The following is a 288,358-nucleotide window of genomic DNA, read 5'->3' as shown; positions in this document are numbered from 1 at the left end:
TAAGAATTATATACCTCAATAGTCAAATTCATATCTGCTGACTCCAAGCCTTGGTTCTTAGGCATTAGGGTCCCATTATAGTTTAGTGGGTATTTTAGGTGTTGAGTGTAGTTTATGTGGAAGATATGGATATCACTCATGAGTTCTATTTGTCTAAGTTCCATAGACTTACCTTCTTATTTATTTTATCTCCACTACAAGTGACCTGTTAACAGCTTGGGATGCATAGGAAATATATATTTGAAAATCTGGGATTACAGTTTAGGGTAAGCATCTGTCTTAGCGTGTGGAAAGTGTTAATTATTCTTTCTTAATTCTTATTATAAAGTATAATTTTAAAGTACTAACAAGAGGGAAGCATGAAAAGAAGAAGACTAAAATACCTTTTTGCAAATGTTTGAAAAAGAAAATATAATCTTTATTTGGATTTTGTAAAGGAGAAATTAGCATATTGGTTCATTAAATTGAAATTAGTGCAAAAATGAGATGAACAGAGTATAATTTGTAGTGACTTTGAGAGAAAAGGAGAGAATCATAGCTATAAATTCTACAGTGGAAAAGAATATAAAATAAAAAAAATAGAGTTGGAAAGGTGAAAGTTTCAGGACTCTGACTACCTTTTGCTAACTGGAAAAATATTTGAGGGGATGAAAACTTTTCTGTCTAATCAGAGGAAGAAAGTATAATTATAAGACAAAAGAGTGAAGTGGTGAATTATGAGAACTATTTTAATAAATTCCATATCCAGAGACCTGACTTCTAGAATTTTTACTCGGTAACATGTCAACGTCAGCATTTCCTTTGACATATGACCTCAATCAGGTGCTATGGTCTGAATGTTTGTATCTCTCCAAAAGTAATGTGTTGAAATCCTAACCCTTAAGTCTGTGGTATTAGGAAGTAGGGTCTTTGGGAGGTGATTAGGTCACAAGGATGAAGCCTTTTATGAATGAGATTAAAGCCTCTACAAAAGAAACCCTAGAGACCTCCCTTGCCCCTTCTGCCATGAGAGGACACATAGAAGATGGCTGTCTATTAACCAAGAAGTGGGCTCTGACCAGACACCAAATATGCCAGGACCTTGATCTTGGGCTTACCAGCCTCCAGAACTGTGGGAAACAACTCTGTACTTCTTTCTTTATTTATTTTTGGCTGTGTTGGGTCTTCGTTTCTGTGCGAGGGCCTTCTCTAGATGTGGCAAGTGGGGGCCACTCTTCATCGTGGTGTGTGGGCATCTCACTATCGCAGCCTCTCTTGTTGCAGAGCACAGGCTCCAGACACGCAGGCTCAGTAGTTGTGGCTCACGGGCCCAGTTGATCCGCGGCATGTGAGATCTTCCCAGACCAGGGTTTTAACCCATGTTCCCTGCATTGGCAGGCAGATTCTCAACCACTGCACCACCAGGGGAGCCCCAAATCTGTACTTCTTATAAGCCACCCAGTTTATAATATTTTTTTGTAGCAGCCTGAACAGACTAAGAGGACAGAAAATGGGAATAAGGGAAAGAAAAGGAAATAATTTTAATGAGAACACTCTCATGTGGTAGAAGAATAGGTGAAAAAGATGATTTAAACACATTTATTTACAGCAAAGAGGTTTTACAAAATAGTGTAAAAGATCATTTTAAGCAGGCTTAAGATATAACCACGTGTCATACCTGATGTATATTCATATCTTATAAATTCAATTAAATTACTGGAGTTTTTGTTCTATAATTTGTTCTACAAATTATAAAAAATGACTTTATTGTTTCAGAAAAATGATTACATTACACCTGAAAATACCAAAGGAAATAAGAACATATGTAAACTGTAGAACAAAAACAAATAAGCTTTGGAATGTCATCAATATAGAAAATATTGAACAAACATGTGTAGGTCCTCCATAAATGTCTCTGAACACTTGTAGAATAGATGAGAAGAGAAAGACCTTAATAAGTTTTTGTAATGAAATCTCAGGAATTGACAAGAGAGAAGTTGGGAAGGAGACCATGAAGCTTATGAAGATGTGGAGAGAAACAGAGCCAGGACTCAGAGGAGTGAAGGGAATCTAGAAAAAAGAGATGAAGCCACTGTTGGGTTTAGACAATGCAGTAAAAGCTTATACAATGGTTCATTATTTTTTAACTATTAAAGAAAAAGAGAAAGAATCATTAAATGTCCTCACTGTCAGAGTATGCTTTGAGATTCCCATGAGTTCGCAACTTTTTTTAGTAGTTTGCCACAGGATGAAGAGAAAAATTGTAAATGAGGTGTGAATGAGGAAGGAATATATTCTTACAACCATTAGGTTTCTTTTTTTGATGCATTTTGAGTTTCTTTGAGTCCTTGCCATCATCTCTAGGCCTTTTTAACACCAGAGGGTGATAACAGTAGTTGTGACAAAGGCGGAACCCTGTCAAAGAGGCAGGAAACTAACCTAGGTGTCACTCTGCAGAAACAACTTTGCGTTTTTAATTACAGTGGACGTTTTTCAGCTCTATTTTCTTCTTGAAATGCACATGAAAATCTTCAAGCATTTTCTAAATTTGAGTCAGGAATAGCCTATATCTCTAGTGTTCTTCTCAACTTTGTGATTTGAAGTTTTGTGATCAACCAAAGCTTCACAGGTTGGCTTGAGAGGTTGACTCATACATCCAGCAATGTATACTGAGCACCTACTGGGTGCTCGCACCCTGGTCTAGGAGCTGGTGTACATGGCTGGCAAAACTAGAGACACCGCCCTGCCTGATCTTATCCAATGCTGAGTCTAGTGGGAGTGGCAGATATGAATCACACAACCACAGAAGATTGTAGTAAGGTAAGTGCTATGAGTGAAAAGGACATGGGACAGGGAGACTATAGGACAGAGAAATCCAATTTAATGTGTGTGTGTGTTGGGAGGTGAAGGAATGCTTTTTTGAGGAAGTGACCTTTGAGCTGAGTTCTCAAGACAAGTAAGAGTCATTTAGGGAAAAGAGGATAGCAGAGAATGTTCTATGAAGGTTAGGCAGGTGAAAAACAGAACACAATTGAAAAAATCTCTCAATGCTTAGAAAATATTCTTTGCCTGTTTATTATTCAAATGCTATATTTAATTTAACATTTTATACCTCGTAGAGTGTGGTAGAGGGCTGTAGTGAGAATGAGCTGAACTCAGGAGGCCTGAGTATGTGATTTTGGGTTATGTGGCTTCCTGACCAGGCTCTCTGGGCTTTGGTTTCCTATCTAGACAGACAGAGAATTGGGTTAGATGACCTCTGAAGAACTTTTCCAATTAAATTGCTGACTCTTTGGTTGGGGCAAAGAAATACTCGATTAAAAGTAATTGGTTTGAATTCATATGTTAAGAAAAACAGTTCCAGTAAACTAAAGTTTCATAAAAAAGATTGCATGAATACTAGTCTGATTTCATGATTTTGGGATCAAGGTCTTAACATGATAGACAAAAGATAAGACACCTGCTAGATACTATTACTGTGGGGACGTCGACTAGAATAAAAATCATCATCAAGTGACAAGCTTACTATTAGTGATAATTTTATTTTACACACACACACACACACAAATAATTAGCAAGAAAATAATGAATGTTAACAGTTGTATTTATTTCTCTTGTACCTACACCGATTGTGTTGGATAAATTTGTTGAAACTAAAGATAATTCTTCACCAAAAATCATAGTTTTTAAAGTTCTCTTCAGTACTACTCTTTTTTAGTCCTATTGATGAAAAAATCTTTTTATTTCCTGGGCTTCAAACGATTTGGAGGAACGATGCCAGAAGAGCAAAACAAACACCATTTTGCATGAATATCTGGCTCATAAAATTGAGCTTTGGACAGCTTATAGAAAAACACTTTTATGTCTAGAATCTGTCATCTTTGAAGATGCTAATCCTGATGTGCTAGACCATTTAAGAAGACAACAAAGAAAGGGGAGATGTTGTGTACGATGACCAATTTTAGTGCCAACTACCTCCTGCAGAACAGGTACTTGTATTGCACATTTTGTAGACCTTACAGTTGCTCTTTTCCTCTTTGCATTGAGAGAAGGCAACCTCATGAGTCAGAGTAGATGAAGGAATATTTTAGAGATGGTGCAGATTACTTCTGTAAAGTTCAGTCCTATCTAGACGGCATGACAGCCATTTGGTTTTGTATTTAAATAGGAGATTAAGGGAAATTATGTTGTGACTTCCCCATTCACCCCTCCTCCCCTTTAAAAGATTTAAGAAGAATAATTCACACGTACATAGTGAATCATGTCATTGATATGAGTTAGAGTAATTCATAGCTCTATGAAAAGTTAATTTGACCTTGTCTATATCAATCAATATATAGAAGGAGGAAAATGATGGTTCTGTTTTTCCCTCTGATTGCATCTCAACTGAGACATTTTATTTAGCCAGGAGCATCAACCTCTAAAAGAGATTTTGACAAACTGGAAGGTATTTAGAACTGAAGGGACCAGAATTTTAAAGGGAACTGAAAGCATAAAGAAGAAGAAGCCTCCAGGAATTAATTGTGTGACACTGAGTCTAGAAGAAGAGACAGCTGCAGGGGAATATGAATATGAGGGCTCCTCTGAAAGAAACCAAGAGCTTTCATGTGCAAGGGACACTTGATGTGTTCTTTGTGGACCTGCAGTTGCAGACTGGAATAAAAAAAATGAAATTTCTAGGACAATTATTTAAGCTTAATGTAAGGAGGATTTTTCTAATAATCAAGCTGTCTAAATATACTTCTGAGTACCTCTGGAGAGGCAGGACCTTGAGATGTAATAATCTCCAAACCAGTAGGAGAGTTATGGGGTGCTAAAAGAGGGGATTTAACAATAGACGATGGCAATGTCAGATGCCCTTAAAGTTCCCTTTCCACTCCAAGTGTGCCTGTAAAGTCAAAATTTGGTAGTTGGGCCACAGAGCATGAAAGTGACTTTCATACTTAACCATATTTCTCCAATGTTCCAAATCTCTGAATATGTTTTCATCCTCAGATCTTTAATAACAATTAAACTTTTTCTAGCCTAATTATACACAAATAGCTAGAATATTCAAGATGATTATATCTATAACTCTTTAACACATAAATAACCACCTTAAAATATAATTTGGCTATAGTTTATCTTGAGGTAAATTAATTTACTTTAAATGTGACTAGTTAGATACAAGGCCAAACATTTTATTTTTAGCAAGAGTGAAATAATTCTAGTGACCATACCAGTAAAAATGATTTTAGTGACTATATTTCAGCCCAAACACAGAATTAAATAGTATATTTAGAACTGGGGGTGATTTTAGGAATCAACTCCATCTGAATTTTAAACCTCAGAACCCAGAGATTCACACTGATAGGAGGAAAACCTATGTAGATCCAGACACACTAAGTATAACATTTGCTGTCTTCCCTTTTAACATCTGCCGTGGCTGTTGAGCAGTATCTTCTGCATTGCCGGGCAGTGTGCCCCAGGCCCCTCAGAAATAGGAGTCCTGACCATTGCAGTCCTTCACACTGGGCCCAGATATGCTTACAGAGACCTTGGTTTCTGTCTTCTAGACTGTGTCCAGTGTCCAGCTTCTTCTCCCATAGACCCACTCCAGGGCACAGCACACATGTATGGCTCAGGTTTCCATTATTCTCACCAAACCCATCCCACCTTCAGTGTTTCCAATTTTGCTCCTTTGGACTCTTTATTAACCTCAATCACCTCTGCCCTAGATTCACCCACTCATCATTCTCGGATGGCCTGAAACCTAGTTGGTCATGCTTAGTAGGAGGTAACGGTGGTTGGGACAGTGATCAGGAAGCAATGGCTTTCTCTTGCCTTTGGAAACACAATCTTTGCTGGTGTGGTGCTGACATCCTTTTATTTCTTTTTCTTTTTTCTCTTTCTCTTTCCTCCTCCCTTCCTCCCACCCTCCCTTCCTTCCTTCCTTCCTCCCTCCCTTCCTTCCTTCCTTCCTTCCTTCTTCTTTCAACTTACCCTCTTATAAATTTTTTCATTTATGAATTATTATTATGTTCCATATTCTGTGATTAAATGTGGTGTTCTTCACTTCAACTCCTCAGCAGGGGGTGGGGAACACATCTTGTCATTGTGTACATCATGGAATTTCTACTCTTCTTGATGTTGTAAGGGATAAATATAAATCCATACTATAAGCTACACTTTCAAGTAAGCTAACATTGTGTTAGTTTGTGATATTCTGGTTCTTAATTTTTCTAGTAACCTTGGAAAATCTTTCATTTGTCTCATATCTGATGCTGACTTTACCAATTTAGATGCTAATTACAGCCATTGGCACTGTCCAGTACCTAACAGTAAGAAACCTCTCCATTCTCTCTCTGCACACACACACACACACACACAGGGGCATGAAATTAGCACAATACCTCACAAATATGTAGAAACTATATCTAATATATACACATAATATTTATATGTATAAATCAAAGGTAAATAAAATATGTAAGTGAATAAAATAAATAGTAATTACATTGGTTTAAAATATCGTCTATGTAAAAATATTCTGTTTTAAAGTATTGATTCTCCGGTTAATTTAAAAATATGTTGTCTATTCTATAGCTTAAGAAAGAATGCCTTATTTCTTATGTACTCAATTTCAACTGTATTATCAATATCATGACATTTAGGTAAATTTTTACATGATGTCAGTATTTTATTGTATAATTTTTGGTTATATTTCCCTTATTGCCTTGTGAATATATCCCCTGTCGAAGTAATAAGGCTTATTTTCTTAAAATACATAAGCCACAAAGTGGAAATATATGGTATACAGTGTGTAAATTCCTGTTTTTTTAATTATCTTTTTTATAGGTTCTCTTATTACAACTATCTCGGTATTTTTGCCAGCTCCTCATTTTTAATATAAAAGTGAAAGTGGTTATCTGTGAAATTTCAAACTATTTATTGTATCAAAATAAAAAAAAAATTGGTGCAAGGATGATGTAATGGTCATTAAACCAATAATTATCTGCTCATTTCCATTATGAAACTATCTGTATTAGATTATTTGCAAAGTGTTTCATATTATATATTTTCAGTGAATAGGACAAGTGTGTTAAAAAAATGATGGATAAACCTTAAAATCATGGAATCTCTTAACTCGACTATATACTTACAGTGAAGTTGTCCTGTATAATTGCCTTGCTCTTGTAGCCTGAGCATGGTGTGCATGGCATCTGGAGGAGGTGAAGTATACAGGTAAGGATTATATTGCAATGGGAGAGAATAAATAAGATGTAGTACTTAATTGTAAGCTGTTTTCTTTGGACAATAGTCAAGAACTATAAAATAATGTCCATTGAGGGGATCAGGGAGACAGATTGCTGCTTAGAGGGACACAGGAAAGGGTAGTATAGGAGTAGGGTTTTGCAATACCAAAGCATCCCTGTGGTAATGAGGAACTGGAAAGGCATCTCACAGAGGGTATTGGGGAAGAACATACATTTTTATAATGCCAACGCTGCATGGATCAGTGAAGTAGGTATATCTGTAAAAATATAGTCATATTCTGTAAATCACAAATTGGTTTATTTGCTGAAGAAACTGATTAAATATTCCATATGTGTAGGGAGGCATTTATCTTGGAGCTAGGCAGACAGGAGTTGTAAGCCTGGCTCAGTTGATTTAATGACTATGTGATGTAAAGAAAGTCTGTTAACTTCCCATGATCTCAGTTTCTTCATCTCTTATGTGTGATTTTTGAGAGAATTAGAGCTATTTGATATAAAGAGCCTGTTACATTGTAGGTATTCAGTAAGTGTTAATAATTTGTGACAAGTACAGTACTAGGACATGACCAGTTCAACACAGATAAAAAGTGACATATTGAAGAGATTCACCATAAAGTCCAGCATCACAATGTCACACTGTATTTTACTGGGATTATGGCCACATCCTAGGGTCTCACAAGTTCCTAGGTAAAACTGAAGAAAAATAAACTCTGTGGTCATTGCAGTTGCACATTTATTTAAACGTAAATTACCCTGTGGTTATTGAAGTTCCACATTTATTTAAACACAAATTAGAAGTATTATCAATAGTTTCCATTTCCAATATTATTTAATTATGCCAAAATAAGACATTCTTAATAAAGTTTTCAGCCTCTGCATCCAGGTGGTATTGATAGCTGGCAATCAGCTTTTTCTGAAAGCCACTAAAAAAAGCTAGATAAAATAGAAAAATCGTAGTTTGATACAGTGGACACCTGGAGGGGATAAAACTCCAGAGACGGAAGAACACTGGAGAGGTAAACTGAAATCTGCAGCTGCATCTACCCTGGATAATGGGATTCATCTTCATTACTTCTTATACAAGGAATACACATTTACTGAGAAAAAAATACTTAAGCAAAACAAAAAGAATATGACAAAAATCCACTAGCCATATATTTTCATTGCTATTATGTGTTGTGAAACTTTCTAGACATTTTTAGATAGGTATGTATATATGTAATGCAATTAAATAAGTAAATACTCGTTACAAAATGGACAAATGCTCTAAAACTTGTTAATAACTGAGGTTTTTCACTGTACAGTATACTATTTTTCTGGACTGATATAGTTATATCATTATTTAATAATACATTGCATGGATATGTAATAGTGTGTCAAATACCTTGATACCAAACATTTAAGTTTCCATTTTTTTTAGTATTCTGAGCAATTTCTTATTGATAGCATCACTTTTTGGTACATGTCTGATTATTTCTTTAAGCTGAATCGCAGAAGTGGAATTGCTAGTTTCAGATATATAATATCAAATTGGTTTCCAGATATCAAATTGGTTTTATAGTTCTTCTAGTAATTTTATGATTGTCTTTCTCCTCATACCTTTGTACAAAGAATGCATTTTTGTTATTATATTATCAGTTCTTGATATTTCTATTTGGCTATTATTATTATGCCTATTGATTTAATTTTTATTTTTAGAATAATAAATAGAAATCTCATTAACCATGTGTAACTATGCTCTAGTAAACTGCCTCAAAATGTTATTTATTTTTGTGTACTCCTTAGTTTTCTTTCCATTATAGTTAAGAATAGACCATAACTTTTAAACTTCTCATTTGCTTTGTTAATATTAAAAAATCAATTCAACAAAGAAGGTTAAAGATTTTATTTAATTCAAAGTCTACTCAACTTCTCCATCTTGCTCAGAACTTGCTTCACATTATATAGATATTCAGAATATTTTCTTCCTTTACATTTATCATTTTATTTTACTGTATAAATGTATAATCTATGTAGGATATTTTGTGATAATGAATGAAGGAGGGATGTAATTTTACTTTTATTTTTTGAATGGTTAATTCTTTATTGCAATATAATGTTCGCATAGGAAATTTCCATAATTTTTTATTACTCCATCTTTTCTGTTTACTAACTTGTTACCTATGTATTCTATTACTATTCTTTATTGGCTATGCTAGAGATTTCAACATGAGTTTACTTAGGTTATTTTTTCAGCTTTATTGAGGTATTATTGACAAATAAAATTGTAATATATTTAAAGTGTACAAAGAGATAATTTGGTATATGTATGCATTGTGAAAATATTTCTTTCATCGAGTTAACATATTCATTACCTCACATATTTACCCCTTTTTTTGGAGGTGGGTGGTGAGAACACTTCAGTACTACTCTCAATTTCAATCATACAACAGTGTGTTATCAACTATAGTCACCAGGTTATACAACAGATCCTCAAACCTTATTCATCTTTTTAAAATTGAGATATAATAGACATGCAATATTGTGTAAGTTTAAGGTGTACAGTGTGTTGATTTGATACATTTATATATTGCAATTTGATTACCCATATAGCATTAGCTAACACCTCTATCATATCACATAATTATCAATTTTTGTAGTAAGAACAATTAAGATCCAGTTTCTTAGCAACTTTGAAGTTTGTAATGCAGTGTTGTTGACTATAATCATTAAGTTGTCCATTAGATCTCCAGAACTTATTTATCTACTAGTTACAAGTTGGTAACCTCAATTTTCCTACCCCATCCCCTAGTAACCACCATTCTACTCTCTATTTTTACTAGTTCTGCTTTTAAAAATTCTATATAAATGGAAGATTTTTTTTTAAATTAATTAATTAATTAATTAATTAATTAATTTTTGGCTGCATTGGGTCTTTGTTGCTGTGCGTGGGCTTTCTCTAGTTGTGGTGAGCGGGGGCTACTCCTCACTGTGGTGTGCAGGATTGTCATTGTGGTGGCTTCTCTTGTTGCAGAGCACAGGCTCTAGGTGCACAGGCTTCAGTAGCTGTGGCACATGGGCTTAGTTGCTCTGTGCCATGTGGGATCTTCCCGGACCAGGGCTCGAACCTGCGGCCCCTGCATTGGCAGGCAGATTCTTAACCACTGTGCCACCAGGGAAGTCCTTAAAATTTCTCTATATAAATGATGTAATATAGTATTTATCTTACGTAGTATAATACCCTCAAGGTCCATCCATAGTGTTTCAAATGGCAGAATTTCCTTCTTTCTCATATCTGAATAATATCCCCTTGTATGTATGTGTGTATAAATATTACATCATCTTTATCAATTCATGTGTCGACTGACACAAGTTATTACCGCAGCTTGGCTATTGTGAATAATGCTGCAATAAATATGGAAGTGAAGATATCTTTTTGATATCCTGTTTTCATTTCTTTTGGATATATGTCCAGATATGGGATTACTGGATTGAATACCATAAAACTTCTAGAGGAAAACGTGGAGAAAAAGCTCCTTGATACTGGTCTTAGCAATGTTTTTTTGGCTATGACATCAAAAACATATGCAACAAAACAAATATCAAACATCAAGCTAAAATGCAACTGCACAGCAAAAGAAATAATCAACCAAATGAAAAGTTAATCTATGGAATGACAGAAAATATTTGCAAACCATATATTGGATAAAGAGTTAATATCCAAAATACATAAAGAAGTCAGACAATTCAATAATAAAAAACCCAAACAACCCAATTTAAAAAATTGTCAGAGGAACTAGATACTTTTCCAAAGAAGACATCCAAATGGCCAACAGGTATATGAAAATATGCTCAACATCATTAATAACCAGGGAAATGTAAATCTAAACCACAATGAAATGCCATCTTACACCAGTTAGAGTGGCTATTATTAAAAAGACAAGAGATAACAAGTGTTAGCAAGGATGTGCAGAAAAGGGCACTCTTATGCACTGTTGGTGGGAATATAAATTGATGCAGCCTCTATGGAAAACAATAAGGAGATTTCTCCAAAAATTAAAAATAGACATTATTCACCTTATAACAGAAAATTTGTACTTTTTTACCAACTTTTCCCAATTGCCCTCATTCCCCCACCTCCTGGCAACTACCATTGTAAAAGTTGGATTTTTTTTGTTGTTGTTGTTAGATTCCACACATAAGCAATACCATGAAGTATTTGTTTTTCAATATCTGGCATATTTTCACTTAGAATAATGCCCTTCATATTCTTCGGTATCTCTGTAATATTCCAGTGAGTATATATATATGCTACATTTTCTTTATTCATTTATCTGTCAATAGATAGGTTGTTTCCATACTTTCTGTTGTGAATAATGCTACTGTGAACATGGAAGTACAGATATCTCTTTGAGATGATTTCATTTCCTTTGGATATATACCCAGAAGTGAAATTGCTAAAGCATATGGTGGTTCTGTTTTAAATTTCTTGAGGACACTCCATACTCTTTTCCATAGAGGAGGTACCAGTTACATTTCCACCACCAGTTCCCTTTTCTCTACATCCTCATCAGCGTTCATTATCTCTTGTCTTTTTGATATAGACATTCCATCATGTTTCTCTTTGTGGTTTTGATTTGCGTTTGCATCTCCTTGATAAGTAGTGATGTTGAGCACTTTTGCTTGTCTCTGTTGGCCATCTGTATGTCTTCTTTGGGAAAATGTCTATCCAAGTTTTTTGCCCACTTTTAAATTGAGTCTTTTTTTTTTTTCTATTGAGTTGTATGAGTTTTATATATTTTGGATATTGATCCTCTATTGAATATTAGAATTGTTTTTTTCTATTTCTGTGAAGAGAATTTTGATGTGAATTGTATTAAATTTGTAGATTACTTTGGGTAGTATGGACATTTTAATAACATTAATTCTTCCTCTTCATGAAAGTGTCAATTTCTTTCATCAGTGTCTTATAGTTTTCAGTATACAGACATTTCACCTCCTTGATTAAACTTATTCCTAAGTATTTTATTCTTTTTGATGCAATTGTAAATGTGATGTTTTTCTTAATTTCTCTTTCTGATAGTTTGTTGTTAATGTATGGAAATGTTGCTGATTTTGCATATTTATTTTTTTATCCTGAACTTTATTGGATTTGTTTATCGTAGCAGTTTTTTGTTAGAGTCTTTGGGGTTTTCTATATATAATATCATGTCATAAAAACAGAGACAATGTTATGTCTTCCTTTCTGATTTGGAGGCCTTTTTTTTCGTTTTCTTGCCTAATTGTCCTGGCCTAGGACTTCTAGTATTCTGTTGAATAAAAGTGGCAAAAGTGAGCACTTTTGTCTTGTTCCTGACATTAGAGCTTTTCCTCACTGAGTTTGATGTTTGATGTGGTTTTGTCATATATGGTCTGTTTTATATTGAGGTATATTTTATCTATATCTAATTTGTTGAGTACTTTGGTTAGTTTTTAGTCTCTGTGCATTTTTGTAATTCAGCAAACGTCTTCAAACCTACAGTGTTTCTGCCAAGCTTTCTGTTGATTTCTCAGTTTTCTTGTAGCAACCCTCAGACTGTGAAACCTTAATTCTCAACCTCCTGCTCACACCCTATGGTTGCTATAGGTTGATTTTTGGAGTTTGAAAATTCTTACTGATATTTTCGGCTAAGATTACCTACGTTTTTATTAAAAATTTTGTATAGGCATGCCACATACTAAATATTTATTTTTTCACACTATATTCCTAGGTTTAGAGAATACACAATTTTCAATAAAATTGTAAACAAAAAGATCCAGAAAGGAACTATAAAATGCATTCATTTTATTTTGTTTTCTAATTTGAAATTTTATATTGATAAATGCTATAATTTTTTCCTTGGCTGGTGGTCATTATAATTTATATAAATTGTATATATTCTGTCTACTAAGAATTCTATACATATTCTCTCTACTAAGCCTCTTAGATTTTATCTCACATATTTTATTATACTTAAGATATATTTTTTTCCATTTCTAATTAATAAAAAAGCTTATTTAATGCATGCAGCTTATTTTAAAAACATATATTAAACTCTTTTTTCTGTGTTTACATATTTTAGTACTACTTCTAAAATGTTCTGTTTCACATTAAGCCCTTTTGGAAATGTAACTCTTCTCTATCTGGTGAATTGACTAGCTCAAGACTTCTTAAAAATATGTAACTCCTTTGGACTGCATAATATCTCTCATTAATACATACAAATACATCCAATATGGATATGAAGCTTGAAAGGATCAATAAAGATTTAACAGAAAAAAAGGTTCGGCCAGAAAAGCTTTGACGAGTATTTTTTCAAAGAAGCACATCTATCTTGTCTGATAGTGCTCCATTTTTAAAAGGAAGACATATTTTCCCCAAGTTAATATTGTTTTTGAATCCTAACCACAACCTCATTACTAATCAGGGTGTTGTTCTAGAATTTTGTTATGAATCCCCTTGAAAGAACAATATGTTAACCTCTGACGAGGTAAAGCAAGGTAAATTTAGTAGTAAGATAGAACAAGATAAATAAAACACAATGTAAGATTCACTTTGCTTTCTTATATTGCCCAAACATGAATTTAATTAAGAATAAAGTACAAATGAAGCAGAGTTCTGTGTTCATTTTATGAAATAATTAAAAAAATATATAAAAGCTATTTTTGAATACTTAAAATGCGGCTGAGGATAGAATAGGGGATCCTAATTTGAAGATTTAATCATTTAAATTTGAGTAAACTGTGATATTAGAGTGATAATTGAGACATTCTATCAGGCTATGTCAGATCTTAATCTCTTCCCCAGTGGATAAATGTTAAAGAGATAGGAAATAGAGTGGAAAACAACACAGAGGAAAAACTTTAATCTGAATTATACTTTCTGTGCATGAGTGAAAGAAATCTACATGGTGGTCACATATGAAAAAAATGTATTTGCCTTTCCCGAAGGAGAAACAAGAAATGGAACTGGGGTATCTTTATCAAACTATTGTAGCTAGATATTGGGATCTCAGAGCGGGAAAATAGATCAATGTTAAGAAACGTTAAAAAAGAAATATCTTCTAATACTCCTAGAAACCTAATTTTCTTCTTAGATAAACAAGAGAAGCTCAATATACTCTAAGATGATTATGGCCCCTTAAAATAATATTTGGCCACGGTATCACATACATTCCCTTCTGCCAGATGAGCTGGGACTATACCAGGGCCCACACAGGCTGTTCATGACCAGTGCCAGCCTCCTGCCAGCACCTTTACTGCCGTGTGGTTTTCCCACAAGCTGTAAAGAGTCAGGAAGATACAGCAATTTCTCAGTTTTAGAAGCTGAGATGGCAAAAGAGATCTGCGCATTGTGAAATTAGTGAAAGTACAAGCTTTGCATTCCTCTTGACATTTATGTGAGTTTCCTTTAGTGCACTGAGATGCTTGTCTATTTCCGTCAATCTGTATGAGCAGCTGTAACTTACCATTCAAATAATTAAAATATGTGACCCAAGAATATCTATGGATTTTATTTATCTGTCTTTTCTCAGACTGTAACTGCAGGGTACACAGGTATAATGTGTAATCTAACAAAATAACTGGTAATGAAACACTTTAAATAGTAAATTTGGGGGATGCCATGTAAAGACTCCTACAACTGAATATTTAGCAACATGGTCAACAATAAAGTTCCAGGCAAATAAGTTGAATGTCCTAGGGAAAGTAATATCATTGTTATAGCATTTATGATGCCTGTAGTATATGTAGAAAGACAATTTTAGAGAACTCTGCTAAAGCAAAAGTTTATTATGTTTATTGGCATAAACTTTTAAAATTATATTTGCCTAGGATCCTTACTCTATTTGGGTCATTTTAAATGGACTTTATGGTGCTATAAAAACGTGGAAAGGCTTAGACAATCACAGTAACTTCAAAGGAAATCAATATACACAGAGCCGAATTTTACCCAATAGAAAAATAGTCTTTTAATACTTAATTGTACACAAAGCACAAATCAGGCAGAAAAAAGAGCAGGAATTACTTTAGCTGACATTTTTTTTAAAAGGACAGAAAAATATCTTAACTATAGGTCTTTCATCTGTCTGAATGGTGAAAAGCCACCACCTGGCTTCTTTAGAAGACCATTGTTCTCTTAGTAAATGTCACAATTATCATTGTGAAACCCCCTTTCAGCTGTCTGTTTTTCAGCCACAAAAATGATAAACTACCTGATACCATGATCAAAATAAATTCCTTATTTATGTGATACTTCCTGGAGAAAGCTGTCAAGAAACAATCATGGCGGTTTGCTTGTTTTCTACTGCATTGCATCTGTGTAACCAAAAAAAAAAAAAAAAACGCTGGAGGGTGTTTTAAAATAGAGTTAGTAACATTTGCTTTTTAGTCATGTTTAAGATAAATCGATAACAAGACTGCTGCAACAAAGAATTCTACTACTGTTATTAATGTTACCATTCTTTGAAATACTACACAGCTGCTTCCCCAATAAGCTGATCATAGAAAACTGGAAAAATAATCAGTCTTAAACTTAATCCACAGTTTTGCCTATCAGATATATGCCTGTTGCAAACTCACCTAATTTTATTAGCATTGGTTTCCTCAAATATAAGGTGGGTATAGTAATAGTCAAATCTGCCTTTCTCACTATATGAAATTGTTTTGGATATAAGTGAAATTATAGAAGTGCTAACTCTGGGGACAATTTAGGGAAATCTACTAAGTATTGAAGTTGGTGGAATTTATTTTCTAGAACTCAAGTTGAGTCAATGATATATTATCCCATGAAGTAATATTAATATGTATATGGGTGAGTATATCTATGCAATTATTTTGAAATGTCCAAACTTAGCTCTGCTCAAGCTTAAATGTGTTTGGTCTGCTGGTCTCCAAGCTAATACTGGTTCATTCTGTGGTATGAGTTGTGAATATCATCATCTAAGGAGACCTGCCTTATTCAGGGCCTAAGGTAGATCACCAAATAGGAAACTTCAAAAATTATCATTATATGAAATGATTATTTTTATTTTTTGTCCTCCTTTCTCTTCACCTATCTTCTACACTTAACTCAGCCACAAAGTGTTCAAATCCACTATACTTGAATTCCGTAGAGTTAACCATCAAGAATTAAGCCAGGACTCCTCAGCCAGAGGCTTTTTACCATGCTGTTTTCGCTAAGTTATTCCAAAATAAAACAGGGTTTAATGTTCCAGAGTGAGGAAAATTTATTGTGTAGAAAGCACACTGGATACTCATCCTAAAGGACTGATTTATGAAAATCAACAGCCAGGCTGTGTCTGATGGCAACATTTAAGGGGATTAAAAAACAAACAAAAAAACCTCATTTTTCCCCGGCTGATTGTTTATTTTTGTTTCTATTCAGAATGCTTTTAGGTGCCCCTACACCCTCCCCCCCCAAAAAAAAAAGAAAAAAGAAGAAAAGCATTGGGTCAGTCAGTGCAAAATTAATGATAAATACAGGACAATGGAATGTGAGTTCTAAAAGAAGAAAATTGGTAAGATGACTGTTGTCATCAGAGACACAAGTCTTCCATTCCAAACCTCCAACATTATCCTCAAACTGTGCTGTGCTGCATTCCTTTTTTAATTCTGAAGAGAAAGACAGGTATATGAGATAATGTACACACACCCACGAACTCGCCACGACCAATGTTAACACTTAATCACATTTGCTTTAGAATAATTCTAAATGAAATAAAATATTACAGATAACACATTAAGTGTTCTTTGTTCCCCTCTCAGTCTGATTTTCCTCTCTCCTTCCCCAGAAGGAAACATTATTTTAAATTTGTTATCCATCCTCACATTTTACCCTATTATACCTTAAGAAATTTTAAGATACATATGTATATACAAGATATAGATGTATCCATAAACAATAAATATCTTTGCTTTCTAATTCCCATAAATGCTTTCAGGCTGAGAGCAGAATTTTTGCTCAACGTGATAACTAAGATATCTATCTATGTCAATGCATATAGCTTTGTTTTGTCTTTATCTTTGTTTTATTTAAACTGTACATTATTTCACCACATAAATATACCACATTTTATTCATTCATCCCTATATTGATGAGCATTTTGACTATTTCATCAAAATGTTATGATAAAATTCTTTGTGAAGGTGTTCTTATGCATAAGCTCTTGAAAACTTCTCTAGGCTTTACACCTAGAAGTGAAGCAGCTGGATAAGCTATGCACATTTTCAAGTTTAACTGAAGGTCAAATTGCTCTAGAAATGGATTATACCAGTATGCCTGTCTACATGCAGCAAGCACATTATTTCTTAAATTCTATATTGTCTGATGATGTTCCTATAGGAGTCTTATTTTAGTTGATCTTTAAAAGATCCAACTTCAGAGATAGGTGCTAGAAAGAACTAGGTAAGATGATGAGCATCTTAGTTTATCAGATTTGGTTCTTGTTGGAGAACTAATGTGGGATCCAGGTTAGGCGAGGGCTAGCTCTTACAGGGAAGTGATAATATTAACTGCAGTTCTGTGTTTAAGTGTTCACTTAGGATGCGAGCAGCAGTGGGGAGAGCTGAATCATTTTAGTTTCTGCTCATTAACAGAGAGGAGAACCCTGTGCTTTGCCGACCTGGTCCTTGTTGGTGGGGGTGGACGTAGTTTGTGTCTGAGGTGAGCCAATGTTTATTACAAGATGATGCCCAAGAATCAGACACAGAGAGACATCCACAGCCAAGTGGAAGTTGCTTTCCTTAGTTATACTTTTGTTCTTTGATTTTGGGGGCTTCTTGGTTGTAAAAGTTAATGAATGAAAAATTTCAATTGTCACTCTAATACTTTGGAACTGTTCATCATTCAACTCAGTGCAGAGTAAGCAGCAACAATGATGCTTAAAAACATCCTGCTTACTACTTTTTCTGAAATGAATGAAATCTCAAGTTCAGTTAATTTAGGGCGTGTTGTGATTTACAAAATATTCAACACCACTGCAGATACTCTTCTGTTTGCTTGAGATGACTGTGCTCTCCTGGCCCACCAGGTGAATGAACTCTTCCAGATTATTCAAGCCTTTGCTCAAGCATCCCCATGTATAAGAATCCTTTCTCAATGTACTTCCTTCCATGTTCGCCCTGTCTGCACCCAAACTACAAATTTTCTTTTTCATACTGATATCACTGGTATCACTTATATTGGAATTGCATATTTATATGTGTGTCTCCTTGGCAGCATTGCAAATGAGACAGCCTGTAGAAGTAGATAGAGATTTTAGACGGGACTGCCTTGGGTTGAAACCCAACTCCTTCACTTAGTATCTGTGTGATCTGGGGCAAGCAAGTTCCTTTAACTTTCTGTATCTCAGTTTTCTCATCTATTAAATGTCTATAACAATTCACCTATTGCCTAGTATTGTCATGAAGGTTAAGTTAATATTAGTTAATATATGAAAGCATTTGGAAGAGTGACTGGGACACAGAGAGCACAATAATGGTAGCTATTCCTATCCTTATGTCCTTGAGGGCAGGTACTGTGTCTTCATCTATGAATCCAAAGTACTTTGCCCTATACCTGGCAACTAAATGGTTGCACAGAAATTTGTGTTCAGTTCAGCAAACACAGATGTACCTATTTTTCTGAACAAGTATCTATATAGCATACATTTTCTTCTAGTTGGCATGTGTTCCATTTTTACATCAGTCTAAGAGATGCCTGTTAGCTATTCTTTGTTTTGACAGATTTTTAGCTTAAGCTGTCACCTTCATGACAAGTCTGCCCCATAAGTTATGAAAGGAGGTGGGGAAGAATGATAACTTTTAACAGCGGGAAGCATCCTATTGGCAGGGCATTTGGGAGCAAAGTCACTTGGAATGTTACCTTATCTCAGCTACAAGCCCAAGAAATATTTATATTTATTTACAGATTCCACTAGAAGGTGCTGTCCTCCCTTAATATAATGAATGGATATGTTTGGAGAAGACCAGATTGTTTTAATACCTTCACGTAAATTGTTACAGCCACAGGCTGTGAAGTAAAAAAAAAAACTTTAATTTTAAAAGTGTTTATTTCTAAATCAGACACTGTCTTTTGAACACAGATAATTTATTTTGGAATATAGTGTTAGATGAAAAAGTTTGTGTACACAAAAACAATTTTACATTGAAAAGTCTTACCTCTGTGTGTCCCTTAATTAGTACAGCATATTTTAAATGTTGGGCTGCTAACAAATGAAATTGCAAAGGCTTTTAGAAATGTATACCCTTTTTAAACTTCTAGCTCTTTTCTCAGGTTCCTGTTTTTTTTTTTTTTGTTTGTTTGTTTGTTTTTAATTAAAGTGGGAACGCATGTGGCTATGTGCATAATATAGATCTGTGACTTTTCATCCAGGGTATTAGAATTGATGAAATACCCTGTTGAATGTTGTGGTCTATATCTTATAGGCACTCTTTTTTTTTTTTTTTTTTACTTTTAGAGTTTTTTAAATTGAAGTACAGTTGATTTACAATGTTGTGTTAGTTTCAGGTGTACAGAAGAGTGATTCAGTTTTATATACATATATATAACTATTGGTCCTTTTTGGTTATCTATTTTATATATAGTAGTGTGTATATGTTAATCCCAAACTCCTAATATATCCCTCTCCCCACCTTTCCCCCTTGGTAACCATAAGCTTGTTTTCTATGTCTCTGGGTCTATTTTTATTTTGTGCATAAGTTCATTAGTATCAATTTTTTTCTTTTTTAGATTTTACGTGTAAGCAATATATAATATTTGTCTTTGTATGGCTTATTTCACTTAGTATGATAATCTTTATGTCCATCCATGTTTCTGCAAATGGCATAATTTCATTCTTTTTATGGCTGAGTAATATTCCATTGTATAAATATACCACATCCTCTTTATCCATTCATCTGTCAATGGAGTTTAAGTTGCTTCCATGTCTTGGCTATTGTAAATAGTGCTTCAATGAACATTGAGGTGCATGCATCTTGAAGGTTCCTTAAAAAACTAAAAATAGAGCTACATACGATCCTGCAATCCCACTCCTGGGCATAGATCCAGAGAAAAACAGGCACTATTTAAAAATAGCTTATTATAACTTGGGTAGACTTTGATGTGCCTGAGGAGTATAATCCAGAAGTGAAATTTAAAGTTAAATCTACCAGTTGATTCTACCCTATGCACCAATCCCTGGATCCCTGAACTTACAGAAAACATGTTAACTGAAAACAGAAAAGAGGGAGGGGGAACTCAAAAGGTGAAGAAAATGTGACACGGAAAGTAGACTCACTGGAAACCAAGTGAAGTACATGGAACGATGTACATTCAAGTTTAGACTGATGTGATTTGTGTTCACAGGAAGGTCCTGTTCTAAGCTTATTAGAGATGATCAATTCAATGGTACATTTATCCACCTTTATAGCTCATGTCTCCTATTTACACACAAAAAAAGGCTACTGTGACATAACACAGAATGGAATCCACATTTCCCACTTTAAAGATCAGAGGATTTAAGAGAATTCTGAGCATAAAGTGATTTCTGAACTTTTTTTTTTTTTTTTGGTCACGGCTCACGGGCCCAGCCACTCTGTGGCATGTGGGATCCTCCCAGACCAGAACACGAACCCGTGTCCCTTGCATTGGCAGGCGGACTCTCAACCACTGCACCACCAGAGAAACCCTGAACTATTTTTATTCATAGGCTACTTTCTCCTCTTTTATCCTGATCAGTATGTCTTGGTAGAGATGATTTAATACCCTTTTTAAAGGTAGTATCTTAAATTGTTGAAAGACTCTGGTGTCAGTCATCTATATAACCCTGTGAGATGTTTTTTAAGTTGTTTAACTGCAGAACGTTTCATTGAAGCTTCAGTTCATAGCATAAGTTTAGTTTGACTGGGAAAGTATTTTTCTTTTCTTTCTTTCTTTTTCCCCCTGGGGATTAGGGGATCCATGAGCAGGGAGAGACTCTGCAGGTTAAGGGGCTTTTCTGTTGTGCCTGGTGGGTAGGGTGGGGTGTGCCACACCTCTCTCCCTGCTCCCTCCCTCCCCCCGCTCCCCCTTCTCCCCTGGCTTCTGTTGGGGAAGCTAGTAACATAGTCTTGCTCAGGCTTCAGAGGCAGAACTAGGCCTCTCTCTGAAGGGACAATGACACTAAAGCCGGCTGCATGCCAAATGGCTGAGCTACACCCAAGCCAGCAAGGGGTGGTGCCAGCACATATGGTAAACCACTAGATAAGATGGAGAGTAAGTCATGGGACTCCTTGCACCTTGAGGGCCTGGCCAGCTCCCGGGGATCAAGAACATTCCAAGACTTATGAGCTAAGACCAAGGCATTTAGGACAACAACCAGAGCTGCAAACTTGCACATAGGCTGATTGCTATTAGCCTGCAGCCTGGTGCTAAAAGTTGGGCTCCTTCGAGTGGCTAACTGAAGTCTCACCCGTGGGGTGGACGCACTGCCTGGGACCTTCCCAACTGGGACTCCAGACTGCTGTTCAAGGGACTTCCCAGAGCCCCTTGGATCTGGATGTAGGTGCTTCCCCAATTCGCTGATGCATAAACCTCCATCTTTACTATCCTTTCTTGGTTATACTCTTCTTAATTAGTATACTGTAATCTGCGTTAATTCAATAACTCTCTCTAAATTCTTATTTAACTGGGTGCAGAGTGGTTAGGTTACCAGCAAATCCTATGAACCTTGAAACCGGAAGTAAGGCTTTGGGCAAAACAACTTCCCCAGCCCGGACATATCGGAGCAGCACCTTCTGGTCAGCAGAGCCTTTGTTTGCTAAGAAGAAAGAAGGGGCTGAGACAATTCGAAGGGCCCATCCTAGGGCCTGTCCTGGTCCAGCCTTGGCACTCACTGGCCCAGCACAGTAGCCAGGAATGGGGGTTCCAGCTGGGAAGGACCTCAGCTGGCCCAGAGCAACAGGTCACGGTGCTACTGGGAAACCGAGGTGCAGAGCCAGAAGCTGGTCAGGACAGCTCCCAGTCAGAGGCCCTGGTCTCCAGGGTCCTCTCCAACAGGACACATGGAACCTCAGAACAGGCAACCTTGAACCAGGCACAGCTCGCTCCACGCCTGCCCAGCTCTTCTAGTTACTTCTCAGTGACCACGTAGCCTTTTCCCATCCATTCTTGGGCAACCACTCTCTAGCCCTGACACAGATGTCAGAGAGAAAGTGCTGAACACACACACACACACACACACCTCGAGTGATGGGAGAGGTAGTTGAGGGCCTCTGTTCTGGGTTCTTACTGCTTTTCCAGGCCTGTGCCCCTCTTCCCCCAAAGGTACAAAACCAAGGGGATGGGAGCTGGGGGGTTTTGGTCAAGGAGCCTGAGGGTGCCCAAGTTTTCTCATCTGTGAAATGGAATGGTAATTCCTAAATCAGATTGTGCAGGGCCTGGTTCCCCCTGGGGAGTATTCTGACTGGGGGTGCTCTCCCAGGATTTATGGGACAGGTGGCAGGTCCATGGGCTGAGGACAGTGCTGCTTTGGGTTCCCTGAGGGGCTGCTAGGCATCTGGGCTCCGTTGAGTCCGCTGGAGGGCAGGCAGGCACTTTCAGGGGGTCAGTGGGGAGCAGCAGTGGAAAAGTAGTTTTAAATTTAGTTTCATTTTTTTCTGTACATTATTTCTGTTATTATCTGAAAAAGAATAAGTTAAAAAGATTCAGAGTTCTCTATGTAACATGTGGAGCATACTTGAAATATAGATGAAACCTTTTTCTAATCGACACTGATATCATTAAAAGGAATCTGATGACAACATAATTGAAAGATTAAAAATTGAGAGAGGGCTTCCCTGGTGGCGCAGTGGTTGAGAGTCTGCCTGCCGATGCAGGTGACACGGGTTTGTGCCCCGGTCTGGGAAGATCCCACATGCCGTGGAGTGGCTGGACCCGTGAGCCATAGCCGCTGACCCTGTGCGTCCGGAGCCTGTGCTCTGCAACGGGAGAGGCCACAACAGTGAGAGGCCCGCCTACAGCAAAAAAGGAAAAAAAAAAAAATTGAGATAATGTGTACATATAAGTGACTTTATTATATGATCATTGAAATTTTCAATACAATAAAAGAAAATCAATATTTTTAAGAAATTTACTTCAAACTAAGTTAACTAAATGATTCCTTATAATTAGACAGAATACTCGGAAGAGTGCTATTATACTTTTATTAAACATATCCTTGAAGAATCTTCATTAAAAATTAAAGTCAATTTAGCAAATATTTGTAATCATATCAGCTTCAGTGCTATTACTGCAATTTTATTTTTGTGTTACTTCTCTCATAGACTCATATCAAAAGATAATTGGATTAAATTGGGTGTTAAAAAATTCCACTTTCATTGAACTGCTTAAGCTATTTTTAGGGATTATTTAGAAAGTTATGGACATTTGACCTATTAAAATCAAGAATTTTGGAAAAAGTTATCTGCTACATACAGACAGTCACCAATATTAATTTGTAATAAGGGAATTAGCTGCTTCTGGATGCCCACTGAATAAAAATTATCCTATATGCAGTATTAAGGAGACTTTGAGGGAAGGATGAATGATTGACAATAAGTATGTCTCTAGGATGTCAAAGCATTTAGATAAAAGGGTGCAAATCGCAGTCCGTTTTCTAGCAATTTTATCAGCTGTGTCAGCTCTGACACCTTCTGGAATAGCTCATTGAGAGAAGCTTCATATTCCTAATGTACATTATTTTAAATTCTCTAAAGAACTCCAAGAACCATGCTGCGATTCTAACAGAGCCTGATGAGAAGTTGCGTGGTTGTCACACAATGCAGGTTGAACAATGCACCTCCCCCTCTACCTACAATCACTGACCACACAGTGTCCCCGATTTGGGCAGTGCCTGGGCTGCTGCATCACTAGATGTTTCTCTGGGTGACCTCACACTTGCTCGGGGTGATTGCAGGTGAACTTCAGATTGAGGAAGGCCAGGAATAGTTTAAACTAAACTCTGGCCTTAAATCCTTTCGTCTCAAGAATCCCTCATTTTCACCCGTGACTTTGCCCTTGGAAGAAGTTGGAGGCCACCGTGGGTCCTTTCTACTCAGCCCCATGGCGGGTCTTTCTTCTCTGGTATGTGCCACCAGGGCCAGAGCCTGGTAGGAACATAAATAAGGGCCCTTCTTACTGTCTCGCTGGCCTAGAAATGGCACACCAAGGATGAGCTCATTTCTAACATCCCGTAGAGGAGGTATGAGAGTAGGCAGGCTCATTGACACCCAAGAGCCTTTGCAGGAAAAGGCATCCACGTGGGTCACCTGCACTCTCTAGCCAGATAGCTGGCTAACTTAGCTCACCTGAGGCCCTGGACCTTTACTGTCACCTGGTCACCTCTTCTGCTGCTAGCCTCCTAGCTCTGCTGTCTCCCAAAGCTGCTTATATTCCCTTTCCTGGAACTAGCAGGAGTCCCAACAAATGTGCTGGTCACTAGGTGCCTGCCTAGGAGGGAAGCTGGTCCAGTGGTGCTGAGCAGCCTGTATGTGTCATAGAAGCCTTTATCCAGTGGTCCACGCCTCTCTCAGCATCTCCCGCTTGGGTAAAACAGCTCTGTTGTCTTCTTTAGCACACACCCAACACTCTTCCTTCAGGATCCTGGTTGGAGCAACTTCTCACCAACATATACATTCCTAAGCTGGTAGGAGGATGGGATATTAGATTCTTAGTGTCTCAACACCTGAACTCTTCCACTGTATTGATATATTTCCTCACATCGTCCTGATAATGAAGACATCCCTTTATACTTTAAATAAATACACATACACCTTGAAGGCTTTATTTCTAAGGCTTTGTTTATCCTACTTTCTCACATTTTTCCACCCTGTTCCAGACTGGGGAATATAGGCAAATAAGTCTTGGGTCAAAATCATGACCTTTTCATAATCTTTCCTTTGGAAAGCAATTCTCTTCCCCTCCCTTCCTCATTTCCCCTCTCAGCCTCTTTTTTCTCTTCTCCTTCCCTTTCCAATCCTCTTTTCTCTTCCTTCCTTTTTCTTTTTTCCTCCCCTTTATTTTACAAACTCTACTTTTTCATAGACAATCAAAGTAGATACTGACATCGGTGACACATGAAGAAAGCTACTTTTAGAGAGAACTTTTTCAGGATGAACACTGAAAATGATATTTCTCACTTAACCATGAAGACACTTCCAGAAATTAGTGATATGCAATATATTTTAGCAGCACTGTTTTTATAGAAGCAGGAGGAGTATTTCTTTGAAGGAATTCAGGTTCTGATGCAGATGACATGAACAAAGCAAAAATCATTAGTTACTAAGGGACTAGTTCATTATTAGGCTACACCAGGTGGGGTTTGTGTTCCACATTTCCTCTCCAATCTTCTCCCAGGGGTTAGACTTTCAGTGTTCTGAGCAGAGAAGCCAAGTGTGTTATGAGAACATAAAATTTCCTTTTTAACTCCATGAAATTGATTTAAGAGAACATATTTGTTTTCCTGCAATTCAGAGAAATGACTCAGAGAAATTAAAAATACCAACTCCCTTTGGTGATGCTTTACTTTCTTTCATGGCTGATCTATTCCCCCCATGAGCAATTTCTTATACTAAGAAAGCCTCAAGAATGTGGTCTATTAATATCACTTGAAAAAAATCTATAATGATAAATGGTGTACTAAATAAGCCAAAGCATGCAATAATAATGAGTTTTTAAAAATAGAAATTGAAAGAAAGGAAATAAAGTATATCGATTAACCAAGACTCCACCCTAGATATCTAACACTCTTGTAACTTTTTCAATATTTAAAAATGCAATTATCCTTATGTATTCATATGCATTTCTAAAAGATCTGTTAACGCTGCCTATTTGCTAGGCTTATATAAGGAAACAAAAAGAATAACTATCTATATCAGCTAGATTTAGTCTTTTTCTCAGTTTATTTTTATAGTTTGTGTCTTACTAGACTTCATTTTCAAAGATGACATGCCCACTGCTCACAGCAGTTGCAATCAATTAGCCTAATGGATTGGAATTATAGGTTGCCTTAGGATTTGTCTATTGTGTGGCAAAATCAAATTTAAACCCTACTGTGAAAAGTTTTGACACTATTAAACATGAAAAATGCAATGCGTTCAGTTAGATGTTAAGAAAAAAATGTAGGCCATTTGACTAACCAACCAGAAAGTAATATGAAGTCTATGCCAACATACAAACTACTTGTGTTTTCTTGTTTTTGGTGTTTAGCAGAGTAATCATACACTGTCATTTACCACCCAGCAGTGTTGGATGAATAGTACTAATTGCTTAATTATCCCCTTGTCCTACTAAATACTGGCCATAGACTATTGCTGGATATGTCATATTCTTACTCAGAATTCTACCTCATGAACGCTTTCATTCATTCAACAAAAACACCTGAGTGCCTGCTCTGTGCCTGCTCTGTGTCACACACTGTGCAGGTACAAGGCTTATAGACAGGCCAAAGCCTCACAAGGAAAACTTTTACTACTTGTTGCCCTCTCATATCCTTTCAGCTCTTTTCCTTTCATCTCCATCACAGGCCACCAGTACTACTGGGGCAACACATAGGAATTTTCTGCTTGTGGTTCAGGTCTGCAAGGAACAACCAGGGCTTTGCCATTCTTGAGTTCAGTATCCACACAGAAAGGGAAGTGAGCAAGGGAACATCAGCTTTCTTTCCAGGAGCCACCTGATGTTAAAAAGGGAAACAACTGTCCAGTGAGTTGAGCTGTCCGTTGACAGGGGGCACAGCAGGGGCACTTATGGGAAGGCTATGTGCTAACTTGGAGAGGAATAGTCACCCCTGCCACCACTTTGGTGGACAGTATTGAGACACTTTAATTCACCTCTTCAAATCTAGCAAAGATATAGCCCTGAAAGATTATTTGTGACATGTCCTGTCTCTTTATCCTTTTTTTTTTTTGGTGTACTTCACTGATTTATCTGAGGATAGCTTTCTCCTACAGAAACATTTGTCATTTATATAGAAAATAAAACAATTATTTGAATACAATGCTCAATTACATAAAGGTTATTCTCAAACACACATCTCAAAAAAAGAAAGAAAATAGGAAATAAACTAGATCCAAGGGGCTACCAGTTTTCAAATTTTAAAAATGAATCTTAACTTTTATAAGTTCAATACTATTTTTTTATTGAAGTATCTTAGAAAAGAAAACAAAAAAGTTGAATCATAGTATGCTGACATTTAGTCTTCAGCTAGAAGAAAGCTTCCCTTTGAAAGTTTTATTAACTTCTCCAAGAGTGAACAAGTAACTCTTCTTGTCTTTATGTCACATACTGTGTCTCATGTAAACAGACACATTCACACACCTATGCAAACAGAATTAATATATTTATTTCGTCTAATATTCTATAGTAGTATTTCCCATATTCTTAGCACCGTGCTAGGTACAGTGAAAATTACACAGTGAAAATTTTTTTACACAGAAAGTTGGTTTCTGACCTTCAGCATGTACATTTGGAAAATGGAACATTCACTCATTCATTCATTCATTCAACAGGCAATTGCTGAGTGCTTATTTTGTGCCTATTATGCATGTGTGTTAGTTAAGTAATGAACAAGTGAAGTGTTAAAACATGAGGGGCTGAGGTTGAGGAACTGGAGAAACGGTGACTAGGGGAGAAAGTTAATCAACCAGGCAAGAAGATGAGGATTCTAAAGGACTAATGAATTGCAGAAGGCAGAGTCTAGGTACATGCCAGGAAGGCAGAAACTAAGTAGAACAGAAGCAATCAACGATTTCAAATGGAGAGAATGTAAGGAGAGCCTGGAATGAGACTGAGGAAAGTGTGTTTCCATCCCAGAAGTGCTGTATATGTGGAATATAATCAAAGGCTGGTGTGAAAAGAGTGATCTCTGAAGCCAGAGCTTGGGTGGAGGGATCAGATTTGGATAAATTGATGAGGAAGAGGAAGCAGTCCTTCTGGTGAGATGGGATTACAGTTTGTGCACGAACTTGGAAATAAAAGTGAGAATTGCAAGTAAAGCGGAAAGGGACAAATATAAATAAACTGGAGCATTTGAAATAGAACCTGAGATGAATGAACTAAGAGGTATTAATTATTACTCTAAACGAAAGGCTTACAAACTATTGCTTCTAGGCCGGTTGTTCACCTTTGCCGCATTATGTCAATATTACATTATCCTTCAAATTAATTGCTTAATTAAGTTCTTGATGGTTATTGTAACCCATACCTGAAAGAATCTTAATATTTTATGTTTTCTACAAGAATTACAGATAGATATTTGGAGATTAAAATTTTGATAGGGCATCCAGGGAAGAGTCCTTACCAGGAAGTGACATTTAAGTAAAGACCTGAAGGAAGTAAGTGAGAGAAACTTTTCAAAGAATAGGAAGAGCAAATAAAAATACTCACTCCTGTATCTATGTGTGGCTCCAGATTTGTTCCATCACTTCATTGTAAAAAAACAAAATACCTGCATCAAATGACCTTGTGTTAAATATTATAGTTTTATAATAGAATGAATCCAGTAAGGGTAAGTACATAATTTAGTCCCACTACAGAGATATCTTGTCTTTTCCTGAAAATTTCCCTAACTTACCAGTTTTTATATTAAGCATGTTGATTTTCTTGGAAAAAAAGTCCCATTAGGAATTTTATGGGAATTGAATTAAATCAGTATATACATAAAATTCTGCACCTTATTCCAACATGATAGGGGTTTCCCACTCATCCAGGAAATTCTCTGTGACACAACCTGAATGTCCTACAATTCAATTAAATTCTGACACTACCTACCTGGAGAAAGTGTCAGATTCCACAGGTTAAGGGCTCAGTCTTACAAGACTGCCCCACTCCCCAACTTCAGATGGCAGTCACCCAGGTTATCACCTGTGTTTCCACCCTACGGGCTATATAGATTGGAGATTCTAAGGACTCCCTCCTTGGGCTTGGTTAACTTGCTAGAGTGGCACACAGAACTCAGAGAAACATTTTACCTACTGAACCACAGGTTTATTATAAAAGGATATAACTTAGGAACAGCCAGATGGAAGAGATGCATAGGGCAAATGTATGTGAGGTGGGGCTTAGAGCTTCCATCCCTTTTCCCAGAGCATCTCTCCCCAAATCTGCACATGTTCCCCAACACAGAAGCTCTCCCAACCCTATCCTTTGGGTTTCTATATATATATACAATGTCATATATATATATATATATATATATATATATATATATATGGCTACATATAAAATATGTGTTTTAAAATTTAACTTAATCTTGGACAAATTTGAGGGCTGAAATTGCAGCTTTTTTCTTCCAAGAGTCATTGGAGTTCTGTGTCCATCAGAACTGAGTTCTACTACTCTCCTGGAATCTGTTTAACTCTTTTCAGTAGTCTTGGTTTAATGCAAATATCTCAGGTTCAGCCTCCAAACATTTTTTGAGTCTATGGTTTAGTTCCTTAGTCATATCTACTCTCCTCCTCCTACTCTGGTTCCTTCCTTCTTAGACTTTCTGTTCTGTTTTCAGCCAAATAATTTATTGTATCCTTTTGAACAGTTCTGCTATTTTCATTAAAGCCAGAAATGTATTGAAAGTTGTATGTATTTGCTGTAATTATCCTGGGATAATTAACTGCATTTAATTGGTACACAAGTGGCAAATTAGATGTCTCATTCATTGCATTTTTTGTTTTGTTTTGTTTTGTTTTGTTTTTGAGGTATGCAGTCCTCTCTCTGTTGTGGCCTCTCGCATTGCAGAGCACAGGCTCCGGACGCGCAGGCTCAGCGGCCATGGCTCAGGGGCCCAGCCGCTCCGCAGCATGTGGGATCTTCCTGGACCGGGGCATGAACCCGTGTGCCCTGTATCGGCAGGCAGACTCTTAACCACTGCGCCACCAGGGAAGCACCCTTCATGGCATTTTATAACGTATGTGCAGTGCATTAATTAGAAAATGCAATGGCAATTGCCACCTTCTCACTGGACAAAATTAACAGAATGCAAATATCTTTACAAAATGTAGCACAGTTAATTAACTTTTCTGAATTATAATTCATCATACAGAAAATGATTTGTTTTTAGAAATAGAATATGGCTCCCTACGTTATTGCTTTTATGAATTCCATATTCATCTTTGGGCAACAAACTCACCCAGTGAGCTTTATATGGAAAATTCCTCATCTATGAGCTATTATTTATTCTGCATTTTATATCACAAGACCAACTTTTAAATGGGTCATGAATCAAATAAAACTAATCGGTTAAATATTCACTTATATTTGTGAGTCTGATTAGGCAATGTACATCCTATATACAAATCATTTTGTACTGCTTGACTTCATTTAAGACATCTCAGTGATGTTAAGTATTGGTATTTAATGAATATTAATTTTCATAAATCAGTATATGACATTTCATTGTTGAAATGATGAATATTGATATTCAGCAGCAATGTTTCACCAAACCAAAGAACTCTATTTCATTGATGGCCATTTTTAGTTACACAGACTTAGCTGATTTAACTTCCCTCAACTATGTCTGGAAATATAAAGGAGACATAATATAGACTTTTTAAGAGCAAATTCTCAGAATGGGGAAATCGTGATTCCAGTTTTATGTAGATTACTAATAACACTTTCAATTACCTCTAATCTCATGGGATTGGAACCATTAGAAATAATCACTTCGGGACTTCCCTGGTGGTCCAGTGGTTAAGACTTTGCCTTCCAGTGCTGAGAGTGAGGGTTCGATCCCTGGTTGGGGAGCTAAGATCCCACATGCCTCGTGGCCAAAAAAACAAAATATAAAACAAACAAAAAAGAAGCAATATTTTAACAAATTCAATAAAGACTTAAAAAAAAAGAAGTAATCACTTCTGTTGACTTAAATAAATAGATTGCCAGTTATTTCACCAGAGAAAAAAAAAAAAGGGTGGTGATATTTGAGGTCAGCAGAGAATTACAATTAGGGGTCTGCAACCATGTGCAAGTCCCCCCCACAGCAAGGGGAGAACACTTTTATAAAGGGGAAAGGGAGTTAGGAGGCTTATAGTAAAGAGAGTCCTTGGCTTTTCACTGGCTGAGTCTCTGCCAGGAAAGAAGAGGAGGCATCTTTCTTCCCCTTGGGCTCTGCTATTGTGGCAGGGCATGAGAGAACCCCCTTCTGGTCTCCAGGCTCAGTCTAATTGAGGTTTCTGTTTATGGACTTTTACACTTCCAATGAAAGTGCTATTGAGTTAATGGGATCTGTCGGGAAGTAGTGATGTGTTAAGGAACTATGGTTCTCATCACTTCACAGTTTAAGTTCCAAGGTAGCATGAGTGGTTAGAACAGAAAGTGTTTGTTGTAAGGCCCTAGGTTTAGTATTCTCCATGACTTAATCGCATGTTTACACCCTGCTTATTACCAGGGGAAGTTCGTTCAGAATTAATAAAAATCTGTTGTTTCTACAGCAAAAGTAAATTGAAATATACATTCAATGGTTGGAGTAAGTGAAGTGCATCTGCTTGGATATAAAGAACCCCACTTTCCACCTGAAAAATGTTGCCTAATTATAAAGAAAATAGACAATGACTCATACTATCTAATGTTTATATGCTTTCCAAATGTGCTCTGCTAATCCAGTTATGTCAGTCACCAAAAGATGACTTAAATGTTTACATGGTTTATTCATATAAGATTGTACTCAGTAGATATTTTTGTTTTTAAATTAAAGTGGTTTGGAATATTTTGAATGGTATTTGGAGTACTGGCATGACCATGAACACTTCTTTTTAGTTAATTTTCCTGCCAAACAAACATAAAGAAACTGAGAGTAATTTAGCTTTGATCAACACAAATCAAAGAGAGTAGAAAGACTGGAAGTTAGCCAAATTATCTGAATTAATTTCTTAACATGGAAAATTTAACCTCCAAAAAACTCTCCTTTATTTTGTCCATGGAAACAATTAATTTGATGATTCAACACCATACAATTGAATTTTCCAATGGTTAAGAAACAACAAATTCTCCAGCTACTTCGATCAAGTTAATCAATACTTTAAACCAAATATTTAAGAACTAAATTAGAATTTTTTTCATCCTGGGTTACCTAAGTTTGCTATCCATGTGGATTAAATTCCATAATCATTGCTGTTTTTCTTAGTATTATTCTCTCTACATGGCAACTGCCAGATGGAGCCAGTGAAAATTTCTTGATCAAAGATTAAAAAGTTTCATTTCATTTAGGCTTGCCACACACTGCTGGATTTATCTGCCCCTGTGAAACACATTGACCCCAAAGGCACTTTGAATGAAGGCTGATCTGTAATCTCTGTCAGCTGCATGTTGAACTCAGTACATTTGTCACATAGTTTTTTATTAAAGGAAAGCAAATGCATTGAAATGGATATAATATTTTGAAAAATATATCTAATCTACATTACATATGTATTCTCAGGCTAGCAATGGAGTTTGATTTAACAGAAAAATTTTATGGCCCATTCTGGTGTTTAGTTTATAGCCTCTGTATCTTATTTGCCAAAACAATAAAAAGTCTGGTTTATGTAATGAACAAAAATAACAAGCCCTTTCATGGTTGGGCAAGCTAGAAGATAGTTAATTATAATCTGCTTTACAGTTATAACTGAAAAATTATAAAAGACTGGTTAAATCTGTATATCAAAAAAGTGCTTCAATAATGAAATTTGCAAATGTGCGTGGTCTTCTTTTTAAAAAAATTAGAATTTTATTACATGGAGAGGAGACATAGCACAAATTCAAAGCGAATAATAGTGAAAGCAAAAGCTAATAATAAAGCCAAAGTAAATATTGTAATGTCAACATTAGAGATTAGATTTGACTCTACGAGGAAGAAAATTATGTATGTTTGAAAGGAATGTCAAACTAATTATCTCAGGTTAATCGTTACAGTTTAATTTCTTCTATTGAAAAAAAAATTATGTAAATCTTCATGAATCCCCATTCTTAATATTATAATGCAGCCATAGCCAAAAGTTTCTAAGTTTCTTAAAGATGTATAGAAAAATATTGTTATAAAAAACAAAGTTTAAAATACAAGGTGTTCAACTTTACCAATGATTATTTACTCCATGCCCCTATTCTGTACATCAACATGGTGTCTGAAGGCCATACATGTAACAATTTTTATGCATTGTTCCTTGCTCTACATTTTTTCCTGGTAAGTATTAAGCTAACAATATGTAATACATTCTTTCTTTACAAAAAGAGCTCATCTTATTCATAAACCTATGCAAAGATTAATGCTAATCATAAAAAGAGACTCTTGATGCTCCTTTTAAATTTTAAAGTTCAAACAAATGAAAATGATAGTAGTCAAGTAATAGTACTGTCAGATAAATATAGCTGATTTAAAGAAAAACAACTATAGAACTTCATTTTGCTTTTCTATTCCCAAGACAAATATTTGTATATCAACAGTTGTGTGTGATCAGAGCTTTGGAAATCTCTTATTATACCCAAAGTCTATATCACCTTGTTTAAAATTCAAGTGATTTTAAACTTTCATTTTGAATGAAGCTTTTAGAAGCTCCTTAGAAACACTTTTCTATCTCTGTTATGTAATGAATAGCAGTGATGATCTCTGTAATGTGTGACAGGCTTGTGGGGAAATTGGTGTTTAATTTTGAGTGTGATAGTATAGACCCTGTTTGCCAAGAAATCCATTTCTCATAGAGCTTGATTCTGCTTTCATTCGACAAGTAAATATACTGAAACGTTGGTGTAGTTATTTTTACACTGTATTTATAAGACAAAGAGTCATGGAAAGTGACTGTGTAGTCATCATTTAGGGATTTCAGTGATTCTATGCTGTTTTCCACAGGGTCTATTATAAATGAAAAGAACTGAGTGAGTTATAAAGACAGTATTTTATTCCAGATGGCTGCCCTGTTTTTCTATCATAGAAGAGAGCCAATACTTTTCCAACTATTTTGTAGGTTCTCCTGAGGGAGAGTCTATGTGAGAACGTCTACTCTGTCATTAAGGATTTACAATATCTTGCTCTCAAATGGCATCATTTTCACTTAAAATTAGTATATGAAGTGTAAGTTCTTAACCTTGGTAAACTAATTATCATTTTTTGCCTACAAAGTGCCAATTATTTTATATCTGTTATTTATATTTTACCCACTAATGCAAGATAGGCAATATTATTACTCCTACTTAATAGTTGAGGAAAATGAGGATGACAGAAATTAAGTAAGCCTGCATAATGTCACAGTTTAGGTAGCTGGAAAAATAGTTGAAACTTTACTTAGATTTCTCCAAAACCCAGGCTCTTTTTCTTCTACTGGGTGATTCCCAATGCTGATAAAGTTTAAAATGTACAGATATAGTTCTAAAAATTTTGTTAGATTTGTTCCCCTTCTACTGATTCCTGAGGAGAAAGGAACTGGAAGAATTTTGTATTTGCGATTCTATAGGGACGATAACAATTTTTATTGTCACATTCAATGTCTCACCAGGGAATGGACAGTTCCAATAGTTGCAGACAACTAGTTATGATTTTGACTTTAGGTCATACAGAATAGTGGTTTAGACCAACACTGGCTACTAGAAATACAAAGTAAGCCAAATATGTAATTTAAAATTTTCTAATGGTTATACTAAAAATGTAAAAAAAAAAAGAAACAGATGAAATTAATTTTGATAATAAATTTCATTTGACACATTTCCAAAATATCATCATTTCAACATGAAAAAAAATTCTTAATGTGATGCTTTACATTCTTTTTTCATATAGAGTTTTCAAAATCTGCTGTGCTTATTATACGTACTGAAGAGCTCAATTAGGATGCTAATTTTTCATCGGAAATACTAGATCTGTATTTGGATTTCATAAAATTTACAGTTGGAAAAAGAATGACTAATCCAAGTTGTCCAAGACTACTAAATTATTTGAATATTGGTTTAAAAAATTTTTGTACTGATGTATAATATTAATAACATCAGTTTCAATATAAATAATATTCACATCTTTCAGTGACAAAGAAGTCCCTTCTTTCAGAGTCATTCTCAACCTTGGCTGATCATCAGACCCAGTGAGGAGATTGTTGAAAACACAGCATCCCAGCTGTCAATCAAAGAGGCAGATGGCTCTGAGCAGTGGGATCCAGGCCTCGGCATTAAACATTTTTTTTTTCTAAATAAACTTTTTATTTTGAATCAATTTAGATTTGCAGAGAAGTTTCACAGCAAGTTCCCATGTATCCCACAACCAGATTTTCTTATTATTAATATCTTATATTGATAAGCTAATTTGTCATGATTAATGGACCAATATTGGTACATTATGATTAACAGAAGCCCATATTTTATTCCGGTTCCCTTAATTTTTATTGAATGTCCTTTACTGTTCCAGAATCCCACCCAGCGTATCACATTACTTTTAGTCATCAGATCTAAAGGCACCTCTTGGCTGTGACATTTCCTCAGCCTTTTTTGTTTGTTGTTGACCTGAAGGTCATCTTCTGAGTAGTATTGATGAGGAATTTTGTAAAATGTACTTCAATTGGTATGTTTTTCTCATAATTAGACTGGGATTATGGGGTTTATTGAGAGGAATACCACAGAGGTAAAATGTCATTCTCATCTCATCATATTGAGGTTATCAACATGACTCATACTATCAACAGACGTTACTTATGATATTGTATCATAGTTGATGTGCTATTAATGTAGCTTATCACTGTTTTTGTTGACCTTGATCACCTGGCTCAGGTGATGTTTTTCAGGTTTCTCTGTTATAAGTTTATTATTTTTCCCCCTTTCCATACTGTACTCTTTGGAAGAAAGTCACTATGCACAGTACACACTTAAGATGTGGGGCGTTATGCTACCCCTCCTTCACAGTGGAATACCTGCTATTTGGAATTCTTCAGCAAGGAAAATTCGTTTCTTATCCCCTATTTTTTATTTATTAAATTAATTATTTATATCAGCATAGATTCATGGATATTTGTTTTATGCTTTGGGTCATAATTCAATACTCTTTATTTTCTTGCTCAAATTTTCCAACTTTGGTCATTGGGAGCTTTTTAGTTGGCTCCTGTGTCCTTTTGACATACTTCTATCATTGTGTGTATGCATAAAATTTGAGTATAAAGGTTTTTTCTGTTTTGTTTTTTAGACCACGCTGCGTGGCTTGTGGGATCATAGTTCCCTGACCAGGGATTGAACCCGAGCTCCCTGCAGTGGAAGCGCAGAGTCCTAACTACTGGACCACCAGGAAATCCCTAATGTTTTAAAATTTAACCTAAGTTACTTAAGATTAAATAAGATTAAAAATTCAATTCCTTTGTCTCTTTTTCCTGTTTTTAAATGTTTATTTGTCACATGTGGCTACTCGATTTGTAGATAAAACACCATATTGGACAATAGACTCTAGAGGGAAACTGCTTAGGTTTAACTGCTGGTTATCTCGCTTACTAGCTAAGTAACCTTGTCCAAGTTACTTAACCATCTAGTCACTTACTTTCCACATATATGACCAAAATAATAGCACCTGCTACTTTATAGTGTTGTTTTAAAGATTAAATGATCTAATTCATGCAAGGTACCAGATACATACCCATAAGTTCTCAAAAAACATCAGTTATCCTTATTATTTGGCAAAGTTTTTTCAAAAATACTATCTTCTTTTACTATATTTTCCAGACAAACTGCTGGCAATTAGTTGCTCCAAAGTAGATTTAGAGACAAAATTATTTTGCTTCACTTTTGATGGGCCAAGATTTTTCACTTCCTTTCTGGCCACCATTCAACAGAATTGTGAAACAGGCAAAGTTTGAATTTGACTCCCTCTTCTTTCAGTTTTTGAAACAGATTATCAGGTATAATTGACATACTATATGACACATATGTTTAAATCAAACAATTTCATTAATATGACATGTGCATACACTTGTGAAACTATCACCACAATCAAGATCATGAACATATACATCAGGCCCATAAGATTTCTTTCACCCCTAAATAATCCTTTATAGATTTTAAAGTCTCTCATCAGCAGTCATAAGAATACTGTACTGAATATTTATATTGTCAAGGGCTCCTTCCTAAAAAGCAACCTATACAGATTTTGTCCATTTACATTGCATGTTTTTTTCTCTGAAAAGGACACATTTACTTTCCTCCAGTACATATAATGAAATGGGCAAGATTGGAAATAGTCTGACTCCAGTGATGGTGAAATGGAAATTGTATCCAGCTCCTGTTATGATTGCAGTCCAGGGTTACAGAGTGTTTGCACACCCAGTGAATTATCTTTCCCTAAAATCAAATGTGCTTCTTATTTCTGAATGTAGACCTTAGGCAATTTTTAATCTTCAGTAGCAGAAAAACTGAAGCCCAATCTTTTTATGTTACCTCATTATTCCTGTTCATAAATGAAAATTTAATTTCTATTATGAGGCTTAGTGCAGTCAACTGTTATATTATTAATTATAGGACTGCTGCTAATGCCTAGAAATGATATTTTAATAAGGTTTAATCTCTTTTCCACATTCTAGTGTCTTTCATAATTATGCCCCTGTTTTTCTTCCTGCTTTTATTTTATTTGCAAACAAATTCAGCAGTGCAAGCTGTAATTCCAAGTTGGCTGGTGTTTCTGAGGCAGCCATATCATTCATAATCCAGGCTCTGTGAATTTGTTCAGGAAAAAAGGGGGACAGAAAAGGCAACTTTATTTCATATATTTCAAATATTTCAAAATGCCAGCACTAATCTTGAGCAACATTTCAGTCTGACTTTAAGATTTAGTCCCTTCACAATTGCTAAGGGATCTCTTGTATATGTATTTGGCAATTGTTCTTGAAAATTTTTCTGTTGGGTGCTGTATTGTGTATCACAAGAAACATAATGTTGATTTTTATGCTTAAAGTTATGCTTCAGGGTAGTAGGGAATTCTCCAGACAGAAGGTATAGTGACCTGTGGTCATGTATATAATGGCATAAAGAGGATGGAAACTGAGCTATTTCCTTCCTAAACTTTTTATAGTTTGTTTCTCCCAAGGGGGTGTCAATTAACATTATGAGAGCTGTGTTATTTTATTTTATTTTAAAGCTTAGGGCTTGAGAACTAAGTTGTTTTGGTTAGTATTTCCTTTTATTATCAGAATGCATAGTATTGAGTTATGCTACTCCCATGGTGATCTCTGTTTTTCTCTCCTTTGTTCTTAGAACATTTTAAATCTAGGGTGATTTTTTTTTTTTGTAATTGCTGTAAATTTTTATCTGATCAACTTATAAGAGAGAACCTTAAAAATACTCTTAGTTCTGGTGATTTGGGAGGATCAGCTCTTTTAGGACATTTTTATTTGTCTTATGGTGTGTGACATTGATGAGAATTCATAATAGGAAGAGAGAAAACTAATCTACAGGTCATTTTCAAGAGAGAGAATGAGAGCGGTAATAGAAATCTATTCTACTTGTTCCACAAGTATTTACTCAGCATTTCATATGTTTTGATTGCTGATCAGTTACTAGGAATATGGCCAAATGAGAAAAAACTTTAAAAAGTCACAATCATTTTTTGCAATGTATTAAGTATGATAGAAAAGTATGGGACGTGTTAGACTATAGGGATGGCTCTTGTTTTGAGGAGTGGAGGAAATAATGTGAAGAAGTGCATAATTGAAAATTAGGAGATGTAAGAATGAAACTTTAGGATCTCCAAAATTTAAGGACTAGAGGAAGAGAATAAAAAGGAACTATTAAGAGAGATAAGAGGTATACAGGGGAAAGTGGAATCAAAGAGCCAAAGGTAAAGAAAGTTACAGGGGGAGGTAATGATTAGTAACCCAACCTGCTGGAGGGAGGGCAGGTCCTATGAGCAAGAAAATAGCTTCCTGAGTCCAGGAACCCTTTGGAAGGTGTATAAATAATTTGTTCCTTTTTAAAATGTGAGTAGTATTCCATTGTATAAACGTATCATTGTTTGCTTATCTGTTCACTCATTGAAATATATTTGAGGGACTTCCCTGGTGGTCCAGTGGTTAAGAATCCTCCTTCCAGTGCAGGGGATGCAGGTTTGATCCCTGGTCAGGGAACTAAGATCCCACATGCAGTGGGGCAACTAAGCCCATGTGCCACAACTACTGACCCTGTGTGCCACAACTAGAGAGAAGCCCGCACACCACAATGAAAGATCCTGCGTGTCGCAGCTAAGACCCAAATGCAGCCAAAAAATAAATATAAAAATAAATAAATAAAATAAAAAGATAATTGCGTTATTACCAGTTTTGGGTAATTATGAGTAGAGCTGCTATAAATGTCTCTTTATTTAAATTCATTAACTGTAATGCTATTTATTTCAAAACTACTTTATCAGCAGAAATATTAAACTGTAGTTTATGATATTAAAAAAAAAAAAAGAAAATAGTTTCGTTGCATTTGGCAACTTCTAGAACATGGCTCACCAAACTTTTTCTGCAAAGTACCAGATAGTAAATAGTTTAACTTTGAAGACTGTATGGTCCTTGTCGCAGCTACTCAACTCTATCATTATAGGGCATGAGCAGTCATAGAGAATACATAGACGAATTGCCTGTGCTCCAATAAAACATTTTATATAATACCAAGTGGCTTGAATTTGGACTGTGGGCCACAGTTGCAAACCACATGAGAAAACTGAAACAAGAACATTAAGTTAGTTGTTTGAGACTAAATAGCCCATAAGTGACAGAGGCACAATTACACATGCTCTAAGGCTTGTGATCTCTTCACTACATCATGTTGCTTCTAAAATAGTAAAGGTGCAAAAGTCAGTTGGGGCCAAATTAATTTTTATTCAAGTCTCTCATTGAGTAATAGCCCCTATGCATTCAGTCACCTTTTTGTGGATCATTTGCCTGTATACAATGCCTTGCTTTCATTAGTCTCACAACTAGCCCTGATATAGATGGCAGCTGCAGTGTCTTATGGCCTATTTTTTAGGTTGTCCATCCTCTAAAATATTGTTCCTCAAGAGGTGTCATGGAATTTGATAGTCTTCCATTAGGAATCTCTTTGTAAAATGCACACATTTCTGCAAAGCAATATACATTAACTCAATTTGAATTAGTATGTCATAAATTTTCATTAATTTATATATTTACTGAGATATAATTGGCATACAATACTGTATTAGTTTAAGGTGCTCTACATAATGATTCTATATATGTACACATATAAAGAATGTGAGATGATGCATATATTTCAGATAATACTGGGAACACTGGTGATAGGTGGAGTCTGAAAGAAGTAGAAATTAAGGGAAGAGGAAATGCAGAAAAATGTCTTTACGCTTGCTGAAATCATTAGAAATTAAAAGTAAATATCTCAGCAAAATATAATATATATCCTGATGTGTAATTCTTATGCTGCAGTCTTTTAAATTATGTTAATATGTGCTACCAATTAAAAGAGCCAGAGGTGTTCTAAAGTTTGCATGATTCTCAGGTACTAAAAATAATGAAAATAAGATTTGTGAAATATAAGTTGAGTATGTTGAGTTTCATGCGGGTCTTTGATATATATGCTATATCCATCTCTGTTCTAATTTTAATGTGACCTATCCCAATTACATTAGCCAAAAACACATTTTTCAGCATGTAATAAAAAGTGAATTGTTTTAAAAAGTCACCATTTTAACATAAATCCTAGTAGACAAAGTGCATGATAAGTCAATTCATACTTGTACATATGTGCAAATATAAAAATTAATGAATGACTGAGTGAATGAATTCCTTAATCATAATCCTCAGAAGGTCTTAAGGTACAGTTTTATTAATCTATGAAAATCTCACCCAGAGACAATAATTGCATTTTCTACATGGAGAAAGAAATAGATAAAACTGCTGGTTAGGGTGACTCTTTGGCAATGTTAATGGGACATTAAGGATCAGCAGGGACCCCCAGGCAGGTTCCACCCCATAGCATCTTCTGGATTGAAAGCAGCAGGGGAACCCTATTCCACATCGTTTCCCAAAGCTTGTTTCTCTTTGAGTAGAATGACTAACAAATGTGAAGGAAAATTGAAGTGTTAGCAGACTTTTGAAAAGAGGAAGAGATTATGACCATGAAAGCTTATGGAAATAAATGGACCAAAGTCATTTAAAAATAATCAATGATTCTTGTAAAGTTTATTAAACATATATAGCGGACCTCTTAATTACTTAGAATTCTAGGCTCAATATTTTGGATCAATATTTTAGGTTTTAACCATGAAACGTTTTATGTCTTTTCTAGTACAGGAAAAAAAGCATTGTCATAATTTTAGAATATATAAAGAAAACCTCTAGCTGGCTATTCAAAACTGTGTTTAGTGAGTCATTACTGAGTTCAAGTATAAAAGAAAATATTCTGTTCCCTTGGAAGTTCAAACAAATCTGACAGTTCAGCTTGCCTTTAAGTAGTTCTCATCAGAGCTATGAGCTATTATTCATATAAGATAGACAAACAAATATTTCCTTTTAATGTACATGGCTTGCTGATGGGCTCCCTCTTCTTTCTTCTATTGTCCTCTGCCTGCATTAAGAACAGTGATGATAAATTTAATTGGCTTAAGGCATTAACAAAATCTGAACTGCTGGAAGCAAAAGGGACAAGAGAGTTTGCTGGGTAAGCAAACGTGTACCATATCATTCAGGACAAACCCTTGTGCCCTAAGCCTGTTTTGAATGTGTATTACTTTGTATAAACAGAAAATGAATAAAATCTACAGAAAAAGGAGAAATCATATTTTGCACAATTCAATTCAAATCATTGAGGATCCCGCAATGTTATTTTCTGATCTAAAATAATACTGAAGTATTAATATGGAAAAAAGAAATCCTAGGAAGTGGAGGAAAAAAAATGTTACCCCTTCACCTACATTGAATACCAGGATTGGTGCCATAAGTAGCTCAATCTTTCTTTAAAGTGGTAAAATTTTTTTCTCACGTATCAAAAGTTACTGGTGGATTATCAGTCTTATCTAGTTTTGTTAATGCCAGTGTTTAACCAGATTAGATCAATCCTCAAATTCTATTCATTGCCAGATAATTGATTGCTAATTAATTAATAAATGTAAAGTGCTTAGAACAGAGCCTGGCCTATAGTAATCACTCAATAAATGTGAACAATAAATGTATATTCATGATTATTTTTAATGAGTAACTCCTCAGTCAAGTCTCTGCATATAAAATCAGAGTATTCAGGGACTGAATAAACCATGTGAAGTCTGTTTTGCCATGCCTCATTCATAGATGTAACCAAAGTCTCCTTGAACAAGTAATTTTCACAAAAATTAAAAGGTAGTACCACTGTGTTTTTACTAGAAAAAAGCTGATAGCAATTATGAGAAAATATGGAAAAATAATTTGTGAAGGAAGATATTTCAAAAGTTCTTTATAAGTTAATTAGAAACTTAAAGATGCTGTCAAAATGTATTTTGCATGATTTAAGATGAAACCTTTGAACAGAGGGATAATATCCAGTAAATTATCCTATCAACTGCTGTGCATAACCCTGTTATTTCAGGCAAGATAATTGCATGGTAAACAACATTAGCTATTCATTAGTTGTAGCTGTTCTAGCTGATTCTTTCTCAGCTGGGCAGATTTAATTTAGTGATAAGAAAAACACTGCAAATCAACCCTGTGATATAAACTATGTAAATACAAGAATAAATAAGTAGGAAATAATTCTTACACATAGAAAGATAGTCTATGTTTAAAGAATAAAATTTTTCACATCTGGTTGTCATGATACTATATTAGATAGTTGTAAATATCTGTAAGTAGTAACATTCACAGCCCATAGATTATTTTGGTAAGTGCTATCAGTGTATATGAGTATATTGGGTGTTATAAAGAATCACTAGCAAATTAACTAAATACTATAATATTTGTTCATCATAATCAAAATAGGTACTTGTTTTTATCTGATCGAAACAAAGATTTCTTATTAATTCCTGCCTATGTGTATTGTTTATAGGAAAAACTATGATTAAGTTTTACATGGACATGTAAATTTTATTATTTACTCTCTTAATAGGGATGTAGATTTACTTGATGTTTTCAAAAAGCATTTTCAAGCCAAAGCATAAATTCTTATTGGAAATAATAAGTAAATAAATAAATAAAAATTTTTTTCTTCCCCCAATTGTCAAATTCCCTTTTTCAGTGACTTTGTAAATTATTTGTCTTTAATTTTGTCTTTGAAACCTTACAGAAAGATTCTTAAGGAACCCATTTATGTGGATAGTTATTTCTGTAAATTGTTCCTTCCTAGTAAATATTTTCCTGCTGATATTTATGGACAAAATTAAATGACATGATGAAAAAACAGGTCATTTATATTGGAAAAATACCTAATGGATGAATAATATATTTGAGATTTTGCACTTTAATCTTTGCATCTTTTCAAAACATCTTTTCATGTAAGCTGAAATGTTTTCTAAAGAATGATGTTATTGCACATGGACAGGCCATCAGACAATCCTGGCCATTTCAACATCACCTCAGGGTAAGTGTTTTTTTTTTTTTTTTTCTTAACATCTTTATTGGAGTATAATTGCCTTACAATGTTATGTTAGTTGCTGCTGTATAACAAAGTGAATCAGTTATATGTATACATATATCCCTATATCTCCTCCCTCTTGCGTCTCCCTCCCACCTTCCTTATCCTACTCCTCTAGGTGGACACAAAGCACCAAGCTGATCTCCCTGTGCTATGCGGCTGCTTCCCACTAGCTATCTATTTTACGTTTAGTAGTGTATATAGGTCCATGTCACTCTCTCACTTCGTCCCAGCTTACTCAGGGTAAGTTTTTAAAGTAACCCCATAGGTAGATGGAGAGTAAAAGCAGTCTTGATTAACTTGGAGAAGAGAAACCCGAGGGGGTATACAATGATTGTCATTAACCCAGTATTTGTAATATCCTTATATAGAAAATAGTCCTCAATTCTCAGTTTTGCTCCAAAGGAACAGTGGATGAAAATTAAGAGAAAAGTTTTGATTAATTCTTGCACAACACCCAGATATTAAAAAAAGAAATAATTAATGTTCATTAGTTTTTTTATTTTTTATCAACCTTTTTCTAATCTATCTATCTATCTATATCTATCTATCTATCTATCTATCTGTCATCTATCTAGCTATCTCTATCCTGTAACAGCTATCAATAGAACAAGTAGCTGCTAGAGATATAAAATTGTCCTTCACAATGATTTTTTAGGCTGCATAACTGCATTTGGAAGATCATATGTTGCTGAAACAGACATGATTCCTGCATAGATAGTGGTTTGAACAAAATAACCTCTGAAAGCCTTTTACATGCTTTGATTCTATGTACTAAGCATTACAGTGGAGCCACAAGAGAGTCTTCCTAGGATGGAGAAAAATGAGTATGTAAATAAATTTTGAGCTAAATGTGTTTTGGCTAATATTAGCTATACCATGTTGATTGGTTCTCAGCTTGAAAGTTGAAGCAGATGTAATCTCCCATCCTCTTACCTCAATGTGATAAATGCAGGATACACCATCATAATTAATGTAATGAAAGTATTCTGGTTTTTATCACAATCTGATGGAGGTCAAGCAATTCACTTAGGTTTCCTTCTCCTAAGAAATGACTCAAGGATACAGTGACTTTCCATCCTATGTGTCAATGAGAAATTAATCAGTCGATCTAAGAAAGAAATGGAAACTTTTATTTGAGCCAAACTTGAATGTTATAGCCCAGGAACAGCATCTCAGAAAGCTCTGAGAGCTGTTCCAATCATTAGAAGTCAAGGCACAGTTACATAAGTTTTTTGAGATAGAGGACTGTACATCAAATGACGTATTATTGACAGTTTACATAGTCCAGATCTAAGCGTCATTGTGGTGAGTCATGTGACCTTTATGAGATCAAGGAGGAATGTCATCTTTTAAGGGGTTGTCTTGTTGATGCTAGGAGAATATTGCTGTTTTTGGTAGAGCAGGTATTCCTGCCAGTGGGGAAGATTTGGTCAACGCATAATGCAGATTCACAGTGCACAGTGGGGGGAGAGAGAAAGCCAAAGTGTAACAGGGAAGAGCCAAATCTGACTACATGTTGGATCTGTTACTTTTACTTTAACATTTGGTTCCCATTGCTTTTGTTCACTAAAGGATACTGTCTATACATAATGGCCTGCCTTGGGGAACCCTGCCCCTTTGCCTGAATGTTAAACCAAAGTGCTTTTTTTCGGGGAAACATCCGAACCCTCTCCACCTATGGATGGCTGCAAGAAAGAAGAAATTAACATATCCCCTCCTCGAGGCTGACCATTCCCGGGAATATTTGCAAAACTTGTAGACTTTTTACTTTACTTCCTCATCTCCATCCTCTCTCTGTGCTATAAAAGAAACTGGCATCCAAACCCCCATAAGATGGTGATTTTGAGAATTTCATCTGCCATCTTCTTGGTCCACTGGCTTTCCAAATATAGTTTTATTTCTTGCTTCAACACCTTGTCTCCGATTTATTGGCCTGTCATGTGGTGAGCAGAGTGGGCTTGGACTCGGTAACAAAAGGGCAGAGAAAGTTTTTTGTTTAAATTTTTCTTGTCTTGTCATAAAATATAAATTTTATTTCACATATGGCTCTACTATCTTTGAGTTCTCAGTCTTCAGCTATAGAGATGGAAGAAAATGAGACAGTGGAGAATCACAGGAAACATTTTAGATGCCAGATCTGGAAATGATGTTCACCACTTTTGTCTATATTCTATGGACCACCTATTTAATCACATGGCCTCAAGATAACACCAATAAAAGCAGGCAAATGGAACTTTGTGTGAGCCCAAGAAATGGAAATGGAAAGTATCTATATCTACATTATATGATTGTATTCAAAGTTATGCTTAAAAGTTTAAATACATTTATTTTCTTAATCAATATTTATTACATATATTCTATGCCAAGACTTATGGTATGTGCTGTGTATAAAATATTGATAAAACTCAGCTTCTACATTTAAATAATACCCACATTAAATTGATTTTGCTCTATGCTCAGCTGTCATTTGAATGCTTTTCTATTCCTTTGCTTATAGAACTAGGATCATTCAAGGTAGTCAATAAATAAACTTCAATCTGACTGAACTCTATTAATCTAATCATTTGTAGATTTACTTTATGTTTAAAAGTTTTACATGTTTCTTCCATATAGCTGTTATACATGATTTTAATTTTGATTAATTTTTTATGTTTAAAGAATTATGCCTACAAAACAAGATAAATATAGAAAAAGGAGGAGGAAACAGAAAATAAATTAGAAGTTCATAACAATAAAAGAACTTGGATGAAGTGACTTATTTGCATGAAAGATGGTTTTATATCGATAGTATAATAAATAATGTATTATGTATTTGGTCTTTGTCCCCAATTCCTGGCACAGGACTCTTAAAATCCTGGGCATTTCCTGAGTGGTGGGGATGTCTTTTGTTATTTGAAAGTACGGGAAAGCACCTTAATGGACTCTTTCATTATGCGATAGTAAAATGTTTGAAACTTGTTCCAGGAAAATGAGATGGACAAGGCAATGAAATGGTAAATCACTCTGCATAACAAAAGTTAAATGGGTCATCCTTGGATGGAGATTGCTTAGTGTGAAAACATGTGTAATTTCCCTCTGCTGCTGCCAAGACAGGAGTTAGAGGAGTTTCTGGCCCTTTAGAAGACAAGAGATTGGGAAAGAGATGCAATGTGAGGTGGGGAGTGGGTGGCTGAGGGAAGAGAGGCTGAGTACAGAACTACCTGTGAGAGATGTAGCTGGGAATTCAGTGATACACGATATTTAGCCATGAGTTTTTGCTTCCTGTTTTAATTTTTATCAGGTCTTCAATAATGTCAGTTAAGCACAAAATACTTTTATTAGTCCTATTAGTGTTACTTTGTCAGATGAATGAGAAATTGGGGAAAAGGAGCCAGTAGGGAAAGCAGAGATGAATTCTTTTTATTCACAGTAGGAAGTATAGTTTATCAATGTTTATCATTTTCCTATAGCTTTTGCTATAAGCTTAGATAAATAAAAGCTGTTTGACAACAATCATGCTCATAAAAAGTAAAAATTATGTGATATAAAGTGTTATTCTTTTTTCCTTCCACAATTTATATTTTATGAAGTAGTAGCCTATAATGTTGATTTGAGAAGAGCCTGCTTTGCTATATTTGAATAATAATCTGTTAAACTGTCTTCTGATGTAAATAACATTGTTACCAAATCAAACTTGGGTCCGCTCACCAGCATGCAGTAAAGCCAATCTACTGACACCTATTGTGGTGAAGGAAAGTGCGGAGTTTACTTCAGGAGCCAAATAAGGAGTATGGGCGGCTAATGCCCCCAAAAACCTAACTCCCCGATGGCTTCTAGGGAAAAGTTTTTAAAGACAGGGTGAGGGAGAGGGTTGCAGGGTACATGGTCAGCTTGTGAACATTCTTTTGATAATTGGCAGTGGGTTAATCAGGAATCAATATCATCAACCTTCTGGTTCCAACCAGTCTGGGGTCTACATGCTTGTGATAAGCATGAAGTGAATTTCTTCCACCTGGTGGGGGTTTCAGTACCTGCAAAACAGCTCAAAGGATATGGCTCAGAATATTATCTATAGCCCCTCAGGAGGAACTAAAGGTCCTTTGTTTTACAGCTAAACTATTATTGTCTTTGCTTAACTGTTTTCCTTTGGCTCTGCATTTTCTCACTTCTCTGATTAAATATATTCTTTGGAACTCAGGGATAGCCTAGGAGTCTAAAATTTTTCTACAAACAAAAAGCAGGCAGAGGACATGTGGGTGGTCTGTCCCAGGAAGACCCCATAGGGTCACTCTCAGTTACAACATGTGATTTAATTATTTTTCTCACTCATTTACAAACTATAAGATTAGAACAAGAATACCATTTTAAGGAAATTTCTATAAAAATGAGAAACAATTTAACCCTTGATGAATGTAAATTCCTTAGGAGAGCTGTGAATTGTTTTGCAGTAATCCAGTAACCTGGTCACAGAGGATGCTAACTTGGAACAAGGTAAACTTGATGGAGATGGAGAAAAGTGGGAGAATTTTAGGAGGTAAATTCTGAAAAACATGAATGTGCATGTTGATGGATAAATCTTAGGTTTCTGGCTTCAATATATAAGTAGATGGTGTTGCAAATTCTTGTAGTTAGAAATACGGGATAAAAAGATATTCAATTCCTTTAAAATATTGTAGTCTCTTTACATTTTCTAAATCTTGAATTAAAAAAAGTTCTAATCTATCAAAAATATTTTTAAGGAAAAGATTTTCTAATTTATCAAAAAAATTAAGAAAAGTAATATAAAGATTCTACCTCATGTAATTTAAAGTATATTATATATTTAAGTTTGTTGACAAGAGTGAGAGTATAGTCATTTAATATTGACTTTGTGTATATATATATATATATATATATATATATATATATATATATATATATATATATATGAACCTGTATATATAGACAATGAGATATTATAAGATGTCTCATGCTTTATAACTGTCTTAAAAGGCATCTGTTTACTTTGTTTTACATTTTTCATTATCAATACCTTAGATTTCTAGTGTCAGGGTAAGGATCTGATGAGTGAACAAGCTAGTATCTTAAGGGAAATAAAGCAGTCTAGTGTAATGGTAAAAAATTGTAGATCAGTAATGGCCTGACTAGTTTGTAAAATGTACAATATTGTTGGTCTCACGCATTCAGGAAACTGACATAGAGAACCCCCTGCTGTCCTTCTGCACATTGGATCTAATTTAAATTCATAATGCCACCTGCTACCACTGCTTTTCTTTCTATGAATTGTAATAACCTAGATAGAACATTTAGCAGAGTTTAATAAACTCTAGGGAAAAACAGAGGGTTATGTTGTTAATTTTTTACTATTGAAAAGAAAATTAACAGTCTATAGCCATACAATCTGAAAAATGCATACATATATATGTATTTTTTAAATTAATTTTTATTGGAGCATGGTTGCTTTACAATGTGCTGTTAGCCTCCACTGCACAACAAAACAAATCATCCATACACACACAGATAGCCCCTCCCTTTTAGACTTCCCTCCCTCTTAGGTTACCATAGTGCACTAGGTGAGTTCCCCGTGCTACACAGCATGGTCCCATCTGTTGTCCATTTTATACATAGTATTGATAATATATATGTGTCAATCCCAGTCTCCCAATTCCTCCCACTCCACCCCTTTCCCCTCGGTATCCATACATTTGTTCTCTACATCTGTCTTTATTTCTGCTTTGCAACTAAGATCATCTATACCATTTTTCTAGATTCAACATATATGTGTTATTATACAATAGTTGCTTTTCTCATTCTGACTTACTTCACTCTCTATGACACTTTCTGGGTCCATTCATGTCTCTACAAATGACCTAATTTTATTTCTTTTTATGACTGAGTAATATTGCACTGTATGTATGTACCACATCTTTATCGATTCCTCTGTCAATGGAATCTTAGGTTGCTTCCATGTCCTGGCTATTGTAAATAGTAAATAGCTTCAATGAACATTGGGGTGCATGTGTTTTTTTGAATTATGGTTTTCTCTGAGTATATGCCCAGTAGTGGAATTGCTGGGTCATCTGGTAATTCTATGTTTAGTTTTTTAAGGAACCTCCATACTGTTCTCCATAGTGGCTGTATCAATTTACATTCTCACCAACAGTACAAGAGGGTTCCCTTTTCTCCATATCCTCTCCAGCATTTATTGTTTGTAGATTTTTGATGATGGACATTCTATGGTGAGGTGATACCTCATTGTAGTTTTGGTTTGCATTTCTCTAATAATTAGTGACATTGAGCATCTTTTCATGTGTTTGTTGGCCATCTGTATGTTTTCTTTGGAGAAATGTCTTAGTTAGGTCTTCTGCCCATTTTTGGATTGGGCTGTTTGGTTTTTTGTTATTGAGCTCTATGAGTTGCTTGTATATTTTGGAGATTAATCATTTGTCAGTTGCATTGTTTGTGATTATTTTATCCCATTCTGAGGGTCGTCTTTTTATCTTGTTTATGGTGTCCTTTTCTGTGCAAAACTTTTAAATTTAATTTGGCTCCATTTGTTTATTTTTGTTTTAATTTTCATTATTCTAAGAGATGGGTCAAAAAAGATGTTGCTGTGGTTTATATCAAAGAGTGTTCTGCCTATGCTTTTCTCCAAGGGTTTTAGAGTGTTGGGTCTTACATTTAGGTCTTTAATAGACTTTGAGCTTATTTTTGTATGGTGTTAGGGAGTGTTCTAATTTCATTCTTTCACATGTAGCTGTCCAGTCTTCCCAGCACCACTTATTTAAGAGGCTGTCTTTTCTCCATTGTATATTCTTGCCTCCTTTGTCATAGATTAGGTGACCATAGGTGAATGGGTTTATTTCTGGGTTTTCTATCCTGTTCCATTGATCTATATTTCTATTTTTGTGCCAGTACCATACTGTCTTGATTACTGTAGCTTTGTACTATAGTCTGAAGTCCAGGAGCCTGATTCCTCCAGCTCGGTTTTTCTTTCTCAAGATTGCTTTGGCTATTCCAGGTCTTTTGAGTTTCCATACAAATTGTCAAATTTTTTGTTGTAGTTCTGTGAAAGATGCCATTGGTAATTTGATAGGGATTGCACTGAATCTGTAGATTGCTTTAGGTAGTATAGTCATTTTCACAATGTTGATTCTTCCAATCCAAGAACATGGTATATCTCTCCATCTGTTTATGTCAGCTATGATTTCTCTCATCAGTGTTTTATAGTTTTCTGAGTACAGGTCTTTTGTCTCCTTATGTAGATTTATTCCTAGGTATTTTATTCTTTCTGTTGTATGGTAAATGGGATTGTTTCCTTAATTTCTCTTTCTGCCCTTTTGTTGTTAGTATATAGGAATGCAAGAGATTTCTGTGTATTAATTTTGTATCCTGTAACTTTACCAAATTCATTGATTAGCTCTAGTAGTTTTCTGGTAGCATCTTTAAGATTCTCTATGTATAGTATCATATCGTCTGCAAAGAGTGACAGTTTTACTTCTTATTTTCTGATTTGTATTCCTTTTATTTCTTTTTCTTCCCTGATTGCCGTGGCTAGGACTTCCAGAACTATATTGAATAATAGTGGTGAGACTAGACATCCTTGTCTTGTTCCTGATCTTAGAGAAAATGCTTTCAGCTTTTCACCATTGAGAATAATGTTTGCTGTGTGTTTGTCATATGCGGCCTTTATTGTGTTGAGTTAGGTTCCCTCTATGCCCACCTTCTGGAGAGTTTTTATCATAAATCAGTGTTGAATTTTGTCCAAAGCTTTTTCTGCATCTGTTGAGATGATCATATAGTTTTTATTCTTTATTAATGTGGTGTATCACATTGATTGATTTGTGTATATTGAAGAATCCTTGCATCCCTGGAATAAATCCTACTTGATCATGGTGTATGATCCTTTTTATGTTGTATTCTGTTTGCTAGTATTTGTTGAGGATTTAAAAAATGCATATATATTCACATAAGGACCAAATAAACCAAATATTATTATAGGAAAATATACATTTCAATTCTCCCTTACTACTCCTTAATATCAGAAATGGAGTGAGACAATAAATTAATTTCTAAAATGTCATCATTGAAGATTTTTAACATATGACTATAAAATTGTTGCTTCTGAAATTGAATGACAAAATATATGCACATTACAATTGAATTAGAACAATTAGAATTAGGAGTATTGGATTTTCATATTTAGGTTTTGTTTTGGTACAAAACAATGTTTTAACTATAAAGGAATTCCAAATAAACAGTGCTGATTAAATAGATTACTTCAGCTTACTAGTGCATGTAAAATGGTGTCTTATGATTTTGTTGTCACTTAGCAATGATGCAAAATATTTCTCCATATGTTTTCAAGTGAACAGTATGATTACAACTCTTTTAACTAACTTAGGACTTGACTGTTTCATCCATCTAATGCTTGTTGTAGCTTCTACACTAACGTAGTTTCTTATATGCTAATGCTTGTTAACTTGGCATTTTCCAGATATGTTGACAGGAGGAAATTAAAAATTAATTTTCTAAAGGTTAGTCAATTACAGATAATAAATTTTGTTATGCAAATGTGGAAATGATTTAATTTCTCAGCAACTCATATTGAGCCAGTAAATTAAAGCTTACCTTTTATTTATAATGTTAAATTGCCAATGAGACCAAAGGTTATTCAATTATAAGAAATTTTAAGTTTCTAAGTGTTTTTGATCTTTTCCTTTGGAAGGAATCTAGGGATCCAACTTTGATCCTCTGAGGCACTCCTTAAAGCTTTGTGTCAATGATAAAATGTAGTTTTACCCTGAAATTAATCTTGCAATGTTTAAGTCAGAGCTTAGGGGTAGATATTGCATATTAGAAAAATCTGTGGTTTTTTACTAAATCATTCAGACCATAAAATTTATTCTTTTTTATCTAAAAAATACAGTTCAGTATGATTAGTTTTATTTTGTGTTACAGTAACAAGAAAAAGAAGAGCACTTGACACCCTTACCTGGAATGATTTTGTCCTGTCCCTCAATACATCACCTCCGTTTACCTGATGACACTTACTCAGCCTTCAGAGATCAGCTCAAATATCAACCATCTTTCTCTGTTATATATTCTTTCTTACATTTCTTTCATAGCTCTTTTCATGGATTGTAAAAAAAAAACATTTATTTTGTAATGTTTGTTACCTTTCTGAGTTGTAAGCTCCAACTAGAGAAAAACCATTCCTATTTTTTAGTTCACTTTTTATCTCTAGCATCTATCACACTGTTAGGCACATAATAGATATTCAAATGATACTCATTTAATAGATGAAAATATAAATGGATATATCATATATGTCCATATAAATTGGAGATTGGATAGAATAATAAAGATATTTGTAACAGCTGATTTGAAGAGGTATCAGTTTTTCTTATGACCAGGTTTCAAATAAAATACGGTGAAAACCAAAAGCATACTAAGATAAAAATAAAATCGAAAAAGGGATTTGTTTCATGAACTTGCAGGGCTACCAAGGCCAATGAAGTCAAGGTATGTGGCCTTTCAGTGATCAACCTAGACAAACAGAATGTGGATTACAGAGAGCAGTGAGTGGTTATTTCAATGAATGTACTTAATACCAAAGAGGCAATGCACTATGCTAGGTACTGTGGGGATAGATTTATTTGTTTATTTGCAGAGGCAAACATTGATGCAGTATTACATCAACCTTGCATACTCCCATTTTAACATCAGTTCTGTGTAACCCAAATATCTATAATATTAGAAACATCTAGCACACTGATGGGATTCTTAAATACAGAATTTCTTATGGAAAGCTTACCTGAAAATAACCCCAAACATAGTAAGGCATAACAACAATTGTTTTTGAATAGTTGTATTAAACTTATCCAATTAATTCTAACTTCTGTGATGATTTTATAAGGATTCAAACTGAGTTCCCTTTCAGCCACCAAGCTCACCTCACTTAGGCATTTGGCAAATAAATATAAGGAAGAATGTCTAATTTTTTTGTCCTGTCTTTGTTTTTCTAACTCAAATGCATTCCATAGTGTTATCTCATAAAGTTTTCTTTCCATTGTTATTAACCTTCCTCAGCTAGTTCTTATGGGTAAGGCTGAGACCAGTTCCCATATTTGGGTAAGGAATATGGTTGGAATCTTTATTTTGTTGCTTGGGATGAAAAAGTTCACGAAAAAGCACCAGCTTTTGACTTCCTTCTCTGTATGCTTCATGATTTCTTTTTTTTCCTTCATTTCCTTCATCTTCTTTCCTTCCTTTTTGTTGTAATCACTTTTCTTTTTCCTCCAAATTCCTGGTTTAAAAAGGACTTTTTTATCTTGAGAAAAAAAGGTCGCAAACCTCAGGCTGCTCACAAAAATAACCCACAGTATCAACTGTAGAAAACAAGTCTTAAGACTATTACACTAATTATTTTTCTAGAGGATGCATTTGACATGTCAACTCTCATTCACAAAAATATGTCATTACATTTGTGTTGAACAGCCCCACATAGCACTCTTATGTGGGATATAACACACACACCTCTAACTCAAAGCTGCTCTCAGGTGCTACTCAACTAATGAGATTGCCTTTGTAGTTAGGTGGACCTCACCTAAAATTTGGTTCCAGTATCAAGACTGATAACGTCACACACTGAGGGGGTATGAAAATCGTTTTTGATTCAGGTAATGAGGCTGTATGTGGAGAACAGGGTGAGTTTCCCAAACTGATCTCCACCCACCCCTCAAAAAAGCTTGAGAGAGCAAAGAAAGGAGACTGACTTTGAATTTTTATGGTGGTTAGAGGGTGGAGCAGGGGTGAGGGTGTTCAGAGCAAAAGCGTGTACAGTGTGAATGTCCTGCTGTCACCAAGGAGGGAGCACCCAGTATTTCTTATTAATTTGCTCATACGTGGAACAGAAGAGAAAAAGCCAGCCCCAAAATATGGAGTCAGAACCTATTTCCCTACTTGCCTCTCTACTCTCTTCCTCCTTCTCTTCCTTCCTTCCAACTTCTTCCTTCCTTCCTTCCATCCTTCCTCCCTTCCTTCCTTCCTTCCCTCCTCCCTTCTCTCCCTCCCTGTTCCTTCCTTCCTTTCTTCTTTGTATGTACACTGTATTTTTCTTTTGTCTGTCACTTTTTTTTATCCTTTTTCCCCCCCCTCATTCTGGTTTAGAATTGTCATGTATGTCTTAAGACAGACTATGAATTGGTAGAGAAAGTACAGCCTTTTTCACAATACTCTAAACAAGACAATTTGTCCAAGGCAGCAACACTTATACCTCATGCCTTCTGTTTCCCAGGAATTGGACTTGGCAGGATTTTTTTCCCTTCTGAGCATCCCCAGAAGAGATTCAAAGGATGTGCCACATGTAGAAAGAAACAGTCAGTTCATTAACTTTTTCACACTACTACCATATTCTCTGAATTATTGAGCCCTACAACACACTATAAGAGTACTGAATAACATAGTCACAAGTTGAAAATTTTATGATAAATTAAATTTTTAAAAATTGCAATATTTTAGTCTCTCCCATAGTCTAAAGTAGGTATATGTTTGTGTATTAAGTAAAAAAAAATAAGAATTCTAATTACTAGAATTCAAGTGATGATATAAGCTGTTCACAAACGACTATAGTTTCTCTTTCAAATATTAGAATTTTTCTTAGGGCTTAGATTCGTAGTGTTATTTTCTTTATCCCATAATTTTAATCGTGAATTTGTAGATAAATATATAATTGTAACTGAGCTACATTTTTTAAAATAGCTAGATTTATTTTTATGTATCCATGGAATTCACTTTTACCATCACAAGGTAGATTTAATATTTAATAAAACATATAATTGGGTAATGAGGTTACAATTTCAAGTTTATGACTGATTCTTCACAGAGTCAGTCATTTAGTTTTAAGGACTAAGAGATACAAAGACTTTTTACTTTTCCTATTTGCACCTGTTTCTAACCGGAGATGACTTGATGTCATTCTGTCTCTCTGGCTATTAACAGATTTTGCATCTCCATGCTGCTTCTGGTTTCTCTTTCATCAACCCTTCCCTCTATGATGATTATTCTCAGATAAATTGTGCACTTTTCTCACTCTTGGATTAGACTTATGCTTTTTCAGCACTTTTAAATTACATGTTCTTAAAATTTTACATGTGCTTTGTTTTGATTCATCAATCATTAACCTGTGCATATTTCATATACTTCTTTCAGTGCTGCTGTTTTTATTCCAATATACTCAGATGCTTTCATAAGAAACTTTTTAGGAACTGCTGCTGTTTGTATTGAAGTAACCTTCTGGTTATTAGTGGATAGAGAGGGAAGTTGGAGATGACTAAAGTCTATTTGTTGAAACACAGGTACTATATTTGATACTCTTTCATGTTATCGTATTACCCTTTAAACAACAATCATGAGGTTATTCTATTTCATTTCATTTCATTTCTTTTCTTTTTATTGGCTGCACAGCTTGTGGGATCTTATTTCCTCAACCAGGGATTGAACCTGGAGCCTCAGCAGTGAAAGCACAGTGTCTTAACCACTGGACCACCTATGAATTCCCCATGATATTATTCTTATACTTGATAAAACTGCTCCTCAAAAATAATGTCACTTTAAAAATCTCATAACTAATAAGTGGTAGGCTAGAGAAAATTTTAAACTAGGGTTATTTGACTCCAAATACGTGATTTTTCCATCCAACTGTATTCAGATCCTGGCTGTGTCCAAATAAACTATATTTCTTTCCATTATTTTTTGTAGTCACTTTAGGAATTAAAATATGTGTTCCTACCCCATCTTTTATGCTGTAGTGTCCATATATATTGCATCTACATATGTCATAGAACCTAGAAAACAATAATATATTTGCTGTTTTAAAAAGATATCTTTACAAAAAAAGACAAAAAAAGATCATTTAAAAAAAGTAAACATTAATTAACTGTTTCCAATAGTCTATTTGTTCCTGCAGTTACATCTGGTGTTACTTCACCTGGTTTCATCTGGTGTTATCTTTCAGCTTGAACTCACTGTCATTTCTGATAATGCAGGTCCACAAGCAAAACATTCTTTGCTTTAGCTTATCTGTAAGTGTATTTACTTTGCCACAATTTTTGATATGTAATTTCCTGAATACAGAATTATAAGTTGTCATCTTTGTTTTATAACTTTAAAGATATCATTCTATTGTCTCCTTGACTCCATTGTTACTGATAAGAAATCACCATTTTTTTAAATCTTGTTTCCTAAATGTATCATTTATTGTTCTCAGCCTGCATTTAAGATTTTTCATTGGGAGTTCACTGGTGGCCTAGTGGTTAGGATTCCAGACTTTCAGTGCCATGGCTGGGGTTCAATCCCTGGTTGGGGAACTGAGATCCTACAAGTCGTATGGCCAAAAAAAAAAAAAAAAAAAAAAATTTTCCCCTATGTTCAATTTTTAGTGGTTTGACTATAATGTATGCCCATGTGTATTGCGTTTATATTAACATGTTTAGGGGTTCACTGAGTTTCTTAATTCACCACATTTGGGATATATTTAGCATTATTTCTTTGAATATTTTTGCTGCTATATTCTATTTAGCTTCCCTTACTAGGGCTCGAATTGCACATATAGCTATATCAGGCCATTAGCTATTTTTAATAGATCATCAAGTTTCTCTTTTTTAAAACATATTTTTCCCTCTATTCTTTAGGTTGGATAATTTCCATTTATTTTTTCCCAAGATCACCAGATTTTTTTCTCTCAACTCTTAATTTGTTGTTAAGACAATGCAGTAATTTTTTTTTATTTTAGATATTTTACTTTCCATTTCTAGAATTTTCCTTTAATTCTGCTCAGTTATCTTCATTCATTATTAGCATATTTCCTCTTAAGTCCTTGAACATAATTACAATATTCATATCTATTAAACACCACATCTAGGTCATATCAGGATTGGTTTCTATTGACAAATTCTTTGGTATTTTGTTTTGATATTTTTTATTGCATACTAGATGTTGGGGATGATATATTGTGCAGATTCTGGATTTTATTCATTACACTGAAGACTACTTTTTTATTGCTGTCCTTGCAAGCAGGTAACTTACCTGGACTGAAACCATAAAACATGTTTCCTGTCAAGTGATCAGGAGCTTAACTTTCTGTTCAGTTCTTCTCTTCTTTCATCTGTTGCTTTTAACAGAGCTGTTCAGAATGTCCTCAGGGATCAGCCAAAAGTTTGGTAAAGTTTAAATGCAGAATTTAGAGCATGGCTCTTGTGGTTCCCTGCCTTCTATGTCATTTCCTTTAACTTTCAGGTGCTCTGGCAGTCTTGAATTCTGTCCTCTTATCCTTCAGAAAAATAATGTGACAGGGGAATTCCCTGGTGGTACAGTGATGAAGAATCCACCTTCCAATGCAGAGGACGCAGGTTCGATCCCTGGTCAGGGAACTAAGATCCCACATGCTGCCGGGCAACTAAGCCCGCGAGCCACAACTGCTTGCATGCCTCAACTAGAGAGCCTGCGTGCCACAAACTACAGAGCCCACTCGCCCTGGAGCCCTTGCACCACAACTAGAGAGAGAAAACCCAAACGCCACAACTAGAGAGAGGACCGTGTGCCACAATGAAAGATCTCACATGCCGCAATTAAGCCAAAAACAACGACAAACAAACAGAATAGTTTTTTTAAAAAGTAGTAGGTTTCTGCTTTGGTTTTACTTATCTTACTCCATACAATGTGGAGAAGGGCTTCAGGCAAAAACAGAACAAAAGCCCATATAAACATAAATTTTACTGTTCCATTCTTTCAGGGTTCAACTCCTCTCTAATTTCAACCACTCTACCTTAGCTTCAGATAGTTGTATTTCATATTTTCTACAGAGTAATGAATGTTATCTGTGTGAAGGTTGATTTGATACAGGCTACTCTGTCATACTTGAAAGAATCCTCCCACCACATTTATTTACTTACTTGAGATATATTTTTATATTAGTAAAGTGTTATAGTTTCCTGGTGAAATTTTGCCAACTCATTATTCAAGGCCCTTTTATCTGTACTTTACATATAATCTTTTTAAAGCAATTATGACACTGTATTTACTCTTTCAGTCTTTTCCACCCACCATGACTTTGTTAATGACAAGGATATTTTTACCTATTCATTTTAGTATGTAGTGCAATGCAGACTTATATCATATATTAAAAAAATACTACATTTATCCCCCAAGAGGTATGAATTACCAATTCAATTATTTTTAATACACTTTATTTTTAGGACAGTTTTAGATTTACAGAAAAAAAATGAGCTGATAATAAAGAGAGTTTTCAAATTCCCACACTTAGTTTTCTCTATTATTAACGGCTTTCATTAGTATGGTATATTAGTGACAAATAATGAATCGTTACTATTAACTAAAGCCCATAATTTATTCAGATTTCCTTAGTCTTTTTCTGATGTCCATTTTACTGTTCCATAACCATCCAGGACATAGTCATTAAAGACACCACAATACATTTAATTGTTAGGTCTCTTTAGGCTCCTCTTTGTTGTGGCAGTTTTTCAGACTTTCCTTGATTTTGATGATATTGCCAGCTTTGAGAAATAGTGTTTAGTTGTTTTGTAAAAGTGCCCCTTAATTGGAATTTGTCTGGCATTATCCCCATTGTTAGATTGGGATGGGCTTTGAGAGAAAAACCAGATAGTTAAAGTGTTATTTCCATCACTTCATATCAAGGGTTCATATTATCAACATGATTTATCACTGTTGTTGGTAATCTTGATCACCTGGATGAGGTAGTGTCTGTCAGGTTTCTTTACTGTCAAGTTACTGTCTTACCATCTTTCCATTTGTTACTCTTTGAAAAGTTGTATCTATATGCAGCTCATACTTAGAGAGTGGGGAATTATGGTCCCTCTTGTTGACAGCAGAATATCTATGTAAATTATTTGGAATTTTGATGGTTAATTTTACATGCCACTCTTGCTAGGATATTGTGTCCAGCTATTTCGTCAAACACTAGTCTGTATATAGTTGTGAAGGTATTTTGTAGATGTCATTAATATTTATAATCAGTTGACTTTAAATAAATTACCCTCCATGATGTGAGTGGGTCTCATCCAATTAGTTGAAGACCTTAAACCAAGGTTTCTCAGAATAGAAGAATTTCTGCTTCAGTACTCTAATATAAAAATTCTGCCTGCCTTTCCAGCCTTCTGTTATGTCTTACAGATTTTGGACTTGCCATTCCCTGCAGTTGCTCTAACCAATTCCTTAAATATCTACCTGTCTACTATCTATTTATCTATCTAATCATCTATCATCTATCATCTCCTATTGGTTCAATTTCTCTGGAGAAATTGAATTCTTCTGCCTAGAAGGTTTGTCTTTTCTCTTAAATGTATTTATTTATTTAATCATTTACTTATATTAGTATGGCCTCATGGATATTTATTTTATACTTTGGATTACTATTCTAGTACTTTCTTATTGTTTTGTTCCTTAAATTTTTCAGCTCTGACCATTAGGAGCTCATTTAATTGTCTCCTGTGTCCTTTTAATGTACTCCATGAATGTAGGTTTTTATTTTGCGCACTTCTGTACTTTCTGTCATTACAAGATGCTCTAACTCATCTTTTATATTTCTTTCCTCAATGTTAGAATCAGTCATTTCTCCAGAAGATGCTAGGTGTGTTTGCTGATACTACAGCATCATTGATTCCAGGCTCTCTCAGCTGAAAAAGAAAAAATATATATATATATATTTATGTATATAAATCTTTGTGTATATGCGCATCTATAAATATTTCTATATATAACCATTTGTGTCCATATTGTGCTAAACATGATCTTATACTGATGTCTCCAACTTTATAATCTATTACCACTTGTCATTCTAGCCTCCACCCTTTGCTTTTATGTAAACTCCCACTCTAACAGTGAAAAACCTGGTCTTCACTATCTGCCACTCATTTATTTAATCATGCAATTCCAGTATACATGTAGAGTAGCATCAGCACTGGTGATTCCTACCTTCATGAGAAGCGATTTTATCCTTTCTCCATTGGATTGCCTTTGCTCCTTTATGAAAGATTATTTTACTATATTTGTATGAATCTATTTCTGGGCTTTCTATTCTGTTCCATTTCTCTATGTGTTTATGTTTTCACCAAATACCATGACGTCTTGATTACTGTAGCTTATTGTAATTCCTGAAGACAGGTAGTCTGAGCCTTCCAGACTTTGGTCCTCTTCTGAACCTCTTCTGGTCCTCACTTTTCTACGTCTTTATATCATTTTCATATAGATTTTAGAACCAGTTTGTTGACTTCTACAAAACACCTTTTGGAATTTTGATTTCGATTGTGTTGAATCTGTAAATCAAGTTAATAAGGACTGACATACAACAATTTGACTTCCAATCCATAAACATGGTACATCTCTCTATTTATTTAAATCTTTGGTTTCTTCATCAGAAGTTTAACATTTTTTCATATACATATACTTTATATATTTTCATAAATTTATACTTAAGTATTTCTTTTTTAGGAGCTGCTATTTTCATTTCAAATTTCAATGTTTCATTGCTGCTATATAGTAAGGCAATTTACTACTGTATATTAACATTGTATGCAGTGAACTTCCTATAAGCACTTATTCATTTCAGGAGTTTAGGTCAACTCTTTTGTATTTTCTACATAGAAAATTATGCCATCCAGTTTCTCAGCACTAAGTATGATGTTATCTGTAGGTTTTTATATATTTTAAAAATCAAATTATGGAAAGTCTTGTATTCTTAGTTTACACAGAGGTTTTTATTAAAGATCTTCTATAGATCTATCAGAAGAGGTTTTTATTAATGATATTCTATAGATCTATTAGAAGAGGTTTTTATTAATGATATCTATAGATCTATCTTTATCTATTTATTTACTTTTAAAATTTGTATTGGAGTAAAATTGATTTACAATGTTGTGCTAGTTTCAGGTATACAGCAAAGGGAATCAGAAATACACATACATATATCCACTCTTTTAGATTCTTTCCCTGTATAGGCCATTACAGAGTATTGAGTTCCCTGTGCTATACAGTAGGTCCTTATTAGTTATCTAATTTATATATAGTAGTGTGTATATGTCAGTCCCAATCTTCCAATTTATTTCTCCCCCCCTTGGCCCCTGGTAACCATAAATTTGTTTTCTACCTCTGTAACTCTATTTCTGTTTTGGAGATAAGTTCACATGTACCTTTTTTATTAGATTCCACATGTAAGTGATATCATATGATATTTGTCTGTCTCTGTCTGGCTTACTTCATTCATGCATCTGTGGTCACCTAATGTATGACAAAGGAGGCTATAATATATAATGGATGAAAGACCATCTCTTCAATAAGTGGTGTTGGGAAATCTGGACAGCTACATGTAAATGAATGAAATTAGAATACTCCCTAACACCATACACAAAAATAAATTCAAAATGTATTAAAGACCTAAATATAAGACCAGACACTATAAAATTCTTAGAGGAAAACATAGGCAGAACTCTCTTTGACATAAATTGCAGCAAGATCTGTTTTGATCTACCTCCTAGAGTAATGAAAATAAAACCAAAAATAAACAAATGAGACCTAATTAAACTTAAAAGCTTTAGCACAGCAAAGGAAACCATAAACAAAATGAAAAGACAGCCCTCAGAATGGGAAAAAATATTTGCAAACGAAGCAACTGACAATCTCCAAATATACAAACAACTCATTCAGCTCAATATAAAAAAAAACAATCAAAAAATGGGCAGAAGATCTAAATAGGCTTTTCTTGAAAGAAGACATACAGATGACTAAAAAGTACATGAAAAGATGTTCAACATCATTAATTATTAGAGAAATGCAAATCAAAACTATGAGGTATCACCTCACCCTGGTCAGAATGACCATCATTAAAAAATCTACAAACAATAAATGCTGGAGAGGATGTGGAGAAAAGGGAACCCTCCTACATTGTTGGTGGGAATGTAAATTGGTACAGCCAATGTGGAAAACAGTATGAAGGTTCCTTATAAAACTAAAAATAGAGCTACCATATTACCCAGCAATCCCACTCCTGGGCTTATATCTGGAGAAAACTATAATTCAAAATGATACATGCACCCCAATGTTCATTGCAGCACTATTTACAATAGCCAGGACATGGAAGCAACCTAAATGTCCATCAACAGAGGAATGGATAAAAAAGATGTGGTACATATATACAATGGAATATTAGCCACAAAGAAGAACAAAATAATGCTATTTGCAGCAATATGGATGGATCTAGATATTGCCAAGAGTTTTTAATCATAGGTTTTATCAATACATTTTATGCATTGATTGGCACAAATATATAATTTTTATTCTTTATTCTGTTGATGTGTTGAATTATAATAACTGAGTTTTGAATGTTGGATCAACTTCAAAAGCCTGGGATAAATCCCACTTTATTGTGATCTATAATTCTATTTATACATTGTTGGATGTGATTTGCTTATATTTTGTTGAGGTATTTTGCATCTAATTTATGAGAGATATTCACCTGTAGTTTCCTTGTTTGTAATGTCTTTATTTGGTTTTCATATTAGAGTAATGCTTCCCTATAGAGAAGGTTAAGAAGTATTCCCTCTGCTCGGAGATTGTGGAGTATTGAAGTATCATATCTTCCTTAAATATTTGGTAGGCTTCATCTGTAAAACTATCTTGGTGTAGTGCTATTTTGTTTTGTTTTGTTTTGTTTTGTTTTAGAAGTTTATTGATTCAGTTTCTTTAAGAGATGTAAATCTACTTTCAGGTTATCTATTTATTATTGTGTGAGTTTGGTAGATTGTCTTTCAAATAATTGGTCCATTTTATCTAAGTTATCTAACTTATGGGCACATAGTTCTTCCACTGTATTCCTTTGTTATCATTTTAGCGGTCAGGAGAGCACTAGTGATGACTTTTCTTTCATTTGTTATATTACGAATTTGTGTCTTTTTTCTTGGTTTCTATAATTGTAAAAAGGCATTGGATGATTATAAAATATGAAATAAAATTATGACAAATTAAATAAGTGACACCAATGTTATAAGAGATAGCAGTAGGAATTAGGAGCATTCTCTTACATGTAATTAATGTGAAGGAGTATAGTGTCATTTGAAAGTGGGCTCAGATTAGTTGCAAATGTATGCTGCAAACTCTAATGCAACCAAAAAATGAAATTTTTGAAAAAGTAAAATTGATATGCTGTAAGAGAAGAGAAAATAGAATCATATAAAAATGTTCACTTAAAAGCAGAGAAGACATAAAAAAGTGTACAACTAAATCAGTAATCACTTTAATATGAATAACCTAAATAGAGAAAAGATTGTCAGAGTGTACTTAAAAAAAGAGCAAACTATATTTTGTCTACAAAAATGTCACTTTAAAGATAAAGAATCAAATATCAGAACCCCTTTTCCAGTAATTTATAAATTAAGAAGGCAGAAAATTAGTAAAGATATAGTTAATATGGTTTTAATCAATGTTTATAAAGCACTCCATCCAACAGGAGAATAGATATTTTTCTCAAGCTCACATGGAATGTTCATCAAGATAAACCACATTTGAGGCATTAAACACACCATAACAAAATTTTAAAATAATAGAAATCATTCAAAGTATGTTCTCAGATGACAATGAAATTAAACTAGATATTGATGACAAGATAACTGTAATGTACCATAATATTTGGAGATTTAAAAACATACCTGTAAATAACACATGGATCAAAGAAGAAGTCTCAAGACATGTAAACTAAAATGAAAATACAACATATAAATATATGGGATGCATTTAAAGCTGTACTTAGAGGAAAATGCATAGCATTCTATGCATATATTACAAAAGAAAAAAGACCTAAAATCAGTGGTGTTACCATCTGTCTTAGGAAGTAAGACAAAGAGGAAAAAGTTAAGCCTAAAACAAGCAGAAGGAAATGAAAAATAAAAAGTTAATACTAGAGCAAAAATCAATGATGCTAATTTCTCCAGAGAAGATATACAGATTGCCAACAAACACATGAGAGGGTGCTAAACATCACTAATCATTAGAGAAATGCAAATCAAAACTACAATGAGGTATCACCTCACACTGGCCAGAATGGCCATCATCAAAAAATCTACACACAATAAATGCTGCAGAAGGTGTGGAGAAAAAGGAACCCTCTTGCACTGTTGGTGGGAATGTAAATGGATACAGCCACTATGGAGAACAGTATGAAGGTTCCTTAAAAAACTAAAACTAGAACTACAATACGACCCAGCAATCCCACTACTGGGCATAAACCCTGAGTAAACCATAATTCAAAAAGAGTCATGTACCACAGTGTTCATTGCAGCACTATTTACAATAACCAGGACATAGAAGCAACCTAAGTGTCCATCAACAGATGAATGGTTAAAGAAGATGTGGCACATATATACAGTGGAATATTACTCAGCCATAAAAAGAAACACAATTGAGTTATTTGTAGTGATGTGGATTGACCTAGAGACTGTCATACAGAGTGAAGTAAGTCAGAAAGAGTAAAACAAATACTTTATGCTAACACATATATATGGAATCTAAAAAAAAAAAAATGGCTCTGAAGAACCTAGGGACAGGACAGGAATAAAGATGCAGATATAGAGAATGGACTTGAAGACACAGGGAGGGGGAAGGGTAAGCTGGGAAAAAGTGAGAGAGTGGCATGGATATATATACACTACCAAATGTAAAATAGATAGCTAATGGGAAGCAGCCACATAACACAGGGAGATCAGCTCGGTGCTTTGAGTCTACCTAGAGGGGTGGGATAGGGAGGGTGGGCGGGAGACACAATTGGAAGGAGATATGGGGTTATATGTACATGTATAGCTGATTCACTTTGTCAGATAACAGAAACTGACATACCATTGTAAAACAATTATACTCCAATAAAGATGTTAACAAATAAAATAAAATGACAGAAAAAAAATCAATGATGTTAAAAAACAGGAATAAAATAGAGAAAATAAATGTGTCCAAAATCTCTCATAATGTGGGTATTATTGCACAGTTTTGTGTTTCAAATGACATGTTAACTAAAGTGCTTGAATCCAAAGTTTCACATACAACTTGGTTATGTGTATTTGGTGCAAAATGTTAGTTATCCCCCTTTCTTCAGCGTCAGCTTGGAAGTAGATACTTTTTCCTACACTACTCCCCATTCCAGGAATCAAAGAGTCATAAAAGTATATAATATTAGAAAGCATCTTGACCAGTGAATATCAAAATTTAAGATTCACATGAATCATCTTTAGATCATTAGTTGTGGGGTAGAGTATGAGATTCTTTATTGTTAGGAATCTTCATGTTAGTGCCAAAGTTAGTCCTTTGAGGCATAAGTCGTAGTCAACATTTCTCACTTTACAACAGAGGAAATACAATTTCATAGATTTGGCTTCAATTTGCTCCAAATAGTGACTTTCAAAATAGACTATTCAAAGACATAAAAATCTTGAGCAATAATATTAACTTATGTGCAACTTTGGTTCTATTTCCCAAAGTTGGTGTGGTAGAGGGAACCACCTTAACTAGATTATTTGTTATATTTGTTTCCTAAGTTTGCTTAGGAGATACCCTAATTTGATTTAAGTAATTTTTGATTTTGAACTTGGTATAAAACTTTAGTATTAGACAAATATTCAGTCAAAATTGAAAATAGCACTTATCTAAGAAGTCTGAGAACTTGTGCTATAAAGTCATTATATAGAGTCATGATGCTCCATATAATCTCTCATTAGCCTAATGCTGTTTCCCATGATAATCAATTTTATTTGATGAAGAGAAGGATGACAGAGGGGAAGCATATGTAGAGGCTGAAATATTCAGTGTTCATTGCAAATGCAGCAGGTAAGGTTACAGCAGTTCTGGATAAAGAAAATTGATACAATGTATTCTTCTGAGAATATTGTGTCAAAGAAGGGTTATGTAAATGTTCAAGAGGAAACAAAGCTTGAGGAATCCTCAAATAATCTGAATTACAACACATGCTTCATACATCAAAGAGCAGATATAAAAGAGTAATCTACTTTCCTCTAATTTATCATTATATTTTTCATCAAAGTTTCCATAACAGTGGAAAAATTAGATTATATTCTGTGTTTATTGACATATGAGATAATGTAAGTATAATGAAAGAACCAAATGGAGCTATTTCTGGTTTATTGCTCATAAAATTCACATCAAATGGTCATCAACAACTGATGCACAGATGTAGATGTCCTTTGTTTATTAAATCTCTTCAGAGGTAATAGTGGCTATATTTGTGAAGTTATTGCTTCCACTCTTCTTTATACCTATCTAAGGATTTTATGTTCTTGAATATTGGCAACTGAATATAATAGTGGCTTTCTGGATATTGTTTCAAAACCTGAAAACTATCTAATTTCCCTGGGCTCAAAATAATTGATAATCCATAGTACCTCCTTCAATAGTTGAAAAGACCAAATGGATGCTATGCTATGGCTGACATGAATTTTAGTATATATATGAATATATATTATATGTATTTTAGTATATATACATATATACACATGTACATATACATATATGTGTGTGAGTGTGTGTATGTGCAGCAGTGACTTACAAAGAATAAAGGTAGATTTTATATGGTAATAATAGAATTCACTTAGACATGTATTCTAAAATTTTTCATTCTGATGCTTTTCAATAGCTGTTTTTCTGTAAGTCTTTTTGTTTGTTCTCTTTCATTGGAATGTTTGATTTCCCATATTTTATCATGGACAGGTCTTTACTACAGGTATAAGATATGTGTGTGTGCATGATATATATGAATGTATATTTATATAAATATTCATACATGAAGAACTATATATATATATATTTTTTGTGGTACGTGGGCCTCTCACTGTTGTGGCCTCTTCCGTTGTGGAGCACAGGCTCCGGACGCACAGGCTCAGTGGCCATGGCTCACGGGCCCAGCCACTCTGTGGCATGTGGGATCTTCCCGGACCGTGGCACGAACCCGTGTCCCCTGCATTGGCAGGCGGGCTCTCAACCACTGCGCCACCAGGGAAGCCCAGGAACTATATGTTAACATTGCATTTCTGATTCAGAGCAGCTAATATTCTCAATGAGCTGCTCCTGGTTATGTCCATGAACAAAATCTTGTTTAAATGACAATATGTCAGAATTCCAGGATCCTACACTGGTCCATTTTATAGTCTCTATAATTCATTACAAGTTTGTGAGGATTAAATAATATCAAATGTTTATATGACACTGACTAATTTGCATGTGCTGCTTGAACTATCTTACATACTTACACTCATTCAATCCTCACCTCAACCCTAAGGAGGTCCTCATTTAACCTCATTTAAGTACCATCCTCAATTAACAGATGAGAAAACATAAACACAACAGGATTAGTATCTTGTCCCAGGAAAGGACTGAGATTGAATTCCATATAATCTGTCTCTCACCAAGTAAAATAATAGCTGTAAATTTCATTTACGTATTTGACACCAAGAACTTTCCAACAAATACTATTTTTCCTCTGCACTTGTTCTCAATTTCTCTTTTCTTCCTTTTCATCCTTAAAATATGTTATTTCTTATTTAAAGTAGGCAAAGAGAACAGAAAGAAAAGTCCTCAGTAGCACACTTTAATATACACATTATATAGCCTCAGTCTTAATAAAGATTACCAATGGTAAAATCACAAATTTCATTTCATATTCTCTATGGCACTACAAAGAGGACTTTGATACTTTAAACTATGTTTTGGCTCTTTCACTACATTATTCTGGGCCATTTTTAGTTACTCCAATTTTGCAGTTAAACTTTTTAAAATTAACCAAATACTTCTTGATAGAATGGCCAAAAAATTCTCATTGACTATGTTCTTAAATGTTTTGTCATGCCTTTTTTTTTTTTGTGGTACACGGGCCTATCACTGTTGTGGCCTCTCCTGTTGTGGAGCACAGGCTCCGGACGTGCAGGCTCAGCGGCCGTGGCTCACGGGCCCCACCGCTCCACAGAATGTGGGATCTTCCTGGACCAGGGCACGAACCCGTGTCCCCTGCATCAGCAGGCGGACTCTCAACCACTGCGCCAACAGGGAAGCCCTGTCATGCCTTTTGACAGCATCAATATTTTAGACCTAAAAATAGTCTAATTTTTTTTTTTACATGTTAAAATAAGAACTAAACTGAGGGTTTAAAGAAACTATACAGTTATACTGAACATCCAATTATGAACTTTGGTCATTCCCGTATTCTTATGACAAAGAAGAAATTGAACATCCCATATACAAAATTTAATTATACCTGTCTACTTATTATGCTTATCTACTTACTATACCTCATAATTATCAGATAATGCATAATAGAGTAAAATGGCTATTTATAGCTGCAGAATGGCAGCCAGTTACAGTATACAAAGTGAAATGTCTTTTATAAGGCTGCAGGGTCTTCTTAAATAAATAGATCTGTTAACCTAATAAAATGTTGGCAAAATAAAATTATTTAATTGACAGATTTCTGATGTGATTTGCTAAATTGACTTGACCCATTTGAAATCAAGGGGATTGAAACTTTGTAAGAGTTAATGATATGAATGATGATCTGGGATATTTAAAAGTTTTTCTTTATCAGTACAGACTCTCCAGTATAAATCTTTGTGGAGATGGTTTATGCTTTGAAGCAAGAACAACTGTTTGATTCTCAAAATCTCATTCAAAGAATGAAAACTTTATGACTTGTATTACAAATGGTCACATATTCATAAATTAGCCAGGTTAAATGCTTGATTGAACAGACAGCTTTGGATCAGAAATGAAGAGAAAATGATTTTCAGTCCTTATGCTTTTATTTTTAAAAGAGTCAGTGTTCTGAACATTTGAGGTATCTCTTAGCAGATGGTAACTTTGGAATTTCCTTATCACCACATCCTGAGAATGATACGTATCTGTTGTTACTAAAAAGTATATAAGGACTATATTGCTACTATTTCCTAAAGTAAATCATAATGAATGGAAAATGCTCTTTGATTATCATTTATCATTAGATAGAAAATGAATAAATGCTTCTTATATCTTCCAGAACTTTTAGGAGAAAACCAAAAAAGAATTCATACCAAGAACCAAGAATTCTGTGGTTAATTTGTTTCCCATCATGGAGTCACAGCATTGAGCCATTTGCTGTGCTTATTATAGCTTTCAAAATTCTTGCTGGAATATTGTTCTGTCATTTCCAGCTATTAGACTTAGTTTTCCAAGGAAAGCAATAAAGCATTTATTTAGCAATTTTGATCAACTGTTAAATAATTATCATTGGCCTCTACATCTTTTCCTGATTTTAAAACATTATATAGGAAAAAAAATCCTTTCTCTTACCTTGAATCAAAATACCCAGAGGTGGGTATTTCTGGATGCACATAGGAGATTAAACACACACATTTATTTCTACTTCCTTACTAAACTCTGATAACATGATAAGAAGAGAGATAAAATGATATAATCCAAAAAGACAAAGAGGATAGGAGAGGAGGGAAGAGCAGACAAAGAATGTCCAAAATTTTGGAATATAGAAAATTGATGAATGGTCAAAGGAAAAGGTTAACAGCTCCTCTGATCCTTTCCTTTGGTCTCTGGGCTTCCTGAGGACTGGATGCTGTTATATATTGAATTATGCCACACAAATTCATTCCAATTCATTCCTATGTTGAAGTCCTAAACCCCAGTACCTCAGAGTGAGACTGTATTTGGAGACAGGATCTTTAAAGAGACAATTAATGTTAAATAAGTTCATAAGAGTGGGCCACCACTCTTAACGTGGGTCAGAAAGCTGTTAGAGAAAGTGCTTCATCAAAATGAAAAAGTAAGTTCATAAGAGTGGGACACCAGTCATTCAATATGACTGGTGTCCTTATAAGAAGAGATTATGACACAGAGACACACAGAATGAAGACCATGTGAAAATACAGGAAGAAGGAAATGGCCATCTACAGGCCAAGGAGAAAGGCTTCAGAATGTAACCAACCCTGCTCACTTCTAGCCTTCAGAACTGTAAGGACATAAATATTTTTAATTCATCCAGCCTGTAGCATTTTGTTATGGCAGCCCTAAGAAATTAATAGAGGTTTTAAAATTAATACCATAGATTCAAGAATATATAGGAGTATATCAGATCTAAAAAAAAAAATGTGAGTACTCCTGAGTTTGCTATGTACTGAATCAAGCCTCTGTACTTAGTTGTAGAGATTAACTGGCTACCCTCTAATTGATTAGTAACTCTAATTAATGAGTAACTTATAAATAATGAGCTTCAGCAGCATTAGAGAAAGAATGCAAGTGTCCAGGAAACTAGCAATATAGAAACGATGAAGAGACCTCAGAGTTGGTGGCTTCCTGGGGCTGAGGTGATTCATACCCACTCAGCATCATCTCTCATAACCATATTTGGCAGTCATGAAACCTTGGCTATGCTACTTTACATACAATGATTCCTCTTCTTTATTCTTTCTTAAAGCTAAATAAACTTTGTCTTTGGTGAAAGCTACTGTGTCTAGTGAGTTTGAATGACAATCTAAACCTAAGACCTCTGAGCATAGTGGGAATTGAAACTGCTGGACAACTGAGAATACCCAAAAGGAAAATAATGAGAAAAGAACTTGCCTGCCCCACAGAATAAAGGAGAGGCTCAGGATTTGGTGCTAGATGTACCATAAAAGAAAGAGAAAGGATGGCAAGTTGTGAGGCTGCAAACTGGAGGATGATAGAAATCTACATAGAGGACAGTAGACCCGTAAGCCCTTTTCCAACCCACAATCCAGGCAACTTACTCTCACCTTCTCTCCTTATCCCTCCTTCTCCCTCAATCTTTGATCAAAATTCTATCTTCTGAGGAAATTAAACCAGTAATAACAACTCAGAGACAACAGATACCATGGAAATCAAAGGTGAGTTAGATGGCTAAAAATAAGGAATTAAATGAAAATCTGCTTACAAATGGTAAAACCTGTAGTCCCTATTTCCACCTGATCTTAGAACTCATGCAGCCATATATGGTTTTCTTTTTTCAGTATGTTATTCTGCACAGAAACTGGTCATAAAGATATTTATATTTGGAGGTTATTATTAAGATTATTCCAATAAAGACTACTAGTTGACTGTTTCTCCCCATGCCCATTTCTTCCCATGCTGTAACCTCCTCTGTACTCTTGATCAGAAAGCTGTTAGAGAAAGTGCTTCATCAAAATAAAATAAAAAGTAAACTAAGAGAGAGGAAGAAACCTAGAAGGAAATAGGAGATTTAGCATAGGAGAACAGGAAGGAGAAACCCTATGTAAAAATCTCTGCAATGGGCCAAGAGAACAACTATTTCAGATTGCAGCAACCAAGAAGAAATGTCATGGAGTGGAAAGTGGGGGAAGAATAGAACTGATAGATTATTTATTTGATCACGTACAAAATAGCAGTGAAAGTTGTTTAAGAGCTCTAAGTATGAGTTTAGAAATAGTGATAGAAACAAACAAACAAAAACAAATAAAAAATGCTGCAATTATCAACTCTGGGGGAAAAATTAAGAAATGGAAGTATAATCACAAATATACTATGTTTTTTGGTTGTAGATAAATTTAATGTTATGTTATTATAAACACTTAATATCAATTTAACCAAAGCTGCAGCTTAACTATAACAGCAGATGAGAGAGAATAAGAAAGAGGAGTTTAAGGTAATTAAAATAGGTGCATCATAATATGTAATAGATCATATCTAAATATGGTGTGTCAGGAAATAACAATGGGCTGGATTGTCTATTGTCAGTTTAAAAGGTATTATGGCCAAGTCCTTCTAAGGTCTTCTGTAAGAGGTAGAAGCTGGGAACTGCCTTTTCCAGATTCCCTTTCTCTATTTTCTTCATCCAAATAATAGTACTTTCATAAGACTTTAAAGGTAAAGGAGAAGGACAGGGTTTTATTTTCAGGTGTCAGTTGAAGATAAACACTGGACCCATGTGAAATTTCAAGAAGCCTCTAGTTGAGCTTTGTGATAATCATCTTCACTGGTGTTGATAACTAAGGTACTTGGATGGAAATGGTCCAGAGATTCTTGAAATTTATAGTGGCTTTGGGGTGAGCATGTAAGACTCATTTGTTTACATGCTTAAGCTAAGATCTTCATTCGCTGTTTTCTAGACGTTTTTTCCCCAGTCTTTCTAACAGTCATGTAAACAGCTAATTGCTTGTATTAATACAATTGAAAAATATAGATTGGCTTCTGTTTTTCTAACTAAATTTGTCCTTAAATAAACAGTAAATATGTGTATTTGAAATAAAGAGAGCAATATGAGAAGAAACAGCTAAAATGTTAAATCTTGGAGAATAGAAGGGAGGAGTAAGATTGAATTTTAATTTCCATATTTATCAGTATTATCCTAAGTGCACACACAAGGCTTCCAGGGCAGAGAAGACAATATTTACACACAGCAAATAAGCACGTTTTTTCCCAGTGCTTCAATTTCTTAACCCTGGCATGAAGCAATGAGATCTAGATGTTATCCTTCGTGTACTGGTTTGTATTGTAAGTAAAGACTTAGAAAAAAATAACCTGAGTGCTTTGATCCTTGGGAAGGATGTTTTTACTTTAACCCTTTGGAATGTATATACATCTCTCCAGGGGAAAGATGAGACCACTGTTTCCACCTTTACAGTGTCTTCATATGATGCCTTCATAGTCCCAGGTCTTAGCTCCCTAACCTCTCAGATAAATTTCTCTGGAATTATCTCACTATCTAAATGTCATGAATTATTTTCCCAAATTTGCCCATGTAAAATTTACTCACAAAGCTTTAATTGTGCAGAAATACAAAAATATTTCCTCTGCCACCCCACAGGCAATTATTGTGTTTTAGAAGAATTATGGATATGAATATTTAAATTATGTGCATAAGTTATTATAATTAGTATCTGTATTATTATTCACTGTTTGTTTTTTTAAAGAATATATGATCTTGGACCTAGGTAAGACTTTGTTGGTGGTTAAGTATTAACTGTCACAGCAAGAGCAGAACTGCAGTGGCAAGAGCCATACAGATCATTACATGATTATTCTATAATATTTGCATACAGAAACAAGATGTCTTTAAGGTTCACATATTTTGTTGAGGGATCCACGTGCCTCTTGTGTGAGATAATTAAATTATCATGACACCAAAGACTACCTATGAAGCCTACATCCAAGTTTTAGTCTTCAAAAGACTATTAGTTGTATAATTTGCTTTTTTATATCAATATTTTTCATTTTTAGAAGGAAATACTTTTATTAAGTACACTAGTGATATCCGCCCCCAACCCCACCCCAGAAGCACAGCTATTTTGTACTGAAGCTGATAGATTCTGCTTCAGCTATTAGAGGAAAAGCCATCAACCTCAACAAATTAAAACTGAAGCATCAGCAGTACACAGGCCCTAGAACTCATGGGTTATTTTCATATAGCTTATGTTGTAACTCCCAGAAATACATTTGTTTTTTTGCACTCTTCAATGGTATTATATTTTACTCCTACTAACAGCAAAAGTAATTGCTTTGAACATAACAAAAGTAATTGTGTGAAAAGTTCAGCATGACTCTATTGTAGCACCTCTGTAGTCTCTGCATTTGCTTTTGCATATCTAAATGGAAAAAACAGATATATTCCTAGTACTTGAAAAATGAGATTTTGGTAAGGGTACCATGACATATTCCAGTAGAACATGTGTTTTTGTTTCCTATTCTTTTCAGTTTGAAATACTTTGAGAATGTACTTTATAGCCACCTGATAATTTGTGTCTTTTTAGAAGAATGGTCTGGAAGGTAAATAATTATGTTTTTAAAAAAACAAATGATCAGTTTCTCCAGGAATACTGATAAATTCAGACCCTGTCTGGTTTCCAGCATTTGTGTCCCTGCTTTCCTCGCACCTCTGTTATTTCCCTTCCACTTTTAGCTTCACCTACATTCCAGTCCCTAAAATGAACCTTATCTAATTGAGATAAAGTTGATTAGGTTGAACACAATACTCCAAAATTCAGTAATAAGCCAATCATCGCTAATGCCTGTGTGACTTTATGAATTCCTGTTGATGGGAACTCCTTTTCCCAATGTCTCTTGGATAGCTCAAACTTTAAGATTCAGGTCCTAACACTGCCTCTAGGAGCCATTCTTCTATTTATCCTCAGACTTATTTAGTTGCTTATCAACCCCTCCTCTCTGTCCACTTATCTTAACGGGTTAATCACACTACTTACAGCTGTTTGTATATCTGAAAAGTAGGTGATGGAGTATTTGACAACAAGGCGTGTAATATTCTTCACATCTCCTTCTAACACCTAAGAAAATACAGGCACAAGTACGACTTAAAGGACGTTTGTTAAATGACTGAACGAATAATTGATAAAATGCTTTGAAGATTAGTAAGTGAAGGTAGAGGGTTCTAGTAGCTTGAGTGCCACCTGAACTTTGGGAAGTCCTCATCAATTTATTCATGTTGGAGTACCTCTAGGGACATGGCAAAACTTACGAGAAGTTGCTTAGAGATCACCTCACTATGTTGATTCTAGTTTAGTGCTGCTTTAGTTGATCAGCATTTTTTAGATATATCCCCACACATTGAACTTCAGCACCCAGTTAAGATTTACTTCTCGTTCTCTCTTTATAGTAGAAATCTATACAACTGATGCAACTCTACTTAAAGTGAAGGTTTAAAGGAGTAGACCAAATAAGAAAACTAATCTTAAAGTTTTCTGGATCAAAAAAAAATCAAAGGGATAGCTGCCTCTCTTTTGGTGACTTGAACTATTTATTTTTAACAGCTGCAGTATTTCTTCATTTTTACATCATATTTTATTTAGTACATAACTAGATCCAGTTGATAGTTAATTTTTGTCAAAAAACATTGATAACTGCTGAGTTTTATCATTTCACTTACTGATTAAATCAATTTATTATGAAGATTGCCAAAATAATCAGGCACTCATTTCAGACAGTTGTTATTTTAATAATGAATGTAATTAAAATAGATTAGCATAAGCATCAGTTATTAATTAGCTAAACTTTTCCAGGTAGCTTTATACTTAATCCTAAGGCAATAAAGGTGAGAAAAAATTATTTTCAGATCTTCCCAATTTCATCATCTGAAATATTTTGTCTACTCTATGTAGTTCTGGCAGACATACTCCTGAACTACTGTAGCAAAAAATTCTTATTCTTGAAAAAAGTAATCTAATAATCTAAAGTATTTCTGATAATCATTTTTATTGCTATGTGTTTTTGAATTTCACCTTTAGTTATTTCTTACTCTTATATGCTTATGAAATAGATTCATAGATTTTTCTCCTGACAACACCTGATGGTAAATAAGTAAAAATGTGTTAATATAAATATATTTCAGCAATTTCATATTTTTCAAGTTAAAAGTACACCCATAATTGGATACACAGATTGGTACAATAGCTGTCTATAAATTAATTTTGTCTAGGTTTCAATGTTTTTGTTAATCAAGAATATGTATAGTATACCTTAGGATATAAATGAAAGGCTCTGAGGATTTTTCAGCATTCTTACTATTTGCAACCTGTTCTTACTCCCAGAATAATCATAAATATATCGTCATGAATTGATTCTATATTACATCTCAGAAAATGATTCTACTCTCTTCTGTTCTCATAATTCTGGCTAACATACTGTTAACAAACCAAACTTGGGTATACTCACCCAATGCACAGCAAAGCCAATCTACTGACAGTGGGCTGTTTCTACAGCATTTTTTGCAAGGCACTCAACGTGCAGCCAAGCAAGGAGAACAGGCAGCAGTTCATGCTCGATGCCCTGATGGCTTTTAGGAAAGGTGTTTTTTTTTCTTTTGCTGTACGCGGGCCTCTCACTGTTTTGTCCTCTCCCGTTGCGGAGCACAGGCTCCGGATGCGTAGGCTCAGCGGCCATGGCTCACGGGCCCAGCCGCTCCACGGCATGTGGGATCTTCCCGGACCGGGGCACAAACCCGTGTCCCCTGCATCAATAGGCGGACTCTCAACCACTGAGCCACTAGGGGAGCCCTAGGAAAGGGTTTTTAAAGACAAAGTGAGGGACAGAGTCACAGTGTGTGTGATCGACTCATGCACAGTTCTCTGAGTGGTTGATGGTGAGATAATACGGTGAGGTTTCGGGAACCTCAGTCATCAACCTTTGATTGCAACTGGTCTGGGTTCTATGTGCTAGTAGTCAGCATGGAGTTAACTTCTTCCCCCTGGTGGTTTTAGTATCTGCCAAACAACTCCAAGACATGGCTCAGGACATTATCTATAGTCCTGGAGGAGGAATGAAATGTCCTTGACTTTGTTTTATGGCTGAACTATTATTATTTTGTCTTGCTTGACTGTTTTCCTTTGTTTCTGTACTCACTTCTCAGGTTAAATTTGCTCTTTGGAACTCAGGAAAGGCCTAGGAGGCTAAAGCTTTTCTATACATAAGAGTCAAGAGAAACATGAAGGTCTGTCCCCCGGAAGACCCTGCAGAGTCCTGCTCAGTTTCAGAACTATATTGGACAAAGCTCTTTAGTATTATCTTCATATCAGATATCAACTTGCTTTTAGCTTAAAACAGCAATTCTGGAAAAACTTCAAATGCACAGTCAAGAATGGCTGTGGTTGATGCCCTATGTGCCTGAAACACAACCCTAACAAAATTTTGAAGACATGAGAAGAACAGAATCAAACTCTTGAAGCTTCTTTGAGCACCTCCAAATGAATTTTAAACAATTGCTCCAGCAACGGATTACACATATATTTTAGTTATTATATGTCTGTAGTCAAGATGAATAAAAGCCTCAACTTTTACAGGGACAAAAAAAGAAAAAAAAAGTTGCCTGAGGAATTCAATACTCTCTAAAATAGTGGCACTCACTTAACCAGAACTGTTAGTAAGGAGCTTGGTAAATTGTTATATTTAATTCAAAAACTCCAGTACCCACATCACAATCAATCTTCAGATAAGTTAGAAAGGACAAATAGAATTTTCAAACTTAAGCCAACTTTCAGAAACTCTTGAACTCTGTGAATATCAGCCCCCAGTCCCAGAGGCTGTCTTAATACAGACTAATATGTGATCATATTATGAAAATCTTAAAGGAACTTCTGTGGATATCCTGTGAAACAACTTCATAACTTACAACCTGGAAGAGACATTCAAGAAAGTCTACCCTGAGCCTGGTGTAGATCTCAGAGTGTTGATCCTTGGATTTATATCTCTCAATTAAATAGACAGGTAAGTCATCTTAAAATTACTGAGACTGTCTTAGCAAGATACCTCAAACTGAGGATTTTGTGGGAATCTTCCAGAAGCAGTTGACTACAGAAGAAGACAGCTTCAGCATAATATTATCTAATCAAGCAGGTGACAGACAGCTTGAGGTATACTACATCTGCCCAAGTTTCATAGAATGAGGTAAGCATAGCTACAGATTGTTATGTTTTAACAATACACTTTATCATCTTAGATTTCCCCCCCCCATTTGATTGTTTAATATTTGTGAGTGCTTTACAGGCACATAATACCTCTTGACGATAACAAGGTCCCTATTCTTTTTATTTAATTACAAAATGATCACCACAATAAGTCCAGTTAACATCCATCACCATACATAGTTGCAAATTCTTTTTTCTTGTGATGAGAAATTTCAATGCTCACTCTCCTAGCCTCTTTCAAATATGCAGTACAGTATTATTAACTATCATCAACATGCTGTACATCACATCCTGGTGACATTCATTTTATAGCTGGAACTTTATACGTTTGATCCCTTCATCACCCATTACCCACCCCCACTGCCTCAGGCAACTACAAATCTGCTCTGTATCCCTATTCTTAATACTGTTATTTCCATTCCCAGTCACTCCTTGATATGAGTCTCATACCTGAACATAATTTACTCATGCTTTGGCTAAAATATGTAATGAAAGATTGTTGGGTTTGTACTCTTTCATTTTGATGCTGTACAGTTTTCCGTTGACACCAGTTCCTCGTAATAAATCTGCTTATCTTCCAAGTGGCGTTTTAGATGACAGCACTACAACAGGATAGAACGCGAGAAATCTAAAGCTTGTTATCATGACATATCTAGGGCAGGAGTTTTGTTTCTGCACTGAAACAACCCACACAGGCAATTTGTGTTTGTTAGAATTTAACCAAACGTTTACAAAATTAGAGCTTGGTAAAGAACTAAGGAACTGATGGTGTATCTTCCAAAACTGTCTCACAAAAAAGAGCCCCATTTATGTTCAATCTCAAACTCTTTTGTTTTAGAACTTCCTGGTGACCTTGCTACTACAAAATCTATCTCCTGATTTTAGACCATTCTCAATGAGAGATGCCTAAACATTACAAAGTTATTGGACATCCCCAAGTTATATTTTTGGCTGAAAATAGAGCACGGTAAAATAAGGAGTCTTACTCCATTTTTTGATACTTGAATGGTGACATCGTTTCAACCTTTTGCTCCACATTGGGCAAGCTGATTAGAAATCATGGGTGCTACCTCCTTTGGTGCTGGAGGAAAATTAAAACCATGAAAGTCCTTTCCCATGTGTGAGAACCTCATGTAAGTGCCATTTTTAAAATAATTAAATAAATAAATAATTAATTTTTGGCTGCGTTGAGTCTTCGTTGCTGCACGTGGGCTTTCTCTAGTTGCAGCAAATGGGGGTTATTCTTCGTGGCCGTGCATGGGCTTCTCATTAGGTGGCTTCTCTTGTTGTGGAACACGGACTCTAGGTGCGTGGGCTTCAGTAGTTGTGGCACATGGGCTCGGTAGTTGTGCCTTGTGGGCTCTAGAGAGCAGGCTCAGTAGTTGTGGCACACGGGCTTAGTTGCTCCATGGCATGTTAGATCTTCCTAGATCCGGGCTCGAATACATGTCCCCTACATTGCCAGATGGATTCTTAACCACTGCACCACCACGGAAACCCCTATGTTACTTTCTAATGAACGAAGAAATGTTATCTTCTTTATTTTTTATGACTGACCTAAGAGCCTCAATTCCACTGGATATCAGGCACCTTAAAGCTTAGTTTAAAAAAAAAAAGGCTTTTTTTTTTTTCTATACGTATTCCAAGCTAGACTCTCTATCAAGGGCTGGTGTAAAAGTATTTTATGTGAAGAATCAGTTTTTCTAAGTCCTTCCCCATTTCAGTCTACCCCTCCACCCTTTATTTCTGTCTTTCAAGGTGGTAAATAGTTATATGAAGGAGTGTACTGAGTCCTTACAGAGTATGAAAGAAAGCATTCTTCTGAGCAATGGAGTCTTCTGGATTCCACTGGCTCAGTGGAATGGCTGGTTTCTCTGTAATAAAGAGTTTAGCTGGCCTTTGTCCCCAGTTCTTGGAAGTAGCTTCTAAATCCTTGGAAATTCACCGTTGTAGAGTATCTTTTTTATGGTGGACTCTGGGGGGTTATGTTCATGAGTTGACTCATGGTGGAATTATAGATAGTTTGTGCTAATGATAATGACTCTGGAGAGGGGCTCAGGCTAGAAAGACCAACCACACGATTAAGGGGTTCTGGCTTTGAGGTATCAGTTCAACCTCCAGGAAAGTGATGGGGGCTGGAGATTGAGTTCAGTCACATGGGTATTGATCCAATCAGTCGTGCCTACATAATGAAATCCCAATAAAAATTTTGGACACCTAAACTCAGAAGAGCATCCCTCATTGGCAAAATGCTGTGCATATCATAACATATCCATGTTCTGGGTGGGTAATATATCCTGACTCTATAAGGAGAGGACACGGGAAGCTTTGAGTTTGAGATCCTTTGAGACCCTGACCTATGTGTCTTTCCTTTGACTGGTTCTGATTTGAATCCTCTCTACTATAACACAACTAAAATGATAAGTATAACACTTTCCTGAGCTCTGTGAATCATTGTAGCAATTATCGAACCTGAGGGAACTCTCAAATTTCTGGTCACTTTGTCAGAAGTGAGGGTGGCCCTGGGAACTCTCAGGTTTGCGGCTGGTGTCTGAAGTAATGGTAGTCTCATAGAGGACTGTACCCTTTACCATTGAATTTTTGCCTAATTCCAGGTAGTTAGTGTAGAAGACATTTCACTGGTATTTTCTGTGTTGGGAAATGGTGAACAATTCTTGTAATGATCTTTGGTGCCCTTTGCAGACCCACCATCCTCTGTAGAGTGCTTGTGGTCCTTATCTAGAGGATTCAGCTAATCTGAGTCCCCTGAAAACCACAGGGACATGGGTGCACTGCCTGAAGTTCTTATGTCCATCTGCCATAGCTTCTGGCATGCCATTATTCTCTGTCCTATTGAAAGTGGCTGCATGCACTGGAAACTGGTACTACTTCTGAAATTTCCAGAGTGGATTTTGTGATGTGTCACCTAGGCTCCTCTTCAGGGCTAAAAGACTTAGTCCCTTAGCTTCTCAGGTGGTTGCTAGCTAACTACTGTTAGATGACAGCCCTTGATAGAAAATGCCCTTTACCAGAGTCAGCTGCTTTGCCCAAGATCACATCCCCTTCCTAGAGATAGCCTGCATTCAATGATGATAGATGCAGGAATATTAAACTCAGCCCTCTGACTAAAATGAAGGCAGTGCTGAAGGGTCATCATAGCTTCAGAACTCCTCATAGGCTTGGCTAGGGCCCTATTTGGGCTACATCATAATTTTTCTCTTTCTGTTCAATCCCACCACACTTCGTTTCTCTTCAGAGTTTCCATGCACTCTGTGATAAAGTTCTTGCATGTTAATCTTCTCATATTCTGCTTCCTGGGACCCCAAACTGCAATCATTGCTGCCAGGAATGGTCAGAGGAATAAGAGATAGAATCCAGGAACTTAGTCATCTGCTAGCTCACACCTAGGATCCATTACTAGTGTTAGATGATCACAGAAGACTCTGGTCCAAGACAGCAGTACTTTTGTTAAAACTTTCTTTCACAGTAGGCTGGATTGGTCTATCAGTGGAGAAGGATGCACGAGCGAGGGCAATGTATTGCAACTTTGAGAGATATGGGATAAGTAACAACTGACATAAAAGACAGTGAATGCGAGTGGTTGTTGCTAAGTGTACTAGATCTTAGAGAAAAGATAACCAAAGGGTAACAGTGATTAAACAGCAATTAAAAATTAAATGTGAAAGCTACGGGCTTCCTTGGTAGCACAGCAAGCCCTAATTGCAACCAGAGAGCAGTTAAAGCTGAGAACCAGGCAAAAGACTGTGATTAAAGTACCAGAGCTTCAAAGAAAGTAAAACAATGAACTAAAGCAATTGTCTATGTAAAGTCAAGGCTCTGATTGAGAAATAAAATGACTTAGTTATATGATAGAGGTATCTGGATTGACACACTAAAAATATCTTACATTCACAAATTCCCCTAGCCCATCTGTTCATATAATAGTAGCCCACTCCTCCCTATTAAGGGTTAGAATACTCCCTCTCTTGTAGAGTATCTCTGTTGTAAGAACATGTGTATCTCATCCCCAGGATCTGTCCTCATCTTTTTTCCTGGTTACTAGACCATTAGGATTATATCCCAACATAATTTCGTTTCAGAATATGTTTGGTTGAATAAGGGAACCTAAGGAGCTGCAGGAAATAGTCCTCCTTTTCCTGGGGAGATAAATAAGCCTCATCCTTCAAAGAAGGTTATGAGAGAAAATGGAAGTGAATGGCACAAATATATATCCAGAAAACATATTTTTTATTGAATGAATGACCCAGTTCCTGTCGACTCCTCTAAGAATATTCCATGTCCTTTCAAGGCAGAAGTACTTCCTCTTGTGCATGCCAATAACTTCTTATTCATATTTTTTATAGGGGTTATTCCATTGCTGTTATTCTTCAGAGACCTGTCTCCTCTAGTACTGGAGGAAATTCTAGAAAATAGCGAGTGTGCTTGATTCATCTCTGAATACATAGAAGATAGATAACACACTGTCTGCTTTGAAGTGAAGTACTGAAACTTCTGTGATTGTTTGCCATTCTAAGACCACTCTGACTGAAGAAATATTGACTCATCTCTCAAGTCACCTCTTAAACTGACTTTTTCTTAATATGTCTAATATTTTTTTAAATTAGTGAGTCAATAGATGAAATTAATTAAAACAAATTTCATTTTGAGATGATGGAAACTTTTTCTCTCAAAAATATCTGGTGGGTTAAATGGCCTGATGCAGCTGACATCTGGATATGTTTGAATTGAGTTGACATGATTATACTAAAATGATAATACTAAGTAGAATTTTCTTTTCCAGACATTGGTCAGATAAATATTTTTGGGGGAGGCAATTCTTCCTAGCCCCACCAAAAATACATGATGTTTGAAAGAATGGGTAATCCTAATCAATTCCATTTTGCTTGCACTTAGCCATAATGGTGGAATGTTGTCAAAATCCAACCCTAGAGACCAGAGTTATTACCTCCTACAAAACATGTGTTCAAGCTGCCGATTTGTGGCTTAAGGTAAGCTCTCAAATGATAGCTGATAGCAGTACCTCTGCCTCGAATGAAGCGAACTAGCTTAAAGCTGCGTGAAGATATTTTATTGGCATCTAAGTCAGGAAATGCATCAGTGCAACCAAGTTCCAATTGCCCAGAAAGGTGATAAAGCTTCAGGATGCTCAGCTCCAAGTGACAGATGAAAGTTTTTGGAAATTGTGCTCAAAGGGAATTATAACCAACTGGCTGCATGATGAAGAGAACATGCAATGCTGTGGCAGGACATTCATGAGAAATATGGATTCAGCTGGCACTGTTTACAGATCAGGGAAAATGTATTTTTGTGCTAAATCCAATCTGTGATGCTCCAGTGAGAACATGTGGCATCCAGTAATCCACTATCAAAGCTGATCTCCCAACTCTCAAAAAGAGCGATATGAAAGAAACAGCGATTTTAGTCTCCGATTTATTTCGTTCTTCCCAATGTTATTTTTGGGGGATTAAGTATGACTGATGGTGATACACAGAAACAACCAGTCTTGACCAAGTAATTCTTGAGACAGAGAAATGACAGCTGTATCTGGCTGTGCACCCGAACACTGGGAAAATACTGATGAAACTTTGAATTGAGTTTAGAAATGTTCATTTGGATAGATGGTGTATATATTTGAATTGTACAGGAAAGAGGAGGGCTATGTGAAATCTGTAGGAAATGGCACATTTAGAAAATCAAATTAGCATTTTTGTGACTATACTTCCTACCTGGAAATGTAATTAAAATAACTAGAATCATACACTACAGTTTCGTTTATTAGAAGGTGTCTACAAATTTCTTTGCAAAAGGAAAAGTGCTTAAAATTTTCACTCTGTTAATATGCTGTCACAGTGAGTTTAGTGCTGAAACTATGCTTTTGGCAGAGACACATTTACTACAGGAGTGTTAACACACAGGGCAACTAAATGCTAACTTCATACCTGAGAAACGTGAGGAGGGCCCAATTTTCTGTATTCTCAGGCCCTAGGAAAGTATCTGGAAAATGTAAGTATTTCTTTATTAATGTTTGTTGAATTTAATTATATACAAGTGAGGAAGGTCAAGCAGGTTACAGATTGAAAATTGTCCCAGAAATAAAAAATAAAAGAAACATCAAAGTGTGGATGCCATTGTAAATCTCTCTCTCTATATATATATTTTTAGAAGGATGCCTAGATTGGCCTGGGAGATCCCCTAAGAGGGAGTAACATTTGATTCTTGAGGAACTAGTGAGAATTTAGTTGACCAGATAGTTAAGGGCATTCCAAGAAGAAAGAACAGCATGAGGAAAGATATAGAGGAGTGAGAACATGTAATATTTTGGGAAATTCAAGTAGCAAGGATTGCTCAAGTGATATTTGTTTAGTTTTTATTTTTTCTTATGTTTTGGCTGTACCGCACAGCATGTGGGGTCTTAGTTCCCCCATCAGGGATTGAACCTGCACCCCCTGCAGTGGAAGTGCAGAATCTTAACCACTGGGCGGCCAGGGAAGTCCCCATTGTAAATATTTTTCACTGAATCCTTGAAGAAGCTTATTTATACATACAGGTCCAGTTTTATTTCTAAAACTGAATGTATTCACTTTTATTTAAATAACCACTTGCAAAATAAGTTTTCTCAAACCAAAGGGCTACCCTTTGCCCTGTGGTGGGGTAAGTTATTAGCACAAAACCCACTTTGTTGTGACCTCAATTCCATATTGACAGATCCCCTCAAAAACTTATCATGATATGACTTAAGAATTCTATTTAATATTATATTGTCCATTAAATTGATACATTAGCTGGATGATTTAGTACCAAGAAAAAAATGATCTCATTTGATGAACTGGTATATTGTTTTTTACCAGATAATGACAATTAGGTAATTTATCATGTTTCCATTTTTATCTTGCTTGGATGCCCAGAACTAAATTTAATACTCAATTAATGTAACTACTTAGGCATATGTTGATATATTTTCTTTGACATGTTTTTATTTTCTCTTTCTATCATAATATTTACATAATAAAACTGAGAGAACCAGTGCATATATAATAAACATGTAGGTAGGTAGCCAAGTAGCAGACTAGATATTTGTCATTATAAAGATGTTAAATCAAACAACCTGAAAAAAAAATCTTTTCTTGATAAGACGAACACTACCTGAGGGCACCCAAGCTGAATGAAATGGAAGGAATAACCTTCAAATTAGGCACCAAACTCTGCTTGTCATTGCAAAACATCTTATTTTAAAACATTTATTAAAATTACCAGAATATTGGTCTCTTCTTCTGGTTTCAAAAGGAAGGATTAAATAAACATTTGTTCTAAGATAATTGTATGTCCTAGATATAGTAAGGATAATTAATATTAGCTGTTCCCCCAATTTTATCAAAATTAGAGTTTAAATACCATCTGAAATTATATTTTTCTTTTAACTCATTTCTACAATAATATGTAAATACTCAAATTTATTTGTATGAATTTGCTTTTATAGTGTATATATATATATATATATATATATAGTAAATTATGGTTATTATAGCATATAATATATAGTATATGTAATGTTATATATACATAAATACGTATTTATGTGGTATACAAAATGCGAAGAGTATTGGATATTACTTTGTTTTTGAAGAATCAATAGCAACTTTAATTTGTTAGTCTACAAATCTGTAATAATATTTTGTCAGATTTCTAAAACTGAAACTTGCTTGAGTGGCATTTGTGGAATTCTTTATTAACACTAAAATCTCACACTACCAAAAAAGATAATAAATGCTTCTTTAAATAAGAAATTAGTGTAAACTACCATTATTGTTATGTTGAAGATTAGGATTAAATAAAGAATTTGAATGTGTACTATGTTGAAGATTTTTCTGTTTATGGAATTGACAAAGCTAGAGGCCTAAAGTTAAGCTTCTGTAACAGAAAGCATTTTACATAAATTCATATGATGTTATGCTACGGAGTCTTGTGCTAACCAAAATTTATAAAAATAGTTACTCTGATATGTGATGTGAAAGGTTAAAAATTAAGGTATATAATATACATAGAGTACTAAAGAGGCAAAGAAGATTGAGTTACACTTTTGCTGAATAGGAGTTGTTTTTAGTGCTACTCTATCACGCTTAAGAATTCTGGGAAATCCAATCCCTAAGAGTCTATTACTGAGATCTCAGGACAATATGTGGAACAATAAAACATAGCCTTGGAGCTTTTATATTTGATGCAGGTAGCATTTTACAAGATTTCTTTGTTCAGATGCTGAGTTCCTCTTCACTAGAAATCAAATAATGTCCTCAGCACCACCCTTCTATGACAATTCAGAGAAAAAGTAGTAGCGCATATGTTTTATATTCATACCACTGTTTTGGAGTCCCCTATTTAGTAAAGATAGATTTGAATTACTCATCCCCATGCATGAGATATTTTAAAAGTAGAACCACTTTCTAAAATCACTAAATACCAATATCTCTTCTTAGTGACTTTAATTCATTCCTTAAGACTCTACCCCTAAGTGAAAAAACATTAAAAATTTTTTTCTTTAATTTGAATGGAAAAAAGCATGATATATACCAACTTCACCTCAAATATCCAATTTTCACAGATAGAAGTTTATGTCAAAGAAAACAAGCTTATGTAAGTTATAAATAATTTGAAACTAAATAAATACAGTTTGTAAATAAAATAAAAAGTAGTAGAGTTTGATATATTTATCCCAAATTTCTTTCTGTGCCAAGTTCTTTGCACATTTTTCAATCTTTTGAGGGCTTGTGGTTATTTTGCATTGAAATTCATTTTAAAATAGAGTTTTACTACAGGAAAACATCTCCAGGGCAAAAATAAAGGCCTAACACTGAAACCTTGGAAAGCCATGGAACAAACAGATACATACAATAGACCAAAGTCATAGCATATGCTGTCCCTTCATGTCTCCCATTTTATATAAGTACATAAAACATAAAGGGTTTTGGACGCATCCAAACAACATATACAATTCAAGCTTGTTTCATAAAATATTCTCTGAATGAAATTCTTTGTGCTGAGTATACTGATACGTGTGCTTTTTTCTGAAATCATAACGTCACACTATCACTACTACTACATAGTATTTCTTTGCTGAGGTTTAGAGTGAAAACTTATTAAACAAATAAAAAAGGAGACATCATCAAACAATGTAAAAATTTTCTTGAGTCGATATGGTTAAGAGTCTGACTACTACAGACTTACATAAAAACTGTTCAGCCATAATATTAAGTAATAAACTTAATTTTAGAAAATTTGAGTTTTTGATAACTCTTAATTTTTAAGTTGCTGTCTAATTAAATTGACACTTTATCTATCTTTGTTTATATTCATTTCATCCAAAATTAGTTTTTCAAGAGCATCTTCATGTTCAGAATGTCTTCCGAAGCCTTGGAAATGCTGTTTCCTTTAAATAAAGTATTTTATGTTAAAATAAAATATACACAAAATTTAATAGTTGAGGCTTAAATTGAAGCATTAACTTCATTCTGAACTCTTCTTATTAATGGAATATATTAAACTACTGAGGATAATGAAACCATCAGAGGAAGGATCTTGGGTGACTCTGGCACCATTTTTCCCCTAGTAGTTTATATTCACCAGGGAAATTGTAATTTTTATTATTTAACTTGACATGAACAGAAGTGAAACTGACAATTCTTACGATGCTCTGCTATTTTTACTTCACTTTCATTAGTATCCCCCGCAGCAGTAATGCTGAAGGGAGAAAGACTTACTTTTCTTTCCTTTGAAGGAAGAGAGAGGCTGAAGTTGTCAGAAATTCTGAGTTGGTTTGTTATCTCCTTATTTCTTTATTCTATCATGAAAAAGGAAAAAATATGGGAGGTTACATTGTGATATATATATTAACCTAAGTCAACCAATCGGCAGAAATCTTATGGAGAATATTCTTTAAAACTTGAACTTCTTAATACAAATTTTCAGAACATCTGGGTTTAAGTGTTGTGGTAGGGAGGCACGGGTCAAGAAGAGGATGCAATGGGTAGGCCAAAGAGGAATATGGTGAGTCCAGGATTATTGCTTCTTATAATGAAATATGTTATTTTAGCTATCTCAGCTGGTCTTGGATGCAGACTGTGCTATAACAATCAAAAGGTGCAAAAATTGCAACTTGAATCATAAGGAACATATTTTCCCCAGAGATTGTTCTCAGGCCAGTGGTCCCTATATTCAGAATATTTGTTTCTGGCTGTATTAGTTTGTTAGGGCTGCCATAAGAAAAATACCACACACTGGCTGACTTAATAAACAGAAATTAATTTTCTTATAATTCTGGAGGCTAGAATTCAAGATCAAGGTGTCAGCAGGTTTGGTTTCTCCTGAGGCCCCTCTCCTTGGCTTAAAGATGGATTTCTCCTTGCTGTGTCCTCACATGGCCTTTTCTCACTGCACAAGCTTTGCTGGTATTTCTCTCTTTTTCAAGGACACCAATCATATTCCATTAAGACCCACACTAAAAGCCTCATTTTAACCTAACCACCTCTTTAAATATTCTAACACCAAATAAAGCCATATTCTGAGCTATTGGGAGAAAGTACTTCAACATATGAATTTGGGAGAGACACAATTCATTCCATAACAACTATTATATTTAAGTAAATATTGTTCAAAAAATAAATAATATAATATTCTTCCAAAGATATGAAAACCCATTTTGAAAACTAACCTATTTAATTCAGGAGCATCAAGCTGAAAAGTCTTTAAGCTTGCACAGATATCATTAAAACATTTTTGTAGGCACAAGTCATATAGCAATGAGTTAATCAGATGTTCATATAGAAAAAAATAAATCTCATTTTTAACCCTTAATTCATTCTATAAACAAGATTTATTCCAAGCTGAATTATAAATCTAAGAATAGCTGCTAGAGCCATAGAGTTCATAAAAGAAAACATAGGGGAATATATTTGTTACCATGGAGACTGGAAAACGTTTTTCAGACAGTATACAAAAAGGACTATTCATAAGGGAAAAAAACTGGTAAATTAAACAAGATTAAAATTTATCATTTACACTCATGAAAAACACTGTTAAATAAATGAATTGGTAATTTACAGTTTACCTACTGAGAATATATCTGATGTTGGATACACACATATAAGTGCACACACAATCACATGTACACACACATGTCACTACAAATTAATAATCGGTAATCAATAACTATAAACCATATTAGTCTAAATCTGGAAACAAACCAAATGCCTATCAACAGAACATGATAAACACTTTGTGGTAAACCCACATAATGTAATACTCCTCAGCACTAAAGGGAATCCACTATTTATTTATTTATTTAAATTAAAAATTTTTTATCGGAGTATAGTTGATTTACAAGGTCATGTTACTTTCTGCTGTACAATCGTTATACTTATACATATATCCGCTCTTTCTTAGATTCTTTTCCCATATAAGTCATTACAAAGTATTGTTTGTATATATATATATATATATATATAGATATATATATATATATAGATATATATGCATAAAATAGATAACTAATAAGAATCTACTATACAGCACAGGGAATCCATGATTTAGACCTGCAACCCCATGGATGTGTCTCACAGACACTCAAAGAGACACAAGGAAATTTTCTGCAGTGACAGAAATGTGCTAGATCTTATCAAATGTTTTGAACTGAACACTTAGAATCTGTGCATTTTCTTGAATAAATTGTTTTTAAAGAAAAAGGAAAAATACACATATCCACAAAATTTTTGGTAATGGTAAAAAGACTGAACATCTATTTACGACTATTAAATATTTTTGCATTTAAATTTCTGGAGGAGAAGGTCTCAACTAAATTATTTACCATTATGTGAGATATTCAATAACTAGGTACCCAAGAGGAGTTAATCTGGAAAGGTGGTAGGGAACCAGAAGGTTATAAGAAGGTAATTTTATTTAATTTTATTTTTCTGATAGGAAGAAAATTGGTTAGCTTATGGAAAAATATATGCAATACACACACGTTATGTGCAAATATTCTTAGAATTGTCTTAGAAGTAATCTGAACCCAATTTATTATGACTTTGCTCAAGTTTCAGCCTGAGAAATATGTACACTTTTTATTCCTGTGCTATAGGTTAGCCAATAAAGAATATAGTATCAATCCCTGTCATCTATAAAAATCTCTGATGACTTGTGAACGTCATGCAATTTATACTTTAATCACTGCTATTGGTTGTAGAGAAGTGACTGACTGTATTACATAGTCCTTTTGACACATGCAGCGTTTATAAAAGAAGAAACTAAAATATAACCTCCATTTGGACCCAATTTTTTCCTCTGGGAAGCATATTCTCAGCAAGAAAGGGAGAAAGCCTCTTCCACAGTCCCTCTAAACTTGCAGAAGATTCCTAGGAAGATTTTTAGTCACATGATTAAAGGTTTGAACATGATGTTGGGAAGAAAAAGTGCATCCTTTGGTGCAGTCTTCAGAGAGACTGCACCATCAGGTATTTGAACCAAAGTAAATGTGTTTTTATTTCATATGGGACTTGTTTACAATTGAGTGATTCCAAGTGGACTTGTTCACAATTGAGTGATTCCAAGCTGTCACTGAGAAACTTAGGTTAAAACAAATGAGTGAATGAATACATTTAATACATCAAGTCATAGAATGGAGTATTTAGTAACCTTTACTCATCATGTTATTTTGTGGAATACTAAATAACATGAAAAAATGTACATGATAAAATAAATAGAAAAAAATATTAAAAAACACACCAAAATCAGCACAGAAGGAACAACAAAAATAATAGATAACATCTATATAATGATAATCATTGACAGGTATAATTCTAAATAACATGATGTACATTTAACTCATTGAATACAACATTATAAGTTCTAACATTTTCTTCATTTTACTTATGAGCTATCTGAGGCCCAAAGTAGTTAAATTGCTTATCTGAGGCCATGCTGATAAAAGAACCAGATCTGGGACTCAAAGCCAAGTTGTAGGGCTTCAGAGTCTGCCCTCTATACAGCGTAATTCTGTAAGCATAAGATTCTGATAGAAATACACATTGATAGAACGGAGGTGAGAGTGTGTGGAAATTCATTTGTGATTGTCTCTATTTTCCCAGTAAATAAAAAACAAGGCCAATAGTTTATAATAAGGAATGGGAAAAGAAAGTTGGGATGACGAAAAAAAGAGAGGGCATTATGATTTTGTCATTTAATATTGAGTGAATTAACAATGGGAATTTAATAGTTTGTCATGTAGCACTAAGGGCTAGATTGAAGTTTTTGGTCATGAATTTAAAGCGAGATGAATCAACATGGTTGCAGCAGTCAGCTCTCCAGAGAAAAAGAATCAATAGTATATATGAAAATGTATATCTATATCTATCTACCTATAGTATCTATACCTAATAGTATCCATTATTTGTATAGATTATCTATTATATATTCTTATACATATCTATTATATATTCTTATATCTGCAAACCCCTAGTGTGTGTGTGTGTGTGTGTGTGTGTGTGTATCTATACATATGGGAGAGAAAGAGAGAGAATGAATATTTTTCTCTTATTCAGCCTTTTTCTTCTATTTAGGCCTTCAATGGATTGGATGATATGCACCTAAGGAGGGCAATCTGCTTTCCCCAGTCTATTCATTTGAATGTAAATCTCATTGAGAAATACCCTCACAGACATATCCAGAGGAATATTTATCCAAATGCATGGGAACCTCATGACCCATTCAAGTTGACACATAAAATTAACCAACACAGTGGTTGTATAATTTTCTCCAGCCACATACAGCTTCAAAAGTGAAAGTGTAAAACAGAGAATTTGCTTTGAGGTTTTACCAAGTGATTAAGTCAGAGGAAGGTCCAAGGGAGTAGAGAGTAAAATGCAAGAGTGAATGATAAAAACCATGCTATTTAGATTGTGTAATAAAAAATAGTTTGGGGTAGTGAGAAGGTATAGGATTGTAAATTTGAACTATCTGATGAGATGGAGGAATTGTTGAGATCAGAGACAAGAGGAAATGAGCTAGAAAGAGAGAATTAGTTCTTGGAGATTGGAAAGCTTGAAATTGAAGTCATGAAGGGAGTGCAGTGGTAGTTATGATAAAAAAAAAAGATGAAGGAACATACACGAAGTTTGGTAGAGGGAGAGTGGAGGATAACCCAGATCACTGCCCTTAGTTATAAAGGAGGGTATAAGGTAAAGACAAGACTTGTGCACATATACAACTATTTTATAAGTCAGAATGTAGTCAGTGCCATAAGATATGCATTAAGAGAAAACTAGGTGAGATCTGAAAAGAAAGAAATCACTCTTGGCTAGTTAACCAAGAAGGAAGTGGGATTTCAATTCCACCCTGGAGACTGAGAAATATTCATAGATACGGCCATGGAGTAGAGAGGGCATTCTTGGTAGAGGCAATTCCACAAATGCTGGCGTTTGTGAGCTGACGTTGGAGGACTTTTAAATGGCAAGGTAGGGAATTTGGATTGATTTGATAGGCAACAGAGGATTACCAGAGGTCTTTGATCAAAGACATCTTATTATCTATCATCTAAAAAGAAAGATGAACCACCAATATTGGGAAGGGTGAATTAAATGAATGTTTGGTGAAAGACTAGTTATCATATTAATGCAATTAAAGCCTAGATAAATATAAAGGATTATATATTTAGCCATAATAGGAGGAAAGTGTATAGATTATTGGCATAGATAATCATAAAGCCTCAATAACACACAGTCTGTTTATTTTTGTAAGTTAGTTGGCTGCCCAGGTCACTCTTCAGTTCTCTTTGATCTTGGCTGGGATCACTAACGTGTTTCATGGTCATCTGTCTGATACTGATGTCTGATACATCCCATTTCTGTGATGTCCTTCCCTTGAAATGACTAGGGCAACTTGACTGAGCTTCATAAACCTCTCATCCCCTAGCAAGCTCGTCTTGACATTTCTCATGCCAGTTGCAGAGGGACAAGAACAAAGTGGAAAAGCACAAGCACTTTTTAAAAACATTTTATTAAAGTAAAATTGCTTTAAAATCGTGTGTCAGTTTCTGCTTTATAACAAAGTGAATCAGTTATACATACACATATGTCCCCATATCTCTTCCCTCTTGCATCTCCCTCCATCCCACCCTCCCTAACCCATCCCTCTAGGTGGTCAAAAAGCACCAAGCTGATATCCCTGTGCTATGCGGCTTCTTCCCATTAGCTAGCTATTTTATGTTTGGTAGTGTATATATATCCATGCAACTCTCTCACTTAGTCCCAGCTTACCCTTCCCCCTACATGTATCCTCAAGTCCATTCTCTAATAGGTCTGCATCTTTATTCCCGTCTTGTCCCTAGGTTCTCCTGACCGTTTTCTTTCTTTCTTTCTTTTTCTTTTTTTATATTCCATATGTATATGTTAGCATATGATACTTGTTTTTTTCTTTCTGACTTACTTCACTCTGTATGACAGTCACTAGGTCCATCCACATCACTACAAATAACTCAGATTCGTTCTTTTATGGCAGAGTAATATTCCGTTGTGTATGTGTGCCATATCTTCTTTATCCATTCATCAGTTGAAGGACACTTAGGTTGCTTCCATGTCCTGGCTATTGTAAATAGAGTTGCAAAGAGCATTGTGGTACATGACTCTTTTTTTTTTTTTTTTTTTTTTTTTTTTTTTTTTTGTGGTACGCGGGCCTCTCACTGTTGTGGCCTCTCCCATTGCGGAGCACAGGCTCCGGACGCGCAGGCTCAGCGGCCATGGCTCACGGGCCCAGCCGCTCCGCGGCATGTGGGATCCTCCCAGACCGGGGCACGAACCCGCTTCCCCTGCATCGGCAGGCGGACTCTCAACCACTGCGCCACCAGGGAAGCCCCATGACTCTTTTTGAACTATGGTTTTCTCAGGGTATATGCCCAGTAGTGGGATCACTGGGTCATATGGTAGTTCTGTTTTTAGTTTTTTTTAAGGAACCTCCACACTGTTCTCCATAGTGACTGTATCAATTTACATTCTCACCAACAGTGCAAGAAGGTTCCCTTTTCTCCACACACTCTCCAGCATTTATTGTTTGTAGATTTTTTATGATGGCCATTCTGACTAGTGTGAGATGATATCTCACTATAGTTTTGACTTGCATTTCTCTAATGATTAATGATGCTGAGCATTCTTTCATGTGTTTGTTGGCAATCTGTATATCTTCTTTGGAGAAATGTCTATTTAGGTCTTCTGCCCATTTTTGGATTGGGTTGTTTGTTTTTTTGCTATTGAGCTGCATGAGCTGCTTATAAATTTTGGAGATTAATCCTTTGTCAGTTGCTTCATTTGCAAATATTTTCTCCCGTTCTGAGGGTTGTCTTTTGGTCTTCTTTATGGTTTCCTTTGCTGTGCAAAAGCTTTGAAGTTTCACTGGGTCCCATGTGTTTATTTTTGTTTTTATTTCCATTTCTCTAGGAGGTGGGTCCAAAAGGATCTTGCTGTGATTTATGTCATAGAGTGTTCTCCCTATTTTTTCCTCTAAGAGTTTAATGTTGTCTGGCCTTAAATTTAGATCTTTAATCCATTTTGAGTTGATTTTTGTGTATGGTGTTAGGGAGTGTTCTAATTTCATTCTTTCACATGTAGCTGTCCAGTTTTCCCAGCACCACGTATTGAAGAGACTGTCTTTTCTCCATTGTATATTCATGCCTCCTTTATCAAAGATAAGGTGACTGGGCTTTCTATCCTGTTCCATTGATCTATATTTCTGTTTTTGTGCCAGAACAATACTGTCTTGATTACTGTAGCTTTGTAGTATAGTCTGAAGTCAGGGAGCCTGATTCCTCCAGCTCCATTTTTCTTTCTTAAGATTGCTTTGACTATTCGGGGTCTTTTATGTTTACATTCAAATTGTGAAATTTTTTGTTCTAGTTCTGTGAAAAATGCCATTGGTAGTTTGATAAGCATTGCATTGAATCTATAGATTGCTTTGGGTAGTAGAGTCATTTTCACAATGTTGATTCTTCCAATCCAAGAACATGGTATATCTCTCCATTTATTTGTGTCATTTTTAATTTCTTTCATCAGTGTCTTATAATTTTCTATATACAGTTCTTTTGTCTCCTTAGGTAGGTTTATTCCTAGATATTTTATTATTTTTGTTGCAATGGTAAATGGGAGTGTTTTCTTAATTTCACTTGCAGAGTTTTCATCATTAGTGTATAGGAATGCAAGAGATTTCTCTGCATTAATTTTATATCCTGCTACTTTACCAAATTCATTGATTAGCCCTAGTAGTTTTCTGGTGGCATCTTTAGGATTCTTTATGTATAGTATCATGTCATCAGCAAACAGTGACAGCTTTACTTCTTCTTTTCCAATTTGGATTCTTTTTATTTCTTTGTTTTTTTTTTTTCTCTGATTGCTGTTGCTAAAAATTCCAAAATATGTTGAATAATAGTGGTGAGTGTGAGCAACCCTGTCTTGTTCCTGATGTTAATGGAAATGGTTTCAGTTTTTCACCATTGAGGATGACGTTGGCTGTGGGTTTGTTATATATGGCCTTTATTAGGTTGAGGTAAGTTCCCTCTGTGTCTACTTTCTGGAGGGTTTTTATGATCCATGGATGCTGAATTTTGTAGAAAGCTTTTTCTGCATCTATTGAGATGATAATATGGTATTTCTCCTTTTACTTGATAATATGGTTTATCACATTGATTGATTTGCATATATTTAAGAATCCTTGCATTCCTGAGGTAAACCTCACTTGATCATAATGTATGATCCTTGTAATGTGCTGTTGGGCTCTATTTGCTCGTATTTTGTTGAGGATTTTTGCATCTATATTCATCAGTGATATTGGCCTGTAGTTTTCTTTCTTTGTGACATCTTTGTCTGGTTTTGGTATCAGGGTGATGGTGGCTTCGTAGAATTTGTTTGGGAGTGTTCCTCCCTCTGCTATATTTTGGAAGAGTTTGAGAAGGATAGGTGTTAGCTCTTCTCTAAGTGTTTGATACAATTCGCCTGTGAAGCCATTTGTTCCTGGCCTTTTGTTTGTTGGAAGATTTTTAATCACAGTTTCAATTTCAGTGCTTGTGATTGGTCTGTTCATATTTTCTATTTCTTCCTGGTTCAGTCTCAGAAGGTTGTGCATTTCTAAGAATTTGTCCATTTCTTTCAGATTGTCTATTTTCTTGGCATATAGTTGCTTGTAGTAATCTCTCATGATCCTTTGTATTTCTTTTTTTTTTTTTTTTTTTTTTTTGTGGTATACGGGCCTCTCACTGTTGTGGCCTCTCCCATTGCGGAGCACAGGCTCCAGACACGCAGGCTCAGCGGCCACGGCTCACGGGCCTAGCTGCTCTGCAGTATGTGGGATCTTCCCAGACCGGGGCACGAACCCGTGTCCCCTGCATCGGCAGGCGGACTCTCAACCACTGCGCCACCAGGGAAGCCCAATCCTTTGTATTTCTGCAGTGTTAGTTGTTACTTCTCCTTTTTCATTTCTAATTCTATTGATTTGAGTCGTCTCCCTTTTTTTCTTGATAAGTATGGCTAATGGTTTATCAATTTTGTTTATCTTCTCAAAGAACCAGTTTTAGTTATATTGATCTTTACTATCGTTTCTGTCATTTCTTTTTCATTTATTTCTGATCTGATCATTATGATTTCTTTCCCTCTGCTAACTTTGGTTTTTTTTTAATTCTTCTTTCTCTAATTGCTTTATGTGTAAGGTTAGGTTTTCTATTTGAGATTTTTCTTGTTTCTTGTTGTAGGAATGGATTGCTATAAACTTCCCTCTTAGAACTGCTTTTGCTGCATCCCATAGGTTTGGGGTCGTTGTGTTTTCATTGTCATCCGTTTCTAGGTATTTTTTGATTTCCTCTTAGATTTTTTCAGTGATCTCTTGGTTATTAAGTAATGCATTGTTTAGCCTCCATGTGTTTGTATTTCTTACAGATTTTTTCCTGTAATTGATATCTAGTCTAATAGCGTTGTGGTCGGAAAAGATACTTGATATGATTTCATTTTTCTTAAATTTACCAATGCTTGATTTGTGACCCAGGATATGATCTACCCTGGAGAATGTTCCATAAGCACTTGAGAAGAATGTGTATTCTGTTGTTTTTGGATGGAATGTTCTATAAATATCAATTAAGTCCATCATGTTTAATGTATCATTTAAAGCTTGTGTTTCCTTATTTATTTTCATACTGCATGATCGGTCCATTGTTGAAAGTGGGGTGTTAATGTCCTCTACTATGATTTTGTTACTGTCAATTTCCCCTTTATGGCTGATAAGATTTGCCTTATGTATCGAGGTGCTCCTATGTTGGGTGCATAAATATTTACAATTGTTATATCTTCTTCTTGGATTGATCCCTTGATTATTATGTAGTGTCCTTCTTTATCTCTTGTAATAGTCTTTATTTTAAAGTCTATTTTGTCTGATATAAGAATTGCTACTCCAGCTTTCTTTTGGTTTCCATTTGCATGGAATATCTTTTTCCATCCCCTCATTTTCAGTCTGTATGGTTCCCTAGGTCTGAAGTGGGTCTCTTGTAGACACTATATATACTGGTCTTGTTTTATCCATTCAGGCAGCCTATGTCTTTTGGTTGGAGCATTTAATCCATTTACATTTAAGGTAATTATCAATATGTATGTTCCTATGACCATTTCCTTAATTGTTTTGGGTTTATTATTCTGGGTCTTTTCCTTCTCTTTTGTCTCCTGCCTAGAGAAGTTCCTTAGCATTTGTTGTAAAGCTAGTTTGGTGGTGCTGAATTCTCTTAGCTTTTTCTTGTCTGTAAAGCTTTTAATTTTTCTGTCAAATCTGAATGAAATCCTTGCTGTGTAGAGTAATCTTGGTTGTAGCTTTTTCTCTTTCATCACTTTAAATATGTCCTGACACTCCCTTCTGGCTTGCAGAGTTTCTGCTGAAAGATCAGCTGTTAACCTTATGGGGATTTCCTTATGTGCTACTTGTTGTTTTTCCCTTGCTGCTTTTAAAATTTGTTCTTTGTATTTAATTTTTGATAGTTTGATTAATATGTGTCTTGGAGTGTTTCTCCTTGGATTTATCCTGTATGGGACTCTCTGCACTTCCTGGACTTGATTAACTCTTTCCTTTCCCATATTAGGGAAGTTTCCAACTATAATCTTTTCAGATATTTTCTCAGTCCCTTTCTTTTTCTCTTCTTCTTCTGGGACCACTATAATTTGAATGTTGGTGTGTTTAATGTTGTCCCAGAGGTCTCTGAGACTCTCCTCTCTTCTTTTCATTCTTCTTTCTTTATTATGCTCTGCAGTAGTTATTTCCACTATTTTGTCTTCCAGGTCACTTATCCGTTCTTCTGCCTCAGTTATTCTGCTATTGATTCCTTCTAGAGAATTTTTAATTTCATTTTTTTGTGTTGTTCATCTCTGCTTGTTTGCTCTTTAGCTCTTCTATGTCCTTGTTAAAAGTTTCTTGTATTTTTTCCATTCTATTTCCAAGATTTTGGATCATCTTTACTATAATTATTCTGAATTCTTTTTCAGGTAGACTGCCTATTTCCTCTTCATTTGTTATTGTTAGGTCTGGTGGGTTTTTGCCTTGCTCATTCATCTGCTGTGTGTTTTTCTGTCTTCTCATTTTGCTTAAGTTACTGTGTTTGGGGTCTCCTTTTTGTGGGCTGCAGGTTCATAGTTCCCATTGTTTTTGGTGTCTGTCCCCAGTGGCTAAGCCTGGTTTAGTGAGTTGTGTATTCTTCCTGGTGGAGGGGACTAGTGCCTGTGTTCTGGTGGATGAGGCTGGATCTTGTCTTTCTGGTGGGCAGGTGCACATCTTGTGGTGTATTTTGGGGGTGTTTGTGGCCTTATGATTTTAGGCATCCTCTGTGCTAATGCATGTGGTTGTGTTTCTTTCTTGTTCGTTGTTTAGCATAGGGTGTCCAGCTCTGCAGCTTGCTGGTCGTTGAGTGGAGCTGGGTCTTGGCATTCAGATGGAGATCTCTGGGAGATTTTTCCCATTTGGTGTTACATGAAGCTGGGAGGTGTCTTGTGGACCAGTATCCTGAACTTGGCTCTCCCACTTCATTGGCACAGCCCTGATGTATGGATGCAGCACTAAGAGCCTGTCCTCCACACAGTGATTCTAGAGTTCAGCAAGAATCCAGCCAGGGTTCTAGAACATTGTTGTGGCAGTGCTAGAGTGTGACGTGAGGATCAAGGGGAAGGAGGAGAATCAGTGGAGGCAGCAGGGGCTGAGGTGGGAGTGGGGGCCAGCACAAGCATTGATTACAAGTTTCTATTTAAGTCAGAGCTACTCATCTGTCACTGAGCAAAACAAATACCACGACCCAGCTAGATAGGGTACCAAAAAAACCACAAGAGAAAAAATAAAGTGATACAGAGAAGGGTGAAGTTTTTGAGTCATTTTTTGCAATATATTTACTACAGAATAGAAAGGAGAGGACACATTTACACAATATTTTGAATGTGTGAGAGTGTGTATGTATATGTGTGTATTTAAGCAGTAACTCCTTAATCGATACAGATAGGTACACTTCTTCCATTGTTGTGATATAATTTCCAAGGGAAAGTATGTAAAGAAAGAGATAGAGAGCAAGAGATAGAAAGAGATGGAGAGAGCATCTCACATAAACAAATTTGATGTCTATGAATTGTCTACAAATAAGAAGGTGGATTTGTCAATGAGTTGCAAGACCCCATCCTTGTTTCTTTTAGATTTATACCTGAAATGAAAAGCTGAAATCCAAGCAGAAAATATACCCCTATAATAGACTTCAACTGGTTGAAGAAAGAGCTTGTTTTCTGGAGCCACATAATGAGTTTGTACTCTATGTTAATTATAACATCTGGCCCTCAGGTATCTCATCTGTTAAATGTGGATATCTACTTGACAGCTGTAATTTCGAGGGTTGAATGAAATATCTGGCAAAAAGACAGATGTGTAGTTAGTACTCAATAAATACATCCATATCTCTCCTCCCGAATCTTCTTCTTTTAACTTTCCTTTCCCCCAATAGTGTGTGTGTTTGTATGTGTAATGAATGTTTATTTTCTTAATAGAACAGCGACTAAAAGAGCTCACTTTGCTATAATAGTATAAGTAAGTAAACAACTACATTCTTGAATATTTACTCCTTTATTCCAGAAAATGATCAGTGACAGGACATCAAGGTTCTGATGTAAACCCTGCTGATACATTTTGAAGTGCTATGTAAATGTTAAAATCCCAGTCACAGGTTTCCTGTGACTACTTGCCTACTGATGACATTTGTGGGTTCTCTGATTTTTCATATTTTGTATCATGAATTTTAAGACTCTGTACAAATTAATTTTGAAGCTACTAAACTGGATGAAATGAAAATAAGATTGTGATTAAAGATTTTGATTTTGATTAAAAGTGACAAAAAGGAATTTACAAACCAACAGCTGCTATCTTGAAATATACTAATAAAAGTGCATTAGTTATCTGACAATTTAAACTCTACAGATTTAAATAAAGACATTTCTAAAAACAAAGTGCTCCTTTTGTACAAATCGGTAGAACAAAAATTACTTTGGATTTTTCCATGCCCAAATTAATAAATTTGTCAATGTATTTGGCATGTTTTAGTGTACTAAATGAGTTAATTTAATTTAATATCATTTAATCTTATTGCTATTTAATTTCACCCTTATTTTATAGTGAAATACTTATACACAATAAGTGTATGCTGATACTAAGTAATCAATCTTCAGATGAGTCAATGGATGATTCAATGACCATCATTATTAACAGATGTTTATAAAAAACTACTCTATTCTAGGCCTATTATAATATTAAAAAAATGGAAAAATTCTTATTCAATAAGACGTTGGACTAATTTCTTGGTGGAGGAAGATAACACCTGTGATGATTGATTTCAGGAACATTGAAATACATAATTTTATTTTTCAAAATAACTTCTATTGTCTAGAAATTCTCAAAATTTTTTACATAGTGGAAAAAGAAGAGTTTTCAAAAATTATTTTAGGTACAAGTAATTCCAGCAGAAATTATTATTGTTGACTATACAGGTTACCTGAAGTTGAGGTTATTTGGTGGCTTTATTTGAAGGTGACTAAAAAGAGAACACAATTCAAGGCAAAGAGTTGTGTAGAAATAGGTTTTAATAAATGGAGAAAGCAGAGTACTAGGGGCTTCTCAGCACCAAATAGGTCACCAAAGATAAATGTCACCTTTGGAGTTTTGCTCAGAGCTGGCTCCATGTCAGAGGTACCTGAACTGAAACACCTAAAGGCAGACACGTAGATGAAGGAGACAGCTCCCCACCAGTAACATTTGAAAAGTAGAGGAAAAGCTCTGCTAAACAATATCCTGCTTCAATATTTCCTAGGTGCCTGAATTTAATAGTCACCATCTTAGTAATTTAAGATGATTTTCATTATGACATTACTCCAGAAGAGAAGTTCTAGAAGAGAAGCAAAGTGTCCTGTGTTTGCAATCTGGCTTTGGCATCTCTTTATACCTCTGGGATGATGTAGAGGCAGGTGTGAGGAAGATAGAACAGGCTGGAAAGAGGAATTCCAGCAATAAGGTAATATATAGAGAAATGAAGATGGGCACACAAAACAGCCTAAGTGAAACAAGGTGGGTCATCCTGGTATTTCTCTCTCATTTGCACCATGTTTGAGATGAATTTACCAGTGAGTTCATGGTTTCAGGAACCAGGAAAACTGATGAAAACTGAAAGGGTAAAAAAGGAATTCAAAGGGCATTGAAATGCCATGTAAATAAATGTCTTTCCTCCTCCTCCATCCCCCCTCACTCCAGCCAATTATAAGGTTATATGAGCTTAAAAGAATCAAAGTTAATAAAGTGTAGAGAATGATAAATGTTTATTAATTTCTAAGATGCTTAAAGTTTATAAATACTTAAATTCAAGTCTTTCTGGAAAAAAAAGAGACTTCCTTTCTTTTTTACCTAATATATGTAATAAATGTTAAAAAAAATTTTTTTGAAGGAAGCTAGATTGCAGAACAGAGGGATAGGGGGAAGAGAGAGACATTGAAAGGACATCTTTATCACCAAGGAGGAAGTCCGGGTGATTGATTCATTATTTTAGTGACTATTTTGGTAACTCAAAATACGATTGTATTGATACACAAATAGGTGATTGGGAAACACTTGGTTATAGCTGTATTCATAATATCTCAGAAAATGCATATAGGGCATTCTAATGCTCCTCGCTTGTATGTGCTATCAAATTGAGGTTGTAGGAAACAAGTAAAAAGAATATAACGTGTAGGTTCATGTGGGAGGTGAGAATCCTGCCAAAATTCACTCTTAAATTTCTACCAACAGGGCTCATGATTCCTGGACAGATGAGGAGTGATCTTGTTAACTCAAATGCCAATCTTAGGTCCTTTCTGATCTTTTGGCTTGCAGGAGATACTGGTATCTACACTGTTGGCTTTCTGGTCTTTCAGGTGCTCAAATGAATGCTGTGTGTTTGAGCCCTAGGAGTTTTGTGCTGTGCTCTCTCAATTCCTTTAAGATCAGCTCTGGCCCAAGTAACACGCTGTTCCTTTCCCTTAGTGTTGCATTCATTTTCCTCCCTCTCTCCACCTGACTATAAGGAAGGCTGTTTGTGTTCACAAAAATTAGCCCATATCTCATCCTTAGTGAAATGACTTCGTAGCTTCACTATGGCTTACATTCCACAATAAATCTATTAATCCCTGCAGAATCAGGGGAAAAGAGCTCTCTGGAGGCAGCCAACTCTTGTGTCTACAGATTATAAGTGAAGGTGCAATTCCTTGAGGTCCAGTGGACAGGGGTCAAGCTATACATATTTTTGAATGAGTGAAACGTCACAGGTATAAAGTTAAAAAAACTAGTTATGTTTCTTATCCATATCATTTTTTCACCTAAATTTATCTTAGGGTGTGCATTTTTGAAATGAAGAGTGACAAAACAAATCTTGTCTTTTGCAAACAATGAAGCAAAAAAAAAAAAAAAAAAACAGCAGTACACCAGATGTTTACTTTCTGATCTCTCTCTTACCTTTGAAATTATGCACTTCAGTATCATCAATGTTGCTATCTTTGCTATTTTGTCTAGGTTAAGCTTTATGAAATGTTTGTGGACAATAAAATAAAGATTTATAAGTACATTTAGAGTCTTGAATAAAGTTGGCCAACATCTCCTTCTTTGTAATTTATAAGAATTCTCACAAATGGTATTCTACTATATTTTTCTCTTACTTAGAATAACTTTGTAGCATTCACTTGAGTTTTTCATTCATAATGAAGATGTGAATTCAAACCCTGAGTACTAGAAACATTTTGGGGGTTTCTCATGAACAGATAAGTTAGGGGGAAAGTAGGTCAAAACGAAGCTAAAGAGAAATTCAGTGCCATGTGTTTGAGTCCATGCTAACACAGATTGCATCGTCAGACTTCCAAGATAACAATCTCCATATATCAGGTGCTTTATTGAATTTGCAGCTTCAACTAGACCCACTTAATATGTCTTTATAAATTAGTGAGATGGTTTTATTGGAAGACAGTTCCTCCTTGATCTCTCATATTTCTATGGGTCTCATTTCTTTTCAGGATTCTTGTATAAGCAAATAGCCTTGAAAAGGAAGAGATGTTTCCCTCCCTGGAGCAGATTTAAATTCCAGAGTAACAAAGGTAATGTCTCTCTCTCTCTGGAGAGGAGGTTGGGCCAGTTTTTCAGAAGTACCTGTATAAGATCAGAGGCTTACTAATATCAGTGTCCTTCTCCTGTGATTCACCCCAGTGTGCAGGTAGGAAACACCTGACTCATCATGTTGCCCTGCGAGAATTAGGCTTAGAAAACTGGGGCAAGACGTTACTCTGGCCCTTACTATAGTTGTGTATAATCAACTGCTTTTGCCCTGACCCAGAAACCTTGTGTCTTTTTGTATCTATGAAACTGTAACAGGCTAACTTGTTAGCTTGCTGTAAGGTAAGATCTGCAGCAGTGTATCTGAGGTGACAACTTTAGGAAATGCCTTAACAATTTTCCTTGAATGGATTATATTTTGTCATTGTTTATAGAGAGATTTGTTCTTTTATATCAAGAAACCTTATCTAATTTCATGACTAATAAACACTCACAGTAGAAAATTAGAGGGACTCTAAAATAGGAAAAAAAGACATTAACACCACCCATCATTGTTCCACTTTGAGAAAATCACTAATAATATTTTCCATATATTCTTCGGTCTTCCCCATCTTGTGGGTACACACAAACAAACACACATTCACACATAGAAATATAATTTTATAATTTGGGACCATACTGTATACATTGTTATATTTTGCACTCTAATTCTAGAACCCCATATTATGGGGTTCTTACTCATAATTGCATATATAATAACACCATTATTGGGTTATAAAAGATACCACTTGGGTGTTACTTTATTTTTCTTATTATCATCTTTGTTTCTCAGTCTATCTTCCAGTTCCCAAAATTACATTTTAAGATAACACTTACAGGATACTAGCCTATCCTGCACAATCTACCAATAGCTTTATATGTATTATTTTTGTAATAATTTCAAGAACTCTAAGAAAATATCATTAGTTTTTTTTTCTATTTTACCAGCTGTTCATATCATCCTTAGAGAGATCTTTCTTACCCTAAGATCAAACTTTTATTTTATAGTCTTAAATATTGACATTTAACACAAATCCATCTAGTGAGGAAGTGACCTACTACTTCTAATAATTATGATATTTAACATATTTATTGGACATTTATTATGGTCAAGTGCTTTTCTAGGCATTGTGTATAGATGATATCATTAAAATCTCTGTCTCTTCAGCTGGTACTGGTAGTATTATTATCCTCAATTTAAAGATAAATTAACTGAATAAGAACAAGTTTTAAAAAATCTTCCAAAAGTCACTGAGCAAGTATATTGTAAAGTTAGAACTCACAATGTGCAGAGTCTGACTCCAGAACCCTCTCTGAACAATGGTAATGTTCTGTCTCCAGAGTTAACCAAGAGTTCTATCACTGTTTCTTGAAGCCAACAGACTATGAGGCTTATAAACAACAGATATTTATTTCTCACAGTTCTGGATGCTGGAAGTCCAAGGTCAAGGTGCTGGCAGATTTGGTATCTGGTGAGGGCCCACTTCCTAGTTCATAGAGGGCTGTCCTTCTGCTGTGTCCTCACATGGCAGAAGGGACAAGGAAGCTCTCTCAGGTCTCTTTTATATGGGCATTCATTCCATTTATGAGCACTCCACTCATGAACAAATCACTTCCCAAAGGCAATACTTCCTAATACCATCACCTTGGGTGTTTGGGAGGCCATAATCATTCAATCTACAGCATCCTAGTCCATAAAGAAGGAGAGGTACAAATTCCATCCACAGGGGATAACAGAATGTCCTCCAAGACCATCCTTGTCATGAAATTATTACAGGAAATGATGAAAAACATTTCTTTGGTTTACTTGTTTGCAGTGTGTTATCTTTAATTAGGACAAATGGTCAGCACACTCTTCTCCTCTTCTCTCTTTATGATCATTAAGCACAGAGGTTTCTCTTGCCAACACAACCCTGGAACATATGCATGACTGAAGTGAAAGTCTTTTTAACTTCCCATCCAGCATTTGTTCCACCACCAGCCTCCCTAAATTTAGATCAGGATGCTGCTTTAGAATTTGGCAGGAATATTTCATTCCTGTCATTATCCTAGAGCCACAACTTTCCCCCTTTCTAAATATAATGTAGAAGCACTTTTATTGTTAACTTGTTTATGTAGGACTTTCTGAGATTATTTATCTTTATAGCAGCCTGCAGTGTGAGGCTGAGAGGTTCAGAAAAAAATACATAATTTTTTTATAGATGAAAAATTCAAAAGTTGTATACAAAGTTTGATTACAGATTATTTTTAATAACCATTCACTAATTTTCATGCTGATCACTGTAAGAACTATGTCTGTCACTGAAATAATGACTTACATTTTCAGGTTTTGATAGGGGGAAAAAGTAACATTTCAAGCATCAGTCCCATACATACTTTTGATTTTTCATAAGCATTTTGCAGAGTGTGACCTAAAATTATATTTAGACACTTTCATATGAAGAAGGGCATTGCTAACTAATTCATGAAATTTTAGCTAGAAACCACCCTAAGTTTCTTTCCCACTCTCCAGGATGTGTACATTCTGTATGAAATGACATATAAAATGTGCCTTCAAACAGAACTATAATTTTTCTGTTGTTGGGCTACTACAAAGGGGTTATTGCAACCACTTCATTCCCTAGTGCACCAGGGAGAGTCATAGAAGAATTTTTGGACTCTGGCCTGATATCACACACAGTCACAATCACTAGTACTTTATGCATTGTGTCTATTTGACTCTACCCTTGCCAGACAGTGAGCAAAATTAGTATTTAAGTTTTGATCACATAGCAAATGAGTTGTTATTCGTATTGCTTAATACTGACAATAGTTAAGAGTCAGATTTTGAAGATTAAGTCAAGAGTAATTTTTTTCCTTGAAAAGTTTGAAGATAGATTATCTGTATTTTTTTCTTCTTTATAATTCATATTAACTTTAAGACTTGAATTTTTTATGGGAAAATAGAGAATTAGTCATTTAGTTAAGTATACTGTTGATGCTATTTTTTTTCTTTCCAAAGGATATAATTTTTGAAAATTACTGCTTCCAAGAGAATTCAGTTGGGAACTATTATAGATGATTTTTTCTTCTTTAAGAATCAGTTTGGGGCTTCCTGGTGGCGCAGTGGTTGAGAGTCCGCCTGCCAATGCAGGGGACACGGGTTTGTGCCCCGTTCCGGGAAGATTCCACATGCCGTGGAGCGGCTGGGCCCGTGAGCCATGGATGCTCAGCCTGTGCGTCTGGAGCCTGTGCTCCACAACAGGAGGGGCCACAGCAGTGAGAGGCCCGCGTATCACAAAAAAAAAAAAAAAAAAAAAAAAAGAATCAGTTTGAAACATCATATACATTACATTGTTAATCTATACTGTTCTCTATACGATTTCCTTGCTGGAAAATAAAAATTTTACTATCATGTTTAGAAGTGACTATGACATCTGCATTTCTAGTTCTCAAAGGGGTTAATAATAAAAGTTATAACTTATTTTTTAAAAAAATTAAATGTGTTCCAAGGTCTTCTATCTTTTAATTCTCCCAATAAACTTATCGGGGTAAGTAAGCCTAAAATGATGTGTTCTTTGTATAGGCGAAGACAGTGGTTCAGAGATGATGAGTGACAATTAAGGCCCCACAGGCTTGGTTTGGACCTAACTCTTATGGCTTTAAAACCAATGAGTTTTAAAATTCTTTCTTTAATATTTTTTCTTTATTAAACTATAGTTGGTTTACAATATTATATTAGTTTCTGGTGTACAACATAGTGATTCAATATTTTTACATATTATACTCCATTTATATTTATTACAAAATAATGGCTATATTTCCCTGTTCTGTACAATATATTTTAAAATTTATTTCACATACAAGTCTTCAACTACCTTTCTACAGACATTGACTACAGCTGCTTCTAGGTTTTTAATATATTCTCTAATCGAGACAAGCAATATATCACACTTCACTTAACTTTTGTACCTTCTTTCAATGATTCTCTTCTTCCACATCACCCCTTTGGAAACATCCAGGGCACATCTGCAAAAATTCAGAGAGAAAACTGGTCATGGTGGGAGCAGAATACAATTAAACCTTCTTGACCCTGAATGTCATAAAGTCTCTCAGACTCAATAAATCTAAACTGGGTAATCCTATAGCCTTCCCCATTTCAGAGATAAGACTACAATTCATTCAGTTGCTCAAATCAAGAACCTTAGAGAGAGGAGATGGAGTGTTTGACTAGAGGAAACGGTGGAGAATTTTGGAATGCTGGACATATTCTGTATGGTATCTTAGTAATGGACACACGGCATTATACATTTGTTCAAAAACCATAGAACTTCACACCAGAAAGATTAAATCTAATATAAGAAAATTAAAAATATAATCAGCCAGAATGTCAGGGGATACTGGGAAGGAATGTAGACTGTGACAAAATAATTAACTATATTGCAAATGAATGACACATCTTCATTGAGGTGGTGAGGGGTAAAGGGGCTGACCTAAGTAACTCTGGAAAATGATATTGTGACTGGAAACTATAAGATTAAAGACAAAAGGAATTGCATATGAATACTCTACTATGGTTGGTAAAATTGTTTCTCACAGAGGTACAGGTTAGTAATTGTGAAACAGTTGTGCATAAATTCCAGAGCTGAGCAAGCAAATACATGGATGACAGATGGGGGATGCCAAATTTCTCAGTGTTGGAAAGAGGGATTACAGATTAACATGGGGAAGAGGCTAAAATAAACCATGTAGTACTGGATTAGAGTCAGAGATATCAGCATCAATTCAAGTTTAGCTTAATATAGCTACAGATGGGAAGGTAAATAAATAATTATAGGTAAGTATTTATACATGGGTTAGTATATATACATATGTTTTCTAGCTTTGTTCTCTGAGAGAAACTACAAGCATGACATCCCTGTAGTAATGAACATACTCAGTGTCTAGATCTTGGTTCCTAATTCCATTCTCCAAAGAAATGAAATAGGGCCCCCTGGAGAAATGACTGATTCTAGAGATGGGGCACTAATATGCAAGGTGAACCTGGCACATGTTTTAGAGACAAAAAGTAAGGATGTTCTCAAGCAAGAAAAATATTGGTCTTGTCATATGGACACAGGAGCAAAGATAAAATATCACCTAATGTCCAAAACTGAATAATATGAGAAACAAAATAAAGTCGTAGTGGATTATACTCCAAAATATAAAATAAATATGCATGAGATAAACTCATGAGAATAATATTTATCTCTGTGATAGTCCTCTCAAAAAACTCATAACCTCAGTCCAACTATGGGAAAGTCATCAGACAAACCCAAATTAAAGGACATGCTTCTAAATATCTGACCAGGGCTATTCAAAACAGTCAAAGTCTTCAAAAATAAAAACAAAAATATAAAAAAATTATTATACACCTGATGAAGCTAAGGAGATGACAAATATAATGTGGTATTTTAGGATGGAATCCTTGGACAGAAAAAGAATTTTAGGGAAAAAATAGTAAAATTAAAATATAGTATAGTATTTAATTACTAGTAATGTAGAAATGCTGATTCTTTTTTGGTTGTGATGAACATACCTTAAGAGGGTAAGATGTTAGCTATAGAGGAAACTGGGTGGGGTGTACACTAAAATCTCAGTACAACTTGTGCAATTCCTCTATAAATCTAAAACTCTTCTAAAATTTTATAAAAATTATGTAAATAAATTTAAAATAAACACTTGAGAGTCATCTTGGAAGTTCTTTCTTTCCCTTCTCCCAAATAATATGTCAGTGAAATTTATTGGTTTCAGCCTCAAATTATACAAAAATGTGTTCACTTCACTTCATCTCTATTTATACCCTAGTCAAAGACACTGTCAGTTTTGTCTGGTCTGTTCCAATAGTTTCTTAATTGGTTTCCTTGTTCCTGTTTCTTAACAACCCATTCTCTACATCATATCAGGGCTTTAAAAAATATATATATATATTTTTGTATCACTCACACTATATCTATATATTCTATTGTTACCAAACCAAACTTGGGTCCGCTTACCTGCATGCAGTAAAGCCAATCTACTGACACTGGGTTGTGGTGAAGGAAAGTGAAGCATTTATTGCAGGGTGCCAAGCAAGGAGTCTAGGTAGCTAGTGCTGAAAGGCATGAACTCCCTGAAGTCTTTCAGAGAAAGGTTGCTAATGACGGGGGTGGGTGGGGGGGTGGGAGTGTGATCAGCTCATGGACATGTAATTGGGAGTCAGCATCATCAACCTTCTGGTTCCAACCAGTCTTGGGTCTGAGTGCTTGTGGGCAGCATACAGTTAACTTCTTCTGCCTGGTAGGGGTTTCAGTATCTGCAAAACAGCTCGAAGGACATGGCTCAGCATATTATCTATAGTCCTTGAAGAGGAAAGGTCCTTGACTTTGTTTAATGGCTAAACTATAATTTTTTTGCCTTGCTTGACTGTTTTTCTTTCTTTCTGCATTTTCTGGCTTCTCTGATTAAATTTATTCTTTGCAACTTGGGCAAGGCCTAGAAGGATAAAGTTTTCTACAGACAAGAGGCAAGTGAAGGACATGGGGCGGAGGGGGGAATCTGTCTTGGGAAGGCCCCATAGGGTCCTGCTCAGTTACATTATTGCCATTAGAGTAAGATACAAATTCTTTATTGTATTATTTTAGGTAATGCTGTCATAACAGACAAACCTGAAATTTTCAGTGACTAAACACAGTAGCTTTTTATTTTTTTGTCCACATAAAGTCCAAATCAACTTTCTTGATAAACACATGACTTTCCTTCAGAGTGAATTAGAAAAAGCTTATTTTGTGGCTCAGTCTGTTTCAACAAGTGACTTCTAAATTAAGCCTGGGGAAAGCACATGGATAATTATGTGAGAGATTTTTATGGATTAAGCTTGGAAGTGACATGAAATATTTATGGCCATGTTGTAATGGTTATATGCAGTTACATGACCCTAACTCATTACAAAGGAGGCTGGGAAATGTAGCTCAGCGGTGGACCAAAGCAGTAGAGGGACAGGGTGAAATGATCAGTCATAAAGGTAACAGTTTCTCCCTAACTTTCATTGGCCTCCACTGTCCCACATGAATGGGGCTCTAGGGCCCAAGTCCCTTATGCTATAACCACACTTGAATTCCTTCTTTCATTCAGTATTCTAATTTCAACCTCCTTAGATATTTAAATTGCCTATTTTCTGCAACGACAATATTTTTGGATTATTTAAAATATTTATGCATCAGATTTAATTAATCTTCCCAGGGAAACATTACCTAACACTGAATTCAAAATAACCCCCAATTATTCTCTGTTTTAGCAAAGCTTTTTATGTATTTCCAACCCCCATCACATTCATCTTATCAAATTTTTAAAACTCATTTATTATTTTTCTGCCTGCTTCCCTGTCAAGCTCCATGGGAGCAGGACCTGACTTTCTTGTTCATTGCTCTGCCATCATGCCAACATAAAGCCTTAAAATAAAAATCTTTGAATGGATGTTCAGAAAGAATTGATCTTCACTTCATTGAAAGGACTAGAAGAGAACACTAATTCTTCTTTGTGGAAGGAATGAAGGAAAGGAAGCACAAGAAATGATAAAAGAGCACTCAAAAATTTACATAAAGACTGAAAGTTCAACTGCCAACAGAATGTAGAGTTTCAGATTCCTTATGTAGGCTCCTATTAAATCATAAACCTTCATTTCAGAATTGTGTAATAGTTTCAATTAGTGGTCAAGCATTTCCATATATAATATGGTATAATTCCTCAAGAGACTTATCTACGCAGCTCCCTCGAAGATTCACGAACTTTTCCTCAGCTACTTCTCTATACCTTTTATTTTTGCTAAATTGGAGGACTATCCATTTAAGTGAAGGAAGCAAACTTGAACTATAAATGTGAATTATGCTATTTGTAAGATTCATATGTTGTTTTACTATTTCCCCTTTTCCGTTTTACCCCCTTCTCAACTGATTTCTTAGGCACATTTTTAGAATGAATTCTAATAAATAGAAAATTTTTGTTAGCTGAAGTTTTTGAATAAGACATAATTTGAGTACTGCTTAGTGTTTTATTCACTAAAATAACATTTTTTAACGTTATGAGTAATTTGTTGAGTCACAATTTTTCAGAAAATGCTACTTATTCACATACTTACAAATAAAAACACATGTAGTCTCTACTCAGAAGATATATACACGTGAATGTCCCCATTGTTATTCAGCAATTTGGCATTTCTTGGAAAGCTAAAATGAAACCTCTTGCAATAATTTACAACAGATGAAATCAGCTTTAGGAAATACTTTATAAACAAGTCAAATCACGTTAGAACAGTGACCTTCAACTGTCTTTTCAAGGTATAGCTAGTAACTCCTTATTATTTTAATATAGTGAAATTTCAATCTAATGAAATAACATGAATAGGCCCAATAATTTGCCTAGTCCCTTGCACTTTATGTAATTGAATTGTAAAACCATTCTAATGGGATTTACCCTTTGCATATCTTGAACCATCTCCTCCCTGAATTGGCTTCTTTTTCAGTTCATATATATCAACAACAGGATTTTAGAGATGTGAAAGATTATGCAGGCCCTAGAGAGTGGGTACTGCATAGATGTAAATTTAACTCAATTTTATATCTCAAAAGCTCAGGCACTATTTCATTTCTAAATCTTCCAGTCGATTGGAAATAGGTAATGAAAATTTGTGTTAGAAAAGGGGAAAACATTTGTGTTTTAGCAAGAGTAAAATCTCGCAGGGTTTTGCAAAATATATACTTGGCTATGGAAATGTAGAGAAGTAATAAAGTATATATTAAGAACCATTCTTCAGCATCAGTTAAGCTGCCACACAGAGGAATTCAGAAGCTCCACTTTACCCATGCTGGGAAAATCTAGGTTCTTACTTTAAACCATAGAAGTGCAGCCAAAAGGAATGTCCACAGAAGCTATCTTTGCAAGGAAATAAATCAGTGTTGTGAATAATGCCAGTGAGACCTTTATGAAGTGAATGCCTTAAGGAAATTGTGCAGAACACAGTGGTGTTTTATGAAATGATATCTCCTACAAAACAGACATGTGTTTAAATCATAGCTCCTGCCACCTCTTGTGTCCTGAGACAAGTTACTTAATACTTCTGATTTCCAATTTTATCATTAGTAAAATTGGGATTAATAAAACCAAACTAAAGACACCGTTCATATTAAATCAAATGTGACAGTAAATGCACTGGATGAGAACATTATAACTATGATGGAGGTGACGATCTCCAAGGTCACATGGAGTGGAATCTTCCTGAGAAATCTATAAATGTAGTTAACTTATCTACTTAGATATTTTAATTTGTAGATTATCTATATAAATATTGAATATCAATGTAGCTTCATTATGAAAGTCAACATATTTATAAGATACTTATTTTTGCTTTCGATGGAAATAAATTGGTTTTAACACTAGTTGTGTTAACTGTAGAATATTGCGATTGCATATCACTGTTATACTATTTATTTGAAAATTGTTAACATTTATCTTTTATCGATCCTAATTTAGTTACATAAAGATGATATAAATATTAAATAGAACCCTAATAAAACCCTAATATAAGGAATTCCCTGGCAGTCCAGTGGTTAGGACTCCAAGCTTCCACTGCCAGGGGCCCGGGTTCAATCCCTGGTCAAGGAACTAAGATCCTGCAAACTGTGAGGTTCGTCAAAACAAAAAAACAAAAAACAAAAAAACCTAATTTAAACTAATATAAGCCAAACTTAAGCCAACTTTCAGAAATTATTCTCTGTAGCCTATAGGCCTAGGGAGAATAAAAAAAATAATAAAGACACATCTCTGGATAAAAGCCACACTATGGGATATAGTATATTTTGTTTTATCTACCTTTTAGATTATTTATATCCTTGATATACTACTGTACAGACAATAAAATGTTAGCTTCTGCCTTTTAATTTCATCAGCCACTACAATGTTTGATTAGCTTGTTCAGGATGATCATTGGCTCAGTGAAATTAAAAGCAAACACCAAAAGGTTAAGCATTTTTCTTAATCAGATGCTGCTAGGATTTGAAGGCATGTCTTATCATTCATACATAAGAAAACCTACCAAATGTCATTGTCTTCTGGGGGGTATTACAGAGAGAGATGAGCAGTCTTCTGTTAAGGCAGATGGCAGTTGGTCCACAGATGAGAGAGGGAAAGAGTAGAAGAAAAGGATCAAATGACTTGCCATTTGGGAAGAAAAGCATGGGTAGCTCCATAGTCAATATCTGAAAAAATGTGCTTAGGAAGGATTTATTTTATATATTCATTACTCATTACAGTTTATATATTTACATATTGGTTCATTAGTCTATCGATTCATTCAATGTTAATCTCACTAAAACAATTTTAAATATTTTTTCTCCTGTTTATTTGGGATTGTAATGAGTGGTAATTTAGAGTATTTCCTGAGCATTAAGCACTACCTCAAAAACAAACAAAGAGACAAACAAATCTTGGAAGATAGGAAAAATTCAAATTCTGAAGATATTTAAAAAAATTAGTATGCCTTTGCTCTGCAGGCTGACCTGATTCCAAATGCTACCAATTAATCAGCAAATGAAGTGGTAAATAGGTGTATTATTTTTGTTCTAACTTTGCTCTAACTTTGTAATTACTCACATGCAAAATGTGTGACTCTAGTCATAGTGGTATCTATTAAAATTCTAATTCCAGCTAAGTTAATGTGTACATGAGGAAGGAAATGCTTGCAAAATTATTATAATTAAGTTGCTTTAAATGGCCACATTTTGAGAACACAAGGAAATGAGTAGTTAGTTCCCTAGAGAGATAAGTGAACATACCGTAAGGAGCAAAATGTACTTTAACATTTATAGCAATTTCTTGCTTTTATCACCCTGACTTCTCTGATTGGAGTTAAATTCACCTTGAGATGACACATTCAACCTGATAGAAATAATCACTACACCAAATTGGCGATGAAGGAACAAAATATAACCATTTTTCAAGAGAAATTTCAGTTCTAGCTACTACATGCTTTAGGAAAACAAACAAACACTAGTACAGTCTGTCTTTTTGAAAGTTGCTTCTCTCATTTTTATATTATAATAATTACATGTATATTGTTATTATAAGATATTTTTATCTTATATGTTCCAAGAAAGTACTAGAAAAATTGACCTTTTAAATGTTCAATTCTGTTTTAAAGATCTTCTAAAAAGAAATGTTAAATAAATAACGTTTAGAAGATGTTTAGAAAAGAGAACAGTGAGAAGATGAGTTTCGGGATAGTTACATGTACCGATTTTTACTCTCCTTCATTGCTTTTCTATCCTCTCAGTGTAGGATTGGAATTTGTTTTGTAATACGCTTCTGGTGTTGTCCTGGAGAAATAGCATTGTGGGGTTCGAAATACTAGATTGAGTTATGAAAAGCTGAAGTTTATAGACTATAAGTTAATAAAGATATTTCAGGAAAACCATCAGCATAGAACTTGTTGCCAAAATTGGGGACAGAGTTTCAATACAGGCAACATTTACTGCCTTCTTGTATCTTGCAGAACTCCTTCTCAATTTACTCATTCCTTGTGCCTCTGGATGTCCAGTGCTTCATAGCAAAAATAGAAGCTCTTGACTGCCAAAATCAACCAAAATTTGCTCTATCCAATCTACATTTCCCATTTACATTTTCTGATTACATTAGTGTTAGTTTCATATTTTGGCATTTATTTTCAGCAATTCCAGATAAACCATAGTCAATGGCAGATAATGCATTCTTCATCCCTTTTTTTCTGGATCTTTGGGATATTTCCCACCTGTGGGCCTGTTAGGATGTCAATCTCTATATCCTGTTTTCCCCTGCAACAGTATTGGAAAGAGATCCAGGCTCATCCGATATAGCTCTGCATCTCTACAGAAGAATGATTGCTTAACAAATGGGCATGAGGATCTAGCTAGACTAATTAAAATCTTCCTTTGTATTTTTCCATACTGAATCATGGAAAAAGCTATCTTTATTTTGGATCATTTGGTGGGGAAGATAGAATATGGCGATTTGGGGATGTCATCTTTCTTGGTTGTGAAAAAAAAGCCTACTTGAAGCAGAGATATCTGAAGTTGACATGAAAAGAGAAGTAGAGATGACCTGAACTGAGCAACTGGGAGAGAGCCATGGCAGCATGTTTGACTTCCTCTCTCGCCTGAAACAAGCACCGTTTCTGAACCTCTAGTAATGTGAATTGATAACATCTCTATTTATGAACTGATTTGAGTTTATGTCACGTACAGCAGAAAAAAATTCTGTTAAGTTCATAAGAGGTAAATAAGCTTTACCTAAACTCAAACAACTATACTGTTAATTAAAGTGGTAGAATTACTTGGAAGAAATTTCTGTTGCTAATAATAAGTGTAGAATACGTTTAGTAATAATTTATGTCAAATTAATATGACTGACATAGAACTTTAGTTTTCAAAGAGATTGCAGTCATTACCTCATTGGATTGTCACAATAATAATTTAAGTTAGATAGGTACTAGTGGTTTTATAGTTTAAACATATAGAAATTTAGTTAAATTAATTGCTCATAGTAACACAGATAATAAATAGTTGAGCTGAGATTAGAACTCAGGAATTTTGATGTTAATTTCAGGTTTTTTCCCCACATGACGAACACTTTTGCTTTTTTGTGCTCCTTGTCTGTTCTGCTTTTCCTACCCTCTCCCCCTCTCTCATTTCCTGGAGGCTCAGCACTGCAGCCACACTTCATCTTTCTACTAGCCTACACTCATCCCTTCCCAACCTCCTCACCCCAAACATTCACATGCTTATAAGTGGAGTCATAGTTCAGGCAGTGTGGATTGCCAGAAGGAATAGTGGAAATTCAGAACTATGAATCACAACTACACAACTGAATAATGCTTCCTGTACAATTTGCAAAGTCTCGGTTCTCTGATACCCCATAAACATGAAAAGGGAGGCTCTAAGTAGATATTCTTTATGCTAATCTCACTCTGCCCACTTGTGTAGGCCATGCCCCTGTTTAGCAATTTAGGCAATCTGAGATATAAATGACCTAAAGATGTGATTCTCAAGTGTTAGCCTGCCTCAGAATCCCCTAGAGGGCTGGCTGGAGCACTCTCAGAGTTCCTGATTCTGTATGCCTGGAATGAAGCCCGGGAATTTGCATTTTGAACAAGTTCAAGGAGATACTAGTGCTAATGGTCCTAGGAACACACTCTGAGAACAATTTACCTGAAGAATAATCTCTTTTAAGTAGGTAGAGGTAGTCAAACATTTACTGGATTCCCAAAAAATCTAACTTGCCCTTCTTTCCTCCTACCTGTCCAGAACTCATGACCAAAGACACTGGACACTCCACTCTTGTTTTCAGGGCAGTGATAAGTGTATTTTTCAGTGTCAGTCCTTGAGACGTGGGATATATTTATGCAAAGGAGTCATGGCAGGCATCACGAGGTAGTGGTTGAGAGTATGAGACTTAGAATGAGACCACCCTGAGTCTAAATCCTGTCTCTGACTCTCACAACCTGCGTGATTTTAAACACATTAATCAAGTTCTTTCTTATGCTCCTTAAAGTAGGGGTGATGGTATCATCTACTACTCTGTGCTGTGGTGAGCATAAATAAGATAATTAATGTGACACACCTAACCCTGTGTCTAATACAGTCTGCACTGAATATATAACATTCACAATAATTTATTAAATTATTTAAAAGGCACTTAGGTAAAGTCAAAATATGATTATTGGCAGTATATGTTGGTATATCTAAATGGACTTCCAAATGAGTTTTGAAGCATAATGTGTTTATAATTTGATGACTGTGTAGGTAAATAATGTTTAAGCCATCTATAATAAACAATCTATAATATTTTTCTCTTAGGCACAGCCATAAAATGGCAGGTACAAGCATATCTGGTTGTTGCTTACTCTGTTCTGAGTCTTTCTCCATAGAAACAAAACTTGTTGATGGTACTACACAACTGAGAATGCTAAAGACAGACAGAGTCATCGGTGACCTTTATTTCACACAGGACAGTGATGTTCCCAAGGCTTGATCATCTTGTTTATATGTTCCCTTATTGGCCCTTTGTATATTTATTTGCATCTACCTGGAACACTATTTCTACTAACCCCTCTTGCTTAACTGATTCATATTCATTTTTTTAGATTTCACTTTGGATTTTATTCTAAGTGTGAATCAGAAAATATCTTATATATTTCCTAATAAAGCATCCACTGTGATAAATTTTAATTCAATATTTTATTGTTTACATACATTATTAGATTCAAAGTTCCTTGAAAGTAGAGACCATCTATACTTAAGTTAGGCAATAAACATTTACTGAGTGCCTACTATGTAATAGGATAGGTGCTGGGGATTCAAAGTTGAATAAGACTCTATTTCCAAGTGATACTAAAAAGATCCATGAGTAGATGTAATAATGAGACGGAACCTAATTTTGAACTGGAATTAAGGAAAGGTCTTCCTTTTCTGTCATTTAAGTTGAACTTTAAAGATGATAAAGAATTACTCACAAGGACAATGTCGTGAAGAGCATTCAAGGCTAGTGTATATCTATGAAGAACCTAAGTTGGGAAAATGCTTAATGAGTTCCAGAAAAGATAGAAACAAATTTGACTGGACCATGGTGAGCAAGGGTAATGTTAGATGCAAAGTGAACCCAGAGATGTGTTAGAAGCAAAACATAAGTTCTTAGAGGTGATGTTAAAAACTTTGAATGGTGAGAGCAAAATCAGAGGGTATTGTCTTATAGAATGAGATATAGAAGAGTTTTTTTTTCCCCCCAAGGAGTATTAACTGTGTCAAATGCTGTGGAAGATCAAGAAGGATGAGGACTAAAGGAGCTGCACTGAAATGAACATCACAGAGGACACTGGAATTTCATCAAAAGCAATTTTGGTGGTGTGGAATAAGTAGAAATCAACTTTGACTTGAGGAGTGATTGTAAAATCAGAAAGAGGAAACATATGAAAAATTCTGCCAAGAACCCTGATTTATTGCAGAAATGGGATGCTAGCTGGATGGGGGTTGAGGATTAAAAGGTTGTGTTTTTTTTTTTTTTTTTTTTTTTTTTTTTACTGGGAAACATACACATACACATCTTATGGGGACAAGATAGAGTAAGTGCCAACTCAGTATTTTAATATGATTTAAGATATTAAAGTAAAACTTCTTGTTCAGTTAAATTGAAAATCTAGAGTTAGACATCCATTATAACTCAGAGCCATTCATTTTACAATTTTATTCTCTAGCCTTAAAGTTCAAGAGTAAGCAGAGACTTTTTCTATTTTTCACACCTAATACCTAGAGTCTAATCCATTACAAGTTACTTTAGAAAATTTAAATGTCAAGAAATATATTTTTTTCTGTATAAAATCTTGAGTTATATTCCTTTTTAAACTTTACAGATGTCAACACTTCCCATATGTGCAGAAATTACTTCTACTCTGATATCAGTATTTCAAAGCCCTTTAATTACTAAAATACAAATGTTATACATTTTAGTAATGTACAGTTTTTTTAAACCAAGGAATAAGAAAAAATAATAAATTTACAAATTATAAAACCATACAATTTTAAATTTAGTTCACATGGAAAAATATCATTAAAAAAAGAATATTATTCTTTTCATAAATTAAAAGGACTTGGTCATAATTTTCAGCCTTGAGGACATGATCACTCAGAATGGAGTGATGGGTTTCATAAATAAGACAAAGGCTTCCATGTGATGCTGATATTCCTTCAGGTGAAAAAAGCAATTTTTTTCTCACTTTTTCCTTGGGTTTTCATCATGAGAAAGTCAATTTTCTAAACAAAATTGTGCATCTCAGTAGGAGGAGCTGAAGGTCAAGGTGTCACCAAAATTTTTAGCAAAAACGATGGGCTTTTTGGTTGATGGGGTGGTTACTGACTGGAATAAAGATGGAAGAAAAACTGTGATTTTCATACCAAGACCAGCAAATTCACCAGCGTTGTTTTTAGTAGAGAAAAACATCATCGTTTCTACCATCTCCCTCAACTTGTTTATCCCATCTGTCAGATTCTGTGTGATTCTTTTTGGAGGCAGGCGAGGTCAGTCCTTTCTCCCAGTAGAGTTTGACAGTGAGTTTATCAGCTTTAGGGGCTACTGAATACTGTCTAATGGGGCAGGATGACTGGTCCTATTTCCTCTCTTTCAGCTGCTCAAAATATTGTTGCAAATGTAAAGTGAAGACACCAGAAGCTTCATCAAGTCACACATCACAGGGCATCAAATGGATATTTTTGAACATACTTGACACCACATAAACAGTACAAAATCAGGTTCTGTGACTCCAATAATGTCTCCGCAGTGAGTGAGAAAAGCATCCCCATGGGAATTTTTTTAAAAATCACTCCTCAACCCTAAACAAAGAGCTCTATCAGGAGGGCAATCTAGTCTTCCAAGGAGGCTGTGATGCACTGTCAGATACTCCTGCTGGTACAATAACCTCTTTCAAGAGAAAGGATATCATGGAGACTTGCAGTTAATTAAAGCTATTTAAGGTAGTAGATAGTTTTTCTCTTCCAAGATTCTGGAAATTTCCTTTTTAGAGCTATTTAAATAAGTTAATCATTGCCTCAGATTCCACTGGGCACTTCATGCTTGCTTTGCAGGTCTTCTCTGTTGAATGTCTTTTCCTAACAGCCTCAGACAAAGCTCAAGGACGCCTTAAAGGGGATTCTGCCTAAGTTATAAGATCTTCCTTGTTCCCAAGAAACCACAGTTTAATTTCAGTCAGTCCCCACCGAGAGTGGGACATATTTGCACAAAAAGCATGATAGGAGGGTGAACACTTTTATTGGTTTCACATAATCAAATCTCTCTTTTTAATTATCTCCTCTTAGGTGACTATCCCAGGCTAAAGCCACCCATATCCTTCTTTCCTTCTAAAAAGACTTTAAATAATAAAGCTATTCAAGGACTCATCACCTGTGACATAAAAATGTGCTGGTAGGTAGGGAAAAACATCCAAGTTTTATTTTTATTTCAACAGGATACTAATATCCTTGGATCTTTCCATTTTCTTCTTATTTTTTTTTCCCTTTCTAGTTTAAGTATTGCAGGGTAAATCCAAAACTATAAATAAATACTCAAAACTATTCCATTCATAAAAGTGTATTTTTTCAATGGGAAAATAAAAGCCAAAGTCATTGATTTAATTTGACAGTCAGTTTCTCAGCTAAAAGTGTATTTTTGTACTTATATTTAACTCCCTGGAAGTGAGAAGCAAGAGATTAAGTATAGAATTGAGGAAGTTATCAAATAAGCTACACCAACAAAATCAGAAAAAAAAAAAGAAAAAAAAAAGAAATGTGTAGAAAGTGCTGAGCACAAGCCCCTCAGAGTGTAAAATGAAATGGCAATACCGAATCTATGCATATTCTGTCTTCTAGACTTTTCCATCTGGATTAGAGCTAGAACTTTGACTCACAATGTGCAAATTCTTACTCATGTTACATTCTTTGCCTCTTCCTCTCAATCCTGCAATCTGACTTGCCCTTTATATGGTGTTTCTTTCCTATTTTCCTAAATCAACAGCCCCATTATCTGCTTAGCCATCTCAGTTAGAAATTACAGAGTTGTCCCCATCACTTCTCTGGCCCACACCTTGGAGTATCATTCATAACCATCACACTACTTTATCGGGTCAAGTATATCCATCTCTTCCACGCTACTGGCTCTGTCCGATTTTCTATTTAGATGCTCATAAACTCTTCAATGTGCTATAACATAGCTTCTGGCCACCAGCATCTTTTTTTATCTGCTACTGCCATAAGGATTACTTTCTAAGACTGAAGCTATGCACAGTCAAGCTGCTGAGTTAACAAAATGTTTCCTGGATTCTATAGCATAAAACTTTAATACACTTTCTCATAGTCATAAAAAAATGATTCAAATCCCTGTAAAACTGACAACTTTTAGCTCTCATTTCTATAATTCACATTCCTTTGAATCTTACAATGCTGTATCCATCTTTATGTGTCATTATTTGTGAACTACTTTCACTACCTTAATTGCTCTTTGCTAATATCAGCTATATCCCTGTCGCCTAAATGGGATTTGTTCCAGTAAAAATTAGAAAAAAAAATGTGATTTCCTTTCTCATTTGGGGGGGGAATGTCTTAAATATTTGCCAATTTAAAAACAAAAATAAAGAAACCCCCAAATATGAAGTAGTATACATAACATTAATTCTTTCCCCCAAATAGGAAAATATCCTCCCAGTCAGTAATATGTTTTCACCATGGCCCTAAATGTTTTCTAGCAACATCTTTATGAGTGAACAATTAGATTTTTAAAGATACCACACTACCTTTTTTTTTGTTGTTGTTTTGCAGTACGCAGGCCTCTCACTGTTGTAGCCTCTCCCATTGTGGAGCACAGGCTCCGGACGCGCAGGCTCAGCGGCCATGGCTCCCGGGCCCAGCCGCTCCACGGCATGTGGGATCCTCCCGGACTGGGGCACGAATCCGTGTCCCCTGCATCGTCAGGTGGACTCCCAACCACTGCACCACCAGGGAAGCCCCACACTACGTTTTAATCTCATATTTTAAAGCCAAACACTCCCTAAGATTTTGCTCTTTAAAGAATTCTTAACAGTGTTCCAAATATAATAACAGTTCTCCTTTGTAGTCTACTTAAATTGTATACATACATTTAAATATAAATTTTAAGATTGTGTTAAAGAGGACTTGTGAATGTTTCATGAATTTTTGAAAATTTTATTTAAAGAAACATCATAGCCTTGAAGAGCCATGACTCTGCTTTTGACACTCAAGTTCTTTTTTTTTTTTTTAATATTGAGATACATGATTTATTCTACAAATGATTGGTGTGAAGTAGATGTGAGGATTCTCTTATAAAATTGGAGGCTCTCCCCACTCCCTCCTCCAATTGTGTATCTCTCACTGTCTGGGAATCTCTAAATTAGAGCAATTAAATCTTAGCGATAGACCTCAAATGAATTAGCTTCCTTTCCCTAAATGCAGAAATAAGTTCAAAAGAAAAGAGACTACTGAAGTTGGAGAGAAATGCAAGGCACAGGGGAGTGGAAGGTCAATGATTTAATTCTGACCATAGAGGTGTTTCTGAGGTCCTGCCCACCTCCACCTGAAGGCTTTATAGTACAAATACCTGAAACATTATTCTTTTTAATTGTATCTTTTTTTTTAAAAAATTGAGGTATAATCGACATATAACATTATATTAGTTTCAGGTGTACAACATAATCAATATATTCATACACTGTGATCACCACAATATGTCTAGTTACCATTTGTAACCATAAAAATTTACAAATATTTTTTCTTGTGTGAGAACTTTTAAGATTTGCTCTCTTAGCAACTTGCAAATAGGTACTACAATGTCATTGACTATAGTCACCATGCTGTGCATTACATCCCCATGGTGTTATTTATTTTACAACTGGAAATTTGTACTTCCTGACCCTCTTTACTCATTTTTGCCCACTCCTCTATTCCCCTCCCTTCTGGCAACCAGCAGTCTGTTCTTTGGATCTATGAGTTTTGTTTTGTCTTGTTGTTTTGTTTTTTAGATTCCACATATAAGTGAAATCATATGGTATTTGTCTTTCTCTGTCTAACTTATTTCACTTAGAATAATATCCTCAAGGTCCATCCATGGCAAGGTTTCATTCTTTTTTATGACTGAGTAGAATCCCATTGTGTACATATACTATTAGACTGTTTCTGTACCCTGGCTCTTGTAAATAATGCTGCAGTGAACATGAGGGTGCATATATCCTTTTGAATTAGTGTTTCCCCCCCCCTTTGGATAAATACACAAAAGTGTAATTGTTGGATCATATGTTAATTATATTTTTAAATTTTTGAGGAATCTTCATTTTATTTTCCCTAGTGGCTGCAGCAATTTACATTCCCACCAGTTCACGGGGGTCCCTTTTTCCCCACATCCTCGCCAACATTTGTTATTTCTTGTCTTTTTGATAACAGCCTTTCTGACAGGTGTGAGGTCTGACACTCTTTACTAGAAGGCTTTCTCCACCACCTCTCCCTACCCCTTGCTGTACATCACATTCTTAAATATTCTAAGGAGCTGATGGTGACACCTTCTCAATAGATTTTTTTGGGGGTTTTTTTGGGTTTTTTTGTTTGTTTGTTCTTTGCGCTATGCGGGCCTCTCATTGTTGTGGCCTCTCCCGTTGTGGAGCACAGGCTCCGGACGCACAGGCTCAGTGGCCATGGCTCACGGGCCTAGCCGCTCCGTGGAATGTGGGATCTTCCCGGACCAGGGCACGTACCCGTGTCCACTGCATCGCCAAGTGGACTCTCAACAACTACGCCACCAGGGAAGCCCTCTCAATAGGTTTTGATTGTTACTGCTGCTGCTATTGTTCAACTTTCTTCACTTAGTTTCAACCTATTTTATTTTGAAGTGATTATTCTTAGATCTTACAAGTATTCCCTTTATCATTTGGGCTATATTTCTTTAGTTTACCAAACTCTCCTGAAGTATTTTGCTAAATCCAGTGATCACTTCTCCTTGACTAAAACTCCAAAGTATTAAGTTTATCACTTGATGCACATGTAATTGCCAAGGTCTTTTCCCTTCCATCCTAATTCCAGCCTTCCTGGCTTCTGAACACTTTTGCTCATTGTCATAGGAACCGTGTCTCTCATATTCCATTTGTGTTACTTTTGTACTTCAAATATTCCCCGAACTGAGAAAATAACTCATCTTCTGTTGTCTACTCCAAACCTGACCGACTGTTTAAGATACCAATCAAGTTTTGTCTCCTTTGAACTCTTTCAAGGACTCCAGAGACATCTTTTTTTTTTTTTTGCATAAATAGAAATTTAATACTCTATGCTGTAATGTTCCAATTATACCAATAGGTAGGGGCTGAATTGTGTCTCCACACAGTTCACATCCCACTACCTCAGGATGTGGCTGTATTTGAAATAGAACCTCAAAAGAGGTAATTAAGGTTAAATGAGATCATATGAGAGGACCTTAATACAATCTGACTGATGACTACAAAAAGAGGAGATTTGGACACACAAAGAGACACCAGGACTATGTGTGTAGAGAGATCCAGCAAGAGGGTGGTTATCTGAAAGCCAAGAAGATTCCTCAGGAGAAACCAGCATTTCTGGAACCTTGGTTTTGGACTTGCAACCTCCAGAATTGTGAGAAAATAAATTTGTGTTGTTTAAGCCACCCAGACTGGCAACCTTCATAAATTAATACATACACAAATACAAACTTAGATGTAAAAATACATGAGATAATAATTCAATTTTATATACATCAAATTAATTAGATATAAGTATTCTATGATAAATCAGAAAAAAAGACAGATGAATGTTAAACCTGGTTATTATTATGTTTTCTGTGAGCCACTGTGTTGCTTCTACCAACATTTGTATCAAGACTATGTAATTGAAATAAATTCTGAATTCATTACTTTAAAACCCTGGTCAGTGTGGGGACTAATGGAAACTGTAAGCTATTGATTTCTGTAGAATGATTGCAAGTGTTCTTAGATTAGTTATGTTTATTGAAGAAAAAGAATAAAGAAAACGGTTATTGAAAAGGAAAATTAATACATTTCCCTCAGATCATTTTAAGGTACACAAAGAATATGAAAGTCAGGCTAATATACATGGTCTTGAATCTCAAACATTCCACATTTACTTTGCAAGAAAGTGGGAAAGTAGCTTGACCTCTGGACTATAATGAACTGGGGTATCTCTTTACTTATTAATAAAGAAACATTTTAATATTTCACAGGCTATTGATAGGATTACATGTATATATCATCACCTAATAGAGTTTTTAGCATATGCAAGCAATCAGTAAATAGGGTTATCATCATCTCATTTAGAAAACTGTAAATAAATGGATTGAGATGAATCACTGGTTCTTGGCCTGAGAAAGACTACAAGACAGCTTGAAGGTGAGGGAACTTTGTCCTTAAATACCTAGTCAAAGTGAGATAAATAAGGAAAATGTGAAGATACATAACAAAGGTTCAAAACTATGTATACTTATGATCCACCATATCTCTTATCTCTTTTTTGACACATTTGTCTATTCACCTGTTTCTTATTAGGTATTAGTGATACTTCTTTTGTTCTTATGTTATTACCTTGAACTTTTCTCAGACTTCAGTGAGGAAGAATACTTTAGAAGTTTAAAAAAATCCATAACACTACAAGTGATAGAGTCAACATTTAAATGGGCTGTATGTGTCTGAGGGTGAATATATTTTGTAGGAAGAGGGAAAGTCATCAAGGTTAATTAGAAATGAAATGAGTTTAGTTAATTAGAAAACTTAGGAGAAATTATGTCAGCTATTGATATAATGAAGAGAAAGAGATGTACCAAGGGGGAGAGAGAAAAGAAAAAGAGAAAGAGGGGGAGGTTGAGATAGAGAGAGAGGAAAATACAAGCAGAATTATGGAAAATTTTTATTCTCATTCTTTGGACCACCAGAGGGAGAAAAGTTAAGAACACAAGGGAAATTAACATAACAAAGCTATAGAGTAACAAAAGACTGAAGCTGTGCCAATAGTACTCCCAGTTTCTCTGGATGTGGGGCCCTCACCTTAAGGTGATTATGGTAAACAAGAAAAATAAATGTAAATAGAATAAACAGTAGGCAGAGGGCATGCCGAAGTGATTTAATGAGCTGCCGTTTGGAGAAAGTCCTGAGGAGTGTCTGGACAGGCCAGTGCCATGAACAAGATGAGCTCATGAGAGAGAAAACTTGACTTATGTAGAGAAAGGTTGTTGTGTGTTTGAGAGCCGAATGTTTCTCTCCGTGGCTCACACTCAAGTTGGTGTAATTTACCAATCATGTTGTTGCATGTACTCTTGGTTTCTTCCATCTCCCAGCACCATGGCCTGGGAGTAATGATCAATTACTAAGTGGCAGAATTTCCTTCTCCTGGGCATCTGGGCTAGGCAATTTGGAGCGCTGGTGGCAGTGCAACCCTCATAACTCACCTTGATCCCCTTGTCTTCACTCTTGCCCAGCAGACTAGTGCTCACCTATATACAACCAGAGACGCAATGGAGTTGATATTCCCATAATGATTTGCATTAGGTATACTGAGGGAATGACTTCATTTGAAAGAAAAATAATTGTAGAGAGAATTATAGTTTTTTAACATGGGAAATGAATATTCAGATCAGTGTAATCACTTCGTATGTCAACATGTCATATCTATGGTATTGCATAATGGCTGTCCTGCAAACAGAAATAATGAAATACTTACATCAAGGAATCTCTAGAAATAGATATGCCAATCCAGGCAGATAAGTTTCTTGTGTTAACTGACAAATTAATATGGGATTCTAGGCTTTCTAAAGTGTGTATAATATTATAACATCAAAATATGATACCTCTGGCTCACATGGAATAGAATGAGATATTACGAGACACTAGTAGCAGGTTAAGGGCCTTCACACGGAGTACTCAGATATAGATGTAAAATTCTTTTGAAATCTGGTAACCTTTCTATCCTTAGATACCCAGCCTTCTTGGAGACATATTATATTGTCTTATTAATTCCGTAGAAGCCCAAGTCCAGCCACCTCTATCCAGCATTGAACACTCTACAACATCACATAAAATTTGAATTAAAATAAATTGAAATGTTTGGGGATTTGGAGAGTCTTTGGAACAACTCGATAGAATGAAAATTAGCCCAATATACAATAAGAAAACTCACTTTACATTATTTTAGTAAAAAGGCTGAAAAAAAGCAGATGAACACATAGAAATAGATTGGAGTTATTTGCCAAAAATCAAGCAACTGTTTTCCCTGGTGCAAAGTGAAATAAATTCCAGTTACACATCATATTTTACCCACACATGGTGGCTGTCCTTGCTTTGCTTCTGAGTATGCAAAATGATTGTAGTGGGTAGCATCCTCACAAAGCCACAGTTTTCAGTCATGGATTCAAGATACATTTCATTCATGCCCTTGATTTGCCACTGTCTGGAGCTCCCTGACTAAGAGAACTTCAGCAACATTAGTTACTTCCCCTTGGGGTTCCCAACATCTCTTCATATTCCTTAAAAAACAATTGTATTGTGTGCAGTTCATATGATTAACTTCATAAATATTTCTGAAAGTGACTACTACTTATAAAGTTTAAACCTAGTCTAGATTTATGAAAGTGAAGCACTGTGAGAATAACTATTTAAATGGACTCATATAAGCCTTAATAAAAACGTAACTGAGTTTTTTCTTGTTTCTTTTCTTTATTTATTTTTTTCTTGTGTGGCTAGTAAGTATGGTGAGACTAAAAACATTTTCCAAAATAGCATAGATTTGCAAACAAAACATATTTTCTTGGCTGAATGTTCAACCCTATAAGATTTTCACATTTATGTAAGTTGTTCCATCTGTTCCAGTTTTGATTACTGTGCTTCACATGCAGAGAGAAGAATACTTTTTTTCTGATATTTCATCTTAAGGGCTTTGCATATCATTTCATTTCTATTTTTCCTTTTCTTTTTAGACAAAAGGCACTTGCCAAGGTCAAGGCTTGTTTCTCTAAAGGTGGATATTGAGGGGAATGTGTAAACAAATGGTAGAAGAAATAAGATAATTGCTTATTTTATTCCCTTGACTAAGTTAACCCCAAATCTTTACAACCACTTGCCCCCTGTTTCTATCACTGTCACTTGTCTCCCTCCTGCCTTCTTCCTCTTCTTTCCATTGTTTGAATTGATATTCATAAGCTTCAGAATATTAATCACACAGAACTCTTTTTAACATGAATCTGCCCTGAGAAGACTTTCAAACAATTAGCCTCTTTGCAAGTGTTCAAAGATGTAATACATATTGCCGAGATTGTAAAGTCTCCAGATTCCTTGCTTCCTGTCATTGATCTAGATTAACCTAGCCTTTTAAGATTTTATTTCAATTGCTGTTGAGAACATAGACAGAAGATGGCACTGTTTACTCATTATTAAAAAGCCGGCAACCGCTTTAAAGAAAAAAACAATGCTTCCCTGCTAGGAAAACATATAGTATTATTAGAAATCAGACTACATATATAATGAACATAATTTTTGAACATTACAATGAGAAATATACATTTAAAATTAGACAAGGTAAACTAAACCGTGGAAAACAGTCTTACTGTGCACTGAATTTTCAGGAATAACCCATTTCAAATGGAATGTAATTGTAGTCACATGCACTGTAGGGATTGACCAGGGACCTGGGTTCGTGTCTCAACTCTACCATTCCAAACCATAAGGCCTTGGACAAGTTGCTTAAGACAACCCTCTCTCTGAGTCTAAATATTCTTACTGGAAAGAAGATAATAACACCTATTCTGTAGGGTTGTTTTGTGGACTGAATGAGCACACAGTAAAAGTACATTAACAATGCTAGACTGTAAGTCTTTGGTTATCTTGTTAATAAGATATCTATCATCCTCAAATAGTGAAATGCTTAACCTAGAAATGCAGTGTAGAAACTGATTAAATGACTGAAAAGAAAACCCATAACTTAAATGAATTTTGTGTTGGCTTACAGATGATTCCTATTTAAATAAGAAGCAGGGCAAGTGTAAAAAATAATTAATTAGTTACTAATCTAACTCTAGAGCACTTGACAATATCAATATTTTCTTTTTCTCACAGAAATGTGTTTATTCCCAATTAAATGATTGAAGATATTTCATTAATAATCAGGGAAAATCATATTCAAGTTTTCTGAAGCACTAAGAGAATAACCTATTCTATCTAGATAGAAATAAAAGTATTGTTCTTTATGTTTTACTCTATTTATTATAGTAATTGTAAACATTTCTTCATAACCTACCTTTCCTTTGAGAAATTTAAATGGTAAGGTAACACGTGATAGAATATTTTGCCCCATTGCTTCCCTGAAATTTAAAGACACATTATTATTGGTGTCTATACTAAAGATGAACATTTTATTTTATTTTTTTTAAGATGAACATTTTAAATTGACATGCATAAAGGCTTACTCTATCTTGTAATATTTAATTGTGCAATAATATTAACTTTAAGCATCAAAAGCTTAAATGGTTGTCTAGACATTTTTTAATATTTAAATATTCATTTTTGTAACTCTCAAGTGATAGAGCTAGTCACAGATATGTATTTCCTCTTCTTGGGCACACAGCCAGCCATTTCCTGGTTTCTAAAGTTAGATGTGGTAATGTGACTGAGTTCCAGCCAATGGAATGTGCGTAGAAGAAATGGTGCCAGTTTCATGCCAGTGCTTCTAGGAAGAAGGTATGCTTCCAACCACAAAGGAGTTAGTTTTCCTTTTATTGCTTAGATGCAGATGACACAGGGCGCTAAGGGATAGCAAAGCCATGAAAGGGAAAGAATCTGGGTCCCTAAACTCCATCTAAAAGAATTCATCCATGAGCAAGTAACTATTATGTAAGTGGAAAATAGACTTCTCTTTGTTCTAACAATTATCATTTCCCAAAGGAACACTCCCATTAAAAAGAAAAAAAAAAGGAGCTATCAATCACATTGTAGCATGTAATGTACTACCATTCTTTAAACTTTCTCAGTTAAAATAGGGACACCAAGTAATAAGCACCTTTTGATGTGAGGGACAGGACGATTTGCTCATTCAGTTCATTGAAATTCTGTATAGTAGATGTTCACTTTTCATTAATCTATTTTTTAAAAATGATTAATATATTTTTGGCTTCATTGGGTCTTCATTGCTGCACGTGGACTTTCTCTAGTTGTGGCGAGCGGGGGCTACTCTTCTTTGTGGTGCATGGGCTTCTCATTGTGGTGGCTTCTGTTGTTGTGGAGCACGGGCTCTGGGCACACAGGCTTCAGTAGTGTGGCACACGGGCTCAGTAGTTGTGGCTCGCAGGCTCTAGAGCACAGGCTCAGTAGTTGTGGTGCACAAACTTAGTTGCTCTGCAGCATGTGGGATCCTCCCAGGCCAGGGCTCAAACCCATGTCCCCTGCATTGGCAGGTGGATTCTTAACCACTGTGCCACCAGGGAAGTCCATATATATATATATATATATATATATATATATATATATATTTAACTAAAAATACCAAACAATGGCTCATCAATTGTTAGCTTTAGAGTACATCTGCACAGATATCTCCTCCTTATGTTTCTGCTCAATTTGCTCCACTAGACAGTATAATGCCAGAAAAATATTAAAAACTAAAATTGTTAGCAGCCTTATACCTTCCAAGGAATGGGGATGAGTGGCATAATAGTTATTTCCTATTTTATTACTCTTTTCCCAGAGTCTAAAGTGCAGCAAGGAAGTTAGAAATTCCTAAATTGCAGCTATTTCTTTACTGTAGAAGATAAGGACCTGGAAGATCACCCATCATAGAACTACTCAATAATCAGTCTCTGGTGGTACAGAAATCACTGGAGGCCTTGAGGCAAGCAGAGAATGGAAAGTTAAATTTTCCCGATGATAATGTAATGGTTGGATGGATGGTGAGAGAAGAGGTACGGTCTTAAGAAAAGGGCCTGGCAATTTTGAGTAAAGCTTGATGCAGCCCAGTGCTTTTGGTGTAGTTTACAGTGAGGTCATGTGCTGGCTGGTTCTTTTCCATTCTCTGCTCTTCTCCTGCTCTATGCTGCAGATTCATGTAGTGTCTCTCTTGCTGGTTTCCATTTGGACTTGGCCAGTGAGAAGTGAGGCAGGAGACAGAGGGGCCCCAGGCTGAACAGCTGGAGTTTGTCCCCTGTGGACAGATTCTCCAAGAGGAAGATAACAGGAAGATAACAGGAGAGGCTGAGCCCTGCCCAGATAAAAGATAGAGACCACATATTTCTCATTCTCGAGGTCAAGGAGAATTTCCCAACTACGCATGTGCACAAAAGCCCTTTGCAGGTCAAAAAGGGAGTGATGTCAACCTATCCATAGGCCTCTTTGCTAGAACCCACCTTGGCTAAGAGATGTGCACGCACACATGGGAGGATCCTGGGATAAACCAAATACAGACTCAGAACCAGGCAGAGAAAGATGATTGGCCAAAGGAAACCTGGAAGAAATGCCCCATGTAAGTGATTTAAAATAGCAGTCCCCAACTTTTTGGCACCGGGGACCGGGTTTATGGAAGACAACTTTTCCATGGACGGGGTTGGGGGGGTGGGGGAGCGGGGGGATGTTTCAGGTGGTACTGCAAGCGATGGGGAACTGCAGATGAAGCTTCAGTCGCTCGCCGGCTGCTCGTCTCCTGCTGTGCAGCCCGATTCCTAACGGGCCGAGGACCAACACGGGGCCACGGCCTGCGGGTTGGGGACCCCTGATTTAAACTACCACGAGGGTGCGACTCTCTCTCTGAGTCCTCCCATGTGTCTATCCACACGTACTCTTTTTCCTGCTAATAAACACTTGTCACGCTACTTTCCGTCTTTGTGGGAATTCATTTCTGCAAAGCCGAAGGGCCAGGGGCCTTGTTACTGGCCACTGGTCTAGTGGCTAGAATTCAGTGCTCTCACTGTCACGGCCTGACTTCAATCTCTAGCCAGGAATCGAAATCGTGCTTCAAGCTTCTGCAGGACAAAGCCACCCGAGATCAGGAAGCACTTGCTGAAAATTGGGTGATAGAAGGAGAGAGGGAGTGAGGTGCTTCTCCTCCATCCCTCTTCTGCATAGGATTCTGGAAGGCCCTGATGTCATTGACAGTACCTAGATCTGACCACTGCCTCTTCCCCTGGCCCCTTCAGGCCTAGGGTGGCAATGACATTCTTGTTTTTTCCAGTCCCCGACTGTTGCTGTCTCCATTTTTCGTTCTCAAACCTCTAAATAGTCTCCTTATTAAAGTCTTTTCAGTTAAACACTTCTGAGGGGTTCTTCTCCTTCCCACATTCTGTTTAGCAGTGTGTTGGTGGTGGCGGTATGTTATAGGAAGGGTACTGAGCCCATGCTTAGTCTGGTCCTCATAGTAATTTAAAAGTCTTTGAAGGCAAACTTGACATTGAAGTTATATTGGTTCACTGACATAAAACTTTAATGATCTTCTTTACCCAGAGAGTACAAAGAGATCGTTTGTATACCTTCAGTGTTGCTTTGAAATATGTAAACAGAGAGCTGGGGGAAGATGGCGGAAGAGTAAGACGTGGAGATCACCTTCCTCCCCACAGGTACATCAGAAATTCATCTACACGCGTAACAACTCCTACAGAACACCTACTGAACGCTGGCAGAAGACCTCAGACCCCCCAAAAGGGAAGAAACTCCCCATGTACCTGGGTAGGGCAAAAGAAACAAGAATAAACAGAGACAAAAGGATAGGGATGGGACCTGCACCAGTGGGAGGGAGCCGTGAAGGAGGAAAGGTTTCCACACAGTACAAGCCCCTTCGCGGGCGGAGACTGCGGGTGGCGGAGGGGGAAAGCTTCGGAGTAGCGGAGGAGAGCACAGCAACAGGGGTGCGGAGGACAAAGCAGGGAGATTCCCGCACAGAGGATCAGTGCTGACTGGCCCTCACCAGCCCGAGAGGCTTGTCTGCTCATCCGGCGGGGCGGGCGGGGCTGGGAACTGAGGCTCGGGTATCGGGTTTCAGTCGGAGCGCAGGGAGAGGACTGGGGTTGGTGGCCGGAAGAGAGCCTGAAGGGGTTAGTGCACCACGGCTAGCACGGAGGGAGTCCGGGAAAAAGGCTGGAGCAGCCGAAGAGGCAAGAGACTTTTTCTTCCCTCTTTGTTCCCTGGTGCGCGAGGAGAGGGGATTAAGAGCACTGCTTACAGGAGCTCCAAAGACGGGTGTGGGACGCTGGGGCTGCTGCTGCCGCCGCCAAGAGGCCTGTGTGTGAGCGCAGGTCACTGTCCACGCCCCCTTTCCGGGGACCCTGTGCAGCCCGCCACTGCCGGGGTCCCGGATCCAGGAACGGCTTCCCCGGGAGAGTGCACGGCGCGCCTCGGGCTGGTGCAACGTCACGCCGGCCTCTGCCGCCGCAGGCTCGCCCCGCACTCCGTACCACTCCCTCCCCACGGCCTGAGTGAGCCAGAGACCCCGAGGCAGGTGCTCCTTTGACCCCGTCCTGCCTGAGCGAAGAACAGAGGCCCTCCGGCCACCTACACGCAGAGGTGGGGCCAAATCCAAAGCTGAGACCCCGGAGCTGTGAGAATAAAGAAGAGAAAGGGAAATCTCTCCAGGCAGTATCAGAAGCAGCGGATTAAAGCTCCACAATCCAGTTGATGTACCCTGCATCTGTGGAATACATGAATAGACAACGAATCATACCAAATTGAGGAGGTGGACTTTGAGAACAAGATTTATGATTTTTCCCCTTTTCCTCTTCTTACAACGAATTACCCCAAATTGAGGAGGTGGACTTTGAGAGCAAGATTTACGATTTTATTCCCCTTGTTCTCTTTTTGTGAAAGTGTATGTGTATGCTTCTGTGTGAGATTTTGTCTGTACAGCTTTGCTTCCACCATTTGTCCCAGGGATCTATCAGTCCGTTTTTTTTTTTTTTTTTTAATTTTTGTTTTTTAAATTATTTATTTATTTATTTATTTATTTATTTATGGCTGCGTTGGCTCTTCGTTTCTCTGCGAGGGCTTTCCCCAGCTGCAGCAAGCGGGGGCCACTCCTCATCGCGGTGCGCAGGCCTCTCACTATCGCGGCCTCCCCCGCTGCGGAGCACAGGCTCCAGACGCGCAGGCTCAGTAATTGTGGCTCATGGGGCCAGCTGCTCTGTGGCATGCGGGAACCCCCAGACCAGGGCCCGAACCCGTGTCCCCTGCACCGGCAGGCAGACTCCCAACCACTGGGCCACCAGGGAAGCCCCTAATTTTTTTTAATAATTACTTTTTAATTTTAATAACACTATAATATTTTATCATACTTTATTCTATTTTACTATATCTTCTCTCTTTCTCTTTTTCCTACCTTCCCTCCTTCCTCACTAATTCCTTTCTTTCTTTCTTTTTCTTTCTTTCTTTCTTTCTTTCTTTCTTTCTTTCTTTCTTCTACTAATTCTTTCTTTCTAATTTTTCTCCCTTTTATTCTGAGCCGAGTGGATGAAAGGCTCTTGGTGCTGCAGCCAGGAGTCAGTGCTGTGCCTCTGAGGTGGGAGAGCCAACTTCAGGACACTGGTCCACAAGAGACCTCCCAGCTCCACATAATATCAAGAGGCGAAAATCTCCCAGAGATCTCCATCTCAACAACAGCACCCAGCTTCACTCATCGACCAGCAAGCTACAGTGCTGGTCACCCTCTGCCAAGCAACTAGCAAGACAGGAACACAACACCACCCATTAGCAGAGAGGCTGCTAAAAGTATAATAAGGCCACAGACACCCCAAAACACACCACAATACGTGGACCTGTCCACCAGAAAGACAAGATCGAGCCTCATCCACCAGAACACAGGCACTAGTCCCCCCCACCAAGAAGCCTACACAACCCACTGAAACAAATTTAGCTACTGGGGACAGACACCAAAAACAACGGGAACTACGAACCTGCAGCCCACAAAAAGGAGACCCCAAACACAGTAACATAAGCAAAATGAGAAGACAGAAAAACACACAGCAGGAGAAGGAGCAAGATAAAAACCCACCACACCTAACAAATGAAGAGGTAATAGGCAGTCTACCTGAAAAAGAATTCAGAATAATGATAGTAAAGATGATCCAAGATTCTATTTCCAAGATCCAAAATCTTGGAAATAGAATAGACAAAATGCAAGAAACAGTTAACAAGGACCTAGAAGAACTAAAGATGAATCAAGCATCAATTAAAAACACAATAAATGAAATGAAAAATACTCTAGATGGGATCAATAGCAGAATAACTGAGGCAGAAGAACGGATAAGTGAGGTGGAAGATAAAATAGTGGAAATAAATGATGCAGAGCAAAATAAAGAAAAAAGAATGAAAAGAACAGAGGACAGTCTCACAGACCTCTGAGACAACATTAAAAACACCAACAATCGAATTATAGGGGTTCCAGAAGAAGAAGAGAAAAAGAAAGGGACTGAGAAAGTATTTGAAGAGATTATAGTAGAAAACATCCCTAATATGGGAAAGGAAATAGTTAATCAAGTCCAAGAGGCACAGAGAGTCCCATAGTGGAATAAATCCAAGGAGAAATACGCCAAGACACATATTAATCAAACTGTCAAAAATTAAACACAAAGAAATCATATTAAAAGCAGCAAGGCAAAAACAACAAATAACACACAAGGGAATCCCCATCAGGTTAACAGCTGATCTCCAAGCAGAAACTCTACAAGCCAGAAGGGAGTGGCAGGGCATAATGAAAGTGATGAAGGAGAGAAACCTGCAACCAAGATTACGCTACCCAGCAAGGATCTCATTCAGATTTGATGGAGAAATTAAAAAATTTACAGACAAGCAAAAGCTGAGAGAGTTCAACAGCGCCAAACTAGCTTTACAACAAATGCTAAAGGAACTTCTCTAGGCAAGAAACACAACAGAAGGAAAAGACCTACAATAACGAACCCAAAACAATTAAGGAAATGGGAATAGGAACATACATATCAATAATTACCTTAAATATAAATGGACTAAATGCTTCCACCAAAAGACACAGAGTGGCTGAATGGATACAAAAACAAGAACCATATATATACTGTCTAAAAGAGACCCGCTTCAGACCTAGAGACACATACAGACTGAAAGTAAGGGGATGGAAAAAGATATTCCATGCAAATGGAAATCAAAAGAAAGCTGGAGTAGCAATTCTTATATCAGAGAAAATAGACTTTAAAATAAAGACTATTAGAAGAGACAAAGAAGGACACTACATAATGATCAAGGGATCAATCCAAGAAGAAGATATAACAATTGTAAATATTTATGCACCCAACCTAGGAGCACCTCAATACATAAGGCAAATACTAACAGCCATAAAAGGGGAAATTGACAGTAACACACTCTTAGTAGGGGACTTCAACACCCCACTTTCATTAATGGACAGATCATCCAAAATGAAAATAAATAAGGAAACACAAGCTTTAAATGATACATTAAACAAGATGGACTTAATTGATATTAATCAGGCATTCCATCAAAAACAACAAAATACACATTTTTCTCAGGTGCTTATGGAACATTCTCCAGGATAGATGATATCTTGGGTCACAAATCAAGCATTGGTAAATTTAAGAAAATTGAAATTGTATCAAGTGTCTTTTCTGACCACAGTGCTATGAGGCTAGACATCAAGTACAGGAAAAGATCTGTAAAAAATACAAACACGTGGAGGCTAAACAATACACTACTTAATAACAAAGTGATCACTGAAGAAATCAAAGAGGAAATAAAAAAATACTTAGAAACAAATGACAATGGAGACACGACGACCCAAAACCTATGGGATGCAGCAAAATCAGCTCTAATGGGGAAGTTTATAGCAATACATTCCCAGCTTAAGAAACAGGAAACATCTCGAGTAAACAACCTGACCCTGCACCTAAAGCAATTAGAGAAAGAAGAACCAAAAACCCCAAAGTTAGCAGAAGGAAAGAAATCATAAACATCAGATCAGAAAAAAATGATAAAGAAATGAAGGAAACAATAGCATAGATCAATAAAATTAAAAGCTGGTTCTTTGAGAAGGAAAACAAAATTGATAAACCATTAGCCAGACTCATCAAGAAAAAAAGGAAGAAGACTCAAATCAATAGAATTAGAAATGAAAAAGGAGAAGTAACAGCTGACACTGCAGAAATACAAAAGATCATGAGAGATTACTACAAGCAACTCTATGCCAATAAAATGGACAACCTGGAAGAAATGGACACATTCTTAGAAATGCACAACCTGCCAAGACTGAATCAGGAAGAAATAGAAAATATGAACAGACCAATCACAAACACTGAAATTGAAACTGTGATTTAAAATCTTCCAACAAACAAAAGCCCAGGACCAGATGGCTTTACAGGTGAATTCTATCAAACATTTAGAGAAGAGCTAACACCTATCCTTCTCAAACTCTTCCAAAATATAGCAGAGGGAGGAACACTCCCAAACTCATTGTACGAGGCCACCATCACCTTGATACCAAAACCAGGCAAGGATGTCGCAAAGAAAGAAAACTACAGGCCAATATCACTGATGAACATAGGTGCAAAAATCCTCAACAAAATACTAGCAAACAGAATCCAACAGCACATTAAAAGGATCATACACCATGATCAAGTGGGGTTTATTCCAGGAAAGCAAGAATTCTTCAATATACGCAAATCAATCAACGTGATACACCATATTAACAAATTGAAGGAGAAAAACCATATGATCATCTCAATAGATGCAGAGAAAGCTTTTGACAAAATTCAACACCCATTTATGATAAAGAATCCTTCAGAAAATAGGCATAGAGGGAACTTTCCTCAACACAATAAAGGCCATATATGACAAACCCACAGCCAATATCATCATCAATGGTGCAAAACTGAAATCATTTCCACTAAGATCAGGAACAAGACAAGGCTGCCCACTCTCACCACTCTTATTCAACATAGTTTTGGAAGTTTTAGCCACAGCCATCAGAGAAGAAAAAGAAATAAAAGGAATCCAAATTGGAAAAGAAGAAGTAAAGCTGTCACTGTTTGCAGATGACATGATACTGTACATAGAGAATCCTAAAGATGCTACCAGAAAACTACTAGAGCTAATCAATGAATTTGGTAAAGTAGCAGGATACAAAATTAATGCACAGAAATCTCTGGCATTCCTGTACACTAATGATGAAAAATCTGAAAGTGAAATCAAGAAAACACTCCCATTTACCATTGCAACAAAAAGAATAAAATATCTAGGAATAAACCTACCTAAGGAGACAAAAGAGCTGTATGCAGAAAATTATAAGACACTAAGGAAAGAAATTAAAGATGATAACAAATAGATGGAGAGATATACCATGTTCCTGGATTGGAAGAATCAGTATTGTGAAAATGACTTTACTACCCAAATCAATCTACAGATTCAATGAAATCCCTATCAAACCACCACTGGCATTTTTCACAGAACTAGAACAAAAAATTTCAAAATTTGTTTGGAAAAACAAAAGACCCCGAATAGCCAAAGCAATCTTGAAAACGAAAAATGGAGCTGGAGGAATCAGGCTCCCTGACTTCAGATTATACTACAAACCTACAGTAATCAAGACAGTGTGGCACTGGCACAAAAACAGAAAGATAGGTCAATGGAACAGGATACAAAGCCCAGAGATAAACCCACACACATATGGTCACCTTATTTTTGATAAAGGAGGCAGGAATATACAGTGGAGAAAGGACAGCCTCTTCAATAATTGGTGCTGGGAAAACTGGACAGGTACATGTAAAAGTATGAGATTAGATCACTCCCGAACACCATATAGAAAAATAAGATCAAAATGGATTAAAGACCTAAATGTAACGCCAGAAACTATCAAACTCTTAGAGGAAAACATAGGCAGAACACTCTATGACATAAATCACAGCAAGATCCTTTTGGACCCACCTCCTACAGAAATGAAAATAAAAACAAAAATAAACAAATGGAACCTAATGAAACTTCAAAGCTTTTTCACAGCAAAGGAAACCATAAAGAAGACCAAAAGACAAGCCTCAGAATGGGAGAAAATATTTGCAAATGAAGCAACCGACAAAGGATTAATCTCCAAAATTTATAAGCAGCTAATGTAGCTCAATAGCAAAAAAACAAGCAACCCAATCCAAAAATGGGCAGAAGATCTAAATAGACATTCTGCAAAGAAGATATACAGACTGCCATCAAACACATGAAAGAATGCTCAACATCATTAATCATTAGAGAAATGCAAATCAAAACTACAATGAGATATCATCTCACACCAGTCTAGAATGGCCATCATCAAAAAATCTAGAAACAATAAATGCTGGAGAGGGTGTGGAGAAAAGGGAACACCCTTGCACTGCTGGTGGGAATGTGAATTGGTACAGCCACTATGGAGAACCGTATGGAGGTTACTTAAAAACTACAAATAGAACTACCATATGACCCAGCAATCCCACTGCTAGGCATATACCCTGAGAAAACAATAATTCAAAAAGAGACATGTACCAAAATGTTAATTGCAGCTCTATTCACAATAGCCCAGAGATGGAAACAACCTAAGTGTCCATCATCGGATGAATGGATAAAGAAGAGGTGGCACATATATACAATGGAATATTATTCAGCGATAAAAAGAAATGAAATTGAGCTATTTGGAATGAGGTGGATAGACCTACAGTTTGTCATACAGAGTGAAGTAAGTCAGAAAGAGAAAGACAAATACCGTATGCTAACACATATATATGGAAGTTAAGAAAAAAAAAAGTCATGAAGAACCTAGGGATAAAACAGGAATAAAGACACAGACCTACTTGAGAATGGACTTGAGGATATGGGGAGGGGGAAGAGTAAGCTGTGACAAAGCAGGAGAGAGGCATGGACATATATACACTGCGAAACGTGAGGTAGATAGATAGTGGGAAGCAGCCCCATAGCACAGGGAGATCAGCTCGGTGCTTTGTGACCGCCTGGAGGGGTGGGATAGGGAGGGTGGGAGGGAGGGAGACGCAAGAGGGAAGGGATATGGGAACAGATGTATATGTATGACTGATTCACTTTGTTATAAAGCAGAAACGGAAAAAAAAGAAAAAAGAAAAAAGAAATATGTAAACATTGTGAATACAGTGCCATAACCATTTACTCCAAGGGTTCCTCTGTTGAAAATATTCAAACAAATAAACCCCAAATCAATTTGTTTTTATCCAAGCCTCACTCTCCAGCAGCTGCTGAGCTTTTGGCTTGGGGGAAGATCTATGACTTTCAGATTTTAGTGGTATGTGTGCACGAGAGGAATATGTGGATTCTTTAGCAGAAAGAAGAGAAGAAAATAGTCACAGGATTGAAAACAAAATAAGATCAACAATTCATTAAGAAGAGGATTCTTACAGCTCTAAGTGAATGTATGTACTTAAGCTGCCAGGGAATGTTGAGATATCTCGGGAGAATACCATATGTCTCACAAAAAGTGGGTTTATTAATAGAGCCAATTTAAAAGATGAATTTCAAGTAACAGTAACCCCAGTTAATAACTGGTTAACACAAGTCTAAAATATAAGCTACAGAGATTTATTGGTTTGATTTTTTTTCTTGAAGAATGTGTATGTTCCTTTGACTTTTGTTTATAACTTTTTATTTTAGGCTGGTTTTAGATTTACAGAAAAGTTTTGAAGATAGTGCATAATTCCCATATACCTCATGCCCAGTTTCCCCTTTAGTTAATGTCTTAGGTTACATTTCAACTAATGAACTGGTATTAATACACTATTATTAACTAAAGTGCATGCTTTATTCTGATTACCTTAGTTTTTACTGAATGTCTTTCTGTTCCAGGATTCTATCCAGGACACCACATGGCATTTAGCTGTCAGGTTTCCTTAGACTCCTCTTGGCTATGAAAGTTCCTCAGACTTTTCTTGTTTCTGACAGCCTTGACAGTTTTAAGGAGATTTTTGGGAGGGGGAACACAGGGGTTGAAGTGCCTTTTTCATTACATCCTATTAAGGGTGTATACTATCAACATGACTTGTTACTAATGATGTCAATACCCTATTTTTTGATGCGTATATTCTAGGGTACTAGACTGAAAACCCTCTGAAGATGGAGGCTGTCTTGTTCTTTATTATGTATAAACTGCATTTTGTCACTGCTAAAAATGACTAGTTTATGAATTTTCCAACCTTTTAACATGTGAGACATAAAGACCATGCAGAACCAGGCAGCATTATTTTCCTCCCCCATAGGTTTGACAAAATTATATAAAGCTGGCTACAAAATGTCATAATAAAAGTGGATGCATGCTGCATGAAACTGCGAAATCATATTTTTAGTGATGTCAAATGTCTTCTCATCTTATTGTTGTACTATATTGCTCTTTGAAATTCTTTGTTTAAAATTCTTTTAAAAAGTCAGAAAAACATGTGACCCTAGATGTTTGACAACCCTGTTCCTCAGCCCCAGTACTCTTAATACCGAGAATCCAGAATCTTTTTTCATCAATTCCTTTGGGGAGAGTCTACATTAACCTTCACAGACTTGGGGGTGGAGATGAGCACTTGTTCTGGGATTGCCTAGAAGTTCATCAGTGAAGAAGAATACTGTGTCTTTTGAGTGTCTTTGGCTTGCTGCAATGGCTGCAGGTGTGGGAAATGTCCTAACTAGCATTATCTGTGTTCCAAGGCTTAGAAACTTGTCATAGAAACCTCTGGGAGTCCAGTAAGGGCCTTCTCCCTTACAGGTACAGACACATTTCTTTTACTTAGACTATCTTTTTCTGTCTTAGGTTCTTTTGCTTTTCCTGAAGCTCAGTTTGCACCTGCAGAATATTACTAGAGTATGCAGAGAGAAAAGGAGGCAGCCTAAGGAAAATGAAGAAGTGTTGATTCTTTTCTTGATGTTTTTCTTATTTTACTCTAGTTCAGACAGCTTCACTGAGTTCCTAACTTGGTGGTAAGCAGATTCACATTTTTACTTTCCATGATGACTCTTTTCCCAATCTCAATCTTCAGGAACTCTCTCCTTGGATAATTTTTCAGATCATATCAGGATCTTCTAAGTAATATGGAAGGATAAGTTTCCATCTTACAAAATAATGCCAATGTACATATTACATTTGCTTTTTCTAAAAATACAAATAGCATAGATTTTCTCCCAGCATATGCAAACTAACAATTAAACAAGACACTCATATTTGTAGTTTGTTTTAGAAATATCTTTTTATTTATATTTTCATGTTTCAAGTATAAAAGATATGATACAATTTTGCTTATTTTGCATTTATTATATTCATTCTATTTCCATTAAATTGGTTTATTAATAACTCTCAGACTCTATTGTTTTCTTCTTGAAAAGAATATCCATTTCAGAAGCCTGTGATTATGTATCTTAATTTTATTTGGTCAAGTAAAATGATGTAAAATTATCTCTTGTATGTTAAAGAGAATTGCTGATTCTTATTCAAAAGGTTAACATCAGGTGGGGAGATGGAAAGACATTGTACTACTTGACTGACATAAGCAAATCTTATATACTATAACTTGAACATATAGTCCTCTTGCCCTTCGTCAATTTGCCAGACATCTTTTGGGGCCATATCAGCTTTATTTACTATGAACAGTTATATTTATTAATGCAACTATTATTTATTTAGCACTCACTATGAGGTAAGCATTGTGTTAGACATTGGGTATCTAAGACTAAGACAAAACAGATGAGGTTTCTGCATTCAAGAAATTTATAGTCTAGTAAGAGAAAAGGTTTTATTTAATTAATTATTTTTTAAGGTTTTTAAAGGTAAATTTATTTTTTCCTCTTACATACAATCCATGCAAGCTGTGATTTCTGTAAGATTCTATTAATTAAAAGTTTTTTTTAATATATAAGATAGATAAACAACAAGGACCTATTGTATAGCACAGGGAACTATATTCAATATCTTTCTCTTTTAACTTTTTATTTTATATTGTGGTATAGACAATTAACAATGTTGTGATAGTTTCAGGTGCACAGCAAAGCGACTCAGCCATACATATACATGTATCCATTCTCCCTCAGACTCTCCTCCCATCCAGGCTGCCACATAACATTGAGCAGTGTTCCCTGTGCTATACAGTAGGTCCTTGTTGGTTATCCTTTTTAAATATAGCAGTGTGTACATGTCAGTCCCAAACTCCCTAACTATCCCTTCCCTCCACCCTTCTCCCCCGGTAATCATAAGTTCGTTCTCTAAGTCTGTGAGTCTGTTTCTGTTTTGTAAATACGTTCATTTGTATCATTTCTTTTTAGATTCCTCATATAAGTGATATCATATGATATTTCTCTTTCTCTGTCTGACTTACTTCACTCAGTATGACAGTCTTTAAGTCCATCCATGTTGCTGCAAATGGCATTATTTTTCTTTTTTATGGCTAATAGTCTATTGTATATATGTACCACATCTTCTGTATCCATTCCTCCGTTGATGGACATTTAGGTTGCTTCCATGTCTTGGCTATTGTAGACAGTGCTGCAGTGAACACTGGGGTGCATGCATCCTTTCGGATCATGTTTTTCTCAGGGTATATGCCCAGGAGTGGGATTGCAGGATCGTATGGTAGCTCTATTTTTAGTTTTTTTATGGAACCTCCATACTGTTCTCCATAGTGGCTGTACCAATTTACATTCCCATCAACAGTGTAGGAGGGTTCCCTTCTCTCCACACCCTCTCCAGCACTTATTGTTTGTGGATTTTTTGATGATAGCCATTTTGACTGGTGTGAGGTGATATCTAATTGTAGTTTTGATTTGCCTTTCTCTCATCGTTAACGATGTTGAACATCTTTTCATGTGGCTCTTGGTCATCCATATGTCTTCCTTGGAAAAAATGTATATTAAGTCTTCTGCCCATTTTTTGATTGGGTTGTTTGTTTTGATGATGTTAAACTGCATAAGCTGTTTGTACATTTTGGAGACTAATCCCTTGTCAGTCACCTCATTTGCAAATATTTTCTCCCAATCTGTGGGTTGTCTTTTTGTTTTGTTTATGGTTTCCTTTGTTTTGCAAAAGATTTTGAGTTTAATTAGGTCCCACTTGTTTATTTTATTTATTTATCTATTATTTTTATTATTTTTTTTGGTGTGCAGGCCTCTCACTGTTGTGGCCTCTCCCTTTGTGGAGCACAGGCTCTGGACACACAGGCTCAGTGGCCATGGCTCATGGGCCCAGCCACTCCGCGGCATGTGGGATCCTCCCGGAGCGGGGCACGAACCCGTGTCCCCTGCATTAGCAGGCGGACTCTCAACCACTGTGCCACCAGGGAAGCCCCTATTTTTGTTTTTATTTCCATTACTCTGGGAGACGGATAGAAAAAGATATTGCCACAGTTAATGTCAGAGAGGGTTCTGCCTATGTTTTCCTCTAGGAGTTTTATAGTGTCTTGTCTCACATTTAGGTCTTTAATCCATTTTGAGCTTATTTTTGTGTATGGTGTTAAAGAATGATCTAATTTCACTTTTTTACATGCAGCTGTCCAGTTTTCCCAGCACTATTTGTTGAAGAGACTGTCTTTCTACCAACATATAGTCTTGGAGAGAAGGTATTTTAAAATGGTTACAAACCAAAGATAAATATACAACTCTGGAAAATGCTATAAAGCTGAGGTATACTATATACTTTTAAAATTAGTTTTATTTGAGATATAGTAAACGTGAAATTTACACTTTAGGAGTGTACAATTTAGTGCTTTTTTGTTTGTTTGTTTGTTTAGTATATTTAGAAGATTGTGCAACTGTCACCATTATCTAAATCCAGAACATTTTTATCACCCCTTAAAGGAACACTGTCAATATCCATTACCAGTCATTCACTATCCCCTTTCCCCTATCCTGTAATCTGCTTTGTTTTAGTGGGTTTGTTTATGCTAGACATATCATGTAAATGGAGTCATATAATATGGAGCCATTGTGTCTGACTTCTTTCATTTAGCATAATGTTTTCAAGGTTTGTCCATGTTGCATCATGAATATATTAATACTTAATTTTTTAATGAATCTAAATAATATTTCATTAATCTAAATAATATTCCATTGTACGGACATACCACTTTTTGTTTACCCCTTTCACTAGGTGATGGGCATTTGAATTATTTCCATTTTTTGGCTCTTATAAATAATGCTGCTGTGAACATTTGTGTATAAATTTTTGTTTGAACATATGTTTTTGATTTGGGGAAGTATATAACTAGGTGTAGGATTGTTGGATCACATGGTACCCCTATACGTTATATTTTGAGGAACTATCAAACATTTTCCCAAATTACTATACCATTTTATATTTCCATTAGCAATGTACAATGTTTCCAATTTCTTTATATTATTTCAAACAGTTACTATTGGTGACCTTTTTTATTATAGCCCATCCTAGTAGGTATGAAGTGTTAACTCATTGTTTTGATTTGTATTTTCTTAATGATTAATGATGGTAATATCTTTTCATGTACTTATTGGTCATTTGTATACTTTTTTAGAGAAACATCTATTCAGATGATTTGCCTGTTTTTATTTGGGCTATTTATCATTAAATAGTGTTTTTATATGTTCTTTTTTTGAGTTATTTTCTTAGTTGTTGCTCTGGGACATGCAGTTAATGTGTTATAACAATCTAGTTATAAAGTTATTCAGTCCTGTAGATCATAGTTAAGAGTTTAGTCTCTATTCTAAGGGTACAGGGAGATCATCAGAGGGTTTTAGGTAGAAGGGAGGTCAGTATGGACTTAGGGAGATCAGTTAGTGAGGAGAAAGAGAGATGATAACTGTTAGGCTGACTATGGAAGGGAGTGGAAATAAAAAAAAACTGAATAGATGAGAGAGATATTTAGGAAATAAAATGAACTGGGCTGTTGGTGGATTGAAGGGAAAGTTTGAGGAAGAAATTCACAAAAGAACTTGGCTTTCCTGTCCCTTCATCACCTCATGGTCCATTCTCTTGGCTAAAGTGTCTGATAACTACTACCAGCATTTCATCTTGGATGAATGCACAAAGTGTAAAGTAAAGTTGCCATGAAGTATAGTCACTGTCAGTACAAGTACAGTGGTCTCTCTCACTACCACTTGACAAAATGTAAGAAACTTCTTAGAGGCAGAAGAATTGACAGAATCTCTGGTTACCAAGAGAATAGAGACAAGAGAAGAGACATGGGAGAATGGTTAGTGCTGAAACAAAAACAAAATCAAACACTTGTCTTTCTCCTCCTCTTAGGATTTTGTGGAAATCAAAACACAAAAGAATCTATTCTTAAAAAACAGCTATCCTTTTTCTTGCAATCACTTTTTGACATCTCAGGTTTGCTTTGTCTAATAGTTCAAAATATTTTCACTAAGATTCTCACCTATCCTGACATATCCACAAGTTATCTGTTTATTCGCATCTCTAATCCTGTCCCTGAGCTTTACAATAGCACAGCTATTGCTGCAGTTCTACTTCCAATAACCTCTCATGGGTAACATTAATAGTCCATTCCCAAAAAGCACACTTATTGTTTTAAAAGTTTTTCAATGATTCAGTCCATTAGTAGCAAGTTGGAAATTATGGCAATCTCAGAAATCATGAACTTCCAAATGAATTGTTTAATCAGGGTAGAAAGTATCTTATACAGGTAGAGGATCACAAATACCATAGAATAATACATGCTATTTAAATATTGAAATGGTACCAGGATGTATTAATCATATAAAAATGTTTGTCATATAAATATCAACATAGCATTATTTCACAAATACAAAAAAAAAGGACATAAGTCTTTGACGTAGAAATTCCACATCTAGTATTATATTAAAGATCAACAGTTACTTTCACTAAAAAAGTATTTGGAATGATGTGATTTCAGCATTTTCTGACAAAGTCATGAATTATAAACAAACTATTTCAATAGGAAATAGTTAAAATTATGATAAAAAATCATGAAAAAGGATGAGATCATTCTGTATGTGCTTATATGGAAACATCTTCACGAAATATTTTTAAGAGGAAAAGCAAGGTGTAAAACAGTCTGTAAAATGTATTATTATGTGGAAATAAGAGCATGCACATGATTATACATCCAAAGACTATCTCTGAAAAGAGCCATAGGCAACTGGTAATAATGGTTAACCTAGGAATGGGAACTGATAGGCTGAGAAGTTTGGAAAGGGGAGGTATTGTGTGTGCTTTCTTGGCCCATACTTTCTTGTATTTTTTAATGCTGTACTGTGCATATCTTTACAGCATGCTTTATCTAGCTAGCTAGATAGCTAGCTATTTTTTGTACACACATATACATCAAAATAAATATACAGTGTATTTGTCAGAGTTCTCCAGGGAAACAGAACCAAATATCTATATCTATCTATCTATCTATCTATCTATCTATCTATATATATATATATAGAGAGATACACCTCTATTTTTATCTTTATCTCTCGCTGTATATATTCCTGCCTGGCTAGAAAATCAGGGAGAGTTTCTATGTTGCAATCTTGAAGACAATTCGTTTTTCTTCAGGAAACCTCAGTCTTTGCTCTTAAGGCTTCCAACTGATCGGATGAAGCTCACTATGGAGAATGATATGCTTTACTTAGTCTGCAGATTTAAATGTAAATTGCAGTAAATATTACCTTCAAAGCAGTGTCTAGACTGGTAGTCGATTAACAACTGGGCACCATAGCCTGGACAAGTTGACAGAAAATTTACTATCACACATACACTGAGAATTAGGGGTTTAGAAATGAAGAGCATTTCTACAAATGGGACAAAGGAGAAACAAGTCAATGAAAGATCTTCATGATCTACAGATAATTTTTCCCTAAAAATACCATCTATTCAAGTAGGATATAAAGAAATAGAGATAAGATCAGCAAATAAACAGACCTTCTGTTAAGCACATGCCTTTAGATAGAAATTCTCTAGTTAATATTACATAAAGTTGACCATCTGTATCCACAAGCTTTGCATCTGCAGATTCAATCAACCGTGGATCAAAATTATCTAAAAAAACCTTCCAGAAAATTCCGAAAAGCAAAACTTAATTTTGTCACGCATTGACTGGCAACTATTTACATAGCATTTACATTGTATTAGATATTATATGTAATCTAGAGATGATTTAAAGTATACTGGAGAATGTACATAAATTACATGTAAATAGACACCATTTTATATAAGGGAACTGAGCTCTGTGGATTTTGTTATCTGTGGAAGTTCTGGGAACAAATCCCCTGCAGATACCAAGGGACAATTATAACCTTCCCTTCCCTGGTATCATTGTATCTAGAAATGGGTGATGTCCCAGTAAGGATAGTAAGAGAAAATGGAGATCGATAATTGAAGGAAAAAAAAAAAATAACTAAAGGGTTTATAGAAATGTATCAGATCAACGTGTTGTGCTGTACACTTTAAACTTACACAATGTTATTTGTCAAATATAGCTCAATAAAGCTGGGATAAAATAAAATAAAATGAAACAAAAACAAAACAAAACAAAAAAACTACAGGGTTTGAAGCATTCTGTTAGTGAGACTCTCCTACCTCATATTAGTTAGCAGAGGTTTTATGTATCACAGGCAGTTGGGTTGGTCATGAGATAAAACGGACAAGAACACAAGAATGTGATGTAGGAGGCAAGGTAAGTTATCCAGTCTCACTTTTTAGAAGTATTTAGCCTAAGAATAAGAAAGTCTACAGTTTGGAAGTTTGCTAGGAAAATGGACAGTTTAAACGACTCCAAAAGAGTATATTCCACAGCTTGGGGGTTTAGGAAACAAAGAAAGAAACTTTGGAATAGGGGCTTGCAATTCTTGGAGTAGGATTTTCTAAAAGACTAACTTTCAGTGAAAGACCTAATGATATTCCAGATATTTAAATGTTATTACATTTATGGAAGAGAACTATGTGGTCTGTGTAGCTATAAAAATAAACTGGAGATCAAGGTGTTGCTGATGGATGAAGACTCAGGTTCAATTTTAGGTAGATTTTTAGAACACTGTGCTCTCCATAGCAGCAATGGGAAGCCATGGGAGGTGATGAATATTTTAGCATTATGCATAATTTAGCAGAAGAAAGATGGCCAGGGAAGTAAATATAGTCATCATGGCTAAATTTGATGTGGCTAGGCTGGATAACTTTAAGGTTTTATGATTCTAAAATTTATAGTCCCTGAAACTAAAATATATTTTGTCTTAAATAAACCAGCATAGCTACGCTCATGAATATCTGAAGGCAGAAATTAACATACACTTCAGCATCTCTATTTCAAATTTTTGATATCACTTTTAAAGTAGTGTGCAAAAAATGTGCATAAAGTGCAAAGTTTCAGACAAGAGTTTTGTTTTTAGTATTCTTGTTCTATGGCCTGATTCTTAAATCAAATTCTAGTCACTTAAGATTTTACAAAAAGTTGTTTCCCTTCTTTTAGGACACTGTAGACAAGCACGAAGACTGAATTACGTGATAAAATTTTGGAAGATGGAAACTAAACACATTACTTTTATAAAGAAGGTGAAATAAGGAGTTTCATATGGTTTCCAGGTGTTTGGATTCCATTGGCCTATACAATGATTTTTGTACTTCAGAGACAGAGGACCAGCAAAGGATAGTCAATGGGTTTTTTTGACTAAGTCTATATTAAAGAAAAAACAAGAGAAAATAAACTATAGTAGTTCTACCATTTCCTAGAAGAAAGAACTTTTAATACATAAAATATAATTCAGTCTCTAAGTTTTATTCAAAATATTGTACTAACTGTGCTTTTACTAATTGACCAGTCAGAACAGACAGTAGCTGCTAAGATCAACACTTAATCAGCATAATCTTGGAAGAAAGCAGAGTCCTTTATGTTTCATATTTTAGAGTAACAAAAGCTTACTTATTTTTTTCTGTTTGCCAGGCTGCATGAAATTTTGGTGGACAACTATACATGCTCACGGACCAGCATTTGCAATGTTGACTTGGGATAATTTTTGCGTGGCCAGAACACATAGTGTTGCTCTGTAGCAGGGCAGTGAGGAATTTAGAATGCTTTTGAAAAGTATAGAATTTCAGTCTATGAATTCACTTTCTTAGGATTTTAAGGGAAATCTTGGTCCCTTAGGAATGAATTATAAAAATAGTTATATAATACTCAGTATAGAGGAAAAATGGGCAACAGAAGACATGATTCCATTTCTTGAGAATGTTTCAACCTAATTAGAGAAAGACAATATAGGTGTACGAGGTGATGGGAAAGTAACTTTAAGCCAATTTATCAGTAAGCATCTTATAGGGGCTTTAGCCCAAATATATAAATGCTAAGGTAATCTAAAACAAGGAGCTTATTACATGGAAGTAATTTTAATCTGAGAAGACTTCATAAGGTTTTCCAGTGCAAAGTATCTTATTTTTTTAATCTATAAGAATATTAATTTGTCTATGTGTTACAAACAAGTATTAGAGATCTATAATTAAACATTAGATGCTCAGTTTAAAGTTTCAGAACAGGCTAGTCAGGAAGAAGTGTATTCATGGTACATCTTTGTTTTTTGCTTATAGTTGCATCTAAGTCTTCTTGACATACTTACTGGATGCTTTGTAACTTTAGGTGCAGTAGCTGTTCTCAAAATATTCTATAGTAAATAAGTTGATACATTAAATATTCAATAAAGTCACAGTCATGAACTTGCTGGGCATATAGAAAAATGAAAATGATTTTCTCTTCTTGGCTCCTGCTTTGATTTTACATTTTAAAATTAGATTTCACTCAGTGCCTTCCAAATTGGTAACTTGCATCATCTGCTGCCTTCATCAGCTACATTCTGTTTTTATTCACCTTCTTTTTTTTAATGGCATACATCCAAAAGGAAAATTACTTGAATTGAAAGGGGAGACATATTTGGCTTTTTTTTTTTTTTCTGAAGCAGTATATCAGAAGCCAGATAAGTATACATGATTGATCTTACCCTTGTTGGAATCTAAAAAGCACATGGACTTTCTCATGAGATAGCCAAAAGCACCTTTTCTTTGACAACACAAATTATTTCAAACAAATCAAATAGCCATTTATAAAGTTTTATGTTTTGGGTTATTGCATATAGTCTCCAGTGAGTAAATTTGAAAAGGCACCATTTCAATATAAACTAGAAATACACACACATGTGTTTGTGTATCAGTGTACCGGAGTCTCTCTCACTCCATGATAATGACCACATCAGAAAAAAACAAATTGGGAACGGTTTAAGAAAATCCAAACCACTCTGTAAGAAATTAATGGGTCACTAGCCCGGAGAACCAAATTTGTTTTTCTGAGGTGTTTATCAAAAGGAGACATCTAATATGTCATGGGAAATTAGACTCAGGAAATTGGAAATCTCTCAGAATTGAACAAATTGTCGTGAATGAAAGGACAGCTGAAGTTTGCATAGAAGCCTAAGACCACCTGTCAACATAGCAATAATTTACTTCAGGAAATTCTTATCTTGGAACATCAGACTGATAACCAGTAAATAATGCCACAATTTTAGGATTTTTTTAATCAAATTATTCAAGCACACAGTTTGCTCATCTGGGAAAAGAGCTGTCTTTTTAGGATAATAGTTTGTCATCAAAACGTACTCAGGACTTTGACTCACTATGTCCACCAAGCCTTAAATTACTATCTTGCAAACTTTCCCAAATCCAACCAGTTGCCTACCTTGAAAATCTTGCCTTAACTTATTCAAAGCCATGTCCCCAAATCTTGTAAATTTCTTATCTTAAATTTCCCCTCTACAGACACTACTGGCACATCTCAAGGTGGAAATATGTCTCTCTCTCTCTCTCATAAATGTAATGAATTTAGCTTTGCTCAATCATCATATTTTTGTCATGGTCTTTTAAAGGAAATTAAATGAAATGAAATTAAATAGTAATTGAATATTACAATAGGTAAATCAAAAGTTAAATAGTTTTCAGGTATTGGTGTGATAAGACATTATAAAAGCCACAAACTTGAACAGTAATAAAATTACTGCTTTATTAAAAACAAGGATTTGAAGAATTTAGGTTATGTTTTTCTGACTTCAGAAGTCTTATATCTAATAATATTTATATTCTCATGCTAGTCATGCTATTCTCTGTCAAGTGTTTTGGGGACACTGTAGTAGATCAAAATTCTTCCTTCCTTTCCTTCTTTCTTCTTGACTTCCAATATTTTATGATAGCGTTTTGTTCCTTTTGAGTCCTTGTTATTTTCATCATTTATCATTTATGGCCCTCCCAGAGTGGTCTTTATGCCAGTGAAAGACTATTTATTGAAGGTCTGCTTGTCCTTTATACATTTCTATCTATTAGCAAGTACTCTGGGCATTTTCTCATTAAATCACCTCATTGTCTTTTGGTGATGGAATGCCTGCATTTATGAATGACAAGTGTAGAAGACCTATAATTTCCCAATACTGTTGGTGAACAAAAGAACTTGGAAAGATTGATAAACATTAAGGGGATTGTACCTATAAAATGTATAGTAAGAGCATTTTTGCAGTTTTTACACAATAAACACCATAATGACTGTTTGTCAGTATTTCTGAAATATCATAATCATTGGAAGAAATTTAATGCACTATTGATTACTTTTATTGAAGATAAAAACAAAATAGTATGTTAAGGCTACATTAATGTCTCATTAACATAAAGATATTTTTTGTTGTTGTTAGCTTGGCAATTTACAATATAATGCTTCCATCGTTGATATTAGGCCTCTAGGAGCAGGAACAACTGCTTCTCAGACTTGGAGACGTAAACTGAGACTCAGGAAAAGGGGAATGTTGAAAGCGCACCGCTATTTGAGGAACATGTAATAAAGAGTAGAAAATGCAATTGAGGGCAGAGGCACACTCCTGAAGATGACTGGGTGGATTGGAGCCTGTCCCCAGGGCCACTTTGGGAAGTATGTGCTGAAGACAGAGAGCAGAGCTACATAAGGAAAGGAGCCTGGGTCATTGTGTCACCCCTGGAGGAGAGTCACCCCTTTCCAGGAACACTTGAAGAGCGACAAGCTGACTCCACATAAAACCACGAAATTGTAACACCCAGCCATTTCCAATTGATTTCTCCTGAGTTCTTAGAATTGAAATCTAGGTCTCTTAGTTAATACTTTTGGAGATTCAGTTCTCTACCCCTTCCAAACTGCTTTGGCCAAACACAAAGGCATGAGAAAGCCTTCAGAGAAGGGAGATCTCTGGGACCTTTGTAGGCAGGACCTGAGGAAACTTGAAATCAAGAGAATGAGCCTCATTCAGGGATGTGCACCCTGACAGACTTATGTGTAGAGAAGAGGGTATCACATGGGAGTGCTTTGACCGTCTAGGTTTGCTGTAGGACCAGATGGGGCTTGGAGTAGCAGAGCTCCAGGCTGTAGTCAGCCCTTTCCACTTCCCCTGATCTACTGTGTAAGTAATATGTTTCTTTTCATGCAGTGAGCTGAGCAAAGTTAGGGAACACTGTTTTCTAATACCTGGATGACTTCCCCATCCCTCAGTCCAGCTATTGGACTGCCCTGTTTGCTTGGCACTGTACACGTTAGAGATGGATATTCCACAGGGTTTCCTGTGATCACTTGTGGCCCACAGGATGCTGGCAGTTAAAGACAGAGACTTCCCCTGAGATGTCTTTTCAACAAGTCCTGGAGCAGCTTTGCATTCATCATCACTGCTCTGATGATGACATATTAATACTTGAGACAAGTTCCAAGTCTCCTTGGGTGTCCCTGGGAGATATGAACAGCTGTGATGGTTTTTATAGTAAAGAGCCAACACATATTAAGAAGGGAAAATGAGCTAGCCAAAAGCTGCTCCATCCGGGTTGAAGACTATGGAAAAGGCAGTGAGAAGAATGGGATAACAGCACATGCCAATGAAGCCCTCAAGTCACCTGGGGTGGAAACCAGTCCTTCAGTGTGACAAACCCTGTATTTGGTCACACTGAATACAAATCTGAACAGGGCTTCACCTGAGGATATAGTAGGCTTTCTTAAAAAAGGAGAGAAAAACTAGTCCTTAAGTTTTCCCAAGTGACTGATGCCAAACACATCTTAAAACACCACACAGCTGGTAATTCTGGCTAATGTCAAATCCAAATTCAGGTCTTTCCTAAGTGGCCATTTTTGCTTCTGCTGCTACACCTGCAGTCCAGGGAGGCCCAGAGGTGTCAGGGATCCTCTGGGTCATCAGGTCTCCTAGGAAGGAGGTGGGTCACACTGTGAAGGCTCAGGGATTCCAAGTCGCCTACAGCTTTAACAGAGCAGGTCAGGACAAACAAATTTGAAGAATCATCAGCACACTTCATCTTATTCCACTGAAAATGTGTGTGTGTTATTGTATTCATTAACATAAATTTGTTTAATGAATATCTATTGAGCTTCTTCAATGTCTTCAAAATTATTCTAGATGCTTGTGATGCAGTGATGGAAAAAATAACTGGATAAGGTCTGTGGACCCACAGAGCTTACATTCTTACATATCAAGGTCATATGATATTGAACAAATAAACAAACAGATGGTAATATGTACTCTGTGAACAATCGCAACAGGGTGATAGGATAACAGGGGTTATAGGAAAACACCAAAGCTGTAACTAGTCATGTGGTCATAGCTGGTATTTATAACTACTTTTTTCCATTATACATTCACTCTTTTTGCCCTTAGCAAGTTTTTCAGTTGGTCATGGTTCTTTACCTGGCGGGGGTAAACCAAACTTTTATTCCTGAAGGATCTGTGCCATTAGTAGTCCTGCCTGGATTAGCTGTTGTAGTTTTCCACTAACTTTAATCACAGGACATGGTAACACTGAAAGTCACCCTACGAGATCTCCTATGTATTCCAGACATACTCTTCCTTTTAACAGGGATGGAGGAAAAAAAAGATTTGCCAGATCAATAACTGCATGCCAGATACTAGGGTATGTGTTAATTTTCTCAAGCAATGAAACCAATTAAACAGTTGCAATTGGAGTTGCCACTTAGTTAAATTTATGACAATCCACTGTCAGACTCCAAGGTCTGTCTTCTGTACAGGCCAAATAGGCTAGCTGAATGGGGAAGTGGTGAGAATCACCACCCATGCATCTGTCTTTTAAATCCTTCATGGTGGCACTAATCTCTGCAATCACTCCAGGGATACAATATTGCTTTGGTTTACTATTTTCTGGGTAGAAACAGTTCTCGTGGTTTCCTCTTGGCCTTTTTTACCATCGTGGCCCACACTCTACATCTCAGGGAGCCAATATGGAAATTCTGCCAGCAGACAGCCTTCAGATTTGAATTGCTGCATTGGATTTTCCCTATATCTCCAGTTTCTGGCCTGCTCTGCAGATTTTGGACTTGTCAGCCTCCATAAACATGTGAGTCAATTCCTTAAAATCTCCATTTCTCTACACACACACACACACACACACACACACACACACACCTTATTGGTTCTGTTTATCTGGGAAACCCTGACTAATACAGACTTTATATTAGTCAGGGTTCTCTAGTATCTAAATACTAAATGTTATGAGCTGAATTTTGGTCCCTCAAAATTCATATGTTGAAGTCCCAACACCTACTACATCAGAATATAACCATATCTGGAGACAAGGTCTTTAAAAAGGTGATTCAAATGAGGCTGCTAGGGTGGGACCTTTATCCAATATGACTGGTGTCCTTATAAGAAGGAGAAATTTGGACACACAAGGAGACACTAGGGGTACCCATGCCCCAAGGAACCTCCATGTGAGGACACAGAGAGAAGGTAGCCTTCTTGAAGCCAAGGAGAGAGTCCTCAGGAGAATCAAAAACCTGCCAGTACCTTGATCTAGCTTCCAGAACTGTGAGAAAAGAAATTTCTGTTAAATCTTCCAGTGGTATTTTGTTATGGCCACTCTAGCAAATGAATTCACAAGGCATTGTTGGAATTTTTCCTATCATTGTCAGTGTTAATCTTATAATTTTACTTCAAATAACTGCAGAAAATGTTTCCCAAATTAATTAGAAACTCCACTATTTGTTTTTGCTTAGGGTTCAGAATTTCCAATGTTTATAACTGACTCAGAAGCATTTTGTATTTTTGCTCCATTTATATAGGGTATGGTTTTCTGTACATTGTCACAAGAACAGCAAGGTGGAATCTGTAGCCTATTTCCTAAATAGTTGTTCCACTAACCAGGATAAACTGCAGCCCTTATCCTCGTGCCTGTGCACAGAACATTCTTTCTCCTAGTGAAGCAGAGAACAGCATATCTCTTGACAGTTTATTTCTAAGGTGATTTTATCTTACTTTGAAACATCATTGTGCAAATGTGGAGTGTAACTGTAAACCATGAGTGTTGTTGGAGTATACTAAATTTTCAAAATATGGAAATATTCAGACTTTTGCAGAAAAGAATGGGGCTGAAACTATTTATATTTATTTGTTTGTTGTGTGTATATGTATGTGTGTGTTGGGGGTGGTGGTGAGACAAAAACTGTAGAGAAGAATATCAATTTTACATGAATCCACATTTTACAGATTACTGTGCAAGTTTTAATACTGACAATTGTATCAGATTCTTATGAGTCAAATACTGCTAAAAATAATAACAGTAAAAGGAATAATAATATAATAATAGCATTAGCTTTGGGTTGTTTACTGTTTGATAGACAGTGTTCAGCTTTGGGTTGTTTACTGTTTGATAGACAGTGTTCTATGTGCTTTACATTTGTTAGTTCATACCATTTTCACAACAACTTATGAGGCACGAATTATTGTTTTCTCTACTTTACAGGTGAGGAAGTTGAAGCACAGTGATTGTACATCATAGTCCCAAAGTTAAAGTCAAGAATAGAAGATATATTAAAGCTTAGATTGAACCAAGGCCATCTGTTACTAGATTCAATTCCCTTGATAATGTAACACACTGCCTTACCATGGAAACGTCAAGGATTTCCAAATATAATTAAAACAACTTCATATTTCATTGCTACTGATTTACCTTTTCTCTGTTGAGAAATTGTGAATGCCCTATTTGCAAGCATATAGGTGTAGATTTATCCCTACATATGTGTATGTAGATATCTCTACATGTATATTCATGTCACTTATGTTTCAACTCAAAAAAGAAAACTCAGTCCTCTTGTGGGTTGTTACATTTTTCTAAGTAGTAATATTTAATTGGAATTTTTAAAAAAAGTGTCATATTTTTTTCCTTTACATTTTGCTAATAATAGATGCTATACTCTTATTTTTTATACTCAAGAAAGGTTTATAAAAAGAAGTAGAAATAATAATAATGTGTTTAAATACTGCTTACAGTGTGTTAAGCATTCTTATTAGTGATTTATGTTTATTAGCTTATTTAGTCCTGATGATGTCTATGAAGTAGGTATTATTATTAGCATCATTTTATAAATAGGAAACTGAGGCACAGATAGATTATATAAGTTGTTCAAGGTCACACAGCTGGATTTCAAATCTTGAACAACTGGCTTAGAGTCTGTGCTCTTAAACTTTGCTAGTTTTGCTTCTCAATTTAGAAAAAAAATCAGAAAAAAGTAAATAAAATCTGCATAGAAATGTAAGTTCATTTTTCTAGCAATTATTAAGTGAGAAATGTTAATTATTAATAATAATATACCTATAATACATATGTTTAATCCTAACTTATTAAAATTAACTACATACTATGATTTCAAAGCATACTTAGCATTAATTATGGTTGTGTCAGATTTAAGACGGCTGCAAATCCTTGCAACCACTTCTAATCTAAACAGAAGTGAAATCTATTTCTTTATCCTCCTGAATCTTAGCTGGCCCTGATTCTATTTAATCAGTAGAATTTAGCAGAACTGACATTGTGTCAGTTGCAGGTTTGAACTTTTCAGAGGACTGGCAACTTCAGATTCTCCCTTTCTGACCCCATCAGCCATGCTATGAGGAAGCCCAAGTAGTCAGAGACTAGAGTCCCTGGCTAATACCCCTTTCCCTGAAGCTGAACTCCAGCACTGAGGGTGAGCCATCCTGGAAGTAGATTTTCTCCCCAGTAGAGCTTCCTTAGCTTGATTTTCCCTACTTGCAACATCCTTACCATGCCCTATGCAAATTGCAAAATTGTGAACAAATAAATTATTGCTATTGTTTTAAGTCACTAAGTTTTGGGAAGGTTTGTTATGCAATAATAGATAACCAAAACACTGATAAATTCTTTTAAATATTTTATTAAATGTCTATTATTAGCAACCTTAAGAAATGAAGATTATTGGATGATTGTTATGTTTCTCTTTAAAATAAGTATGTGCTTCTAATGTTTATGTTTGTTTCATTTAGAATTGTTAACCTGATTTGTTTTTCTATTTTGAAATTCACCTACAATAAAAGGGGATGGGCTGGCCCATTATACCTTCCACTTGTTTAAGTGGAACTGTTTCCCGGTATATCCTTTTCTAAGTGGTCTTGGCAGAGTCGACCAAAAGATACACTTGCATGAGATTTGGGAGGCAGAAATAAGGCATTTCCCATTGATTTCTGAAGGTTGGGGTGGTTAGTGGTTGTGACAGATAGATTGGAACAGATCAGGAGATTCTGCATATTCCAGTACCCTGCATCCAGCTCATTTTCCAGCTGCTTACCAACTATGCCTATCCCAGGTGCTTGGGTGAAGACTTCAAAACTTCCCCAGATATTTCCAAATTACCCACCATGGCTCCATTCCAATAGGTGGATGTGCAAGCCTTCTCAGATTGACTGGTTGGTGAGTTCTCTGATTCCCTATCCTCACCTTCAGACTTTTACTTCCCAAGCTTGTCTCATATAGAACTTCTGCTTCCCTGATTGAATCCCAACTGTCATGGGGGTTATAGAGTTTCTGGCTTCATGCCAGCCACATTTCATATTTTAAAAGATTTATAATTCTTATAGTATTCCATGGTACATTGGTGGAGGAGAAATACATGATGGTAACCTCCGTATACAATATTTCAGCCAGTACATGCCAAGAACAATGTAGAATGTAAATGAGAACCATGGCAATGATACTACAGTAATGAAGATGCATGTTAGGTATGTTTGTTTGTACAATAACTGAATTCCTTCAGTATGGCACATAAATAAAAGCTATCACTTTCAGTTCATTCAACAAGTATGCATTGGGAGCATACTATGTAACTGCATTAAATTAAGTATCAAAGTACAATAAAGAAAAAAAAGAAGTGTGGTCTTATCTCTCATAGTGTTTACAGTATAACAAAAAAACAGGCAATTAAACAAGTTAATAAAATGAATTTATAATAGAAGTGTAAGGTTCTTTGAATTTTATGGCATGGGAGCCCTCACAAGTCTTGGGTTTCCTGATAGACATTCCAAGAAAGTGAAGGTTCAGCTAATGTCTGCAGAAGAATGAGCAGCTGTTTCCTGAATGGTGCAGGGAGAACATCCCTCCCGCAGGACCAATAAGGAGAGAGAGATGATAAGATGGGAGGCATTGGAAGGGGCCTCGAGAGGGCTGGAGAGCACAGAGTGATGGGGGAAAGTAGTGAGAAATGAAGCTTGGCAGTTAGGCAGGATCTAAGCTTTAGGAGCCTGAGTCCCAAATGGGTATGACATTTAATCAGTTTAAGCAGGAGGAACTTGAATAAATTTCATTTAGCCAATAGGGCCTGAATCAACAAGAGGAAACAGTAGCAAAAATCTTGATGGTCAGCAGGGGATAAAACTGGAAGGAAACGTAATCTAACTAGCATTTGGGGGGAGTGGTATATGGAAAAGAATAGTTAATCAGGTTACAAGTAGAACCACCAGGAGAGGCTGGAGCAGTATGGGTTGAGCAGATCTGGGACTTGCACAGCTCCCTGAAGTGGAGGGCTCATGTGTTAGAGGGAAGGTTCTCCCTGAGGTCTTGTATCAAGTAGGCCAGGTATCTATGAGCTGGTGGAGTCTCCACAAGAAAGATAGAGGGTAGTCAGGGAAGGTGGGGTGTTGGAGTAGTCTCTCAAGTTCTCTGGGAAAACTAACCATGACCAATAAGGTGCACTGGAGAAATTCGTCATTTTAACTAAGTGAGCAGGACATTGAGGTAGACTTGGCTTAGACTTAAAGAGACTTTGACTCCATGTCTTTGAAGATAAATTGGGGATGGGGGTTAAACAAAGGGGAATCACAATATTTTCATAATGAAGAATATATTCTATTTAAAAGAAAACCTAAATGAATATTTGACAAATTTAATTTGGAAATATGGTTTCTCTTTAAGTGCTACACAGACTAAGTAATAATAGGAATGATTTACCAGTCCCATTCTTCTAAACCATTTCATTGAGGTATGATTGACATACAAAAAGCTGTACATATTTAATGTATATAACTTGGTGAGTTTAGAGATGGGGATACATGAAACCACAGTCTATGCCAATCCAATCCTTATTCCAAGAGTACATGAAGTGAATATATTCCTTAGTTCTCAATTTCATATTGGAATACAATAGCCATCACTCATTTTTCCACTTTCTATCCACAAAATGTTTATATGTAATTGCAGTACCAATTTAAAAAATCTTTAAAAGCTTATCTGGGGGCTAACCTAGCATAGTTCACAAGTGTGTAACACGTAGATTTTCAGGCTCTTGAAAAAGAGAAATTCCCTCCTCGCTGCCCAGCAAATTGCAAATCTGATTTCTCTCCTCAGACATAATGGAGGGTAAGTGTCATGAGGGTAGAGGATGAGAGTAACACTGTGCACGTAGGAATATGTCAGGAAGAAGTTCATGGACTGGTCGTAATGCAATTTCTGAAGAATTGTACTTTTCACAGGCTTGATTGCAGGAAAACTATCACACTGGGGTTTAATAAAATCAGAGGTTAGTAATAGAAGGAGCATTCTGGGAAAATAAAAAATAAAATTTTCTACTTCATAAAATATACCTTTCCATTGAAATTTCCAGCATATTATAGATGAAGCTGTATTGAAGTTGAAAAAAAGCACATGAAGATTATGATTGTTTTTTAGCCTTTAAAACATATTGATTTTTCTACTTATCTGTTAAAGCCTGAGTTCAGGGATTTGCTCTTTTCCAAAAGATATGGCATCTTGAAATGGTCAGAGGGTTGCGTTTTCCACTGTGCCTTACATGTTAGTCAAGAGCTGGATTTGGGGGAGAAGCTAGTGGGGACTGAAGGGCTGATTTTTCAACTACAAATTATCAGAATATTATTGAGATGAAACAGTGTATGACCATGCCACCCAAGATGGCTGTTCTCTTGCTCTCTGTACATCCCCTGCTTGACCAGTGTCTGCTTCACCTACACCCTATTCACTCATGTGACTGACCTTCATCATACTTGCCCCAGCTACTGATTGTGCTAATCTTTAGATCAGAACATCTCCACCATGATAGCTTATCAAAGGGGCAGAGAAGGGTGTGCCCCTCTGCTAGTTTCCTTGGTAACTTATGAGCCAATCTGACCTCAGTTCCTCCTAGAACTGGTAACCTCCCTCCGGGAACAAAGACAGCTTCCATGTCCTGCCCACTTTCTGCTGTCCACAGTGGGGTGTCGCTCCAGGACCTTGCTTCAGACATGTAAACTTCCCCATCCATTAAACCGTTGATGTCTCTGTCACTGTCTCTGAGCTCTTTCTTCAATCTTGAAGCTGGACAAACATAGGGCTTGTAGACCTGCAAGGTGCAGCCCAAAAAATGGTCACAGTTTTCACTTTGGGGCATTTTAGAATTCATTCTGAAAAAGAATATCTGTTTAGGTTGCTCTTTCTTCTATCAACCCCTGAGTTCTTCAAAATGTTTTAATAATTTTTATAAAGTACACTTTCACATCTCTACTGGAATCACATATGCCTGTAACTACAGGTGTAGAACAATGAACATATGTTGAAACTGAACTTTTTAAGAAAAATAAAAATAAATATTGTAGTTATATTTCTACAAAATTCAAGAAAATAAGCAAAAGTGACATTTTAAGGCTGGCAGAATAAGAATTGGAATAAGGCAAATAAGGTAATGCATCTAATGAATAGGATACATCTTGTCCATCTTTACATGTCTTTGTATGGGTGGGATAGATGAGAAGAAGGAGAGAACTACTGGAAATAGATCAATTTATGTTGGACTTCCTGACAAAACTGTACAATAAAATATTTCTTAAGAGCAATCAGTTCATTGAGGATAAGAGGAACTTTTGAGCCACATACAGGATTAGGATAACCCAAACAATCTGTTCATGATCCTCTTTCTGCTGTTGATCATGATTTGGGATTAGCAAACAGCTTGTGACCATGTGAGTGGAGTGCTCATCAACTTCCAGGGCCCAATGTATGAGGAAAGATCTCTTTCAACCTCTACCAATTAGCTGTATTTATACTAATTGTGTGGCATGTGGTGTTATGGTTTAAATGATTGTGTCTCCCCGAAATTCGTATGTTGAAGTACTAACCCCCAACATATGATGATATTTGGAGGTGAGACCTTTGGGAGGTACTTAGGTTTAGATGAGGTCATGAGGGTGCAGCCCCCATCATAAGATTAGTGTCTTTATAAGAAGAGGATACCATGTGAAGCCACAGGGAGAAGGTGGCTCTCTACAAGCCAGGAAGAGACTCTCACCAGGAGACTAACTGTCGGCACCTTGATTTTAGACTTTTCAGCCTTCAGAATTGTGAGAAGTAAGAGTAAGTGTTTAAGTCACCCAGTCTATGGTGTTTTGCTCCTGATTGATAGTCTCCCCATGTTTGACTAAAAGATGTGGTATTAGTGCTGTGGTATTCCAGAAGAGGGGTGACTACTGTGGATTCAAATTGTGAGAAAAGCCACTATGGAGGATAGATTTGGATAGTTAAAACAAAAGAATTTTCCAGAAAAGGAAGCGAAGCATGAAAACACAGAAGAGGAAATGAAAAAAAAAAAAAAAAAGGTAAAGTTAATGGGGAGACTACACTGATCATTCTGTTCTTGGTACTTACACATTGATTGGCCTATGTACTCAGGCACTGGGCATAGATAAATTAATTAGATACTCACTCACCTTCCACTCAAAATTTATCTAATTAACTGTTCAGAATACAACCAGTCAGAAATTTTATACACACACACATCAATTATCATATATTTCCAATGGTGGGTGGAGAGATAAATTAGGACTTTGAGATTAACACATACACCCTACTATATATAAAATAGATAAACAACCAGAACCTGCTGTATAGCACAGGGAACTATATTCAATGTCTTGTAGTAACCTATAATAGAAAAGCATCTGAAAAATAATAGATATAGATATATATGTATAAGTGAATCACTTTGCTATACACTGGAAACTAACAGCATTGTAAATAACTTAACTATATTTCAATTAAAAGGGTTAATTACATATATATATGTATGTGTGTATATATGTATATATTTTGTATATATATATACATATATGACATAAAGATGTAAAAATACTCAATTCAAACTTAAAAAAATATATAGTATACTTGCTGAGTACTGAGCTCAGAGAAAGAAAAAGATATAAAGTAAAATGGGAGGATGCAGGGTGGAGCAATTAACTCTACCTGCGGAAGGAGTATTCAGGGAAGCCTTCTTATAAAAGTCCTATGTGGAAGCATTTGTGTGGGTTGCAATGTGCAAAAGGCATTGTGAATCCTTTCTGGTGAAAATGGGGCCTGAGATGTATCCTTGCACCTCAGAAGTTTATTGCTTGTTGCCCATCTTCTCCCCCTGCGTCACAGAGGCTGCCCCTTTCTCATCACCCTGCACACTTGGATACTGAACCTGCTCTACACTGAATGAGATATGCCTTGAATTTGTTTCCTTTATATATTATTTCCTCCAGGTTGAACTTTTGAGGATACTTTTATAAGAAATCTCTCCCTAGCCTTCATCAGAAACATGCAAATATTACTATTTTCATACACTAAATAATCTTTGTATCTGACATATCTATTCCTTTAAAAATGTTTTATTTTAAAATGTCATGCATATAAGATAGTATATAAAATTTGAAGACTAATAAAAATAAAGCAAAATGACTACCCGCTTACCTATCTTAAGAAAGAGAATAGATTTAAAAAAAAATAGGTTAGGTTATATTTCTGATTTTCACAACAACTGCTGGATTAGAAAAGACGCATGTTATTTTTGGCTTATCTTAATATTTCATCACTCCCTAATACTCAGTGAGGTGCTTTTTAAATAATTTTATGGTGATTGAATTATGTCTCATGTCAGACTCCTTTCCAGGGATTGTGAGATGCGTTCCTTTTTCAAGAGGTTTTTATTTTTTTCCTGCAATGAAAGAAACATTGTGAATTCGACATTCTGTTATATGTACATGTGATGTTCAGTTCCCAAATATTTCTTTCTTTCCATAGTTAGCTTTCTAAAGCCTTTAGCTGGAAGAAGAGAAATTCATCTCTGATAGCAGTTCTGTTAGTAGTTTGCTGAGGACTTCAAAGTCATTTTTAAAAATCCAGGTGCAGATCATTTCCACACATATTAACACATTTGAGGAGTCTGTGTCGATTCTCAGCAACAGTTTGGAAACATAACCTTGGGAGATAGAACATATCTCACCAATCATATCAGTTATAAAAAATCCACTGAGCTCATATTTTATAGCTCTTTGTATGTGAAGGACATTGTGTTAGTTATTTCGGCACAAAGGAATGAGGAAGACATACCTATTTTTTGAAAGTTATAACTTAGGGTAATTTTGCTATCTAGTCAAATTTCTGATTTGAGAGATAATGTAGTTTCCAGAAATGGTAGGATCTTATGATCCTTAGTCCTGTCCAGGTTTCTATTTTCCAGTCATATCTCTAAAATCACATTCTCAATCCAGCTACCCTGCCCTGTCCCAGAACTTTTTAATCTTCCTCTTTTTATTCATTACCTGTGCACATATTAGCCTATCACTCTGAATTCTCTCTGCCTAAATTAGGCAGAAATTTTCCTGGCTGGTTCCCAGTAATATATTGATGTATGCATCTTATTTACTGTTCTTAGACTACTGAATCCAGAACCTTAGATTGTTTTTGTTTTTGCTTTGTTTTCCCTGTTTATTCTGTGTCATGAAAACCTTTCTTAAAATTTTGTTAAACCTGGTAAACTTGTTTTATTCACCTTATTGTTAAGCTGTTAAGTGTGTAGAGTGTCTCTGAGGTCCCTGAAGTTAAAGAACTGTTGGTCTTTTAAGCACTTTATTGTCTTATTAGTATACAAATTCATTTTAGTTTTGTATTGATTGCTCTACAGACTTCAATATATATCTTTAACTCATCACTATCTTTAAATAATATATTACTTTACTTACAATGTAAAATCCTTATAACAACATAGTGCCATTCCCCCTCCTAGTGGTAGTGCTATCGTGCATATTTTTCTTCTGTGTATGTTAAACACCAAACATTATTATTATTCTGCTTTAAAGAGTCGATCATTTAAAATTAATTTTTTACATGAGAAAAGTATGTTTTATATTTATTAACATATTTACCATTTCTGGCACCCTCCAATTCTTGATGCTTCATTTTATATCACTTGTTTTCAGCCTGAACAGTTTTCTTTTCTTTTCTTTTCTTTTTTTTTTATGGCAGTCACAGGGGAGCAAGAAAACGAGTTTGAGAGCAGAAGCCTCAAGACTTCTGAGGCCAAGGCTCAGAAGTCACATACTGCTTTCATGAACACTTTTTGTAGTAAGTTCTGTTGGTGTCAAATTCTCTCAAACATCTCTTATTTAAATTTTTTTGTCTGGCTTTTTTTTTTAAGGCTATTTTTGTTTTTTATAGAATTCTATATTTCTCCCCACAACCACAGGATTTTAAATAGGCTGTTTCCAATTTTTTTTTGTTTCCACTGTTTCTGATAAGAAATTATGAATTACTCTTCATGATTTCCCCATGCATGTGATCTGAATTCTCTCTTTGGCTGCTTTCAACATTTTTTTCTCAAAAAATTAGTTTTCAGCATTTTAATTATGATTTACCTTGAGATGACTTTCTTTGTGTTATGTTGTCTGGGGTTTATTGCAATTCTTTGAGAACATTTAGCTACTATTTCTTTATCAATTTTTCTCTCTTTTTATTGTGAAACTCCAATCATATATTTTAGGTCACTTAATAATGTCTCACAGTTCAATGAGGCTCTGTTCAATTTTTTTCCAACTTTTTTGTCTGCTTACTTTGGATATTTTCACCGTCTCTCTTCAAAGTCACTTAAGTTTACTTTCATAGTGTTTAATCTACTGCCAAGTCCGCCCAATAAAATTTTCACTATAGATGTTATATTTTTAACACTAGAACTTCCATTTGTTTAATTTGTATAGTTTCCATGTCTTTATTGAGATTCTCATTTATCCCCTATTAATTATTTGTTGGTAACATTTCCCTGATTTTCCAGATGCCCAGAACTTTTTTTTTTATTGCTTGTTAGACATTGTGCTATAATGTTGAGTATCTCTATTTTATTGTCTTCCCTAATAGAGTGTTGGGTTTGTTTCTTATAGGCAGTTAATTTAATTGAAGATCAGCCTGTTTAATAAAATCCTGTTGTTCAGCAATGTTAGGACAGTTCCAGAGTTGCCTTGACCTAGATCTAGAATATCTCTTTCTTACACTGTAATTTTTTGAGGATATTACTCAAAGTCCATGATGTAGAAGTGGTCTTTCAACTCTGGCTAGTTTGTACATGAATATTTTTCATCCTTATATGAAGTCTAGCAGTTATTCAGGTCACATTTCCAGATAGATGTTGATTTTAAATTTTGTTTTTTGCCTCATCTCATGGAGTCTTACCCTGTACATTTGCACTTACAATCAGCTGAAGACTAACCAAAGCATTACACAAATTTCCATGCAGATTTCTGGATCTCCTTTTCTGCATATTTTCTACCATTCTGATATCTTGTATGACAGATCTTGTCTCCTTGGTAGCTCCAAATGCCTCTTTCTGTCTCCACAGATCAACAAGGCTTCTTTGCTCCCACTCTTTGCACCACACACACCTATGATGGATCATCAAGCTATCGGCTTTGTTAATGAGAAAGTGATGGATGACCTTTGAAAGAATAGTTTTAGTAGAGGTGTCAATATGATCCTATTTCAGGTTCACAGGTGTTAAAATGATGGGGAAGTAACTCCAGTTATTGCAAATTTCACTGTATGTTCCCATGGTCAACTCTTCAAAATATAAGAGAGATGTGTGCTGTTATGTTTTTTCTAGAATAAGCAGAATAAAGGAATCACCAACCACAAGTTGGGCTGATGACTACAGTAATAGAAATAATAATAGGACAAAGCATTATTAACAGTGGAGATGAACAAAACCCTTGAAATGTTATTTTATTTTACTCCTAGTATTTTCTTCAAGTGAATGCTTATATATTTATCACAAGCTTTTGTATTATAATTGTATTTTTTTCCCCCTGGGCTGTGAGAACTTGCCTCTTTGACTTTTCATCTCATAGTTCATGAAAGAGCTTATCCAGAAGTCTTTTAATATTTAGGTAGTATGGATTTTTTTAAAACTAAGAGTTATTTAGTACTTTGCTAATTTCCTAAAATTGTGAAACAATTATATTGTTATATAAATGAAGAAAGGAACTTAGACAGCTAGAGCTCTATTTAGGGAAAAATACAAGGAAAATAAATGGTTGAACAGTTAATGTTATTTATCAGCATTATATAGTATAGTATAGTACAACATAGTATAGTGTACTATAGTATAGTATACATAGTATAACAGATAGCATAACAAAAACACTGGACTATAGAGTTCATCTGTCTTCTGTGTTATCATTATTATTCAAAAGAAGTAAGAAGGAGTTCCTGCAAGATAGTTAATAACCCAACACTTTTGGTTCTCTGTAATTTTATGTCTCTTACAATATAAATTAAATCTACCATGCAGGCAAAAATCAAAGCTAAGAAAGAAAGTATAACAGACAATAAGATTTAAAGGAGAAACTTACAGTTTGGTACTTTATAATGGTGAGGACTGCAAATCAAGAGGATGAACCAATTTTTAAATAGTATTTCCTCTGCCATGACACAACTGGGAATATATCTCCAGGGCTCACAGATGTCCTTGGAAATGGTTGAGAGGTTTGAACCTACCCTGCTCTACAGCAGGCTCAACACTTAAATAAAATGGTAAAGTCGATTTGTCTTTATTGCTGTAAGTAGATTGACCTTAGTAAAAAACAGTTAATGCTTCCCAATCTTAGAGTATTGTAGCCTGACACACTTTCTGTTTTATTTATCTCTGACCTACTCTACACAATGGCTCTGTCCTGATAATAGGTTGTATTCTACATAGATGGCTGGCTCTGACTGCATATTGGAAGCTTGCTGATTCTCAATGTAATTCACTATTGATGATAATTAATGACTTGCTTGCCTTTACATAAGAATAGAATGTTGATAATTCTAGACATGGAGAAAAACCTGTCACATTCTATCATTTAAAACATTTTACTAGAGGACTTCCCTGGTGGCTCAGTGGTTAAGAATCTGCCTTCCAGTGCAGGGGACACGGGTTCATAGCCCTGGTGCAGAAAGATCCCACATGCCACAGAGCAGCTAAGCCCGTAAATCACAGCTACTGAGCCTGCACTCTAGAGCCCGTGAGGCACAACTACTGAGTCCAGATGCCACAACTACTGAAGCCCGCACATCCTAGAGCCCATGATCTGCAACAAGAGAAGCCACTGCAATGAGAAGCCCGTGCACTGTGATGAAGAGTAACCCCTATTCATCGCAACTAGAGAAAGCCTGCATGCAGCAAGGAAGACCCAAATCAGCCAAAAATAAATTAAAAAGAACAGGCAAACAACATTTCGTTAGAGAAAGTCTGGCAATTGAAGTGCTCTTATCAACAGAAAATGGTTTGTGTTTCTATATTCTTTGCCCATGGAAATGTTTGGATGTAATAATCAAATTACTTTTTTGGAACGTCTTGTTGCTTTAAATGTATATGTTTAGAAAAGCAGATAAATTGCTTTGCATTCAAATACATCTTCTTCATTATTTAAAGAATAAAATTACAAGAAACATCTTAATGTGTTGATACTGATTATGGAATGGTCATTTTGCAGAAGAATTCCAAGATAATTTTCAGGTGTTGTGTGCTTGGTTCCATAGGTCCAAGTAAGTTGGTCCTATCAGGGTATGTGGTGTGAATGGAGCCCAAATAAAGGTTCTATAAATGTGAGCTAACTTTGCATAGAGAAAATATGTGTTTGGACTTACCTTTTAATTTCAGCTTAAAAGTCTTCACCAAAGCATGTTGTGAGGTGTCTCAGTGAAGATCCCCAATTTCCCAAAGCTGTTATAATAAAATAGGTGACATTTAGATATCAAAGTCCTAGGTTTAAGCCCTTACTCTGCAAGTTATTTCGTATGTGGCTTTGAAAAAGCTCACTTGCATAGTAATATTTTTACTTATAAAATGAAAATCAGATTAGTGCACACCTAACAGTATGGTAGAAAGATTAAGTGAGAAAGTTTACAAGAAGTTTTGAAAACTATGAGAAAACTGAAAATTATAACTACTACTTTTTTGTTTATTATTTTTTCTATTATCATTGTGGGAAAATAGCTAAATGTATTCTCATGCTATTGACTTTGGGTCAAAAAATTCTACTTCTTTGTGATAGTGATTTATAGAACCAGGCATGGCTTTGATTTCTAAACGACTAGCATTGTGAATTATGCCATGTTAATAATAACCAACTGAAGAAAGTGTTGTGAAAATTCCATGAAGACTTGGAGAAAATGGCATAAATACCTGTGACAAAGTGGGCGATTCCCATTAATTTTTCCATGTTCTGTTTTTCCTCCCTGTATTCTGAGTAAACAGACTGCAGTTTTCACTACACAAAGAACCTTGTTAGTTTGGGGAGAAAAAAGTGTTTAAGTCAAAGAAGTTCAGTACATTATAGCTTTGGTCGGTTTTATAATTGCACATTTTGCAAAGCAATTAAATTGGAGAAATTATAGTCTGATATAAAGGACCTATGTCAAAGAAAACATTTAAGTGTGATAACTATGAGTGCAAATATAAAGTGCATTATTTACAACCTATTACTAGATGGAACAGCCCAGTAAACCTATTGCTCTCAATATTCACGGCTATTTTGGGCTCGGGAGATGTCCATATTATGATAAGAATTAATACATAATGCATATACACACTACTGAATACTGAACACCACCTAAATTTCTATGAAGAATATGTTTACTATACCAAGGAGTTACTGCCCATCACTGCTTAAAAGCTTCTGCAGAGGTCTTAGCAAATATCCACTCACCCACCTACAACTATGTGTGACATTTAAATTTGTTTACCATAATAAATCAAAAGAAAATGTGATCAGTATTCACTTTAGATTATAAGTATAATACACCCAATTGATAACTAAATAATAAAAACAGAGCTGAGCTCTTCCTTGGAGGTATCTAAAATGCAATTTCTTCAGATACTCAGCTCTCACGCTAAGGACAATTTATTAGTGGTCTAGTATTTTTCTTCTAAATAATTTCCTTCAAAAAATACTTCTTTTATTACATTTTACTAACAACAATCAATTAAAAATTTTTAACACTCTATGATAGATTCTTGTACCAATTTGTGTTCCATATTATGTTGCCATATTAGCAGAAAAACTACTTAAGCAAAAATTAACAAACTATCAGTTGAAAGCATCCATTTTGTTTATTCTATAGTCCAATAAATCAAATAGTCTTGGGCTTTATGACTAGGAAATACTAAACCAGTCTGACTTAAATGGATTAAAAAAATGAGAGATATAGTACAGCTTATCTCTGGGCATGCTTCTCATTTTAATAAGGTAGTTTAGAAATAAATTTCCTCTCTGTAAAATAAAGTATGCTAATGCAATTTTTTATTAGAAAGTTTTGAGCATAACATAAAAAATCAAAATGGGATTTTGAAAAAAGATGGCTAATCCATTTTGAACAGGATAATTTATACTTCGGGAGTATTTAGTACATAAAGCCCACTCTGTGTGCCTTTTACAACATTTTCACTTAAATTTAAACTTGCCTTAAGTGGATTGCTTAACAATCCTCAATGGCTTTTCTCAGAGTGATGATGAAAACCAAACTCTTTTCCCTGCTTACGAAGCCCAATGACACGTGGTGGCCTGTCACTTACTTGCCTTCTTCATCTCCAGCCACAGTTTCCTCCACTTGCTCTGGCCTTTTCATTCTCAGAGCACACCAAGCTTGTGCCACCTTAGGGGCTTTGCAGTTTATAATTTGTCTTTCCCCAAATCATCTTCTAATTAATTAGTGGCTCAAAGGTCAGCTCCCTCAAATCACCTTTTAATTCATCTCTCAGCTCAGATGTCACCACTTCAAAGACATTTCCTATGGCCTTTAAAGTCATGGATATCATCCAACCCCTTATTTACTTTTCTGTGTAGTATGCATTGTTATTTTTTGCTAGGGCTTTGTTGGGAAGGAAAAACTTTTCCTCCAACCTCTCAGTTTAAGTTCCTGTGGACCAGCAAATTAAATTGACAAAGGACCTTTTAACTGGAGAAAAATAGTTTGTTTGTATGCATATGGGAACTAACAAAAGAAATAGGCAGCTTACTAAATGGTTAAAGTAAGTGGCTTAGGTACCTCATTTAGTGGGGGAAAAGGGGTGGGGAACAAATGAGAGATAAAGTCTGTGACATGTTTGTTTACGCAGGTGTGAGTGGTCTTTCTATCTTGTTCATGGCCATGAAGCTTTCCCAGAGAGGGGACTTATGGTACATTTTCTCTTGATCTCTCTCCTGGGAGTAGACTCTCCAAAGTGGGAATTTATGACAGCCTCATGTCTCAGAAGTTGTTGTTTTTCGTCAGATAAGTGAAGATCTGAGAAAACCTCTGCTGTTGAATCTCAAATCTTCAGCTTAAAATAATCTTCATACCACCTATGGGGTTCCAAGTAGATCCCTACAGCGCCAAAAAAAATTCCACAGACTGGGTGGCTTAAAATATAGAAATTTATTGGCTTCCCTGGTGGCGCAGTGGTTGAGAGTCCACCTGCCGATGCAGGGGACACGGGTTCGTGCCCCAGTCTGGGAAGATCCCACATGCCGTGGAGCGGCTGGGCCCATGAGCCGTGGCCGCTAAGCCTGCGCGTCTGGAGCCTGTGCTCCACAACAGGAGAGGTCACAACAGTGAGAGGCCCACGTACCGCAAAAAAAAAAAAAAAAAAAAAAAAAAAAAGAAATTAATGTTCTCACAGTTCTGCAGGCTATAAGTCCAAAACCAAAGTGTTAACAGTGTTGGTTTCTTCTGAGACCTTGTACCCTGGCTTGCACATGGCCTTTTCTCTTTGCATGCACATCCCTGGTGCTTCTCAATGTGTTCTAATCTCCTTATATTATAAAGACACCAGACAGATTGAGTTAGGAGCTATCTTTATGGCCTCATTTTAAATTATTCACCTCTTTAAAGGTCTTATTTCTAAATATAGTCAGATTTCGAGGTACTAGGGGTTAGGATTTCAACATATGAATTTTTGGGGGACACATCTCAACCCATAACACATATTATTTACTTTAATTCTCTGCTATCTACTGTCCCTCTCCCCCACTATAAGCTCTTTGAGGAAAGAGAAATGACTGGCTTCGTTGATCTCAACATGTAAAACAATTAGCAGTCATAGTTGGCTATAGTTGGTGGACAATAAATATTTGTTGAATACCTACATGAATTGTTTTGATGAATAAATATGGATCTCTTAATGTTGAGTAGAACATTCACCACTAGAATAAATATAAGCATATATTACATGAAGAGTCAATGGAAGACAGAGAAAACTTACTTTCTCAAATATTTGAAAAATTGTTTGGTGTCAAAAATAAAAGTAGATTTATTTTATTTTGAAAATGTTACTCATAAAATTACCACATCAAAAATCTGTAAAAGTTTAAGAATATTCTTCAAGAACATAGCTAAATAGCTTACATAGAGAAACAAAGTCATATACTTAGCCAACTTCCTCTCTTGAAAGATATGTGAGATGATAAGATGTTAAAATGACCAGAATGGAGTAAAAAATTTTTTATGGAATACTTGCTGAAGTGTATGAGACTTAAATAGCATTTTGAAGGAAGGAGGGAATTTACTATATAATTTCCAATTATGTAGTAGTAAAATGCGAAATAGAAAAGTCAGGAATAACAGACAATAAAAGCTGGTAGGCGAAAGAGTGAGTTGCAGAATCTTGTAGCTTATGGTTAATATTTAATTTGAGTTAGATCAACTATGTCTTTTCTAAAGGGAAAGTAGTTATATGTGGTCAGTGTGTAAACACTGGAGATTTTAAAGTTAAGAAAGCAAGGGTTACTGCTTTTGTGATGTACTAAGATTTTAAACCTAGATTGAGGTTATTATAGCATTTGATATACTGTACAATTGGAAAAATGGAAGTGAAGAATTATCTACCTCTTTTACTATAAGCTTTGGAAACTGGCTAAGTGGCTACTTGTTCTACTGTTTACAGTGTGGGAGGAGCTAGTGAGGGGTCATTGTTTGGAGCAAGAAATAATGGTATTCCTTATTCACATACAGTGGTTTTGTAAAATGGAAAACAATATAAAGTAGAACTTTGAATTAAAACAAATCTAAATGAACAAAGAAGGCAGAGGTGTAAATTTCAGAGTCATTAGGCCAGAAATGGTTTCCTCATCAAGGAAAGGAGAGAAGGAAGAGCAAAATACCTAATACAAAGGCTTCAAGAATGACCACATGCAATACAAATTACATGATTTTCAAGAGAATATGCTATCACCAAAAAAAAAAAAAAAAAAAAAAAAAAAAACAGAATTAGAACCAGATTGTGTCTTGGTTGAGGTACTTTAAATTATTTTCAGTGTGTAACAGGGTCAGATTTACTAGGAAGAGGTGACTTCATGCTTTTCCACCATCTGTGTTTTGGGGAACGGATTAGGGAGATGGCAGTTTGCTCTAAGCTCTAGTGGTATCAACTTAATTAAGAGAAAACAATCTACATTTTTATTACCTGATGGTGCTTTGTGATTAAGATTTTTATTATGGAATATAAAAGTTGAATTTTACTCTTCATCCTTATCATTGCCCTTGCTACCACCTCTAAAACTCATTCTTATCTGGAGCATTCTGGACTATTAATTGCCGTAGGAAATAATTTGAGGAATGTTGAGGGAAACCTGACTCATATTCCAAGGTGTGGTTGGGCCATTCTCCACAAAGTATTTTAAAATACAGACAATTTTGGATAAGTTAACCTATAAAACAACTTTACATACACCAGGGACCCTAGAAAGGATGCCCTGGAGAAGTATTTTTGAAGAGAGGAGCAGAAAGAGAAAAAAACACACAAAACTTCAGCTACATCTTGGTAATTTATTTATTTATTTTTAGCCTCTTATCACCAAAAATGTAATAATAATAGTAGTAATAATAAAACAATGCTGATACATAAAACTGTCTCTAAAAATAAGCCTAGACCAGTCATACCATTTTATATTTGAATTTCTGTGCAGAAGCAGCATAACACTGTGCATTAGTAGTATTTTTAGCTTTACAGGAAGCTATGCAAAACAGAGCATCTCTTTGGTTAGAAAGTTTTCTTCCAGGATCTCACAATTTCATAGGTTGAAGAGTTTTCACACATCAAAACAACCAGTTCAACTCTAGTGAACATGAAAAGGAACTTCTGGTGGTACCTTGACCTTTCTAACTAACTTGCCATCTCCTCCTCCCTTTTGTATCTAGGAGGCAAATTCTTGTATTTTCTTTATTTTCATCTGCTACCGTAAGAAATTAAGGTGAAAAGCAAGCCCCGAGTCCCAAGACACACTGGAAACTGATTCTGTTCTGTTTCCTTTTGGTCATAAGATTTCCCTGCTCATTTTCAGGAATAAACAGTTTCGGGAAGCAATCTTTACAGTTTTAATAGCTTGTGGCATTTGCAGTCTCTGAAGCCCGAACTTCTCTCTAAAGTTCCTTTTTCACCATTTGGGGCTTTTGGATATTTTCATTTGTGCTCTAAGCAAGATTTTCCTTCTACATTTTTCCTGGATTTTTTTTTCTGAACCAGATACATTTATATCTATTCTGTGTCAGTCATCAACACAAAATAAAACATCAAAAATATTTCCAAGCTGTTTCTTCACAGACAGGTAATCTACATATTTCTTTAAAATATTTCTGTCATTTGCCTACACATACATTTAATATAGGCATCCAGAGGTCACATATGAATTTTCTTTCTTACAGTGCTTAGAAGATAGAACATTATATTACTTATGTGGAAAAAAATCTGTAAGAAAAATATTTGGAGTGGACATAATTCCCTTCTCATTCACAGTGTGCAGTATCATCAAGGGAAGATATTTTGGTGAATCGAGGTATTTAAATAATTTGTTTGTGAATGTGAGGACATGGACAGACATACAAATTATTTGACATCCTTGGAGAGAACAGTATTGCTTCTAGAATTCATACTTGGATTTCATTCTTCTGTAAAGATGCATTGTTTCCAACTGTGTTCATTTATGCTTTCATGTGACAGTGAAAGCTTAACTTTTTTTTCTCAGCTGAAGTCATATGTAGGGCGGTTAATCTGAAGAGAAAAACACAGTATTTTTTAATGTTTTTTAATCAGTTGATTTGGATAAAGTTGCCTAAATTCACTTCATTACTTGAAAGGAATTACATTTACTTATACTTTAACATTGTGACTCTGCTATTCTAGGAATATAGCCATTCTTTTAGACCTGGATTATGTATTTGGTCATAGAGCTCTCTAAGCATAGTATTTTTGGTTATGAAGAGATAATAATCAGAAAGTCACTTAAAGTTAGGTAGGGTAGTTCTTACCTCGAAACAATGTTTCATAGACCAATATTTTAACTACTCATATGGTGTACAACTTTTCTAACAGAGAAAGTATAAAGTGTGTATATATAAAGTAGTATATAAAAAGTATATATATAAAACAGTGGGATTTGAACATATGTATAATATATACATATATATATATAATAAAGTGAGATTTATACAGATAGATGTATATATCTATATCTCTATCTGTATACTTTTGTGTTTAAATTCCACTATTTTATATTTTCTGTGGGGACCTAGTCTTCTCAATTAGAAGAAGCTGAGTTTTACATAAATTTAAAGTATCCAGGACTTAGTTTTGTACAAATTTTAACTAGTCCTGTTTTTTATAGTGCATAGAAGTTCACTGGAGGGCCATAAGAAATAAGAAAAATGGTGCAAAAATGAGTCAGGTAAATGATAAAAAGAAGATGCCGGTGCTTCCCTGGTGGTGCAGTGGTTGAGAGTCCGCCTGCCGATGCAGTGGACATGGGTTCGTGCCCCGGTCTGGGAAGATCCCACATGCTGTGGAGTGGCTGGTCCCGTGAGCCATGGCCGTTGAGCCTGCGGGTCTGGAGCCTGTGCTTCACAACGGGAGAGGCCACAACAGTGAGAAGCCCGCGTACCGAAAAAAAAAAAAAAAAAAAAAAAAAACAGAAAGAAAAGAAGATGCTGATTTAGAATAAATTTCTTTTAAGTGCAAAGACAATCCAAGAGGAAAGGAAATGAGCATCATTAATATATAGAGGAAATGAGGAATGTGGAAAACTGTAGTTTTTCATGAGATGATGAAATGACATATGCAAAAATTCTTATAAATTTAAAGGAGGATTTTTCCTTGTTGTATTAAAATCTGAAGAATGCATTAGTGTGCTTCCAAAAAAGAGAGCTGAACATCAGTCTGCAAGTGTTGGCCTTGGGGATGACCACAGGTAAATTTTCTTAAGACCTGGAGGACACTTTTAGTTTTTAAAGTGACAGATTTCTAGGATGAGCAAGGTGTCCTATTTTTCAGCTTGATTATAAGCTTCTTGCTGGCAAGTTACTAATCTTTTCATCTTAGTCACAGCCAATAACACACTGACTTTATATTTCCTTCCTGCTTCCACTCTTAGGCCCCAAGCATACTATCTACATGGCAGCAAAATTGTCTTTAAAAATGCAATTCTTGTTACATTTTTCTTCTATTCAAAACATTCTTATGGTGTTTTAGTTTCACATAGAATAAACTTGAAATTCCTTATCATGGTGTATTACTGGTTCCTTCCCAGACTCAATTCACAACTTGATCGCCAGGACTTATTCTGCAATATCCCAACCAGTGTTCCTCTCTTCCTTGATTATTCCACATTTGTTCACGTCTCTTGGTCACCAGCTGTTTTACCACCTGAAACATTTTCCTGACACATAATTTTATAGCTGTCTACTTCTTTTGATAAAGCTTTGTGATGTCATATCCTTGAGAGACCCCTCAACTTGGGGGTGGTGTGGTTAAGTCAGTCTCTAGAATATTAATTGGTTTCACTCCAATATCCCAAACTCGATTGCTTATTTCTCTACATGAAAAACAAACAAACAAATCAGCCAGCTCTAAGGGAAGAGGGGGCCTTATCAGTTATGATTAAAGTATTTAATCTCAGCACTCAGAAAATTTCCTGGCACACAGTAGGTTCTGATCCTATATTTTGTGAATTAATGGGTAAGAGCAAAGCATGTGCTCAAAAATTATTTGGTAAAAAGAACTCAAAAATAGACCCAGGACTTTCCAGCTTCCCTTTTCTGACTAAATGCTTGCGAAAACAATCATCTTAAAACTTGGCTTTCCAATTCTGTACGATTCTGTCAGTCAGATAGTCAATCATTCTGACAGCCAACTGGTATTTTTAACAGCACTTAAGTTTCAGACTAGGACTATTGGGGTGGTGGGTAAACAGGCCAAGAGGGAGAATCACTGCCTCAGGGAGCTTGTATTCTAACAGGAGAGCAAACTGGAATATATGCAGACAAAGAATGTAATGACATCAGAAAAAAGAGGCCATGCAGGGATAGGTCAGGGACTCTGGATTTTAAATTTCCTATAAAGCCATTGTGAGGTTGAAAGAGGAAAAGTGAAAATACTGAGCTGTACTTTAGAAAGATGACACTAGCACTAACTAGATTGTTAGTGTTATTATGCTGCCATCGTGTTTGTCTCTTCATCAAAAATGTGAGAATTCAGTGACCTGAGAATAATGTTTGATTAGCTTTGATTTTCAAAACTTTACTGTTAGACCTCTTAAATACATGCTGGCTGCCCGTTGTAATCTGGTGAGTCTGATCTTTAGAACTTGTACATTTCCATTTTTGTCTGTCTTGTCCTAATTATAACAAAGTTAAAAAACATTTTATATCCGGAGAGTATTTTAATATATATTCTGAGACAGTTTTTAAATAAAAGCCCAGTTGGAAAATAATGACCGAAGTAGTTGTGAAAACACAAAGTATCCTATATCTTTAAATTTCAGTTTTAATTGGATGAATTCTATATCTGTATTTGTTACATTTTCACTTTGAAAATGAAGTGGAGGATTATGACAATTCAAACCAGAGAACTTTTATAAATTTAATCATCTGAAGAACTGTGTTACTTCTTTAAACTCAATTCTCCAATGACAAATTGCTTATATATTTATAACCACATTAAGACTAATATTTTAATTATTTCATATTAAGACTTGAATTAAGTCCGTCATTTTCCTTATTTATTTATTTCACCAATGAATTACTTTCTTCAACAAAACTTTAGCTCTGTCAGAGAATGAAGCAGTGCAACTCTGGTTAAAACAGACAATGTTATGTTGTATTGTGCACTTGAAAGTTGCTAAGAAAGTGGGTGTTCTCACCACACAACAGAAAATGGTAATCATGTGAGATGATGGGATATGATCTGTTGTGTGTTATATAATTTCTGGACAGTGTAATATGTGTGTCACTCACAAGAACCAAGTTGTCCTTAGCCGTGAATATGTAATTAACCCTAAAAATATCTGTTAAGATTGGATTTGTTCCTGTTTTTCCCTTCTTCTTCTTTCTTTCCAAAATCTACCAGCAGCTTCTTACAGGAAGATATGACTATTTTCCTGTAGAGAATTTTATCTATTTTAATTTCAGACTTAAGTTTTGAAATGTGTCTTAGGTAGATTGTTGTCTGAAGAATATTTGGAAATAGCTGAATTTCTTAACTGCATAGAATTAGTATTAAATTGACAATATGTATTATCTAATGATATTAAACCTCTGACCTTAGTTGTGTACTTTGATTCATGTTACCTGGGAATTAAACAGCATTGTAGGGAATGGAATTTTTGTTTCATTTTATTTTAATATTAAGCTTCTATTTTCAAAATTTGGGGCAATAACATGATAAGAAATGGAATATAAGAGACCATAATTGTACTTTAATAATAGTCACATAACCTGTACTCAAAAGTAAGATATGCATTACATAAAAATAATCAGCATACAGATAATTTTGTTTTTAAAACATATACTGAGAAGATTATATATTTAAAGTCTATCTCAGTATTCATACATGTTTGGTAAACTGGTTGCATAATAAGAGAGGACACACTTTAGTTTATATTCCCTCTGTTTTTCTCTTTCATATTTATTCCTTTTCATTTCTCTTAAGTTTAAAAATTAATTGTTGCTTTCTTGATTAAGAAATATTTATGTATTTATTTGGGATTCAACTAGTTTTAAAAATCCTAATTATTTTATTCTTCCTACAACTTTCTTTGAAGATTTTATTTTTGCTTTTATTTTTAGTTGTTCCAACTGGACCCTGTCTCAGAGAGGAAAAGATAGATTCATTGATTGTCAAATAGGAGCTCTTTTGAACCGATTCCCCCCTGCAGGTAAACATGACTTGGTGGTTTTTAGAATTAATTCAAAGTTTCTGATACAGTATTGGTGAGACTTCCCTCAACAACACAAAGGCTATTGAAAGTGATTTTAGATTAAGAGTCACAGAACCCTAATAACTGCTTGACCTCAGGTTTTTTTTTTGTAACCATAAATTGCACTCAGAGGGGCATAAAGCATACAGATGACTGAAAAGCCTGGTTTAGGATAGAGCTCAAGATGAGGCTTAGGGTTTATACTGCAAAATGAACTCCAAGTAGTTCTTGAAACCTGCCCTTTCCCTGTGCCATGTCTTGGATGAGTCCAGTTTGTCCAATCTTCAGAAATGCAACTTTTTTTTTTTTTTACTGCTACTGTGTGATAGCATTGTTTGTATTTATCACTGTCATTTGGACTTCCTGCTCTGCTTTTCTTAGTTACATTCTATTGTGTGAATATGTACTAAGGAAAGTCAGGAATGGGAAAATGAACCAGGGTTGTGAAGCCTTGTGTTTGATTTTGACTCTACCAGAGGGCAGCTATTCAAGAAAAAGTGGAAGAAAATATCAGCCCCATCTACTATGTGTTTCTGGACTGTCAGATGAGAAAATTAATATGAATGGGCAATGTAAGTTAAAGAGCTGTAGGCAAAACTAGTCTTAGTATTTGCACTATGATCATTTTTTTTTCCTGCAATCTTGTGAGGGACAGGAACTCAAAAAACTTTCTCAGAACAGCTTTGTTTTTGATTTCCAGAGACAGCTACTCCATTTCTTCTTCATTTCTATATAATGAAATTTTGATCAGGGAGGTCATGTTGTCACTCTGTCATTTAGCTATAGCTGAGTAAACCACCTCCAAAATGCAGCACTTAAAACGACAAATCATTTATCATAATAGCTCTCAAGTTCTGAGTTTGGGGTTTGGCTGATCTCCGGTGTCCTCACTCGTATCCAGGGGCTGAATGATACAGGCTGGCCTCATCTGGGATCTGCTCTGAGTGTCCTTCATCTTTTTTTCTGGGACCAAAAGGCAAAGTTGAGTATGTCTACCTCATGGCAACAGCAGAAGGGCAAGAGTGAGCAAGCCTGATCTTGCAGACCTCTTTCATGCTTCTACTTAGGTACAGATGCTAACATTCCATTGGCCGAAGCAAGCTCCTTGGCTAAGCCCAGGGTCAGGAAATTTTACATATCACCATTCCACGCAGGATGCTGCAAAGTATGTGGCAAAGGATGGAAATAAGAGGGAGAGACAAATTGGGGTCATTTGCAATTTACTACAGTCACCTCCTTAGAGTATTATTTTCCAAAATGAGACAATTGGATATATGCACATGATTGTGTAGACATACAATATAGTCATATATATTAAGAACAAAAGTAAGCTTTTGATGAACATGATGAACACATTTTTTTCTTATTTTTAAATTTTCAGCCAACTTAGAGTTATCAACTCCAAGTATTAGCTGTTAACACATAAAGTGTAGATTGTATAGTTAGATGATACAAAATAATATAAACATTAAAATCCTAGGTAGCAAAATACACACACACACACACACACACACACACACACTTCTCTTTCCAAGTTGAGTCATATTTTGAAACTTATAACATCAGATTAACATCCTAAATCAAACATCAATATAGAAAACAGAAAGTAATAATAACTAATATTGCTGTTATCTTCTATGCATGCATGTTATAAATGTATTTTTGTGTTCATTATAGTTCTTATACTTGATAATTTGGAAGAACTTCTTAACTGTTCACATGGTTTCTTATTTCCAGAAGATATTTTAGCAGAATAAATTCACTTTATAGCACTCCTTATAACATTTCATTTGATTTAAATTGTATTCATCTTTGCTAAATCAGACATGATTTTTGAGATTATATTGCTATTCTAAAGTTATTAAAATATAACTTAATAGTCTGTTTTAGTAACTATTATTGCTTTTCTCTAAATGTGTTCTTGCCAACGTATTTTGCATTTATATTCCAATTGACTTTTCAGAACCTGATATTGTTAGAGAGGGAAGGATGATAATTATTCTCCAGGGCACACTTTGTCATATTTATGCTTCATTCAGCCCATTAGGAAATAAAATTTTATTTGGTTTTAGCATGCTCATCCTTTTCTTTTGTGTATATTTGTGTGTGTGAAGTAGTAATTCTAGTAGCTTAAAGTTGAACTCATACATTGTCATAGAAATCATTTAAAACCAAACTATTTTTGGCCTATTTGAAATACAGCAAGGATGCTGACTTAACCATCTAAAGGAGGCTAATAAAGTATAAGTAAAATACATGTAGACAAAGTTTGTTTCTTTAGGAAGCAGCAGAGGTCAGATTTGTTTAAGAAAAAAAAAAGTATGAGCCTCAGTTGACAAGATCTAGCTTTAATACTTATCTGTACTGTGATCTTGAAGAAGCCACAATCTTTTGATTTTCCGTTTCCTGATCCAAGAAATGAAGACAATAATAATCAGCTTCTCAGTCTTATACCTTTTGGGAATGATTAAATCAAATATCAGAGAAGTTTTAAGCTAGTATAATGTAATACATTTACAACCTGCTACAGTAGAAATTGAGTTAGGAGCTAGTAGTTATTATTGGGAGCAATAGAAACTAGGGAATAAGCTAGTGATTCAAACAGTTTTAATAAAATGGAAGTATCCTCTAAGTTTCAGATGCCTGACTAGTCAGTGACACCAAGAAAAGCCTCACAGCAGAAAAAGAGCCGCATCCCTTGACTTTATGAGAAAAAGGAGACACAGTTTTCATGAAAATGTATTGAAAATTTGGTCTCTGAAAGTTTATATGTTGGTTATAGAATTAATGTGTGTTATAATGCATAAACAATCACATACACACATAGAGGGACATTTATAGTGATCTTTAAAGGAGGAAGACATTTCAGGTTGTGGAAACAGCTCTGTAGAGGTACAAATATAGGTATGAATAAGGTTTGCACAGGGAATCTTTTTTTCTGAAGCATAGATTAAGGTTCAGAAAGTAAAACAATTTTTAGACAGTGTGAGAGGAAATAGGCAATGCTTATAAGTCTCTGACTAAGTAATTTCTGTGACAAAAGAGTGTCTGAGTCAAATTTATCTGGCAGTAGCCTTACAAATAGATTGTATGGGATGGAGAATGAAGGAAGATCAGCATAATGTTGAGAGTTATAGTGTGAGAAGGAGCTATAGGAGTGAAGAGGGGAGAGGACACATCCGAGGGTCATTTCCAAAGAGATGACTAGATGACCCACTGGATTAAAAACATGGAGGAGAAAGAACAGATAAAATGTTTAGCTTTTTAGTTAAGTACATGGAATAGATGTGCCCATACACTTATTTAAACTGTTTTTGCACACGTTTTTTAAATCAACGTGGAGGTATAATTTACATACAAAAAATTAAAATTCTTTTCTGAAAGCTCCAATAGGAAAGAAGAGAGCAACCTTGTAAAATGCTGTACTGTAACTAAGAAAGATGAAAGCTGAAAATAGACATTAGCATTGAAAGAATTTGGTTTAATAGCTATCCTAATAATATTGTGAAAAGTCTTTTTTTTAAATTGAAGTATAGCTGATTTGCAATGTTATGTTAGTTTCCGGTGTACAGCAAAGTGATTCAGTTATATATATACATATATATGTATTCTTTTTCATATTATTTTCCACTATGGTTTATTACAGGATATTGAATATAGTTTTCCATGCTAAACAATAGGAACTTGTTGTTTATCCATTTTTGTAATTTTTTACTATGCAATTAATAGCTATGAAATCAGTGCCAAATTTCCAATGAGAACATTTTTAGTCATTTTCTTTTAAGAGTAGATTCTGTTCAGCTGTGAGAAGACTAATAAACAGAAACCTCAGTGAAATAGAGAGGGGAGACCACAAGGGGGAGCTCTCATGCCCTATGACAATGACAACCCAACAGGAAGAAGAAATATTCTGCTCTTTCCTGGCAAGGACTCAGCCAATGAAAAGCCATGGACTCATTGTTTACTATAGCCCTCCCTCCCAACCTCTTTATCCTCTCTATAAAAGAGTTCTCCTTCCCTTGCCATGAAGGGATTTGCATGTGGCTCACCATGTTTGCAGACCCTAAATTATAATTCTCTGCTGATCCTGAATAAACTCATTATTGCTAGATAAATATCTGGAGGTCTATTTGTTTTAGATCAACATTTTGGTGGCCTTTAAGAGGACCAGAAAAGACTCTTGATGTCTCCAAGGCTAGTGAGCAAACAGGTGCAGTACCACGATTGTGCACATTGTCCCTCACTGCTTTTCTCACTGACCCTGGAGTTTGAAGGTACTTTGTTCTACCAGTTCTGAGTTCACACCCTTTTTGCACTTGAAGTTCTCCTGGTTTTACTCAGGATCTATTTAAATTTTTCCTGTTTCTGCTTAAGGTCTTGATCTGTATACCAGCATTCATTTGACACTTGAGTCTGATTGTGAGATCAGACTTTTTCAACCAAAGCTGGGCGAAAATGCCTTTGGCATGGTTCCTTTGGGAAGAAGCTACTTCAAATGAGACTGTGCCAGTTCAGCCTTTGGCTTAGTCCTTTGAATGGCTATTACCTGAAAACTGGCTGAGAAAACATTTGGTATGGCTATTCTGGGACCAATCAGTTTCCATTGAATTTTCTGGGGTTGGCCTACAAGCTGTTTGAATTGAGTCATTTGTGCTCTGAGCTGTGTGAAAACTGTTCTTTATTCTTCAGGAAAAACTTCAAGAAAATGGGAGCCCAGTTATTTAAGTATTTTGAGGGCAACACTCTTAAGGGACATCAGGTGATTTTATTTAAAAAAAAAAACCCTGCAGGACTTTCTCTTGCTCATTTCTAGTAAATGGGCCTAGTCGACCAAAGACAATTTAGAATATCAATGACCAGCACAGGCGTTAAAGGAAGCAGGTGTGAGGGCTGTGTTGCTGAGATGCTGGGGCTCCTGTTAGACCCCCGTCCTGAGGAAAGGTAAGTTGGAGACTGAGTTGGTCCCCACACTGATGCACCCGGTAGAGGGACAGTGCAGAGATGACCATGTGGCTGACAGGGCCTTAGTGCTCTGGCCAGGTGTCAGGCCTGTGCCTCTGAGGTAGGAGAGCTGAGTTCAGGACATTGGTCAACCAGAGACTTCCTGGATCCATGTAATATCAAATGGTAAAAGCTCTCCTAGAGATCTCCATCTCAAAACAAAGACACAGCTCCACTCAACGACCAGCAAGCTCCAGTGCTGGGCACCCTATGCCAAACAACTAACAAGACAGGAACACAATCTCACCCATTAGCAGAGAGTCAGCCAAAAATCATAATAAGGTCACAGACAACCCAAATATATCACCAGACATGGACCTTCCCAGAATAAAGACAAGATCCAGGCTCATCCACCAGAACACGGGCAGTAGTCTCTTCTACCAGGAAGCCTACACAACCCACTGAACCAACTTTAGCCACTGGGGGCAGACACCAAAAACAACAGGAACTACAAACCTGCAGCCTGAAAAAAGGAGACCCCAAACACAGTAAGTTAAGCAAAACGAGAAGATAGAGAAACACACAGCAGATGAAGGAGCAAAGTAAAAACCCACCAGACCAAACAGTTGAAGAGGCAATAGGCAGTCTACCTGAAAAAGAATTCAGAGAAATGATAGTAAAGATGATGCAAAATCTTGGAAATGGATTGCAGAAAATACGAGAAATGTTTAAAAAGGACCTAGAAGAACTAAACAACAAAGAAACAATGATGAACAACACAATAAATGAAATTAAAAATTCTCTAGAAGGAATCAGTTGCAGAATAACTGAGACAGAAGAACAGAAAAGTGACCTGGAAGATAAAATAGTGGAAGTTACTACTGCAGATCAGAATAAAGTAACAAAGAATGAAAATAATTGAGGGCAGACTCAGAGACCTCTGGGACAACATTATTCTCACCAATGTTCGAATTATAGAGGTCCCAGAAGAAGAAGAGAAAAAAAAAAAAGGACTGAGAAAATATTGGAAGAGATTATAGTTGAAAACTTCCTTAATATGGGAAAGGAAATAGTTAATCAAGTCCAGGAAGCAGAGAGAGTCCCATACAGGATAAATCCAAGGAGAAACATGCCAAGACACATATTAATCAAACTATCAAAAATTAAATACAAAGAAAAAGTATTAAAAGCAGCAAGGGAAAAACAACAAATAACATGAGGGAAACCTTAAAAGGTTAACAGCTGCTCTTTCAGCAGAAATTCTGCAAGCCAGAAGGGAGTGGCAGGATATATTTAAAGTAATGAAAGGGAAAAACCGACCACTAAGATTACAATACCCACCAAGGATCTCATTTGGATTCAACGGAGAAATTAAAAACTTTACAGACAAGCAAAAGCTAAGAGAATTCAGCACCACCAAACCAGCTTTACAACAAATGCTAAAGGAACTTCTCTAGGCAGGAAACACAAGACAAGTAAAACACCTACAATAACAAACTCAAAACAATTAGGAAAATGTGAATAGGAACATACATATCAATAATTACCTTAAATGTAAATGGATTAAATGCTCCAATCAAAAGATATAGACTAGCTGAATGGATACAAAAACAAGAGCTGTATATATGCTGTCTACAAGAGACCCACTTCAGACCTAGGGACACATACAATCTGAAAGTGAGGGGATGGAAGAAAGTATTCCAAGCAAATGGAAATCAAAAGAAAGCTGGAGTAGAAATTCTCATATCAGACAAAATAGACTTAAAGACTATTATAAGAGACAAAGAAGGACACTATAAAATGATCAATGATCAATCCAAGAAGAAGATATAACAATTGTAAATATTTATGCACGCAACATAGGAGCACCTCAATACATAAGGCAAAGGCTAACAGCCATAAAAGGAGAAATCAACAGTAACACAATAAAGTAAGGGACTTTAAAACATCACTTTCACCAATGGACACATCATCCAAAATGAAAATAAATAAGGAAACACAAGCTTTAAATGATACATTAAACAAGATGGACTTAATTGATATTTATAGGACATTCTATCCAAAAACAACAGAATACACTTTCTTCTCAAGTGCTCATGGAATATTCTCCAGGAGAGATCATATCTTGGGTCACAAATCAAACCTTGGTAAATTTAAGAATATTGAAATCATATCAAGTATATTTTCCAACAACAATGCTATGAGACTAGATATCAATTACAGGAAAAAATCTGTAAAAAATAAAAATACATGGAAGATAAACAATTCACTAGTTAATAACAAAGAGATCACTGAAACAATCAAAGAGGAAATCAAAAAATACCTAGAAACAAATGACAATGAAAACATGACAATCCAAAACCTATGGGATGCATCAAAAGCAGTTCTAAGAGGGAAGTTTGTACCAGTACAATCCTACCTCAAGAAATAAGAAACATCTCAAATAAACAACCTAACCTTACACCTAAAGCAATTAGAGAAAGAAGAACAACAACAACAAAAAAAAACCCCAAAGTTAGCAGAAGGAAGGAAATTATAAAGATCAGATCAGAAATAAATGAAAAAGAAATGAAGGAAACAATAACAAAGATCAATAAAACTATAAGCTGGTTCTTTGAGAAGATAAACAAAATTGATAAACCATTAACCAGATTCATGAAGAAAAAAAGGAAGAATCAAATCAATAAAATTAGAAATGAAAAAGGAGAAGTAACAATGACACTGCAGAAATACAAAGGATAATGAGAGATTTCTGCAAGAATCTTTATGCCAATAAAATGGACAACTTGGAAGAAATCAACAAATTCTTAGAAAAGCACAACCTTCTGAGACTGAACCAGGAAGAAATAGAAAATACACACAGACCAATCACAAGCACTGTAATTTCGACCGTGACTAAAAATCTTCCAACAAACAAAATCCCAGGATCAAATGGCTTCACAGGTGAATTGTATCAAATATTTAGAGAAGAGCTAACACCTATCCTTCTCAAACTCTTCCAAAATATAGCAGAGAGTGGAACATTTGCAAACTCATTCTATGAGGCCACCATCACCCTGATACCAAAACCAGAAAAAGATGTCACAAAAAAAGAAAACTACAGGCCAATATCACTGCTGAACATAAAGGCAAACTTCCTCAACAAAATACTAGCAAACAGGATCCAACAGCACATTACAAGGATTATACACCATGACCAAGTGGGCTTTATTACAGGAATACAAGGATTCTTCAATATATGCAAATCAATCAATGTGATAACCCATATTATCAAATTGAAGGAGAAATACCATATGATCATCTCAATAGATGAAGACAAAGCTTTCTACAAAATTCAACATCCATTTATCATAAAAACTCTCCAGAAAGCAGACATAGAGGGAACTTACCTCAACATAATAAAGGCCATATATGACAAACCAACAGCCAACATCATTCTCAGTCATGAAAAAGTGAAACCATTTCCACTAAGATCAGGAACAAGACAGGACTGTCCACTCTAACCACTATTATTCAGCATAGTTTTGGAAGTTTTAGCCACAGCAATCAGAAAAGAAGAAGAAATAAAAAGAATCCAGATTGGAAAGGAAGAAGTAAAACTGTCACTGTTTGCAGGTGACATGATATAATACATAGATAATCCTAAAGATGCTACCAGAAAACTACTAGAGCTAGTCAATGAATTTGGGAAAGTAGCAGGATACAAAATTGATGAACAGAAATCTGTTGCATTCCTATACACTAATGATGAAAAATCTGAAAGAGAAATTAAGGAAACACCCCCATTTACCATTGCAACAAAAAAGAATAAAATACCTAGGAATAAACCTACCTAAGGAGATAAAAACGTGTATGCCGAAAACTATGACACTGATGAAAGATATTAAAGATGATACAAATAGATGGAGAGATATACCATGTTCTTGGATTGGAAGAATCAACATTGTGAAAAAGACTATCCTGCTCAAAGCAATCTACAGATTCAATGCAATCCGCATCAAACTACCAATAACATTTTTCTCAGAACTAGAACAAAAAAATTAACAATTTATATGGAAACACAAAAGATGCCAAATAGCAAAGGCAATCTTGAGAAAGAAAAACGGAGCTGGAGGAATCAGGCTCCCTGACTTCAGACTATACTACAAAGCTACAGTAATCAAGACATTATAGTACTGGCACAAAAACAGAAATATAGATCAATGGAACAGGATAGAAAGCCCAGAGATAAACCCACAAACGTATGGTCACCTTATCTTTGATAAAGGAGGCAAGAATATACAGTGGAGAAAAGACAACCTCTTCAATACATGGTGCTGTGAAAACTGGACAGCTACATGTAAAAGAATGAAATTAGGATACTCCCTAACACCTTACACAAAAATATACTCAAAATGGATTAAAGACCTAAATGTAAAGCCAGACACTCTAAAACTCTTAGTGGAAAATATATGCAGAACAGTCTATGACATAAATCACAGCAAAGTCCTTTTTGACCCACCTCCTAGAGAAATGGAAATAAGAACAAAAATAAACAAATGGTACCTAATGAAACTTAAAAGGTTTTGCACAACAAGGGAAACCATAAACAAGACGAAAAGACAACCCTCATTATGGGAGAAAATATTTGCAAGTGAAGCAACTGACAAAGGATTAATCTCCAAAATATTCAAGCAGCTCATGCAGTTCAATGTCAAAAAACAACCCCATCCAAAAATGGGCAGAAGACCTAAATAGACATTTTGCCAAAGAAGGTATACAGATTGCCAAGATACACATGATAGGATGCTCAACATCACTAATCATTAGAGAAATGCAAATCAAAACTACAATGAGTTATCACCTCACACCAGTCAGAATGGCCATCATCAAAAAATCTACAAACAATAAATGCTGGAGAGGGTGTGGAGAAAAGGGAACCCTCTTGCACTGTTGGTGGGAATGTAAACCGATATAGCCAGTATGGAGAAGAGTATGAACTTTCCTTATAAAACTAAAAATAGAACTGCCATATGACCCAGTAATCCCACTGTTGGACATATACCCTAAGAAAACCATAATTCAAAACGAGTCATGTACCACAATGTCCATTGCAGCTCTATTTATAATATTCAGGAAATGGAAACAAGCTAAGTGTCCATCAACAGATGAGTGGATAAAGAAGATGTGGCACATATATACAATGGAATATTACTGAGCTGTAAAAGAAACGAAATTGAGTTATTTGTAGTGAAGTGGATGGACCTAGAGTCTGTCATACAGAGTGAAGTAAGTCAGAAAGAGAAAAACAAATACCTTATGCTAACACATATATATGGAATCTAAAAACAACAACAAAAAAAATGGCTCTGAGGAACCTAGGGACAGGACAGGAATAAAGGCGCAGATGTAGAGAATGGACTTGAGGATAGAGGGAGGGGGAAGGGTAAGCTGAGATGAAGTGAGAGAGTGGTATGGACATATATAAACTACCAAATGTAAAATAGATAGCTAGTGGGAAGCAGCCACATAGCACAGGGAGATTAGCTTCGTGCTTTGTGACCACCTAGAAGGGTGGGTAGGGAGGGTGGGAGGGAGATGAAAGAGGGAGGGGATATGGGGATGTATGTATAGGTGATTAACTTTGTTATAAAGCAGAAACTAACACAGCATTGTGAATCCATTATACTACAATAAATATGTTTTTTAAAAAAATGTAAATCTCAAAAAAAAAAAAAAAAGAATATCAATGACCATTATGGGGACCTTTTGAAATTTCCAAACTTAATTTACTTAAAAATGAATTGGACTACAATTGTTCAAAAATGTCCAGAACTGAATGGAGTACTTATTTCAGTTGGTATGTTGAGACTACCCAATGTTTTCAGGAGTCTAAAATTGTCACTCTACAAAATAAGTTTTAAGGTTATCTGAGGAATTAGTGAAATTGGCCCCCAAAACCTCAGGCTTCTCTTCCTTGGCCTATTCCTGGAACGTGTGTGCATGTCACCTTTCATTCTAAAAGGGAATTTACAGGTGTGATTTCCTTGAGGATACGGAGATGGGGGAGACTAACCTGGGATATCCATGCTGGTCCAATATAACCAGCAGGTTCTTACAAAGAATGGAGCATGGAAGAGTCAAAAACACAGATGTAACAAAGAAATCAGAGGTTGAAGTGATGTACTTTGAAGGTGAAGGAAGGTGTCAAAATCCAAGTCATGCAGGCAGCCTCTAGTTACTGGAAAAGGCAAGGACACAGATTCCCTTAGAGCCTCCAGAAGGAAAACAGCCGACCTGACACCTTGATTTTAGCTCAGTGAGAACCATTCAGACTTCTAAACACCAGAACTGTAAGATAAGACATGTATATTGTTGTAGGCCCCTAGCTTTGGGATAATTTGCTACTGAAGAAACAGGAAAGTAATACAGCTCCATGATATTTCCCCAAACTGACACCTGTCACCCCCAAGAAACATAAATGCCCCTTTTTCTTTTTACCAATTTAGTTTCTCTGGGTTTTCAGTTAAAAGTCAACATTACAACTATGTAAATATTTTTCACTGACAAAACAGAGAGATATGATTGCATTTTTGTGTTGTACAGTTGTTTTTCTTCAGTGAATAATTACCTTATTTTTTTCCATGCACTTATGGGAATTGTAAAAACTATAGTTCATGTGTAACACTCCCTTCTCTTTTCCACATGGTCCGTATATCAGACAGCTTTTTATGCCAAAGCATAAAAAGATCCCGAATGAGTTGCTGGCCTTACAGTAAAACAATTAGATGCTCCCACTTCAGTTATTAATCATTAAGGTGAGGGAAACTTTTGAAAAAGACAAGTGTAGATGTGATAGATGGAATGGACATTGGAAAAGCAATTATCTTATACTAGCTAAGACTCTGAATGAAAAAGAAAAAAGGTTGATGTTCAATGATAGTGCTCAAGAGATGACCAAGTGCCTAAGTTACTATTTTACACTTAAATTCACCATGAGAAATTTCATGTAAATGTTTAAAGAGAAAACTTGCAAATGTGTGATGCACTTGGGTGTCATAATATTCACTTTACACCATTTAACCAAACACAACTTCTTCCTGAGCCAAAAAACTAATCATGTGGCAGGTATCTCTCATAATGCTCAGATTTCACCCACCTCTCAGCCTATAACCATCATCTTCAGACATAATTGAGGGATAATGTTCCCTCCTTTGTGACATCACATCTGCTAATTTAAGAAGGAGAGGTTTCCTGTGCAAATCGAATTCTCAGATCAAATGCTCTCTCATTTACTCCTTTTTTTTTTTTCTTTTTTTGAAAACTCCAAGGACAGTCCAATTTATAATCAGGCCATAGCTATTTTGGACGCTGCCTTAACAGCACCCATGTGTATAAGTCAAGCTCAAACTGAAGAGCTCTATAAAGTGGTGAACACTTTGCAAACTAAATTTCTACTGACATCTACATAATCATTGGGGCTAAACACACAAAGGTACAGATTGATGCATCCACAACTTTATGCAAGCTTGCACAACACCCTTTAAAACTAGAAATTAAAGAAAAAATAAAACCAATATTTGAAAACCTTGTAGAGGATCATCATACCTTGCACCTATTTATGTAATAATCATATCCTCCCATAAAGAACCCATCTGAAAAGGCTATTGAAGTATTAAGCACCCCAGGGCCATAACAAAATAGTCATACTACACTTCCTTGTGGTATTGAATATAAATACTATTTTATCTTCTGTGCTACATTATAATTGTTGACCTATGTTATAGCTTCTCTAGTCCCCTTCAGGTAAATAGTCGATACATGTTTGCTTTTTCCTGGTAACCTCAGCAGTGTATTCAGATCACTCAATATCCATTTCCTTTTACACAATTCTTTATACAAGGTAAAGAATTATTTGAGTTCCTGAAAACTTAAGTAACCTTATGTGGATGGCCAATTGCTATGTTCTAATCATGAAATGAGCACATTGATTATATTTATCTAGTCACTGTTTGAACTCCAAAAGGATTTTAAATTTCCAAAGGAAATTTTACATTTTTATATAAAAGGACATGATATAGCCCAGGGAGATATTCACCTCACTTCTGACAGATTACAAAAAATTCAAACACTCCTGGTCTCTTAAAGATAATTAAGACAATTTTTTGAATCCCATTGGTTCCTGTAGGAAATGGGTTCCCAAATTTTCTGCAATTATCATTCTTATATTTGACTTAGCCAGGTCCTTAGTAACTTAGAAAATTCTTCCTTAGGAATCAAAATAAGGTTAAAGATTATGCAATTTAAAATTAACACTTCAACAACTCCCAACCTTGAGTCTACCTTATAATCACAGGCTTATCTACCTATTGGTAGAGTGATCTGGAGAAACCCTTGATACAATGACTCAACTTTATGGAAATCATCAATGGTCAATAGCTCATCACAGCCTTTCCCTTGGATTAGTGGCAGAAATTTCCACACCTTGCCTCAATGTAATAGTAGCTACATCTAAACTAGTAAAACCCAGTGCTGCCTTATTTTAAAGTTACCCCTAAACTACATGGTCCTTAGTACTGTGCAATCTTTTTTACTTACTGAAAATACACATTTTTTTCTAAAAAAAATACGATGCTTTATCCTATAAAATCTCATTATTTTCTCTTCATCAATTTCCATTCGTAACACTTTAAATCCTGATATTCTTTTTCTATTACCTAAACAAAGGAAAACATACTTTCTAGTATTTGTCTGAAAAACTGCCTGGCTCTGAACCGACTTATTAGAAGCTCTTATAAAGAAATCCAGATTTAATCTCACTTGTTGATGGATCATAGTTTAAAATTGATAAAGGAGACTATCAGGTCAGATATGCCTCAACAGATCTCGACTCACCCCTAGAACATGACTCCTTACCAAGGAAAAATTTTCCCATGTTGCAGATTTCATTGTTCACTATGATAGATATGGGAATTAAAATATACACCAATAGCAGGTATATATACCAAGTAGTCCCTGATTTTGGAATGCTTGCAAGTAATTGTATTTGATCTTATACAGGATCACAAGTAAAATTTGTCAATAGGGAGTATTTTTAAATCCTCTAAACTGTCCATGGAAGTGGCTAATATAGATAAAACTCACTCAAAAAGAGATAACATGAAGGTTAAAAAAAAGTCCTGACTGATCATATTTTTAGACAGGCAGCACTCATGTGAAAGGTCTAAAGTGAGTATTATAAAATACCATTTTTAACTCTAGTGTCAGAAAGGGATACTGGACAAAAAAACCTTTGCAGATTAAAAGAGAATAATCACTGGCACTTTCAGGGTGGCCATTTGTTGGCACCAGAGAATCTCAAATAAAAAAATAATGAAATCGTTCATTATAACAAGGACAAATTGGCCACTGTACTCAACTGGCATTGCTGGAAAGTTTGACTAAAGTTGCTGATGTTATCTCCGATGAATGTCTCACTAGTCAACAGCATGAGAAAGGAAAAGACATACATAAGAGCTCAAATCTTAGAGTCCTTTGAATATTTACAAGTAAGTTTCATACCATATTCCACAACAATAGGTTTTGAATATGTTTGGTCAGTGTGTTCTTATTCTAGTGATGGATGAAAGCTTTTCCTTGCCAAAAAGCTGAGTTTAATACTGGCAATGATATTACTTGATTCTGTTTTCCAAACCTGGGGATTCCATCCTACCCCACCAGTGAAAGAGACACCTATTTTACTGGGACTGTCACTAAAGAGATTTTCAACACTTTGCTGCTTATTGAGGAACTTCACTGCCCATATTTCCCCAATTGTCAGAATGGTAGCAGTAAAAAAATGAATTTTTAAACTAAAACAAGAATCAGCAAAGCCTTCAGACATTATAGGAATTCAAATGGTATTGACATTGTTTTTAATGACAATGAAATTAGCTATTTTCAGGAGTTTACTGACTCTTCCTTTCTGCATTAGTAGTAGGCTGCCTTTTACACCTAGGCATTTTATCTCTGATTCTGGATCCTCCTTAACACAAGCAGACATTTCCTAATACTACAAGGGACCCATGGAGTTCACATAGTCTTATCATTAACCGATAGTTTTTCTTCAATATCCTCTTGAACAACACTCGGATGGTCTTAAATATTGAGCTCTTACCTTCTGGAAAAGCATCGGATAGCATTGTTGAACTCTAATGTAAGATAGCTCATTAAGTACTGTAACTAGTCAGCACAGAAGTAAAAACTCTAGGAATACTATTGTTTCCTGGATGCACTTGCACAATTAGAACAGAAGTCATCCTGAAATCAGAGAAAACTGTTTTAACAAAAGACCTTAAGCTGAGGATTCTTAGAAATCTTCCAGAAGCAGACACTATTGAGCAAGAGAAGTTTCAACCCAAGATTTTTGTATCAAGTTGATGGTTGCACCAAGTCATTGTTCCAAGGAACACAGAGCAAGATCCAGATAATCAGAGACATATATTGTTACACTTTAATTTCCATGTTCTTATTCTTTACCTTCCTAAGTATTTTCTTTGCTATCTGCAGGTTTAAGGTTCTGGACTTTTAATAAACACCTGTTGCCTCTTAATTATTATATCTATAGTATCTTGAAAGTCCTTACCCCTAATATTGCATTGCTTTGTGCATACTTAATTACTACTTGTTACATGCCCTGCTACAATTTCCTGAGCTTTTGCTAAAATATAAAAATAAACAAACAACCAATTCTGTTCTTAGCTTCCTTTGGATGGCAACTAGTTTTTTTTTGATAACAGTTCCTTTTTATAAGTAAGTTTGTATCTTGGATAGGCAGACTTGAACAACAAAATATATTTGAGATGGCAAACACAGCAGGTCAGAAAAACAAAAAATCCATAACATTCTATCACATCATATCTCCAAAGTGGACATTTGTAGCAGCTAGATTTTTAAACTGAACTACCAGAGAAATAGACCTAAGGAAAAAATAGGATACAGATGATATATACTTGGAGACTGTATTACTGTCATAGATCTTACAAGGGAGCTACACTACAAATTCTTAACCCCAAACATTTTCCTTTACATCTACCTGAAGTCTTCTGTATTTCAAGTAACACTGCTTGATGATGGATCACTCTTGATGGTGGTAGAAAATCATTAAAATAATATTAGACATTAAAATATGTGGTATTTTTGGGTGAAAATAAATCACTGAACAGTCATGAATGACCGGTACTGAATTTGAGGCATACAGCCTATTGGCTGCTTTCTGCAAGAGACCTGTTTTCTGATGACTACCTGATTTCACCCAGGGTCAGTTTTTTCACCCAATGTCTCTTTTTGTCTCTCAGTTTCCCTTTATATATATATATATATATAGATAAATAGATATACATATATATGTATATAGATATATGTAATTCAAATCAAGAACAAAAAAATTGGAACTCGATTTTGAAATTTTTATGAGTGAAAATAATCTTTTTCCTTTAATTTCATGTTTTGTTTCCAAAAATGAATAAAATTCTGAACGTTATAGTTCATAGAATAGAAGAACTAGATAATATCACTATGACTTTAGAAAACTTTGTCATGAAATTCGACAATCCAGTGGTTCAAAATAAAGCTGATTTAGATATATCAGTGACATTTGAGAGTAGAATATATATTATCTTAGGAAGAATGTTTTGCTTGTATCCATACAGATTTCTCAAGTCACTTTAATATAACAAGAAAGATCTATGAAACAAAGAAGTGAAATTAGGTGATTTGGTTAATAGCCAGCTAAATTAATTTGGTTAAATCTGGTTCTGAGAGCACTTCATATAAAGAAGGGAATCTGTTCTCTGGCTATAATTTGGAATCTCTTTGTTCCTATCTTAGAAATAAACTGTGGGCTCTGGTTATATTCCATCTCGTAGTATTTCTCTGGGCTTCAGTGTTCAAATGTGTGACCACCAGAGACTTAAATCCTATTGCTCAGTCATTGTCATAAATGCTATGCAGCTGTTGTCCCATGAAAATTTCCAACAAATGATCATCCAACAAATTTGACACAAATAAATGTTGAAACAGCTACCATGAAGCACTTCAAATGTGACTGTATAAATTAGGGTTGAACCAGATAAGTAGAATCAGTAGGAGATGTACATTTAAAGATGAATCATAGGGAACTGGCTAATGTGATTTTGGGGACTGGCTAAGCAAATCCAAAATCTGAGGTGGGATTCAAGAAGGGTAGACTCAGACATAGACTGAAGTTGTTCACGGGTGAAATTTCTTCTTCAGGGAAGCCTCGGCTCTGTTTTTAATGTTTTTTGATGAATCGAATCAACCTCACTCTGATTATCTAGAATAATCTTCAGTCCTTAAGGTCAACTGATTATTGACTGTAACTACTTCTACAAAATATCTTCAGAGCAACACCTAGTTTAATGTCTTATTGAGTAACTTGAGACTGTAGCTTATCCAAGTTGTCATATTAAAATGACCATCACAGTTGGTCTGTATTAGTTTTCTATGGCTGCCATAACAAATTAGCACAATCTGTGGCTTAAAACTGCACAAATGTATCTTACAATTCTGTAAGTCAGAACCCCAACACTGTTCTCAATGGGTAAAATGCAGGAGGTGGTAGTCTGTGTTTCATTCTGAAATCTCTAGCAGATAATTAATTTCTTTGACTTTTCCAGACAATGGAGGCTTCCTAGTTTCTTTGGCTCATGGCCTGCTTCACCCATCTTCAAAGTCAGCAAGGGCAAGTTGATTTTTCCTTACATCATATCACTCCAACCTTATTTCTATCATCATATCTCCTTAGGTGACTCTGTCTTTTCCTCCCTCTTTTATTTACTTTTTAAAAGTTTTATTAAGAGAATTAATTTACCATACATTTAACTCATTTAAAGCAACAAGTCAATGAGTTGGATTTTCTTCTTGTCTTTGACTTTCAGCATTTTTACTATTATGTGTCTGTGCATATCTTTGCAATTTCCTACTTGGAACTCATTGAGCTTCCTAGATGTGTAAGCCAGTGTTTTCTAATAAGATTGGGACGTTTCCAGCCATTATTTCTTTGAATATTTTTTCCTTCTTTTTTTCTTTCCTCTCATTCTGTTCCCTCCATTACATGTATATTGATACAAATTAACGGATGTCCCACATTTCCCTGAGGGGTAGTTAATTTTTCTTCATTCTTTTTTTCTTGTCTTTCTTCTTAAGCTTGCACAATCTCTATCAATCTATCTTCAAGTTTGCTAATTATTTCTTCTGTCAGTTCAAGTCTACTATTGACCCCATCTGGTGTACATTTCACTTCAGTTACTGTATTTATCAGCCCCAGAATTTCCACTTTTTTCTTTTATATAATTTCTATCTCTTTAGTGATATTCTATTTTTGGTGTGACATTGTCATCATATCTTCCTTTACTTTTAAATTCATAGTTCCCTTTATTTATGTGAACATATTTATAATGAGCACCTTGAAGCTTTTCCTGTTAAATGTGACATCTGGCTGCTCACACACACAGTTTCTGTTGTCTTCTTTTGCTCCAATGTAAGTGCCCTACTTCCTGATATTTTTTGCATGCCTTTTACATTTTTGTTGCAAGCTGGACGTTATAAATAGTGTATTATGGCAACTTTGGGTACTACTGGTCTCCCCCATTTCAGGACTGGATTATTTTATTTCCCCCACCTAATGTTGCTATACCTATGATGTTGTTCCTCAGGAAGGTTTTTGTTTTGTTTTTTGTTGGTTTGTTTAATAATTTTCACTAGTTTCATTGTGGCGGGAGCCCGGAGCTCCTCACACTGTCATGCTGGAAGTTTTCTCTCCCCCTCTTCTATTCTAAAGAAGATTATATTGTGCCAACTTAGATAATCCAGAATAATTTTCCTATTTTTAAGATCAACTGATTAGTAAATTTAAATCCATCTGTAACTTTAACTTACTTTTCTATGTAATGCAACATATTTACAAGTTGTGGAGTTTAAGAAGTGGACATCTTTGTGGGGAGGGTGTGTTTCTGCCTACTGCAGAGAGCATCACCAAAAAGGTCAGTGAGAATTAATATGAGCATACTTTTCTCTCCTTGTGATAAGCCAGGCATATTTTTCTGTCCTTGTGTAATACGGGTGCTAAGCATATTTACATGCTGCTGTGTTAAACAATACTGAAATCAAGCAAAAATAACTTAGGTATTTATTCATAGGAATATTTATCTTTTAAGAAAAGACTGAATCAACTTCAATAGCTTACTAAAACTCATTTTGAGACTCATTCTTCACTGTTCAAACCCATTAATTCATAAAATTTCCCTTAATTCAACCAGTTTCCTGATTTGAAAGACCCACCTTAAAATCACTCAGCCCACATCATGAAATCCTAAACATCTCCTTCCCAAACTTTCAAAGGTTGTGATATTACTGAAGCTCTGTTAAGGAGTATGTGTGCATGTGTGTGTGTGTGTGTGTGTGTGTGTATGTGTGCATGTGTGTGTTTCTCTATTACTTACAAGAAGTCCAAAAATCTAAGCTTTGCTTGATCATTTGATTTTTCTGATGACCATTTTTTTGAAATTTGACAGCTGACAATGAATCAAGTAGGTAAGTATAGACAATATATTTACAGTGGAAAGTGTTAAAAGTTAAAAACAAATGAGCCATACTGTGATATTGTACATTATCTTTTTGCATATTTGTATTAACAGTCTTTAAAATAGTGATATTGGAAGCAGAAAAAATGATGCAATCATCCAAAGTACACTAAAGTGCAGAAATAATGGTTTCAGAGAAACATTAAGAAAAGCACAGATTTTTAGACTGTTGTTTTTTTTTCTCCTTTGGGATTTCTATGATCTACTTACTGAGATAGAAAATATGTATGATTTGTTTCTTTGCTTTGCTTTATTTATATATAATATTTCTTTGCTTTGCTTTATCTATATATTTTGTCTTTCTCTTCTATCCATCTCCCTAGTAAGTTAACAGAAGTGACATATATTTTTCTTTTTTGCCACCATAAAGAAAGAGAAATTAAATAGTTCTGGATTTTTTTTTTTTTTTTTTGCAGAGGGTTTCCACTGATTATTTAAATCAATATTCTCTGAAATAATACTACATTACTGTTGAGTACTATGTCCATGTGAAGTATACAGAATGTAAATCCATAGACTTATGAAGCAGGAAGAGATCTGGATATCAGTAACCAACAGTTTTCAACCCTGGCTATAGGTTGAAATCACCTTTTAAAGCCACATCTCTTAGTGCTAGGTCTTGATTTCTTCACAGATGATTCTGATGCACAGTGATAGTTTGGCAGTACTGTTATAATTCATCTGCTAGATTTTGCATTTTGAGAAACAGAGGTTATGTTTTCATTCAAGGGTATCAAATTTGTAAATGTTGGTTGTGAAATTACAACACATTATTTTTGATATCAAAGTAAGAAACCTGATTAAATAAATCAAGAAAATAAAGCTAATACTATAATCCATGCCTTGAGATATTTATTTTACTAGTTGATCTAGGTCATGGTTGCAGTACTTAGATTAAGTTGTTAACCTTAAAATATACTGAGTTCTGTATATCAGGGGTCAGGAAACAATAACCTGTGGGCCAAATTGAGCCTGCTACATGTTTTTGAATGGCCTGTGAGCTATGAATTGTTTTGCATTTTTAATTACTGGACAACATTTTAAAAAAGATTAATATGTGATACACATGAAAATTATGTGTAATGAAAATTCAGTGTCTGTAAATAAAATTTTATTAGAAAATCCATGCGCATTCATTTCTGTATTGTCTGTGGTTATTTTTATGTCACAGAGTTGGGTAGTTGTAATAGAGATCACAGTGCCCACAAAGCAAAACATATTTGCTATCTAGCCTGTTATAGAAAAGGTTTAACAACCTTGCTTTTCAACAAAGACTTAAAAGCTCTGGACCTGTGCAAATTAGTGGGTGTGCGTAATTATGCAGCCTATGTAGTTGTTGAATGAATTCTTGGGTGTGCTCCTCTATTTGTTTACTGCCACTCATTATTCTCTTTGACTCTAATTGTGTTGCTGCATTGATATGTTAAAGGTTAACGATGCACTTATTCTAAATCAAGATTCACAGAAACGTGAAGATAAAGCAGAGAATAGAAGGCATGATGGTTAAAGATTTGATTTTCGCTTTCCTCTGGAGAAATTCTTAGGATTTTATGTGTAAGAAATTTAACTAGTTATAGCAAACTTCCCAGAGGATGCATAGCTCTGCTGCATTCTTGTCATAAAGCTGACAGTACACCTATGCTATCCTGCTTGGAAAAAATATGACAAGCTGATGTGCAGTGGCAGTCGTTTGGGGTTTAATTGAGTAATAAGTGTACATAATATTTGCATATGTCTCTAGTTGAGAAAGATAACTTCAAAACTGAGTGCTTAAGGAGATGGTAGTGATTGTCACAAAACAGTGTGGGTCTCTATCCCCAAAGCAAGATATTATTTGGTAACAGGTATGAACTATAAATATGTTGGGTATGAGGCCTGCATCCTTATAATGAATCACCAAATGTTTTGCTTTTGGTCTAGTTGGAAAACCACAGACATATTTATGAGATAATAGATAAAAAATAACTGAGCCTAACATGCAATGGTTCTATGGATAAAACAAATTAGTGTTTTATTTTTCTGAATGTTAAAAATGTTAAGCATATAACTCATTCTGTTTTTGTGTGCTTTAGAAAAACACAGTACAAAATATATTTTTATAGATGAAGCAGAAATAGGTGAGCTAATGGTCTGGAAGATTTGTAAGGTGCTGCATCCAAACTGTTCTCTCTTAAGATGAGCTGGAAGTACAAGCCTGCACATTTTTCAAGTAAATTGACAGAGCTATTGTATCAAGGGAATTAACACAACAACCCATGCAGGTCTTTGTTCTTTCAAGTTGTACTGTTGAGCTCAAGTTATTTCATTTTCTCAAACTCTTTCACTGAGTCAGTTAAATTTTAGAGTAATATTAAAAAACCAAAAATGATTTTGTACATTCAAAACTGTTAGAGAAATAAAGATATATAAAACGGTTCTTTCTTCTCTCTCAGAAAAAGCATCTATATTCTAAACCATATCTGTGTTACTAAAAAGTGCAGAAAAGGCTTCATGGGCTGCTTCTTCTCCTGAATGATTATTGTCCTCAACCATAACTCCCAGAGTTCAGACCTCCTTCACCTTTCCTGTTGGTTCAGTCTTTATCTTTCATGTTGCATAGAAGCAAGTCTTTCAGGTTAGATACAGTAACAGAAATAAACTAGCAAGCCCCAAGATTAAATGGGACAGACATTCTTTATTTTATTATTGTAAGTTGTGGTGCTTTGAATATCTTTTTATACCTTCCCTACATTATCAGACTTTCTCTGTGTTAAAGGGAACACAGCTCAAAATTCAACCTCTCATCCAATCTGTGAGTCTTAAAAGTATTCTTGTCAGTTGTTCATAGGTCACTTCAAGAATATTATAGTCATGGTCAAAGCAGCTACTAATTCAAAAAGACAGATTGCAGTTCTGATGTTTCACGTGATGAGCCTAACCTGCCAACCTCCAGTTTATCCCCTAAATTTTGTTCAACCATTTGGACTGAAGCAGAATTAATTCTTCTTTCATTCTTCATGCATGCAACTGGAATTTACTGAGCCATACCAAGTACTGACATGTGTATTGGTGATTAGTAGTGAGCAAAATAAACATAAATCTCTGTTTGCATGGCCTTCACATTTTAGTAGGTTTGAGATCATGAGCAAGAAAAATATATACCATATTAGGTGGAATTATGTGGTAAGTGGGCAAATACAGAAAGGAAGCTAGGAGGTGTGTGTGCACAGGATTTAGCAATTTAAATAGGGTGACTGTAGAAGACCTCACTGAGAAGGTGGCTTGTCAGTGATTGAGATAAGGAAAACCATACACATATTTGAAGGAAGATTTCCAAACAAAAGGAACAGCATGACAGAGACTGCAAAGTAGACAATTTTATACCATTTACTCCATGACAGTCCGTGAACTATTTATCAATTACTAGCATATCATTCAGTACTTCCTTCAGTTGAAAAGCCCAGTGTTTTCCTTCACTTAACAGGTAAAATCATTTAGACAACCTTTAATAAAACGGTGACCTTCCTTCTGAGAACATTTTCTACTTTGTTTTCACCATCTTTTCCACATTTGCATAGTATAATACTAAATGTTTTATTATACCTGTTCAGGAATGACTGAAATGAATGAACGGATTATTTTTATGTCTAGTGCTCTCTCTTTCTTAAAAAAGTATGGTTCGGATATGATTAAAAACTTTGTGGGCTATTCACTTCTCTTTTATATTAGTTCTATGTGTTTTCTCTTGCTCTTAACATCTTTCTTTGTTCTAGCTTTCCAACCCCCAAAAGGCACTCAATTATGGATTCTTGCTAAAAACATTTAATTATTGTATTTCTATCTCAGCCAAAGCTGAAGAGGGGGCTTCCCTGGTGGCACAGTGGTTGAGAGTCCGCCTGCCGATGCAGGGGACATGGGTTCGTGCCCTGGTCTGAGAAGATCCCACATGCCATGGAGTGGCTCGCCCTGTGAGCCATGGCCACTGAGCCTGCACGTCCGGAGTCTATGCTCCACAACAGGAGAGGCCACAACAGTGAGAGGCCCATGTACTGCAAAAAAAAAAAAAAAAAAAAAAAGGTTGAAGAGGAAAGAAAAGAGTGTTGAGTATTGGACAAAGTTCACTCCTTCATCTAATCTCTGTCATTCAATATGTCTCATTTGGTACCAAGAAGCAGAACTGGAATTGCTAAATAACGAATTGCTAAATTCTAACAAATTTCTGTTGTATCATCACTGTGTCATTTTTTTCTCTAAAAGTCAAAGTGATAAAAATCAGTGAAGCACTGGTAAATGACATTGCAGACTTCACCTCTTTAACTGTATAAATCTCTTCCTAGGTATTAGATACTCATTATAAATCATAACAGTCAATAATACCTGTTATAAATAGAGTGAACATACAATTTATCAAACAAGTTGGAATTTTTTGCAAGTTAACCATGGATGGGAACTGTAAAAATTAAGCCATGATAACAGATATGAAGCAGAACCATGTAAAGCAAAACTGGACTCACGTTTACTCTATGTATATTAAATTTAATAAAGGTAGTATCACATATCTGCTACCAGATCAGGTTCTAGAATCACAAAGAACTGAGTTTGTATCCCACTGTTTGTGAAACACCTGTAGGACCTTGGGGAAATAGTTTAAACATTTTAAACCTTATTCTCTACGTTTGTAGAGTGTTACTATCTATAGCATTTTTCCCATAGGATTGTCCTGGAGATTCACTGAGGTTATATGTATACATTATTTAGCTTAAGGGTTATGTATATGATGTATTAAAAAATAGAAGCACAAGATTCGTGAGATACTTTATATTAAAATACTAAAATGACTTATTTTAAAAATGGACTAAAAATCATAAAGACAAAATACAAAGAGTATTAACAAGAATAATGATACTGAAAATTGGCTTTGAATTCCTGATTTAAAGGTAAATGACTAGAAAACAGAATTAAAGATAATAATATATGACAGACATGGTTTTAAGTACTTTATAAGTGCTAACTAATTTAATCATATCAACAACTCTATGAGGAGTTACTGAGACACAGTGTTCAGAAACCCATCCAAGATCACCTAAATAAGAAATTGGCAAAGCAAAGATTTAAATCCAGGAAGTTTTGCATCTTAGCATTTATGATATATTCTTGTTATGAACAGAAATGAAAAAGCATACATAGCAAAATTAGAAATATAAAAAATACGTACTTTAAAAAAATCTGTCTCTGTTTGCAGTGAAGGTGGAATAAATTAAAAAAATATTCCAAACTAGAAAAAAATACACCTAGAAAACCAGACAAAATATATAAAACAACCATTTTTAAGATATTGAGCAACAGGCGAAAGGCAGTATAAGAATGTGACTCTTGAATAAATAAAAACAAATGAGATAAGCCCCATTATTGCCCTAGCTTATGGCTTTGATAATTTCCAGACTAAATGCAGAGCGTGGAGAACCAGTCAATGCTTGGAACGCTTGCTGAGTTGAGGAAACAGAGTCTGGAGTTTGGAAGGCCAAGGTGGCTAAAGTGTACAGTGCAAAATTCTAGAGAGGAGAGAGATTGACAGAGAGTGAGCACTGGATATTTGTGTTTGGGGAACCCCTCATTTTTGTCTGAGAACTGAACTTTACATGCATAAAAGGGCACTATCTGAGGTTAGGGAAAGTAGTATTGGAAAGCAATAAGTGGAATAATGCTTGTAGCTCACAAAGAGTTCGGAAAAGTTAGTGTCCCAACCAAAGTGGAAAGATTTACAATACAAAGGGCATAGTGTATAGACCTCAGTATATAGATAGTATCGCATTAGTAATAAGGACAAGTAAAATTTATACTGCTTGTCTTGACCATCCTAACAAAGCTTAGTAACTGATTCACTTTGTTATAAAACAGAAACTAGCACACCATTGTAAAGCAATTATACTCCAGTAAAGATGTTAAAAAAATCAAATAAATAAATAAAAGGCAGGAACAATTAAAAAAAAAAAGTCTTAAAAGGATCAAACTGATCCCAAATAACTTAACTGTGTCCCAGAACAAAACTCAACAATATGGGCTTCCTTCGTGGTGCAGTGGTTGAGAGTCCGCCTGCCGATGCAGGGGACATGGGTTAATGCCCCGGTCTGGGAAGATCCCACATGCCGCATAGCAGCTAGGCACGTGAGCCATGGCCACTGAGCCTGCGTGTCTGGAGCCTGTGCTCCACAACGGGAGAGGCCACAACAGTGAGAGGCCCACATACCGCAAAAAAAAAAAAAAAAAAAAAAAAAAAGAAACAAACAAACAAAAACCCAACAATATTTAAAGGACTCTCAACAATACCCAAGAAACAAAAACATAAAATTCATAATGCCTTATATCCAAACAAAAACTAACGACCATGAAAGGAAGTAGGCAAATATGATCAATATTCAGGAGAAAATGCAGCAAATGGAAGCAAGCCCAGAATTTTGAAAGATTATAGAATTAACAATAAAGAACATTAAAACATCTATCATAAGTGTAATCCATATTTTCAAGATGATATAGAAAAAAAATGAACATAATGAGTAGCAAAATGGAAGATGAGAAAAGAATAAAATTGAGTTTCTAGAGATGAAATAGCCTATCTGAAATGAAAAATACACTGGAAGATATTAACAGGAGATTAGAAACTTCAGAATAAAAGATCAATGAATATGAATACATAGAAATAAAAACTATCCAAATGAAACACAGAAGAAAAGAAAACCTGAAACAAAAATACTAACAGAGCTACTACATATGAACAGATCTTTAGAACAATATCAACCAGTGTATTACACACGTAACTGGAGTTACAGGAAAAAAGGTGGACAGAAAATTATTTGAAAAAATAATGGCTGAAATTTTCCAACTTTCAATGAAAGCTATAAACACAAAAAAACCCAAAAAGTTAAAAAAAATAACAACATCAAGAAAACTACATCAAATCTTATAAGAATGAAATTGCTGGAAACCACTAATAAAGATAATATCTTTGAACATAAAACTAGAGCAAAAGAAACAAGGAACAAAGATAATAAAACCACAATCAGAAAGTATGCAAGCTGAAAGACAATAAAGGAGTATCTTTAAAGTATAGGGGGAATGAAAAACCAACAGCTATCAAATTAAAATTATAATCTAGAAAATGTATCTTGAAAAGGAAGGCAAAATAAAGACTTTTTCAGGAAAAATTGCTGAAATAATTGATTTCCAGTACACATGTATTACAAAAAATGTTAAACTTGTTAAGGTAAAAGAAAAATGTTAGTCAACTAATTTTGCATATGTATACACACATATGAATATATATGAAAAAGGAGAATGAGTCAAAGTGGAATTTATCTAAGAAATGCAAATTGTGCTAATATTTAAAAATCAAAAATGTAATTCACTATATTAACACACTAAGAAAAAAAACACAAATCATATTAATAAATGCAGGAAAAATTTGATAACATTCAAAATCCATTCATGATAAGAACTCTTAGTATACTAGAACTAGAAAAACACATCCTCAGCCTGATAAAGGAAAACTGCTAAAATCTTGCACATTGTAATGCTGATTGTTTTCACCTATTTTGTTTTCTCTCACCACTTATGTTCAACATCATGCTTAAGGAAGGTCATGAAAGTGAAAAAAGACAAGAAGAGAAGGAAAAGTCATACAAATTGAAACAAAAAAAGTAAAATTGTGCTATTTGCTGGTTATGGTCACATATGCAGATAATTCAGTCGAACTGTGAAAAAAAATCTGCTAAAAATTATATGTGAGTTAGGAAGTCCATAGTATACTACTAGGTCATTAGACATGTATCAATTTTATTTTACATACTCAAAGAAAAATGGAAATTTAACAGTAAACAATTACCATTTATAATTCGAATAAATAGGTGAAAATGTTAGGGATAAAGTTAACAGAATTTGTTCAAAACTCGTACATGGAAATCCACAAAGTATTACTGAGAAAAATTAAGCAAAACCAAAATAGAGGAATAAACCATGTTCAAAGATTACAAGACCCAGTTTTGTTAAGATGATATTAATTCTCCCCAAATTCATCTATAGATTCAAAGAATTCCAAATTAAAACACCAACAGGATTTTTTTTTGTAAAAATGTCAATCCAATTACAAAATTTCATGGAAATTCAACAGATCTTGAATAACCAAAAATTTTGGGAAAAAAAGAATATCAAAGTAGAGAACTTAGACTATCTGCCTTGAAGACATTGTGGAATGTCTTCATGGGATTAAAATTGACATGATCAATGGAACTGTATACAAAATCCATATATAGACCAATAATTGTATGTTCAATTGATTTTTAACAAAGTTTTGAAGGCAGATTGATGGAGGAAAGGGTAATTCCTTTAACAGGTACTACTGGTACAGTTGGATATTAGTGTGCAAAAATTTAGCTTTAAATCTAACCTTAAATATATATACAGAAGTTAAACTCAAAATGAAAGATCAACCTAAATGTAAAGGAAATATTTATGAATCTTCTAGAAAAAAATAAAATCTTAGCTAACTTTCGTTAGGCAAAACATTCTTAATTAAGACATAAAAAACATAAAATAAAATGATAGATTTAACATTTTTTCTCTTTAAAAGATAGTGTGAGACCAATGAAAAATAAGCCATAGACAGGGAGAATATATTTGCAAGTTACTTTGCTGCAAAAGAGTTTGAATCTAAAATATATCAAGAGCATATCTTTTGTGACAGCATAAGAAAAAAAATTAAAAAAATAAAGATAAAATGAGAAAAGGATTTGAACAGACATTTCACCACAGAAGCATGTTTAAAAATACTTGATAAGATTAGTCATTAGGGAATAGCAAAATAAAACCACAGTGAGTTAGAACTACATACGTATTGAAGTGATTGATATTAAAAAAAGACTCAGTGTTTGAATGGATGTGAAGGAATTAGGAAAACAGTTCGTTAGTTTGTTTTAAGATTAAACATGTGCTTTTTATATGACCCAATAATTCCATCCCTAAATGCATAACAAAGAAAAATAGAAACATATAACTACACAGAGATTGCAGTGAATGTTCATGGTAGCTTTATTCATAACATCCAAATAAGAATGATGAATAGATAATTTGTAGTATATCTATCAAATGGAATACTACTCAGCAATAAGAGAAAATAAATTATTGATATAAACATCAACATGGACACTTTTCTAAAGCATTAAGCTAATCAAAAGAAGCCAAACACAAAAGGCTACATACCATATGATATTGTTTTTTTTTTTTTTTTTTTTTTTTTTTTTTTTTTTTTTTTTTTGCATTACGTGGGCTTCTCACTGCTGTGGCCTCTCCCGTTGCGGAGCACAGGCTCTGGACGCGCAGGCCCAGCAGCCATGGCTCACGGGCCTAGCCGCTCCGCGGCATGTGGGATCTTCCCAGACCGGGGCACGAACCCGTGTCCCCTGCATCGGCAGGCGGACTCTCAACCACTGCGCCACCAGGGAAGCCCCATATGATATTGTTTATATAAAAAATATTTTTAAAAAGACAAAATTATTATTTTAGAAAGAATATCAGCATTTTCCAGGTTAAGAGATGTGGGGAGACAGCATTTACAGTTAAAGGGGAAGGAAATGAAATTTGGGGAGTGATGGAAATTTTCTGTTAGTCACTATCAAATGTATGCATACGTTGACTGTTACAGTGAAAACTGGTAAATTTCAGTGTATTAAAATTGTGTCTCACTAAGGCTGATTTAAAAATCTGGGTAAAGTAATATAAAATATGTAGAGGTGGCTAAAGACATATCTAACAGTAACTTATAATAAAATGTACAAATGAATATGTGTAGAAAATTAACCTGCTAAACATTTAATAAAATTATCATAAGCTAGAATTTCTTAATGAGAACTTTAAAGTTAATTCGTAGTCATGCATAATAAGTATGAATTCTTTACTATTAAAATAAGCTCGAAAACTAAGCAATACCAGTGACATTGACTCAAATAAAAATAACAAACTTCGCATTTATTATTTCTCAAATTATAAATAAAAATATTTTAAAAGTAAAGTTTAATGAGGTTGATGGACCTAGAGTCTGTTATACAGAGTGAAGTAAGTCAGAAAGAGAAAAACAAATACCGTATGCTAACACATATATATGGAATAATAATAAAAAAAAAAAGGTCCTGAAGAACCTAGGGACAGGACAGGAATAAAGATGCAGACGTGGAGAGTGGACTTGAGGACATGGGGAGGGAGAGAGGTGGGCTGGGACCAGGTGAGAGAGTGGCATGAACATTTATACACTACCAAATGTAGAATGGATGGCTGGTGGGAAGCAGCTGCATAGCACAAGGAGATCAGCTCGGTGTTTTGTGACCACCTAAAGGGGTGGGATAGGGAGGGTAGGAGGGAGATGCAAGAGAGAGGAGATATGGGGATATGTGTATATGTCCGGCTGATTCACTTTGTTATACAGCAGAAGCTAATGCACAATTGTAGAGCAATTATACTCCAATAAAGATGTTGGGAAAAAAAAGTGAAGTTAAAATACAAAAGAATTATTAATGGAAAATACCCCAAACTTAATACAGTTATGAATTGTTTTAAAAGCGAATGAATGGGTTTTAAAGTACATCATTAATTTTAAATGAAAATAGAAACATCAAGTATAATGTGCCACAGCATTATTTATGAAAGTGCTATCAAAACTCTTGTCATTTTGACAGATCACTTGAAAATGTAGCAAAAATATGTCCAAAATTGCTGAAAAACTCTTTGCCATCTGGGTAACATCAAAATAAATAACGAATTTTTTTATAAATAAGAGAATGTTAGAATATTTTCATATGGCTCTGAAATAAATAAATCAAAATAAATTGGAAGTAAATTAAAGGATATTAATAAAACTATATAGTCATTGTCTACAATATAAAAGTACCTACTAATATCTTAAGCTATTGAACTGCAATTCTACCTGAAATTTGTAAAATGTAGTTGCTAAAATTGTAGAATTGAAGGCTGAATGTCCAGGTAACATGTGTATGGAAAAGCCAGGATTATAACTGTCTGGGACCCTCAGAGACTGTTAGATTCCGTAACATGCATCCCTAATCATTACACTGTACCAGTCAACTTTCTGGAATGCTAATTGGACATATTTGGCCAAGTTGAACAAAATTCCAAAATGAGCTCTTAATAAGCCACTAAATTCTTAAATACTTATTATATTTGAGAGATAATGGAAATGGGTATAATATTTTTGAGCAAATCTTATTTTTAATTTTTTCATATCACAACATGGCATCAATGCACTTTCACAAAAATTTTCACTTTTGATCCAAATTTCCACCAAATTTGTTCATTAAAATGGTAAGAGGAAAATAGAAGTCTTCTTGAACTACTCACACACACAAACATTAACCAATAAATTCTAAGACTGAAGTATTAATTTAGAAGAAAATTTCACTGAGAAAGATACAAAAATTCAGTAACTGGTGCCCTTGACATGAATGGAATGTTAACCAATAAAGAGAAAACTAAAAATCTACTTTTCCCTCCATCAAAGTCATTGATGTTGATTTCACCATTCCTTGAGAATTCCATGTTAATTCTTCCTTCAAGACTTCACTCTTACCCTTTCCAAGTCCTGGATCTTTCGTGTCCTTTTCTTATACTTTCACATTAGATTTTAAGGTCCATGGGGAGTGCCAGTGTATCTCATTTATTGCTTTATCTTAATTCCTAAGACAAATATTGACACATAATGGGGATTAGTTAATTTATGTTGATTGGAAATACATATACTTATCCAACTGTAGTACTTGAGGGAACAATAACTTATAAAGGATAAAAACAGAAGAGCATTGAGAAAACCAAGCCCAAACATTCATGTTCCAGAAATCCATTATCAGCTAAGAAGAAAATTTTATAAAATAAAATTTTTAATTGTTGGCAACAGTCATTGTCATTACAGTAATAGCTAAGAGGTATGTGATTTGCTGCATAGCTAGTGATAGATTTTGCATCAAAGTCTGAATAATATTCTAAGCAAATGATTTTAAAAATTCAGATATAGACTTATTGGTTTTTTATTTACTAATGTGGAAGATTTGATCAAAAACATTGATTATAGTATTGACATGGACATTTTGAGGAAAACAACATAAACTAACATGTTCATTTGAAATGACCATTACTAGCTGGTAATTAAGTAATCACAATGTTTTTGCAGAACAATTAGGAAATGTCTTGATATTTGAGCAGGTCTTATTTCTATTAGGAAAGACACAGATTATATACCACTTTTTGGAAGATATTTTAGCAAAAATATAAGTCCAGAGCACTGTACATTAGAACTGTAGGCCATACTACAACCTCGTCATGAAGTGTAATAGAGTTGTCATTTAAAGACATATTTCCATATTTCTAAAGAAAGTGATAAGAAAATAATCAAAGATCTTTGACGATGATATGCAGCCAAAAGTGAGACCATCAGGAGAAAGACCTCAGAACAAGATTAACAGTCATGAATAAGGTGAGAAAGTGATATTAAACCTTTTCATCCTGGAAACTTCACTGAGAATTCTCCACCCACCTTGTGTGAGAGCACATGTAACTAGGGCTCTAACAGCAGCAAAGTCTCTGAAGACGGTGAGAATGAGCTACTAAAAACATCATTTTCAGGAATCTGGAACTTCAACCCTCACTAAGCTATTTAATATGAACTCTTATTTAATTTATTCTAACAATACCAGAACTAAAAGTGTATTGTGCCAGATTCTAATATTATAGAAACTGTCTCAATTATGCAAAACCTTTTCTCTTTTTCTGGATCATGTTTTCAATCAACTCCTGGACTTCTGCAGTCAAGGTTACTTCAGGATTAAAGGATGAGATGCACAGCATTGACTACATGTCCTAGTGATCATGTGCACTCCCTTTGTTTAAGAATGCTTATCTTGCTTTTGGCTGATAAGCAGATTTAATATTAACATCGCTATTTGATCAATCTCTGCATTTTTGAAAAGGAGAAGGAGACCACCCTCCAAGAAGTCAGAAATTACTCAGAGATTACATAGAAAAGGCAGCAGTGACATAGAGCAAATATCTGGCTCATTCAGTTTGAGTCAACTGATTTTTTTGCAATAATTTCTCCGATGTTTACCCTCTCTGAAGGACATTGAGAGGATTTCAATGAGAAATCCTTATTTAAAAACATTATTCAGAAATTATATTTGGAAGTACAATGGGGATATGCATGCTCTTGCATCTGTGATGTTCAAAAATCACGTTATTAACATTTTTAGTGTCTATAAACCAAAATAACTGGCAGGAGAAAGCAGTTCTTTCATGGATATTAATATACATGAAGTTTGTTCTTATATTTGTTTACCAGGTATCACTGAGTAGGTACCAGGAACTGCACTAGGATGGGGCAATGGAGGTGAAAGAGAACCAAGTACTCTGGTCCTCAAGGAATTCCCAGGCTAATAAAATTTAGACACTCAAATTCCCCATGGCAGTGCAGGCTGCTGAGGGTCGCCATAATGAGATTCCAGTATGTGATCCCAAAGTGGGAGAGGAGTTGTGCTCAGGTGAGCTGTGCTAATTCAGACTCTTCCTCTTTATTGTTCTTTCTCTGAATGTCCTGATCAATCACTTATCAAATTATCACCATGGGAAAACCTACACATGAAAGAGAAGTAGACAAATTTGGAGTCCATATAACTGTTAAATTTGGTCTAAAAATAGAGGTATCACTATTGATTTTTTTTAATGATCAGTCATTTTTCTCTTTTAGCGTAGATTTTTTTAAGTGGTTTGAGAAAAAAAAAAAAACAGCAAATTTGAAAGCCTCAGTCCCAATGCCTTCCAGGGACCAGTGTGCTATGATAAAGCAATGTGGGATCTTCCAGGACCGGGGCACGAACCGGTGTCCCCTGCATCAGACTCTCAGACTACATAGAAGCTTTTTTTTTTTTTTAATTTAGTTTCTTTGTATTTTGTATAGTTTCTTTGAATCTGTTTCTTTGTACAGTTTCTTTGAATCTGTTTCTCTGGAGAACTCTAATGCAAAGAGATTACAATATATTATATGTATGTATAATCCATATCATATATAATATATATATCCTATAACCAATAGAATCTATTTATCTATCTATCTATCTATCTATCTATCTACATATCTATCTCCTGAAAGAAATGCATTGTAAGAAGTTGACTCACATGATTGTGAATGCTGAGAAGTCCCACAATCTGTTGTCTGCAAGCTGGAGACCCAAGAAAGCTCATGTTGTGGTTCCAGTCCAAGTCTATAGGCCTGAGAATCAGGTGCACTGATGGTATATGTTCTAGCTTAATTTTGAAGGCCTGAGAATTAGATAGTTTATTGTGTAAATTCCAGTCTGAGTCCATAGCCCTGACAAACAAGAGTGAGGAGTGTCAGCTGGTGTAATTCCCAAGTCTGAGGGCTGGATAAGACCTATGTCCCAGCTCAAATATTCAGGCAGTGAGAGAGAGAGAGAGAGAGAGAGAGAGAGAGAAAGAGAGAATTCTTTCTTCTTCTACATTTTTGCTCTATTGAGGCCCTCAATGGATTGGATGATGCTCAGTCATACTGGGGAGGGTAAACTTCTTTAGTCAGTTTACCAGTTCAAATGCTAATCTCTCCTAGAAATACCCCATACCCCAACAGACATAGCCAGAAGTAATGCTTAATTAAGAACTAAGGGGGTTAAAAGAGAGAGAAGAAAGATGAAGTTACTAAAAAGAAAATGTAAACAGTCAAGAAAAATTTATAAATGGAAAGTGAAATAGTCACATGCAACATGGTATATAATTAAGATATGCCTAGAAAAGAATATAAGTTGAGAATTAAAAGAGAATCAGAGGAGCGCTGAAAATTTATAACACACATGTAATAAGATGTGCATAAAAAAGGATTTGAGGGCTTCCCTGGTGGTGCAGTGGTTGAGAGTCTGCCTGCCGATGCAGGGGACACGGGTTCTTGCCCCAGTCTGGGAAGATCCCACATGCCGCAGAGCGGCTGGGCCCGTGAGCCATGGCCGCTGAGCCTGTGCATTCGGAGCCTGTGCTCCACAACGGGAGAGGCCACAACAGTGAGAGGCCTGCGTACTGCAAAAAAAAAAAAAAAAAAAAAAAAAAAAAGGATTTGAGAGGTAATGAAGGTTTTGGCATAAATAGCATAACACTCTTCACTAACAACAGTACATGTGATGATGAGAATCAAGTCTCTTGTCTAATAATGCATCTTATCCACTACAAATAATTTTTAGCAACCATTATCTTAAGTTTGACCCCAAAGAGTAAGTAATAGAGTATTACCTTTCTTTGTAAAAATGAACCAGAAAGCTACCTAAAATATCATGAGAGAAAAGGGAATAAAACTAGAAGAATTGTATAACTTATTGTAAAAATGACCCTCTTTACCTGCATCTATGCCCTTTTGCCAATGTGATTTCATAGCTACTTCCCAAAAGCAAATGTCTAAGAAGGAATAAATGCAGGTAAGATGTTTCAAATATTTTCTTTTTCTTAATTGATCTAATAGATAATGTTTGTTCAAAATAATGATAGTAACCATATATTGGATGATTATAGAATATCTATAAATAAAGTGAATGACAGCAATGTTATAAGGGACAGAAATTGGTAATACTCTGTTAGATCAGTTATAGTAACTTTATGGTATATGTTATAGTGATATAGTACTATTTAAAAGTGTACTTAAATTAGTTGTACATCATATATATTGTAAACTCTAGGACAAATAATAAAATACTTTAAAAACAAAGTATGATTGCTATTAACTTTTTCTATACATACTTTTATTGGTGCCAAATATCCTCATAAATATTTGGTTTTTTAAGAATTTTCCATGACCTTTATTGGAAACATTCTTCATTCTGAATTTTCCTAAATGACTCCCAATTTTAATTTACAAATGAGTTTATATTTCCCATTCCTAATATTTAAGCTAGACAGTAAGCTAGACAGTTTTTATTTTTTATTTTATTTTATTTTTTTTTTTAACAGAAGAAAGGTATACAAATTCATTTAATAAGTCTTACATGATACAGAAGTCTTCACAAGTAAATGAAGTCCTGAAGAAATGGTTAAGCCTGAGTGTTTTTATGCTAGGTTTGATGGATGGGGCAAGTCATGGAGAGATATGATAGGACAAAGAGTATGTGCTAAGTAAGCTGAGGGAAACTTAGAAAGCCCTGTTTATTCAGATTCTTCTTGGTGTCCCTCCATCTTGGAAATAAGGATGCTCTTTTCCTCTGAGTGTAGGTAGGACACCTCATTTTTTTTTATATTGGAGTACAGTTGATTAACCATGTTTTGTTAGTTTCAGGTGTACAGCAAAGTGATTCAGTTATACATATACTTGTATCTAGTCTTTTTAAATGACTAGTATTTCTAGTCTGAATTAACCCTTTCATATCCTTACTATGCATGTTAAGAAACAAAGTGATTTAATAACACGGGTACACACATGAATATGGAGGAATCTGCTGTCAGCAGCAACAGCATTGATGCCCTTTTTTTTACCCACTTGATATGCTTTCATTGGGAAATCTTATATTTAGTGGAAGTAAATTTAAGTTTTTCCTCATGGTAGCCACTGTACATTTTGGATTCAGGGTGTCTTAAATTCTCCTATTTAAAATATAATCAAAACTCCTTTCTTAGTAATGAACTGATCAATATACTCTGCAAACATCAGCAAATCTGGGGTATTTTTAAAATATAGAGTCAATTATATGTTGCAGAGAACTTCATTCTACATGTGTGTAAATTTAATAATATAAATTCATTAGAAAAAAAAAAAGACTGACTCTAAAATCTCTCATCTGCAGGATACTTGAGATAATGAATTTCCTTTTTCCCAATGTGGTTTTGGTAACATACACCATATTTTTTGCCTATATCTCAAAATCTAGACATTCCCTAGCCTGTGGTTGTACTCTGAGAATTAGAGTAACCATTTTGTGTAGGGCTCAGAAAGCTTTGAAAGCTAATATAGGATGAACTTGGAGTGAAAAAAATCTCTTTTCATAGGTATAAGTCACATACTAGAGTCTGGTGTCTGCAGTGATATATGAAAAAGAAAAAAGTGACATTATTTTCATGCCTATTGTGACAGATATATAAAGGTTTTCCATTGGTCATGATACTCTCTTGGAATAAATTTAACATTTGGGACTCATATTGATACATTCGGGAGTCAAAGACAGATCCTTTATCTGTTCTATCTGTTCTAAGGAGGTTTTCATGAGTGAGAATTTTATGATATTCAAATTAATGGGTATATTAATTCACTTAGATTTAAATTCTGAAAAGAATCTAAAAAAGAGTGGGTATATATATATATATAATGTATAACTGATTCACTTTACTGTAGAACTGAAATTAATACAACTTTGTAAATCAACTATACTTCAATAAAATTTTAAAAAAGATTTAGATTATTGTCCTTATATTAAAAAAACAGTTTTATTTTCAGTAGAATAATATTAAAAATAAAATATTCCTGCTTACATTGTGCAATTCTTTTATCTCTTATGAAAATTATATTGAATGTTATAGAAATTAAATTTTTCTTTAATATTTTCTAATTTTCTTCAGTAAAATGTTTTAACTTTAAAATTGCAGATATATCACTGACATACTCTGACATTTTATTGACAATTTCTGCACTTTTTTAATCCTTGATTTAACTATCAATATAAGAAATAAGATCTGAGTTAAAATTAAAAATATATATATATATATATATCATGTGAAATATTACAAATTAAAAAATAAAAAGGAACATAATAGAAAACTGCACAATAAACAAATGCCAGTATACATTGTGTTTCTGAGGTCTTTGAAGAGCCTTTTGAAAAGTCATGGCATAAGGTGACTTCAGTGATAGAAATCTGAGTAGATTGAAGAAATATTTCCTTAACGATTCTATCCAGAGAATGGAAAAAGCAAATTAAGCTCTCCTAAATCAGAATTTACAAGATAAATGATAAATTTATCTCCATTTATTCCCACATCATTTAAACAAAGGAATCAATTAAGCGAAATATTAAAAACCAATGAATCAAAGAGTGGAATAGAATAGTAATTAGAAAATAATTAGTTAATAAAGTAAGATGGCAATGGAGAAGTCATCAAATGACAGTATCAGAACCAGACCATTAATGAGAAGTGACATTGAAGAATAGAAATGCCAAACACAACAGCAACTATGATTGAATGCATATTGAAAAGACTGATACAGATGACAATGCCTCCAGAGTTTATGTTTTCCCAGTGCTGATATAGTATAGTTATAGGAGAAAAATAAGTATCTTTAAAATTACATTACTCTAGAGATGACTTCCAACTAAATCATCTCATATTTAGAAAGTGATTAATTTGAGCTTCTTAATTCAACTTTAGTTATCTTTTGTTTAAAAATGATCATGATTTAGTTTTCTAAATAGAAATAGTTAAGGTGCATATACACCATGTATTAGGAGCTCCATGTGCCTCTTCACAGCTTAAAGCAAGGGAGGAAAGTAGTATGTTATTAAGTTCAGGTCAGTATGACATGACAAGAGTAAAATAAATAGCTAATATGATTCCTGTATCCATCAGACAAAAACAGAATCAGTAGAATGTGTGCATGTTTGTGGGTGTGTGTGTGTATAAAGAAATTTCTTTCCAGCAATTGATCTTGGCTTACACAATTGTGGGGCCTGGTTAAGGAAGTCTGAAATCCATAGGGCAGGTTGGCACGCTATGTAATCTCAGACAGGAGTTGAGGTAGGGGTCCAGAGGTGGGATTTCTTTCTTCTTCAGGGAAAAGTCAGTTGGCTCTTCTGTCCTTTGGATTAATTATACAAGGCCCACTCAAAGTATGGAGGATAATCTCTTTTTATGGAAGTCAATTGATTATAGCTATTCATCACATCTACAAAATACCTTCACAGCAACACCTAGGTTAGCAACAATTTCATTAGTGTTCGAATAATTGGGTGCTACAGTCCTAGCCAAGTGGACACATAATAATCACCAAAATTCCTAACTACTCCTCTGTTTCCAGAACCATTTCTCTTTAATAGAGAAGGGTTTTCAAAAACAAACCTTTTCAGAAAATATTATCTAAGTCTTAGCAATTAGCTCCTCCTCTAAGATTAGTCTTTGTGCAAACATAAACATAAAAAAATAGAATAAAACAGAAGAACAAGGTTGGAAGACTGATGTTGCTACTAGACTTCTAGACTTGATATAAATCAAGACAGTGTGATATTGGCAAAAGAGTATACAAATACATAATTGGAACTGAATAGAGAGTCCAGAAATAGACCCCTATAAATATAGTCAACTGATCTTTGACAAGGAACAAAGACAGTACAATGGAACAAGATAGTCCCTTTAATAAACTGTGATTAAACAATTGGGCATCCACATGCAAAAAAAAAAAAAAAATGAATCTAGACACAGACCTTACATGCTTCACCAAAATGAACTCAAAATGGATCATAGATATAAATGTAAAAATGCAAAACTACAAAACTCCTAGAAAGTAACATAGGGGAAATTACTGATAACCTTGAGTATGGTGATGTTGTTTTAGACACAATATAGGATCCATGAAAGAAGTAATTAGCAAGCTGGACTTCATTAATATTAAAGTTTCTGCTTTGCAAAGGACTATGACACAGATTGGGAGAAAAATATTTGCAAAAAACACTTCTGATGAAGGGCTGTTATCCAAAATAGACAAAGAAATCTTAAAATTCAAAAATAAGAGAACATGGGACTTCCCTGGCTGTCCAGTGGTTAAAAGTCTCTGTGCTTCCACTGCAGGGAGCACGGGTTCAGTCCCTGGTTCAGGAACTATGATCCCACATGCTGCCCGGTGCATAAAAAAAATAAATAAATAAAGAAAGAAAAAGAAAAATAAGAGGACCTTAATAGACACTTCACCAAAAGAGATACACAGATGGCAAACAAGCATATGAAAAGATGTTTCACATCATATGTTCTCAGGGAAATGAAAATTAAAACAACAATGAGATATCATTGAATACCTGCTAGAATGGCCCAAGTCTGGAGCACTGATAATACCAAATGCTGGGGAGGGTATGGAGCAATAGAAACTCTCATACCTTACTGGTGGGAATGCAAAATGGCATGGTCACTTTGGAAGATAGTTTGATGGCTTCTTACAAAGTAGACATACTCTTACTATACAACCCAGCAGTTGTACTCTTTGGTACTTATGAAAGAAGTTAGAAATTTACATCCCCACATAACTTTTTATAGCAGCTTTATTCATAACTGCCAAAACTTGGAAGCAACTAAGGTGTCCTCAGTAGGTGAATGGATAAACACACCTGTGGAATATCCAAACAATGGAATATTATTCATTACTAAAAATAAATGAACTATCAAACCATGAAAAGACATGGAAGAGCTTTAAATGCATATTACTAAGTGAAAGAAGATAATCTGAAATGGCTACATACTGTATGATTCCAGCTATATGTCATTCTGGAAAAGAAAAGACAAATTATGGACACAATGAAAAGTTCAGTGGTTGCCAAAAGTAGTTTTGGAGAGCAGGTAGGGGGGATGAATAGGCAGAGTACAGAGGATTTTCAAGGCAGTGAAAATACTCTGTATGGTATTATAATGATGGATATATGTCATTATACATGTTTCAAACTCCAAGAGTGAACCATAAGCTTAACTATGGACTGGTTGATTATGTTCCATTTATATAGTTTCATTTTTAAGACAAATTAAGGATTCTGGTGAGTGATTTCTTTTCAACTGAGAATAATTGACATATAACATTGTGTAAGTTCAAGGTGTACCATGTGTTGATTTGATATATTTACATATTGCAATATGTTTTTAACCAACATAGCATTAGCTAACATCTCTATCATGTCACATAATTATCTTTTTTTGTGTGGTGAGAACAATTAAGATCTAGTCTCTTAACAAGTTTGAAATTTGCTAATTTTGCTAATAATGCAATATTGGCTATAATCACTATGCTGTACGTAGGTTTATACTGTAAACATCTCCCCAATTCCTCTACTTCCTGGATAACCACCATTCTACTCTTTGTTTTTCTGAGTTTAGCTTTTTTAGATTCCACATTTAAGTGATACCATACAGTATTTGTCTTTCTCTGTGTGACTTATTTAATGTCACCTTAGTATGTGCTCTCAAAGTCTATCCATATAGTCACAAATGGTAGGATTTCCTTCTTTCTTGTGGCTGAATAGTATTCCATTGTGTATGTGTATGTGTGTGTGTATATATATATATATATATATATATATATATATATATATCACATCTCCTTTGATGTTGTTGATAATGGGGGAGGGTTATGCATGTGTGTGAACAAGGGGCTTCTGGTAAATCTCTGTACTTTCTTCTCAGTTTTTTTTTGTGAACCTAAAACTGCTCTAAAATAACAATGTATTAAGAAAAAAAAGTGAAATGGATGGGTCTTTGAGAAACTTATGGCAATTGTTCTGACAGTTATTTTTTTCTGGGAGATGGGTGGACATTTGGCCTCTTCGTTCAAATTATTTTCTGCCCAGACATCTCCTGAAACATGTAGGATAAACATAATAATGTTTTAATGCTTCAGAACATCTTTGCTTGATTCAATCATACACAAGGAATGGAATGGGGACCTCACAAAAATTGTTCAGTATCACATGAGATCTTGTTATTTTACATAATAATTACATAATTATTATTAACCTTCAAATTCTTATAAACTCAAAACCCTTCAATTCCCTAGTAACAAATATTTTCATTATGTAACACCATGAAATTACCAAATGTCATGATTTTTGATGGCATAATTTTTTTTCATTTTTTCTTTATTCCACGCTATGGTATGGAACTAAGGGAAACGAAAGGAAGACTAACTTCTTTGAAGCTGAAAACTGAGAGAAAACTAATAAGTCAAATCCTGGTGGACTCCTGTAGGTAAAGTAAGTTATACAATCAGAGCTAAGACAAAGAAGTCTGGTTACCAAAAATTTGCAGATAGTGACAAAACATGACAAAATTTCAGGATTTCAACACAAGCATAAATAGACACTAAATTTGTTTTGGAAATAATTGTTTGATATGAGTTTTATTGATTAGTCCTTTACTTTGAATGACTAGTCCCTTTATATTACAGTCAATATGAATCATGCCCCTGCAATTTAATTTTTCTATAGCCTATATTTGGTATCTCACTATCTTCAATGACGCCTCAGGAAACTTCACAGGTACAGAAAATTTGAGTTTCTCTTCAGTTTCTTTTTTTCTCATGAAGGTCATTATATTACCACTGGTTATACTTTTCTTACCTAAATGGTTGTCTTATTTCTCATTTTTCAACAGAACTTAGCATGTCACCACTCATCCTTCTTCATTACTCTATCTTCTTAGCTTTAACTCATGTACCTTCCAATCAAATTTTAATAAAAACATTTAATTGGTATTCTATTACCTGACTTTATGAATATGGCTCTATTTAGAGATGGGTAATAATTTCCTCATGGAAAAAGTATACCAACTAAACAAGTTATTAGTATTTTCCATTGTATTATGTTTCTTGCTATAAAATCCTTAAATGTAAGAATACAAGCATGTGATAATGAAGAAGAATTTCCCTTCTTATAACAGAAACATTATCTATAATGTTTGTCTTGAGATCTCTTCCCCTATCCTGGAGCCATTGATATCTATAATAGCAAGGACAATAGGAAAATAACATGGACCGCTGAGTCTTTCACTGTGGTCAAAACATGACACAGTGATCCATCCTGAATTGAAATGGCTTAAATTTATATGAATATGGCTAGAAAGTTTGGGAACACATGCAAATATCATCCCTCTAAGTTTATCCCACCACAGAACTACTCATCTGCTGTAAATTTAGTCTTCCATAACAACTAATAGTTCAACGATCCATACTATCTGAGAAAAACATTGAGATTTTTGGGTCTGTCCTTTTTATTGGTCTGGGAAGGAAAACAGGGGAATGAGAATTCAATGCGGTCTCCTCAGTATATCTGCCAAAATAATTGGGATGGTAGAGCTACCCTGAATATAGAGTTTGATGGAGATCTTATTTTTACTCTTGTCCACCCAGAATATTTCTTTCCCAGAAATCATCCTGGTGATCTCCTGACTCCAGTTCTGCAAGGGGGTGGATTCTCTTATCCAAATTGTCCAGTTACAGTACCCCACTGACTTTCATAAACTAATTCATCCAGGGCTGCCTGGATGGTAGAGATGGGCCAATCAGATCTCCTTTTCAGGATTGGATGAGCATGCAGGAAGTGAGAAATACTCTGTTCTTATGATATTGTGGATGGCTTGGATCAAACAAGACTACAGATGCCTGGAACTATTTTTGCCACCTTGTGTAGTGATACTGCCTTAGAACTACACAATAAGAAAGGAAAACAAAAAAACAAAAAAACTGAAGAGTGGATGTTTTTAAGTGAGTAAGAGTATATGTGTGAGCATACTTTTGGATTAGGAAAGTGGTGGCAGTATAATAAATAAACGAAAAATATTGTTTCAAATAGTTATTTTTTATGAATAAATATTTATCTGGTAGAATGTCCCTTGGTATTTAAGATACAAAGCACATGGTATGTATCTAAAACTTAATAACAATTTTTTCAATTAATGATTATATAGGAAAAATTATTAGTGTCTCAGAACATAAAAATCTTCACTGGGAAAAGTCTGTAAACTCTATTTCAAATACAGTTGTAGGGATAGCAGAACCACATTTGCATGTTTGTATAGCTCTGTGAAACTCAGCCAAAGGGTCCTCCTGGCTTTGAGCAGGTGTTGCTGAGTCACTACAGACAATGGGTCATGACTGAATTTTTGGTGATCTGGAAGAATGTTTTAAACATTTTATAATTTGGTATGATATTTTGTAACTTATATAGAAGTATGGTTGCCTATTTTGGCTATATTTTAAGAAACTGCTGAGGGTTGACATGTAAATAAATTGCAATTATTTACCTTTTAAAATAATGGAAGAGGGACTTCCCTGGTGGTCCAGTGGTTAAGGCTCCATGCTTCCAATGCAAGGGTGCAGGTTCGATCCCTGGTTGGGGAACTAAGATCCAACAGGCTGTGTGGTGTGGCCAAAAAAAAAAATGGAAGATAATCTCCCTATTTACACTCTCAAGCAGAGTGTCCATTTTCAGAAATGAATTATATTAAATGGAATATATATTATATAAAATAATAAATTAATATTTTATTAGCAAATGCTTTTATCATTAATAATAAACCATGGATTTATATATATTTAAATAAATGTTTTATCTTTTTATATTTATATTATATCATTTTATATTTAAATAAATATTATATCATTTTATATTTTTATAGAGATATATTTAAACCTCTAATTGCTTTGGAAGTTGGGACAGATACAATAAGGTATTTGTTAATATCTGATGTTAAAGCATTGATAATCATTATGTATAAAATGTCTTCTGAGGAAATTAAAGTTCAAAAGAAAAAATATTTATCTATATACCTGTATTTTCTTGGAATATTTTATGACACTGAAAATAGCAACCTCAATGGACATATTATGGACTTTTTCTATGCTTGTCTTTTGATACACTTGTTACCATTAATTACATTTTAGATCTATAAATAATATTATTTAAATATGTTTCTATATGACTTTACACAGGTATAAATCAATGTATTTAAAAGTTAGTAAAACATATATAATTGAGACTAAATGTAAAACACTGGTAGGTCGAAGAATAAGTAAAATCGGCCTCTGGTCTGTAGTCTGTGTTCTGTGAGGTCTTGAAATTTCCCTGTTTCCTCCGTGCTCTGCCCAGGTGGGCAAACTGGCAGCTCTCCTGGAGAATGTACACTCACACATTAAAAAGTTTCAATTGCCATCCTTTCCTTGATGCCCTTGTGTACTTCTTGGCTGAGAAAAATTGTGAAAGTATTGAGGGAGTTTTTCTTTCTGGAGAAGCTCAATTTTTAATGGTACTTATGTTACCTTCTACTCAGGCTATTAAAAAATATTGTTTTCTGCCTAATGACACAGCTAAGCCTGTGGTCATTCTTCATTCTCAGACTACTCTCACACTGCTTCACCAACAGAGCGATTTCCATCAGTAACTCTTTCAGATATTGCCATTTTCTAATTTAATTAAAAACAAATAAAAAGAAGAAAAGAAAGACAAAGAAACTTTGATGTGAAGACAGCCAGTATCTTTTTGTTTTCCACACAGATCATCTCTGATCTGCCCAGATAGTTGCTCAAAATACCAAAGTATTCACTCCTGATTTCCATAGTGTCACCCTTGCCCCAGCTCATGCTACAAAGAGGTGATATTTAGAAGTACTGAACATGATTGATACATCCAAAGTTTCTACAGCATGACTCAGTAGTAATGTAGGAACTGTTGTTTGGAGACTACCTGTAAATATATTCAGAATCCATTATTCACCTGAAAAATCTTGACAGTGTTTATGTTTTTCAGAATGTGTAAAGTATAACCATGAGCAAAAAGTGACACAGTGACCACCAGCAAGATTCTTCTAAAACATTTTGAGGTATGGATACTTCTTGGTAATTGTGTGGGCACACACTTTACAAGTCTGGGGGTAAAGAAGATTATAATCTCCCTTGGATGAATTAGTACCGTCGCTGCCTAAAACATTTGAAATGTAAAATTGGAAATTCCAAATAACTTGTTAAATTCTATGTAGAAACTATTCTGAAGTGGCCAGATGTTCTACCTACAGCCCTTATAAATATGGCAGCTGCAGGAAAACAAGAGCTTTGGATTCTCCTTCGTGCAAAGAAAGTGTTACTGAGTGGGCTGGAGTATTTTCTTGTAGATCAGATCAGATTTCCCCACATAATGTAATGAGACACTTGTAAAGGACATGCCTCAGAGTGGCCTGGTGGAGCCCAAAGCTTCTTAGAGCACGTGGCCACTCACCTTAGGCCTGGACAGCTTTGTCTAGTAATCCCAGTGTGCCATATACACATTGTCATTTTCTCTGTGTATAGTAATATGAAAAGTTTTGGTAAGTATGGCCACTATTTTTCCAAAGTATCAGGGTGAGTCAACAGAATTCCTTTCACAGGTTGATTTGGGCAAACAGTATCACGGTAAATATCTGGTAGTTGTGTTCTCAGCAAGGAACTTTGGCTAAAAACATCACTAGAACTTCATTGGAAAAGCCTTATTATGGTTTTCTGTCTAATAATGGGTTATCAAGTACTAAAAGCAACCATTTTTGTATTTCTGTCTCCAAATATTAGAAAATGTTGGCTGCACCCATTAACTAAATTTGTAATATTATTTTTTTTTAATCCTTAGAAACATGACCAGCAACCCTCTTCTCACTTGAATTTCACTCTGGTGGTGAGGACTGACCAGAAGACCCTGGTAGCAGCTGATAAACCCTCAAATTTAATCTCTTCCTGCTGACCAGTAAAATTAAACTCTGCATTACAGATTCATTTCCCCCTTTATCCAAACATGCTCTAAATGAGTTCTGTTCTGTTCTGTGTAGTTAACAAAGTTTCCAACAGGACAGCATTCCTCCCTGTTTGTCAATAGGAGACTGTAATTTCTTTTCCTTTTCACTTCCCTCTTACCTCCCATATATTAAATATAGCTTTTATTTACCTCATTCACTAGTCAGAGCACAAAACTGACTCATCATAAAATCTCCCTACTTGAAACATTGTAGGAACTGAGCAAGATTGCTAATGCCCTCTCCTCTATTGAAGAAAACCACCTAATGATCACCTTCAACAGTTATGCCAAAAAGCAAGTGTCTTGGGAAATGTTAGTTACTGCACAGTTTGAGCTGAAATTTCTGTTCTGGACCCCTGGTTCAGAATGAATAGTAAGTAAGAATGGCTCACTGAAATTGATAGACATTGCCTACTTACTGCTACTGCAATATTGCCTAAAACCCCCACAAAGATATAATGCTAATTCATTACTTCTCTGTGTTATTAACATAAAAATAAATATTAAATGTCTCAAAGTTAAATTTGCTCTTATTACCAATTGTACTGAGGGGGAAATCGCCAGTAGAGATGACAGTTCTTGGTATGAGAAGTGTTGCAATGTTTCAACAGCTGGAGTTGAAAATATTCTTTAAAACTATCAGTATTAACTGCCTCTAGTTTGCAAAAAGTAGTAATTTTCTACTTCACACTAGTCAGTTAAAAATGCCTTCCCTTTAGCAGTCTCTGTCTTGGATTATTTTACTAAGATTTTACTGTGCTTATGGATAACCAGGCTTATTAACAAAACTGAAGCTGTACTAAAAATTCAACTTTTTCAGGGCATAATGATATTATGCATTATATGTAAATTATAATAATTTGAAAAGGTTTGTTTTTTATTTGTAGAACCTGGATTTGTCCCTGGTTTCTAGGCAATTTGTCTAACTCTTAGAATATGGATTATGGCACCCCAGACATGAATTATCTCCTGACTTTCCCTGAGGGAAAATTCATGACTTTTTTTCTTCATGACATGAAGAGCCACAGTGGTCCCACAATATAGGATTTCTGGCTCTGCTAGAGAGACCAAGTTCCTAGTTAACATTATAGGACAAATCAATAATAGTTGGGCAAGTTAATGATAAGATCACTTTAGAATAACTATTTTATGTAATTGCACAAATGGATTTTATTTTAACCAGCAAAAGGAATATGTTAACTTACTGGCAAGAATTCATTATGTGCATGTGTGACAGATAGCCTCTTATTAATAGTTTTCATGTCCAATAACCAGAAAGAAGTCTCCAAATTATACCAGAATGAGGTTGAGCCCTATTTTCATGAGTTTGTGGCCTTTAAAGAAATTAAGATATAAAAACATATATACAGGAGACTTTAATGACACTGGAATAGTAGCATTTGTCTTCAATGGATGCTTAGAAAGTGTCTCTTATTCTGGAGCCATAAAAGGGTACATGACAAATATTTTTACCTGGATAATGAGCAAGAAATGCTCACTATGAATTTAGATAGAACATGAAATCTGAAGAACAAGAGAAAAATGCTTTATCTATTGATAAATTATTAATAAATTTATGAATCAACGTGGTACAATAAAAAGGGACATTATTCCATATTCTATTTGTTAAAATAATTCTATCTGTATTTTTCTTTTGCAATATTGTAAGCTGAATCTTCTTAGGCCTGTTTTTTCTTCAAGTACCAAATGCTGGAATTCCAGTGCTTAGAAACTTGAGAAGTCTACCTATGAAGAAAATTTCAGAAAAATGTTAAGAGGAAAGTAGGAAATTCCTATATCAATACATCTTCAAGAACACTTGGTATTTTCAATTTTTGATGGCATAGTCTTCTTTTTATTTATACTTTGCTGGTTATTAGTCAGGTAGGACATCTCCTTACCAGAGTTGGAAACCACAACAGTAGAAAACTATAGAATGTGGAACTGATTGTTATTTATACATTATTCTAAAAACATATTACTGTGCAGAGGAAAACAATTTATCTTCTGGGTAATAATAAATACCATGTTTAAGTCTCATTTTATTATGTGAAATGCGGTATTAAAGGAATTTGTTAATTTGGTTTGCTGTTTAAGATCTGGTGCATCTGTTCTCTAAAAAAAATTAAAAACCTCACAGTGACATTAAACAATTCTTATACAAATCTGCATTAATATAATAGTTACTTCTGTATAAAATTGCTCATTAAGGAAAGCAGCTACTTATTTATATTAGACTTAAATATAAGTAATTTACAGGCATGGTGAGTCTGTAAATTTGCAGACTTACAGACACCATTTCTAGAAAATTATCAGTGACCTAGATGTGCACAGTTCTGAAATCAACTAAACATTGAGGCAATTGACAAAAATTATTTTATCTAACAGCTGTACAGTGAGCTGCTATGGTTATTGAGAGAGTCTGATTAAGGCAATATTACAGCATATTTTAAAACCATACTGAGAGTAATTTAATGTGCTTTAGCAGGTAATTCTATATTTTGTAGTGACCCAGGGACATACAAAAGTGTAACACCAAAAAACATGCAGCAACGTAGATACAAAAAAGTAAAGATTAGATTCACAATATATTTACTTGATAAATTTCTTTTGCCAACTTAATTTTAACTGTTTTTTCTGAAAATTGTAAGACACGTGGATGATAACTTTCCTTCACATACTTAGTATGCTATTTAAGAAATAGCTCTCTTAATTTGAGTTTTGCATATGTCCTTTTAATGGAGTAAGCTATTAGTAGAATAATATTATTTGGCAATGTAAATTCAATGAGCAAAACCTATTTTGAATATCCATCTAGTCATATGAAGGCATTTACAAATATGCATATAAGTATACATATAAATGCATATACTATTATGTATACATAATTTATTGAGGTTTACTTCATGCAAGCCAAGCCATATTTTATATACAAGACACATTTAATTCCTACAAATTATAAGTCTGATGGTATTTTACAAATGAAGAACCTGAGCTTTAGAGAAACTAACTGAATTTCTCAAAATTGTACACCTTGTAAGTGGGAAAGGTAGAATTAAAATTTAATTTTATCTATTTCAGTACTAGAGTTCTTTAATATGGCATTGTTATTTTCTAGACTCTGTCAAATCAATTCCATATTTTACATTTTATGATCTATCTACTAACCACAAAAGAAGACTAGCAGTTCTTCACTTAATTATGTATTTGTAGCAATCATAAAGCATTAAGATTGACAGATGCACATGAGTTAGACAGCTCTCCCTCACACTTATGCTTCTGAATTAAAGCAACGATGTTATCAGATAAATGGCTTCTAATATAACACCGTTGCTAGAGTTATATGATGTCAACCCTATTTTAATCAAAGTTTCAACCAAAGTCTTCCTATTTTCACCACACATTTACACAGTGTATTTCCCTTTCTTTGATAAATTTCTGAGTTGTTTCATTGCTGTAATCCAAAGAATAAAAAGTGGGAGATATCATCTTTTGCTACATCGAAATCCATCCACCTCCACACAGAAGGGGAAAAACAATTTAAAGCTAAATGATTGTGCTATGTCAAGAAATGACTAAACTTCTCTAGTAGGAATATAAATCTATGAAAATAAAACTGGATTTTCAAAATCACTTTCCTGAACATATGTTTTCTAGCTGATATATACATACATACATACATATATATATATATATATATATATATATATATATATATATATATATATATATATATATATAACATTCTCTTTCAGCCTAGGACTCCAAGAATGGATAGTAAGCAATGAAACCATATTTTTAACTACATGTTTCATTTTACAATACTACCTAATACCAGCCAATATTTAAAAAGGAACCCAAAGAAAATGAACAATATTTTAAGTTACAGGGAACTTCCTCCACTTGTTTTCGATTCTGTACTCAAGATTTCTTCATCCTGTTTTTGTTCTCTAAGCAGACGATGGCTTGTGCTGGACTAACAGAAACTGTGAGAAGGTAGAAACAGAGTACACAAAAGTTAGAGAAGTTTTGAAACAGGAGGTTCTTAGAGCAGAAGTTTCTCTTATTCACAGGTGATGCTAGTGCTCTATGGTCACCCGTAATTCGAACTTTCTAAAAGTCCTGTGCTTATAGATTTTTCTGTGACAAATTCAATCACAGTTTACTTATGTAACAAACTGGAGACACCAGATGACACCTCCTCTTTAGGTCCAACTCCTGATACAGGATAGTCTTTCCAAAGACGTATATCTTCTGTATCGGTTTTTATGTTACATGAAAAGATTTAGCAACTTGCTTGTATGTTTTAATTACCTGGCTTGGCAAGGAATCCACACTGAAACAACATTTTCCTTTGTACAATCTTCTTCATCACTTTGTTAAGGATAACATTGTTTTTTGTCTTTTACTTAGATCAATAAAACATAGTGAACAATTCTGAAATTTTATTAAATGCTATATATCTACTTAAATGGAATTGTGTATTGTGGTACAATTGCTCATAAAAACAAAACTAGAAGAATGAAATGCATTCCAGGTAGAGATTATGGGATCAAGCTTGCATCTATAATGGTGATAGTTTGCCTATTTCCAGCATTTTCATTCTAAGGCTTTCAAAGAGCTTTATCATGCTAAGGTTGAAGTAACTGTGTTTCAATTTACATAACCTCAAATCAAATAAAATTATCTCTACATTAGAGATGTGGAGATTACTTTGTTTTACAGTTCTTCAATCAGCAACTGCAGTTTTACTTACAATCTCAATTTCTAGATTGTTTTTAAACCTGAATGATTTGATTTAAAAGTCCAATAACTCTGTACTTTTAACTTTATGGTAACTTCACTTAATTCATTGAAGACTCTGTCCTCCTCTCTCCCCATACCTGTCATTAATCATTGTGAATTCAGCCTCCACAGGGATTAACCAACACTCAGGTCTCTTGGCTTATCTGCTCTTCAAATGTCTTTCTTCCCCCTCCACCTCAGCTGTCTACTGCCATCACCACTCTCCAGTTTTGTCACCTCCAGATTTTGGGCGACGTCTGAACTTTTATTACAAAAATTTTCTTCCCAACTACAATATCCTAGCCTTCATCTCACTTGCTCAAGAAAATTACTGCCACAATCATTCAGTTTCACTAGAACTCTCAGGCCATTATCCTCACAATAATTTCATGATATAAAGCATCTTCTGATATCACTTTCTTCTTTGTGTAATGTAGATTCCATATGTAACATTATCATCACTCTTTAAAATATCCTTAACCTCTATAAAGTATTATCATTTTTGTTACTATCAGAGTTGTTATTATTGATTACTTCTCATAAACTTCTCTGCTACCCTAGTCAAATCATAATAAGCTATGATTATTGAGCATTTAAGATAAATATTTTCCCCATCCAATGGGCAAGAGTAGGCACGATCATAATACTCATAGAAACTAATAATTTCTGAGTGTTTATTATGTGATATTGGGAAACATCCATTTTGAAAAATAAATTTATTATTTTTATTTTCTATTTAGGCCAACAAGCCTCAAAATGACAAAACACTTTTCTTTTAGGTTTTCAACTGAGCATGTTTCTGTCTGGTATTTGGATAATAGAAATGTGATTCTGAGCCCTCTATAACCCTGTCATCAAGGAATATTGTCAAGAGAAGATGATAAGAGAGGTGTTATCTGATTAGTTAATAATTTCAGCAGCCATAAAGATCAGGTGAAGTTGTAATACATAAATCCATCAAAGTTTTAAAGATCTTTTGTTGATTTTGAAAGAGAAAAATTTGTTTAACATAATTTTATAGGCTGTGTTTGTTCATTCAGTCAAAATAAAAGGGAAAATGTAATGATTTTCCCATCCTTTATTTACCTAGTAGAATCAATGCCATGTCTGTCTGCCTTCTGCCCACTCATAATATTTTTCTTCCAGTTGTATTGAGATAGAATTGGTATACAGCACTGTATAAATTTAAGGTTACAGCATAATGATTTGACTTACATACATCATGAAATAATTATCACAATAAGTTTAATGAACATCTATTATCTCATGTAGATACAAAATTAAATAAATAGAAAAAAAATTTCCTGGTGATGAGAATTCTTAGGATTCACTCTCTTAGCAACTTTCATATGGAACATACAGCAGTGTTAATTATATTTATCATGTAGTACATTACATCCCTTGTACTTATTTATCTTATAGCTGGAAGTTTGTACCCTTTGACAGCTTTCCTCCAGTTCCCCAGCACCCCCAACTCCTACCCCTGGTAACCACAAATCTGATCTCTTTTTCTATAACTTTATTTTTGTGGGTTTTTTGGAAGTATAATTGACCTACAACCTGATGTTAGTTCCTGTTACACAACATAGTGATTCGATATTTCTATACACTTAAAAATGATCTCCATGATCAGTGCAGTTACCATCTATCACCATACAAAGATAATACATAGTTATTGACTATATTCCCCACACTGACTCATTTATTTTGCAACTGGAATATTGTACCTCTGATCTTCCTCACTTATTTATCTCCCTCCCCTCTAGTAATAACCTGTTTGTTCTCTGTATCTATAACTTTGTTTCTGTTTTGTTGTTTGTTCATTTGTTTTGTTTTTAAGATTCCACATATAAGTGAAATCATACAGTATTTATCTTTCTATGTCTGGCTTATTTCAGTGAGCATAATACCCTCTAGGTTCATCACTGTTGTTGCAAAGGGCAAGATTTCATTCTTTTTTGTGGCTGGGTAATATCATGTTTTATATATTTCATCTTCTTTATCCACTTATCTGTTGATGGGTGCTTAGGTTTCTTCCATATTTGGCTATTATAAATAATAATGCAATGAACATAAGGGTGCATATGTCTTGTCTAATTAACATTTTATTTTTCTTCAGATAAATAACCAGGAGAGGAATTGCTGAATCATATGTTAGTTGTATTTTTAATTTTTTGAGGAACTTCCATAATGTTTTATATAATGGCTGCACCAATTTACATTCCCACCAACAGTGCATGAGGGTTTGCTTTTCTCCATTCTTTTTTTTTTTTAAGTACATTGCTCTTTTTTTAATGTTTTCTAAGAATTTATTTTATTTTATTTATTTATTTTTGGCTGCGTTGGGTCTTCATTGCTGTGTGCGGGCTTTCTCTAGTTGCGGCCAGCAGCGGTTACTCTTCGTTGTGGTGCACAGACTTCTTATTGTGGTGGCTTCTCTTGTTGTGGAGCACAGGCTCTAGGTGCCCAGGCTTCAGTAGTTGTGGCACACAGGCTCAGTAGTTGTGGCTCACGAGCTCTAGAGCATAGGCTCAGTAGTTGTGGCACACGGGCTTAGTTGCTCCGTGGCATGTGAGATCTTCCCGGACCAGGCTCAAACCCATGTCCTCTGCATTGGCATGCAGATTCTTAGCCACTGCACCACCAGGGAAGCCCTTTTCTCCACATTATTGCCAACACTTGTTATCTGGTCTTTTTGATAATAGCCATTCTGACACATGTGAAGTGATATCTGATTGCGGTTTCAACTTGCATTTCTCTGATAATTAGTGATGTTGAGTATCTTTGCATGTTCCTGATGGCCATTCCTTTATTTACTTTGGAAAAATGTCTCTTCAGATCTTCTGCCCATTTTTAAGTCAGTTTTTTTTTCTTTTATGTTGATCTGTATGAATTCTTTGTATATTTGAGACATTAACCTTTTATTGGATATATTGTTTGCAAATATCTTCTCCCATTCAGTAGCTTGCCTTTTCATTTTGTTGATGGTTTCCTTCACTACTGAAAAGCTTTTCAGTTTGATGTAGTCCCATTTATTTATTTTTGCTTTTGTTTCACTTACCTGAGGAGACTGATCCAAAAAATAATATTAGTAAGACCAAGGTCAAAACCTTGCTGCCTATATTTTCTTCTAGAAGTTTTATGGTTTCAGGTCTTACATTTAAGTCTTTAATCCATTTGACTTTATTTTCATGTATGGTGTGAGAAAGTAGTCCAATTTGATTCTTTTGCATGTAGCTATACAGTTTTCCCAACACCATTTATTGAAGAGATGGTCTTTTCTGCCTTGTATATTAATGTGTCCTTTGTTGTAGATTAATTACTCATATAAACATGGGTTCATTTCTAGGTTTTGTACTCTGTTCCTTGATCTATGTGTCTGTTGTTGTGCCAGTATCATACTATTTTGATGACTGCAGCTTTGTAACATAATTTGAAATCAGGGAGCATAATGTTAATACTTCCAGCTTTGTTCTTCTTTCTCAAGATTGTTTTGACTATTCTTTTTTTGTTTTTCCATAATCAGTGTTTAATATTCTGAGGACTAAGAAAGAAAATTAAATATTTTTTACTTGACTTGTTTTATTTCCTCTGTATTTCTTCTAAGAATTACACAAACAAACAAACAAAAACAATCACACTTATTGATTCAGAACCATAGATTTTACTTCAGGAAAATATAATACCTTTCAAAATGTTATAATTTTAATGTTAGCCTACAAAATTACTTCCTAACATTTCATTAAAAAGGATAAAAACTCTTTCCCATCCAAAGATTCCTATGTTTGAATTACAATACTGCAAGGCACATTCAGAACATACCTCCTTCAAAACATACAGATGCTAAATTCCCTGAAATACAGTTTTAAAATCCTTAAGCAAGTAGTAATACTACAAAGTTAGCAATTCTTAGGTAAAAATGTTGCTCCTACAGGACCATGCACCTTTCTTAAAATTAATTAAGTATGTATGTATAAACAATCCTTTCTTAAAACCTTTGTACTTGAAATGCAGATTTAGTGATGCTGAAGACAGCACTAAACAAACCTGAAAATTACAACAGCTCAATAAATTTTGCGTAATGCCTTCATAAGAGATTGTATCATCTCATCTAGTATGTCCGAACACTTGATTTAATAATGAGTAGCTACACAGAAAATATTTTCTTTCTTTCTTTTTAAAATAATATTTCCTTCACCTGTAACATCAAATCTTTTATAAAGGATGCTAAATGAATCATACATTTTTTTGGTAAAATTGAAGTCAGGACCATTTAAATGCTTCTACTAAATTTAATGCCTTTTATTTAGGGACCAGCTACATATTTCCCTCTGAAAATTCTTGGTTAGGCATGTCTAACCATAACAGCATTTTAAGAGGTAGATATTTTTTCCCATGATGCATTTTGTTACTAAATGTATTGTCAAGAAAGTAAAAGCAAGCACTGTGTTTTTTTTTTTTTTTTAATTATAAGGGTCTAGTGAAAAGAAAAATAAAAGACAGTTATGATATTTGTTACACTCTGACATTTTAACAGTCATGGTATTGGATGTTTTGCAACCAGTGCATTATAACACATCATAATATTTTTTACATGAAATATCAAGTCCATAGAATACTATTTTAATTTGCTTATGCCTTGATGATGTGAATTATTAAAATAAATTAGCTATCCCATATACATTTGCATCTGCATGGTTATAGAATATAAGGCAACATTTAATAGAACACATATTCAGAGCATTTCTATAGAGCAATCTATCAATAAACTTCCAATTACTGCCAGCTTTCAGTTATAGGAAAATTAATCCTTAAAGTTAAAAATTTTCACATTTTAATCCAAAATATAAATGAGTGTTATGTTTTTCTGCTTTTATGAAGTTGAGAGTAGGACATCTTACTGTGCTATCAGTAGTATTTAAAAAAATCAAAAACATAAGACTAGAATTTTGCACTATCATTAAAAGAACTAGATCAGAATTACATAAATAATGTGAGAATTTTATGCTGTGTAGTCAATAGCCCTAAAATGATAAGCTACTTATGAAACAAAAATAATTATTGTAATTGCATATCACATCAACAATTTCTGAAGTCAGTTTTTCCCCTAATTATACATTGTCAGGTTTCCATGGGAATAACTTTATATTTTAATGCTGAAGTAGGTAATTATTTATTCATTTATATTTCTACTATCAGAAAAATGGTAATCATGGTGCTCCATGAACTATAACTTTCAAAAGAAATTGATGGAAAGGCAGCATTCTTGGGTTTTGGTGTTTGAAAAAAATTGTATCTCTATTAATGCCTATGTGATAAAAGTTATTAATACTGCAAAGAGATTAAATACCCTGTGTAACATTTTTTTACTTATTAATGGATTAGAGTTCTACAATATTTGGTGATTTAATTTAAAATTTCCTAAATTAAAAGGAAATTATAAATATATTAGTTAATAAACAAGTCCTCCCAAAATGATTGAAATTAAACCATCAATGTGATTTAACACGCACAGGTATCTGAACACTCATTTGAAGCTGAGGGTCCATTTGACTTGGTTTTCTTTCTTTTTAACACCTTTATTGGACTATAATTGCTTTACAATGGTGTGTTACTTTCTTTTTTATAGCAAAGTGGATCAGCTATACATATACATATATCCACATATCCCCTCTCTCTTGTGTCTCCCTCTCACACTCCCTATACCACCCTTCTAGGTGGTCACAAAGCACCAAACTGATCTCTCTGTACTATGTGGCTGCTTCCTACTAGCTATCTATTTTACATTTGGTAGTATATATAAGTCCATGCCACTCTCTCACTTTGTCCCAGCTTATACTTCCCCCTCCCCGTATCCTCAAGTCCATTATCTATGTCGGCGTCTTTATTGCTGTCTTGCCCCTAGGTTCTTTAGAACCAATTTTTGTTTGTTTGTTTGTTTTAGATTCCATATATATGTGTTAGCATATGGTATTTGTTTTTCTCTTTCTGACTTACTTCACTCTGTATGACAGTCTCTAGGTCCATCCACCTCACTACAAATAACTCAATTTCATTTCTTTTTATGGCTGAGTAATATTCCATTGTATATATGTGTCACATCTTTATCCATTCATCTGTCAATGGGCACTTAGTGTGCTTCCATGACCTGGCTATTGTAAACAGAGCTGCAAAGAACATTGTGACTCTTCTTGAATTATGGTGTTCTCAGGGTATATGCCCAGTAGCGGGATTGCTGGGTCATATGGTAGTTCTATCTTAGTGTTTTGAGGAACCTCCATACTGTTCTCCATAGTGGTTGTATCAATTTACATTCCCACCAACAGTGCAAGAGGGTTTCCTTTTCTCCACACCCTCTCCAGCATTTATTGTTTGTAGATTTTTGAATGATGGCCATTCTGACCCGTGTGAAGTGATACCTCATTGTAGGTTTTTTTGGCTGTATGCAGGCCTCTCACTGTAGTGGCCTCTCCCGTTGTGGAGCACAGGCTCCGGACACACAGGCTCAGCAGCCATGATGCACGGGCCTAGCTGCTCCACAGCATGTGGGATCTTCACGGATCGGGGCATGAACCCATGTCCCCTGTATTGACAGGTGGACTCTCAACCACTGCACCACCAGGGAAGCCCCTCATTGTAGTTTTGATTTGCATTTCTCTAATGATTAATGATGTTAAGCATTCTTTCATGTGTTTGTTGGCAATCTGTATATCTTCTTTGGAGAAATGTCTACTTAGTTCTTCTGTCTATTTTTAGATTGGGTTGCTTGTTTTTTTGATATTCAGCTGCATGAGCTACATGTAAATTTTGCAGATTAATCCTTTGTCAGTTGCTTCATTTGAAAATATTTTCTCCCATTCTGAGTGTTGTCTTTTCATCTTGTTTCTGGTTTCCTTGGCTGTGCAAAAGCTTTTAAGTTTCATTAGGTCCCATTTGTTTATTTTCGTTTTTATTTCCATTTCTCTAGGAAGTGGGTCAAAAAGGATCTTGCTGTGATTTATTTCATAGCGTGTTCTGCCTATGTTTTCCTCCAAGAGTTTTATAGGGTCTGGTCTTATATTTAGGTCTTTAATTCATTTTGACTCTTTTGACACTTGTGTTATTCACAAAAAACACACTTCTAGCTTTACACACATCTCTCAGCTTCAAGACACTGTGATATCACATTCTAGGGAAGGTAGAGAGTAGAGATTTTGAAAGTTTTTCTCACTATTTATTCAGAGATATTTTTAACTGAAAAATTAATAGCTATTAATTATTCTTTTTTTTTTTGGTGGTACGCAGGCCTCTCACTGTTGTGGCCTCTCCCATTGTGGTGCACAGGCTCCGGACGCACAGGCTCAGCGGCCATGGCTCACGTGCCTAGCTGCTATGCGGCATGTGGGATCTTCCCGGACCGGGGTACGGACCCGTGTCCTCTGCATCGGCAGGTGGACTCTCATCCACTACACCACCAGGGAAGCCCCTATTAATTATTCTGACTGTTAAAATTAACATTATATCTAAATAATTATTTCATGTTTCTATTCATTTGCCTTAAATGTACAACCCATTTCATTGTGCTGTGGAGACCACTGCACTGTCTTGAGATCTAAATTTCATTGTGGATGTCTTGAAAGCCAGTTGATATAAGATGTATGGAAGGTATAAGATGTTATGGAAAAGCCCGAATGAACTTTTTGGCCAACCCAATAATTGGAATGCATGAGGGTTGCTGCCCTGTGGTTGAGCTATGACAAATAGAATATGGTCTTTTCCTTCCTCCGTTCCTTCCTCCACTCTAAGATGGACTGGAGCTGCAGCAGCTTGTACATCTTCTCTGAAGGTAATTTATGAGAGAGAGCAATCAGCCGCTCTTGTTACAAAGTCATGAGCAGGTAGGTGGACCCCCTTTTGAATTGACTTTTTCTCACTTCTGTTTCATTTCCCTTTTTCACTCTTTCCTTCTTCCCATTGTGATTGCACTTCCATTAAAGTGTTAGCATATAAACACAAAATACATTGTGCTTTTATTTTTTCCCCTCAGAATCAGTTTTCAAGGGAACCTGGGCTAATGCAATCTCAAAGTGGAAATGGAATATTTAAATTACTTTAAAATATAACAATAGTGAAAATATAGTGCCAAATACTGGACTAAAGCATGTGATAAAGAAAATTTAAAAAAAATGCTAAACTTGAAAATAGCCAAAGATGATTTAAGAGGAGAGTGAGAAATTAAGGTATGTGTTAAGAGGAGAAAAACATTACTTTGACTTTAGAGTCTTTAGAACATTATCCTGTGTTCCCCTAATATGGGGCTTTCGGACTCTCATCAAGTATCAGAAAACTCTGTTGAAGGGGTCCAGAACGTGCCATGCAAAAATATGTCACTTCGGCATGTTACCGAGACCAGCTCCAACTGCTCAAAGGCCAATTCTCGAGAGACAAGTGTTGTTAGGAAGGAAAGGTTGCTTTATTTTGGAGGTCGGCAACCAGGGGGGAGGGCAGACGCCTGTCCAAAGGCCGACTCCCCGCCACCGACAATCAGGGTGCAAGAGTTTTATAGACAGAGGGAGGGGGCTGCATGCAGAAACAATACAGTCAGCTATGACAGTCATCTTGAAATTGGTTGTGTGGTGGTCTGACCAGCGTCATCTTGATTGTTTTAGGTACAGTTAATCTTCAGTTCCAGGTCAGTCTGTTTCCATTTCTTTGAGGTCAGTTCTTGGAATTGTGGCAGCTTATGTCATGACTACAGTCTGGTCATCATGTAGTTAACTTCTTCCACCTGGTGGAGGTTTCAGTATCTATAAGACAGCTCACAAGATATGGGTCAGAATATCTATAGCCCTTGAGAAGGAACTAAAAGTCCTTGACTTTGCTTAATGACTAAACTATTATTATTTCGTCTCCTTTGTCTGTTTTCCTTTATTTCTGCATTTTCTCACTTCTCTGATTAAACGTATTCTTTAGCTAAAGTTTTTCCACAGACAAAAGGCAGGCTGAGGACATGGGGGGCAAGGACCGTAGGGTCCTGCTCTGTTTCAGGAATAAGAACTGTTTTGAGCTGAAGGAAATTGAGAATCAACAGACACAGAAAGAGTTCTCTGCCCTCCCCATATCTGCCTAAAAGCAGGGCACAAATTTTCCTTTGAGGAAGGTGTGCCACACACCCACCGTCACCAGGGAGAGATGGGTGACTCTTATTTTTGAAGACAGAGAGTCACGAAGATGAGTTTGCATAAACAGACCTGACTAAAATAGACTTTATCTTCCATTAGTTTCCCCATATATTTTCTGGTCACTTTCCCGCAATTTATTGTCCCTTAAAGGCCAAATCTTCTTTCTTCTGTTAAAAGGGTATAGAAACCTCTGTTAAAAGGATATATAAGCCCCAGGATCTAACTGTTTTGATGAGCTTCAATTTTTTTTTTATGAACTCCTGTGCACCTAAATACTAGTAAAGATTATGTGTCTTTTCTCCTAATTTGTCTTTTGTTATTTTAGTTTTTAGGGGAACTTGAGGTAGTGACAGATTTGACCTTTAGGAAGTAGTTTTAGACTCTGCTGAAGACGCTTAAAAGTAAAAGCTGCATAGGGAATAAATGTTAAAATTTAGGGAAATGTATTTATTGAATAACATTTATGAATATCTGCTTTGGTTTATGGCCTTTGATTTGTGTTACAGAGACCAATACTATAACAACTATAACCACAAAATAAAGACAGGTATGAAAATGTGCCATGCCAAATGAATGTGATTCTTGATATAATACAGATATACAGCAAATAATATGGAGTAACTGAAAATGGAACTGATAGGGATAGTATAGGATAGTTATACAGGTAGTTATAGAAGTCCCAGTAGGGGATTATAGATAGAGAGAGAAACCTAGGGAAATTTGGGAGACCAGTGTAAGTTAATGATCACTCGAGAAAGCTATCAGAACATTGTGGAAGGAAGCAGGCTTGCTTAACTATAAAACCATAAATAAAAGACTGAGATGTGCCCTAGGTCATTAAGTCAAAGAAAAAAATGAGGCCTGCATTCTGTTGGTCGAATTCAGCAATATAATGATCCTTAAGCCCAAGGACAGGAGTTTAAGGGAAAAGTGACATTCCAAAGTAGGAGACCCTCATTGTACGGAAACCTGAGGTCATTCAACATATTTTAATATATGTTACTACTCTTCTGCTGATTTGAGTAAGCGTTATTTACTAATTTGACCACATTGTGTCAGACACTCTCCTGCCCCATAAGAAGGAGAAGCTAGTGATGTAAGCCTGATGTCTACTCAAAGAGTGAGGAAGAAGGCAGTCTCTCCCTCCACCACCACCACTTTCCTTTGATTATAAAACATGTAACCCACTTAATCCTCTGGGCAGAGCCTGTCTGCCTGCCCGCTTGCATCTCTCACAAGCAACCTATACTAATAAATCTACTTCTTGCCCATCACTTTGCCTCTCTCTGAATTCCTTCTCCACTGAGACACAAAGAACCTTAGCCTCAATAAATCCATACACCAGGTGAGTGATTCTAATTGAAAGATCATGGGTTCAAGTCCCAACCTGGGATTTGGCTGGGTTCAAGTCACAACCTGAGTTACATAGTTTCAGAACACTTGGAAAAGTGAGAGAAGTGTTTATAGTAGCCTTAATACTTAGCTGAAACAGTAAGCATTAAAAGAAAATGTCCATTATGCAGAATTAGAACGCTCTAGATTAAAACAAGCAAACAAAAAAGAATGAGATGTATACTTCAATATTTTCATGCAATTGTCATTGTTATAATTGCTATTGAATTCTGAATTATAACTGTAACTTATAACTCCAAGTTCTGCAGCTGTTGACAAATAGCAGTAGAAATCAGGGTAATGAAGAAAAAAAATCAAGCTTATTGCTGCTAAATGTTGGGTTTGGGGATGAAGTTTAGACTTGGAGGCCAGTGGGCATGAATTACGTTTACTTTTCCTTTGTCACAGGGAAAGTTTGAGGATTACAGATTCCTGTAAAACTTTCATGTAGGAACAAAGAAGACCTGAATAAATGCTGACTTCAATGCGGCAAAGCTCTGAAAAAGAGATGAAAAGAATAGCTGATCATCCAATGTCCAGTTTCTTCTCTCAAGCTCACCAATTAGGCAAGTTTCTTTGGGGAGAACTCCCTGGGGAGAACTAAATAAAGGGTGAAGAGAAGCAGGGAGAATTCTACCTGAGGAGTGGAACCTACCATTCCAACCTACTGTTGGTTCCTAACACCCTCTCCAGGTTTTTGTTTTTGTTTTTTGTTTTTTTTTTTTTCGGTACGCGGGTCTCTCACTGTTGTGGCCTCTCCCGTTGCGGAGCACAGGCTCCGGACGCACAGGCTCAGTGGCCATGGCTCACGGGCCCAGCTGCTCCACGGCATGTGGGATTTTCCTGGACAGGGGCACGAAACCGTGTCCCCTGCATCGGCAGGCTGACTCTCAACCACTGCGCCACCAGGGAAGCCCCATACTCTCCAGTTTTGTTCTCTTAGTCTGTTGGTCTTTGCTGTAAAGTCTACTGCCTCTGAGGCCAGTGAGCCCCTGACAAGCAGAAATGATCTTCCTGTAGGGCAGTTCTACTCTCCTGCAGTAACTCCTCTAAAACCTAATACTGCATCTTCTTCATATATTTCCATATTGCTAACAAAGGGAACTTTATCTTTTGCCACTAGGAAAAAAAAATCATTTTATTTAATTCCAAGGGTACTCGAAAAATTCACTCTTTTTAAACTCTTATCTGTGTTATCCAATAAACCCACTAAAAGTGTTGTAATGAATAAATGGCAACATAAAATTTCTCCAAGAGTAAAACACCAGCAACATAAAATGTCCCTAATTTAAATATAAATTCAACACTGTTATGTATTTCCTGGAAAGAAATCTGTTAATTTTAAAGTTCCAAATAGATTAAAGTTAAAACAACAAAATAAAATGACCTTTACTTAAAAGTGTTGCTAAATATTTTCTTTCTCTTCTCCCTTCTGTTCATCACACAGTCCAAACATTAACAGTAATGTAAACCTGAGAGTGTCATATCATGGCTTTATTTCTCAGGAAGGGACTGATTAATCAGCTAATTGTAGTTCCACTATCAGTGACAAAGTCTTGATTGTCAACCATCCCCTGGAGGGCAGCTTTTGGCATCATTGGCTCTGCCAACTTGACTAGTCAGACCAAAATTTCTAAGACTTCCACACTTGCACCTTCCCATTCTTCAGAGCACTTGACTGGTCTGCTCTCTCAGGAGGGGGCAGGAGGTTGTTGATGTTCTAGCTTGAACTGTCCTTCAGACTCATTTCCTCCAAGGAGAAGATATCTTACATTGATTGCCTGTACATATATCTATGGCTCTATGGGTAAAAATTATGGCTTTATAATTTTGAAAATTCCAGTCACTTTCCTACAAATGCTTTGTCAACCTTGCCCCTCCTGCCTGGGTATACAGAGGATCCAAAACTTCTACTGACCTAGTTCTGTCTATATATCTGTGCTGCCTCAAACTCTGCCCTGGAGGGCAAATATCTATATCTATATGTATCCACACATTGATTCATTTAACCAAAAAAACAATGCTATGATTTTATAAAATAGAAAAGAGAAGTAAGTTTAAGGAATTTTCCTAAAGGAACATCAACTGTGACTAGATTATTCTAATTTGAAAACATTCTGGAGAAATGACTGTTAAAATAATTCAAAGATTTTCCTTCCCCCTTAGGTTCCGTTTTATTGAAAAACAAACAAGCAAACAAACAAAAAACAAAACTTCTACTATTTATTTATGGCTGTATTCCAAAGTAAATTAAAAAAAAATCTGTTGAGATCATCATTGAAGGAGACCCATTTGTTAATTTTTCTGTTTCATTACTTTTGTTAAAAATGAAGGTTTAATAGGAAGCAGAGAAACTAATAGTGGCTATTATGATACTCCCTCCAGAGTATCTATTTTTTTTCTCCAAATTATATGTAAGTCTTAAATTGGTGAATGTGTGCCATAAGTTATTAACTTTTTCTTACATGTATATTTTGTTGAAGTAACAAATCACTGGTATATATATATTTTTAATACAAGCGAGTTTACTGATATAAAGCTAGAACATATGATAGATGTAGACACTATTCAAAGATGCTTTCTTTCATTTCTGCTTACATGTTAAGGTTGATAAGATGGAACTTTTCTTGGAAGATGTTAAAACCACAGGGAGATATGTGATCTTAGGACAGAGATGACCTCTTCTATGTTTCAATCCTGTTTTTACATTAGCTCATTAAATATTGTAATTTAATCATTATATTTCTGGTGTTTACATTCTTTACATCAGCCCATTACAAACTGAATACAACATATATAAATGAAGATATATATTTCAAAAGCAATGTAGTTATTTAAACAAAAACAATGTTATATTAATTTTCATTGTATAAGATGGAGAAAGTTAATATTTTGCAGGATTAAGTTAAAGTCATGTTTCTCTAAATCTGAGGTATTATCAGAAATGAAGAGAATAAGATAAAGCCTCATATGTGTTTTATAATACTCTTCCATTTAAGGTTTTTCCTCAGTGAGGCATAAGTCTTCAGGAAGCTACCTATATAGGAAAACAAATCTTCACTTTCCCATCTAACAGCTTAGAGAAGAGCTTCTGGACTTTAGTGGGGATCCATGAATTGGGGGTAATGGAAAAGCAGGGGATAAATTGTGACTCCCGCCAACGAGCTTCAGGACTGTTGGTAGAATGCACGGCAGTTTGCAGTTTTCTATTTCAAACAAATATTTTATGGACTTTAGTCATATACACCTGTGTTTATCTCCTCTGCATTATCTCAAATCTTTGAATTTAATCTTTTGTTGCTAAGTAACCAAAGTTTACTACCTCCAAAATGAGTCATTCTTTTACTGGTAATCAATAGCAAAAGTGCACAGATAAGAGTAGCTTGTTTAATGACTTGCTGCTGTTTTAATACCCTATCATTCAATCTGAGATAGACTGGAAATATTTAAAGGAATTATGCACTATAGAAAAGGTACATATATGCTTTTCTTTGTATTCTACATTGATTTAAAGACTAATAAATTGCTTAATAAATTTTACAGAAAAAAACGTTGTTAGAACGTACTTATGAACTTATCACTAATAGTGAAACAGTATAATTATTTGTATAAGAAAAAGTAGAGACAATAAAATAAACCTCAGAAACATTGTAACAAGTTAATAATTTCATAATGTCTTCTAAATTAGTCTAGCTTGTGACATTTCTTTGATCACATTATGGTAGAAAATGGTGTTGCAGACATTTTAGAACCGATGTTTTATTCCAGAGAAACTTTCAGTTTATATAGAAAGTCATGGAGCAACACTAATAAAGAGACTATTCTGTAAGCATGCTCTTTCTACACTAAGTGATATAATATAATTAAAGACACGCTCTGTATCATCAAAGCATCAGGTGATTCACATTATTCAGTGCTAAAGGCTCCACCCATGAAATAAGTCATTGCTTATTCTGAGAAACTGGCATCTGGTTTAAAAAAAATGCAAAACTGTTTAGAAGTGTACAGTTTGAAACTCAATAAACCTAAGTTCTTGCTGTTCTTGTCATCTTAACTGTTTTAGCATTTCTTAAACTGACATATATTCTGTGCACTTGTACAAGATAAAACTACTAGATGTTTTAAAATACTTACTAAATCTATGAATTTTAGTTAGGAAAAAAATTATGTATATATATATATACATAAAATATATATATTTTATGTATATATATATAATATAATATATATATATATATATATAAGTAAAAAAAATGTAGAGGATTAAGTTGTTCAGATGATTTTTGATTATAATTTAACTATGAAGTAGTTTGCTATTTGACTGATTTCCCTACGTGAGAGAGTAAATTGAAAGGACTATGTTGCAGACTCAGAATGAACACAACCATTGCTGTGTTGGGTTAGTCTACTATGGCAGAGCATCTAGGCTGCTCAAACAGCACGGAAATCCAAACTAGTTGCCTGACTTTAATGGTTTTTTGGATTGATTAGTCAATTTAATGAAACTTTTCAATAGACTATGGCCTATTTTATGTTCTTATATGTAGAATATTAATTTGGCATTATGTCAAGATGGAAGGGTTAGGAGAAGTGGAAGTTACAAAGGGACTCTTATTTTCAACAACAGTAAACATCTGCCAATGAGGAAGTTAAATATCTTCACCTCAGCTTCTTCTACTCTTGTTTCCATAAGAAAGTACAGGTTAAGATAGCACACACACAGACACACACAGACACACACACACACAAATTAAGCACCCCCCCTACCTTTTTCGAGAAACCAGTTGGCTCTGTCTTTGTTCTCTACTTTTCCTATTGACTTTGATTCAAACTTATTTATGTAGATAAAGCTAAAAATCTTCAGTGTTTTGAAATAACAATCCAAGACACAATTGTGAGGACTCAGTTAAGCTGATCTCCTTACTAATTGGAAGTTTACAATTTAACAACTTATAACAGTGGCTGATAATAAGAGCAATATAGGGCACCATTCTTAAAACTCCATCTCCAATTCCAACTTTGCTCTTTTACCTTTTGATCTTTATCCTATATGTCTAATCACCAATTGGCCATAATATCATTGGTTCCCAAAGGCTCACCTCCAAAAGCAGAGACAAGAGCTTTCTATAAGCTTCTCCACTAGCTTTCTTTTACATTCCTACTCTGGCAGATGTATACATGCCTGGCTTTCCAGATTTTCTGGCTAGTTTTGACTTTTCTAAACACACAAGTGTTTCTGGAGGTTGGTTAGTAACTTTTTCCCTTTTGGAGATTTTCTTCCTCAGGTTCTCTAGCAAATGTGCAATGTGTCAATACTCAAAAGAGTTTTGTTTCACTGATAAACACTGCATCATACAATGATATATTTGGGAGGAGGGAAACACTTACTCATAACTAGATACATATACCCACACTGCTCCTGCCAACCTTTCATATGAGGAAGTCCAAGTAGAATATGGTTGCCAGATTTAGTAAATAAAAACATCCAATTAAATTTAGTGTTCATATAAATAACTAATAATTTCTAGTAAATTATGCCTCATGTAATATTTAGGATATATTTATGTTAAAAAATACTCATTTATTTGAAATTCAATTAGCTGGGCATTCTGTATTTTATGTGGCAACTTCACATTGGAAGAAATCTGAGCAGTCCCAGAATTAATTAAACCTAGAATGTTCTTTGATGCAACATAAGATGCATCATTGTGGTTAGATGTGCCCTTTACTTTGCCCTCAGCCTCTTTTCACATATGTAGATATGTCATTTCCTATTTACAAGAGTCAGCTTTCCTCTTCTTAAGCAGACCATGGTGGCCAATTACTTCTGTCAATAAGACATATGAAAGTATTAATATGATGATCTGTCTACCTAATTGATTCACAAAAGCTGTCCTGCAGAGTTTCTTAAACAGCTTTGGTTTATATTACATTTTTTTTTAATGGGGAACCTACTGAATAGAACTGATTCAACATTCTAAAAAATGTCTTAAACTATTTTAAAGTCAAATGACTATTTCAGTCAATACTTTATCAGAAACAATTGGAGAAATACAATAGGAATGTAGGTCAGCAACTTAATAAATACATGATGAATTCTCCAGTTGTAGCACAGGTCAACTGTTCTTAAACTATGGTGCCTAAAACACCTGGGGACATCATCATCACCTGGGATCTTATTAGAAACACAAATTTTCAGCCCCCATCTGAACATACTAGACATACTGAATCAGGAACTCCAGGAGTAGAGCCCAGAAATCTCTCCTTTAACAAGCTCTCTAGATGATTCTGATGCACGTGAAAGCTGAGAATCACTGAATTACGTGAAAGACAGGCTTTACTCATTTCCAGCCTTGATCTTTCAGATGAGCTCTCTTCCTATGAAGGAAAAAATGCATTACCTAGGGAATTGAGGGAATTACAATTTTAACTGGATCTTTTACCTGTGTACATTGTTCATCAAATGATTTGGGGACAAGAGCAGCTTGAAGGTGAATTTAATCAATGTAGATAACTAACAGGAATAATTACCTCACTCTCTGTATTACTTAATCTGAATATAAATTTCCTTAAGTCATGTTCAAATGCCAATGATGCATCAGTCTGGAGATAAGAAGTTAATAAATCTCAGAGAATTTTGAGACTTGCGTGGTTTTGAGACCAAATCATTACAGAATCATATCACTAAGCAAGTACCTGGGAATCAATATACTCAAGGAAAAAGTATTAAAAATAAATTTTGGCTTATGGGACAGGGCTTGTAGCATGGACTACATCAGTTTATATTGAAATAGCACTAGAATGTATTTTTTAAAATCTGCAACTAAAATGCACATTTAGTGCATTTTAGTGACTTTTATATGTGGCTCGTCTTGCTATTAAAGATTTACAAATTTCATGAAGTGCTAATACTGGCATAATTCTTATTGCTTTGAAACTGCTCCACAAATTTATCATTTTACCTAACCATGTAAATAGGAAGTTCTTTCTAAAAAGAGAAAATGAGGAATCAAAACTAGAGGGTATGATAATAGTGTTGAAAATTGTTAATATTTGTTGTTAACATTTCAAAGTAAGTGTTTTCACTTAGACAGCTTTTAACTTAACTATGCAGACCTAATATATTTTAATATATTATTAAAATTTGAGTTGGAAACATTTTTGGTTCTTGTTTTATCATTTTAAATGGACAATTTAAAGCTATTATACTGTGAAAAAACAAAATTCAACTGGGTAAATGTAAAGATCAAATTTTCTTTATTCAACAATTCGTGAATCTGGTGTGCTGATCTCCCATGGTGTGCTGGCAGCTGCTGTCTTAGTGAGAGATAGGGATGGAATTTGAGGGACTAAAGCCAGAGCCAGGTGTGAGCTGGGGCTTCTCCTAGGCTCATTGGAATTTTCCACCCTATTGAGGGCTAGGGCTAGGGACTGGAACAAAAGGCCTGAAAGAGTTGAGCTTCTCTCAGAAAAGATATAACGCTGCCTTGGTTGGTGCAGGGTCAGGGCCCAAGGATTTGGAGCCACACTTCTGAGCTGACTCTATTTTTTTCCCCAGTGTGCCTGTGTGCACAATGGTAATGACAGTCTCTCCTTTGGTTAAAGGTGGTCTTTGGTCCCGAGGGGATGGTGACACATTTCTGAGCTAGCTCTCCTTTTCTCAGGTGCATATGTGTGCAATGGAAATGGCAGTCTTCGCCTTAGTGGGGATCAGTGCCAGAGTAGGAAGTGCTGAAATAAGAGCCTGGTATGTGCTTGAGGGAGCACTGTGATGGTCCAGACAAGCTGCACAGAGCAACAGATTGTTTCAAATCTGCTTCTATGTACTGGGACGGGGAGTAAGCAAGTCTGTGCACATTTCAAGAGTAGAGTCTTGGTTTCTTACAGTCTTAGTAAGACCCATGGTTTTCAAACCATTAAACACAATCATCTCCCCAGTGCCCAAGGTTTGGGGTGCCTAACAGAGGCTTGGACCCCTCACTCTTTAGGAAGGATCTATAGGACTGTGATATCACCTTCCTCTTCTGGGTTACCAGCTAGGGGTGTGGGTCCTGACTACATTGCTTCTTCTTCACTATCCACTCATTATTTCTTTATAGCATTGGTTGTAGAAGTGCCCTTCTGCTAGTCTTCAGGTTACTCTCAGCTCAAGTTGCTGTATAAGTAGTTGTAGTTTTGAGCTTTTTTTGAGGGGGTTAAGCTCAGGGTGTTTCTACTCCACCATCTAGATTTCCCCTCCCTTTCCAGACTGATAACCTTGAAAAAGACTATAGTTATTGCAGAAGACTGCTGTGCCAATCAAATAAGTTGTGGTTGTTTTGAAAGGCAAAAGACTTGAATATGCTGGCTTCTCTCTCTTAATTCAGTCAGAAACAGCTTTCTTCCTAGGTCTGCTTAATAATCTTTCCTTATTCTTTTGTTCTCAACCTGGTTCTCCAGTTAGTTCTCCAGTTAGGCCCTTTGAATATCCTTTTGTACCTCCAATTAGACACTTTGAAGAAACTTACACTCTCTGATATCCTATCTTTTCCATTATGTAGATTTAGACAACATTTGTGATCAAAAATAGGTACCGAACTTTCCCTAGAGGCTAAATGCTATTTATTGTAATAAATACCAACTGTTCACTGTGGAAGAAAACCTCACCTTAATGAATTTTAATGCCTAGATTGGGGACTAGTGAAAACGCCTGGATTTTAACAATTTAAGTGGCTTTCTTATAAATGATCAAAATCTTCAAACTCCCAATGACAGGAAGGTGAGTATAAGAAGAAAAGTAGAAAAATAACAAATCTATAAGCAAACTTATCATTCTTTTATTGTTTCCTACAATAATCATTTTAGTTACTGTAGTGTATATATCATCATGTTGCTGCAGACAGTTCTAATTATAGGTTAGTGAGAGAAGATAGAATAATACAGGAATGATAGACCAAAATGTTTTATGAAGAAGCTACTGTATTCTCACTGTTTCTGACATAATATGGATTCAATAACAGATAAAATGCTAAATACACTGTAGGAGAGTTGGTTCACAAACTCAGGAATTTCCAAGGTGAAGCCCATAGGAGAGAGGGCAAGGAGAGACTAAAAAAAGAGGCAGACCACTCTAGATTGGTTGGTGACATGTTTAATAAACAAGGGAACATACATATGAAGCTTGTCTTGGACAACTGAAAGGCAAGTAGATCTCTGTACCCACCTGCCAGAATCTTAAACATTTATATACAGAGGTCTTAACTGGTTTCAGTCATGTACCCATCCAAATGGTCTCAACAACATATTGCTCTCTCAAGGTTGAATCCTTGAAAATATCTCCCACTGTGGGAGGGACATTCCAAGGACAAGGGAGGGCATGAAGAGCCTCTAAGTGCCTGGGTCCAGCCCAAGGGGCAACTAGCAGCCTTGTCCTCTTGATGACCTCCTCCAACAGGAGAAAAACAAATTCCAAGTATCGATAGATTTCAGAGTATGAATTATACCCACGTATCTCTCTAGAAAAGTAATTATCTTGACTCGTGATGTAGTTTCACAAAGAAAGGACATTTTAAGATTTTAATTTATTCAACTATTGATTACTATTAAGAAACTGTGAAAGGACAGATAAATAATATATTGGAGGTAGTAACAATCAGTTATAGAACGTCCACATTGTCCTATAAGGTAGGTAATTTCCCTGCATTATCTCATGTAACTCTTTCAAGAAATTTGTTATTGGCTCTGTTTCCTATGAAGCAAAAAACACTTCCTGAAAAGGAGTTATTAGTTTAATTTTAGATATGTACGAAAGCTAAACTTTAAATATAGGACTTCTGAATCTAAACCTTTTTTTTTTTTTTTTTTTTTGATCTACTGCATAAATTCAAGGTCTCTTATTTGCCAGGGACTTTCTTATGTCTTGGGAATAAGATTATGTGCTAGAATTCTATTAAAATTCAGAATGGAAGATGTATAGAGAAGGAAAATTATCATCTAAACCTTGAAGAATGACTGGGGATTTTATTAGTAAACAAGGTCATCAAAAGTGTATAGGGATAGGAAGGAGGGAGAATATATTTCAGAGAAATCAACAACATTTACAAAGGTTCATATTTATTAAGGGAGGACAATAAGGCATTTTTTGTACTAGATGATAGTGTACACACTGGGGGGTTTCAGGAGCTGAACTTGGAGGTTGCAGCAAATAGACTGAGATACATTTCAGTGAACAAAAAGATAATCAAAAAGCCAAGTACGTAAGACCTTCAAAGAGAAAGTGAGAGCAAATAATATTAAATACTGCAAGAGACTGAGATGGATGAGAAATTAAAGTGGATGTTATACTCAGTAAATAGGTTATTGGTTATCTTTGAAATGTAATTTTATTGCAGTGGGAGAGAGATACTGCATATAGAGGAGTGACTGTGTGGTAAAAAAGAGAAGACAGCAAAGGTAAAAGTCTCTAAAACATTAATGGATTTTAAAAAAACTGCTACTTTTGCAATGCTTTTAAATAATTTGTTCTGTGACCTTTATAATATTTCAAAGATAAGAGTTCTCAGTAGATTGAATTTTCTTAAATAAATTTTCCCAGTGTAGGAATGTCACACTATTTGACCTTTTAATATTTGATAAAATACTCACAACTTCTTTTAGATTGATTTTTTTGCTTTTAATCCTAACAGATTTTACATTTACACCATTTTGAAATAAAAGGTGAAATTGTGAGAGTCGTATTTTCTCTAACCAAATCAGCTCCTCCTAATATATATGGGCAATTTGGGAACAATGATTCTTAGAGAATGAAGGCATGACAGAAAGAGAACTGGGACTCAGAAGTCATTGTGCTGAAGCTGAGACCAAAGAATGGATTTGATCAGAGAGCTTCATAGAATCCAAGTGTGAAAAGATCACACATCTTCATTTGCAATGGATTTTAACCCATAAATATACATTTGTAAAGATTTACTCTTTACAAGCCTGAGTAACTATATGTACTGATTTCCTTAAGTCTGAAAAACAGTTCATCAATGGAATACAGCGACAGTTGTGGATCCACTCATTGGATTCAGCTTAGTGACTCGAATTTGCAGATGGAAAGACAAATCCATCACTTTCCAGTTAGAACTAGATTTCTCTTAAATTATCCCATTCTGGTTTTTTGTTTTTTCAATAGCTGTGAAGTAGACATACACACATATTGCACACATGTATAATATACATATACATGCATCTCTGTGTATTCATGCCGTATTTATATGTTCACATTCACATCATATTCATACTTATTTCTCAAATATATCTTCCTGTGACCCCATTCACTAGTTTTCCATTTAAAACAAAATTGATGCATTCTCTAAATAATAGCCCGTTGAAATGAGCTTTTTAATCAACCTGTGTCAATTATTTATTAATCCAAAATACTACTAGATTTTTATCCTTATAATAGGGTTTTAAATTCAGTTACTATTTTAGTTGACTAATTCTTAATATGAATTTTAAAAATATATAAATATATGTTAATGTGTCCCCAATATTGAATTCCAACCTTTTTTCTTACCCTTCTAAAGAAGATATTCCATAGTGATTAATGTGAGGAAACCTCAGGGTCTCATTCACCATAGCTAGAGTAGCAGAACAAGTAACCTGCCAAAAACTTCAGGCATTAATTAAAATCCTCCATCAGAGTATAAGAGCTGCCTGTAGGATTGATTGTTATTCTTTAAAGTTGCAAATCTCACAATTTTTCTTTGATTTCCAGAAAGACTTTACTTGCATCATGGGCACACAATAGACCATATTGAATAAAATTATTTTTCACTTTAATTACCAGGATTATTAGTCCACTGTTCTGATATTCTTTGAGTTCTCACACGACCAGAAGTAAAACCCATCTTCTTTCCATCATCATCATCATCTCTCTAAACAAATTATTCATGTCTTTTTGACAATCCAAGTATTTTCTAGTTCCCAATAACAAAATCCATTCAACTCCTCTTTAACAACTTTATTTCTAGCCACATTAAGCAATTCATCCCCCTCAAACACTTTAGCAATGTAGTGTTGAGAAGTTGAATGTATGGCTTCTATGGTAGAATGCTTTCTCCAGAGATGAGCTCTCCGATATATCCCATTCTTCATGCTTTTCTTACAATGTAACATTGACTCTTTTCCTTTGAGAGACTGGACTTATGCTCCTTTCCCTTGAATCTGGGAAGAACTTTATAAATGCTTCTACCAAAATAATGAAGCAGAAGTCATGCTGCTTTCTTTCTGAGACTAGATCATAAGAGAACACACTACACTTACCTTCTCACTCATACTTTTGGAGTTACAAGAACCTCCATGTAAGTAGTTCAGCTACTTTAAAGCCACACTGCACAGACCATGGGAATAGACCACAAAGAGGTAGGGAAAGATGCCCAAGGAGCTCTGGCTGCTCCAGCCTCCAGCTATTTAAGTCTTCCTGGACCAAGCATTTGAGTGAAGAGGTCTTTGAAATGATCATAAACCCGGCCACTCTCTGACTGCATCATGAGCAATGTGATGAAACTCCCAGCCAGAAACTCCCAGCTGAGTGGCTCCAAATTTCCTGACTCACAGAAACTATAAAAAATAATAAATTACTACTATTTACACAACTAAACATCGGGGTGATTTGTTATATGATGATAGATAACCAATACAGCTACCAAAAAAAAGGATTCACTTTTGGAATATCAAAAATATCACTTTTGTTAAATGCATAAATTTAAAAAAAATTACTTTAGTCTTGTACTTATTATAGTGTGCCACATCTGATGTCTCTAGTATGTGATAGTAAACATCATATGAAGTTACTATTGTCTATGAACTTTAAATTTATTCTTTGTAATTTTTTATCCCCTTTGGTTGTGGGGATTCAAGCTACCAAGACACAAAATAAAATACAAGTTCAGTGAAGGAAGATGTGTTTTATTTCTGTTACCTTTGTATTGCCAATACTTAGTATGGCACTTAGCATAGACCATATTAATTTTGTTGAATAATGCATGGTTCCATAGATTTTTCATTTGCTTTACTATAATCAAAAATATTTTTAAATCAGTGAGTTGAACTATTTGTATGATAATCTTTTGATTAGTGTTTAACTTAACTAATCAAAAAGACCAGTCTGGTGTTTAGAGAAATTCTGAATGTTTTCTCTATCCAGAGTAATACAAGCAAATGTGCTGTATGAAATAAATGTGATGTCAGTGCCTTTTTCTGCTTGTTTGCTAAAGTCTTCTCTAATCAGGCTTATTCACAGCTGAACTTTTAGTCATGAATATTTTTCATCTCCTATGTGTGGTTATTTAAAGAACAGTCAACCATTAAAACTAACACATGTGTTTATAAAATGTTGGGTTGAGTCATAATGGCTCTGTTTGATGTACAGGAAATAAGTGGGAATGCAAAATGTGATTTTTGTTACCACTGAAACTAGACTTCAATGTTGGAAAATGTGTTAGCCACTCTCCTGGAAGACAGAAGAACAAGGATCACTGAAAATACGTTTATATGAGGTGTAAAAAGTATTGCAGCCATAGATGGAGTCTCAGACTCCATGGGCTAGTAAAAGGAAATCTAAGTTCTTGGATGGAAATGGGGCACTGAAATAAGAGACCAAATAGAAAATTGTCTCGAAAATTGTCTCAATAATTTCTCAAGGCAAATGTGGTCTACTTAAAGACTGTGTCTCTAGAGTGTAGAAAGGTCCATACACCACTGTCAATTCTTAAAACTTTCAATCTGTGTGATAAGAAATAATTACATGACTATCTCATTGTAACCTCAAAAGTACCGAAAGTGAGCCGAAGAGTAAGATGGCAGAATCACCTCCTGGAACTAGTCTGGCCATCATTTTGTTTGTTTGTTTTTCAGCCCATGCAGACACATCCTTTCTTGTTCAGCACAGCATGCCCAGGCAACAGCTAGGAATGTGTTTGAGTGTCTAGTTAAATAATTTTTAATATTTATTTAACACATATAAATGGATGACTGTCATGTGTGGATAATATCAAGAATAGAGTGGTGGTGAGGATGCAATTTATGGAACATTTTTACAATGCATTTTATAAGATGTCTTGCTGATCTTTTTCCCTTTATCTGTATGCCATACTGTATAGCAGATACTGGATACTTGGAGACAATAGACTTTGTTTATCTCCTTGAGAACAGTTATCATCTTTTTAATAGTAGAGCTAGGGTGAAGTTTTTAAAGTTCAGTATGTGGAAAAAAAGGTCTATTTAGAATTGCTTGAATTTAAAATTAGCAGTATTAAAGTTATAAATTACCTGGATTGTAAGAAATTGTTAAGGTAAAATATATGTTTTATTATTCTACTTATTAATCTAATTAATTAATCTTTACTTCTCATTGATTAATATTAACTTAATGCAGTTGGAAATAATTAAACTATCTTAAAAAGTTTGTACCCTTTGTAACTTAATTATATTCCCTTAGGCCTTATAAACTGCAGTTATAAATATAATTTTTTCATTTTATGTTAAGCACTTCCAGTATGTAATAGAGCAAACATATGAGCATAACAAATAAAATTCTGAAATAATTAAACAATTTTTGTAAGTCTGAGTGTTTCCTTCATTTTCTGTCAATCTGAAGACAGTCTTTTAGCATATTTTGTAGTAAAGTTTTACCGATAATTCTTTCTTTAAGTACCTGAAAATTATTTATTTCTTTTCATGTTTAAAGTATATTTTCACTGTATATAGAAATCTGCATTTAGTTTCCAGCCCCCCCCACCAACACCCAAGCTTTAAAGCTGTTGTTCTAATGTCTTTCGGTATCTGTTGTTTACTGCAAGTCAGCTGAAATTATTTCCATCTTTTTATGTAATGTGTTTAACTTTGGCTGTTTTCCAGACTTTCTGCTTATCTTTGGGTTTTAGTTGTTGGACTAGAATGGGTTTAGGTGAGGTTTTCTTTGAGGTTTGCTGGATTTCTTCAATCTGTAAGATAATGTTTGCAGATTAAGGAATATTTAGCTACTTTTACTTTAAATATTTTTTTTTCAGTCCCCATTCTGGTTCTTCTATTTATGGAACTCCAGATATGCATATACTAGATCTCTTGATATTTTCCCACAGATTACAGTGTTCATTTATTTTATTTTATTTTTCTCTCTGTTCTAGTTAGATGGTTTCTGTTGATCTATGTTCAAATTCTCAGACCATTTTCTGACATCTCCAATATGGTGTTAAAGTTAACTTGAAATACTGTACTTTTTAGTTGTAGAATTTACATTTGCTCTTTCATATCGTTTCTATTTATCTGCTCATGTTCTGCATGTGTTCACTCATTATGAGAATATTTATCTTAAAACCTTTGAATATATTTGTAATGAATTCTACAAAGTTCTGGTCTGCTAATTTCTAAGGATACTTAGAGCGACTGAAATTCTATTGCTCTGCTGGTGAGAGACAAAATTTGTACCACTCCTTTCAGGATCTCTTTGACAGTATCTATTCACATCAAAACATACACAATTGTCCTTACAAAATGCACATAAAGTGAAATTGACTGAATCAAATGTTCTCTCTTTATTACTGTGGTCTACTTGGGCTGTCATACTTTGTTTCTGTTTCTCATATTTTGATAACTTGTCCCTGGGGTGACAGCTAGAGGTAATGTTTCTGTGGGAGAAGTGAGTGGTGATAGGAGACTCTATGCAGCACTGGGAATAGAAGACAGAGAAAAGACCATGAATAATTCCTACAGCAGCTAAGAAAGGGTTGAAACTAGAGAATTACACATAAAGTCATCTCAGTTCTGGCAAGAACATAGTCAAAAGCTAGAATAAAAGAAGACATAGGTAGCATGGGGCTTAGGAATTAGGGACAGAGGCAGGGTTTATAAAATAATAAGGATGGAGATAAGCTTTGAAGGCTCCAAAGAGTCCCTTTTCTTAACTCTGTGGGAATTATTTTATTGCAGCAGTACTATTTACTCATCACCTGTATCCTATTGCTGGATGTTTTGTTTAAAGTTCTCACTCCCGCTTTTTAGTCTCTCTCTATCCCTGATTTTCCACCTCTAAAATAGTGAGTTCTGAGACGGGCTGGTTCTTTGTATTTCACCTCCATTCACAGACTTGTTGACTGCTTGAACTCCCTGTAACAGCTTGCTTGCCTTTTTTCTTGCGTATCACCCCAGCTTCTGATGTCTTACGACTTGTACTCAGACTCAACATGGCCAGAATGGAAAATGAGCTAAATTATTGCTTTCACCAGACATACACATGCATAAACACTCACACCTAGTTCACAGAAATCATTCCTGTGTAGTAAACTTTATGGTCTGCTGTCACCTTCATTTGTCAACCTCCAGGATGAAAGTTTCCCTATATACGTGAATACACACATATAGTTTTAAATCTTCTTTGGAGTAGTGAGATCTTGGTCCCACCCTTCATCATCTTTTCTTAAAACATCTGAGGCTGAGGGAGAATGTTAATACAGTGATAGGGGGTGGCTTGCAGCCAGTAATCAGGTACATTTACCTTCAGTTTCCAATGCCTTATTCAAATATACCAGAGCCTTGTATCGGACTGTGGGACATCATTACTGACACTGTCTCTTTCAGGTCTGAGTATCCCTTGATTCAAAAAAGACAGTCACACTGCTCTATGGCTTGGGACCAAGGAGTGTTCTCTCTTTGGGTGACTGGGGCTTGGCTCACACAGTTGTGAGCTTTTTCTAGGAGTTTACCTTAATCTGGCCATATTACGAAGATAATGTCTCTTAAATGTTTCTACAAAAGATTTAGGGGAGTTTTGCAGGGCGAACAGGTATGAACACAAGAATATATCTAGATTGCTGTTTCACATTCTTCAGTTTGTCACCATCATTGACATTAAAAATCCAACCCAAGTCTATATGAACTTGAATATTAGAATACTAGAATACCTCATCTATAATTTTCCCATGGACTTTTTCACTTTAAAGGAAATCTTCCCAAGAGAGCCAAAGGGCCCTTTTGGCAAGTAAGATTCACTATGTTGAATTCTGAGACTCTGTAGTGTTACCTCTTAATAAATCTAAGGAGTGTGGGAAGGCTTGGGACCTAAGATGTTCCAACTGTTGCCATTGCCCTTTATAAGCATTTCACACCTTGATCCTCCTCTCCCAAGAGAACCAGTGAAAGTTTGATCATGTGCCTGGTTTCTGCCCACATCAGTCTTAAATTCCCTCCTTTTATATTCAATTTAGCTGTACATCTTTATAACTACACCAGAAAAGTGTCCAGATTTTCTGCCTACTTTGGATGGATCTTGATGTTAGTTGTTACATATCATGTTAACGTCATGTGGTGGACCAGAGGGTGACCTCCAGCAGGCAAGTAGGACTCCTCATAGGAAAGTGAGCAAGACCAGGACACTGTTAAGCCTTTATTCTGCTTCATGGTGTTTGGTTTGCAACCATCTGTCCAATTTCTCCTCAGCTGTAGGCAATAAAATCGAGGACAATTTATATCCTCGTTGACCATACAGCATTTTCACTACTGTCATTTTCACCATTGGTTTCCATAGATTACTCTCAAATCCTCTTGAACGGTTTGCAAAGCTTTCATTCTTCCTCTTCCAGAAGACCATGTATCTGTCAGCATCACATTCATTGCCCAAACTGTCCAAAACTGTGAAGAGTCTAAGATTTTCTCTTACTTGTAAACTAATTTATCAGTGCTGTAAATTGAATATACCACTTTTCTTTTCTTGTGTATAGACATGTAATTTTCATGGGTATACAAATTTCTGTAATTTTTTGAAGATATCATATGGATGTCTTCAACATATAGATTAGAGTGACAGCATACAGATCATAAAGATGACTAAGTTACTACTTGACAGGTTTGTCTCCTTGGCACTGAAATGTAAAGAAAAGTAGTTAATTTCTTGGTGTTAAATTTATAATTTATATAAATTGGAATAGGAATGCATGGATCTACTTGTTTGCTAAAAAATACGTGTTAGGTGGGTTGAATCCCCCCAAAAACTTTAACATTGCATTCCTTTATAGGAAAAGAGTATGGATCCTATAAAGAAAATAATGTAAAATTTAGTCTTACAATGTATAACTGATGTTACTTGCTCAATAGTTTTCTATAAAATAATCATATCTTATATTTTCCCCATAATGCCTGCTTATAATTGGTATCTTTTCACTAGCAAAATGATTCAATATATTCAAATTTCTCCATTTTTTGCCATAAAAATAGAAACTTGGTTCTAGAAAATGTGTAGCTCTGTATAATATCATTTTTGGACAACTAATTTAAAAGGATCCATTTTATTTGATGAGCTGTCTGTCTGGTGCTATGCTCATGGAAGCAGAACAGTTTCATCAGAGGCATTAATAAGACATGTTACCCTTTGGTACCTGAAGGTGAAAATATAATAGGTCTGCCTTCAGATAAACATTTCAGAAATCATGTAGTGAGTGAACCAATTACTCACTTGAAGACGTCTTACCTAATTAAATCCTACATAAGAATTTTCCAAGGTATTACTTTGGGGAAATGAAATGCTTCTTTAGTGTATTCTTTATTTCTTAAATGAAGAAAGCTAGACTCAAAAGACACTTTGATAATGAATATAGAAGATGAATGCAGTGCACTGAGTTGAGTTTGCATTATGTTGTTTACTTTCTTACCAGAGCAAGTTTTGCTGCAAAAATAATGTTAGGTCACTGAATCTCTTAAATGAACATACAGTAGATGAGTTAACATTGCAAAACAATTGTTAAAGTTCAGTACATTATTAATGTAGATATTTCTTTATTTTTATCATATGTAAATGCAGAAAATTTAGTATCAAAATAACTGACACTTGGAGCTATCATTAAAGAGGTGGCTGACTTCCTAAAATATCTGATTCCATTTCAATGTCCTTTGACAACTCTTGTCTCAGATTCAACATATGGTATAAATAATCATTTTATAGGAGGAAGTAGCCAGAGAAACAGAAACAACACTAAAATGAGTAAAAGGCCAAAAATATATTAATTCTAGAAATACCAATATGTTAATGAATATACAGAGGTCTCTTCTTCTGTTTAGCAGACTTTAGATTAATATCTGTGATTCACTTGTTCTGGAAAGTATATTTTAGAATATTATTTTATAAGATTTTGAGGAGACAACAGCTACTAATGACATTGTTTATGAAAACATGTTATGGTTATGTAGCTATCACTTTTTAAGGAGCTTGGTAAAAATTGTTAGTATATTTTGGATATAAAAATGTTCTCTAGAGAATTATTATTTTATTATGATATTGCCTTCTCTCACCTGGATGTAAGCTAAATTTGATCTTATAATGCAAAGAATGTTGATAGAACTTTCGGCTAAGCATGTTCATGAACTCAGTCTACAATATGCTGTATAAAAGGTGGTCACTGATCCAGTGCTCTTGAGAAGAGACTTTTTGGAATAAGGGAAGGAAATCTACAGGGGGAAAAAAGTCCTATTGGATGCTTAGTAAGCGTAGATGTTGTTGCATGAGAAGGGTCTATTAAAATAAATCTGTGGTTAATGGATATAATTCTTATTTTAATAGATAAACAATTCCATACTCAATAAAAGTAATGAGGATGCATTTTACACTTTCTTTATGGATGGAGAATGGACAGCGCCATTACAGGTTCTGGTCTGGTAACAATCATTTGTCAAAATGAAAGCACTCAAATGTGCAGCTCAATAGCCATTACTTTATAATTAACCACTTGTTTCTTCATTAGCAGTTTACAAAATATTTTCCTAGTATATTATATTTTACTAGTCAATTACATGGAATGTTTTCTATTATTCTTTTGGTATTAGTATTAAGTGCTGCGAAAATATATTAAGCACTTAGATAATATTACTATTTCAATCTAAGTTATCTCAATTTCTGCAGTTATATTTTAGAAAAATGTGTTTCACAGCAAAAATAAACTTGATATTGGAATTTAGTTTGAGATGAAGATTTGACCCTTAACCTAAATCATGGCTGACATATTGAATTAATGGCTATCATCTAGCTACCAAAAGGTAGCTAATAAAATAACTAATGCAATGCTTATTTATTCACCACATATTTATTGAGGACTTAATATTATATTTATTGAGGGCTTATTATATGTCAGAAACCATCCCAGACACTGCCCATAGAGCAGGGACCAAAGAGACAGAAATTCCTTCTCTCACATGAGTCAAGAAAAGATTTACTGAAAGAAGAAACTAGCTAAAACCTGAAGGAGGTAAACACTTGAGCCACATGGCTATGTGGGAGGAGAGTTTCATGTGCAAAGAAAAATAAGCACAAATCCATGAGGCATAAATATGCCTGTGGTGTACAAGTATGGAGTCAGTGTGGCTTCTACAAATGTAAGAAAGAGAGACAGTATTAGTGGGTATAATTTAAAAGACATAACAGGGATCAGCTCATAAAGGGCTTTGTGCACAATTGTAAGGACTATGTTACTATGATAGGTTGGGAAACCATTAGATGGTTTTGAGAGATAAAGTTTGTCTTCTGCTTTAACTGAATAATTCTTGCTATTGGGAAAGAATTTACTGAATGGAGGATGAGGGCAGAACAGAGAGAACAATTAGTGGGCAATTAAAATAAGGTGATGCCGGCATGAAGCAGGGTGGTAGAAGTGGAAATGATTATATATGGACACATTTTCAAAGTATGTAAAGGCAGCATCAATAAGACTTGCTGACATCTGAGACATGAAATAAGAGATAAAGGGAAAAGACAAGGAAGCTAAATGTTTCTTGTTTCTGTGATAATTTTCAGCTATTTTAAGAGATGTATTCAAACTCTTGGAAGTCGTACTATGCCACATTCCTACAAGTTATCCTAAATCTGTGTGGTGCCAAGTTCTGAAGAGGATTCTCTTAAATATGTGTGGTAAGGAGTCTAAGAGGGCTGAAAAGCCATTATCACTTCTTTGACTAAGTCTCTGTTTCTCCTCTTTAAGTGTGTCCTCTCAAAGTGTGCTTGAGAACTCATCAGCCTCCCCCTTTCTCCCAAGAAAATTCTAACTTTTACGGGAGACTTAATAAAAAACACAAATTCCTCTTTATCTACCAGGATGTATCTCTTATTCTTTATTTACCTATTTTTAGTTAAAGACTTACATCATGCTTACAAAATGCCAAGTACTATATCTAATTTATATATAAACTTTATCACTCATTTAGTTTGTACAACAACTCTTAAGGTAAGCACAGTAATGATCCTTAATTTACAAATTATAAAACAGGCACAGGAGACTTGAATGACTTTGAATCAGTCAGGATTCAAAGGTTTTGGGAAAGATCATGCTGTTGTCTACTCTCTATATACCTTATGCTGTTTTGTACCTATTAAAATTATTTAGAAAGTCTCCTGAGAATCCCACGCATTTCAATAAACCGTGACAAATAAAACTTACATAAGAAACAGCATATAATCATGTTTTTAAAATTAAAAATAAAATTTGGAAGTTTATGATAGAACACCTATAATTTTACATTCTGCCCCTCATGCCTTGGTTGGAATTAATATGAAAAAGGGTATTTAAAAAATATTTTATATCCTAAACCAACAATTTAAAAATGCTTCTGAAATACATTCAGTTATCAGTTCAGTGGCCATATAACTTATTATCAAACTGGAACAATTTTGAGAATGAAACGAAATGGTATTGATAATTATTCTGGGACAATAACTATAGATAAGGATTGTCCTGAGCAAACTTGGTTATCCAGTCACCTTAGTTAGGGATCTATGTATATATAATAGGATGACTTTATTTCTTTGACATAAACTGATAGATTCTCTAATTAAGATAATTCATTTAGGTTTTCTAATACTATACATTACTTTTTTGGAAGTATGCCTTTCAATTTACAAAGGTAAAAATCTGTTACTCTAGTAAACGAATATCTATAATTGTAAGTTGTTCCTGATTGTTTGGTCAGTTTTCCTATTGTAATTGCATTCATTATTCAATCAGTGGGTCATGAATATAAGCAAACCCATGGAGTATCACCCTGTAAAATAAGAAAATGATCTCCATATTTGAAAATCATGATTTCAAGATCCCTTTATGTTTGTTTTCTAAAATTGTCTCCTCTTTTCCCAATGTTTACATTAAAGCAGAGTACTCTTAGCACAGCCCTGTGGCTCTGGGTAAAATAGTATAGCTATGTAAATAGATGTGTTGTTTTTCTTTTCTTTTCTTAGAAACATGATCTCCAAACTCAGACAGACACTCTTTCCCTCACTGCCTTTCCTGGAGTGTAGCATGTTCTAGTACTTAAAGCCTGACTCTGATCATGATATTCCCCTGCTCTAATGGATTCCCAACAATGAAAATACAAAGTATGACTTCTTACCCTGATTTCAGGGTATTAATTTACTCGTATTCATTGGGTTCATGATACATATTTTCTACCACTTTAACATCTGTGAACCTAAGAAGAAAATCACAAAGTTTGTAGGACAGCAGTTGTGGTGATATACTACAAATTTCCTGACTGCTCTTGCTAAATTTCGTTATATCTGCTCCTATGTCAGCATTTCTATTATCTGTATATCTATAACAAAATAAACTTTTCAATTAATAAGACACACCAAGTGATAGAAAGTTATTGTGTCATACTTTATTTGGAAACATGATTTTTGTTTAAAAATGTATATAAATCAATGATGCCTCTTACAGTCAACGTCTTAAATTTGATGGAATATAAAAGCTTGTAGAATTTATTTCAAAATGATTTTGTTCATTTACCTCAAACCTATGAAATATTATCTTACCTTATAAATATTACCAGTAACAATATCATGTCACATGCCATTTTATATGATGCACTGGGAATAATACAGCATAATTTCAGTGGTGCATATTAGACAAAGCCAAATTGATGGAGATTCTATGCAATAATTGACTAATAATAGTCAATAATTTCAGTCATGAAAGACGAGTTATGGAACTATCCTACATTGGAGGAAAATATAGAGACATGACAACTAAATGCAATATGTGATCCTGAGTTGTATTCTAGGACTAAAAAGGGAACTTAATGGTACAGTTGGTGAAGTTTGAATAAAATGTCTAGATTGGTGAACAGTATTACATGTATTACAGTATTACAAATTAACAATGTTAATTTGTTCTTTTTGATAATTGTACTTTTGTTTTGTAAGTATTGTCACATGGGGAAGCTGGATACGTAAATGTACTCTGTACTAATTTTGCAACTTTTTTGTATGTATGAAATTATTTCAAAATGAAAAGTTAAAAAATAAAAATATATAAAGTAAAATAAATTTCATTTAAGGTGAAAGAAAGAGAAACTAAACTTTAGAAAGAGATAGTTGTATATTGACTGTTTGGTTTCATTGATTGAATTGGGAAAGTAGAGAATGTGGAGATGATGGACTTAGACAAGGAATTAATTGAATAAGCAGAATATGTGTCCATACGCACAGTGACATGTCCTGAGTATGTGAATTTGTGAGTGGCTACTATACATCAGGTACTGTTCAGGTTACTAGGATTGAATAAATAAACATGTGAATCAATGAAAGACTTTAATTCATACATTCATTTACATTGCTGTACATTTTTGTTAACATGCAAAAATAAGTACTTTGAAAATACCCAGCATTTCTCCTTTAATCCTATTTAAAGAGGAATTTTGAAGATTAACTTCTAAGAGGGAACACTGTCAAGAAGTAGTTGAGCACTTACACATATGATTTCAAACATTTCTTAGGGCTATGATAAGCTAGACCTTGTGATAGATGATCACACTAAATATGATACAAACACAGAACCAATTTTCCATGGTGAATTAAGAATATAAACAAAACAGCTCAATAAATATAAGTAAATTAAGCCTAAAGGGGACACTAAGATGTAACTAAAAAGACAAGGGAAGTTAAAAATGAAGATATTTTTGGAAGGGTAGAGAATTCAAGGTTGACAATTATTGATACTTTGAATTCTTTGAAAATATTTTTCCATTATTGTTTGGATTCCACTGTTACTGTTGAAATGTTAGCTGTAAGCCCTAATATTGTTACTTTGCAGGTAAAATCCCTTTTATGCCCCCATCCCTGGTCGTGCACCCCAGCTTTTGCCTGTTTTTAAGCTTTTCTCTATACTTTGGTGTTTAACAGTTGTGCTATGTTTTTTTGTTTGCTTGTTTTGTTTTGTTTTGAAGTCTGGTGTTCTTTTAATTTCTTTCTTAGGATTTATTGTATTCCTTTTATATGTGGCTTTATATTATTTCCAGTTTTTGATAATTCTCAGACATAACCTCTTCAATTGTTGCTTCTTAATGATACTCTCTCACCTCTCCTTCTTTAACTATACATGTTAGAATTTTTCATCATATTACATGTGCTCTTTCACTCTATTCTACATTTTCCTTTTATTTCTTGTGCTTTTCTCTAGATATTTACTTTTGACATACATTTCTGTTCATTAACTTTCTCTTCACCTCTGTCTAATCTGCTGTTACAAACATACACTGAGTTTTCATGTTGATTTTTTTTTTTTTTTGGTTACTGAATAAATATTGGTTTATTTTTTATAAACATATTTTGCAAAATGCGTACTTAACATCTGTTTCCTTTAGGTCTATGTTTCCTAATAGTTTGCAATATTTTCTGATCTTTCTGATTTGTCTGATAACTTCTGATTCAGTGCTTGATCTGTATCTGAAAATTATAGAGAAATTAAGATTAAAAACAATGTTTATTTTTATCAAGAAATATATACTTCTGTTACTAAGAGGCAATAAATAATCTCATATCTGCCTTAATTCAATCAGGGGTTGAGATCTTTCCAAGGGAGACTTTAGTATATGAGGAAACTGATTTTTATCATACTCACCCTTGCTTATAGTGTGCGTGGGTCAGGACCTCAGCTGATATTCTGTAGTTTACCTAAAAACCTATGATTTTTGTGTCCTTAACTTTATTGTTTTGTGTCTCCAGTATCATGTATACACTTAAAGCTCTGCTTAGCTTCTCACCTTCTTGTTCATCACTTGAAATTGACAATTTCTTAAGAGAAGTGGCCATATTATCCTTTCTCTTCCATCACCATTTTAGAAATCCTCTCAGCCTGGGTAGAGATTTAATGTCTCAGTCTTTACATGCATTTATTTCAAAAACATCAAAATGAAAATAAGTAAATAAAAATTATTTTATGATTGCTGAGTCTCTCCCTCTCTTATTACTCTCTCTCTCTCTCTCTCATTTACACGCACACATGCACACACACATGAAACATTTTTGAACATGTACTGGTCTCTATGGATCAAGAGAGGTATAAAATATCTTCTCTGCCCCTGATGTGCTCAGATTTGAATAGACACAAACACACATGAACACACACATCTTTAATATTATATATAATATAATATATATTTGCATTATCTCAATTTTCATATGGTCATTATAATATTTTACCAGCCACGCACCTATATTTTATGCTTTCAAAATTGTTGTTTCTCCCATTTAACTTTTTTCTTAAATATAACATTTATAAAGTCATTTATAGCTATACAGTGTAAACTTGCTACCCTGAATGTTTCTACATATAAAATATAGAGTAGTAAATATTATATAAAATATAATAGTAGATGGAACTGTTATAAATAAATCTTCTAGTATGTCTTGGACATAACTTTTAGACATTTTTTTCAAGATCCACTTCAAGTTTTACTTGTTCAGTAATGACTTTTTCCAGGTTTTGAATCATATTATGCAATTGTTTTAAAGCTTTTGGTGCTTATTATCACAACTATTTGTTCTATAATTTGCTTTGCTACCAGTTGTTTTCTCTTAGATACATTAAGAGACATTTGAATCCATGAACCATGACTTAATGTTATAATTATCCCTTCAGATCCTAGAACAGCATCGGCTAATACTAGAAGGAGTTTAATAATTACTTGCTGGTTGTTGGTGGATAATACTATAGTACAGCTTCATAATAACCTGTCAGGAATTTTACCTTCTTTTACTCTCTACGTATAATCATTTTATACTAAGTCTTTATAAAATATTTCTTCCATGATCGGTTATCTTATATATATACCTACACAATAACATCTCATACTCATTTTAAAACTTATGTTACTAAGTCCACAAGTCAATGTGGTATACTATACTGCTAAAATTAAATATCTCACAGTGTTCTTCATTTATTCAAAAACCTATAATAATCTATTACATTGTATTAATGAACTTATTTAAGAAAAATATTGAATCTGTACCTTGTGATGGGTGCTTTACTCAAAGCACATGCTATACACCTGTGAATGGAACAAAAAGGGCTGCTTTGTGGTGCTTATATTCTAGTTGAATAAAGGAAACAGTAAACAATTAACATGGGAAAAGTAAATTATTTTGAATGATATAGAAAAATATAAAATTGTAAGTAAGGTCAGTATGGGTGTGGAGATATACGATATAGAAATTTTAAAATAGGAAGGTTAAAACATATTGAAAAGCTGTATTAGCTTCTGAGGATTGCTGTAACCAAGTCACACAAACTGTGTGACTTAAATAACAGAAATTTATTATGTCACATTTCTGGGGGCTAGAAGTCTGAGATACAGGTGTTGGCAGGGTTGATTTCTTCCAAGGGCTGTAAGGGAGATTCTGCTCAATGTTTTCCCTTGGTTTTTGATGGCTGATGACAATCTTTGGTATTCTTGACTTGCAGATGCATCAGTCTCTATCTCCATGTGCTGTTCTCCCTATATCTCCTCACACAGTCTTCCTTCTGGCATGTCTGTCTCTAAATTTCCCCTTTTATAAGGATACAGTCATGTCTGATTAGGGGCCACTCTACTCCAGTATGACCTCATCTTAACTAATTGTATCTGTCCTGACTCTTTATAAATATTGTAGCATTCTGAGGCATTGGAACTTAGGACTTAATGTAAATTTGGGGTGGAACACACAGAAGCTGATTTTTGAACAATGTCTCAAATAAAGTGAAGGAGTGAGCCATGTTGATAAAGGGAAAAGAGCTTTCTATTCAGAGGAAAAAGTCAGTGTAGTGACCCCACAGTGGAACTGTACCTGGTGTGTTCTAGAAACTCCATGGAAGCCAGTGTGTAGGGTAAAGGAATGGGAGACTGAAAGGAGGTGAGCTTAGAAAAGAGACCCAGATGCATAGGACCTGGCAAGCCACGGGAGAGTGTTTGTGCTTCCCCTGAATGAAATGGGGAACCACTGCAGGTTTTCAGCTGAGAAGTAATAGGATCTGACTTAGGTTTAACAACATCACTCTTTATTAGTACTATTTGGGAAGGCAAAATAGGAAATAGGAAACCAGTTAAGAGGCTACAGTAATAACCCAGGTAAGAGATGATGGTGGCTTGGGACAGATGTGTAGTGAAGACACATGGCTCCATTCTGAATATATTTTGAAATCCATAAGATATACTGTTCCGTGTTATGGTCATGTGTGGCTGAACCACACTGACTCCATTTTATTAGCTCCATCTTAGGCCCACAGTCCTATCCCCTCCCCTTTCTGCATGACTGAGTTTTAGCCTACTCAAAAGAATGCCCCCAAACCAGATAAGTTCCCTATCAACTTTTACCCTACCCTTGCCTTCATATGATATGAAAACTAGAAGAATGCCGTTTGCTGACAGAGATGGTTAAAGGTTCATGAGGAATACATGACATGCCTGGGGGGAGGAAAAGCACCCTGGTTCCAGTCAGTGTAGACATGCTTCTCCCTTAGTAGTCAGATTCTATTTTTAGCTTTGTCCCCTTTAAATCTCCCTGTACCCCTTTTGGCCATAGAATGCAGCTGCAAATGCCTTTTGATTGTCCTCCACCCTATCCTGACTATATGTAAGTTACTCACAATAAATCTCATAATTGTACTTTATAGAGTTGCCTGCTTCATTTTTTGGTCTCAAAGTTTCTTCCCAGTTCAGAGGATATTATTAAATATCTCTACCATCTAACAATTCAACTGTATGTATGTGGGGCTTGAAATAAAAAGAAGAAGCAAAGGTGATTCCGAAATTAGAACAGAATTTCTCTCCTAGGGGATTAAAAAAAATTTTTTTAATATTAAAAAAATATTGGTTACAGATACAAAGGCATTCATTTTTTACCCCTAAATACCCTCTCTGCAAATAAGGTATTCAAGGACTTTTATTTAAACTAGAAACAATCTTCAAACCTGATTTTCTTTTATGACATGTTAGTTTATCTATAGACAGGATCTTCTCTCCATTCATGTTAAGACTTTGCATTCAATAAAATGAAGCATTTCTCATTGCTTTATTTCTCTGTTAGGTATTATAGGATACTTTGTATAAAGCTCCCAATATAAAAATAAATTGAATTGGTTATAGCCTTTAACACAGAGGATAATTGTTACAAAAAAGAAAATCAGCAGGTAATTATGTTTGCATCCCTATTTTCAAACTGGCATGCATGGAATTTTCTGTGGGAACAATGAATATACAAACTATCATAACAGTTCAAATCTCTGTTATAAATTTTATTTTTTATTACCTTTACTTTGGCTTTAAATAAAATTATCCTTTCTCCCATATTAATAAAGATTAAGATTTATTTTTTAAAATAAACTATTGCTTACAAATTGTTTTCTCATCTTTCTTCATATGAATAGAATAACCTTGGATATACAATTTGAAAAGTATTAAAAGGACAAATATTAAAATAATCACTTTATATTTGGACAGTGTTTGTTTCCCTAAGGCTGACACAACAAAATACTACAAAGTGGGTAGATTAAAGCAATGAAATGTACTGTCTCATAGTTCTAGAGTCTAGAAGTCCAAAATCAAGGTGTCAGCAGGTTCATGCTACCTTGAAATCCATAGAGAAGAATCCTTCCTTGCCTCTTCTTAGCTTCTGTTGGTTTGCTGGCCATCCTTAGCTTTCCGTGGTTTGTAGCTGCAGCACTGCAATCTCTGCCTCTATTGTCACATGGCAAGGCCTCTTGTGTGTCTGTCTTCATATTTTCTTCACTCTTTTTATAAAGACCCCAGTCATATTGAATTAAGGGCCCATTTTACTCCAATATGAATTCATATTAGCTTATCTAATTGTATCTGTAATGACCCTGATCTTGCTGCCTTGGCCAGTAGTGGCTTGAAGCAGGATATCAGTTCCCCAACCAGATATTGAAGTCTGGCTGTGGCGGTGAGAGCATTGAATCCTAACCACTAGGCACGAGGGCCAGTGGCTAGTGACAAGGCCCTGGCTTGTCTGCTTTGTAAATATGAATTTCAACAAAATGACAGAAAGTGGTGAAACAAGTGAAGTGTTTATTAGGAGGAAATAAGTACATGTGAATAGGCACACATGGGGGGGGTTAAGAGAGTCGCGCCTTAGTGGTAGTTTAAGTTATTTACGTGGGACATTTCTTCCGTGTTTCCTCTGGCCAATTATCTTGCTTTGTCTGGCTCTGAGTCCATATTTGGTATAACTTAGTGTACTCCCTTGAGTGCACGCGTATCTCTTAGCCATGAAGGATTCCAGCACAGAGGCCTGTGAGAAGGTTGACATCTCCTATTACGGGGTGTTGTTTCCTCCCTTTTTGACCCCCGAGGGGCCCTTCTGTGCATAGGTAGTCAGGAAGGTCTCCTTGACCTCACGAATGAGAAATATGTGGTCTCTTTATCTTTTATCTGGGTGGGACTCAGCTCCTCTCTGCCTCTGCTATTTTTCTTGAAGTATCTGTCCACAGGGGACAGACTTCAGCTGCTCAGCCTGGCGACCATCTATGTTCTGCCTCAACCCCATTTCCAAGTAAGGTCACATTCTGAGGTACTAGGAATTATGGCTTAAGTTATCATTTGAGGGGACACAATTCAACCTATAACAGGCAGCATATGCTTTTTCTCTGCAGACTGTAAATCCATTTCTTCTAATACAAGTTTTATTAGCCATACTATGACTTCATTAACAAGAAAAAAACCCTAATTATTTTAACATTGGTTGAAACAAAGTCAATACAAATTCATTATGTAAGAGGCTTACATTTGTATAAAAAAATGGATTGACCTGATATTTTTGAAATTCATTTTTTTCAATAACACTTTTGAGATATGATCTTAAATGAACATGCACACTGAGAAGTAGGACTTTATATGAGTCAGTGTTCTCCAGATAAGCAACATTATTAAAATGTATATATAGTGAGAAAGAGATTTATTATAAGAAATTGGCTTACATGATATGGAAGCTGAAAAGTCCCAAGATCTGCAGGGTAAATTGGAAGGTAGGATTTCCCTGGTGGTCCAGTAGTTAAGAGTCTGCACTTCCACTGCAGGGTGTGTGGGATCAATCCATCAATGTGGAACTAAGATCTCACATGCTGTGTTGTGCAGACAAAAAAAAAAAATTGTCAAGGTAGAACCCAGAAGAGCTTATGATGCAGTTCTAGTTAGAGTCTGAAGGCCTGAGAACCAGGAGAACTGATGGTGCAGTTCTAGTCTGAAGACTGGGAGGCTCAAGATTTGGGAAGAGCTGATGTTCCAGTCAAAATGATGTCCCAGTTAGAAGAGAATCAAACAGAAAGAATTCTCATTTACTCAGGGAGGGTCAGTTTTGTTCTCTTCAGACCTTCAACTGACTGGTTGAGGCTCACACACATTAGAGAAAGCAATTAGCTTTACCCAGTCTACCAATTTTAATGCTAATCTTATCTAAAAACATCCTCACAGAAACATCCAGAATAATGTTTGACTAAACATCTGGGAACTCCATAACTGAGCTGACACATAAAATTAATCACCACAGATTTTATTAATTTTTCAAATGACAGTTAAGTAAAGTAGCATTGCCGTGGAAAGATGTTGACTTCTGCTCTTTGGCACTCTGATTGAAAGATGGGTAAAAAACTAATAATGAATATAATCTTCACCTATTGATTACCTACTGTGTTTTCCAAAATGTTTTCCATAGTGGTTATATTTATATTCCCACCAACAATGTATAAGGGTTCCCTTTTCTCTGCGTCCCCACTAACATTTGTTATTTGTGGTCTTTTTGATGACCATCAGTCTGACAGGTGTGAGGTGATATCTCACTGTGGTTTTGATTTGCATTTCTCTGATGATTAATGATGTTGAGTATCTTTTCATGTGCCTGTTAGCCATCTGTACATCTTCTTTGAAAAAAATGTCTATTCATGTCTCTGTCCACTTTTTAATCAAGTTGTTTGTCTTTTTGATACTGAATTGTATGATTTGTTTATATATTTTGGATATTAACCCCTTATAGATAATATTATTTGCAATTGCCATCAACAGATGAATGGATAAAGAAGATGTGAGATATATATATATATATATATATATATATATATATATATATATGCATATGCTTCCAATTTAGTTGTGTGGTTGTAAAAAAAAAAAATCTCAAAAACAAGACAGAACCTATTAAGGTAGACTATAGTATTATTCTCTATTGTTTATTAACCTTTTATTTCAAAATTAATGTAATATAAACACTTATAGAAAGAAGTTCTGTCTTCTACTAAATGTCTATTTTTTAATCTTTATTTTAAATAAGGACCTAATTACTGCCTGTCAAACGTGCCCAGGTGTCTCTGTCCAGCCCTGACATAAAGCTTTAAAGACAGGCAGTTCCTAATTGGATTAAGGCCATTTTCCTGAGTTTTCACTGAGCTATCTCCAATTTCTATGCACTTGCTTTCTGTTGAGATCCATTATCTTGAGAGAGGATCATTTCTGAATAAAAAAAAATCCTTTTCTTACACCTTGATGTTTAAGCTATTTATCACTTCCATCTATTTTCTTTATTTGTTTCCCACATTTGAGACCCCGTTTATGGTTTTTATTTATCCTGTTTCAGAAGTTATAAGAAATTAATTCAAGCTTATTGTCTTTAATATAATAATATTTCATCCTCTGTTCATGTTTAACACCAGGACTGTTTTTTTCTTTTCTCTTTCTTTTTTTTTTTTTTATCCTGCCTTACAAATGTCTGGCAAAGTCTGTGCCATTATTTTACGTGGCAGACAACCACTTTTCAATCCGTGAAGCACCAAACTTAGATAAAATAGAAAAGGGAACCAATCATGTGCAGAAATAAGATATGCATCACCATGAATATGAATCATAATTGCAACACATAGTTGTGCTTGGACCTGGAACAGCAGGATCGCTGGGCTCCAGGACAGAAACTAGGAGATACAACGGAGATTTTAAATCATTCAGTTTGACATCCCATGAAGCTCTCTCAGCTGGACCTAGAGGTGCAGTGTGAATCCTGGACCTTGAAAACAAATGCTATAGTCTCGTGACCAATGAGAGGCTGGCGCATCCACTGAGCTCTTCCTAGGATGCTAGAGGGAGTAAGGATCGGGGGCAACTGTGCCTTGCCTACGTCATCTGCCAGCATGGGCATTAGATCTGCAGAATTCCCAGTGATAAGATCCTCAGCACACCAGGCTAACATCTGATGCTATAGTGGGGAGCTGGGAGTTCAGATAGAATAAGTAGACATAGAAGCATGATTGTAGAGGAAGGAAAACATTTGCGCTCCCCCCACAGAACTACTGTTCATTTTTAGCACTACAATAAAGCATTCTATGTGTTTATCATTTTATATGTTTGATTTTAGCATTCCGTCATATAAGAGGAAATACTATATTATATAAATGAAGATTTCTAATGATTTTTGAAAATACCTTAGAAATATAAAATAATGTATTAGAGAAAATAATGCATATACATATTAATACTTACTCAGAAAATATTTGAATATTGTTTTTTATTTAGTTTTTGATACCTTGCCTGCTTTTAAGTGAACAAAACAACAGCTTTTTGCTCGTACTGAACTTTTATTTGTGAAGGTTTTAAATTAAATTTCTTATTAGTGCTATATAAAAGAGAGAATCGTTCATATGGCTTAGTATTATGCTGATGAAATCTCAACCTATAGAGAAATAATTCATAGAAAAACAATTCTTAAAGCACATTATTCTTAGGCAAAAAAGTTTCTCTTATACCAAAGTGAAAACACTTCTCTTTATCTGTTTTTTTAACTCACTTTCACTATATACACAGTTTTAGATGATATATTAATGTCTTCTGAGAATAAGAAAAGCTTTAAAACTTAGGTTTATCTTGCAAATGTTTGCCTAGAACTATATATATGATAATAAGGTTTATATTCACTGAATATTAATTTATTTTGATAGCATCAACTTTTATTTGCTTTTGTCTATAATGACAAATATTATTGTCAACAGTGTTTCCTTTTTAGTAAACATTTTAGTACATGTATCTAGAACTACTGTATTTTTACTCTGACATTAGTCATTGACTTTCAAATATATGCCTTTCCCAAACCAAACACTGAATCCCACTCAGAGTAGTACAGTGACACAAGGTTGTTTGAAATTTTTAAAGTATTCTGTAAAATGACTGAGTTAAATTAATTTAAAGGATAAAATTAAAATATTACTTAAATTATTCGAGGGAAACACAGTGGCATCTATTGAAAGCTGTGAAAACTGCTAGCACAAAGTAATTTATAGTTTAAACATCAGATCACTAAATTTCTTTCTATGGCATCTTACCATTGTGAAACTGGGTTTTCAGTGATGACTAAGATAAAAGAGAGAAAAACAATGTAGAAAAGAAAACAAAGGTGACAATATCCAATCTGAGCTGGAAGTTTGCTGATAATTGTTAAGAATACTTTTTAAGCTCTTTGGCTTAACTAATATAAATGCAACTTTTAGAATTCACTTTGGCCTAGGGTTGCTTTGAAAAAAAAGTTAAATACTAAAGAATGTCTTGAACAGAGAAGATTTGGGAAGGTGCAAACTATGCAGAATGTCATTCGTAAAGTAAATGGATTTTTAATAGATGCTTGTTTTCCACTCAATCCAAAAAATAAAAATAAAACATTTCCTTAATGTTGTTAGTGGCTGCTACTACATTTAAATCCAATAAATATCCCTTTTAAAATAAATTGACAGCACATATAAATGCAGCTGTGATGAGATTTTTATAGATAGATACTGTATGATAAGAGCTGTATATCCCATAGTCAAACACATTCACACACACACACATGCACACACACACAGAATGATTCGATACCAGTTGTGGCCTCTTGGACTCCAAGACAATGGAGAAATAAGGTGTGTCCAGGAAAATATCATGCTATATACAAAACTAAGTAGGTAAAGATAATTATAAATACAAAAATATTTTTTTCTTGTTCTGCTCCTACATGCTTTATGAGCATTAGACCCCCTACCAACATATCTCAAATAATCCAGAAAATTCCGGAAATTGGAATCTTCTCATACATCAGTATCTGTGGGCATTGTGTAGCAAGTATCAATTTCCTCCCTGATTCCACCTGGGGTTTTCTATGCCTGGAGTAACTGCTAAGGCACTTATATCTGACCAGGTGGGAGCTCTACAGTGCTACTGGTACCTGAAACTGGCACTGATGTCTGTGCTGAGGGCAGTCTCTCTGGAAGCCCTAAAAGCACTAACATGATTGCCAGTCCTACCAGGGTCAACAGCTGAAATTTGCATTCACCTTGACTCTCAAAGTCCCATGATGATGCTAATAATATCTGTTATTTTTGTTGTTGTTGTTTTTGCGGTACGTGGGGCCCTCACTGTTGTGGCCCCCCCATTGAGGAGCACAGGCTCTGGACACACAGGCTCAGCGGCCATGGCTCATGGGCGCAGCCACTCTGCAGCATGTGGAATCTTCCCAGACTGGGGCATGAACCCGTGTCCCCCTACATTGGCAGGCAGACTCTCAACCACTGTACCGCCAGGGAAGCCCAATAATATCTGTTTGTTAAAAGTGTTAAAAGTATCTTGTACATTAAATTCAAACTCATTTCTCTAAGGCTGAGGCGCAAGGGCACTTGATATAAGCTGAAAGGAAACTTGAGTAATGAGCCCTATATTAAGTATGTCTCTCCAAATCTAACCTGTATCTTTACCTTTGATGCATATCTTAGTGCTCAACTGCTTTTCCCTTGAGATGAAATATTTTCTGGAATGATCTCTCTCTCTCTCTTTCTTTTTCTGCCTCTGTCTTTTTCTCTCTCTCTCATATATATACATACATATAAATATACATATACAAGAATATATATGTTCATAGCTCTCTGGGCAAATACAAAATACCTATATAGCATGCTTGTGTCTCAGAATATGGTTATCTCAAGATTGCATTTAGGCATATATGTACACACATGGGCATATATAGATATATACATGCATACATATATGTACATATTTTTAAATTGGAAAACAAATCACTCTACATTTTTTTTTTCCAGTACGCGGGCCTCTCACTGTTGTGGCCTCTCCCGTTGCTGAGCACAGGCTCCGGACGCACAGGCACAGCGGCCATGGCTCACAGGCCCAGCCGCTCCGTGGCATATGGAATCTTCCTGGACCGGGGCATGAACCCATGTCCCCTGCATCGGCAGGTGGACTCTCAACCACTGCGCCACCAGGGAAGCCTTACTCTACATTTTTGACGGTCTGTGAATTTGAAGATGTGTGTTTGTGGGAAGGATTCTGTCTTGCTTCATTACTAGGCATCAGGCACGCTGCCTGCTCTCTCTCAGGCTCAGTACTTCTGTCCTGAGGACCCTCATAATGGAGTATTCAGTTAGGGAAACATGTAAAAGCACATGTGAAGTCGTAGTTATGAAGAAGAAACATCGCTTGTCATTATTCTAAGAAGTAGAATAATTTATTCATGAAAAATAAAAATTTACAAGCCAACAACTTTAAAAGAACATAATAGAAATGTGTTTTTTACCTGAGAATAACATTTTGAGAATGCTTAAATTTAAAAAGAGATTATAAACCTTTACTGGTGTGTAAGAGACGTCTATAAAAGCCAATATTAAGGTGTGACTCAGACATGACTGTGCGTTATGTCAGGTGCACCTATGGGCTAGAGAGTAGATAAGAAGTCCCTAATTACATCTGACAATAGCCTATGCATAAGATAGTTGACAATATTAACCTGTGAAATCTACATAAAGAGGGATAATGTCAGTTCCAAACATATGTGGGGATATACATACACACATACATTCATACATACATACTGCAGGATATCAGGCTTTGCCTGAGATAAAATGAATAGGAAACTCATTATTGTTTCTTTTTTGTGGGTATCATCATACTTTTAGAGATTGTCTACTATAAGTCTGTCATCAAAGACAGAGAACATCAGAACTGAGACATAAAAATTGTTGCTTTCCAGTGGCTTTGACCTCGGGGTCTCTGAAATTAGGAAAATGTGGGGATGAAGCATTTTTCCTCTCCTCAGAGAACTGTTTAATGGAATCTTCAGTCTGCTCTTGTTACTGTCAGGTTGGAGCATCTTTCTGTCTTACTCTACTTAATATTTTGCCATATAAACAAAAATTGAATTTAATTATAAAAATAAATTTAATTACAAATGCTTCCTGTTGATAAACATATCTGACTCGTGGTCTTCTGTAATTCACCTCCGTGCTGCTTAATGAATAATTAATAACATTGATGTTGTCTCAACTTACTCCTGCTCCATGGGAAAATTAATTACTTTTATGAGGAAGCTGACGTAGGATAACAAAGCTGTCATAAAAGTGCTAGGTTGTGGTGTTGGCCAATATGTTTTATTCAGAACTTCTTTAATCCAGGTCAGCTTTATTCGGGGTCACTGCTCCTGCCTGCGGTTCTGCCACATGGTAGCTGTGACGAGTAGATTTCAGAGTGGAGGGCTAGAGCTCATTCCTGCTAATAAGCTGAATAAGTGTTCCAGTAACACTTTTAATGAACTACTCAAAGTGTTCATCTTAATTCTGTCTTCAGCAGTCGTCTGATTTTGTCCGTGCCTCTGACGATCAATTTCTCTATGGCTAAAAACAAAGTATGGAAAAAAATACCAGTTTCCAGTCAAATCTGCCAGTGTTCCTCTGGTAATTTTTTTCTTAGGTAGCTAAACTTAAAACATCTTTTAATATCTCATAATAAGGGAAATATTTTATATGCTCATATAATTTTAATGCCTTTTTTCTGTTAGGATTAAGTCTTTACATGGAATTAATTGTTTTATGGGGTACAAGATTAGAATATAAATTGATATTGTTTTCAAGGGTAGTAGTGATCCTGCACCAGTTAGTGAAAACTACTCTGTTCCTGCACACAGCCCTGGAGCATTACACTTGGGAGCCCCTCCTTCCCCCTACATTGCTCTTAGGTGAATTAGCACGCAACCTCAGGATTTAATTTTACACTGAATGTGAGTACACAGGAGTGCATGTAACTTTGTTCTGGGCAAATGCTAGGCTTACCAGCTTTCTGTTTTGCTCCTGGATGTGGAAATAGGGCAGCGGGTGACCTCTTTCCTTAGGCCAGGCTGTTCACTTCTTATCTGGCACAAATAACAACCGTTGCGATCCATAGACTCTGACAGGAGATCAGTTTGATAATCTGCCATGATATAAAGTTCTACCTTTCCCATAAAATTATAAAAATAGGACTTCGTTTTGCATTCCAAATTTTATAAGTCTCAGAGCAATTTTTTCAAAAGATGGTGGGTCAGAAGCTCTGAATTCGCTGAGATGTCCACAATGACCTCTGCAAGGATTATTCAGCTTGATATGCCTTGTCTATCTTTTACTGCACAATGCTTCCATTCCTAAACCGATTAGGAGGTGTTAGTATGCTGTCAGCTCAAATTTGCCCCAGTTCTATGGGGGGCAGTCACACATTACCAATATGACCAAATGAGTTATATTCTGGTAAAATTTAGGTTAAAGAGACTCTCCTCCATGGTATACATTTGGAATATATGAAAGACTATAGCTCTGGCATCAAGTAACGTAAAGAGTTTAATATGTCATGTGATGAAGGAGATTTTCACATATTGAAGTGTGGAGAAATCATTCTGGCTTATACATAAGTTAACTTGAATTTTATGCTAACAAAACAGCCTGTCTGTGGTCTATCAAGCATACAGTATACATCTGCTTTAATTATTAAAGAAAAAGGCACATTGGCCAAAAGTGAAGAATGTCTATGTTCAAAATAAAGATTAAATTCCTCCCTTCCTGAGACACCAATGCTGATACTCCTTCGATGGTAAGACTCCCTTCCTAGGTACCAAGGCCATACCAACTCACTGTGTACATGTTTATCTGTTTTTTTTAAAAAACCTTAAAGGAATGTGTTCCTGACTTGTTTGATGTTCTTTGTTCTGACAAGATATAAAACTGTGCTAAAAACCATGCTTCACGGGAGCAGTTTGTCAGAGCTATCTGAGAGACTGTCTTCTGGGCTATAGCCCTCAGTTTGGCTCAAAGAAAACTCTTTTCTATTTATATTATTGATTGCTTTTTGATTATTTGTGTTGGCGCATGTAACTTTTGACTCCATTGTGGATTTGAATGATGGAGTATTTATAACCAAACGAGATTTTAAAAAATCTAGTTTGTACAAGCATCCTAAAACTTCCAAATAAAGCTGTCTGGTAAAAGATAGTTTAAATTTTTTTTTTTTCTGTTCTGGTGAGAAAGTTTCCAGATGGCTTCTTCAATCATTTTTAGCTCATTAGGGAACTAACCTTTTAGTAATAACAATTGTTACCCTTCGTGAATAATTGGAGATGTATGTGGATGTCAAGTTAGCTACACTAATGAAAGAATTTAGATATTTCAGATGACTGGGAAATAGAGTTTAATCACGCATTTGGTGTTGTCAAGATCAAAAAAGAATGTTATCTAGAGCCTGGAGGTTTGGTTTCAGGTCTACAATGTTTTAAACAAGGGTTTCTCAACTTCAGTACTATTGACAGGTTGGGCCAGATTAACTCTTTGTTTTGTGGGGCTGTATTGTATGTTTCATGACATCATTGGTCTCTACCCAATAGATGCCCAGTGGCAAACCCTTGCCCCAGTTGTTACAATCAAAGAGTTTCCAGACATTACCAAATATCTCCTGGATGATCAAAATCCTCTCTGGTTGAGAACCTCTAGTTTAAACCAAGCTTGATTCAAGGCACCTGGTAGTGACCCGTGATTTGGAGGATGGCTACATGGGACACATAACAAGCAGGGAACCAAAGTGTTTCAGGAAACACTCTAACAGTGTAAGTGCTGAGAGAATGGCATCAATCTCCCTCAAATATTCATAGTGATCAGGGATCTGGACCATCAGTAGAACAGTTGTCGGGACCTGCTCTATGTGGAAAAGAGAAGAAATGGTAACACAGATCAAACTCCAGAGTCTATGTAACAGGAGCCTGGAGGTCAGCCTAGGTGTTACCCTGTGGAGGTTCCCTTTCAGAGATCACGATAAAGGATTCAGAGGAAGTATTTTCAATTTAGAAAAAGTAGATGATTTGGCATTTTGAGTTTATGGATCTAATTTATTCCAGTTATACTTTGAGGTCCTTATGTTAAAACCACGAGTCTTTATGCAGCATTTAAAAACCATTGTCAAAGAGTTATTTAGTCTGTGACTATAACCTTTGTGGATGGTATTCACAAATGATTACATTGACTACCTAGGTAAATTCCAGAATATTTCAACCTCAATAGCTTCTAAAAGGAACTGTCAAATTCAGCCAAACAATAACATCAAAAAATATGGTGAAGGTATAAAATTTAATGACAATTTAAATCTCAATGGATCTAAAATCATTTTCTAAGTGATGAAACAGAGGATAGTGAGACCTTGAAAATGGTCAGATCACAAAAATTCAAAACAGAGAGCTGAGCTCAGACCATCCATGTAAGACCCTACTCAGCCCTAGGAAGGCATTCTCTGACCATACTTCCTTACACTTCTCTCAAGATACAGAAGAAACAGAATAAAGCTCAATTGTTCAACTGTAGCTCAGCGGTAAGAAGGGTTTCATATGAATTCATCTGTAATAAAATGAGAGAGATAGGGCCTCCCTGGTGGCGCAGTGGTTGAGAGTCCGCCTGATGATGCAGGGGATACGTGTTCGTGCCCTGGTCTGGGAGGATCCCATATGCCGTGGAGCAGCTGGGCCCGTGAGCCATGGCCGCTGAGCCTGTGTGTCCAGAGCCTGTGCTCCGCGGCGGGAGAGGCCACAGCAGTGAGAGGCCCGCGTACCGCAAAAAAAAAAAAAAAAAAAAAAAAAAAAGAGAGAGAGAGATAGATATTGGGGTGGCCAAAAAGTTCGTTCGGGATTTTCTGTAAGATGATAGATGATAGACAGATAGATAAGATAGACAGATAGAGAAATAGATAAGATAGATAGATGATAGATAAGATAGATAATAGATAGGTAAGATAGATAGATAGATACCTAATTACACATGAATAGAATGAAAAGAAATAAGAAAAAAATGACAGGAAAAGAATATTAAAAAAAAAGTGCAAAGGCTTTTTTTTTTTTTTTTTGGTTTTTTTGTATGTTTGCCTTTAAAGTAAAAGCATGGCAAATAGCAACCTGAGAAATATTCAAAGAAAGGCATATGGAAATTAAATAAAAATTTTATTTAAAGTGAAAAGCTGTACTACTGGACTTGATTTAGGTATTTCCACAATGGGCTTTATAACAGAGCAACCCAGTATTAGGAATACCACCCTCTCAGGTCAGAAAAATCATAGGCCTCCCTCACAGGTACAGAACTTTTACCATTAATCTTATAGCATATACAAGACCAATTGAAAACATATAACATCGGTTTCTTTTTCCCATTAAGTACATATTTTATTGTAACTAATTGACACAGGTATTTTAAAGTACAAAGCTGTGAATAAATTTTGTTGGCAGTTAATCATGCTGGTCTTTGCACATGAGCATGAGTACACTCTATCCATCCTGAAGACACACAGTTGCTGAATCATGTTCATTTTAATATAACAAGACATTGTAGCATATGTAATATAACATATAACATATGACATCTTTGAGCAGACAAATATAAACAGAAAATGTAAGGGAAAAGGAGTGGACTATATACACTAGTGCCATATATATATATATATATATATATATATATATATATATATATATATATATATATATATATATATATATATATTTATATATATATGGCTAGGTAAATGATAGCTAGCTAGCTAGCTAGCTAGATAGACCATTTGCTTGGAGAGAGGAAACAAAGGAGGAAGAAAAAGACAAAGAATACCAAACTAATGGACAATCTTCCACTTAGATGGAAACTTTAGGAGTGGTGGTGAATGTTACCTCTTCTCAATTTTCTATGCCTACTCATGACCCAGCAATACTGGAAGCCTAGGGGAGAGGCCTTCTTGGACAAACAACTTGGAAGGCAAAAATCATCCTATTAATACCTATGAAAGATCTAAGCAGGGAAAAAATTCAGAAAATATGTATCATGTATCAGACTCTAAAACCAGTTTCAGTGGTGATATCATGTAAAAGTGATAAACCTAAACTAACTCAGCCTTGATGAGCTGGGATGTGTACTTTTTACTAAACTGATTCTGGTTACTTGGGTTTATGAACTACTTAAACACAGGGGTGTTTAGAAAACTCAAGAGATAAATATTTACATTCTACAAAATTCTTATTATTACAGCAATAAAGTTAAATGTACAACCTTTTAAAATTTAATTTTAAATAAAATTAAAAAATATATATATATATTTAAAATTTTCACCTTGAATTTATGGGTCAGATAATACCATTTATACATTTGCTAGACATGAGTGCATATATCTGGATTACATATTAAATTTAACATGTTTTAGAGGTGGAACCTATAAGCTATATCTTGCTAATTTGTGTATCCCCTATAGATAAGACCAAAGTTTTTAATGTTTTATGAGTAGAGACTGTGCAGATTGCGGGAGGGATATGCTAATAAGTGGTCAGCCTGTCCAGCTCATCATAGATGCCTATTATATTTGATAATTTACATGTGTGTGCCCAAGTGTATGTGGTTGGCATCAGCTAAGAGGTGTTTACCCTCTTGCAGTCTTCAAAGTCTCTAGACTCTCGTCAGCAGTGGCTTGTGCAACTCCAGCTGATAGACAGTGAGTCAGTGGCCTTGTGACTAAGGATGCTGCCTCTGCAAATAAACTGCACTTCCCACTACCTGTGGGTCCCTGGGCAAGTTTTGTAAACTTTCTGTTCCTCAGTTTTCCCACCAGTAAAACTGTAGCTGTAACATTACCACCACTCACAGTACAAGACTGATATGATGAATTAATACATGTAAAATTTTTGCAACAGTGAGTGACATATCTTAAGTACTCAATAAATATCAGCTATTGAGTTAAGGATGAATCTAATACCATGATTAGAGATGAAGAGAAAAAGGACTTAGGTCTTATCTGTACTCTGCTAATGCTCTTAAAATGAGAAATATGGACAATTTTCCAATCATAAAGGAATTTGCAGCTATGGATCAATAGCAACCTGCCAGTTGTTTGAAACTCCATCTGAAACAAAAAGGGATTTACTGCTTTTGGGTGAAGCAGTAATTCAAAGAAGTGGGTTGTTGAATACTTTGTAGGTACTTCTTGTCACATATCAGAATAACCTCTGTCATGGGAAAAATGACCCGTTTTTACCTGAATAAACGTTGTCTCAGGTTCTGAGAATTTCTGGCACACACTGCAAAATGTCTTTCAAAATTGAGCTCAGAAGGACAGATGTGGATCTAAGCATCCTTGGCATCTTTGACTATGATTATTAGAGTATATATATATATATATATATATATATATATATATATATATATATATATATATGTGTGTGTGTGTGTGTGTGTGTGTGTGTGTGTGTGTGTGTGTGTGTGTGTGTGTTTCCCCTTATAGAATTGGATTTCAGAATATTTGTCAAATGCATTTGTTTATTGAAAAAAGTTGTGTATATTGATGAGGATATTTTAAGGACAAGGAAAGAGCATATTGTAGTGCCTCTAAGTTTTCTACTTGAGTGGTAGGAAAACATGCAGCTCTGAAAGCTTAATAAGTACCAACTATTGGAAAATGATCAATTTTTACATCAATATTATATTACTCTATTATGGTTACTGTAAAAAATTACCACAAACTGGGTTTTTAAAAACAACTGAAATTTATTCTCTTACAGTTTTGGCAGGCAGAAGTTTGAAACGGGGCTTATGGGACCCAAATCTAGCTGTTGGCAAGTCCGTGCTTCCTCTGGAGGCTCTAGGGAAGAATCGACGTCTTGCCTTTTCTAGACTGTAGAGCTGCACTCCTTGGCTCATAACCCCCTCCTCCATCTTCAAAGTCAGAGGCATAGACAGAACCTCTTCTCTCTGACACTGCTTCTTTCTGCTCCTATTCATGCCTTCCATTCTATTTGTTGTCCCATGTCCTTCTGCTTTCTTCTTTTAAAAACACTTGTGATGTCATTTAAGACCTACCTGAGGATAACCTCTTCATCTCAATATTCCTAAATTAATCACATCTGTAAAGACTTTTTTTTTGTAAAGACATTTTTGCATGTAATATAAGACTCACAGATTCTAGGATTAGGACTAGATATTTTTTTGGAGGGGAGAGGTGCTATTTAGCTTACCACTAATATGAAAGTATCATTGGAAAAAAAAGGTAATCTTTCAGACATCAAATTTTTAATCTGATTGGCACAAGCTATTATTAATAAGGCAAGGATTTTGAGTGAAAGCCCTCATATAGATATAGCTTTGCTGTATAAATCAATAGCAAAAAAACAAAAACAAAAATCTACTATTTTAAAGATGTTATTAAAACAGCCAATCAATGTAAATTGGTATAATCAATTCTGCCTTTTTTATTTCTGTTTATTGTAAAGTTTATTTATTTTTACAATTGCTTCCATTTCAACTTGACAAGGACAACCACAGAAACAAACTTTTTATCAAATTTGTTATCATAGCCTAGTATATGCCTAAATTCTTAGAAAATGCCATTTTATATTTGCAAACATTCACTCTATTTAAACATATTTTGGGGTGATTGATATGTTCATACATGTAAAATAGATTCTAGGTAATCAAGAATTAAAGCATCAGACAATCAGGAGCAAAAGTTTGCAAATTAAACTTGAATAGGATGTTTATAAATGAGTAATTTATTAATCAGTCTGGCATTCTGCTATAACAGAATACCATATACTAGGTGCCTTAAACAACAAATATTTATTTCTCACTGTTCTGGAGGCTGGAAGTCTGAGATCAGCCTTGTGGTCAGCATGCTCAGACGCCAGCTTGATCAGATTCATAGTGAAGCCCTTCTACCTCTCTCCAGATCACTGCCTTCTTGCTGATTCCTCACATGGAGAGAGAGAGAGAGAGAGAGAGAGAGAGAGAGAGAGAGAGCGAGCTCTGGTCTCTTCATCTTATAAAAGTACTAACCCCATAATGGGGACTCCACCCTAAGAACCTCATCTAAATCTACCTCCCAAAGCCCCCACCTCCACATAGGGTTTCAACATATGGATTTTGGAGGAACCCAAATATTTAGTCCATAGTAAATGGCAAGCAATTATTCACTAAAAGTATTTGATTTCAGGAAATGTATTTTACTGCAGATCACATAGGATATGTTGTTAGTATCTAAAATATTTGGGATCCATTATCTAACCTTTCAATATTAGCATCCAACTTGTATCATTTCTTGAATAACAAGACAAGGGTAGGCTGATTTTTTTCAATTTTTGAGAGAAATTAATGAATCAAAAAGAATGACAAGATTCAATATTTTTTATCACGGGGAGAGTATGTTTACTAATTATCAGATTGGAAAATTGAAATGATACACTTCAGTTCATCCCCAAAATGTAATATTACTCAAGTGGTAAAAGCTTAATAAATGTATTTTTGAGTGCACTACTTGAAAATTAAAAAAAAAAAAATGCTCTCCTCCCCACAATGAAGGGGTTGTGATTTAGCTAGTTCTCATTGGTGGTTTTTCCAATGTTAGTGAATTTGTCATGTAAAGTAATTACAGAGTATAACCTAGTGGGTGACTATTGTATTAACTATGATTTCTTAATTGAATCTGTTAATTTAACAAGGAGTAAATGTCTAGTTCTTAACAATAACAATGGAGTTCTTCGTGGTACTTCACAAATACCCAGCCAACCCTTGTCAATTAATTTAATTTCCTTAGTGGAATTTAGATGACCTTCATAAAATATTCTCTTGATTTATCTAGTCACGTTGTAAATAAAAAGATTAACCAAGATGTAATACAAAGGGGAATGAGTTACCTTTTATAGAATTTCACTTGATTAGAAAAGGAAATAAAGTCTATAAAATGTGGTAGAGAAGTATTAAAGCTCCTTATTCCTATAGGGCATATATTCTGCTGCTTTGATTCATTTTTCAGATGAAGTCTATAAATAAATGTATGCATAAGAAAACCACAGTATTTTTCCCTTTAGATGATTCTAAAGTTTTCTAGTTACCTAGCAAAATTGGCATGCATGTATATGTATATATGCATATATGTGTATATACATAATATATATGTCATGTTTCTGTATACATATATGCATACTGTACATAAATATGTCTTCAAAATTTAAATAAATTTACCAGTTGTTGATATACAATTTTTCATGAAGGAATTTTTTAAGACAGATTAAAGGCAGGAAGAAAAGAAACTGCAAAACAGTGCCTCTCTAACATCTTTCATCTCTAAAACATAAACTACATTCAGTCATCAAGGATAGAGACCTTCATCAAGGATAGAGAAGTGTAGTGAAATTGAAGTTTTAGGTATTTTAGAATTAACAGTGTGATGAGAGTGACTTAGTGTGATATTCACACATGACAGATGAAAAATATCTGGTTGAGTTATTACAATTACAGCACTGATTTTGTCATTTTTTCACAAAAAATAACCCAACCATGTTCCACCTGAATAAGATTACTTAAGAATGTGTGCATAGAACATAAAATTGGCTAAGGGTCTGCATTAGCTTATAGAGTATTAGGTGGCTCAATTCAACCTTTTCATGAGAATAACTAAAGGTTTGACAAAATAATCAAGGCATCTTATTGATGGTGTGAGATATAGCAAAAATACTGGGAAAAATTCAAGTACCGAAAGCTGATTCTGCTAAGAGGGCAGGCGTATTCTGATAAAAAGGAAAAGAAAGAAAGAAAGAAAGAAAGATAGAGATAGAGAGAGAGAGAGAGAGAGAGAGAGAGAGAGAGAAAGGAAGGAAGGAAGGAAGGAAGGAAGAAAGAAAGAAAGAAAAAAAGAGCCTCAAAAATTGGCTGTCTTTTTGATGTCCTCCTTAGTCTATGGAGACTCAAGTTCAAGATGAGGGCATAGCAAAGGAAGAAATTATGACAAACCTTCACTAACTTAAGCTTATTTATTTATTTTTTTTCCTTTTTAGGTTTAAGTAAGGAACCAGCTAAAGGGTCCATTCTAATTCACTATTTTTTTATAACTCTCCCTGTATCCACCTCTCTCTCATCCTTGGCAACCACTAACTAAAGCTTGTATCCCCCAAAACTATGTA

This window comes from Hyperoodon ampullatus, assembly GCF_949752795.1.
Source record: "Hyperoodon ampullatus genome assembly, chromosome: 5".
NCBI classification, from domain to species: domain Eukaryota; kingdom Metazoa; phylum Chordata; class Mammalia; order Artiodactyla; family Ziphiidae; genus Hyperoodon; species Hyperoodon ampullatus.
Note: the sequence above shows the minus strand (reverse complement) of the source record.